General features: G+C 47.9%; 9 protein-coding genes and 3 long non-coding RNA genes across 28 annotated transcripts in view; 6 read left to right on the top strand and 6 right to left on the bottom strand.

Annotated features, from left to right (window-relative positions):
* The window catches only part of ENTPD4 (ectonucleoside triphosphate diphosphohydrolase 4), a 23,446-nt gene extending 20,158 nt beyond the window's left edge, over positions 1 to 3,288 (top strand). For all 10 annotated transcript variants that reach the window (XM_083880362.1, XM_083880364.1, XM_083880370.1 and 7 more), the window contains 2 exons: positions 1,033 to 1,194; positions 2,905 to 3,288. In XM_083880362.1, coding sequence (XP_083736488.1) covers positions 1,033 to 1,194; positions 2,905 to 3,160 — 418 coding nt within the window. In that variant the 3' untranslated portion in view covers positions 3,161 to 3,288. The remainder of the gene's footprint in view (positions 1 to 1,032; positions 1,195 to 2,904) is intronic.
* Positions 3,289 to 21,956: 18,668 nt separating this feature from the next.
* LOXL2 (lysyl oxidase like 2) lies at positions 21,957 to 76,644 on the top strand (the record flags this gene model as incomplete). Its single annotated transcript, XM_083880406.1, has 13 exons — positions 21,957 to 22,308; positions 28,105 to 28,280; positions 48,686 to 48,897; positions 57,498 to 57,717; positions 59,161 to 59,344; positions 65,194 to 65,345; positions 66,748 to 66,915; positions 69,169 to 69,334; positions 70,794 to 71,037; positions 71,801 to 71,916; positions 72,552 to 72,688; positions 74,449 to 74,560; positions 76,546 to 76,644. The coding sequence occupies 13 exons, from the start codon at positions 21,957 to 21,959 to the stop codon at positions 76,623 to 76,625; spliced, it is 2,319 nt and encodes a 772-aa protein (XP_083736532.1). The 3' UTR covers positions 76,626 to 76,644.
* A 3,071-nt stretch (positions 76,645 to 79,715) lies between these two features.
* On the bottom strand, positions 79,716 to 95,568 carry R3HCC1 (R3H domain and coiled-coil containing 1). Of its 2 annotated transcripts, XM_083880372.1 has the most exons (9): positions 95,433 to 95,501; positions 94,152 to 94,169; positions 93,982 to 94,111; positions 91,888 to 92,025; positions 90,103 to 91,153; positions 88,914 to 89,086; positions 86,931 to 87,001; positions 85,775 to 85,870; positions 79,716 to 80,500 (listed from the first exon to the last, which is right to left on the bottom strand). In XM_083880372.1, exons 3-9 carry the CDS (start codon positions 94,074 to 94,076, stop codon positions 80,343 to 80,345), a joined length of 1,782 nt encoding a protein of 593 aa, XP_083736498.1. In that variant the 5' UTR covers positions 94,077 to 94,111; positions 94,152 to 94,169; positions 95,433 to 95,501; the 3' UTR covers positions 79,716 to 80,342. The 2 variants fall into 2 exon arrangements, with proteins under 2 accessions (XP_083736498.1, XP_083736497.1); XM_083880371.1 differs by lacking the exons at positions 79,716 to 80,500; positions 94,152 to 94,169 and adding an exon at positions 94,173 to 94,190 and having other exon boundaries at positions 85,537 to 85,870; positions 95,499 to 95,568.
* A 2,068-nt stretch (positions 95,569 to 97,636) lies between these two features.
* Positions 97,637 to 98,887, bottom strand: LOC310920437 (D(1) dopamine receptor-like; the record flags this gene model as incomplete). Its single annotated transcript, XM_083880405.1, has 1 exon — positions 97,637 to 98,887. One exon carries the CDS (start codon positions 98,885 to 98,887, stop codon positions 97,637 to 97,639), a length of 1,251 nt encoding a protein of 416 aa, XP_083736531.1.
* Positions 98,888 to 107,653: 8,766 nt separating this feature from the next.
* CHMP7 (charged multivesicular body protein 7) lies at positions 107,654 to 120,423 on the bottom strand. Its single transcript, XM_083880378.1, has 10 exons — positions 120,051 to 120,423; positions 118,295 to 118,469; positions 117,008 to 117,193; positions 116,015 to 116,148; positions 115,624 to 115,672; positions 114,300 to 114,419; positions 113,136 to 113,234; positions 112,084 to 112,144; positions 110,526 to 110,690; positions 107,654 to 108,144 (listed from the first exon to the last, which is right to left on the bottom strand). Exons 1-10 carry the CDS (start codon positions 120,338 to 120,340, stop codon positions 108,080 to 108,082), a joined length of 1,344 nt encoding a protein of 447 aa, XP_083736504.1. The 5' UTR covers positions 120,341 to 120,423; the 3' UTR covers positions 107,654 to 108,079.
* Positions 120,424 to 130,476: 10,053 nt separating this feature from the next.
* On the top strand, positions 130,477 to 151,859 carry LOC310920412 (tumor necrosis factor receptor superfamily member 10B-like). 2 transcript variants are annotated; one of them, XM_083880381.1, is made up of 10 exons: positions 130,477 to 130,607; positions 145,562 to 145,691; positions 146,494 to 146,622; positions 146,960 to 147,074; positions 147,190 to 147,278; positions 147,371 to 147,463; positions 147,807 to 147,847; positions 148,662 to 148,772; positions 149,411 to 149,477; positions 149,559 to 151,859. In XM_083880381.1, exons 1-10 carry the CDS (start codon positions 130,560 to 130,562, stop codon positions 149,834 to 149,836), a joined length of 1,101 nt encoding a protein of 366 aa, XP_083736507.1. In that variant the 5' UTR covers positions 130,477 to 130,559; the 3' UTR covers positions 149,837 to 151,859. The 2 variants fall into 2 exon arrangements, with proteins under 2 accessions (XP_083736507.1, XP_083736508.1); XM_083880382.1 differs by having other exon boundaries at positions 130,502 to 130,607; positions 145,565 to 145,691.
* Positions 151,356 to 153,776, bottom strand: LOC310920436 (uncharacterized protein; the record flags this gene model as incomplete). The annotated part of the gene is made up of 3 exons (XM_083880404.1): positions 151,356 to 152,426; positions 152,878 to 153,726; positions 153,762 to 153,776. 3 exons carry the CDS (start codon positions 153,774 to 153,776, stop codon positions 152,283 to 152,285), a joined length of 1,008 nt encoding a protein of 335 aa, XP_083736530.1. The 3' UTR covers positions 151,356 to 152,282.
* Positions 153,777 to 153,850: 74 nt separating this feature from the next.
* Positions 153,851 to 177,604, bottom strand: RHOBTB2 (Rho related BTB domain containing 2). 5 transcript variants are annotated; one of them, XM_083880353.1, is made up of 12 exons: positions 173,885 to 173,994; positions 173,131 to 173,526; positions 172,755 to 172,832; positions 162,030 to 162,231; positions 161,229 to 161,332; positions 160,957 to 161,142; positions 159,858 to 160,873; positions 157,202 to 157,320; positions 156,293 to 156,443; positions 155,466 to 155,554; positions 154,227 to 154,332; positions 153,851 to 154,146 (listed from the first exon to the last, which is right to left on the bottom strand). In XM_083880353.1, the coding sequence occupies exons 2-12, from the start codon at positions 173,370 to 173,372 to the stop codon at positions 153,908 to 153,910; spliced, it is 2,532 nt and encodes an 843-aa protein (XP_083736479.1). In that variant the 5' UTR covers positions 173,373 to 173,526; positions 173,885 to 173,994; the 3' UTR covers positions 153,851 to 153,907. The 5 variants fall into 5 exon arrangements, with proteins under 5 accessions (XP_083736479.1, XP_083736482.1, XP_083736480.1 ...); XM_083880356.1 differs by lacking the exons at positions 173,131 to 173,526; positions 173,885 to 173,994 and adding an exon at positions 177,488 to 177,604; XM_083880354.1 differs by lacking the exon at positions 173,131 to 173,526 and having other exon boundaries at positions 173,798 to 174,011.
* LOC310920417 lies at positions 154,345 to 155,203 on the bottom strand. Its single transcript, XR_014591991.1, has 3 exons — positions 155,082 to 155,203; positions 154,803 to 154,925; positions 154,345 to 154,730 (listed from the first exon to the last, which is right to left on the bottom strand). It is a non-coding gene; the product is annotated as an uncharacterized lncRNA (long non-coding RNA).
* On the top strand, positions 170,870 to 172,741 carry LOC310920418. Its single transcript, XR_014591992.1, has 3 exons — positions 170,870 to 171,376; positions 171,672 to 171,811; positions 171,937 to 172,741. It is a non-coding gene; the product is annotated as an uncharacterized lncRNA (long non-coding RNA).
* A 6,729-nt stretch (positions 177,605 to 184,333) lies between the features above and the next one.
* On the top strand, positions 184,334 to 281,114 carry PEBP4 (phosphatidylethanolamine binding protein 4). 2 transcript variants are annotated; one of them, XM_083880386.1, is made up of 7 exons: positions 184,334 to 184,373; positions 192,808 to 192,941; positions 195,272 to 195,404; positions 235,302 to 235,400; positions 272,887 to 272,932; positions 274,481 to 274,597; positions 280,773 to 281,114. In XM_083880386.1, exons 2-7 carry the CDS (start codon positions 192,814 to 192,816, stop codon positions 280,862 to 280,864), a joined length of 615 nt encoding a protein of 204 aa, XP_083736512.1. In that variant the 5' UTR covers positions 184,334 to 184,373; positions 192,808 to 192,813; the 3' UTR covers positions 280,865 to 281,114. The 2 variants fall into 2 exon arrangements, with proteins under 2 accessions (XP_083736512.1, XP_083736513.1); XM_083880387.1 differs by having other exon boundaries at positions 184,356 to 184,395.
* On the top strand, positions 207,812 to 209,579 carry LOC310920420. The gene is made up of 3 exons (XR_014591994.1): positions 207,812 to 209,079; positions 209,223 to 209,243; positions 209,547 to 209,579. It is a non-coding gene; the product is annotated as an uncharacterized lncRNA (long non-coding RNA).
* Positions 281,115 to 282,359: the final 1,245 nt, after the last annotated feature.

The raw sequence follows: 282,359 nt of genomic DNA, 5'->3' as shown, positions 1-282,359 counted from the left end.
CCCACAGTTCCTGACCCCATTTCTCCAGCCTGACCCTGTTTCCCCATCCTCACCCCATTATCCTTGACCCCATTTCCCCAGGCTCACCCTGCAGTCCCTGATCCCACTTTCCCTGACCCTGCAGTCCTTCACCCCATTTCCCCAGGCTGACCCCACAATCCCTGACCCCATTTCTCCTGGCTGACCCCACAATCCCTGGCCCCATTATTCCCCAGTCTGACCCCATTATCCCCCGTTCTGACCCCACAATCCCTGGCCCCATTATTCCCCATTCTGACCCCATTATCCCCCCAGTCTGACCCCATTATCCCCCCAGTCTGACCCCATTATTCCCCAGTCTGATCCCATTATCCCCCGTTCTGACCCCACAATCCCTGGCCCCATTATCCCCCAGTCTGACCCCATTATTCCCCCAGTCTAACCCCATTATCCCCCCAGGCTCACCCCACTATCCCTGACCCTGTTTCTCCTATTTCCCCAGGCTCACCCCACAATCCCTGACCCCCCAATCCCTGACCCCATTATTCCCCGTTCTGACCCCACAATCCCTGACCCCATTATTCCCCCAGTCTGACCCCATTACTCCCCGGTCTGACCCCATTATCCCCCCAGGCTGACCCCATTATCCCCCATTCTGACCCCCCAATCCCTGACCCCATTATCCCCCATTCTGACCCCACAATCCCTGACCCCATTATCCCTCAGTCTGACCCCATTACTCCCCGTTCTGACCCCACAATCCCTGGCCCCATTATCCCTCAGTCTGACCCCATTATTCCCCGTTCTGACCCCACAATCCCTGACCCCATTTCTCCTGATTGACCCCACAATCCCTGGCCCCATTATTCCCCAGTCTGACCCCATTATCCCCCATTCTGACCCCATTACTCCCCGTTCTGACCCCACAATCCCTGGCCCCATTATCCCCCAGTCTGACCCCATTATTCCCTGTTCTGACCCCACAATCCCTGACCCCATTATTCCCCATTCTGACCCCATTACTCCCCGTTCTGACCCCGCTCCTCCCCGCAGGTTCCAGTGTTTTAAATCCGCCTGGATGTTCGAGGTTTTCCACCGGGGTTTTTCCTTCCCCGAGAGCTACGGGAGCCTGAAAACGGCCCTGCAGGTCTATGACAAGGAGGTGCAGTGGACCCTGGGGGCCATCCTGTACAGGACCCGCTTCCTGCCCCTCAGGTACCCCACAGCAGCCTCTGCGAGGGGGATTTGGGGTGGGAAGAGGTGCTGATCCCTCAAATTGTGGGGTTTTAGAGCCTGTTCCCCTAAATGGGCTCTGATTCCCACCCTGTCTGATTCCCACCAAGTTGGAAGTGGAATTTGGCCTCCAAAGTGTGGCTGTTGTTCCTGTGCTCCTTCCCAGGGCTCTCAGAAATCTGGGAAGGGGAATTTTGGGATGGGAAGAGGTGCTGATCCCTCAATTTGTGGGGTTTTAGATCCTGTTCCCCTAAATGGGTTTTGATTCCCACCCTGTCTGATTCCCATCAAGCTGGAAGCGGAATTTTCCCTCTGAACCATCCCCGTTGTCCCTCTGCTCTTTCCCAGGGCTCTCAGAAATCTGGAAAGGGCAATTTTGGGATGGGAAGAGGTGCTGATCCCTCAAATTGTGGGGTTTAGATCCTATTCCCCAAAATGGGATCTGATTCCAACACTGTCTGATTCCCACCAAGCTGGAAGTGGAATTTTCCCTCTGAGCCATCCCTGTTGTCCCTCTGCTCTTTCCCAGGGCTCTCAGAAATCTGGGAAGGGCAATTTTGGGATGGGAAGAGGTGCTGATCCCTCAATTTGTGGGTTTTTAGAGCCTGTTCCCCAAAATGGGCTTTGATTCCTGCCCTGAGCCAAGCTGGAAGTGGAAATTGGCCTCCAAACCATCTCTGCTCTTTTCCAGGGACATCCTCTAAAAAAATCTGGGAAAAGCCTTTGGGAAGGGAATTTTGGGATGGGAAAAGGTGCTGATCCCTGAAATTGTGGGTTTTTAGATCCTATTCCCCAAAATGGGCTTTGATTCCATCCCTGTCTGATTCCCACCAAGCTGGAAGTGGAATTTGGTCTCCAAAGCGTGGCTGTTGTCCCTCTGCTCTTTCCCAGGGTGCTCAAAAATCTGGGAAGAGCCTTTGGGAAGGGGAATTTTGGGATGGGAAGAGTGTGATGATCCCTCAAATTGTGGGGTTTTAGAGCCTGTTCCCCCAAATGGGATCTGATTCCCACCAAGTCAGGATCAGAATTTTCCCTCTGAGCTGTGCCCATTGTCCCTCTGCTCTTTTCCAGGGGAATTATTTCAAAAATCTGGGAAAAGCCTTTGGGAGAGGATTTTGGGGATGGGAACTTGTGGGTTTTAGATCCTATTCCCCAAAAGGGGCTCCTCAACTTGTGCCTTTTAGATCCCATTCCCTCCCTGTCTGATCCCCCCAGGTCAGGATGGGAATTCTCCCTCTGAACTGTCCCCATTGTGTCTCTGCTCTTCCCCAGGGACATCCTCTAGAAAAATCTGCGAAAAGCCTTTGGGAAGAGAATTTTGGGAATGGGAGGAGGTTTTTAGATCCTATTCCCCAAAAGGGGCTCCTCAATTTGTGCTTTTTAGATTCTATTCCCTAAAATTGGCTCTGATTCCCTCCCTGTCTGATTCCCCCCAGGCCAGGATGGGAATTCTCCCTCTGAGCCGTCCCCGTTGTCCCTCTGCTCTTCCCCAGGGACATCCTCTAAAAAATTTGGGAAAAGCTTTTGGGAGAGGATTTTGGGAATGGGAAGAGGTCCTGATCCCTCAAATTGTGGGTTTTTAGATCCTGTTCCCCTAAATGGGCTTTCATTCCCACCCTGTCTGATTCCCACTGAGTTGGAAGCAGAATTCTCCCTCTGAGCCACCCGTGTTGTCTCTCTGCTCTTCCCCAGGGACATCCAGCAGGAGAATTTCCGTGGGATTCACTCGCACTGGAGGAGCTTCTCCTTTGTGTACAACCACTACCTGTTCCTGGCCTGTTTCCTGGTGGTGCTGCTCTCCATCCTGCTCTACCTGCTCCGCCTGCGCCGCATCCACCGCCGCCTGCCCCACCCCTCATCCTCATCCTCCTCATCCTCATCATCCTCATCCTCCTCCCCGGCCCTCTGGATCCAGGACGGGCTGTCCCCGCAGAAAATCCCGGGATAAACCTGCCGGGATGGAGGGAGGGAGGGATGGAGGGATGGATGGATTTGTCCACGCGCTCACAAACACACACACAAAGGAAGAAAAGAGAAGAGAAGAAAGGAAAAGAAAGGAAAAGAAAATTTAAAAAAAAAAAGGAAAAGAAAATAAAGGAAAGGAAAAGAAAGGAAAAGAAAGGAAAAGAAAATTAAAAAAAGGAAAAGAAAATAAAGGAAAGGAAAAGGAAAGAAAAGAGAAGGAAAAAAAAGGAAAGAAAAAGGAAAGGAAAAGGAAAAAGAAAAGGAAAAGGAAAGAGAAAAGAAAAGAAAACAAAGAAAAGAAAAAGAAAAGAAAAGAAAAAAGAAAAGAAAAGAAAAGCGAAAAGAAAAGAAAAAAGAAAAGGAAAGAAAAACAAAAAGAAAAGAAAAGGGGAAAGAAAAGAGGAAAAGAAAAACGAAAAGGAAAGAAAAGAAAAAAGAAAAGAAAAAGGAAAAGAAAAAGGAAAAAGGAAAAGAAAAATGAAAAGAAAAAAAAAAGCCATTTTTGCCTCAGGGTTTTCCTCCTCTTTTTTTTTTTTTTTTTCCCCTCGGAGAAGCAGAGTTGGGAATTCCAGGCAGGCTTGGGAATTCCAGGGGGTGGGGAGGGAAAAAAATGCCAAAAAAACCCAAGACTTTGCTGGGAATGTCGCACTTGGGGCTGTGCAGGAGAGGAGGAGTTGAATTCCCACCTTTGGGAGAGGCTGAAATCCCGGGATGAGCTTGGATTTTCCTTCAGGACTCCAGCACTGCCATCCCTGCTCTGGGTTTGGAGCCTCAAAGAAAGAAAAAAACAAAAAAAAACTTTTAGGACACTTGATGTGATTTATTTTATTTTTTTTTTCCCTTTCTGGAATCACTCCTGGGATGGAGAAGGAAAAAAAAAATCCCTGGCACCATCCAGAGCTGTGCTTCCGTTTAAAGAAAAAACAAACTGCTTCCATCATTTCTGCTCCTTCCTTTTCCCTTGGAAGCTTCACCCTCCCAGTGGTCACTGCTTTCAATCCCTGATTTCTGTTCCATAATCACAGAGACCTCCCAGAACTCCAGGAATGTCAAGAGAACTGGAAAAAAACAAAAAACAGGAGAAGGTGCACAAGGGGAGGGGGGGGGGAGGGTCTCTCCGAGCCCTCTGGTAATTTATATTTTATTTAAATCCATTGATTTTACTTGAAAGTCGATTTGTCCGTGATTAAAAGTGGGATTTCTATGAAAATCTTTGGGGTGTGGGTGTTTGGTTTGATAATTCCTCAAAGCTCTGGGGAAGGGGACACAGAGTGGGGACAGCTCGTCCCTGCAGGGTCACTGTCCCCTCCTGGAGTCCCATTGTGCTTTCCAGAGTCCTGGGATTATTCCCTGAGTCCTATTGTTGTCCCCGAGGTCCCATTGTTGTCCCCAAGGTCCCATTGTTGTCCCCGAGGTCCCATTGTTGTCCCCAAGGTCCCATTGTTGTCCCCAAGGTCCCGTTGTTCGGGCCATTGTTGGGACCAAATAACGCGTGAAGCTCCTGGAATGAGCCTGGAGGACTCGCTGTGTCCTTGTGTCCCTGTCCCTTCCCTCTGTCCCTGTCCCATCCTCTTGTCCTTGTCCCTGTCCCTGTGTCCCTGTCCTCTGCCTGTCCCCTCCCTGTGTCCCTGTTTCTTCCCCATGTCCCTGTCCCTGTGTCCCTGTCCCATCCTTCTGTCCCCATGTCCCTGTCCCTTCCCTGTGTCCTTGTCCCCTCCCTGTCCACTCCCTGTGTCCCTCTGTCCCCTCTGTGTCTCATCCCTGTGTCCCTCTGTCCCCTCCCTGTGTCCCATCCCTGTCCCGTCCCTGTCCCTCTGTCCCTGTCCCTCTGTCCTTGTCCCCTCCCTGTGTCCCTGTCCCCTTCCTGTCCCTTCCCCATGTCCCTGTGTCCCCCTGTCCCTGTCCCCGTTCCCTGCCTGGCACAAGGACTCAGCACATCCCGGTTTTCCCTACAGTCTGAGGAGGGATTTGGGATTTCCTGGGATGTCCCTGAGCCCCGTCCCCCTTTCCCAGCCCCGTCCTGTTCAGGTCCTGCCTCTGCTCCCCTTTCCTGGGATCAGCCTGTCCCGGGTCCTGAGGGGGCTTCCCTGGATCCCATCCCTGATCCCATCCCTGATCCCATCTCCGATCCATCCCATTGGATCCCATCCCTGATCCCATTGGATCCCATCCCTGATCCCATTGGATCCCATCCCTGATCCCATTGGATCCCATCGGATCCCATCTTCGCATCCCATTGAATCACATCCCATTGAATCCCATCCCTGGATTCCAGCCTGGATCCCACTGAATCCCATCTCTGGATCCCACCCCTGGATCCCATCCTTGACCCCACTCCTGTATCCCATCCCTGATCCCACCCCTGGATCCTGTCCCTGATCCCATCCTTGATCCCCATCCCTGGATCCCATCAGATCCTATCCCTGATCGCATCCCTGATCCCATCTCTGGATCCTGTCCCAAGGATCCTATTTTTGGATCCCATCCCTGATCCTATCCCTGAATTTCATCCCTGATCCCATTGAATCCCATCCTGGATCCCATCCCTGATCCCACTGAATCCCATCCCTGATCCCATTCTGGATCCCATCCCTGATCCCATCCTTGGATCCCATCCACAATCTCATCCCTGGATCCCATCAGATCCTATCCCTGATCCCATCCCTGATCCCATTTGATCCCATCTCTGATCCCATTCCTGATCCCATCCCCAGATCCCCCCACAGCTCCAGGGATCAGGAAGGATTTAGGGCAGGATTTTTTCCCTCTGCTGGGAAAGACCAGGAATTCTCTGATCCCTCAGGACAAGGACACGTCCCTCCCTCATTCCCAGATTTTCCTTGGAATTCTCAGCGTTCCCTCAGTGCTGTCACTGCCCCAGGCTGGATTTCTCCTTTTCATTCCCAAAAATCCATCTCCTGGTGTTTTTTTTGGGAAAAAACCTTAATTTTCCCTGCTCCACCCTCACCTCCATCCACCAGGAATGTGGGAAGGGCTCCTTTGTGCCTCCGGGATTTATCAGGAGCTTCCAGGGGGGAATTCTCCTTCCAGCACCCGATTCCTTCACTCCCTGCTGATCCCTGAGAAATCCCAGACAGGGAATGACAAACCCTCATTCAGTTTCTGGGATTTTCCTTTTTCCAGGAAATCCAGGAGCTCCCAAATCCAGGAGCTCTTCCCCACCCTTTTCCTGCAAGGTTTAAAGAGGGAAATAAAGGAATTTTTTTTTTTTTTTCCTCTGGGAAATGTTCCTGCTGGGAGGATTTCTCTGGGATTGGGGTTTTTCCCACCTTGGCTTTGGAATTTTCCAGAAATTTGGTTAATGAGGAGCTGCCCCATCCTTGGGTGAGCCCCAGGCCGGGTTTGGGATATTCGGGATGATGGAAAATTCCCATGGCAGGGCTGGGATGAGATTATTTCATCCTTTAAACCATCCCACGATTCCAAACTGGAAAAATCCCCACAGGGAATTAATTAAACACCAAAACAGGATGGAAAACACCAATTTATTCCTCCAGAATTTTGGGATTTCTCACCCATCGGGATGTGCCTCTTCCCACTGGATCCTCAAGTGTGAAAACAACAAAAATTCCTGCAGATTTTTTGGGATCTCTGGGATCATCCCTGCAGGGAAAAGCTTTTTATTATTATTTTTTTTTTTTTTTAGGGTGCTGCTTTGGGGAATTGGGAGAGGTCGAGTCGCCCCACAGGGTGGGGAGACAATGAGCCTTTCCCAAAGAACTCCAAATTAAGGGAATTAGAGCAGCCAACGGGCCGTGCCCCATTTTTGGGAGCAGAGACCGTGACTGGGACAAACTCCTCGGTCAAACTCCTCAGGGCAGGGAAAAAATTATAATTAAAAAAAAAAAAAAAAATCCAGGAGGAAAAAGTGGGAACGGGAATGGGGGGCTGGGAGAGAGGCCAGGGATGGAATTGGGATTTTATTTTATTTTATTTATTTATTTTATTTTTAGGATTTTGGGGTGGAAAATCATCTGAGGTTGAAAATCAGAATTTCCACTCCCATGGAAGAGGCTCAGGGATGTGGAAGTGCCTTTCCCTGTTTTCCAGATCCACCTGGAGCAGCATTTTTTATTCCCTGTGTGATTCCAGACTGGTTTAAAACCCCTTTTTCCCCTGGAAAATCACAAATCCCCCCTGGGTTAAGGAGGTGTTGGAGGTTCAGGATGGTGGGGGATTGATCCAGCTCTGATTTTTGGGGAAAAAAAACCTCAAAAAACCTCTTTCCACCTGGGAATTCTCCAGTCTGGGATTTTGTTGGTTTTTTTCCATGTGGAATTGTGTTTTTAATCCTTGGGATTTCCAGGAGTTGGGAGTAACTGCAGGGCAAGCTGGGATAATAATAATAATAATAATAATAATAATAATAATAAAAATAAAATTTTTCCATGCTTAGCTTTGAGCTGCTGTAGGAGAGAGTTTAGGGAATATCCAGGAGCTGGAAAATTTGGATCCTGAAAGGTTAAAGGTGAGGGAATCCAGGGAGATTCCAGCACTGGGAATTCCAGGGAATATCCAGGAGCTGGAAAAGGGGGATCCTGAAAGGTTAAAGGTGAGGAAATCCAGGGAATGTGGAGCAACTGGAAAATCTGGATCCTGAAATGTTAAAAGTGAGAGAATCCCAGGAAATGCCAACCCTGGGAATTCCAGGGAATATCCAGGAACTGGAAAATCTGGATCCTGAAATGTTAAAGGTGAGGGAATCCAGGGAGATTCCAGCACTGGGAATTCCAGGGGATATCCAGCAACTGGAAAAGTGGGATCCTGAAAAATTAAAGGTGAAGGAATCCAGGGAATATCCAGGAGCTGGAAAAGGGGGATCCTGAAAAGTTAAAGGTCAGGGAATCCAGGGAAATGCCAACCCTGGGAATTCCAGGGAATATCCAGGAGCTGGAAAAGGGGGATCCTGAAAGGTTCAACACAGATGAATCCTGGGATATTCCAGCACTGGGAATTCCAGGGAATGAGGGAAAAGCTTTTCCCTCGTTCCTTCCCAGCCACGGGACAAAGGGGGGCAGCAAATCCCCTGTGAGGAGCCTCGGGAGCTTTGCAGGATTCCTCTGGATTCCTGCTGGATCCCTGCTGGATTCCTGATGGATTCCCTCTGGATTCCTGATGGATTCCCTCTGGATTCCCGCTGGATTCCTGATGGATTCCCTCTGGATTCCCTCTGGATTCCCTCTGGATTCCTGCTGGATTCCTGCTGAATTCCCGCTGGATTTGCTGGATTCCCTGTGGATTCCCTCTGGATTCCTGCTGAATTCCTGCTGGATTCCCTCTGAATTCCCGCTGGATTCCCTCTGGATTCCCTGTGGATTCCCTCTGGATTCCTGCTGAATTCCTGCTGGATTTGCTGGATTCCCTGTGGATTCCTACTGGATTCCTGCTGGATTCCTGCTGGATTCCCTCTGGATTCCTGCTGGATTCCCTCTGGATTCCCTCTGGATTCCCTCTGGATTCCTCTGGATTCCTGCTGGATTCCTGATGGATTCCTGCTGGATTCCCTCTGAATTCCTGCTGGATTCCCTCTGGATTCCTTCTGGATTCCTCTGAATTCTTGCTGGATTCCCTCTGGATTCCCTCTGGATTCCTTCTGGATTCCTCTGGATTCCTGCTGGATTCCCTCTGGATTCCTGATGGATTCCCTCTGGATTCCTGATGGATTCCCTCTGGATTCCCTCTGGATTCCTGATGGATTCCTGCTGGATTCCTGCTGAATTCCCGCTGGATTTGCTGGATTCCCTGTGGATTCCCTCTGGATTCCTGCTGGATTCCTGCTGGATTCCCTCTGAATTCCCGCTGGATTCCCTCTGGATTCCCTGTGGATTCCCTCTGGATTCCTGCTGAATTCCTGCTGGATTTGCTGGATTCCCTGTGGATTCCTACTGGATTCCTGCTGGATTCCTGCTGGATTCCCTCTGGATTCCTGCTGGATTCCCTCTGGATTCCCTCTGGATTCCCTCTGGATTCCTCTGGATTCCTGCTGGATTCCTGATGGATTCCTGCTGGATTCCCTCTGAATTCCTGCTGGATTCCCTCTGGATTCCTTCTGGATTCCTCTGGATTCCTGCTGGATTCCCTCTGGATTCCCTCTGGATTCCTCTGGATTCCTGCTGGATTCCTGCTGGATTTGCTGGATTCCCTGTGGATTCCTACTGGATTCCTGCTGGATTCCTGGTGGATTCCTGCCAAATTCCTGCTGAATTCCTTCTGGATTCCCTCTGGATTCCTGCCGGATTCCTGCTGGATTCCTGCTGGATTCCCTCTGGATTCTGGCCAGATTCCTGCTGGATTTGCTGAATTCCTGCCGGATTCCCTCTGGATTCCTGCTGGATTCCTCATCCCGATCTCTCTCTCCTCTCCACCCTCTGGAATTTTTCCTGGATGCTCCGCCGTGTCCTCGCCTGACCCGCTCTGTCTCTGGCTCTGGTCCCTCCTGACTCTCATTCCAGGCGGGAATTTTTCCCTGGAGCTTCTCCCGGGGCGTCTCTTCCCCGGCGATGGCCCCGAGCGGGGGGAGGTGACTCTGCTCAGGGTCGGGATCCCCTTCCCAGAGTTTGATCCGTTCCCTGGGAATTCCTGGGGCTGGGAAAGGGCCTGAGAGTGTCCCATCACAGCCCTGGCCCTGTCCCGGGCTGCTCATATCCTAAATCCCAGAGATCCCAGAACCCACAGATCCCAAATCCCAGAGATCCCAGAACCCACAGATCCTAAATCCCAGAGATCTCAAATCCCAGAGATCCCAGAACTCAGAGATCCTAAATCCCAGAGACCTCAGAAGTCAGAGATCCAAAACTCCAGAGATCCAAAATCACAGAGATCCCAAAATCCAGAGATCCCAGAACTCCCAGAACTCAAAGATCCCAGAACTCAGAGATCCTAAATCCCAAAGATCCCTTATCCCAGAGATCCCAGAACTCAGATATCCTAAATCCCAGCAATCCCTTATCCCAGTGATCCCAAATCCCAGAGATCCCACAGTCCATGGATCCCACATTCCAGAGACCCTAAATCCCAGAGATCCCAGAACCAAGAGATCTCAAATCTCACAGATCCCACATCCCAGAGATCCCAGAAATCCCAGAATCCAGAAATCCCACATCCCAAAGATCCCTTATCCCACGGGTCCCACATCCCAAAGATCCTAAATCCCAGAGATCCAAAATCCCAAAGATTCCTTATCCCACAGATCCCATATCCCAGAGATCCCACAATCCATGGATCCCAAATCCCAGAGACCCTAAATCCCAGAGATCCCACATCCCAGAGATCCCACAATCCATGGATCCCAAATCCCAGAGATCCCTTTTCTCTGGAAGTAACTTGGACATTCCAGGGATCCAGGGGCAGCCACAGCAAATCTGGGAATTCCAGCCCAGCCGGGAATTCCTTCCCAATTTTTCTTCCCCAAAAATCCCATTGATTTCCTTTAATGTCCTGCCCCAAATCCAGTGGAATTTCCCTTTCCCAAGAAAAGAACTTGGGAATTGCTCCCAGAGCAGCTGGAATTGGAGGAAACTCAGCTTTTTCCAGAGGTTGGGAAGGTGGAGTTGGGCCTTGAAAGAGGAATGGCCTGGAGGGGAAAAATCCTGTTTGGGAAGGGGATGGAAAAACTGGGAAAAGGGGAAAACTGGGAAAAGAGGGAGAGGAAAAACTGGGAAAAGGAGAGAGGAAAAACTGGGAAAAGGAGAAGGGAAAAGCTGGGAAAAGGGAGAGAGGAAAAACTGGGAAAAGGGAAAAGCTGGGGAAAAAAGGAGAGGGAAAAAACTGGGAAAGGGAGAAGGGAAAAACTGGGAAAAGGGAAAAACTGGGAAAAGAGGGAGAGGAAAAACTGGGAAAGGGAGAAGGGAAAAACTGGGAAAAGGGAAAAGTTGGGAAAAGGGAGAGAGGAAAAACTGGGGAAAGAGAGAAGGGAAAATTTGGATGCTGAAAAGTTAAAGGTGAGAGAATCCAGGGAAATGCCAGCACTGGGAATTCCAGGGAATATCCAGGAGCTGGAAAATCTGGATCCTGAAAGGTTAAAGGTAGATGAATCCAGGGAATATCCAGAAGCAGCAGGAAAATCAGGATTCTGCAGGATCAAGGGTGGGTGAACCCCTGGAAATTCCAACCCTGGGAATTCCAGGAGCTGGAAAAATGTGATCCTGAAAGGTTCAAGGTGAGGGAATCCAGGGAGAGTCCAGCCCTGGGAATTCCAGGGAATATCCAGGAGCTGGAAAAATGGGATCCTGAAAGGTTAAAGGTCAGGGAATCCTGGGAATATCGAGGAACTGGAAAAATGGGATCCTGAAAGGTTAAAGGTGAAGGAATTCCAAGGAATATCCAGGAACTGGAAAATCAGGATGCTGCAGGATTGAGGGTGGGTGAACCCCTGGAAATTCCAACCCTGGGAATTCCAGGAGCTGGAAAAATGTGATCCTGAAAGGTTCAAGGTGAGGGAATCCAGGGAGAGTCCAGCCCTGGGAATTCCAGGAGCTGGAAAATCTGGATGCTGAAAGGTTAAAGGTGAGAGAATCCAGGGAATATCCAGGAGCAGGAAAATCGGGATCCTGAAAGGTTAAAGGTGAGGGAATTCAGGGAAATGCCAGAGCTGGGAATTCCAGGGAATATCCAAGAGCTGGAAAATCGGGATCCTGAAAGGTTAAAGGTCAGGAAATCCAGGGAGATTCCAGCACTGGGAATTCCAGGAGCTGGAAAATCTGGATCCTGAAAAGTTAAAGGTGGAGGAATCCCGGGAATATCCAAGAGCAGGAAAATCGGGATCAAGGGTGGGTGAATTCCAGGGAATTCCAGCCCTGGGAATTCCGTTCCAGAACCCTCTGGAATCTCAGGGGTTGAATCACCCCGGAACCTTCAAATAATTAAAATTTCCCCCCCTGGGGCTGGGAAAACTCCCGGTGTTTGTTCTTTAGGAATATCCGGAATAAAAATCCACGATTCTCGTCCTTCTTTGTTTTGTTTTGGGGTTTTTTTAGGGTTTTGGGGTTTTTTTTAGGGGGGGGGGGAGATGGGAGTGTTGGGGTTTTTTTGGGGGCGTGAGGTTTTTTGGGGATTTTTTTGTTTGTTTGTGGGTTTTTTTTTTAATTTTGGGGTTTTGTTTGGTTGTTTTGGGGGTTTTTTAGGTTTTGAGGGGTTTGGGGAGATTTAGGGGGGTTTGGGTTTTTGTGGTTTTTTTTTTTTTTTGGGATTTTGTTTTGGGTTTTTTGGTTGTGTTTTTTGGGTTTGGTTTTTTGGATTTTTTTTTGGTTGGGTTTTTTGGGGTCTTTTGGGATTTTCTTGGGTTTGTTTCTTGGGTTTTTGTTGTTGTTTTCTGGGTCTTTTGGGGTTTTTTTTTTTAGTTGTTTTTTTTTGGGTTTTTGGGGGGTTTGTTTTTCTTTTTTGTTCTGTTGTTGTTTGGGGTTTTTTGTTGGGTTTTTTTTTTGTTTGTTTGTTTTTGTTGTTGTTTTTAAGGGGGGGTTTTGTTCGGTTTTTGGGGGGTTTTGTGGGTTTTTTCTGTTTTTTTAGGGTTTTGGGGGGGTTTTTTGGGTTGGATTTTTTGGGATCTTTTGGGGGGTTTTTTGAGGTTTGTTTGTTTGTTTTCTGGGTCTTTTGGGGTGTATTTTGGTTGGGTTTTTTTTTGGGGGGGGCGGGTTGTTTTTTCTTTTTTCTTTTTTTGTTTTTCTTCTTTTTTTTTTTTTTGTTTTTCTTTTTTTGTTTTTCTTCTTTTGTTGTTGTTTGGGGGTTTTATTTGTTTTTTATTGTTGTTTTTGTTGTTGTTTTTAGTTTTTTTTTTTTTTCTTGTCTTTTTTTTTTGGGGAGGGGGTTTTGTCGTTTTTAGGTGTTTTTTTTTTATTGTGTGATTTTTTTGTTTTGTTTTGTTTTGTTTTTTTTCTTGTTGTCGTTATTGTTTTTAGGGACTTTTTTTTGTCATCCTTGAATTTTTTTGGGGCTTTTTATTTTCTTTTTTTTTACAACTTTCTCTCCCCTTTCTGATCCCCGGGGGAGGAGCAGAGCTGTGATCTCACCGGGGGCCGGCCCGGGGAGGGGTTTGGTTTGCCCAGAAAATCCTCTGAAATTGGGCAGGAAGGAACAAGAACAGCAGCGGCGGCCGCAGGAATCCCATTTAGTTCCATTATTTTATTCCATTTCATTTCATTTTTCCCCAAGAAAAGAAGTTGAAGGGGCTGATTTTCCCCCCAGCGAAAATTAAGGTAAATTAATCCTTAATTTAAGTTAAATTTGGGGCTCTGAGCAGCTTTTGGGGTTTAATTGACATAAAAAACCCGAGTTTGGGTCGTTTATTTTCGATATTTTTGAGGTTTTGTTTCTTGGCGTTTTTCTTTCTTTCTTCGTTCAAAGTTTCGTTTTTCTTTTTTTCTTTCCTCAAAGTGTTTTTCTGGTGTTAAAAGGGAAAAAAAGCCCCAAAATTGATTTTTTTTCCTAATTCTTGTCCCCTCGAGCTGGATTTGGCTGGAGATTTTTTTATTTTTTTAATTTTTTTTCAGTGTCACTTTTTAAAGAAGTTTTGGGCGAGTTGGAGATTTTTATCCCTTTATTTTTATCCTTTTATTATTTTATTTTATCTTATTTTATTTATTTTATCTTATTTTACTTTTTCTTATGTTATTTTTTCTTATTTTATTTTTTCTTATTTTATTTTTTCTTATTTTATTTTATCTTATTTTATTTTATTTTATGTTATCTTATTTTATGTTATTTTATCTTATTTTATTTTATTTTTTTATTTTATGTTTTTTTATTTTATGTTTTTTTATTTATGTTTTCTTATCTTATTTTATTTTATCTTATTTTATTTTATCTTATTTTATTTTATTTTATTTTATTTTATCTTATTTTATCTTATTTTATTTTATCTTATTTTATTTTATGTTTTTTTAATTTTATGTTTTTTTATTTTATGGTATTTTTTATTTTATGTTTTTTTATTTTGTGTTATCTTATTTTATTTTATTTTATTTTATGTTTTTTATTTTATTTTATGGTTTTTTATTTTATGGTTTTTTATTTTATGTTTTTTATTTTATGTTATTTTATTTTTATTTTATGTTATTTTTATTTTATTTTATTTTATTTTATTTTATTTTATTTTATTCTCAACCACTCCTGGCTGGAATAAAAGAATTGAGAACTCCCTGCAATGTCTGAACTGAAATTTGGGGCAAAATATCCCAAATTTCGACCAAAAAACCCCAATTTGAGTTGAGAAAATCAAAGGAAAACACTCAGAATTCTCCTCTCTGGATAAATCTCTGTTTGTTTTATTTTTATTTTTATTTTTCTTCAGAGGGAAAACTCCAGGGCAGATGTTTGGCAAAAGGGACAAAAATCTGTCATTAATTAAAGAGATTTTGTGCCGTCACTGCTGGGGATTCTCGGGGCCTCCGGCAGCTCCTTAAAAACTGAATTATCCCGGGAATATTTGGGAATATTTGGGATAATTTGGGATTATTCACCTGGAAATCTGCCCCTGTTCAACCTGAGTTCAGAATTAATTGATCCTGATGAGTTTTTTCCTTCCTGATGGATTTTTTTTTCTTTCCTGAGGGGTTTTTGTGGCTGATTTAAGCAGGTTGTGATAAAAGGTTCAAGTGCAGATAATTGAGGATATTAAAGGGGAAGATCCAGGTTGGGATATCTGGGAAATAATTTATTATCTCTAAAATCAGCTCATAAAGGGGTTGGTGCAGGGATTCCAATTTTTCCTGGATAATCCTGGAATTATTTATTTTTATTTTATTTTTATTTTATTTTATTTTTATTTTATTTTATTTTAATTTTATTTTTTTTTATTTTCTTTTATTTTTCTTTTATTTTTCTTTTATTTTTTCTTTTATTTTTTCTTTTCTTTTATTTTATTTTTAGTTAAGAGTCCTCTTTCCCAGTTTTCCCTTTGCATTGAGTCACACACGGTGGTGGAATTTCCTCGGTTGGGGAGCAGATATAATATAATATAATATAATATAATATAACATAATATAATATAATATAATATATATATATATTATATATTATATATATTATATATATAATATATATTATATATATTATATTATAATATTATATATATAATATTATTATTATATTATATTATATTATATTATATTATATTATATTATATATATAACAAAATATAAAGTAAGATGGAATATATAATATATAAAATATATAATTATATATTATATATAGCATATATTATAAAATATAATGTAATATATAATATATCATGTAATATAATATATATTATATAATCAAATATAATATAGAATATATTATATGATTTATAATATATATAATATATATAATGTAATATATAACATATATTGTAATATATAATATATCATATCATATATCATGCAATATAATATATAATAAAATATAGAATATAATTTATAATATATAATATATGACATAATATATATAATGCAATATATAACATACAATGTAATATATAACATATAATGTAATGTATAATATAATATATAATGTAAAATAATATATATAATATAATATTTAATATAGAATATTATATATAATACAATATAGAATATATCATGTAATATAATCTATAATATATAATAAAATATAAAATAGAATATATTATGTGATATAAAATATATATAATGTAATATATAACATATAATGTAATGTAATATATAATATGATATATAATGCAATATAATATACATAATGCAATATATAACATACAATATAGTACATAACATATAATGTAATCTAATATATAATATATCATGTAATATAATATATAATATAATATATATAATTTATATATAATACTAAATTAAATAAAACTCTGAATTTCTGCACTATCTGAGTGCTCAGGGACAAACCAGTTCTGGGTTCTCCAGGAGGGAATTTCCACAATCCCAAGGGCAGGAGGATATTGGGAAACACCCCCCAAAAATACCTTTTTAAAGGAAATTTAATCCAACCTGAGCTCCAATTTTTGCCTCTGGGATCATCCCCAGGTGATTTTCAAATCCTTTTTTTTATATGTCACTTTCTGTCCCACTTTTCTCGTGCCCCAGGAGGAGGAAAAATTCCACTCCAAACCCATATTTTCCAAATCCAAAGTTTGTTATTCCAAGGAGGGATTTCCCAGGAATAACAAGAGGCAGTTCTGGAGCCCGACTGTCCCGCTGGGGGATTAAAGGAGCACTAATTAATTAAAACAGCATTAATTAATTAAACCAGCATTAATTAAAAGCCCAGAGGGTGAGGAATGGTCCTTCCATCCCTGGAGGATTCTGGATCCACACGGAAAAAATTCCCAAGGAAATTTGGGATGTCCAGGCCGAGCTCTGGATTCAGGTGGATTTTTGGGGGTGTTTAAGATGATTTAAATTAAAATGTTCATTTTTATTCATTTCATTTCAATCGAGATTCTTAAATTGGAGATGTTAAGGTGATTTTAAGGTGATTTTAGGAAGATTTAATGTGTTAAGGTGATTTAAAGATGATTTCAAGGTGATTTAAGATGTTAAGGTGATTTAAAGATGGGGTTTAAAATGGTTTTAAGGTGATTTAAAGATGGTTTTAAAATGATTTAAGATGTTAAGGTGATGTTAAGATGATTTAAGGTAATTCAAATATGGTTTTAAGGTGATTTAAGATGTTAAGGTGATTTAAAGATGGTTTTAAGATGTTTTTAAGGTGATTTAAAGATTATTTAAGGTGATTTAAAGATGGTTTAAAGGTGATTTAAGGCATTAAGGGGATTTAAAAATGGTTTTAAGATGGTTTTAAGGTGATTTTTAAATGTTAAGGTGATTTAAAGATGGGTTTTAAATGGTTTTAAGGTGATTTAAAGATGGTTTTAAAATGATTTAAGATGTTAAGGTGATGTTAAGATGATTTAAGGTAATTCAAATATGGTTTTAAGGTGATTTAAGATGTTAAGGTGATTTAAAGGTGGGTTTAAGATGGTTTTAAGGTGATTTTAAGAAGATCAAAGATGTTAAGGTGTTTTTAAGATTATTTAAGGTGATTTAAAGATGGTTTAAAGGTGATTTAAGGCATTAAGGGGATTTAAAGATGGTTTAAGATGGTTTTAAGGTGATTTAAAGATGGTTTTTAAATGATTTATGATGTTAAGGTGATTTTTAAGGTGATTTTAAGGTGTTAAGATGATGTTAAGGTGGATTTAAGGTGATTTAAGGCGATTTAAAGATGATTTAGGGTGATTTAAAGATGGTTAAAAGGTGTTTTAAGACATTGAGGTGATTTAAAGATGGTTTTAAGGTAATTTTAAGATGGTTTTAAGAAGATTTAAGATATTAAGGTGATTGTAAGATGGTTTAAAGAAGATTTAAGATGTTAAGGTGGTTTTAAGGTGGTTTTAACATGTTAAGGTGATTCAAATATGGTTTTAAGGTGATTTTAAGATGATGTTAAGATGAGTTTTAAAATGGGTTTTAAGATGTGTTTAACATGAGTTTAAGGTAATTTAAGACGTTTAAGATGTTGCTGCATGGAAATAAATAAAAATAAATCTCTAAACCGAGGATCTCAGCAGGAAATTGGGATTTTCTCCCTCTGATCCTCCCAGGGACCTTCATGGCTCAGATTTTTTGGGAGGAGAAGGGACTGAATTAACCCTTGGAACGCCCTTGCCTTGGACAGAGACTCTGGGAGAAGGAACCCCAAAACCTGGAGCTGCAGGATTTTATCCCCTTTAACAACCCTGGAGATGTTCCCAGTGGAAAAGAGGATGGAAAACTGTGGGAAATCCTGTTCCCAGCCTCGTGGGGAGTGTGGGAATTCCTGGAATTCTCAGGCCTGTGGGGACAATTGGGATTATTGTCCCCTGTCCCCGAGGGATGTGGATCCTCCTGGGGCATCCCAGACTTTCATTTTCTTGTCTGGATGGGGATTTGAGGAGGTTTGTTTGGGGTTTAAAAAGGGGAATTTTTATTTGGGATTTGGCTCAGGGGATGAGCAGGTTCTGTCACACCTGGAAAAGGGGAAATTGGGGATTTTGGAGCTTTGGGAGAGGGGTGAAAAGGAAGGAAAAGGAATTTAAATGGGTAGAGAGCGCCTGGGAAAGGGGCAGTAAACTGCCCCAGGACAGGGATGGATGGGATGTTGGGAAGGAATTCCTGGCTGGGCTGGAATTCCCAGATTTGCTGTGGCTGCCCCTGGATCCCTGGAAATGTCCCTGGATCACCCTGGGACAGTGGGAGGTGTCCCTGCCCATGGCAGGGGTGACACTGCGTGGGATTTAAATTCCCTCACAACCCAAACAATTCCAGGATTTTGTTTTCCCATCCCTCTGTGGGTGCTGCAGGAACAGCCCTGGACACTGGGAATGTGCTGGGCAGGAGGGACTGGAGGGACAGGACACAGGGAATGGATTCAGACTGAGAGAGGACAGGGCTGGATGGGATTTTGGGAAGGAATTCTTTCTTGAGAGGGTGGGAACAGGCTGGGCTGGAATTCCCAGATTTGCTGTGGCTGCCCCTGGATCCCTGGAAGTGCCCAAGGCCAGGTTGGATCCCCCTGGGACAGTGGGAGGTGTCCCTGCCCATGGCAGGGGTGACACTCGATGGGATTTAAATCCTTCCAACCCATCCCAGGATTCCAGAACAATTCCCAGTTTTTCCCTTGCCATCCATCCCGTGCCTCTGTTCCCTTCAAGACCCAGGACTGGAGCCCTGGAAAGGGCTGAGTCAGCAGAATCCTGCCCAAAATTCCACATTCCTGTGGGGATGGAGCTCAAATTCCAGCCTGGAACATGCACAGAGATCCTGGAGCAGCTCCTGCTTCTCCTCTGGCTCTGCTCCATGGGGTTTTAATGCTCTGCCTGGGAATCCTTTGAATGGAGAGACCAAAATATCAGATCCTGACGTCAGGAATCAGCCTGGAGGTCATTGGAGGTTGTGAGGGGAGGGATGAGCCTGAAAGGAAAGGGAAAACTCCAGCCCCAACCCAAACTCAACCCCAAACTCCAGCCCAAACCAAACTTCAGCCTGGATTTCTCCTGGGAGAGCTCGGCACGTGCAGCTCCCTCAGCCTGGAGGTTGTTGGAGGCCGTGAAGGGAGGGATGAGCCCGAAAGGAAAGGGAAAACTCCAGCCCAAACCCAAACTCCAGCCCAAACCCAATCTCCAGCCCAAACCAAGGTCCAGCCCAACCCAACCCCATCCTGGATTTCTCCTGGGGGAGCTCAGCACGTGCAGCTCCCTCAGCCTGGAGGTTGTTGGAGGCCGTGAAGGGAGGGATGAGCCCGAAAGGAAAGGGAAAACTCCAGCCCAAACCAAGGTCCAGCCCCAACCCAACTTCAACCCCAACCAAAACCAGACTCCAGCCCAACCCCAAACTCCAGCCCAAACCAAATTCCATCCTGGATTTCTCCTCAGAGAGCTCGGCTCAGCCTGGAGGTCGTTGGAGGCTGTGGAGGGGAGGGATGAGCCTGAAAGGAAAGGGAAAACTCCAGCCCAAACCCAACTCCATCCCAACCCAACCCCATCCTGGATTTCTCCTGGGCGAGCTCGGCACGTGCAGCTCCCTCATCCTGGAGGCACCAAACGTGTCCCGGTGTCCCTGCCAGAGGCACAGCCGTGGTTTTGCTGGAATATTTTCCGTGTTAAGTTGTGTTCCTGTGGTTTTTTGATGTCCCATTAACGTGTGGGTGCAGCTGGCTCTGCCTGGGCCGTTTAAATGTTGTTTTTTTTGAGGTTCAGGCTGTGGTTGAGCCATTCCTGCTGCAGATGAAGGGCAGGGAGAGTTTTCCTGGATGTCAGAGTCTAAAAATGTCTTTTGGTGAGGAGGGAGATGTCAGGGAAGGATAAATTCAGGATTTCTGTGGCTGTGAAGGAACTGCTGGGAAATTTTTTTCTGTTATCAATCCTCTATTCATTAAATAGCAAAGAAATTTCTTTATTTGAAATATTAAATATATTTATTGGCTTATATATCATTTTCTTCCATCAATTGATAGAATTCTATATGTATTAAATATTAAACAACACCCATCTATTTAAAATATTAAATGAATTTGTTAAATAATTTATATTATATTGAATTTTAAAATATATTTTTATTTATTATATATTTTATGATATATTATTTTATGTAAATTTTATTTTTATATTGTATTTATTATATATTTTTATATTTTATTTATTATATATTTTATAATAGATACTGTTTTATTTATTATGTATTTTATAATAGATAAATTTTATAATAGATACTATTTTATTTATTATATACTTTATAATAGATAAATTTTATAATAGATACTATTTTATTTATTATGTATTTTATAATAGATACTATTTTATAATAGATACTATTTTATTTATTCTATATTTTATAATAGATACTATTTTATAACAATTTTATTTTTGTATTTTATTTATAATTATATACATATATATATGTTTGATTTTATTTTTAATATATTTATAAATTTTTTATTTATATAAATTTGATTTTATTTTTAATATAAATTTTGGGCTCCAGGGGCAGCTCAGCTCAACAAAACTTTACCAAATAATTAAACTTCCCCCTCCTGGCTCTGCTCTAATCCCAATTAGCGTCTCCCAGGCTAATCTTGATCCCAATTAAATCAACCTGGAGCTTTGCCCTGCCCTTCCCTCCTTCCCCAGCTCGGGATTCCTGGAAAGGCTCCGACCTCTGGCAGCTCTGGGGTCATCAACACCATCCCCGGCCCTGCCCTGGGTGTTTTACCCAAAAATTGTTGTGACTTTTGGCTCCAGCCCTGGGGAAACAGCTGCAGGGGGTGGATTTGGGCAGGGAAAGGGCTGGGAATGGGAATTCACAGCTTGGAGCTGTTCCTGGATCAGCTTTGGGGACATCCCAAAGCTGGGCTGCCTTGGCCAAGGGTTTGTTGAGCCTTTTCTCCTCTCAAAAATCCAGGTTTAGTTGATGTTGAGTTTTCTGGAGGCTCAGAAATCAAACAAAACTGATCCAGAGGGGAATTTGTTCCTATTCTGGGAATTTGTTCCTCTTCTGGCAGGATTTGGATGGAGTTTTCCTGCTGGATTTGTGGAGAAACAGGAAAATCACTTCCTGCAACTCCCAAACTAGGGAATTTTACCTGGGGATCTCCTCCATGTGGTTTCCCCAAATCGTTGTGACTTTTGGCTCCAGCCCTGGGGAAACGGCTGCAGGGGGTGGATTTGGGCAGGGAAAGGGCTGGGAATGGGAATTCACAGCTTGGAGCTGTTCCTCCATCCCCAGGGATGCCCCAGTGCAGGGCTGACAAAAAAAAATCCAAGTTTAGTTGATGTTGAGTTTTCTGGAGGCTCAGAAATCAAACAAAACTGATTCAGAGGGGAATTCGTTCATACTCTGGGAATTTGTTTCTATTCTGAGAATTTGTTCCTCTTCTGGCAGGATTTGGATGGAGTTTTCCTGCTGGATTTGTGGAGAAACAGGAAAATCACTTCCTGCAACTCCCAACCTGGAGAATTTAACCTGGAAAAAGCTATTTTGGGGGTGAAATTACTTAGCAAATTGACCTAAACTTATAAAACGAGGGAAGTTTCACTTTTTTTGTCCACCCCATAAGAAAGAACTGCCTCGACTTTGTTTTTGACAGGCGACCTTGGAGATCAACCTCAATTTCCATTGGAGTTAAACGTCAATTTCCAAATTTTACGTGATCACAAACCCCAATTAGACACAAAATTTTTACAAACTAATTAAAAATCCCATTTTTCTCCCAGGACAGCCCTGCCTGGATTATTTTGCTGAGTTGAGGACTGACTGAAAATGGGAAACTCCCAAGTTTTCCCCTCCAAACCCTTCCTGCTGCTGCTGCTGCTGGTGGAGCTGAGCCGTGCCCAGTACGAGCCCTGGCCGTACCTGCCCGGATACCCCGAACCCGCCCCACAGGTGTTCCAGCCCCCCCAGAGAGCCCCAAACGTGCCCAAAATCCAGCTGAGGCTGGCGGGGCAGAAGAGGAAGCACAACGAGGGCAGGGTGGAGGTTTTCTACGGAGGAGAGTGGGGCACCGTCTGCGACGACGACTTCTCCATCCACGCCGCGCACGTGGTGTGCCGCGAGCTGGGCTACACCGAGGCCATGTCCTGGCTGCCCAGCTCCAAGTACGGCAAAGGAGAAGGTGAGGAGATCTGGGAACAGGAGAAGGGTCTTTCCAGATCCAAATAATCCTTGATTTTGGTTTAATTTATGAGTTTGGGGGGTTTCTCTGTCGTGTCGCGAGCTGGGCTACACCGAGGCCGTGTCCTGGCTGCCCAGCTCCAAGTACGGCAAAGGAGAAGGTGAGGGGGTTTGGGGCAATGGAGAGGGTTTTTCTAGATCCAAATAATCCCTAATTTTGGTTTAATTGATGAGTTTGGGGTGTTTCTGTGTGTCCTGGCTGCCCAGCTCCAAGTACAGCAAAGGAGAAGGTGAGAGGGGTTTCCAGATTCAAATAATCCTTAATTTTGGTTTAATTGATGAGTTTGAGAGGTTTCTCTGTTCCACTGGGAGCTGGGCTACACCGAGGCCGTGTCCTGGCTGCCCAGCTCCAAGTACGGCAAAGGAGAAGGTGAGAGGGTTTCTAGATCCAAATAATCCTTAATTATGGTTTAATTGATGAGTTTGGGGTGTTTCTCTGTCGTGTCGGGAGCTGGGCTACACCAAGGCCGTGTCCTGGCTGCCCAGCTCCAAGTACAGCAAAGGAGAAGGTGAGAGGGATTTCCAGATCCAAATAATCCTTAATTTCCGTTTAATTTATGAGTTTGGGGTGTTTGTCTCTTGTGCCACGAGCTGGGCTACACTGAGGCCGTGTCCTGGCTGCCCAGCTCCAAGTACGGCAAAGGAGAAGGTGAGGGGGTTTCCAGATCCAAATAATCCCTGATTTTGGTTTAATTTATGAGTTTGGGGTGTTTCTCTGTCGTGTCGCGAGCTGGGCTACACCGAGGCCGTGTCCTGGCTGCCCAGCTCCAAGTACGGGAAAGGAGAAGGTGAGGGGATCTTGGAGCTGTGTGGGGAATCTTTCCAAATCCAAATCATCCCTGATTTCTCTTTAATTTATGAGTTTGGGGTGTTTCGTGCTGTGGTGGGTGGGTTTGGGTTTCATGATGTAAAAGTGTTGGAAAGAATCTAAAGGACACGAGGATGGAAAAGGGTCTGGAGGATCTGAGAGCACTTGGATTGGGATCCCAGAGTGCTGAGGGGTCTCTCCAGTTCTCAGAAATCACTAATTTCAGTTTAATTTATGAGTTTGGGGTGTTTCTCTCGCATGGGATACACCGAGGCCGTGTCCTGGCTGCCCAGCTCCAAGTACGGGAAAGGAGAAGGTGAGGAGATCTGGGAACAGGGGAAGGGTCTTTCCAGATCCAAATAATCTATAGTTTCTGTTTAATTGATGAGTTTGGGGTGTTTCGTGCTGTGGTTTGGGTTCCATGAGGTGGAAGTGTTGGAAAACACCCAAAGGATGGACACAGGGATGGGGAAGGGTCTGGAGCAGCTGGGAGCACTTGGATTGAGATCCCAATTCCAGAGTGCTGAGGGGTCTCTCCAGGTTCCAGGAATCTCTAAACTCAGTTTAATTGATGAGTTTGGGGGGTTTCTGACTGTTGCTGGGAGCTGGGCTACACCGAGGCCGTGTCCTGGCTGCCCAGCTCCAAGTACGGGAAAGGAGAAGGTGAGGGGGATTTCCAGATCCAAATAATCCCTGATTTCTGTTTAATTGATGAGTTTGGGATGTTCCATGTGGGTGGATGGGTGGGTTTGGGTTCCGTGACTTAAAAGCGTTGGAAAGCATCCAAAGGACACGGGGATGGGGAAGGGTCTGGAGCAGCTGAGGGCACTTGGATTGGGATCCCAGAGTGCTGATGGATCTCTCCAGATCCAAATAATCCCTGATTTTGGTTTAATTGATGAGTTTGGGGTGTTTCTGTGTGTTGCCGGGAGCCGGGCTACACCGAGGCCGTGTCCTGGCTGCCCAGCTCCAAGTACGACAAAGGAGAAGGTGAGGGGCATTTCCAGCTCCCAATAATCCCTGATTTTGGTTTAATTGATGAATTTGGCGTGTTTTGTGCTCCATTGGGTGGGTTTAGGATCCACGAGGTAAAAGTGTTGGAGAGCATCCAAAGGACACGGGGATGGGAAGGAGTCTGGAACAGCTGAGGGCACTTGGGTTGGGATCCCACAGAACTGGGGAAGCCATTCCAGATCCCAATAATCCCCTAATTCCTTGGGAATTCCATCCCCACCCTCACAGGGAGGAATTTCTTCCCAAAATCCCATTTATTTCACCACAAAACCACTCCCCTTATCCTGGGAATATGTTTTTCCCTGTCCCTTCTCACCCTCTGAATGAACTTGGTGGAAACGTGGGAAGTCCCACCCAAATCCCAAGAATCTGCAGGACAAACCCTTTGAAAAGGAGAATATTTGTGTGTGACAGCTCAAAATTCCTGAAATCACCAAGTTCGAGAAGGAAAACTCCGAAATAATTCAGGAATAACAACAAATCTGTGTGACAGGGGACACCCCAGGGGATTTATTGGGATTTGGGGATGATTTTTTTTGTCCTACAGAGGATTTTTTTCCTGGTGGATCCCCCAGGGATAAAATTCCACTCTGGAGGGCTGAACCTGCTGGGTTTGGGTGGTTTTTTGGGGAATTTTGAGTGCTCACACCTATAAATGTCCCGTAAAAGAGCGAGTGGGGCCCGGGGGAAATTGAGAAGTTGGAATGGGCTCCCAAAGTTGTGGATTTTGGCTCCGGAGGCAGAGCAGGAGATTTCCAAATGTGACATCAGAAAACAAACCAGGCTGGGGTTTAATGGGAGGGAGAATTCCCTGGGAAATCCCAAATCCTGGGTCTGGGGGGTCTGACTTTTAATATATTAATTTATATATTCATCTTAATAATTATAGTAATTATGATTAATATATAAATTTAATATTATTTTAATTAATTAATTAATTAGTATGTTGATTTAATATATTTTAAATAAATAGATATTATTTATATTAGCTATAATAGGTATAATAAATATTATTATATATTATATAATTATATATATAATAGTATATATTATATATAATATACAATATATATTATATGATAGTATATATAATATATAATATATATAAGATATATATTGTAATATAAATCTATTTATTTAAATATATATTATATATAATGTATTTATTTAAATTCAATCAATAAAATAGAATATATAATTATATAGATCCTTGATATTGATAATAATAATAATATTCAATAAGTATTAATATAATATTGATTGAGTATATAATACATAATATAAAATTATGTATCATATATAATCCTATATATAATGCATAATTCAATCAATAAAATAGAATTCTATATAAGTGAATAAATCCATTTATTTAATATTTTAAATGCATAGATACTTTGGTATTTTAATATGTGATTCTATCAATCAAAAATATAATTATATATGAGTAAGAAAATCTATTTATTTAATATTTTAAATAACTAGATTTCTTTATATTTGATGCGTATATTATTCTATCAATCAAATCAAATAACATTATATATAAATGATTCAGGGAATCCAGCCCAGATTTTTCCTGTTGGGATCTCAGCCGTGTCTTTTCCCATTCCAGGGAAGATCTGGCTGGACAACGTGCACTGCTTGAGGTTCTTTATTCACCTTGATTTTTCACACCTTGATTTTCACACTGAGAGTTTTTATCCCTTATCCCTGCAGGATAAGGGACATGGTTTTTTATCCCTACAGCACAAGGAGGTGGATTTTTATTCCCAAATGGATCAAGGGTGGGAAAAGCCATTGAGCCAGAGCTTTTCCCAATCCATCAATCCTTGAGGTGCCGCTTTATTCACCTTGATTTTCACACTGAGAGCGAGACCCAGCACTTCCCTGGAATCCAGATTGAGGGAATCCAATCCAGATTCCTCCACTTGGAATCTCAGCCGTGTTTTTTCCCATTCTAGGGAAAATTCAGCTGGACAATGTGCACTGCTTGAGGTGCCTCTTTACTCACCTTGAGTTTTCACACCTTGATTTTCACACTGAGAATTTTCATCCCTTATCCCTGGAGCAGCGCAGGGAGGTGGATTTTTATTCCCGAATGGATCAAGGGCAGGAAAAGCCATTGAGCCAGAGCTTTTCCCAATCCATCAATCCTTGAGGTGCCGCTTTATTCACCTTGACTTTTACACCAAGAGTGAGACCCAGCACTTCCCTGGAATTGAGATTTAGGGGAAACCAGCCCAAATTCCTCCTCTTGGAATCTCAGCCATGTTTTCCTCCTTTTCCAGAGAAAATCTGGCTGGACAATGTGCACTGCACGAGGTTCTTTATTCACCTTGATTTTCACACCTTGATTTTCACATCAAGAGCAAGGCCCAGCATTTCCCTGTCTCCCAGGGAATCCCGATTCAGGGAATCCAACCCAAATTCCTCCTGTTGGGATCTCAGCCGTGTGTTTTCCTCCTTTTTCCAGGGAAGATTTGGCTGGACAATGTGCACTGCTTGAGGTGCTTCTTTACTCACCTTGATTTTCACACTGAGAATTTTCATCCCTTATCCCTGGAGCAGCGCAGGGAGGTGGATTTTTATTCCCAAATGGAAAAAGGATGGGGAAAGCCATGGGCCAGAGTTTTTCCCAATCCACTCACTGTGATTTTCACACCAAGAACGAGACCAAGGAGCTTCCCTGCCTTCCCTGGAATCCCGATTCAGGGAATGCAACCCAAATTCCTCTTTTTGGGATCTCAGCCGTGTCTTTTCCTCCTTTTCCAGGGAAGATTTGGCTGGACAACGTGCACTGCATGAGGTTCTTTATTCACCTTGATTTTCACACCTTAATTTTCACACCAAGAGCAACATCCAGCAGTTTCTCTGCCTTCCAGAGAATCCAGATTGAGGGAATCCAACCCAAATTCCTCTTTTTGGGATCTCAGCCGTGTTTTCCTCCTTTTCCAGGGAAGATTTGGCTGGACAACGTGCACTGCTTGAGGTTCTTTATTCACCTTGATTTTTCACACCTTGATTTTCACACCTTGATTTTCACACTGAGAATTTTCATCCCTTTTCCCTGGAGCAGCACAGGGAGGTGGATTTTTATTCCCAAATGGAAAAAGGATGGGAAAAGCCATTGGGCCAGAGTTTTTCCCAATCCACTCACTGTGATTTTCACACCAAGAACGAGACCAAGGAGCTTCCCTGCCTTCCCTGGAATCCCGATTCAGGGAATGCAACCCAAATTCCTCCTATTGGGATCTCAGCCGTGTTTTTTCCTCCTTTTCCAGGGAAAATCTGGCTGGACAACATGCACTGCATGAGGTTCTTTATTCACCTTGATTTTTCACATCAAGAGCAAGGCCCAGCATTTCCCTGCCTCCCAGGGAATCCCGATTCAGGGAATCCAACCCCAAATTCCTCCTGTTGGGATCTCAGCAGTGTGTTTTCCTCCTTTTTCCAGGGAAGATTTGGCTGGACAATGTGCACTGCTTGAGGTGCTTCTTTACTCACCTTGATTTTCACACTGAGAATTTTCATCCCTTATCCCTGGAGCAGCGCAGGGAGGTGGATTTTTATTCCCAAATGGAAAAAGGATGGGAAAAGCCATTGGACCAGAGTTTTTCCCAATCCACTCACTGTGATTTTCACACCAAGAACGAGACCAAGGAGCTTCCCTGCCTCTCAAGGAATCCCGATTCAGGGAATGCAACCCAAATTCCTCTTTTTGGGATCTCAGCCATGTCTTTTCCTCCTTTTCCAGGGAAGATTTGGCTGGACAACGTGCACTGCACTTTATTCACCTTGATTTTTCACATCAAGAGCAAGGCCCAGCATTTCCCTGCCTCTCAAGGAATCCAGATTGAGGGAATCCAACCCAAATTCCTCTTTTTTGGACTCTCAGCCATATTTTCCTCCTTTTTCCAGGTAAGATCTGGCTGGACAACGTGCACTGCACGGGCAAGGAGAGCAGCCTGGCCGCCTGTGGCTCCAATGGTTGGGGGGTCAGCGACTGCAAACACACCGAGGACGTGGGCGTGGTGTGCAGTGAGAAGAGGATCCCGGGCTTCAAGTTTGACAATTCTCTGATTAATCAGATCGAGGTAATTGGGGGGAAAAATGTGGTGAGCCTGAGAGTGGTGTGGGGAGGGGTGGCTGGGGGTGATGGGGGGTTTATTCCGTGTTTATCTGGAATATTTTTTTTGTGTTATTGGTTTATTCCGTATTATCCCAGGTATTTATTCGTATTATCCATTTATTCCATATTATCCCATGTGTTTATTCATATCAGCGGTTTATCCCATTTTATCCCATGTATTTATCCCATATTATCAGTTTACCTCATGGATTTATTCATATTATCAATTTATCTCATGGATTTATTCATATTATTAATTTATTCCATGTTATCCCGTATATTTATTCCTATTAGCAATTTATCTCATGGATTTATTCCTATTAGCAATTTATCCCATTTTATCCCATGTATTTACTCATATTATCAGTTTATTCCATGTTATCTCTTGTATTTATTCATATTATCAATTTATCCCATATTATGCCCTGTATTTATTCATATTATTGATTTATCCCATATTATCCCATGAATTTATTCATATTATCAATTCATTCCATGTATTTATTCATATTATCAGTTTATCCCATTTTATCCCGTCTATTTACTCATATTATCAATTTATCCCATTTTATCCCATGTATTTATTCATATTATCAGTTTATCCCCTGTTATCCCGTGTATTTATTCATATTAGCAATTCATCCCATGGATTTATTCATATTATTGATTTATCCCATATTATCCTGTGTATTTACTCATATTATCAGTTTATTCCATATTATCCCATGTATTTATTCACATTATCCATTTATCCCATATTATCCCATGGATTTATGCATATTATCAATTTATACCATGGATTTATCCATATTATCAATTTATCCCATATTGTCCCATGTATTTATTCATATTATCAGTTTATTCCATGTTATCTCATGTATTTATTCATATTATCAATTTATCCCATATTATGCCATGTATTTACTCATATTATCAATTTATTCCATGTATTTATTCATATTATCAATTTATCCAGGGAAAATCCTGAGCTGGAATGGGATGAGCAGACAGCACTCAGAATTCCAGGGAAAACTTGGGATGTGCTGCACATTCCAGGGATGAATCCCGAGCTGGGATGGGATGAACAGGCAGAGCTCAGAATTCCAGAGAATATCCAGGATGTGATGCACACCCCAGGAATTAATCCTGAGCTGGAACTCAGAATTCCAGGGAATATCTTGAGCTGGAATGGGATGAACATGCAGCACTCAGAATTCCAGGGAAAATCCAGGATGTGCTGCACATCCCGGGGATGAATCCTGAGTTGGAACGGGATAAGCAGGCAGAGCTCAGAATTCCAGGGAAAATCCTGAGCTGGAAGGAGATGAATAGGCAAAGCTCAGCATTCCAGGGAATATTCAGGATGTGCTGAACATCCCAGGGATGTATCCCGAGCTGGGATGGGATGAACAGGCAGAGCTCAGAATTCCAGGGAAAATCCAGGATGTGCTGCACATCCCAGGGATGAATCCTGAGCTGGAATTCAGCATTCCAGGGAAAATTTGGGGTGTGCTGCACATTTCAGGGATGAATCCTGAGCTGGGATGGGATGAACAGGCAAAGCTCAGCATTCCAGGGAATATTCAGGATGTGCTGCACATCCTGGGGATGAATCCTGAGCTGGAATGGGATGAGCAAGCAGAGCTCAGAATTCCAGAGAAAATTCAGGATGTGCTGCACATCCCAGGGGTGAATCCTGAGCTGGAATTCAGCATTCCAGGGAAAATCCTGAGCTGGGATGGGATGAACAGGCAGAGCTCAGAATTCCAGGGAAAATCCAGGATGTACTGCACATCCCAGGGGTGAATCCTGAGCTGGAACTCAGAATTCCAGGGAAAATCCTGAGCTGGAATATTTGGGATGAAGGTAGGAAATGAGGAGCTGGAATGTTTGGGATAGCAGAGCTCAGAATTCCAGGGAAAATTTGGGATGTGATGCACATCCCAGGGGTGAATCCTGAGCTGGAACTCAGAATTCCAGAGGATATCCAGGATGTGCTGCTCACCCTTGGGATGTATCCTGAGCTGGAATGGGATGAACAGGCAGCACTCAGAATTCCAGGGAAAATTCAGGATGTGCTGCACATTGAGCTGGAATAGGATGACCAGGCAGCACTCAGAATTCCAGGGAAAATTCAGGATGTGCTGCACACCCCAGGGATGAATCCTGAACAGGCAGCACTGAACATTCCAAGGAAAGGCTGCAGGAATTAAATTCCTTTCCCGGTTCCCCCATCCCTCCCCATCCCTCCATCAATGGCTCCGTTGTATCCCAGGGAAAAAACGAGGCAGGATCACCCGGGGTGGCTCCAGCTCCTCCCAAACCGCAGAGAGTCCTCAAAACACCTGGAAATACATTAAAAAAATAATAATAATAAAAAAATCTGGTTTAGTCTAGACAGAGGTCAGCTCACCCCGGGCTGCTGCAGGAATTAATCATGGGAAGACTCTGCTTTTCCATGAGCTCAGCACTGGGGAATTGGGAATGAGGGGGAGCTGAAAATTCAGATTAATCAGGAATTCCTGGAGCAGGAATCATCAGCAGGAGGAAGGGATGGGAAAGGGAGAAGGGGGGTTGATTTTTGAGGAATTGTGTTCAGTGGGGTTGGAGCGCTGCGTTTCCTGCTCAAAGTGACAGAGAGAGGAGGTTAAAATTAGAAATTAGGGAGGGAAAAACTTCCTTGTAAGGCTGGGGAAGGGCTGGGATGGAATTCCAGATTTGCTGTGGCTGCCCCTGGATCCCTGGAAGTGCCCAAGGCCAGGCTGGGATAACCTGGGAATTGTCCCTGCCCATGGCTGGGGTGACACTGGAGGGGTTTGAGCTCCTTTCCCACCCAAACCATCCTGGGATTCTGTTTCTCCCTAAATGATCTTAAGCCCCTTTCCCATCTAAATTATTCCAGGATTTTTTTTTATTTCCCTGAGTTTTTCAGCCCCTTTCCAACCCAAACCATTTTGGGATATTTTTATCCCCCAATTTAGGGGGATTTTGAGCTCCTTTCCCACCCAAACAATCCTGGGATTCTGTTTCTCCCTAAATGATGTTAAGCCTCTTTCTCACCCAAACCATTCCAGGATTTTTTTATCTCCCTAAATGATTTTGAGCTCTTTTCCAACCCAAACCATTCTGGGATTTTTTTTATCCCCCTAAATTATTTTGAGCTCCTTTCCCACCCAAACCATTCTGGGATTCTGTTTCTCCCTAAATGATTTTAAGCCCCTTTCCCATCCAAATAATTCCAGAATTTTTTTTATCTCCCTGAATTTCACGAACCTTCCCACCACACCTCTGCTTCCATTCTGCAAAACCCGGCTGCTTTTTTTTTCCTCTCTCCCTATAAAATTAAATAAAATAGAATAGAATGGAATAGGATAAAATAAAATCCCTGGAGTTGAGGGACTCCTTCCCTGCTGCTTTTCTTGCAGTGGGATAAAGGAAGGAGGTGAGGAGCTGGAATATTTGGGATGAAGGTGGGAAATGAGGAGCTGGAATTTTTGGGATGAAGGCTGAGGAGTTGGAATTTTGGGATGAAGGTGGGAAATGAGGAGCTGGAATTTTAGGATGAAGGCTGGAAATGAGAAGTTGGAATGTTTGGGATAGAGGCAGGAGGTGAGCAGTTGGAATATTTGGGATGCTCCTTGCACTCACAACTCCCTGTCCCATGTTCCCCCTCTGGGTTTTCTCTCTCTTATCTCATCTTTATCCCCTCAGCAGCCAGTGGGGCACAGCTGGAGCCAAAATCCAGGAGCAGAGTGACCTGGGGGTCTCCAACCTGCCCCAGGGGGGGCTCAAACCTGCCCCAGGGGGGCTCAAACCTGCCCCAGGGGGGTCTCAAACCTGCCCCAGGGGGGTCTCAAACCTGCCCCAGGGGGTCTCAAACCTGACCCAGGGGGGTCTCAAACCTGCCCCAGGGGGGTCTCAAACCTGACTGAGGGGGGTCTCAAACCTGACCCAGGGGGGTCACAAACCTGACCCAGGGGGGGTCTCAAACCTGACCCAGGGGGGGTCACAAACCTGACCCAGGGGGGGTCACAAACCTGCCCCAGGGGGTCTCAAACCTGACCCAGGGGGGTCTCCAACCTGCCCCAGGGGGTCTCAAACCTGCCCCAGGGGGTCTCCAACCTGACTCAGGGGGGCTCCAAAGCCTCCTATGAACCGAATTTAGAAGCTTTTTCCCCTTTCCTGGAAATCCTGCGGGTCATTCCTGACATTCACCAGTGAAAACATCCTCTGTGAGCTCCTGCAGCTCAGGGCTCATCCCAGTGATGTTTTCCCTTTGGAATGAGAGAAGTGAGGGGGTGGAATTTCCTCTGAGCTCTGCTGTGGTCAGGAGTGTCCATCAGCTCCTGCCCTGAGAGAGCAAACCCAGCTGGATCCCTCCAGGGGAAGGGATTGGGGAGATTGTCCTGCTCCAGCCAGGATTTATTAAACCTGTTTTAACCAGGCTTTACTAAAACAGGCTGGAGGTTTCTAAGCTGAGCTTTGGTGTTGGATTCTGGCTGAGATTCCCCAATGGACGTGACTGTGTGTGAACAATTAATGGGATTTTGGGGATCTAAAGGAAGGGCTGGGCCAGGGTGGGTTTTTTTGGATGTTGGGAAAAGTTTCTTCACTTTGAGGCGCTTCCAGGGGGATCCAGGAGCAGCAGATCTGGGAATTCTATCCCAGCCAGGAATTCCTTCCCAAAATCTCACCCCAATCTCTCCTTTTCCAATCTGAAGCCATTCCCTGTGTCCTTGTCCCAAATCCCGTGTCCCAAATCCCTCTCCATATTCCTGGATCTCCTGGGAGGTCACAACAAGGTCACCCCAAACCTTCTGCACAACCCCAAATCCCCTCATCCTTTCCTCACCATTTAAAAAATCCTAACCCCCCTTTGGTGCAGATTCCCTGGGGCTGAGAACTGCTGGGAACATGGAAAATCCAATTTTTTTTTTGCCCTAAATCTGACCTGGCTGAGCTCAGCTCTGCCCCCAACTCCTCCAGAAGCAACAGGATAACCCCAGAGCTGAGTTTATTTTCCTTGGACACGGGCACAGCTCCACTTCCCTGTGCCTGGAAAAGTTTAAAGTGGGAGGGAATAAGATGAAATTTTCCACGGCCATAAATCCCCTTTGGTCGTTCCATATGGATTTGCTCAGCCACTGCTCATGTTTGGAGGGTTGTGTCACCTCCTCTTCCCTTCCCTGAGCTTTTCCAGCCTTTTTTCCTGCTGGGAAAGGGGCAGGGTTTGACCTCTGGGTCAGGCACTGAAAGCTGGGAAAAAAAAAAATTATTGTCAGGAACAGAGAAAATCAGAAATTAATTTAATTAATTTAATTAAATCTATGCAAAAAAAAAAAAGACTTTCTAACCTCTGACTAATCAGCACCTCCTCAGCCAGAGATTCCCACTCTGTCCTTAGGAAAAGTTCAATATTTGAACAGAAAAAATGATCTTTAAAGGCCTCTTTAAACTCAAACCCTGAAGTGTTTCGGGGCGGGGTGATGAGGGGACAGGCAGGAAGGGGTTAATCCTGCTGGAAAAACCAGAATTCCATCCCTCCCTTGTTAAAATTCCCATTTTTTTCCCCGTTTTTTTGCTCCTGCTGTGGATTTGAGAGGATTTTTTCGAAGGTGATGGAGCTGCAAAGCCTTTTCTGGGGTAACAGCAGAATTCCATCCTTCCTTTGTTAAAATCCCATTTTTTTCCCTTATTTTCCTCTCCCTGCTGCAGAATTGAGAGGATTTATTGGAGGCTGATGGAGCTGCAGAGCCTTTTCTGGAGTCTCAAGAGAATTCCATCCCTCCCTTGTTAAAATCCCATTTTTTTTTTCCTGCTTTTTGCTCCTGCTGTGGATCTGAGAGGATTTTTTGGAGGCTGATGGAGCTGCAGAGCCTTTGCTGAGTGTCAGGAGAATTCCATCCCTCCCTTTGTTAAAATTCCAATTTTTTTCCCTGTTTTCCATTCCCTGCTGGAGATTTGAGAGAATTTCTTGGAAGGTGATGGATCTGCAGAGCCTTTTCTGGGTATCAGCAGAATTCCATCCCTCCCTTGTTAAAATTCCAATATTTTTCCCTTTTTTTTTGCTCTGCTGTGGATCTGAGAGGATTTATTGGAGGCTGATGGATCTGCAGAGCCTTTTCTGGAGTCTCAAGAGAATTCCATCCCTCCCTTGTTAAAATTCCAATATTTTTTCCCTATTTTCCCCTCCCTGCTGGAGATTTGAGAGGATTTTTTTTTTTGAGGTTTTTCCCCTCTTTTCCCCTCCCTCTGCAGATTTGAGAGGCTGATGGAGCTGCAGATCCTTTTTCTGGGTATCAGGACAATTCCATCCCTTCCCTTGTTAAAATTCCAATATTTTTTCCCTATTTTCCCCTCCTGCTGTGGATTTGAGAGGATTTCTTGGAAGGTGATGGATCTGCAGAGCCTTTTCTGGAGTCTCAGGAGAATTCCATCCCTTCCCTTGTTAAAATTCCAATTTTTTCCCTGTTTTTTTGCTCCTGCTGTGGATTTGAGAGGATTTTTTGGAGGCTGATGGATCTGCAGACCCTTTGCTGAGTATCAAGAGCTCCAAAATCCAAATTTAAATCCCCCCAAAATCTGGGAATGCCATCCCTGCCTTTCCAAAGCTCACCCCAGACCCACCTGCACCTCCTTTCCCAGATTTTTCCATCCATTCCAAGGCCACAGTCGCTGAATCCCTCCCTCAATAAATCCATTAAATCAGGGATTTTATTCAACACACTCCCCAAAACATCCCGAACAAAAAAAAATATTTACTGTCCACCTCCTTCCTCTGCTTTTAAATAATCCAGGCTGTAAATATATCGAATTTCTGCAGCTTTTAAAAGCTCCCAAATAACTCTGAGGTGCCTGAGGCCAAGGCCAGGGTTTGGCCAGACAGATCCAGACCTTGTTGCTATTTCTGGTTTTTATTTCTCTGCTGGGTTTTACTGGTGAGGCAGAGAAATAAAAAAATAAAATATAAATAAATAAATCTCATTTTTTAAAGGCTCAAAGGCTTCGGTTGTGGAGGGTTGAGCTGTACCTGGAAATGTCCAAGGGAGGGTTTGGAGCAGCCTGGAATGGTGGGAGGGTCACAAATAATTCCAGAATTTTGGTTCGTTCCAGGGTTTTGATGTTGGAATTTTAAATATTTTTAAAAATATTGGGGTTTTTCTGCTTTAAAAGGTGGTGGTTTGATAGGTGGAAATGGCTTCAAAAAGTAAATTGGAGGGTTGGGAGTGAGTGTGTGATGTCACAGAGTGAAATATTTTAAATTCAAAGTTTTGGGGTATAGAATAGTAATAAGAATAAAAATATATCGATTCTTATAATACATAATATTAAATTATATATAATACATTATCTATATTAATATATATATACATATTACTACATTATATTATGTATTATATATTATGTATTATATATTATATATTATATATTATATATAATCTATTATATATTATATAATAGGGTATATATATATACAATATATAATACATAATTCAATCAATTAAATAGAATTGATTCTTTTTTTTTTCTATATATAAGAATAGTAATATATAGTATATATAATAATATAATAGTATATATATAATAATAGGAATATATGTATTCTTATATATAATATATATAAAATATATAATATATATAAAATATATAATATATATAAAATATATAATATATAAAGGATAGTAATATATAGTATGTATATAAAAATATAATAGTAATATAATAGTATATATAATAGTAATATATAGTATATATATAATAATATAATAGTAATACAATAGTATATATAAAATAATAGTAATATATGTATTCTTATATATAATATATAAAGAATAGTAATATATAGTATATATATAAAAATATAATAGTAATATAATAGTAAATATAGTAATAATAAGATATGTATTATATATAATACATATTAAATATATAATATAAAAATATATATAATATATCGTTTTAGGATATAGATATTCTTTTATATACTTACATAAATATTATATATATTATATATTCTTTTATATATTATATATTCATATATATATTTATATATGTGTGTATATATATATATATAAATATATATAAATATATATAAAATAAACACCTCCACCCTCCCTCCTGTCCCCCAGCCCTGTCCCCACTTCTCCAGCCTGTCCCTGTCCCCAGGGCTGTCCCCAGCCTGTCCCCATGTCCCCAGCGCTGTCCCCATGTCCCCAGCCCTGTCCCCATGTCCCCAGCCTGTCCCTTGTCCCCAGCCCTGTCCCTGTCCCCAGCCCTGTCCCCATGTCCCCAGCCCTGTCCCCCTGTCCCCAGCCCTGTCCCTGTCCCCAGCCTGTCCCCAGCCCTGTCCCCATGTCCCCAGCCTGTCCCTGTCCCCAGCCCTGTCCCCAGCCCTGTCCCCATGTCCCCAGCCCTGTCCCTGTCCCCAGCCCTGTCCCCCACCCCTGTCCCCATGTCCCCAGCCCTGTCCCTGTCCCCAGCCCTGTCCCCATGTCCCCAGGACTGTCCCCTGGCTCTGTCCCCATGTCCCCACCCCTGTCCCCATGTCCCCACCCCTGTCCCCATGTCCCCAGTCCTGTCCCCAGCCTGTCCCCAGCCCTGTCCCCATCCTGTCCCTGTCCCATCCTCCCGTGTTTATTTACCCACCAGGATTTGGGGTGACTCAGCCTCAGCTCCAGATGTTTAAACCCAAACAGATTCCTCCCATTCCCGGGGATAAAGATTTGTTTTCCTCTGCTGGCTGAGGTTGGACTGGAAGTTTTTTATGATGGGCAAAACCCCTGCCCCCAGCCTGTCCCTGTCCCCAGGGCTGTCCCCAGCCTGTCCCCAGGGCTGTCCCCATGTCCCCAGCGCTGTCCCCAGCTCTGTCCCCAGTGTTGTGGGGAAAAAACACAAAGCCGGGCAGGATCGGTCAGACTCGGATCTGTGGGCTGGGTTTGGGCATGGAAAAAACCCAAAAAACCCTCCTGGGCATCCCAAATCCTGCAGTGAACGGGGCAGGGGAATATTCCCTGGATTGATTCCTGAGCATCCTCAGGGTGCTTCAAAAAGAAAGGGAACAGCTGGATTTGGGAATGGAAAAATCCCAAAAAATCCTCCTGGGCATCCCAAATCCTGCAGTGAACGGGGCAGGGGAATATTCCCTGGATTGATTCCTGAGCATCCTCAGGGTGCTTCAAAAAGAAAGGAAACAGCTGGATTTGGGAATGGAAAAATCCCAAAAAATCCTCCTGGGCATCCCAAATCCTGCAGTGAATGGGGCAGGGGAATATTCCCAAAGCCAGGCGGGATTTTACCATCAGACCCAGAGTTGTGGGCTGGGTTTGGGCATTAAAAAAAACCCCAAAAAATCCCATCCTGGGCATCCCAAATCCCTTGGTGAACATTCCCAAAGCCAGGTGGGATCCATCGGACTCCAATCCGTGGGCTGGGTTTGGGGATGGAAAAAACCCCAAAAAACTCCTCCTGGTTATTCCAAATCCCACAGTGAATGGGGCAGGGGAATATTCCCAAAGCCGGGCAGGATCCATTGGACCCAGAGTTATGGGCTGGGTTTGGGGATGGAAAAAACCTCAAAAAACCCCTCCTGGGTATCCCAAATCCCACAGTTAATGGGGCAGGGGAATATTCCCAAAGCCGGGCAGGATTTTCCCATCAGACCCGCAGCCCTGGGGACGCTCTTGGTTCAGAGGGTGGGAACAAAAGCTCTCGAGGCTGGATGTGAAAACTTTTCTGAGCCAGGAATCCTTTTGTGAGGGCTCAAAAACAAACCCTTTTCTGGTTTTGTAACGGGGCCTCTGGAGCCTCTGCCAGGACAGGAGCAGCCCCAGGGCCTTGGATGTGGCTCCTGGCGAGGACGGGGTTGGGACAGAGGGAAATCTGGGCCAGAGTGGAAGAGTTTAATATGATTTACACTTGGTTTTATTATTATTATTAATTTGTGTTGGAGGATGTTGGAAGGCCCAGCTGAGATTGTGGAATTCTGGTTTGGGTGGGGTGGGAATTTCAGTCCCATCCCCAGGGACTCCTCCCGTTATCCCAGGGAGGATAAATGGAGAGATCCCAAATCTCCATCACAGTTTTTGTCTCTCATGGTTTAACTGGGATTTCAATCCCATCTCCAGGGACACCTCCCACTGTCCCAGGGTGCTCCAGCCTGGCCTTGGGCACTTCCAGGGATCCAGGGGCAGCCACAGCAAATCTGGGAATTCCATCCCAATATCCCATCCATCCCTGCATTCTTTTATTTCAAACCATTTCCCCCCATCCTGTCCCTCCCTCCCTTATCCCAAATCTCCATCTTTGCCTCCCATGGTTTAACCTGGAATGGTTTGGGTGGGATGGGAATTTCAGTCCCATCCCCAGGGGCTCCTCCCGTTATCCCAGGGAGGAAAAATGGAGAGATCCCAAATCTCCATCACATCTTTGTCTCTCATGGTTTAACTGGGATTTCAATCTCATCCCCAGGGACACATCCCACTGTCCCAGGGTGCTCCAGCCTGGCCTTGGACATTCCAGGGATCCAGGGGCAGCCACAGCAAATCTGGGAATTCCATCCCAGCCCCTCTGCACCCTCCCAGGGAATGATTTCTTCCCAAAATCCCATTTAACTCTGCCCTCTTTTATTTCAAACCATTCCCTCATCCTGTCTCTCCCTCCCTTATCCCAAATCTCCATCCCAGCTTTGCCTCCCATGGTTTAACCTGGAATGGTTTGGGTGGGATGGGAATTTCAATCCCATTCCCAGGGACACCTCCCACTGTCCCAGGGTGTTCCAACCTGGCCTTGGACATTCCAGGGATCCAGGGGCAGCCACAGCAAATCTGGGAATTCCAGCCCAGCCCCTCTCCCAATATTTCTTCCCAAAATCCCATCTAAACCTGCACATGGAATCCTGGAATGGTTTGGGTTGGAGGGACCTCAAAGCCCCTCCAGTCCCACCGTGGGACTTTCCATGGATCAGGGGGATCCAGCCTGGCCTTGGGCATTCCAGGGATCCAGGGGCAGCCACAGCAAATCTGGGAATTCCATCCCAGCCAGGAATTCCTTCCCAATATCCCACCTAACTCTGCCCCCTTTTATTCCAGACCATTCCCCCCACCCTGTCCCTCTTTTATCCCAAATCTCCATCCCATCTTTTCCTCCGTAGAACAAACCCTGATTTAGGGTTCATTTTCTCTCCATCCCAGAGTTTTCCTTTGCTGTGAGATCACTCTCCACATGTCCCTGGAGAGGAGGATTTCAGGGAATTTTATCTGGGAGCAAAACCAATTCAAATCATGTCCCTTTTTCCCCTCCCAGAGCTGCTTTATCCATCAGTTCTTGTTTCCTCCTGATTTTTTTTTTTTTTTTTTTTTTTTCTCTCTGGGATCTGTTTTCACCATCAGCCCAAGTGCTGCTGCTGCTGCTGGAGGATTTTCTGCCTGGGTTTGCATTATTGTAACAAAACCTCTGCAGCCAAAGGAAAACTGCTCCAATCCCAAAGAATTATTGGGGAAAAAAATTTAAAAAATAATAAAAAAAAAAGGCTCCTGGCAGCTCTTTCTCCTGGAGAACCCTCAGAGTGCTGATCCTGAGCCTTTGTTCTTGAGTTTCCCAACACAAAGCCGAGCTCTGCAGTGGTTTGAATTCCTCTCTGAGGTTTTGCTCTTTGTTCAGAGAGGAACAAACCCTCGGGTTGCTCCATCACAAATTCCCTGCCCTGAACCAGCCCTGGGAGGGGAAAGGGGATGGGATTGGGGTTGGTTTTGCTCACAGATAAAATTCCAAAATTCCCTGTGCTAAACCAGCTCTGGGAGGGAAAAGGGGATGGAATTGAGGTTGGGTTTTTTATCCAGACAAAATTTCCTGCCCTAAACCAGCCCTGGGAGGGAAAAGGGGACAGGATTGGGGTTGGTTTTGGTCTCAGACAAAATTCCCTGAGCTCCAGAACTCTAAACCATCCCTAGGAGGGAAAAGAGGATGGAATTTGGGTTGATTTTGCTCCCAGATAAAATTCCCTGCCATGAACCAGCTCCGGGAGGGAAAAGGGGATGGAATTGGGGTTGGTTTTGCTCCCAGATAAAAATTCCCTGAACTCCAGAGCTCTAAACCATCCCTAGGAGGGAAAAGATGATGGAATTGGGGTTGGTTTTGCTCCCAGATAAAATTCCCTGCCATGAACCAGCTCCGGGAGGGAAAAGGGGATGGAATTGGGGTTGGTTTTGCTCACAAATAAAATTCCAAAATTCCCTGTTCTAAACCAGCTCTGGGAGGGAAAAGGGGATGGAATTGGGGTTGGTTTTGCTCCCAGATAAAATTCCCTGCCCTAAACCAGCTCTGGGAGAAAAAAAGGGGCATAATTTGAGTTGGTTTTGCTCTCAGATAAAATTCCAAAATTCCCTGTCCTAAACCAGCTCTGGGAGGGAAAAGGGGATGGAATTGGAGTTGGTTTTGCTCCCAGATAAAAATTCCCTGAACTCCAGAGCTCTAAACCAGCTGTGGGAAGAAAAAGGGGATGGAATTGGGGTTGGTTTTTTTCCCCAGACAAAATTCCCTGCCCTAAACCAGCCCTGGGAGGGAAAAGGGGACAGGATTGGGGTTGGTTTTGGTCTCAGACAAAATTCCCTGAGCTCCAGAACTCTAAACCATCCCTAGGAGGGAAAAGATGATGGAATTGGGGTTGATTTTGCTCCCAGATAAAATTCCCTGAACTCCAGAGCTCTAAACCATCCCTAGGAGGGAAAAGATGATGGAATTTGGGTTGGTTTTGCTCCCAGATAAAATTCCCTGTTCTAAACCAGCTCTGGGAGGGAAAAGGGGATGGAATTGGGGTTGGTTTTGCTCACAGATAAAATTCCAAAATTCCCTGTCCTAAACCAGCCCTGGGAGGGAAAAGGGGACAGGATTGGGATTGGTTTTGCTCCCAGATAGAATTCCCTGCTCTAAACCAGCTCTAGGAGGGGGAAAAGGGGATGGAATTGAGGTTGATTTTGGTCCCAGATAAAATTCCAAAATTCCCTGTGCTAAACCAGCTCTGGGAGGGAAAAGGGGATGGAATTGAGGTTGGGTTTTTTATCCAGATAAAATTCCCTGCCCTGAACCAGCCCTGGGAGGGAAAAGGGGACAGGATTGGGGTTGGTTTTGCTCCCAGATAAAATTCCCTGAACTCCAGCGCTCTAAATCAGCTCTGGGAAGGAAAAGGGAATAGAATTGGGATTGGTTTTGCTCCCAGATAAAAATTCCCTGAACTCCAGAGCTCTAAACCAGCTGTGGGAAGAAAAAGGGGGATGGAATTGGGGTTGGTTTTTTTCCCCAGACAAAATTCCCTGCCCCAAACCAGCTCTGGGGGGAAAAGGGGATGGAATTTGGGTTGGTTTTGCTCAGACAAAATTCTCTGAGTTCCAGAGCTCTGAACCAGCCCTGGGAAGAAAAAGGGGATGGAATTTGGGTTGGTTTTGCTCAGACAAAATTCTCTGAGTTCCAGAGCTCTGAACCAGCCCTGGGAAGAAAAAGGGGATGGAATTGGGGTTGGTTTTGCTCCCAGATAAAATTCCCTGAGGTCTAGAGCTCTAAACCAGCCCTGGGAGGGAAAAGGGGACAGGATTGGGATTGGTTTTGCTCCCAGATAGAATTCCCTGCTCTAAACCAGCTCTAGGAGGGGAAAAAGGAGATGGAATTGAGGTTGATTTTGGTCCCAGATAAAACTCCAAAATTCCCTGCCCTAAACCAGCTCTGGGAGGGAAAAGGGGATGGAATTGGGGTTGGTTTTGCTCCCAGATAAAATTCCCTGAACTCCAGAGCTCTAAATCAGCTCTGGGAAGGAAAAGGGAATAGAATTGGGATTGGTTTTGCTCTCAGATAGAATCCCCTGCTCTAAACCAGCTCTAGGAGGGGAAAAAGGGGATGGAATTGAGGTTGATTTTGGTCCCAGATAAAATTCCAAAATTCCCTGCCCTAACCCAGCCCTGGGAGGGAAAAGGGAACAGGATTTGTGTTTTTTTGCTCTCAGACAAATCCTGAAAAAGTCACTGTGCTCTGCTGGATCCATCAGGAAATTAATTCCCTCCAGGAACAAAATGTTGCCTCGTTTTCTTTTTTTTTGCTGCTTCGCTCATTTTTTTATTTTTTTTTTTCATCCTCCTTGGCAAACTGAGCCCAGAAAGAAAAAAAAAATGATGACAAAAGAGCTGGAAACACTAAACAGAAATCCAGGTTTTCATTTCATGTCTGAGTCAGCATCTCCAGGGGAAAGGAATGAAATGGGAGAGTTCTGTCCAGAGCCTGAGGTGGCACTTTGGCCCTGGGGATGTTTTCCCAAATCCAAGAACAAAAAATTCCTTTTGCACTTTATTTTTCATTGCTGTAAAAAAAAACCAAAAACCTGACAAGGAGCCAGCCCAGTCAGTCAGAGAGGGAAGAAATGTCCAAATGCCCAGAATGGGAGTGGGAAATAAAGGGAATTTTGAGTCTTGGAGTAGGGAATTCAGGAATTTTGTGTCCTGGAATGGGAAATATGAGGATCGTGAGTCTTGGAGGGGAAAATACAGGAATTTTAAGTCCTGGAGTGGAAAATACAGGAATTTTGAGTCCTGGAGTGGGAAATACAGGAAATTTCAAGTGCTGGACCTGGGAAATTCTGGGATCTCAGATTCTGGACTCAGAAATTTAGGGATTTTGAGTCCTGGAGGAGAAAATACAGGAATTTCGAATCCTGGACTGAGGAATTCAGGAATTTTGAGTGCTGGAATGGGAAATATGGGAATCTCAAGTCCTGGAGTGGGAAATATGAGGATTTTGAGTTCTGGACTGGGAAATGCAGAGATTTTGAGTCTTGGAGTGGGAAATGCAGGAATTTCAAGTGCTGGAATGGGAAAACTCAGGAATTTTGTGTCCTGGAATGGGAAATATGAGGATCGTGAGTCTTGGAGGGGAAAATACAGGAATTTTAAGTCCTGGAGTGGAAAATACAGGAATTTTGAGTCCTGGAGTGGGAAATACAGGAAATTTCAAGTGCTGGACCTGGGAAATTCAGATCTGGGATCTCAGATTCTGGACTCAGAAATCTAGGGATTTTGAGTCCTGGAGTAGGAAATAAAGGGATTTTGAGTTCTGGACTGGTAAATTCAGGAATTTCAAGTGCTGGAGTGGGAAATACAGGAATTTTAAGTCCTGGAGTGGAAAATACAAGAATTTCGAGTCCCGGAGCAGGAAATTCTGGGATTTTGAATCCTGGACTGGGAAATACAGGGATTTTGAGTCCTGGGGTGGGAAATAAAGGGATTTTGAGTTCTGGAGTGGGAAATGCTGGGATCTCAAGTTCTGGATTGGGAAATACAAGAATTTCAAGTGTTGGAGTGGGAAATATAGGAATTTTGAGTCCTGGAGGGGAAAATGCAGGAATTTTGTGTCCTGGAATGGGAAATAAAGGGATTTTGAGTTCTGGAGGGGAAAATACAGGAATTTCGAGTCTGGGAGGGGGAAATAAAGAGATTTTAAGTCCTGGCGTGAGAAATATGAGGATCTTGAGTCTTGGAGGGGAAAATACAGGAATTTTGAGTTCTGGACTGGGAAATTCTGAGATCTTGAGTGTTGGAGTGGAAAATAAAGGGATTTTGAGTGCTGGAGTGGAAAATATGAGGATCTTGAGTTCTGGAGTGGGAAATACAGGAATTTTAAGTCCTGCAGGGGAAAATACAAGAATTTCGAGTCCTGGAGCAGGAAATTCTGGGATTTTGAATCCTGGACTGGGAAATACAGGAATTTTGTGTCCTGGAGTGGGAAATAAAGGGATTTTGAGTCCTGGAGTGAGAAATATGAGGATCTCAAGTGCTGGAATGAGAAATTCAGGAATTTCAAGTGCTGGAATGGGAAATACAGGAATTTTAAGTCTTGGAATGGGAAATATGAGGATCTTGAGTTCTGGAGTGGGAAATTCTGAGATCTCAAGTGCTGGAGTGGAAAATAAAGGGATTTTGAGTTCTAGAGTGGGAAATTCAGGAATCTCGAGTTCTGGAATGGAAAATTCAGGAATTTCAAGTGTTGGAGTGGAAAATACAGGAATTTTGAGTCCTGGAGTAGAAAATACAGGAATTTTGTGTCCTGGAATGGGAAATAAAGGGATTTTGAGTCCTGGAGGGGAAAATGCAGGAATTTTGAGTTCTGGAATGGGAAATATGAGGATTTTGAGTTCTGGAATGGGAAATTCAGGGATTTTGCATATTGGAGTGGGAAATACAGGAATTTTGAGTCCTGGAGGGGAAAATGCAGGAATTTTGAGTTCTGGAGTGGGAAATAAAGGGATCTTGAGTTCTGGAGTGGGAAAATCAGTGATTTTGAATCCTGAAGTGGGAAATACAGGGATTTTGAGTCCTGGAATGGGAAATAAAGGGATTTTGAGTCCTGGAGTGGGAAATTCAGGAATCTCGAGTGTTGGGGTGGGAACCACAGAGGCTGCAGGGAAAAGGCAGAATTTCCTTCACTGAGACCAATAAAATCACAGAGGAAACGAATTTTCCCACAATTTAAACACAATTATGGGGAAAAAAATAAACTTTTCCCTCTCAATTTAAACCCCTTTTTTTCCCTAATAATCCCTCTCATTTCTGTGGGTGCTGTAAAAGGAAAAAAATCTCTTTTTTTTGCCTTTTTCTGGATTTTTTTTTTTGTTATATCAACACCAGGAAAAGCATCTGGGGAATGGCTGAGCCACAGAACTTGCAGAACTGCCCTGACCAAACTCCTCCAGGCAAATTTTATTTTTATTTTTTTTTTTTTCTTCCTTTTTCGAGTGGCTGAGTCTGAGGATTCCTCAGCTCTGATGTAACCCCGAGCAGCACCAAATAATTGACCAGAAAAGGGCTCCTGGAAGGGAATTTATCCAGGTTTTGGTACAGAATTGATGAGGAAAGGGCTCCTGGAAGGGAATTTATGCAGTTTTTGCACAGAATTGACCAGGAAAGGGCTTCTGGAAAGGAATTTATTCAGTTTTTGCACATATTTGATGAAGAAAGGGCTCCTGGAAGGGAATTTATGCAGGTTTTTGTATAGAAATGACAAGAAAAGGGCTCCTGGAAGGGAATTTATGCAGTTTTTGCACAGAATTGACCAGGAAAGGGCTCTTGGAAGGGAATTTATTCAGGTTTTTGCACATATTTGATGAAGAAGGGGCTCCTGGAAAGGAATTTATCCAGTTTTTGCACAGAATTGATGAGGAAAGGGCTCCTGGAAGGGAATTTATCCAGGTTTTGGTACAGAATTGATGAGGAAAGGGCTCCTGGAAGGGAATTTATGCAGTTTTTGCACATATTTGATGAAGAAAGGGCTCCTGGAACGGAATTTATCCAGGTTTTTGGGGTTTTTTAGAGGCTTTTTTGTAACCGTTCACCACAGATGATTTTTTTTTCCAGCCAGGATTTATCCCTGAGGTTCTGTAGGGTCAGTTTGTGTCCTCTGGGACCTTTTTCACACAAGATTTGTCCTCTCCAGGCAGCATTTGTGCCCTTCAGGAATATTTTCCAGCCAGGATTTCCCCCCTTTCCAGCCAATATTTATCCCTGGAGTCCTACAGGGTTAATTTTTGCCCCCAAATAACCTTTTCCATCCTGAATTTACCCCCAGAATCCTCCAGAGCTGCTCTGTGTCCTCACGTAGCAATCCCAGATGTGGAATCCATTCCTCTCCTGTGACTCACTCAGTTTTTTTGGGGTGAATTTGTGCAGGAGGAGTCAGAGGAAACGCTGCTGTCAGCACTGTCAGAATCCCAAATTCCAACATGAAATCACAGCTTTGGATTGAAATCCCAAAGTTCTGCTCCTGCCAGGGATCTCAGCTCAGCCATCCTGGGCTTTAGGGTTGGCTCTAAAACCTGAATTTTGTTTATTTCTAAAGGAACAGAGACAAAATTGAGGTGAAAATGGGGCTTGGGATTGAAATGATAAAGCAGATTTGTTATAAAATAAATTAGAGAATTTTTCAGGTTGTTTTTTTTTTTTAATGAAAAATTACCTCTTTTTTTTTTTTAATTTACCTCTTTTTAATGAGGAAAAGGATCCTCTCTTCCAGAGGATGGATCTGCGTAAGGTGGGAAGGTTTGTTTTATAAAATCCCAGAAAGGAGCTTAAAAATCATCTCATTCCATGGGCAGGGACAATTCCCACTGTCCCAGGTTATCCCAGCCTGGCCTTGGGCATTCCAGGGGTCCAGGGGCAGCCACAGCAAATCTGGGAATTGGGATTGAAATGATAAAGCAGATTTGTTATGAAATAAATTAGAGAATTTTTCTTTTTTTTTTTTTAATGAAAAATTACCTCTTTTTTTTTTTTTTTTTTTTAATTTACCTGTTTTTAATGAGGAAAAGGATCCTCTCTTCCAGAGGATGGAGCTGCGTAAGGTGGGAAGGTTTGTTTTATAAAATCCCAGAAAGGAGCTTTAAAATCATCTCATTTCATGGGCAGGGACAATTCCCACTGTCCCAGGTTATCCCAGCCTGGCCTTGGGCATTCCAGGGGTCCAGGGGCAGCCACAGCAAATCTGGGAATTCAGGGAAGAGTTTTCCCCAGTGTCCCACCCAATCCTCCCTCTGGGGGTCTGAATTCCTCCTGTCCTGTCCCTCCTCTGCCTCCCTGGCCTGTCCCTGCCTCAGCTCCTCGTCCTTTCTGCCCTGCCTGACCTGGGCTCTGATCCCACCTGGAATTTCCAAATCCTATTTCCCTACACTCCAGCATCATTCCTGATTATTTTCCTCTCACGAAACTTGACCACAATTGGGTATTAATCCCATCTGGAAGCTCAGACTCCATTTTCCTACAATCCAGCACCATTCCATTTATTCTCCTCCTGCAAAATTTGATCTCAATTTGGTTGTGATCCCACTTGGAATTTCCCAACCCCATTTCCCTATGATCCAGCATCATTCCAAGCTATTTTCCACCCACAGGACTTGACCACAATTGATCTATGATGTCACCTGGAATTTCCAAACCCCATTTCCCTCCACTCCAGCACCATTCCCAATTATTTTCTTCCCACAAAACTTGACAACAGTTGGGCTGTGATCCCACTTGGAATTTCCACACCCCATTTCCCTCCACTCCAGCATCATTCCCACTCATTTTTCACCCACAAAACTTGACCCCAATTAGGTTGTGATCCCACCTGGAATTTCCAAACCCGTTTCCCTCCACTCCAGCACCATTCCCAATTATTTTCTTCCCATCGAACTTGATCACAATTGAGTTGTAATCCCACCTGGAAGCTCACAGCCCATTTCCCTACATTCCAGCATCATAGCATCATTCCCAATTATTTTCCTCCCACGAAACTTGACCACAATTGGGTTGTGATCCCATCTGGAAGCTCAGACTCCATTTTCCTACACTCCAGCACCATTCCCATTTATTTTCTTTCCACAAAACTTGACAACAGTTGGGCTGTGATCCCACTTGGAATTTCCAAACCCGTTTTCCTACACTCCAGCACCATTCCAAGTTATTTTCCACTACAACATTTGACCACAATTGATCTGTGATGTCACCTGGAATTTCCAAACTCCATTTCTCTACACCATTCCCATTTATTTTCCACCCACAAAACTTGACCCCAGTTGGGTTGTGCTCCTACCTGGAATTTCCCTCCACTCCAGCACCATTCCCACTCATTTTCCTCCCACAAAACTTGATCCCAATTGGGTTGTGCTTCTACCTGGAATTTCCCAACCCCATTTCCCTCCACTCCAGCACCATTCCCACTCATTTTCCTCCCACAAAACTTGACCCCAATTAGGTTGTGATCCCACCTGGAAGCTCACAGCCCATTTCCCTACATTCCAGCATCATTCCCAATTATTTTCCTCCCATAGAACTTCATCACAATTGGGTTGCGATCCCACCTGGAATTTCCAAACTCCATTTCTCTACACCATTCCCAATTATTTTCCACCCACACAACTTGATCCCAGTTGGGTTGTGCTCCTACCTGGAATTTCCCTCCACTCCAGCACCATTCCCAATTATTTTCCACCCACAAAACTTGATCCCAATTGGGTTGTGCTCCCACCTGGAATCTCCCAACCTCATTTCCCTCCACTCCAGCACCATTCCCACTCATTTCCTACCCACAAAACTTGATCCCAACTGGGTTGTGCTCCCACCTGGAATTTCCAAACCCCATTTCCCTACACCATTCCCATTTATTTTCCTTCCACAGGACTTGACCACAACTAATCTGTGATCCCACCTGGAATTTCCAAACCCCGTTTCCCTCCACTCCAGCACCATTCCCAATCATTTTCTTCCCATCAAACTTGATCCCAGTTGGGTTGTGCTCCCAGCTGGAATCTCCCAACCCATTTTCCCTCCATCCAGCCCCCGTCCCGTGTCCTCTCCTCCGCAGAACATGCAGATCCAGGTGGAGGACATCCGCATCCGCGCCATCCTGGCCACCTACCGCAAGCGCGTGCCGGTCACCGAGGGCTACGTGGAGGTGAAGGACGAGGGCAGCTGGAAGCAGATCTGTGACAGGCACTGGACCATGAAGAACTCCCGCGTGGTCTGCGGCATGTTCGGCTTCCCCAGCGAGAGGAAATACAACACCAATGTCTACAAGTGAGGTTTGGGTTGTTGGAGAGGAGAAGATGGGGGGTTGGAAGGGTTTTTGGGAAGGTAAATGTTGGGGAGTTGTAGAAGTGAAGGTGTTTATTGTGTGGTTGGATCAGCCCCGTGAGGGTGGAGGTGGCGCTGTTGGTGACAGCAGAGTGACCGTGTCCTGAGGAGAGGTGGTGGCGTCTTAACAGCAGCAGTGACAGCACCTCCATTGCGTGTCCCTTACTCCATGTCCCTATTCCGTGTCCCCTATTCCATGTCCCCCATTCCATCTCTCTTATTCCCTGTCCCCCATTCCGTGTCCCCTATCCCATGTCCTCCATTCCATATCCCCCATTCTATATCTCCTATTCCATGTCCCCCATTCCTGTCCCCTATTCCATGTCCCTATTCTGTGTCCCCCATTCCTGTCTCCTATTCCATGTCCCCCATTCCTGTCCCCTATTCCATGTCCCTATTCTGTGTCCCCCATTCCTGTCTCCTATTCCTTGTCCCCCATTCCTTGTCTTCTATTCCGTGTCCCAAATTCCGTGTCCCACATTCTGTGTCCCTACTCCATGTCCCCCATTCCATGTCCATTATTCCATGTCTCTCATTCCATGTCCCTCATTCCATGTCTGTTATTCCATGTCCTCCATTCCATATCCCCCATTCTATATCTCCTATTCCATGTCCCCCATTCCTGTCCCCTATTCCATGTCCCTATTCTGTGTCCCCCATTTCTGTCTCCTATTCCATGTCCTCTGTTCCATATCCCCCATTCTGTGTCCCCCATTCCTGTCTCCTATTCCGTGTCCCCCATTCCTTGTCTTCTATTCCATGTCCCAAATTCTGTGTCCCTACTCCATGTCCCCTGTTCCATGTCCCCCATTCTTTGTCCCCCATTCCATGTCCCCCATCCCAAGTCTCCCATCCCACGTCCCCCATTCTGTGTCCCCAGTTCCATGTCCCTACTCCATGTCCCCCATTCCATGTCCATTATTCCATGTCTCTCATTCCATGTCTCCCATTCCTGTCTCCTGTTCCACATCCCCCATTCCGTGTCCCCCATTCCGTGTCCCCCATTCCGTGTCCCCCATTCCGTGTCCCCCACTCCATGTTTCCTATTCTGTGTCCCCCATTCTTGTCCCTCATTCCATGTCCCCCATTCATATCCCCCGTTCCATGTTCATTATTCCGTGTCCCCCATTCCGTGTCCCCCATTCCATCTCTCCCATTCCGTGTTCCCCATTCCGTGTCCCCCATTCCTGTCTCCTCTTCCATGTCCCCCATTCCGTGTCCCCAGTTCCATGTCCCCCATTCCTTGTCCCCCATTCCCTGTCCCCTATTTTGTGTCCCCCATTCCCTGTCCCCCATATCTGTCTCTCAGCACTCCCAGTACATTTTATTCCATTTTTAACCAATTTAGCCAATATTCTATAATTATTTTTTAGCCAATCTGGCTGAAACACAAACTCTCTACAAAAGTGCTGGACCCGTCCTAAACTAAGATTGCTGTGTGACAATTTTTGTAAATCTTACACAAATTCTCTGTGCTTTCAGTGCTGCTTTTCCTTCCCAGATTTGCAGATTCCTTTAAAACACAGGAAGGAACCAGTGATTTACAGGGAGAACATTGTGTTTTCCAGAATGAGAGAGGCTGCCTCTCTTCTTCCAGCAGCTCTGGACTTTTTTTTCTTGTCATTTCTTCTGTTTGCTTTTTGTCACCAACCCTCATCCCAGACTGGGCTCTTCCCACACTGTTCCCTAGGAAAAAAAACAACAAAACATCCTAAAGCAGATGTGAAAGAGTTTAAATGAGATTCTGTCTGGTTCTTTTGCTGCTCCCTGAGCTGAGGAGGGGGAAAAGCAGCTTCAGGGGAGGGAGCTGTGGTTTTCCTGGCCTGTGGAATTGCTATTCCTGAGCTTTCCCTCTGGATCAGCCTGGCCACGTTTCATTTCTTTAATTAACAAGATCCTGATCTGCTGGAACAGCCCAAAGCCACCCAGGGAAAATCAGGAATAAAGGGATTCTGTCTGCAGGATTCTTGTCCCACATGGATTGTCTTGGAGAGGGAAAAGCTCATCCTTTAAAATTCTATTTATCTGAAATTGCTGATTCTGAGATTCCCTCTGGACCAGCCTGGTTTTGTTTTTCCCATTAACAACATCCTGATCCCCTGGAGAGGTCCTTGGAATAGCCAGGGAGAAAATTAGGAATAAAGAACCCACTGGGATTCTCTGCAGGATTCCCAGGATTCTTGTCCCACATGGATTATTTTGGAGAGGGAAAACCTCATCCTTTGAAATTCTATTTCTTTGAAATTGCTGATTCTGAGCAATTTTAAATGCTGTTTCTGATTCCTTCTGGACCAGCCTGGTTTTGTTTCTCTCGTTAACAAGATCCTGATCCTTGGAACAGCCCAAAACCACACAGGGAAAATCAGGACTAAAGAACCCACTGGGATTCTCCCTGCAGGATTTCCCAGGATTCTCGTCCCACACGGATTATTTTGGAGAGGGAAAAGCTCATCCTTTAAAATTCTATTTATCTGAAATTGCTGTTTCTGAGATTCCCTCTGGATCAGCCTGGTTTTGTTTCTCTCATTAACAACATCCTGATCCTTGGAACAGCCCAAAAACCACCCAGGGAAAATCAGGAATAAAGAACCCCCTGGGATTCTGCCTGCAGAGGGAATTCATTGCCCTGGACACCAGTTTAAAGGAGGATTTGCTTCCTCCAGTGCAGCAAATTCCCCTCAAATCCATCCCTGAGATTCCCACCCCGCTGCAGGAGCAGGGAAATAAATCACCCCCAGACAGACAAAGTAGATTTTTCCTGCTTCCACTTGTGGCCTTTCCAAGAAAAGCATTAACTGGAGCATCTGGAACCATCTGCCTCCAATAAATAAAAAAAGGTGCTCAGCAGTTTGTCCTGCCCCTTGGACTCGTGGAAATGGAAAAACTGACGAGGGGAGGTTGTTCAGCACTGCTGAAAATCCCATTGAATGGAGCTGGAATTAGGAATATGAAAAATCTCCCAAATCCCAGCCCAGGAGATTTCTGCTGGTACCCCAAGACCTCCCTCCTTTTCCTTGTTTTTGGCCTTTCTGGGCTCCAGCACCCACAAATATTCCGGAATAAAACACTCCAAACCTTATCCCAGGTCAGGGGAATAAAATTGGATATATAAATATTGGATGGGAGAGGCTCGTAAAGCTCTGGCAGCTGCAGAGTTTTGTTTGTCAGCAGAGTTTTAAAAGCTGAATTTCTCTCTGGATCAGCCTGGTTTTGTTTCTCTCATTAACAAGATCCTGATCCTTGGAACAGCCCAAAGCCACACAGGGAAAATCAGGGATAAAGAACCCACTGGGATTCTGCCTGCAGAATTCCCAGGATTCTTGTCCCTCATGGATTGTCCTGGAGAGGGAAAAGCTCATCCTTTAAAATTCTATTTCTTTGAAATTGCTGTTTCTGAGATTCCCTCTGGACCAGCCTGGTTTTGTTTTTCCCATTAACAACATCCTGATCCCCTGGAGAGGTCCTTGGAATAGCCAGGGAGAAAATTAGGAATAAAGAACCCACTGGGATTCTCTGCAGGATTCCCAGGATTCTTGTCCCACATGGATTGTCCTGGAGGGGGGAAAAGCTCATCCCTTTAAATTCTATTTCTTTGAAATTGCTGTTTCTGAGCAATTTCAAATGCTGTTTCTGATTCCTCCTGGACCAGCCTGGTTTTCTCTCATTAACAACATCCTGATCCTTGGAACAGCCCAAAGCCACACAGGGAAAATCAGGAATAAAGGGATTCTCTGCAGGATTCCCTGGATTCTTGTCCCACATGGATTATTCTGGAGAGGGAAAAGCTCATCCCTTTAAATTTTATTTCTTTGAAATTGCTGTTTCTGAGCAATTTCAAATGCTGTTTCTGATTCTGGATCAGCCTGGTTTTGTTTCTCTCATTAACAACATCCTGATCCTTGGAAGAGCCCAAATCCACAGAGGGAAAATCAGGAATAAAGGGATTCTGCCTGCAGGATTTCCCTGGATTCTTGTCCCACACGGATTATTTTGGAGAGAGAAAACCTCATCCCAAACCCCCTCTCCCTGCAAACATGAAACCACAGCAAAATCTCCTCATTCCTCCTTTTAATTCAAGAATTCCTTTTTCCCTGGAGCAGATCCTTCCTCTTTCCTCCTCCCCCAAAAAAATCTGGGATCAAATTCCTGTTGTCCAAAGGCTCAGATTTTCCCCCCTTTTTCCCCAAAATCCCCCCAATCCCTCTCCAGCACAACTCTGGGAGCTGAAACCATTTACAGATGGATTTTTGCACAAGAAAAAACAACTGAGCTCATCCTTGTCCCTGTGCCAGGGGTTTATTCCCTCCTGGAGCCGCCAACACCAAATTTATGTTGGGAAATGGAAAAATTGTAAAGCTCAGTCCCCCCACGGTGGGTTTGACACAGGAACTGCTGCTCCTCCAGCTCCTGCTCTGGCTGGAAAAGCAGAATTTAATGGGGTTTGTTGGAGGAGAAATTTGGGAAAAGCAGAATTTAATGGGTTTTGCTGGTGGATAAAGAAAAAATTTGGGAAAAGCAGAATTTAATGGGTTTTGCTGGAGGAGAAATTTGGGAAAAGCAGAATTTAATGGGTTTTGCTGGTGGAGAAATTTGGGAAAAGCAGAATTTAATGGGTTTTGCTGGATAAAGAGAAATTTGGGAAAAGCAGAATTTAATGGGTTTTGTTGGAGGAGAAATTTGGGAAAAGCAGAATTTAATGGGTTTTGTTGGAGGAGAAATTTGGGAAAAGCAGAATTTAATGGGTTTTGCTGGATAAAGAGAAATTTGGGAAAAGCAGAATTTAATGGGTTTTGCTGGAGGAGGAATTTGGGAAAAGCAGAATTTAATGGGTTTTGCTGGAGGAGAAATGTGGGAAAAGCAGAATTTAATGGGTTTTGCTGGAGGAGAAAGGAGAAATTTGGGAAAAGCAGAATTTAATGGGTTTTGCTGGTGGATAAAGGAGAAATTTGGAAAAGCAGAATTTAATGGGTTTTGATGATGGAGAAATTTGGGAAATTTTCACCCTTTTCTCAGTGGGATTTGGGTGAATTTTTCAACATTTTCTCAGTGGGATTTGAGTGAATTTTTCAGCCTTTGTTCAATGGGATTTGGGTGAATTTTTCAGCCTTTTCTCAGTGGGATTTGGGTGAATTTTTCAACCTTGGGTGAATTTTTCACCCTTTGCTCAGTGAGATTTGAGTGAATTTTTCACCCTTTGCTCAGTGAGATTTGAGTGAATTTTTCAACCTTTGCTCAGTGAGATTTGAGTGAATTTTTCAACTTCTGCTCAGTGGGATTTGGGTGAATTTTTCACCCTTTACTCAGAGGGATTTGGGTGAATTTTTCACCCTTTACTCAGAGGGATTTGAGTGAATTTTTCACCCTTTTCTCAGTGAGATTTGAGTCAATTTTTTCAAATCTTTCCCAGGATGAAACCCCCTCTCTCCTCCCCATCAGAAAAGGTTTGAATTCCAGCCTGACCCGGAACTGGCTGAGCTCTCCCAGCAGGAATTGGAATTGGAATTGGAATTGGAATTGGAATTGGAATTGAATTTTTCATCCCCCACCTCTGCCCTCAGCAGGGTCACCCTGAGCTCCCCCTGCTCCCAGCTGGAATCTTTTCTATCAAAAATTAAACCATCAGCAAAGCCCCCCCTTGAATTTCTGGCCGTAAAAATCAGCTGAAATCTGATTTTTTTTATTTTTTTTATTATTTTTTTTTTAACCCAGATTCAGTCTAGGGACACGAGGTGGGGTTTTATTTCTTCCCCCAGGGCTGTTAATTCCATCCAGATGTTGCTGCCTCATGAAATTTCCAGGGTGAGGTCATTGTTTGCTATTCTGAGGCATCCCCAGCTCTGCTTTCCTGAGCCAGGGCTGGTTCTTGTCTGCTCTGGGGCTTTTGGCCTTGTCTGGGAGTCAAAATTCTGCTTCAGGTTTTGTCCTGAGCACAAAATTCTCTTCCAGGTTTTGTTCTGAGCTCAAAATCCACCTTCAGGTTTTGTCCTGAGCTCAAAATTCTCACTCAGGTTTTGTCCTGAGCACAAAATTCTCACTCAGGTTTTGTTCTGAGCACAAAATTCTCACTCAGGTTTTGTCCTGAGCACAGCTGGGAAGTGGCAGCTTTGGATTTTGTCCTCCCTGGGTTTATTTTTTATGATTTTAACCCTATATTGTCTCTTATGGAGCTCATGGAGCTCCCTGGGCTTGTCTGTGAATAAAAATTCTCCTTCAGGTTTTGTCCTGAGCTCAAAATTCTCACTCAGGTTTTGTTCTGAGCACAAAATTCTCCTTCAGGTTTTGTCCTCAGCACAGCTGGGAAGTGGCAGCTTTGGATTTTGTCCTCCCTGAGTTAATTTTTTAATTTTAACTCTATCTTGTCTGTTCTGGAGCTCTCTGGGCTTGTCTGTGAATCAAAATTCTCCTTCAGGTTCTATCCTGAGCACAGCTGGGAAGTGGCAGCTTTAGATTTTGTCCTTCCTGGGTTTATTTTTTAAAATTTTAACCCCATGTTGTCTGTTCTGGATCTTCTCTTTCCCTTTCCCTTTCCCTTTCCCTTCCCTTCCCTTCCCTTCCCTATTAGGGTGGAGCTCAATTCCTTCCCTTTCCCAGTTAGGATGGAGCTGGATTAGGTTTCCTTTCTTTCCCAGTTAGGATGGAACTGAATTCCTTCTCTTCCCAGTCAGGATTCCTTCCTTTCCCAATTAGGATGGAACTGGATTAGGAATTTTTCCCTTCCCAGTTGGGATGGAGCTGAATTCCTTCTCTTCCCAGTTCCTCACACTCTGTGCCCTGTTCCTCCTGACAAGTGCCTGGAGCAGCTCCAGGGATTTTTGGGAGCAGGGCAGGAGCTGCTTCCCAGTTAGGATTCCTTCCCTTCCCAGTTAGGATTCCTTCCCTTCCCAGTTAGGATTTTTTCCCTTCCCAGTTAGGATGGAACTGGATTAGGATTTTTTCCCTTCCCAGTTAGGATGGAGCTGGATTAGGATTCCTGCCCACTCCAGTTGGGATGGAACTAAATTCCTTCCCATCGGAGTTAGGATGGAGCTGAATTTCTTCCCATCCCAGACAGGATTGATCTGGATTCCTTCCATTCCCAGTTAGGATGGAGGTAAATTCCTTCCCTTCCCAGTTAGGCTGGATCTGGATTAGGATTTTTTTTCCCTTCCCTTTTAGGATGGATCTGGATTAGGATTTCCTTCCCATCCCAGTTCCTCACACGTGCCGGTTCCCCCTGAGGAGCTCCTGGAGCAGCTCCAGGGGTATTTTTGGGATCAGGAATTTTTCCAGCTGCTCTGCCGTGAACAAACCGGCAGCGGGAGCCGCTCGTGCTCTCGGAAATCACTCCCAGGTTGTCAACACAACCCCGGAGAGGATTTGGATTGTTCCCAATCCCAGCTGGCAGCAAAAGGAAAAGGGTTTTTTTGGGAATTCTCCAACCTGGTTTTCCATTTGGAATTTGTCGATTCCTGTTCTTGACTGGGGTGGGATTTGCACTCCTGGGATTGTGTCGTTTGCTGGAGCTGCAGCTTTGATTCCTGCTTGGAATTTTTTTGTTGTCTCAGGGGTTTATTTCCTTTGGAGGGGTTGGATGGATGATCTCGGAGGTCTTTTCCCACTGGAATAATTCCATGGTTTTATGTGACGCTTCCACAGAGTCACGGTGTGGATGAACAGATCAGCTCCCAAATAATCCCGTTCAATCCTCACTTCGTCCCAGGGTGTTTTTCCTCCCCAAAATTTTCCTCCCCAAAGTATTCCCTCCCCAAAAATTTTCCTCCTCAAATTTTCCTTCATCCTAAAATTTCCCTCCCCAGAATTTCCCTCCCCAAAACTTTTCCTTCTCCCCAAAAATTTTCCTTCTCCCCAAAATTTTCCCTCCACAAAATTTCCCTCCCAAAGTTTTTCTCTCAAAATTTTCCACAATGGTTTGTGGGTTTTGTTTTGTTTTGTTTTGTTTTACTGATCCCCCAACTCTTCCCCAAAATAATTTCTTTCCTCCCAAAATTTTCCACAATGGTTTTATGGTTTGGGGAGGTTTGTGGGGGGGTTTGGGTGTTTTTTTGGGATTTTTTTGGTTGGTTGGTTGGTTGGTTGGTTGGGGTTTTTTTTAACTGATCCCCAACTTTTCCACCAAAAATTTTCTTTCCTCCCAAAATTCCAAAATTTTCCACAATGTTTTTTTGGTTTTTATTTTTGTTTGTTTGTTGTTTGGTTTGGTATGGTTTGGATTGGTTTAGTTTGGTTTGGAGTTTTTTTGTGGTATTTTGGTTGTTTTGTTGTTGTTTTTTTTTTAACTGATCCCCAACTTTTCCCCAAAAAAATTTTATTTCCTCCCAAAATTTTCTGCAGTGGGTTTTTTGGGGGGGTTGTTTGTTTGTTTGGGGTGGGTTTTTTTTTGGTTGCTCCATTTTCTTTTGTTTTTTTGGTTTTTTTGTGTTTTTTTTTTACTGATCCCCAACTTCCCCAAAAAAAATTTTTCCTCCATCCATTTTTTTTTTTTTTTGACCCAAACTTTTTTTAACTAATCCCCAAACCTTTCCCCCCTCTCCCTCCCCTGCCAGGATGTTCGCCAGCCGCAGGAAGCAGCACTACTGGCCGTACTCCATGGAGTGCAGCGGGAACGAGGCCCACATTTCCAGCTGCAAACTGGGCGCTCACCTGGCCGGGCCGGGCAGGAACGGCACCTGCCGGGACGGGATGCCCGCCGTGGTCAGCTGCATCCCCGGCCGCGCCTTCGCCCCCAGCGCCCACAGCGGCTTCCGAAAGGCCTTCAGGCAGGAGGTGAAAGAGGGTTCATTGTCTTGGTTTGGTGGTGTTGGGTGTTGTGGTTTGGAAGAAAAAACAGTGAGAGGCTCCGAGTCAGAAATACGATTTATTAGGAATAAATAATAATAAGAGGTCGGAGGGGTTTGGGGTCTTTATTTGGTGGTGTTGGGTGTTGTGGTTTCAAAGCAAAACAAGTGAGAAGCTCCAAGTCAGAAATACGATTTAATAAGAAGAAAGGTAATAACAAGAGGAGAGAGAGGGTTTATTGTCTTTATCTGGTGGTATTGGGTGTTGTGGTTTGAAAGAAAAACAAGTAAGAGGCTCCAAGTCAGAGATACGATTTAATAGGAAGGAAGGCAATAACAAGAGGTCAGAGGGGTTTGGGGTCTTGGTTTGGTGGTGTTGGGTGTTGTGGTTTGGTAGAAAAAACAGTGAGAGGCTCCGAGTCAGAAATACGACTTAATAAGAAGAGGTCAGAGGGGTTTGGGGCCTTTATTTGGTGGTGTTGGGTGTTGTGGTTTGATAGAAAAATGAGCGAGAGACTCCAAGTCAGAGATACGATTTATTAGGAATAAATAATAACAAGAGGTCGGAGGGGTTTGGGGTCTTTATTTGGTGGTATTAGGTGTTGTGGTTTCAAAGCAAAACAAGCAAGAGGCTCCAAGTCAGAGATACGATTTAATAGGAAGGAAGGCAATAACAAGAGGTCAGAGGGGTTTGGGGTCTTTGTTTGGTGCTGTTGGGTGTCGTGGTTTGATAGAAAAATGAGCGAGAGGCTCCGAGTCAGAAATACGATTTAATAAGAAGAGGTTCAGAGAGGTTTGGGGTCTTTATTTGGTGTTGTTGGGTGTTATGGTTTGAAAGAAAAATGAGTGAGAGGCTCCAAGTCAGAAATACGATTTAATAGGAAAAAAGGTAATAGCAAGAGGTCGGAGGGGTTTGGGGTCTCTATCTGGTGGTGTTGGGTGTTGTGGTTTGATAGAAAAATGAGCAAGAGGCTCTGAGTCAGAGATACGATTTAATAGGAAGAAAGGTAATAACAAGAGGGATTTGGGGTCTTTGTTTGGTGGTGTTGGGTGTTGTGGTTTGAAAGCAAAACGAGAGAGAGGCTCCAAGTCAGAAATACAATTTAATAGGAAGAAAGGTGATAACAAGAGGTCAGAGGGGTTTGGGGTCTTTATCTGGTGGTGTTTGGTGTCGTGGTTTGAAAGAAAAACCAGTGAGAGGCTCCAAGTCAGAAATACAATTTATTAGGAATAAATAATAACAAGAGGTCAGAGGGGTTTGGGGTCAGAGAGGAAAGGAAAGGAAAGGAGAGGAAAATGGGAAGGAAAATGGAAAAGAAATGGAGAGGAAAATGGAAAATAAATGGAAAATAAACGGAAAGGAGAGGAAAATGGCAAGGAAAAGGAAAGGAATAACCCACGAGGAATGACCACTCCCGTGTCTCCCCTGCAGCAGCCCCTGGTGAGGCTGAAGGGAGGAGCCAACACCGGGGAAGGCCGTGTGGAGGTGCTCAAGAACGGCGAGTGGGGCACCGTGTGCGACGACAACTGGAACCTGGTGTCGGCCAGCGTGGTGTGCCGCGAGCTGGGCTTCGGCAGCGCCAGGGAGGCCATCACCGGGGCCAGGCTGGGACAAGGTCAGCTCTGGAGGGTCCTGGGGGCACCAAAATCCATCCACAGGCACCAGGGGGTTGTGTCCAAAGAGGAGATGGAGGAGATGTGCGGGTTTGTTTGAGTGAAGGGAGATGGAATGGGGTGTTTCCCATGAGGACTCTCCAATTTTTGGAGGATCCAATTTCCTTTTTATCCTGATTTTCTTCTTTCTTTCCCCATTGACTGAGGTGCTGGAGAGGTCCAGACTTCCCAAATCACCCAATGCAGATCCTACACCTGATCCCAAATCACCTAATCCAGACCCCTTCTGATGTATCCCACAGTTTTCCTTTTCCTATGGAATTTGTGGTTTCTCCCATTGTTTCTCTCATCTCTCAGTATCCAGTTTTATTCATCAGCAGCCCCACAGTTTATTTGTAAAGACAAAATCTCCCTCATTTCCTTTCACTGGTGCCCTGAATTCAGGAATATTCCACCCCCAGGATCATCCCATAATTCGGGGACGTCCCATAATTCCATGTGGGAATATGGAATATTTATGGAATTAGAGAATATTTATTAATAATTCCATAATTCATGACAGATTTTTGTTGGGATGTTCAATTTGAGGACCAGCAATTTCTTCCTTAACCTCAATAACTCAGCCTTGAGGCCAGACTGGAATTCTGTGACTTAAAAATAAAAATAAAAAAATAAAAATAATAAAAAAGTCAGGGGGATGATGAGTTTGACCTCTTGCTCAGGCAGATGTTCCAGTAATTAATTCCTAATTTTCTCATCTGTTGCTCTGACCTTCCCTTTGAGTTCCCCAGAATTCAAATTTGGGGACGTCCCATAATTCCATATGGGAATATGGAATATTTATGGAATAATAAATATTATGGAATATGAGAATATTTATAAATAATTCCATAATTCATGACAGATTTTTGTTGGGATGTTCAATTTGAGGACCAGGAATTTCTTCTCTCACCTCAATAACTCAGCCTTGAGGTCAGACTGGAATTCTGTGACTTAAAAATAGAAATTTAAAAAAATATATTAAAAAAATTAAAAAATAATAAAAAAGTCTGGGGATGATGAGTTTGACCTCTTGCTCAGGCAGATGTTCCAGTAATTAATTCCTAATTTTCTCATCTGCTGCTCTGAACTTCCCTTGGAGTTCCCCAGAATTCAAATTTGGGGACGTCCCACAATTCCATATGGGAATATGGAATAATAAATATTGTGGAATATGAAAATATTTATAAATAATTCCATAACTCATGGTAGATTTTTTTGTTGGGATGTTCAATTTGAGGACCAGGAATTTATTCTTTAACCTCAATAACTCAGCCTTGAGGTCAGACTGGAATTCTGTGACTTAAAAATAAAAAAAAATTTAAAAAATAAAATAAATTTAAAAATATTTTTAAAAGTCTGGGGATGATGAGTTTGACCTTTCGCTCAGACAGATGTTCCAGTAATTAATTCCTAATTATCTCATCTGCTGCTCTAAACTTCCCTTTGAGTTCCCCAGAACTCAAATTCGGGGACGTCCCATAATTCCATATGGGAATATGGAATATTTATGGAATAATAAATAATAGGGAATATTTATTAATAATTCCATAATTATTTTTGTTGGGATGTTCAATTTGAGGACCAGGAATTTCTTCTCTCACCTCAATAACTCAGCCTTGAGGCCAGACTGGAATTCTGTGACTTAAAAAAAAAAAAATTTAAAAAATATTAAAAATAATAAAAAAGTCAGGGGGATGATGAGTCTGACCTTTTGCTCAGACAGATGTTCCAGTAATTAATTCCTAATTATCTCATCTGCTGCTCTGACCTTCCCTTTGAGCTCCCCACCACCACACCATGGTGTGAGGCATTACTAGAAGGTTCCTGGCAAAAAATTAAATCCTAAAATCAGACTTCAAACGCTCCAATTCAAGGGCAGGACGCTCATTTAGCTCGTTATAAATAGACGGGCGTTTGGACAGCCCAGAGCCAGGTCTGGGTTTGGATTTCCTGTCCTTGGGAGTTGGTTGAAATCCCAAATTGTGGTCAAAAGGCTGGATTGGAACCACCTGGGGATTCCCACACCTTGTTCTTGGGGTGGAAATATAAAAATAGAAAAAAAAAAAAAATAAAGAAAAGAAAAGAGAGGAAACCCTTGTTGTGAGAATAAAATAAAAAAAAAAAAAAAAAAAAAAAAATTAAACCAAACCCTTGTTGCGAGAATAACAGAAAAAAAAAATATTAAAAATATTAAACCAAACTCTTGTTCTGAGAATAACCAAAAAAAAAGACACCAAACTAAACCATTGTGGGAATAAGAAAAATATAAAAAGGCAACAAGTCCTTGTTGTGAGAATAATAATAATTTAAAAAAAAAAAAAAAAAAAAACCAAGAATAATTAAACCAAACCTTTGTTCTGAAATTAACAAATAACAACAACAAAAACAAGAATTAAACTAAACCCTTGTTATGAGAATACCAGGGAAAAAAAATTAAACCAAACCTTTGTTCTGAAATTAACAAACAGAAAGAAAAAGAAATTAAACCAAACTCTTGTTGTGAGAATAACAAAAAAAAAAAAGAGACACCAAACCCTTGGGAGAAGAACCAAAAAAAGACCAAAAAAAAAAAAAAAAAATCACCAAGATTTTGTTGTCAGAATAAAAGAATGGGAGAAATTTTGAGAATAAAAGAATGGGAGAAATTTTGAGAATAAAAGAATGGGAGAAATTTTGAGAATTAAGGAATGGGGGAAAATTTGAGAATAAAGAAATGGGAGAAATTTTGAGAATCAAGGAATGAGGGAAAAATTGAGAATAAAGGAACGAGGTAAACCCCTTCAGCCTGGAGAAGGGGAGAGAAGGAAACCTCACGTGGGTGTCCAGACTCTGGGCAGATTTAAACGTGACCAAAGCCCTGGATTTGCCAGAAATCTCTTTGTGGTCAGCCGGAATGTGCTGATGAGTTTGGTGAGATGTAGGAAAGGATTTCATCACCCCGGGGCCGCCACGTGCGGGAGGAGAACGTGGAACTCGCTGTTCCAGCCTGGAATCTCCCTCTGGGTTCCCACACTTTTCCCTTTTCTATTTTTATTTATTTTCTCCCCTTTTTTTCCCTTCTGCTCATCCTTGGGATGGGTGATGTCACTGCAGCAGCCACAGAATCGGGTTTTGGTTGGAAAAGGAGATTTATTTTTGGCTCTGGATGCAGAGAGAGGTCTCCAAGCTCCTCAAGGTCGTGTCCCTGATCACGTTTCATCCCATTCCAGCTCCATCTCCAAAGAATTTGGGTTTTCCCAGGGGGTTTGGAAGGACCAGCCTCACCGTGAGTGTGGGAGGCTGAAATCAGTTCCCAGTGGCCGAACTGGGAGTCCCAGTTAACTCAAACTGGGAGAGCAGAGCCTTGCACAGAGCTCAGGGAATGGCAGGAGGATTTGGAATAGACACAGTTAAACAATTCACCTTTATTTCCACAAGAGGAGGAGCTCCAAACCCAGAGCTCGTGGCTGTGTTGATACCCTGAGAGGGATGAGGTGGAATTAAACCCTGAGTGTGGGTGGCTGAAATCAGCTCCCAGTGGCTGAACTGGGAGTCCCAGTTAAATCAAACTGGGAGAGCAGAGCCTTGCACAGGGCTCAGGGAATGGCAGGAGGGTTTGGAATAGACACAGAATAAACAATTCACCTTTATTTCCACAAGGGGATGAGTTCTGAGCCCAGAGCTCGCGGACGTGTTGATACCCTGAGAGGGATGAGGTGGAATTAAACCCTGAGTGTGGGAGGCTGAAATCAGCTCCCAGTGGCCAAACTGGGAGTCCCAGTTAAATCAAACTGGGAGAGCAGAGCCTTGCACAGGGCTCAGGGAATGGCAGGAGGGTTTGGAATAGACCCAGAATAAACAATTCACCTTTATTTCCACGAGAGGAGGAGCTCTGAGCCCAGAGTGTTGAGACCCTGAGAGGGAGAAGGTGGAATTGAACTCCAAAGAGAAGAGGAATGCAATTGTTGGCTGGACAGGGCTAATCCTGGGGGGAGGAAATACAGTTTTCCTCACATTTCATCACTTTTTGTCATCCTTTGTCATAATTTCCCCAAGGAGGGCAGCCCTGATGGGGTTCTGTGGCTCAGGGAGGTCCTGCCCTTGTCATCCTTTGTCATTCATTGTCATCTTTTGTCGTTGTCATCATTGTCACCTTTGTCATCCTTGTCATCGTTGTCATCGTCATCTTGGTCATCCTTTGTCGTCTTTTGTCATCGTTGTCATCGTTGTCATCCTTGTCATCGTTGTCATCGTCATCTTGGTCATCCTTTGTCATCCTTGTCATCATTGTCATCCTTGTCATCTTTTTGTCATCCTTTTGTTGTCCTTTTGTCATCTTTTTGTCATTCTTTGTCATCTTTCGTCATTGTTGTCATCACTGTCACCTTTGTCACCTTTGTCATCGTTGTCATCATTGTCATCGTCATCTTGGTCATCCTTTGTCATTGTAATTTTTTGTCATCTTTTTGTCATCTGTTGTCATCTGTTGTCATCGTTGTCATCGTCATCTTGGTCGTCCTTTATCATCTTTTCTCATCCTTTGTCATCTTTTGTCATTTTTTTGTCATATTTTGTCATTTTTTTGTCATATTTTGTCATATTTTTGTCATTGTTGTCATCGTTGTCATCGCTCTGGAATGGCTTTTCCAGGCTGGGAATGTTGGCCTGGCTCCCTCCTGCATTCCTGGAGTTTCCCCCTCAACTTCTGGCCAAGTTTTGGTTTTTTCCCTTATTGTTGTCATCTTTTGTCATCTTTCGTCATTGTTGTCATCACTGTCACCTCTGTCATTGTTGTCATCGTCGTCCTTTGTCGTCCTTTGTTGTCCTTTGTCATCCTTTGTCATATTTTTGTCATATTTTATCATCGTTGTCACCTTTTTGTCATCGTTGTCATCCCTCCGGAATGCCTTTTCCAGGCTGGGAATGTCGGCCTGGCTCCCCCCTGCATTCCCGGAATTTGGTTCTGGCCACGTTTTGGGTTTTTTTCCTCCCCCTCAGCCCTTTGGTGGCTGCAGAACGACCAGGAAGTGCTGCCAGCTCCAGATGGGGAACCACAAACACGATTTTGTGGCCCAAAAACCCAAGATGAGATTCCCATTTCTGGGAACGTCCTCCCACCCCGTCCAGCTGTGGTGTGTGAGGGGTGGACACCCCCACCCCACTCATTAATTGTGGGTGAAATTAAACCCAACAAATTCACATTCTCATCTTTTTTTAGAAGCAGGAGCTGAGTTTTGCAGGAAGATCATCCCCCTCCACATTTTTCTGACAGAAATTCTGATTTTCTGCCATTGTTTATCCCAAAAATTATCCCATTTTTTTCTCCCAGCTCCTCAAACCCATTTTCTGCTGTTTCCCTCAGTGCTGGAATCCCTCGAGCTGCCCCAGATTTTTTTTCCTGAACTCCTGATCCTGTGGGTTGTTTTATTTCACAGCCCAACGTGTCAATGCCCCAGTTCAATGTCAGCAGTGCCAGGCCTTGACTGGGAGCAGATTCCAGCACCGAGGCCCAGCCAAAAGGTCACAAAATTCACATTTTGTGAATCCCAAACAGCTGAAGTTTGTTGAGTTATGAAACAGTGGAAACTTGGCTTTTCCCGGGAATTTTTTCCGCGCTTGAGTCGCAGAAAACACTGGAAAAAAATATAACAGTGAAATTAACAATAATTTCACAGGTTTTTGTTTTAATTCTTACAAAAAATCAGAATTTTTTCACCAAGTTTTTGAATGGTGTTACATTGACAAACTGCTGGGGGTAAGGAACTTTTTCCCCCTTATTTTTTCCACATTTTTCTATGTTTTAAATATATTTTTTTCCCCAAAAAAAAAGGAATGGGTCCCATCCACCTGAACGAGATCGACTGCACGGGCTTCGAGAAGTCGGTCACGGACTGCAAGTTCAACACCGAGTCCCAGGGCTGCAACCACGAGGAGGACGCTGCCGTGAGGTGCAACGTGCCAGCCATGGGCTTCCAGAACCAGGTGGGAGGGAATTTTGGGCAGGAATTTCGGGCAGGAATTGGGCAGGAATCATTTCAGCCCAGCTATGAGTATTTAATTCAGGTTTTGCCTAAAAAAAAGGAGGGAAAATGTGTCGTTACAGGACACGAGAATGACACTCACAGTCAGGTCATCGGGGCAAAAAGAGAGAGATTTTTTTTTTTTTTTTTTACTTGGGTTTATATAAATTTCGGGCAATGGCCAAGGGTTGGAGGATGAAGGTTGCCACCTCTCCAACCCCACTAAAAGTCCATCAGTTGTCCCTCCTCTTGTACATGGGTTGGGTCACTTCCAGCTGGGGATATCCAATCATTCCAGAATTTTGGGGGAACAAAACTTTCTTCCTTGGAATTTTTCCATGGATTTACATGTCCTGTTGTCCTGCAGCTTTGCCTGAGCAAAGACCCCAACCCCAACAAGTGTTGGGTCACTTCCAACTGGGGACATCCAATGATTCCAGAATTTTCGGGGAACAAAACTTTCTTCCTTGGAATTTTTCCATGGATTTACATGTCCTGTTGTCCTGCAGCTTTGCCTGAGCAAAGACCCCAACCCCAACAAGTGTTGGGTCACTTCCAGCTGGGGACATCCAATGATTTTAGAATTGTTGGGGAACAAAACCCTCTTCCCCACCTGTTTCCCTTTCCCTTGGAATTTTTCCATGGATTTACATGTCCTGTGTCCTTCAGCTTCGCTTGAGTGGGGCCACAACCACTACAATGGGTTCCGGCTGGGGATATCCATAATTCCAGAACTTTTGGGAAACAAAACCTTCTCCTTTGGAAGTTTTCCATGGATTTACGTGTCCTGTGTCCTGCAGCTTTGCCTAAGTGGGAGCTACAAGCCCTACAATGGGTTCCAGCTGGGGATATTCAATGATTCCAGAATTTTTAGGGAACCAAACCCTCTTCCCCACCTATTTCCCTTCCCATTGGAAGTTTTTCATGGATTTACGTGTCCCATTGTCCCGCAGCTGTGTCTGAGCAGGGGCTGGAACCCCTACGAAGGTTGGTTCACTTCTAGCTGGGGATATCCAATGATTTTAGAATTTTTGAGGAACAAAACCTTCTCCCATGGAATTTTTCCACGTATTTACGTGTCCCGTTCTCCCACAGCTGCACCTGAGCGGGGGCCATAACCCGTACGAGGGTTGGGTCACTTCCAGCTGAAGATATCCAGTCATTCCCGAACTTTTGGGGAACAAAACCTTCTCCCTTGGAATTTTTCCATGGATTTATGTGTCCTGTGTCCTGCAACTTCGGCTGAGCAGGGGCTAGAACAATGGGTTCTAGCTGGGAATATCCAATGATTTTAGAACTTTTGGGGAACAAAACCTTCTCCCATGGAATTTTTCCACGTATTTACGTGTCCCGTTGTCCCACAGCTGCGGCTGAGCGGGGGCCGTAACCCGTACGAGGGCCGCGTGGAGGTGCTGGCCGAGCGGAACGGGACCCTGCGCTGGGGCACCGTCTGCAGCCACAACTGGGGCACCGTGGAGGCCATGGTGGTGTGCCGGCAGCTGGGGCTGGGATTCGCCAGCCACGCCTTCCAGGTGAGAACAGGGAGGAGGAGGAGGAGGAAGGAGAAGAGGAAGGAGGAGGACGAGGAGAAAAGGAGAAGGAGGAGAAAAGGAGAAGGAGGAGGAAGGAGGAAGAGGAGGAAGGAGAAGAGGAAGGTGGAGGAGAAGGAGGAGAAAAGGAGAAGGAGGAAGAGGAAGGAGGAGAACGAGGAGAAAGGAGGAGGAGAAGGAGGAGAAGGAGGAGAAGGAGGAAGAAAGAAGGAAGGAGGAGAAGGAGATGGAGGAGGAGGAGGAAGAGGAGGAGGAAGGAGAAGAGGAAGGCGGAGGAGAAGGAGGAGGAAGAGGAGGAGGAGGAAGAAGGAAGGAGAAAGGAGGAGGAGGAGAAAAAAAGGAGGAGAAGGAGGAGGAGAAGGAGAAGAGGAAGGAGGAAGAGGGAGGAAGGAGGAGGATGAGGAGGAGGAGGACAAGAAAGAGGAGGAGGAGGAAGGAGAAGGAGAAGGAGGAAGAGGAGGAGGAGAAAGAGAAGGAGAAGGGGCTGGGTCCAGCTCCATGAATTGTTGGTTTTCCCTGCTCCTCTCCTGCCCCAAACCCTCAGGAATGTCCAGGAATGACACCTCAGTCCTGCCCCACCCCTGGCAGTGTCCAAGGCCGGGCTGGACGGGGCTTGGAGCCACCTGGGGCGGTGGGAGGTGTCCCTGCCCATGGGATGACCTTCAATGTCCTTTCCAGCCCAAACCATTCCGTGACCTTTGCCACCCTGGGCTCGTGGGCAGATCCCAAACATTCCCCAGGGCCAGGGGGGACCTGCAGGTCCTCAGGGGACACTCCAACTGCTTCCTCCAGCTGATTTCCCCTCAAATCCCGGGATCTGAGGATCTCCACACCCCTTATCCATGGCCTTTCCCACTCTGTTGACACAGCCCTGAGAATCCAGCAAGGAAAATTAATTTTTAATTTTTTTTTCCCCTGAGCTGATGCTGCAGGAATTTGGAAGAGAAAAGGCCCTTATGCTGCCCCAGCTCCGGGAACATAAAGCCCCAGTGTGCAGAACAGGGCAGCCCTGTGTGCTCTCCCAGCCTTCCCAAAAAAACATCCAGGGCCAGCAGGAGCCGTGGGAGACCAGGGGTTTCTTTTCCTGGAATTTTCTCCCAGCTCCGACACGGATAAGTCTCATCAGGGTTGTTTTTTTTTTAGGTTTTTTCTCCCCTCCTTTTCTCCCAGGTTTTGGGGTTTGATGAGGTTGAGTTTGGGTTGTGTCGTTCCCAGGAGGTTTGTAAAGCTCTGGGGGTGATGAGAGGAGAGGGGATTTCATCAGGAATGGGAATGATGAAAGAGGGAATGACTTCCTACTGCCAGAGTTATATGGAAAACTGGGAATAAACTCTTCCCTGGGAGGGTGAGGAGGGGCTGGGATGGAATTCCCAGATTTGCTGTGGCTGCCCCTGGATCCCTGGGAGTGCCCAAGGCCAGGCTGGGATAACCTGGGACAGCAGGACTGTCCCTGCCCATGGCAGGGGGTGACACTGGATGGGATTTAAGGTCGCTTTCAATCCCAAACCATTGTGGGATTCTGGGATTCTCCAATCTCCCAGCAGGAGCAGGACACAACCCAAGCCCTGGGACACCTCAGGATGTGGCAGGGACATTGATTTTTGTGTGAGGGTGGGCAGGGGCTGGGCTGGAATTCCCAGATTTGCTGTGGCTGCCCCTGGATCCCTGGCAGTGCCCAAGGCCAGGTTGGGATAACCTGGGACAGTGGGAGGTGTCCCTGCCCATGGCAGGGGTGACACTGATGGGATTTAAATCCCTCCCAATCCAAACCATTCCAGGATTCCCTGGAGAGGGACTGGGGACGAGGGACAAGGGGAGAGGGACAGGACACTGGGAATGGATTCAGACTGACCCAGGGCAGGGATGGATGGGATATTGGGAAGAAATTCCTCCCTGCGAAGTTGGAGAGAGGCTGGGATGGAATTCCCAGATTTGCTGTGGCTTCCCCTGGATCCCTGGAAGTGCCCAAGGCCAGGCTGGGATAACCTGGGACAGTGGGAGGTGTCCCTGCCCATGGCACAGGGTGGGACTAGATGAGCTTTAAGGTTTTTAAGGCTTTAGTGACAAAACTTTTGCTCCCCCAAGCTCCCTTTAGCAACATCCTCCTGGATAACATGTGAGATCTTGCCCTGCTCTTCCCTGGAGGGAGAATCCACATTTTAGGCAGGAAAACATTCCCAAAGGAACCTGTAAAACGCCTTTTCCTTTTTTTTTTGTTATTTTTTTGTCCCCCAGGAAACGTGGTACTGGCACGGGGACGTGAGCGCCGACGACGTGGTGATGAGCGGGGTGAAGTGCTCGGGGACAGAGATGTCCCTGTCCCACTGCCGCCACGACGGGCCCCACGTCTCCTGCCCCCGGGGAGGGGGGCGCTTCGGGGCCGGCGTGTCCTGCTCCGAGAGTGAGTCACCGGGGATTGTCCCGCGTGGGGAATGGGGTCACCTGCATCTGTCGAAAGAGCGGGAGGTTCTTCCTTCCTGGAGAGGTTTTGGAGGTGTCCAAGGCCAGCTTGGAGACAGTTGGGATTGTGGAAGGCGTCACTGCCCATGGTGGGGTGGGATGGGATTCATGGGATGGGATTCATGGGATCCATGGGATTCATGGGATGGGATGGGATTCGTTGGATCCATGGGATAGAATCCATTGGATCCATGGGATTCATGGAGTCCATGGGATAGGATGAGATGGGATGAGATCCATGGGATGGGATCCATGGGATGGAGTTTAAAGTCAACTATTCCCATATGGTTTTTCCAGGCTTTTCCCACTCAAACTCAGAGTGGGATGGGATTCATGGGATCCATGGGATGAGATCCATGGGATGGGATTTAAGGTCCATTTAAGGTCCATATTCCCATATGGTGAATGGTTCTCTCCCAGGCTTTTCCCACTCAAACTCAGAGTGGGATGGGATCCATGGGATAGGATCCATGGAATGGGATGGTATCCATGGAATGAGATGGAATCCATGGGATGGGATGGAATTCATGGGATACATGGGATGGGATCCATGGGACGGAATTCAAAGTCAACTATTCCCATAAGGTGAATGGTTCCCTCCCAGGCTTTTCCTACTCAGAGTGGGATGGGATCCATGGGATGGGATCCATGGGATCCATGGGATGGGATTTCAGGTCCATTTAAGGTCCATATTCCCCTATGGTGAATGGTTCCCTCCCAGGCTTTTCCCACTCAAACTCAGAGTAGGATTAATTCAGATATTCAGGAGAAATTGTTCTTTTTGAGAGTGAGGAGGGGCTGGGATGGAATTCCCAGAGGAGCTGTGGCTGCCCCATCCCTGGAAATATCCAAGGCCAGGCTGGACAGGGCTTGGAGCAACCTGGGACAGTGGGAGATGATGGGGATGGAAGTGGCTGATCCTAAAAACCCCTTTCCCACCCAAACCATTCCACGACTCTTTTTTTTATTTGTTTAATTGCAGTATCTGTGTTACAGTTATGGAAAACTTGAGAAATACTGTTTATGGTTAGAATTACTTTTTAGTTTTGTGTTTACCTATAGGTGGCATTTTTTTGCTCTGATGACTTGAGACATCACAAGCCTATTGAGTTAGGAACAACTTTTTTTTTTTGCATTGCTAATTTGAATTTATCTTTGACACTTTTATCTTTGCAGCTTGATTTACTTATTTGTTGTTTTGGTGGTTTTTTATTGGCTTTATTTTTGGGGACACTGGTATTTATATGGTGGACTTTTATAGGTAGTTTCTTTACTTTGGTAGTGCTATTTTTTTTACTTTTACTTTGGTAGTGATTTTTTTTTTTTTACTTTTTTATGGGGTGTTTTTACTTTTTTGGGGTGTTTTTATCTCACCAAACCCACCCATTCCCCCCTTCCAGCCGCCCCTGACCTGGTTCTGAACGCGGAGCTGGTGGAGCAGACGTCCTACCTGGAGGACAGGCCCATGTTCCTGCTGCAGTGTGCCCTGGAGGAGAACTGCCTGGCCAGCTCGGCCCACAACACCTCGCTGACCTCGGGCTACCGGCGCCTGCTGCGCTTCTCCTCCCAGATCCACAACAACGGCCAGTCCGACTTCCGGCCCAAGAACGGCCGCCACGCCTGGGTGTGGCATGACTGTCACCGGTGGGTGGCACACAGTGGGGGTTCGGTGTCACCCTCGGCTTGGTGTCACCCTCGGCTTGGTGTCACCCTCCAGCCCATCCTGTCACCGTGGGGAGGTGACAAATGGGTTTTGTCCCATACTGTGGTTTGATGGTTTTGAGCCACGTTCCATGAGTTTTGGGAATTGTTTCTTGGTTTGGTTCTTGAGCAGCCAGTTCTGAGTTAGGAGTTGTCTGAGCCTCGCTCTGAGCTGAGGTTTGCAAGGTCTCAGTGCAGGGTTCCGGCCCAAGAATGGCCACCACGCCTGGGTGTGGCACGACTGTCACCGGTGGGTGGCACACATGGTGCTTGGTGTCACCTCCCAGCCCATCCTGTCACCGTGGGGAGGTGACAAATGGGTTTTGTCCCGGTTCATGCTGTGGTTTGGTGGTTTTGAGCAGCATTCTGTGAGGTTTGGGGATTTTGAGTGAAGTTCTCTGGGTTTTGGGAGTTGTTTCTTCGCTCGGTTCTTGAGCAGCCAGTTCTGAGTTAGGCACTGTCTGAGCCTTGCTCTGAGCTGAGCTTTGCAGGTGGGCCCTGCCATGGACAGGGATGGAACAAAACGATCCTTAAATCCCTCCCCACCCAAACCAGGCTGGGATTCCATGTAAATAAATTCCAGGAGGCAGCAGGGTGGGTGATGGAGTCTCACAGCATCACCCCCAGGGAATATTTCCTGTCCCACTCCTGCAGCTCCACTTCAGCTGGTAATTAAATTAATTCTAGGCATTAATTGTCCCCACAGGCACTACCACAGCATGGAGGTGTTCACCCACTACGACCTGCTGAACCTCAACGGCACCAAGGTGGCCGAGGGACACAAGGCCAGCTTCTGCCTGGAGGACACGGAGTGCGAGGCAGGTCTGTGCCAGAGCCAGGAATTCCCTGTCCCGGGAATTTCATCCTCTTCCCAAGAGATGGAGGGATGGATGGATGGAGGGATGGATGGATGGATGGATGAAGGGATAGAGGGATGGATGGAGGGATGGATGGAAGGAGGGATGGAGGGATGGACAAAGGATGGATGATGGATGGAGGGATGGATGGAGGGATGGAGGGATAAAGGACAGAGGGATGATGGATGAATAAGAGATGGATGGATGAAGGATGGATGATGGAATGGATCAATGAGATGAATGGAGGGATGGATGGACAAACGATAGATGATGGATGGATGGATGGATGGATAAAGGACAGAGGGATGATGGATGGATGGGAACCCCTCAGGTCCCCCATTCTCTTCTCCACCCTCATCTCCCTCCATCCCCACCCTGAGCTGCCCCAAACCCCCAAACTGTTCATTTTCTTCTCCCTCCCAAGTGAAGAATCCCAAAAGAACCCTCCAAAACACTTCTGGTGTTGGGAGGCAGCACCTCCTTAACCCTCACCCAAAACACCACACCCGGAGTCCACCACTCCAGGGGGAACAACCCGGAATTCTCCAGGAATTCTCCTGCAGATTTTACACTTTTTAAACCTCGATTCTCCTCCTGTAGACGTGCAGAAACAATACGAGTGTGCCAACTTTGGGGAGCAGGGCATCACCGTGGGCTGCTGGGACGTTTATCGACACGACATCGACTGCCAGTGGATCGACATCACCGACGTCCCTCCCGGGGATTATCTCTTCCAGGTGGGACAAACAGCCTTTGGCACACTCCTGCTGTCTTTATCTTTTATTATTTTATTTTATTTTATTTTGGTTTATTATTTTATTTTATTTTATTTTATTTATATTATTTTATTTTATTTTATTTTGGTCTATTCTATTCTATTCTATTCTATTTTATTTTATTTTGGTTTATTTTATTTTATTTTGGTTTATTTTATTTTATTTTATTCTATTCTATTCTATTTTATTTTGGTTTATTTTATTTTATTTTATTTTATATTTTATTTTACTTTATTTTATTCTATTCTATTCTATTTTACTCTATTCTATTTTATTTTATATTATTCTATTCTATTCTATTCTATTCTATTCTATTCTATTCTATTCTATTTTATTCTATTTTATTTTATTTTATTTTATTCTGGTTTATTTTATTTTATTTCATTTCATTTCATTTTATTCTATTTTATTTCATTTTCATTTATTTTATTTTATTCTATTTTATTTCATTTAATTTTTTCCTTTTTTTTTTTATTTTACTACTTTTATCTCTCCAATCCTACCCAGAATTTACCAAATCTGTCCATTCGACACCTCCACCTTCTGTTTATAAAGGAATTATATCCCCAGATGCCTCCAAGATATAAAGAATTATCCACCAGGATAATTTTTCCGAGGGAAAAATCATCACCCATGACCAAAGTTTGGAGATTAAATACTTTTAAAAAATTCCATGTCCAGCTAATCCTGGATAGGCCCAGCCCAGCTGATGTTGTTGACAGTTTTGTCACATTCCCAAAGCTCAGAGTCCCTTTTTGGAGCTGGTTGTAAACAACATTCCCTGGATTTGGGGATTAAACGGTGCCATTTGTGGGGGTTTTGTGGGAATTAAGGCCAGCCCTCCAGGGGGGGAATTCTCTGGGTCTATAAACAGCCACTGGAATTGGAGAGGAGGGAAAGGAGAGGGATTGTTTGTGTCTGAGGTGTGGGAAATGGAAAATGGGGGTTTGGGGGAGATTTTGGGGCAGGGGGGAAGGTTTGGTTGTGGTGAGTTAGAGATGGAGCAGCTCTGCTGGAGGAAAAGCTGAGAGAGCTGGGAATGTTCACCTGGAGCAGGGAAAGGATCCAGGGAGAGCTCAGAGCCCCTGGAGAGGGGCTGGGGACAAGGATGGAGGGACAGGACACAGGGAGTGGATCCCACTGGGAAAGGGGAGATTGGGGTGGGATATTGGGAAGGAATTCCTAACTGGGATGGAATTCCCAGATTTGCTGTGGCTGCCCCTGGACCCCTGGCAGTGCCCAAGGCCAGGCTGGGATAACCTGGGACACTGGGAGGTGTCCCTGGATGACTTTTAATGTTCCTTCCAACACAAACCATTCCAGGATTCCCTGGAGAGGGACTGGGGACAAGGGATGGAGGGACAGGACACAGGGAATGGATCCCACTGGGAAAGGGGAGATTTAAATGGGATTTTGGGAAGAAATTCCTGCCTGGGCTGGAATTCCCAGATTTGCTGTGGCTGCCCCTGGCAGTGCCCAAAGCCAGGTTGGGATAACCCGGGACAGTGGGAGGTGTCCCTGCCCAGGGCAGGGGTGACACTGATGGGATTTAAATCCCTCCCCACCCAAACCATTCCAGGATTCCCTTGACCTGGAATTTAATTATTCACCTCATTCCTCTCATTTTACAAAACAAATTTGTATTTTCACCTCCTCCTACAATAAAAAAGCTGCAAAAAAAACCCGAATTTAATTCTCCATCCTGCCCAACTCCCTCCCAGGTGGTGATCAACCCCAATTACGAGGTGGCGGAGTCGGATTATTCCAACAACGTGATGAAATGCCGGAGCCGCTACGACGGGCAGAGGATCTGGATGTACAACTGTCACATCGGTGAGGGCACCAAATCCAAATTTCCAAATCCAAATCCACCAAATTTCATAGTTAATATTTAATATTAATAGAATTATATAGCTTTTCCCTGCTCTCCCATTGTTCCCGAGTGATTTTCCTGTGCTCTCCCAGCGTTCCTAAGCACTTTTCCTTGCTCTCTCAATATTCCCAAGAGCTTTTCCCTGCTCTCCTGCTGTTCCCAAGAGCTTTTCCCTGCTCTCCCAGTATTCCCAAGCGCTTTTCCTGTGCTCTCCTGGTACTTCCAAGTGTTTTTCCCTCCTCCTGTGCCCTCCCAATATTCCCAAATGTTTTTCCCTGCTCTCTTGGTGTTCCCAAGTATTTTTCCTATGCTCTCCCAATGTTCCCGAGTGCTTTTCCCTGTTTTCCCAAGTGTTTTTCCCAGCTCTCTTGGTGTTCCCACTTTTCCCTGCTTTCCCAATATTCCCAAATGTTTTTCCTGTGCCCTCCCAACACCCCAATCCTTTCCCCTTCCTTGCTGACCCCGTTCTCTCCCCTGTCCCCTCCAGGCGGTTCCTTCAGCGAGGAGACGGAGCAGAGGTTCCACCACTTCAGGGGACTCACAAATAACTTTTTTTTCTGCATTCCCAATATTCCCAAGCACTTTTCCCTGTTCTCCCAGTGTTCCTGAGTGTTTTTCCCTGTTCTCCCAGTGTTCCCAAGTGCTTTTCCTGTGCTCTCCTGGTACTTCCAAGTGTTTTTCCCTCCTCCTGTGCCCTCCCAATATTCCCAGGTGCTTTTCCCTGCTCTCCCAATGTTCCCAAATGTTTCCTGTGCTCTCCCAGTGTTTCTGAGCACTTTTCCCTGCTCTCTTGGTGTTCCATAGTGTTTTTCTCTGCTCTCCCAATGTCCCCAAATGCTTTTTTCTGCATTCCCAATATTTCCAAGTACTTTTCCCTCCTTTCCCAATGTGCCCAAGTGCTTTTCCCTGCTTTCCTGATGTTCTCAAGAGCTTTTCCCTGCTCTCCCAATGTTCCCAAATGTTTTTCCTCGCTCTCTCAATATTCTCAAGTGTTTTTCCCTGCTCTCCTGATGTTCCAAATTGTTTTTCCCTGTTCTCCCAATGTTCCCAAGTGACTTTCCTTGCTTTCCCAATGTTCCTAAGTGCTCTCCTGGTGTTCCCAAGAGCTTTTCCCTGCTCTCCAAATGTTCCCAAATACTTTTTTTCTGCATTCCCAATATTCCCAAGTACTTTTCCCTGTTCTCCCAGCGTTCCCAAGTGTTTTTCCCTGCTTTCCTGATTTTCCCATGCACTTTTCCCTGCTCTCCCAATGTTCCCAAATGTTTTCCCTGTGCTCTCCCAGAGTTCCTGAGTGTTTTCCCCTACTCTTCCAGTATTCCCAAGAGCTTTTCCCTACTCTTCCAGTATTCCCAAGCGTTTTTCCCTGCTCTCTTGGAGTTCCCAATCCTTTTCCCTCCCCTGCTGACCCCGTTCTCTCTCCCCTGTCCCCTCCAGGCGGTTCCTTCAGCGAGGAGACGGAGCAGAGGTTCCACCACTTCAGGGGACTCACAAATAACTTTTTTTTCTGCATTCCCAATATTCCCAAGCACTTTTCCCTGCTCTCCCAATGTACCCAAATGTTTAAATGTTTTTCCCTCTTCTCCCAATATTCCCAAGAGCTTTTCCCTGTTCTCCCAATATTCCCAAGTGCTTTTTTCTGCATTCCCAATATTCCCAAATTGCCTTTCCCTGCTCTCCCAATATTCCAAGCACTTTTCCCTGCTCTCCCCATGTTCCCAAGTGTTTTTCCCTGTTCTCTCAATGTTCCCAAATGTTTTTCCCAACTCTTCCAGTGTTCCCAAGCACTTTTCTCCGCTCTCTTGGAGCTCCCAAGTTTTTTTCTCTGCTCTCCCAATATTCCCAAGTGATTTCCCCTGTTCTCTCAATAATCCCAAATGTTTTTCCCAACACCCCAATCCTTTTCCCTCCCCTGCTGACCCCGTTCTCTCTCCCCTGTCTCCTCCAGGCGGTTCCTTCAGCGAGGAGACGGAGCAGAGGTTCGACCACTTCAGGGGACTCACAAATAACGTCGTCTCCACCTGGTAGAAAATTCCCACTAATTTAAAGGGATCCTCTGGACTCCTGCATTCCCAATATTCCGAATATTCCAATATTCGGCCCTTCCCGAAGCACTGCACCCCCGGGAGCCCTCGAGAGCCACGTCGGGATCAACCTCAGCTGGATCATTCCCTGAAAGAAGATTTTCTTCTCCTCTTCCTCCTTTTCCCCCCAGTTTTAGGTGCTCAAGGCCACCTCCGGCAATTCCTCAGCTCCAACTCTTCGTCGTTCCAAGGGATTTTCTCCTGCAATTCCAATTTTTCGTCATTCCAAGGGATTTTCTCAATTCCGGTTCTCCTGCAATTCCTCAGCTCCAACTCTTCGTCATTCCGAGAGATTTTCTCCTGCAATTCCAATTTTTCGTCATTCCAAGGGATTTTCTCAATTCCAGTCCTGCAATTCCTCAGCTCCAACTCTTCATCGTTCCAAGGGATTTTCTCAATTCCATTCTGCAATTCCAATCCAAGAGATTTTCTCCTGCAATTCCAACTTTTCACCATTCCAAGCGGTTTTCTCGATTCCGGTTCTGCAATTCCAATTTTTCGTCATTCCAAGAGATTTTCTCAATTCCATTCTGCAATTCCAATCCAAGAGATTTTCTCCTGCAATTCCAACTTTTCACCATTCCAAGAGATTTTCTCCATTCCGGTTCTGCAATTCCAATTTTTCGTCATTCCAAGAGATTTTCTCCTGCAATTCCAACTTTGCACCATTCCAAGAGATTTTCTCCTGCCTTTTTTGCCTCGGGTTGGGAGCCAACCACCCAACAAGTGCCTTTTTTTGTTTGTTTTCCTTAATTTCCAAGGCATTTTTTGGGAATTTTCATCACTCCTCGCCTTGGGTTGGGAACCAATCACCCAAAAAGTGCCTTTATTCTTAATTTCCAAGATATTATTTGGGAATTTTCAGCACTCCTGACCTCAACTTGGGAGCCAATCACCCAAAAAGTGCCTTTATTCTTAATTTCCAAGGTATTTTTTGGGAATTTTTAGCATTCCTGGCCTCGGGTTGGGAACCAACCACCCAAAAAGTGCCTTTATTCCTAATTAATTAATTTCCAAAATATTATTTGGGAATTTTCATCACTCCTCACCTTGGGTTGGGAACCAACCACTCAAAAAGTGCCTTTATTCTTAATTAATTAATTTCCAAGATATTATTTGGGAATTTTCATCACTCCTCGCCTCGGGTTGGGAACCAATCACCCAAAAAGTACCTTTATTCTTAATTTCTGAGGCATTTTTTGGGAATTTTTAGCATTCCTGGCCTTGGGTTAGGAGCCAACCACCCAAAAAGTGCCTTTATTCCTAATTAATTAATTTCCGAGGCATTTTTTGGGAATTTTCATCACTCCTCACCTTGGGCTGGGTGTCAACCACCCAAAAAGTGCCTTTATTCTTAATTAATTAATTTCCAAGATATTATTTGGGAATTTTCAGCATTCCTTGCCTCAGATTGGGAACCAATCACCCAAAAAGTGCCTTTATTCTTAATTTCCAAGGTATTTTTTGGGAATTTCCATCACTCGTGGCCTCAACTTGGGAGCCAACCACCCAAAAAGTGCCTTTATTCTTAATTAATTAATTTCCAAGGCATTTTTTGGGAATTTTCATCACTCCTCACCTTGGGCTGGGTGTCAACCACCCAAAAAGTGCCTTTTATTCTTAATTTCCAAGGTATTTTTTGGGAATTTTTAGCATTCCTCACCTTGGGCTGGGTGTCAACCACCCAAAAAATGCCTTTTTTTATTTTTCCCTTCATTTCCAAGGCATTTTTAGGGAATTTTCATCATTCCTCACCTTGGGTTGGGAACCAACCACCCAAAAAATGCCTTTTTTAATTTTTTTCCCTAATTTCCAAGGCATTTTTTGGGAATTTCCAGCTCTTTCCCACTCTCTCTGTGCTGCTGCTGCTTCCCACATTCCTCAGCACATCCAGCAAGGAAATCCAAGGAAAAAAGGGGGAAAAAAAAGGAAAATAAATTAAAAAAACCCAAAAAAATATAAAAGGAGCAGTTTTTTTGTGAGCAGAACAGTGTAAAAGCTGAATTTTAATTTTAATTTTAATTTTAATTTTAATACTGCAGTGAAAACCTCGGGGATCCAACAGAGGGGAGAGAACAGAACACGGAATTTTCCACGCGGGAATTTCATTCGTTTTTTCACATGGAATTATTAAATTTTCACACGGAATTATTTAAATTTCACACGGAATTATTTAAATTTCACATGGAATTATTAAATTTTCACATGGAAATAAATTTTCACACGGAATTATTCAATTTTCACACGGAATTTGAATTAAATTTCACATGGAATTATTTAAATTTCCACATGGAATTAAATTTTCACTTGGAATTATTAAATTTTCACACGGAATTATTTAAATTTTCACATGAAATTATTAAAATCTCACATGGAATTAAATTACCCACATTGAATTATTTAAATTTCACATAGAATTATTTAAATTTTCACATGGAATTAAATTTTCACATGGAATTATTTAAATTTCACATGGAATTAAATTTTCACACGGAATTACTAAATTTTCACACGGAATTATTTAAATTTTTCCTTGGAATTAAATTTTCCCATGGAATTATTTAAATTTTCCCATGAAATTATTAATTTTTCTCATGGAATTATTAAATTTTCACACGGAATTAAATTTTCACACGGAATTAAATTTCCACATGGAATTATTTAAATATCACGCGGAATTATTTAAATTTCACATGGAATCATTAAATTTTCACACGGAATTTGAATTAAATTTCACATGGAATTATTTAAATTTCAAATGGAATTATTTAAATTTTCCCTTGGAATTAAATTTTCACATGGAATTAAATTTCACACGGAATTGGAATTAAATTTTCACATGGAATTATTAAATCTCACATGGAATTAAATTTTGATATGGAATTTGAATTAAATTTCACATGGAATTATTAAATTTTCACACGGAATTATTTAAATCTCACATGGAATTATTTAAATTTCCACATGAAATTAAATTTCACACAGAATTTGAATTAAATTACACATGGAATTATTAAATTTTCTCATGGAATTATTAAATTTTCACATGGAATTTTTAAATTTTTACACAGAATTATTAAATTTTGACACGGAATTAAATTTTCATTTTTAAACCCAGCTCTGGAAAATCCTGGAAGTTTTTTTTTATTTTTCTCACCCAACAGGGGGGAAAAAATTGAGCCTCTTAAAACTCTCTAAATAAGGAACCAAAAATAATTCCTTAAAAACCTGAATTCACTCCCAGTTTTCCTGAACAGCAACAATTACAACAAACTTTTGAATTTTTCAAACTCTTGCCCCCAAATTTGCAGAATTTGCTCAATCCTGACCCCAATAAAAAAAATCCAATTTTTTTACTTTTAACCCCTATTTTTTTTTTTTTTTTAACAAAAAACAGGAATAAAGAACAAATAAACCACCTTATTCCTGAATATTTTTTTTTAACACACCCAACCAAAAATTCCAGTATTTCCCATAGGGGGAAATTAAAAAAAAAAAAAAAATAATAATAATAAAAACCTGAATTTTTCCAACAAACTTTTCTAACTTTTTTTTTTTTTTCCCAAAACTCATCAACAAAACCCCTTTTTTTTTTTTTTTTAATGCTCTGCATGCATTTAATAGCACAGCCATGCTGATATTTTGATTTTTTTTTTGGGGATTATTCCTGTTGATCCAAAGGTTCTGGTTGGGAATTTTCAGTCCCTGGTGCCTCTTCCTGTTGCTGCTGCCGGTTCCTCCAGCCCAGGGCGTGGGACACGAGTCTCCTGGCCACGGCTGTGTCTGTCTGGGGCCTCTCTTTGCCCACATGGAGCAGCTCTGGGAGGGAAAAAATTAAAAAAAATGAGAGAAATCGAAAATTTTAGTCGTCTGGGAGAAATTCGTGGTTAAATCGCAAAAATCGGATTTTTTTTCGCGCTGTTTCGTTGGTTCGTCGATGAAAAATTTGTGGTTAAATCCCAAAAATCAGGTTTCTTTCCCCACTGTTATCCACTTGGGAGAAATTCATGGTTAAATCCCAAAAATCAGGTTTTTTACTCATTGTTTAATTGGTTTATCAATGTCAAATCCATTTGTCTCTGTGAAGGAGAAATTTGTGGTTAAGTCCCAAAAATCAGGTTTTTTACTCATTGATTAATTGGTTTATCAATGTCAAATCCATTTGTCTCTGTGAAGGAGAAATTCGCGGTTAAATCGCAAAAATCGTCAAATCTTTCTGTCTGTGTAAAGGAGAAAATTGTGGTTAAATCCCCAAAAATCAGGTTTTTTACTCATTGTTTAATTGGTTTATCAACATCAAATCCATTTGTCTCTGTGAAGGAGAAATTCACAGTTAAATCCCAAATATCCAAAGGTTTTGGGTGGAAATTTCCAGTCCCTGCTGCCGGTTCCTCCAGCCCAGGGCGTGGGACACGAGTCTTCTGGCCACGGCTGTGTCTGTCTGGGGCCTCTCTTTGCCCACATGGAGCAGCTCTGGGAGGGAAAAAATTAAAAAAAAATGAGAGAAATCGAAAATTTTAGTCGTCTGGGAGAAATTCGCGGTTAAATCGCAAAAATCGGATTTTTTTTCGCGCTGTTTCGTTGGTTCGTCGATGAAAAATTTGTGGTTAAATCCCAAAAATCAGGTTTCTTTCTCCATTGTTATCCACCTGGGAGAAATTCATGGTTAAATCCCAAAAATTGGGTTTTTTACTCATTGATTAATTGGTTTATCAATGTCAAATCCATTTGTCTCTGTGAAGGAGAAATTCGTGGTTAAATCGCAAAAATCGGATTTTTTTTCACGTTGCTTTGTTGGTTCGTCGATGGAAAATTTGTGGTTAAATCACAAAAAAAAATCAGGTTTTTTACTCATTGATTAATTGGTTTATCAATATCAAATCCTTCTGTCTCTGTGAAGGAGAAATTTGAGGTTAAGTCACAAAAATTGGGGTTTTTTACTCATTGTTTAATTGGTTTATCAACATCAAATCCATTTGTCTCTGTGAAGGAGAAATTTGAGGTTAAATCCCAAAAATCAGGTTTTTTACTCATTGATTAATTGGTTTATCAACGTCAAATCTATTTGTCTCTGTGAAGGAGAAATTCGCGGTTAAATCGCAAAAATCGTCAAATCTTTCTGTCTGTGTAAAGGAGAAAATTGTGGTTAAATCCCCAAAAATTGGGTTTTTTACTCATTGTTTATTGGTTTATCAACATCAAATCCATTTGTCTCTGTGAAGGAGAAATTTGTGATTAAATCCCAAAAATCCAAATGTTCTGGTTGGAAATTTTCCATCCCTGCTGCCGGTTCCTCCAGCCCAGGGCGTGGGACACGAGTCTCCTGGCCACGGCTGTGTCTGTCTGGGGCCTCTCTTTGCCCACATGGAGCAGCTCTAGGAGGGAAAAAATTAAAAAAAATGAGAGAAATCGAAAATTTTAGTCGTCTGGGAGAAATTCGCGGTTAAATCGCAAAAATCGGATTTTTTTTCGCGTCGTTTTGTTGGTTCGTTGATGAAAAATTTGTGGTTAAATCCCAAAAATCAGGTTTTTTACTCATTGTTTAATTGGTTTATCATCATCAAATCCATTTGTCTCTGAGAAGGAGAAATTTGTGGTTAAATCGCAAAAATCAGATTTTTTACTCGTTTAATTGGTTTATCAATGTCAAATCTATTTGTCTCTGTGAAGGAGAAATTCGCGGTTAAATCCCAAAAATCGTCAAATCTTTCTGTCTGTGTAAAGGAGAAATTTGTGGTTAAATCATAAAAATCAGGTTTCTTTCCCCATTGTTATCCACCTGGGAGAAATTTATGGTTAAATCCCAAAAATCAGGTTTTTTACTCATTGTTTAATTGGTTTATCATCATCAAATCCATTTGTCTCTGTGAAGGAGAAATTTGAGGTTAAGTCACAAAAATCGGAATTTTTTTCGCGCTGTTTTGTTGGTTCGTTGATGAAAAATTGTGGTTAAATCACAAAAAAAAATCAGGTTTTTTACTCATTGATTAATTGGTTTATCAATATCAAATCCTTTTGTCTCCATGAAAGGGAAATTTGAGGTTAAGTCACAAAAATTGGGGTTTTTACTCATTGTTTAATTGGTTTATCAACATCAAATCCATTTGTCTCTGTGAAGGAGAAATTTGTGGTTAAATCGCAAAAATCGGATTTTTTTTCGCGCTGTTTTGTTGGTTCGTCGATGGAAAATTTGTGGTTAAATCCCCAAAAATCAGGTTTTTTACTCATTGTTTAATTGGTTTATCAACATCAAATCCATTTGTCTCTGTGAAGGAGAAATTTGAGGTTAAGTCACAAAAATTGGGGTTTTTACTCATTGTTTAATTGGTTTATCAACATCAAATCCATTTGTCTCTGTGAAGGAGAAATTTGAGGTTAAGTCACAAAATTTGGGTTTGTTCATGTTGTTTTATGGGTTTGTCGATGAAAAAATTGTGGTTAAATCCCAAAAAAATCAGTTTTTTTACTCATTGTTTAACTGGTTTATCAATGTCAAATCTATTTGTCTCTGTGAAGGAGAAATTCGCGGTTAAATCCCAAAAATCAGGTTTTTTACTCATTGTTTAATTGGTTTATCAATGTCAAATCCATTTGTCTCTGTGAAGGAGAAATTTGAGGTTAAGTCCCAAAAATCAGGTTTTTTTCGTGTTGTTTTATGGGTTTATTGATGAAAAAATTGTGGTTAAATCACCAAAATCAGATTTTTTACTCATTGTTTAATTGGTTTATCAATGTCAAATCCATTTGTCTCTGTGAAGGAGAAATTTGTGGTTAAATGCCAAAAATCAGGTTTTTTACTCATTGATTAATTGGTTTATCAACATCAAATCCATTTGTCTCTGTGAAGGAGAAATTTGAGGTAAAGTCCCAAAAATCAGGTTTTTTTCGTGTTGTTTTATGGGTTTATTGATGAAAAAATTGTGGTTAAATCCCCAAAATCAGGTTTTTTACTCATTGTTTAATTGGTTTATCAAAGTCAAATCCATTTGTCTCTGTGAAAGGGAAATTTGTGGTTAAATCCCAAAAATCCAAAGGTTCTGGTTGGAAATTTCCAGTCCCTGCTGCCGGTTTTAACCGGATTTCTGTTTAATTATTATATTTAATGATTACTTTTAATTTAGAAGAGTAAATTTTAATTTTTAATTTTAATTTTAATTTTAATTCAGAGGAGTGAATAAATGGAAAAAAAAATGAAGGGGAGGTGCAAATAAATCAAATTTTTTTGGATTTTTCTTTGCTGAAAACCTCAGGGATTTGTCAGGGTGTGACAATTGTCCCTTTAAAGCATCAAAAAATTGGAATTTTATTGTGATTTATTGCAGAAATCCCAGGAATTGTTGGTTCAGAGGGTTTTGTGGCTTTGCTTTTCCTGGAGCTGATCAAGGAAATTCAATCAATCAATCAATAATCGATCAATAATCAATAATTAATCAATCAATGGTCACGGCTCAGCTTCACTGTTTCTCCTTCTTGAATAAAATGATATAAATATAAAATAAAATTAAATAAAATTAAATCCAACCACCAGATTTGGGTTTTGTCTCCTTTGGGTTGTGCAGAGGGGGGAGAGAGAAAATAATTCCTGGTTAAAAAAAAAATAAATCCCAATTTCAGCACAGCCCCTTTTTCCTTTTCTAATTCCACCAAAAGAGCAGCAAATTAAATAAATAAAGAATAAAAAATAAATTAGAAATTAAATCTGAATTTTCATGCTCCACATCACAGCTCAATGCTAATAAATCCATTTAAAAATAAAATAAAATAAAATAAAATAAAATAAAATAAAATAAAATCTGAATTTTCATGCTCCACATCTCAGCTCAGTGCTAATAAATCCATTTAAAAATACAATACAATACAATACAAAAATAAAATAAAATAAAATAAAATCTGAATTTTCAGGCTCCACACCACAGCTCAATGCTAATAAATCCATTAAAAAATAAAATACAAAAAAATACAGTAAAATACAATAAAATACAATAATTAAATCTGAATTTTCAGGCTCCACAGCTCAGTGCTAATAAATTCGTTAAAAATAGAATAGAACGGAATAGAATGAAATGGAATAAAATAAAAATAAAATTTAAAAAAAATTAAAAATCAGAATAGAATAGAATAGAATAGAATAGAATAGAATAGAATAGAATAGAATAGAATGAAACAGAGTGAAATGAAATGGAATGGAACGAAATGGAACAAAATAAAAATAAAATTTAAAAATTAGAATAGAATAGAATAGAATAGAACGAAATAGAATGAAATAGAATGAAATTAAAATAGAATAGAATAGAATAAAATAAAATTAGAATAGAATAGAATAAAATTTAAAAAAAATTTAAAAATCAGAATAGAATAGAATTAAAATTTTAAAAATATTTAAAAATCAGAACAGAATAGAATAGAGTAGAATGAAATGAGATGAAAATAAAATAGAATAGAATAAAATAAAATTAAATTAGAATAGAATAGAATAGAATGAAATTAGATGAAAAAATAGAATAGAATAAAATAGAATAAAATAGAATAAAATAAAATAAAATTAGAATAGAATAGAATGAAATTAGATGAAAAAATAGAATAGAATAAAATAGAATAAAATAAAATAGAATAAAATAAAAGTAGAATAGAATAGAATGAAATTAGATGAAAAAATAAAATAGAATAGAATAAAATAAAATAGAATAAAATAAAATTAGAATAGAATGAAATTAGATGAAAAAATAGAATAGAATAAAATAGAATAAAATAAAATAAAATAAAATTAGAATAGAATAGAATGAAATTAGATGAAAAAATAAAATAGAATAGAATAAAATAGAATAAAAAAAAAAGGAAAATAAAAATAAATAAAGTTAAATTAAAATAGAATAGAATAAGATAAAAATAAAAATAAAAATAAAAATAAAAATAAAATAAAATAAAATAAAATAAAATAAAATAAAAATAGACTAGACTAGACTAGAATAAAACTGGATGATTCCCTCACTGGGCGTGTGCAGGGCGCGGCTCTAGAATAGAATAGAATAGAATAGAATAGAATAGAATAGAATAGAATAGAATAGAATAGAACAGAAATAATGTTTTCCTCACTGGGCGTGTGCAGGGCGCGGCTCTTGGCCTGTTTGCTGCCGTGGATCAGCGGGCGCAGCTTCAGGCCGGGGAAGCGCCGGCCCAGCGCCTGCGAGGCTGGAACAGACACAAATCGATGGAATTAACCCCAAAATTATTTAAATTACAATGAAAAAGAAATTTAAAATTCAAAAGTTCAAGGGAATGCAAAAGTTTAAGGAGTTTGGTCAAGGTTTGGGGTAAAAAGGTGGAGTTGGCTCAGGAAAAATAAAAAAAAAATAATGGAAAATAGGGAAAAATAGAATAGAAAAAAATAGAAAATAAAATAAAATGGTAAAAATAAAAATAATAAATAAATATAAGTAAGTAAAAATAGAAAATAAAAAATAGGAAAATAAAAGTAATAAATAAGGATAATAAATGAATATAAATGAATATAAATGAATATAAATAAATATAAATGAATATAAATGAATATAAATGAATATAAATAAATATAAATGAATATAAATAAATATAAATGAATATAAATAAATATAATATAAATGAATATAATATAAATAAAAATAGAAAAAATAAAAATAATAAATAACTATAAGTAAAAATAGAAAATAAAAAATAGAAAAATATAAATAATAAATAAAGGTAATAAATGAATAGAAATTAATAGAAATAAATAAAAATAAATAAAAATAAAATTTAAAAATAAATTAAAATAGAAAATAGAAAAATAAAAATAATAAAGATAATAAATGAATAGAAATAAATAAAAATAAATAGAAATAAATATGAATAAATAAAAATAAATAAAAATAGAAAAATAAAAATAAGAAATAAATAAAAAATAAGACATAAATAAAAATAAACAAAAAATAAATAAAAATAAATATGAATAAATAAAAATAAATATGATATATATAAATAAATAAAAATAGAAAAATAAAAATAAGAAATAAATAAAAATAAGAAATAAATAAAAATAAAAAATATAAAATAACTGTAAATAAATAACTATAAATTTAAAAAAAAAAAGGGATGAGCCAAAAAAAAATCCCAATTCAGGGCTCTGAGATGCCTCAAATCCCACCCCAATTTTCTCAAATCCCACCCCAAATATTCCCAAATATTCCCAAATATCCCCAAATATCCCCAAATATTCCCAAATATCCCCAAGTACCTGTGGAGGGGCTGGAGAAGATTCCCAGGGCGTGAGTGTCGTCCACCCACTGGATTTTGAAGCCACTTTCGCTGCAAAAAAAAGAGAAAAAAAATTGAATTAATAAAGAAAATAAAACCCCAGGAGGGGTTTGAGGTGTTTTATGGGAACAGCTGCTGCTTTTTCCTGTTTTAAATGGGAAAAAAGCAGGAAAAAAAGGGAAAAAGGAGATTAAATGTGTCTTTTTTGAGGTGACACAATGTGGAATTGCCCCAAAATTCTCATTTTCCTCTCAAACCCAACCTCGGTTTGCAGGAGCCAAAAATATTGGCATTTTTGGAGGTTTAAAGTGCAGGAAGAGCCCCCTGGAGGAAAAGAGGGGAAGATGAAATTAAAATTCAGAATTTGGGTGCTGGAGTAAAGCTGGGCTTTAAACCAGGCTTAAACTGCAGAAAAAAACTTATTTAAGGCAGAGAAAGAGAGGAAAGATGAAATTAAAATTCAGAATTTGGGTGGCAGAGCCCTGGGCTTTAAACCAGGCTTAAACTGCAGAAAAAAACTTATTTAAGGCAGAGAAAGAGAGGAAAGATGAAATTAAAATTCAGAATTTGGGTGGCAGAGCCCTGGGCTTTAAACCAGGCTTAAACTGCAGAAAAAAAATTCTTTAAGGCAGACAAAGAGGGAAAGATGAAATTAAAATTCAGAATTTGAGTGCCAGAGCCCTGGGCTTTAAACCAGGCTTAAATTACAGGAAAATCTTCTTTGAGGCAGACAGAGAGGGAAAGATGAAATTAAAATTCAGAATTTGGGTGTTGGAGTAAACCTGGGCTTTAAACCAGACCTAAAAATCTTCTTTAAGGCAGACAAAGAGAGGAAAGATGAAATTAAAATTCAGAATTTGAGTGGCAGAGCCCTGGGCTTTAAACCAGACCTGAACTGCAGGAAAATCTTCTTTAAGGCAGACAAAGGAGGAAAAACAAAACTAAAATTCAGGATTTGGATGCCAGAGTAAAGCTGGACTTTAAAAACTGCAGGAAAAGCCCATTTGAGGCACCCAAAGAGAGGAAAACAGAACTAAAATTCAAAATCTGGGTGCCAGAGCCCTGGGCTTCAAACCAGACCTAAAAATCTTCTTTAAGGCAGACAAAGAGAGAAAGATGAAATTAAAATTCAGAATTTGGGCGCTGGAATAAAGCTAGGCCTTAAACCAGGCTTAAATTGCAGGAAAATCTTTTTTTGGGGCACACAAAGAGGAGAAAGGGAAAACTAAACTTCAGGATTTGGGTGCCAGAGCCCTGGGCTTCAAACCAGGATTAAACTGCAGGAAAATCCCCTTTGAGCCAGACAAAGAAGGGAAGATGAAACTAAAAGTGAGGATTTCATTGCCAGTCTCAGGCTGATGGTGCCCCTTCCTTTCCCTTTCCCTTTCCTTTCCTTTCCCTTCCCTTCCCTTTCCCTTCCTTCCCTTCCCTTCCCTTCTCTCCCTTCCCTTCCCTTCCCTTCCCTTCTCTCCCTTCCCTTCCCTTCCCTTCTCTCCCTTCCCTTCCCTTCTCTCCCTTCCCTTCCCTTCTCTCCCTTCCCTTCCCTTCCCTTCCCTTCCCTTCTCTCCCTTCCCTTCCCTTCCCTTCCCTTCTCTCCCTTCCCTTCCCTTCCCTTCCCTTCCCTTCCCTTCCCTTCCCTTCCCTTCCCTTCCCTTCCCTTCCCTTCCCTTCCCTTCCCTTCTCTCCCTTCCCTTCCCTTCCCTTCTCTCCCTTCCCTTCCCTTCCCTTCCCTTCCCTTCCCTTCCCTTCTCTCCCTTCCCTTCCCTTCCCTTCCCTTCTCTCCCTTCCCTTCCCTTCCCTTCCCTTCCCTTCCCTTCCCTTCTCTCCCTTCCCTTCCCTTCCCTTCCCTTCTCTCCCTTCCCTTCCCTTCCCTTCCCTTCCCTTCCTTTCCCTTCCCTTCCTTCCCTTCCCTTCCCTCCCTTCCCCTTCCCTTCCCTTCTCTCCCTTCCCTCCCCTCTCTCACTGGAATTCCGAGAACATTCCCATCAGGTCCTCGGTTCTCAGGCTCGGGGGGAAGTCGTAGATCTCGGTGACGTGTCCCAGGTCCCCCTCGGTCACCGGGGCCTCTCCGTAGCTGGAATAATCCACACTGATCCTCTCGATGCTGATCTCCTTCACCGTCAAATTCCCGACGATCTGGGGGAAATACAAACCAAAAATTAAGGAAAAAAATCACAAAAATAAGATCCAAGTTTTGGGTTTTGCCCCCTCAAATTGAGCCAAATCAAATCCCGTCTGCACCAACAAGGAGGTGGAATTTCTTCCTCTCAGGGAGGGATTTTTTCCCCCAAATTTGGGAATGGGATGGCACCAAAACTCTGGACAAACTCATTTTTTTGGGTCCCAAAATTAGGTCACTCTTAGAAATTAATAATAATAATAATAATAATAATAATAGTGATGATGATGATGATGATAATAAGGTGGGTTTTCATTTTTTGTGGGGGACAAACATCCCAAATTCAGGTCACTCTGAGAAATTACAAATAATAATAATGATAATTATAATAAGGTGTTTTTTTCATTTTTTTCCCCCAATTTTTGGGTTTTATAAGTGGAAAAAAATTCCTACAAAGGTCCAATCACCTCCCAGGGAAACTGGGAATTTTTAGCAAAACTCTGAACAAACTCATTTTTTTTTTTTTGTGGGGGACAAACATCCCAAATTCGGGTCACTCTTAGAAATTACAAATAATAATATTAATGATAATAATAATAATAATGATGATAATAAGGTGGCTTTTCATTTTTTCCCCCAATTTTTGGGTTTTATAACTGGAAGAAAAAAATTCCTACAAAGGTCCCATAATCACCTCACCATTGGCACTAAAACTCTGAACAAACTCATTTTTTTGTGGGGGACAAACATCCCAAATTCAGGTCACACTGAGAAATTACAAATAATAATAACAATAATGATAATAATAATAGTAATAATGATAATGATAATAATAATAATAATAATAATAATAATAACAATAATAATGATAATAATGTGGTTTTTCTTCCTCCCCCCCTCCAATTTTTGGGTTTTACAACTGGAAAAACTCCTACAAAAGTCTCCAATCACCTCCTAGGGTAAACTGAATTTTTTTAGTCCCAAAATTTGGTTTTTTTGGTCCCAAATTTGATTTTTTGGGTCCCCAAATCACCTCAGCCATCAGCTCAGCCGTGCAGTCGTCCTCGAGGCCGCCGTGCCTCGTCCCCTCTGTGTCCCCTGCGGCCAAATCCAACCCCCTGCTCAGAGCCTCGGCCACATCTGGGGGTTCCTTCTCCTCCTCCTCTTCCTCTTTGGGTATTTTCCCACCTTGGATTTGCTCTGGAGCATCGGGATCATCACCAGGAGCAGCCACAGCCTCACCTGAGCTTTCCAGAACCTTCTGGAGAGGTTTTTGTTCCACCTGGTTTTCCTGATCTTGGTTTTCCAGCGTGGAAAAATCCTCTTGGGGATTCTGCTCTGCGGGTGGGGATTTGTTCCTGCAGCTCTCCAGGGTTTGGGGTTCCAGCTGGTTTGTTCCTGTTGCTCTCCAGGTTTTGGGGTTTGGGGTTTTTGGGGTTTCTGTCACAGCAGGGTCTGTCCAGCTGTTGTTGTCCAAAGGGAAGGAGTTGGAATCGCAGCTGGGTTGGTTTTCCTCTCTCAGCTGGGCCTGGAATTCTGTGTTCTCTGGGATGATGGTGGTGCCATCGTGGCTTGGATCCTTCTCCTGTGCCTGGGGAGGGTTTTTGTCCTGCCCAGGGCACGAGGGATGGGAACAGTCCTTATCCTGCTCACAGGAATCCTGGATATTCCCTAAGGATGGCACCTTCTCCTCACACCCCTCAGCGCTGCCTTTTTCCACAACATTCTCCTCTTCAGCCTCCTGCAGCTTCCCAGGGTTGTTTCCACACTTTTCCACCTCCTCCTGCTGGAAATTTTTTGGGAAATTTTCCCCTCCTGGAGCCACGTCCCCGTCGCTCTCCCTCTCCCTCCAGTTGGATTTTTTCCTGCTCCCTTTTGGCACGTAAAGAGCTTTTTCCGGCTTCTTCCTGGGCGGCCTGGAGATCCTCCCTGAGCCCACGGAGGGGCGGGGATTGTCCCCGTGGGTGTCCCCGGGGTGTCCCCGCCGAGCCCCCCGAGCCCCCCGGCCCCAGGGCTGGGCCGGCCGCGGGCACCGCGCCGGGTTCTGCCCCCCCTTGGGGTCACTGCTGGGGGCACTGGGAAGCCTGGGGGGGGAAAAGAGGGGGAAAGGTGAGCAAAGGGAACTTCCTCCCACCCAGGGATACCCCCCAAGGGATGTGAAAAGGAGCAGAGAATTCCCAAAGGGAAAAATCCCTTTGTTCCCATTGTAGGGTCTGGGAGGTGCTGTTGGTAATGGAGGCTTTAAATGGGACACGGTGACTTTGGGTTGATCCAAGGGCTGGAGCAGCTCTGGAGGGAGAGCTGGGAATGCTCCAGGGACACCCCAGAGCCTAAAGGGGCTCCAGGAGAGCTGGGGAGGGACTGGGGACAAGGCAGGGAAGGACAGGACACAGGGAGTGTGTCACAGGGCAGGGCTGGATGGGATATTGGGAAGGAACTCCTGGCTGGGCTGGAATTCCCAGATTTGCTGTGGCTGCCCCTGGATCCCTGGCAGTGCCCAAGGCCAGGCTGGGATAACCTGATCCATGGAAAGTCCCATGGTGGGACTGGAGGGGCTTTGAGGTCCCTCCAACCCAAACCATTCCAGGATTCCATGTGCAGGTTTAGATGGGATTTTGGGAAGAAATATTGGGAGAGGGGCTGGGCTGGAATTCCCAGATTTGCTGTGGCTGCCCCTGGATCCCTGGAATGTCCCTGGATCACCTGGGACAGTGGGAATGTCCCCAGAAAGTGACAATGATGAGTTTTGGGTCCCTCCCAAACCATCCCAGGATCCCACCACCATTCCCAGCCCCAGGATGATTTATTTCCAGCTCACCTGACGGCAGAGTGACAAATGACCGTCCTCCTCCTCCAGCCCTCTCCCACTGAGAAGCTGCTCAGCAATTCCATGTTTTCCACAGTCCTGTGGATCAGGTACCTGAGGCGGCTGGACAGGGGGGGGAACAGGAGCACCCTGAAAGGACAGAGGGCTCAGGAGAGTCAGAAAGTGCAGGGAGGGATGGAAATATTGGAAAAAAATTAACAATTCTGTCCCCCAAGTCATTCCCAGAGTGAGGATTTAAATCAAGGAAAAAAAAAAAAAAAAAAAAAAAAAAAAAAAAAAAAAAAAAAAAGAAAAGCCAAGCAGGACTTGGTGTTATTAAAGATCACAAATCCCTTCTCAGGTTTGCAGCCACATTTTACACAGAAAATGGGAATGTGGGGAGTGTCTGGACTCTCATTCCTGCTGTTTCCATATGGGAAAAGCTGGGAAGGACCAGCAGAAAGCTGCTCCTGATCCCCCTTCCTGCAAAAATCTGAGTTTTCCACCCTCCAAAAGCCAAGAATAAACCAAATAAACTCCACGTTCACCAGGAATAAACCAAGAATTAATAAATAAATTCCATTTTCAATGTCACTGCTGCCACACACAGTTTGTCCCTCTGTGACAACCTCACGGCGGAATTTCTCTGCCAAATATTTTATTAAAAAAAAAAAAGGCACAGAAACAAATATTTAATGGTGTGATAAGCTGAGGGAGCTGAGCTCAGCGTGGTCACCCCTCTGTGTCCAGCCCTGGCCACCTCAAGGGCTGCAGAGGTCACTGGGCTGGGAACAGATCCAGGTGACCCAGTGCTCACTCCTGGTTCTTTTTCCCCTCTTGATCCCAGTTTTTTCCTCTCTGATCCTGGTTCTTTATCCTTCTCACTCCCAATTCTTCCCTCCCTGATCCTGGTTCTTTTTCCCCTGATTCCCATTTTTCCCCCCCTGATCCTGGTTCTTTTTCCCTCTCATTCCCAGTTTTTTTTTCCCTCCTGATCCTGGTTCATTTTACTCCTCATTCCCAGTTTTTTCCCCCCCTGATCCAGGTTCTTTTTCCCTCTCACTCCCAGTTCTTTTCCTCCCTCATTCCCAGTTTTTTCCCTCCTGATCCTGGTTCATTTTACTCCTCATTCCCAGTTTTTTCCCCCCCCTGATCCTGGATCTTTTTCCCCCCTCAATCCCAGTTCTTCCCCCCTTAATCCTGGTTCTTTTTCCCTCTCACTCCCAGTTTTTTTCCCCCCTGATCCAGGTTCTTTTTCCCCCTCAATCCAAATTCTTCCCTCCCCAGTCCTGGTTCTTTTTCCCCCTCATTCCCAGTATGTTTCCCCCCTTAATCCTGGTTCTTTTTCCCCCATCATTCCCAATTCTTCCCCTCTTAATCCTGGTTCTTTTTCCCCCCTCAATCCCAGTTCTTCCCCCCTTAATCCTGGTTCTTTTTCCCCCCTCAATCCCAGTTCTTCCCCCCTTAATCCTGGTTCTTTTTCCCCCCTCAATCCCAGTTCTTCCCCCCTTAATCCTGGTTCTTTTTCCCTCTCACTCCCAGTTTTCCCCCCTGATCCAGGTTCTTTCCCCCCTGATCCTGGCTCTTTTTCCTCCTCATTCCCAGTTCTTCTCTCCCAGATTCCAGTTATTTTTCCCCCTCAATCCCACCCAACACCCTGACTCATTAATATCAATTATAAACATCCCAGCAGCTTCACAGTTCAGATCAAATCAGACCCTTGAGGGGCTCCAGCTGCTCATCCCCATCTCAGCCCAACAAACCCTCCTCTAAATCAGGCTAAAAAACCCCCAGGATTGTTTTGAATTGACCCCAAAAACCCTCCTGGTCTGTCCTATGGGGAGATGTCGTGGCTGCTGTTGAATCCTGCCAGGGCTTCCCTAAAAAAAAAAAAAACAAATCCCAGAGTTTGGGACACAAAACTCCACTTTTGTGTTGGGACAAACACAAAACTCCGCTTTGACAGAAAATCCCACGCCAACCCCAAATGCTGCTGTTTTCACCCCATAAAAATGATACAAAACCATGAGAAAAAAAATCCCTGGTGTGTTTCTGGTGCTGCCAAGGCCCAGATCAGCCCCAAAGACCCCCGGGCTGGGCACCCACCGCTGGTGCTGCCCCTGCAGCAGGAACTGCTCCAGCTCCTCCGCGATCCTGCCCACGAACTCATCCTCGGTGGGCGACAGGAAAACGCCGTCCATGGAGCGCAGAGCCAGCGTGACGGCCAGGGGACAGCCTGGGGGGATATGGGGACGTGTGGGGGGACAGGGGACAGCCTGACGGGGACAGGGGACAGCCTGACGGGGACAGGGGACGTGTGGGGGGACATGGGGACATGTGGGGGGACAGGGGACATGTGGGGGGACAGGGGGACACATGGAGGGACATTGGGACACATGGAGGGACAGGGGGATACGTGGGGGGGACAGAGGGACACAGGGAGGGACATATGGAGGGACACATGGAGGGACAGGGGACACATGGAGGGACATTGGGACACATGGAGGGACATTGGGACACATGGAGGGACATTGGGACGTGTGGGAGGACAGGGGGACACATGGAGGTACAGGGGACACATGGGGGGACATTGGGACACATGGGGGGACAGGGGACGTGTGGAGGGACAGAGGGATAAGTGGAGGGACATTGGGACACATGGAGGGACAGGGGGACATGTGGAGGGACATTAGGATACATGGAGGGACAGAGGGATATGTGGAGGGACACATGGAGGGACAAGGGGACACAGGGAGGGACAGAAAGATAAGTAGAGGGACATTGGGACACAGGGAGGGACAGGGGGATGGATATGTGGGGGGACAGAGGGACATGAAGAGGGACAGAGGGACATGTGGGGGGACAGGGGGACACGGGGAGGGACAGGGGGATTCATGGAAGTACAGAGGGACACATGGAGGGACATGGGGACACATGGAGGGACAGCCCCAAACCCCCACCCATGGGTGCCCAGCCCCCCCTATAGATCTCACCCGTCCCCTTGTGCTGGTCTGTGCCCCGTTATCCCCATCCCTGGGCACCCCAAAATCCCCATCCCTGGGAACCCCAAAATTCCCTGCCCTGGGCATCCCAAAATTCCCTGCCCTGGGAATCCCAAAATCCCTCTGCCCTGGGAATCCCAAAATCCCCCACCCTGGAAATCCCCAAATCCCCCATCCCTAGGGATCCCAAAATTCCCTGTCTTGGTCATCCCAAAATCCCCCTGCCCAAGGAATCCCCAAATCCCCCTTCCCTGGGCACCCCCAGCATTTCTACACCCCATTATCCTCCATCCCTGTGAATCCCGAAATTCCCTGTCCTGGGAGCCCCAAAATCCCCCTGCCCTGTGCCCCCCCCATCACCTCTGCCCCCCATTCTCCCCTCCCCAGGACCCCCCAGTCTCCATCCCGCTGTGCCCCCCCCCCTTCCCTCAGGGCAGCCCCATTGCCACGTGCTGATCCCAACACCCTCATCCTCCTCATCCCCATCATCCCCATCATCACCCTCACGGCTCCCATGGCCCCATCCCCGCAGCCCCTGCTCCCCCCATCCCTCACCCCGGTGTGTCTGTGTCCCCTCAGGGCTCCCCCTGTCCCGTCCGGGTCCCCCCAGTCCTCACTCACCGCCAGGCCCGGCCCGGCAGCGGATCCCGGAGCGGCGCCTGCGCCGGGCCCGGCCCCTCCTGCCGGTTCTGGCTCCTCCTGCTCTGTCCCGGCTCCTCCCGCCCGGTTCTGGTCCCTCCTGCCCGGCTTTGGCCCCTCCTGCTCTGTCCCGGCTCCTCCCGCCCGGCTTTGGCCCCTCCTGTTCGGTTCTGGCCCCTCCTGCCCGGCTTTGGCCCCTCCTGCCCGGCTTTGGCTCCTCCTGCTCTGTCCCGGCCCCTCCTGCCCGGTTCTGGCCCCTCCTGCCAGGCCCCGGCCCCTCCTGCTCTGTCCCGGCCCCTCCTGCTCTATCCCGGCCCCTCCTGCTCTGTCCCGGCTCCTCCCGCCCGGCTTTGGCCCCTCCTGCCAGGCCCTGGCCCCTCCTCGTTGTTCTTCCCCCCCGATCCCGGTTCTTCTTCCCTGAGTGCAGGGACAGCCAGCAGCCCTGGGCCAGTGACCAGCTGGGTTTGGCCAGTGCCTTGGGCCAGTGACCAGCTGGGTTTGGCCAGTGCCTTGGGCCAGTGACCAGCTGGGTTTGGCCAGTGCCCTGGGCCAGTGACCAGCTGGGTTTGGCCAGTGCCCTGGGCCAGTGACCAGCTGGGTTTGGCCAGTGCCTCGGGCCAGTGACCAGCTGGGTTTGGCCAGTGCCTTGGGCCAGTGACCAGCTGGGTTTGGCCAGTGACCAGCTGGGTTTGGCCAGTGCCCGTCCAGCAGCCTCGGGCTGGTGGCCACAGGACAGGGGCAGTGGCCACAGCTGCCTCTCCCCGCTGTCCCAGCTGTGTTTTCACCCCTGACCACAGAGAGGCTCAGGACACTGAACCATCTCTGCTGTCCCAGCTGAAGTCAGGGGGAAGGTGAAATTCCAGCCCTTCCATTTCCATCCTTTGCAGAAAGTGAGATTTTTCTTTTTTCCCCCATGGGTGAACTGGAGAAAGCAGCACCACAAATCCCTGGGACCAAAACTCAGTGACAAAAACACGTCTGGGGATATTGCAACAATTCAGGACAGCTCATGTAACCACACGTAGAACTCTGATTTCTTCAGAGGGTTCACAGCAAAGTTTATTGACAGGCAGATTCTTTTATCCAGTGTTTGGGTACAAGGAATAGGGTAAACATCCTTTTTGTAAACATCTCTACCAGTGAACAAGCTGGAGAAACACCAGGTGTAGGAGAAGGAAATCTACAGGGATTGTTTTGGGGTTCCTCTTTATGATTTCCCAGGCCAGACTGAGAGAGTTTGTCCTGGGCTTTCCCACAGGCCTCAAGGCACTGCCTGGAGCCTAAAAATCCATATTTCTGACCACTGGCAGTTCCCTCAGGGGGACAATTGGGAAACCACTCTGGGTTATTCTACATTCAGTGATGCAGAGTGAAACACCCTCATCATCTCAGCTCCTCAGGGAATGGTCAGTGCAGGGATGTCCCAGGGAATGGTCAGTGGTGGGGATGTCCCAGGGAATGGTCAGTGGTGGGGGATGTCCCAGGGAATGGTCAGTGGTGGGGATGTCCCAGGGAATGGTCAGTGGTGGGGGATGTCCCAGCTCCCCAGGGAATGGTCAGTGCAGGGATGTCCCAGGGAATGGTCAGTGCAGGGATGTCCCAGAGAATGGTCAGTGGTGGGGATGTCCCAGCTCCCCAGGGAATGGTCAGTGCAGGATGTCCCAGGGAATGGTCAGTGCAGGGATGTCCCGGGGAATGGTCAGTGGTGGGGATGTCCCAGGGAATGGTCAGTGCAGGGATGTCCCAGTTCCCCAGGGAATGGTCAGTGGTGGGGATGTCCCAGACAATGGTCAGTGACAGGGATGTCCCAGGGAATGGTCAGTGCAGGGATGTCCCAGCCCCTCAGACAATGGTCAGTGGTGGGGATGTCCCAGCTCCCCAGGGAATGGTCAGTGTCCAGGGACATCCCAGACAATGGTCAGTGCAGGGATGTCCCAGCCCCTCAGGGAATGGTCAGTGGTGGGGATGTCCCAGCCCCTCAGACAATGGTCAGTGGTGGGGATGTCCCAGCTCCCCAGGGAATGGTCAGTGTCCAGGGACATCCCAGACAATGGTCAGTGCAGGGACATCCCATCTCCCCTCACCCTGGACACCTCCCACCCCTCTTTCCCCCTCCGGCCTCACTGGAAGGCGCCGCTGCCCATCGGCACAACCCTCCCCACCCGGGCCGGGCTTCCACACTCAGGAAAAGCCTTCAGAGGAGGAGAAGAGCCTGGAAAAACCCTCTCCGGGTCCACCTCACCCTTCTCCACCTGCACCACAGCGTGGGGCAGCACCTGGGGCTGGCTGGGGCCCTCCCCATCCCCGAGTTCAGCCGTGTCGGGGTGGAACGACACCAACTCATTGCTGAAGGTCACAACCTCCACGGCAGAGGAGCAGAGGCCACCACAGCCCAGCAGGGAGGAGAAAGCCCTTCGGAACTCGGCGTTGAAGGCGTAGATGACGGGATTGAGGGCAGAGTTGGCCCAGCCCAGCCAGGTGAAGGCTCCCAGCACAGCCCCACTGACACACGGCTCGGGCTCGCAGAAAGGCACCAGGCAGTTGAGCACGAAAAAAGGCAGCCAGCAGCACACGAAGACTCCCACGATGACGGACAGAGTCTGGAGCACTTTGGTCTCTTTCTTGAGGTTGATTTTGGGGGAGTTTTCCTGCTGGAAGGCACGTCCAGGCCTCTCCAGGGAGGAGACTCTGCGGAGCTGCCGCCGCGCCGCGAGGAACAGGCGCCCGTAGGTGCCCAGGGTGACAATGACAGGGATGTAGAAGCTGATGAGGGATGAGGACACAGCATAGCTCCTGCTGAGGCTGAAATCACAGCTCTCCACCTCCACAGAGCCATTAAACCCCATCTGCTCCCCATCCCTGTGCCACCGCAGCTGCACGGGGACAAAGGAGATGAGGAGGGACAACAGCCAGGCCACGGCGATGGTGACAAAAGCCACCCGCTGTGTCACCCTCCTCTGGGGGCTGGCCATGGCCTGGTACCTCTCCAGGCTGATGAGGCACAGGTGGAGGATGGAGGCCGTGCAGCAGGTGATGTCAAAAGCCACCCAGAGGTCACAGAAAGCTCCAAAAGGCCAAAAACCCAACACGTCGCTGGCGGCTCTCCAGGGCATCACCAGCACGGCCACCAGCAGGTCCGACATGGCCAGGGACACCACGAACAGGTTGGTGACCTTGGAGCGCAGGTGTGGGGAGCTGAGCACGGCCAGGAACACCAGGCTGTTCCCCAGGAGGGTGCACAGGGTGAGGAGGGACAGGCAGGTGGCTGTCACCACCTTCAGGGACACTGAGGAGTGGTTTTGTTCTGTCCCGTTGGTGGCGTTGAGCTGGTTCTGCCCGGTTCTTCCTGCCCAGGGGTGAAACTCATCCATTTTTCCCTGTTCTGCTGAGTTTTTTCAGCTGTTCAAGTCTCTGTCAGCATCCAGAGCTCATTTTGCCTTTTTTGCTGCTCCCAACAGAACGTCTGAAGCTTCAGCTGCAATCCAGTCCCACCTGCAGGGCAGGAGAAGTGATGGAAGCTCAGAGTCCTTTACAGTCCTTTTCTCAGCCCTTTTCTTAGTCCTTTTCTCAGTCCTTTCCAGCCTTTTTGTCAATCCTGTCCAGCCCTTTTCTCAGCCCTTTTCTCAGTCTTTTCCATCCCTTTTCTCAGCCCTTTCCAGTCCTTTTCTCAGCCCTTTTCTCAGCCCTTTCCAGCCCCTTTTCTCAATCTTTTCCAGCCCTTTTTTCAGTCCTTTTCTCAGCCCTTTTTCAGCCCTTTTCTCAGTCCTTTCCAGTCCTTTCCTCAATCCTTTCCAGTCCTTTTCTCACTCCTTTCCAGTCCTTTCCAGCCCTTTTCTCAATCTTTTCCAGCCCTTTTTTCAGTCCTTTTCTCAGCCCTTTTTCAGCCCTTTTCTCAGCCCTTTTCTCAATCCTTTCCAGCCCTTTCCAGCCCCTTTTCTCAGCCCTTTCCAGTCCTTTTCTCAATCCTTATCTCAGCCCTTTTCTCAATCTTTTCTAGCCCTTTTCTCAATCCTTTTCTCAGCCCTTTTCTCAGCCCTTTCCAGCCCCTTTCCATCCCTTTTCTCAATCTTTTCCAGCCCTTTTCTCAATCCTTTTCTCAGCCCTTTTCTCAATCCTTTCCAGCCCTTTTCTCAGCCCTTTTCTCAATCCTTTCCAGCCCCTTTTCTCAGCCCTTTCCAGCTCTTTTCTCAGTCCTTTTCTCAATCCCTTTCCATCCCTTTCCATCTCTGTGCCGCTGGTTTGTATTTTCCCTCCTGCACTCAGGACCCCTCACTCACCTCCAGGGACTGGGGGATGTTTTGCTGCAAATCTTCCTCCTCTCTCCTCTCTCCTCTTCACCTGCTGGGGATCCTGTTCCTGCTGCAGAATTCCCAGATCCCTCCCAAACCCAGGCTGGGATTCTGAGCTCCCTCTGCTCCTGCTCTTCCCTCTGGAGCCAAAAATCCCCCTGGATTTCTCCAGGGTGGGATCTGGCTCTGCCCCTCGGAGCTGGGAGAATTTGTCAATGCACAGGGTGACTCACTGACAGGGTTGAAGGGGGGAAAATAATCATCCCAGGCAAGATTTGAGGGTCCTCAATGCAAATGAGCGCAGAAATTGATTGTGATTTTTGCATAAAATCAGGTCTGGTTTCCCTGGCCAGGAGCTGAGTCACAGCTCAGAGCTGACCCCAAATCAGTCGCTCCTTCCTGCCCTGAGATGGTGCAAAAGTGGCTTTTATTGCCCACTGCAAAATTCCTTCTCCAGGGAAAAAAAAGGGAGGGAAAAAAAAGAAAAAATAAGAAAAAGGGGTAAAAAAAAAAATCTAAAATTTCTGTACAAACCTGGAAGGTTTTTTTCTCTCTAAAAGTCTCACACAAAGTGGTCTCAGATCTTTTTTTTTTTTTTTTCAGCCCAGGTTACCTGCAGAACCAAGTGAGGATGGTGCTGAACATCCCCATGGCTCTGCTGAGACTGCGTTCATCATCCTGGGATTGCTGAGCCCAGATCCATCACCCTGAGCCAGCTCTACTGATCCTGGATCCATCACCCTGAGCCAGCCTTGCTGAGCCCAGATCTATCACTCTGTAATTCCTGAGCCTGGATCCATCACCCTGGGATTGCTGAGCTCAGATCCATCACCCTGGAATTGCTGAGCCCAGATCTATCACTCTGTAATTCCTGAGCCTGGATCCATCACCCTGGGATTGCTGAGCTCAGATCCATCACCCTGGAATTGCTGAGCCCAGATCTATCACTCTGTAATTCCTGAGCCTGGATCCATCACCCTGGGATTGCTGAGCTCAGATCCATCACCCTGGAATTGCTGAGCCCAGATCTATCACTCTGTAATTCCTGAGCCTGGATCCATCACCCTGGAATTGCTGAGCCCAGATCTATCACTCTGGAATTCCTGAGCCTGGATCCATCACCCTGGGATTGCTGAGCCCAGATCCATCACCCTGGAATTGCTGAGCCCAGATCTATCACTCTGGAATTCCTGAGCCTGGATCCATCACCCTGGGATTGCTGAGCCCAGATCCATTACCCTGAGCCAGCCTTGCTGAGCCCAGATCAATCACTCTGGAATTCCTGAGCCTGGATCCATCGCCCTGGGGTTGCTGAGCTCAGATCCATCACTCTGGAGTTGCTGAGCCTGGATCCATCACCCTGAGCCTGGATCCATCTCCCTGAGATTCCTGAGCCCAGATCCATCACCCTGGAATTGCTGAGCTCAGATCCATCACCCTGGAATTCCTGAGCCTGGATCCATCACTCGGGGGTTGCTGAGCCCAGACCCATCACCCTGAGCCAGCCCTGCTTACTCTGGATCCATCACCCTGGGATTGGGAGGAAAAAATTGCTGAGCTCGGATCCATCACCCTGAGCCAGCCCTGCTGAGCCTGGGTTCATCATCCTGGGATTATCACCCTGGAATTTCTGAGCCCGGATCCATCACCCTGGAATTCCTGAGCTTGGATCCATCACCCTGAGCCAGCCCTGCTTAGTCTGGATCCATCACCCTGGGACTGGGAGGAAAAAATTGCTGATCCCAGACCAATCACCCTGGAATTTCTGAGCCCTGATCCATCACTCTGGAATTTCTGAGCCCGGATCCATCACCCTGGAATTTCTGAGCCCGGATCCATCACTCTGGAATTGCTGATCCCAGACCCATCACCCCGACCCGGCTGTGCCGGACCCCCCCCAAGGAGCCACCAAGGATCCGACATTCCCTGGAAGGCCCAGCCTGGACGTTCCCTGGGGAGGAGCTGGGTTTAATTAATCCTCGTTAACGCCTCCTCCTGCAGCTCCGGGGCTGTTCCGGGGACCGAGGGCAGGTGGCACCAGCGGCCGGCGCAGGGAGCGGCTCCTGCCCCCGGGAATTCGGGATTCCGGCAGGGGAAAAGCGCTGGGACAGAGAGAGAAGGGAAAGGTTCTTCCCCAGGGGGGAATAAACACCGGGAGAGATCCCGGGGTGGGGATTTGGGATGTCCAGATCCTTCCCCACTCAGAGTATTCCAAGGCCTCACCCCCAGGGATGCTCTGCCCTCTGTGCCCAATTTTCACCCCAGTCCTGCTCCGGGCAGGAAGATTTTCAGGATTTCAGGTGGCAGAAACAAAACACGGGGATGTTGTGACTGGTGTCACTGATCTGTCACACAGCAATGATGGCACTGATCTGTCACACTCAGCAGTGGTGGCACTGATCTGTCACACACCAATGGTGGCACTGATCTGTCACACCAATGGTGGCACTGATCTGTCACACACACCAATGGTGACACTGATCTGTCACACTCAGCAGTGGTGGCACTGATCTGTCACACACACCAATGGTGGCACTGATCTGTCACACACCAATGATGGCACTGATCTGTCACACTCAGCAGGGTGGCACTGATCTGTCACACACACCAATGGTGGCACTGATCTGTCACACACACCAATGGTGGCACTGATCTGTCACACTCAGCAGGGTGGCACTGACCTGTCACACCAATGGTGGCACTGATCTGTCACACTCAGCAGTGGTGGCACTGATCTGTCACACACAGCAGGGTGACACTGATCTGTCACACACACCAATGGTGGCACTGATCTGTCACACACAGGGAAGGGTGTCACTGACCTGTCACACCAATGGTGGCACTGATCTGTCACACTCAGCAGGGTGGCACTGATCTGTCACACACACCAATGGTGGCACTGATCTGTCACACAGCAATGATGGCACTGATCGGTCACACTCAGCAGGGTGACACTGATCTGTCACACACACCAATGGTGGCACTGATCTGTCACACTCAGCAGGGTGGCACTGATCTGTCACACACACCAATGGTGGCACTGATCTGTCACACTCAGCAGGGTGTCACTGATCTGTCACACACACCAATGGTGGCACTGATCTGTCACACTCAGCAGGGTGGCACTGATCTGTCACACTCAGCAGTGGTGGCACTGATCTGTCACACTCAGCAGGGTGGCACTGATCTGTCACACTCAGCAGTGGTGGCACTGATCTGTCACACTCAGCAGGGTGACACTGATCTGTCACACACACCAATGGTGGCACTGATCTGTCACACAGCAATGGTGGCACTGATCTGTCACACACACCAATGGTGGCACTGATCTGTCACACTCAGCAGGGCAATGGTGGCACTGATCTGTCACACTCAGCAGTGGTGTCACTGATCTGTCACACACACCAATGGTGGCACTGATCTGTCACACAGCAATGATGGCACTGATCTGTCACACTCAGCAGTGGTGTCACTGATCTGTCACACACCAATGGTGGCACTGATCTGTCACACACACCAATGGTGGCACTGATCTGTCACATACACCAATGGTGGCACTGATCTGTCACACTCAGCAGTGGTGGCACTGATCTGTCACACACACCAATGGTGGCACTGGTCTGTCACACCAGTGGTGGCACTGATCTGTCACACTCAGCAGTGGTGGCACTGATCTGTCACACACACCAATGGTGGCACTGGTCTGTCACACCAGTGGTGGCACTGATCTGCCACACAGGACAGGGTGACACTGATCTGTCACCTCAGTAAGTCACACAGGGTGGCAGTGGCAGCTCCTGGTGGCCCATCCCAGGCCAGGAAATCCTCCCTCAGGACACCCGGCAGCTCCTCCTCCAAAATATCCAATTTCAGGCTTGTCCAGGTTGGCAAAGACCTTCAGGACCATCCAGTCCAAGTGTGGCCTCAGCCCTGGCCAGGCCACCCCCAAACTGTGTCCCCAAGTGCCACATCCACACATCTGCATCCCCCACCTGGCATTTCCCATGAAGGGTTTTGTCCCAATTTCCAACCTGAACCTCCCCTGGCACAACCTGAGGCTGTAGGAAAAGATCTCCCCTGGCTCTGCCTCCACCTGGAGCTGGGGTGGGATTGGGATTGAGATGGGATTGGGATGAGATGGGATTGGGATGGGATTGGGTTTGGGATGGGATTGGATGGATTGGGATGGAATTGGGATAGGATTAGAATGGGATGGGATTGAGATGGGATTGGATGGGATTGGGATGGGATTGGAGAGGATTGGGATTGATTGGGATGGGATTGGGATGGGATTGGGATTGGGTTTGGGATGGGGTTGGATGGGATTGGGATGGATTGGGATGGAATTGGGGTGGGATTGGGATGGAATTGGATGGGATTGAGATGGGACTGGGATTGTGATGGGATTAGGATGGGAGTGGGAATGGGATGGGATTGGGATTTGGACGGGATTGGATGTGATTGGCTGGGATTGGATGGGATTGGAATGGATAGGATGAGATGGGATTGGGATGGGATTGGGATGGGATTGGGCTGAGATTGGATGGGATTGGGATGAGAATGGGACTGGATCCAACTTATCCAATTTCTGCCCATTCTGGACCCCACCTGTTGCAGAACCCCCTGCAGGCTCTGCTGCCCCAGACAAACCAAACCCAGCAGCTCCTCCTGAGACACCCAATCTCCCCCTCTGAAGAAACTGCATTATTTTATCATCAATTCAGCAGCTATTTATTTTCCTCCAGCCTCAAGTTAAGCACTATTTTAAACACCTCTCCAGCATTAAAAGATTCCAGTTCGGTGGCAATCGAGCTCAAAGTTTTTTATATTTAATTTCCTCACCCAGCAAGAGGCTGCCCTTGATTTCCCCTCCCTGCTGTCTCACCAAAATATCCTGAAAATTCTCCATTCAGGCACCCTGATTACATCCCCCACTCTGCATCAAAGGCACAAAATTACCAGCCACTCCAAATAAAGCAGCAGCTGCTGGGGTTTAACTCCTAAATGTCACTTCCAGCAGGGCTGGTGCATCCCAGGATTGCAGGGGAGAGTTTATTCCTGCAGGAATCTCTCCAGATTTCCAGGGAAGGGGCAAATATTGAGATCAGGGGAGAAAGGAGGAGGAGTGAGACTCTCAAAATAAAAATCCAGGTTGTAGGTGAGCCCTGTAAAAAAATCCATGGGAGGTTTCCAGGGATGAACTCAAACCTCAGCACCGACAGCCTGGGAATTCCAGGTTTAGGTATGGTGGTTTTACAGGGAAATTTGGTTTTTTATACACCAAACCACTCAATTTACATTAATTTTCTTCAGGCAGAGGGAAAACCAGCACCAGGCTCCCAGTCTGGGCTGATTTAATTAAAATCAGAACAAAAAGCTGGGTGGAAAACTGTCCCAAAAATCAGCTTGGTACAAAACCAAGGGGTTCATTAGAATTTATTTCCTTTTCTCCACGGGCAAAGTGGTTTAGGCAAAGGGCTGTGACTGTGAGACTTGAGAGTGAAGAGTGGAAATCCAGAGTGATAAAAAAGAAGGGGAAAGATATGAAAAAGTGGGAATTGTGTCCAAAAAATGACACCAGGAATGAAGGTGGTGCCACCCAAAAAAACCAGACAAATGATTAAATGTGGTAATATTTAATAATGGGCTTTTTACACCCAGGTTAAAGCCTGGTGGGTGCAGCAGTTGCTCAGTTTGGGTTGGGATAAAGCAGCCCAGGAGTGTCCCTGGATTCCAGCACAGCTGGAACAGCAGCTGGAACAGGGAAAAGCCCCCGGGGTCCCTCCCCTCCCCTCCTGTCACACACAGGCAGGAACACACCGAGGTCTTTCTCCCGTTTACTTCCAGAGGAAAGGACACAGAGCTTCGAATTTTACATCATTCCATGGGGGGACCGTGAGCTGCAGCCTCCCCCTGCCCCCGGAGGGGCCTGCACTGGGGAGGGGGGACAGAGGGGACACAGCCCTGGGGACACCCCATTGACACCCTGGGGACATCCCCACTGACACCCTGGCCTTGGGGACACCCCCACTGCCACCCTGGGGACACCCCCATTGACACCCTGGGGACACCCCCATTGACACCCTGGGGACACCCCAGTGCCACCCTGGGGACACCCCCACTGCCACCCTGGGGACATCCCCACTGCCACCCTGGGGACACCCCCATTGACACCCTGGGGACATCCCACTGCCACCCTGGGGACACCCCCATTGACACCCTGGGGACACCCCAGTGCCACCCTGGGGACACCCCCACTTCCACCCTGACCCTGGGGACATCCCACTGCCACTCCTGGCCTTGGGGACACCCCCATTGCCACCCTGGGGACATCCCTATTGACACCATGGAGACACCCCAGTGCCACCCTGGGGACACTCCCACTGCCACCCTGACCTTGGGGACACCCCCACTGCCACCCTGGGGACACCCCTAGCCCTGGGGCAAGAAATGATCAGCAGGAAGGGAAACTCCAGCCCTTCATTCCATTATCCCAAAATGCCACTGAGCAGTGGAGCTGGGAGAGGCAGCGTGGAAGGGCTGGAAAACATTCCCAGAGGGGCTGGAAAACATTCCCAATGGGGCTGGAAAACATTCCCAGAGGGGCTGGAACACATTCCCAATGGGGCTGGAACACATTCCCAATGGGGCTGGAACACATTCCCAATACTGGTGGAGCACATTCCTAGTGGGGCTGGGAAAACATTCCCAATGGGGCTGGAACACATTCCCAATGGAGCTGGAAAACATTCCCAATGGGGCTGTGGGATACATTCCCAGTGGGGCTGGAAAACATTCCCAATGGAGCTGGAAAACATTCCCAATGGAGCTGTGGGAACATATTCCCAGTGGGGCTGGGAATACTGGGAATACATTCCCAGTGGTGTGGGAAAACATTCCAAATGGTGCCGGAAAACATTCCAAAATAGTGCTGGAACACATTCCCAGAGGGGCTGGAAAACATTCCCAGTGGGGCTGGAAATAACATTCCCAATGGTGTGGGAATGCATTCCAAGTGGTGGTGGAAAACATTCCCAAATAGTGCTGGAGCACATTCCCAATGGTGTGGGATACATTTCCCAGGGCTGGGGACCCCTCCCCTCCACAGGCAGCCAGGCACTGCCCTGCCACGCTCAGGGATCCCAGGGAAGGGCACATCCCCCTCCTGGCAGCTCCGTTTTTTGGGGATTTGGGGTAAAAAGTGACCTGCAAAAGAGGAAGGTTTGGCTTGGTGAGGGGAGAGGCAGCCCTGGAGCAGCTGCAGGTGAGGTGCTCAGGGTTTTGTGCATTAAAACATCCACAGGGGATGGGTTTGGGGTTTTTTGGGAGCACACAGTCCCGTGGGATGGCAGTGGCAGGGCTGAAGGCAAAGCCCAGGGCTGTGCTCTCCCAAGGGATCCCTTCTCTCCCCACTCCAAACCCCCCTGTGGCAGCTCAGAGCCATCACCCCGCAGCTCCAGGGAAGATTTGCTTACAGGGAGGATACAAAAATAACCAGCAGCTCCAATTTCGACAGGAAATCCAGCAGGGAAGAAGAGGCTGGATGGCAGCAGGGCCAACTCCCCAAGGGGGGAAATCTTTTGCAGGTCTCCCTTTTAAGGCCTTCAATGTCATCACAGAGAGATGGGGATTCTTTTTGTCTTTTTGCCATCGCTGGGCTCTCTGAGCAGCACCAAAATCTCCCAAAACTGAGCAGTCTCAGTGCCTGGCTGTGAGTGCAGGATCCAGAGGGAGGGACACAAACAAGCACCAGGTGTTTGAGGCTAGCTGCAGGTACAGGACGGGCAGAAAAGTGAGGTGCCAAGTGTTCTAAACAACCACACAAAAAAAAAAAAAAAAAGAGCCAAGTGCTGAGCCACTGCAACGCTGCTGCTACTCAGATTCTCAACATCAGCCACAGCAAAGAGAAAAGAAACCAAAAAAAAAAAAAAAATTAAAAATAATAATTAAAAAAAAAAATCAAACCCAAAAAACCAGAGCACTGTTATGGACACAGAAGAGTTTTGTCTTGGCTGGAGTTGTCGTTCCCAAGGAGGGAAGGTGGGATGTGACAGTGACTCGGGGTCACCAGGTTGGCACAGAGATGACAAACAACCAGCTGGGGCCAGGTCCAGAGTGGATTGTCATGGCAGGAGCTCCTGCTGCTGAGCAAAGACTGATCCAGAAGGACAGGGGAGGGTGTTCCCCCCACTCTCTCCTTGGAAGTTCTGGAAATAAGTTACGGAACATTGAGAGGATTTCCCGAACCGCAGCAACAGGATTGTGTTTGGCTCCTCAGAGATTCAGTCCCAGAGCTGTTTTGGGTTCAGAAGAGGCTGAGGGAGTCTTTTGTGCCACATCTGTGAAGGGAATTACAACAGAGGAGAGATCAGAGCTCATCAAACACAGCCACAACCACCCAATAAAATTCCAGAGAGTCTTGGTGCTTCCCTGCTCAGCTCCATCTCCTTGGAATCACTTGTTCCATCCCCTGGAATCCCATGTTCCATCCTCCTGGAATCAAACATTCCATCTCTCTGGAATTATCTGTTCCATCCCTCAGGAATTACCTGTTCCATCCCCCTGGAATCACCTGTTCCATCCCCCTGGAATCCCCTGTTCCATCCCCCTGGAATCCCCTGTTCCATCCCTCTGGAATCCCCTGTTCCATCCCCCTGGAATCCCCTGTTCCATCCCCCTGGAATCCCCTGTTCCATCCCTCTGGAATCCCCTGTTCCATCCCTCTGGAATCAAATATTCCACCCCCTACAATCCCTTGTTCCATCCCCCTGGAATTCCATCTTCCATCCCCCTGGAATCACCTGTTTGATAGGTTTGACAGCCTCTGGAAATTGAGGTTATAACCAGCCCAAACATAAAGAAAACTACCCAGCCAATCCTGTGGGATTGTCCATAAACAGATTCCCAAAAGGAAAACTGAAAGTGTCCCGAGACAGGTGTAGGGGAAGCTCAGTTCAAGCCCATTAAACTCTGGTCATTCGCTGTTATTAAATCATAGGATATCCTGAGTTGGAAGGGACTCAAAGAGATCACTAATAAATCATAAAATAGGATTTATTTATCATTCTTATTATTTATTTCCTCATCAGTTAATAAAGCCCAGATAAAGAGCATTCCAGGGAAGATGCTGAATGCTGGAAAAATCCTGTCAGTTTTATCCCTTCCAACACTGCCTGGCTTTGTACAGCTTTGTTAAATTTAAAAAGGCAATTAATCTGAGCAGAGCTCCCTCACAGAGCCTTCAGCTCTCCCTCCACCCCTGGCAAAGGATCCAGGCAGAATTCCCAGCTGTGCCAGGACTGGGGTTGAATTCTGCTGATCCAGGATAATTCCCAGCTCTCCCAGGACTGGGTGAGGCTCTGCTGAACCAGGATCCAGGCACAATTCCCAGAACAGGATTTAGCTCTGCTGATCCAGGATCCAGAATAATTCCCAGCTCTCCCAGGACTGGGTGAGGCTCTGCTGAACCAGGATCCAGGCACAATTCCCAGAACAGGATTTAGCTCTGCTGAACCAGGATCCAGAATAATTCCCAGCTCTCTCAGGACTGGGTTTAGCTCTGCTGAACCAGGATCCAGGCACAATTCCCAGGACTGGTTTTAGTTCTGCTGACCCAGGCAGAATTCCCAGAACTGGATTTAGCTCTGCTGAACCAGGATCCAGAATAATTCTCAGTTCTCCCAGAACTAGATTTAGCTCTGCTGAAGCAGGATCCAGGATAATTCCCAGGATTGGTTTTAGTTCTGCTGATCCAGGCAGAATTCCCAGCTCTCCCAGGACTAAGTGAGGCTCTGCTGAACCAGGATCCAGGTAGAATTCCCAAGATCCAGGCAGAATTCCTGGAATTCGGTTAAGCTCTGCTGAACCAGGATCCAGAATAATTCCCAGCTCTCTCGGGACTGAGGTTAAGTTCTGCTGATCCAGGATAATTCCCAGCTCTCCCAGAGGTGGGTTCAGCTCCACTGAACCAGGATCCAGGCAGAATTCCCAGAACTAGATTTAGCTCTGCTGAACCAGGATCCAGAATAATTCTCAGCTCTCCCAGAACTGGGTTTATCCCTGCTGAACCAGGATCTAGGCAGAATTCCCAGGTTCCAGGCAAAATTCCCAGGACTGGGTTAAGCTCTGCTGAACCAGGATCCAGAATAATTCCCAGCCCTCCCAGGACTGGATTTAGCTGTGCTGAACCAGGATAATTCCCAGCCCTCCCAGGACTGGATTTAGCTGTGCTGAACCAGGATAATTCCCAGCTCTCCCAGGACTGGATTTAGCTGTGCTGAACCAGGATAATTCCCAGCTCTCCCAGGACTGGATTTAGCTGTGCTGAACCAGGATAATTCCCAGCTCTCCCAGGACTGGATTTAGCTGTGCTGAACCAGGATAATTCCCAGCCCTCCCAGGACTGGATTTAGCTGTGCTGAACCAGGATAATTCCCAGCCCTCCCAGGACTGGATTTAGCTGTGCTGAACCAGGATAATTCCCAGCCCTCCCAGGACTAAGTCAGGCTCTGCTGAAGCAGGACCCAGGATAATTTCCAGCTCTCCTAGGACTGGGTTCAGCTCTGCTGAACCAGGATCCAGGATAATTCCCAACCCTCCCAGGACTGGGTTAAGCTCTGCTGATCCAGGACAATTCCCATCCCTCCCAGGACTGTACCCAGCCCTGCAGACCCCCAGGGCTGTCCCAGCTCCCTCCCAGGGCCCCTGGAGCCTTTCCCACCTCCAGCAGACACGGAGAGCTGCTCCAGCTCAGCTTCCAGCTCGGCATCAGAGATGGGGGCAGTGCTGGGCACCCCCTGGGGCACGGGAGGCAGATCCAGGGAATCCTTACTGGAGTCCTGCAGGAGACTGTCCAGCTCCTTCTCCAGCTCCTCTGAGTCCATCTCTGCTGGTTAAAGGAAACATTTCAGCTCCAAGGAGAGCTCAGCCCTCACAGCCACAGATCCAAACCAGAGCTGTTATTCCTCCCATCCATTGTTACTCACAAGGAATTTCCTGTATTTCTTTTAAAGGATTGAAAATTCTGTCCTCGTGTAAGGAAGAATTTGGGGTTGTTTTTTTTTCTTGGCACTGAAGCCAAGAGGCTCTGGCACCTCTCAGCAGAGGCAAAAGAGCTGCAGCAACAGCCAGGCCAGAGGAAAAAGCTCATCACTTCCAAAAAAAACAAAGCAGCAGCCACACTAAAAATAGATTTCAATCGACATTACACAGATCTGAACTGAAATCCAGTCCCAAACGGGGACCACGAGGGTTTGGAGATGAATAAACTGTCAGCAATGAACTTCCCTGCTCCCCCTTCCCTTCAAGGCACCAACTTTGGTGTTTTGGGAAGAGTTTATTCCCACAGGAAGGGGCTGGGGGTGGAGAAGGGAAGGGATGGAGCAGGGAAAGGAGGGAGGGAGCAGGGAAAGGGATGGAGCAGGGAAAGGGATGGAGCAGGGAAAGGGATGGAGCAGGGAAAAGAGGGAACAGGGAAAAGAGGGAACAGGGAAAGGGAGGGAGCAGGGAAAAGAGGGAGGGAGCAGGGAAAGGGATGAGCAGGGAAAACAGGGAGCAGGAAAAGGAGAGAGAGAGCCAGGAAAGGGAGGGAGCAGGGAAAAGAGGGATGGAGGAGGGAGGGAGGGAACAGGGAAAAGAGGGAGCAGGGAAAAGAGGGAGCAGGGAAAAGAGGGAAGGAAGAAGGAAAAGAGGGAGCAGGGAAAGGAGGAACAGGGAAAAGAGGGAGGGAGCAGGGAAAGGGGTGAGCAGGGAAAGGAGGGAGGGAGCAGGGAAAACAAAGAACAGGGAAAGGGACGAGCAGGGAAAACAGGGAAAGGGATGGAGCAGGGAAAACAGGGAGCAGGGAAAGGGATGAGCAAGGAAAGGAGGGTGGAGGGAAAGGAGGGAGCAGGGAAAGGGTGGGAGGAGGAAAAAGAGGGAGGAAGCAGGGAAAGGGATGGAGCAGGGAAAGGAGAGAGGGAGCAGGGAAAGGGATGAGCAAGGAAAGAAGGGATGGAGCAGGGAAAGGGATGGAGCAGGGAAAGGGATGGAGCAGGGAAAGGGATGGAGCAGGGAAAGGGATGGAGCAGGGAAAGGGATGGAGCAGGGAAAGGAGGCAGCAGGGAAAGGAGGCAGCAGGGAAAGGGATGGAGGAAAACAAGCAGGGAAAACAAGGAACAGGGAAAAGAGGGAGCAGGGAAAGGGTGGGAGCAGGAGAAAGAGGGAGCAGGGAAAACAGGGAACAGGGAAAGGAGGGAACAGGGAAAACAGGGAGCAAAGGATAAAAAGCCAGGACGTACCCAGGCCGTTGATCCCCACTCCAGCCAGAGTCTGGGCCACTTCATCTTGAGTGTCACAGAGCTGAGGTAAAACAAACACCGTCAGATCAAGAGCAGAAATTCACTTTGTGCCCTTCTGTAGCTGCTTTAGCAAATAACAGAAATAATCCAAATTGATCTAAAGGCAGCAGGAATTAACTCCTTTCCCTGCCTGAAATGCAGGAGATCACAGAATTACAGAATTACAGAATTAACTGGGTTGGAAAAGATCTTTGAGATCATCAAGTCCAACCTATGAAAAAAAAATTAACAATTAAAAAAAAACGAAAAAAAAAATAAAATAGAATAAAAAATTTTAAAAAAGAATAAAATAGAATAAAAAAATAAAATACAATAAAATAAACAATAAAAAATAAAATAGAATAAAATGAAGAAAAAAAAGAATAAAATAGAATAAAAAAGAATAAAATAGAATAAAATTACATTTTAAAAATAGAATAAAAATGAAAAATAGAATATAATAGAATAAAATTAATTTTTAAAAGATAGAATATAAATGAAATAAAATAAAAATAAAAAAAATAAAATGAAATAAAAATAAAATAAATAGAACCAAAATAAAATAAAATAAAAATAAAATAAAATAAAAATAAAATAATAAAAAAATAAAAATAAAATAAAAATAAAAATAAAATAAAAATAAAATAAAATAAAATAAAATAAAATAAAATAAAATGTCAAGCTGTTTCATGCACAAAAAGCTTCCAAAGTTTTGATTTGTATTTTAAATAAAGACTAAAGACAATATTTTTAATAAAGACTTTCTAGGAAAGGTGAGTGCTCCCCCAATATTACTGATCATAAAACCCCACAAAATACACAAATTTAAATTAAATTAAAATACATAACAGCAAAAACCAGAAATCTTCTTTTTGCTGATCTTTCAGCTCAAAACCAAGTCAGTTTGCTTTAGTGCCATGAAGGAAAAAACTTAAATAATTAAAAGCAACCAAGGAATTAATAATTAATGAATGTCTGGGGAATTTCCACAACTCCCCTGGTTCTCCCAGTACCTCTTGGATCTGATCCACCAGGTTCTCTGCCCTCTCCACAGTCACATCCTTCATGGAAAGCTTCAGGGCTCCCACTCCAGCCTGGTAGGCATTGAACACCTGGAAAATAAAAAATAAAATAGAGAAAAGATGTTTAATGAGCATCAAGTCCAGGTTGGTGGGCATTAAACACCTGGAAATTAAAAATAAAATACAGAAAAGATGTTTAATGATCATCAAGTCCGGGTTGGTGGGCATTGAACAATTGGAAATTAAAAATAAAATATAGAAAAGATGTTTAATGAGCATCAAGTCCAGCCTGGTAGGCATTGAACACCTGGAAAATAAAAATAAAATATAGAAAAGATGTTTAATGAGCATCAAGTCCGGGGTGGTAGGCACTAAACACTTGGAAATTAAAAATAAAAGACAAAAATATGTTTAATGCTCATGAACTCCAGCCTGGTTGGCATTAAACAATTGGAAATTAAAAATAAAAGAGAAGAAAATGTTTAATGCTCATGAACTCCAGCCTGGTTGGCATTAAATACCTGGAAATTAAAAATAAAAGACAGAAAGATGCAGAATGCTGAGGAACTCCAGGATGGAAGGTTATAAACCCCTAGAAATTAAAAACAAAAAGACAAAAATATGCACAAATCTGATTAAAACAGCGAGAACTCCTCTCCAGAGCTGCTTCCCAAGCCAGAACCTCAGAGAGCCAACAAAAAACTGAGGCAGCTTTACCCAGAGGGACAATCCCAGGAAAAACCCCACCCCTGAAGGGAAGGAAAGAGGGGCAGGGAGGGTCTGGAGGAGCCCAGGGGAGAAATTAAAAATAAAAGACAAAAATATGCACAATGTTGATGAACTCCAGGCTGGCAGGTCTTAAACACTTTGTAATCAAAAATAAAAGACAGAAAGATGCAGAATGCTGAGGAACTCCAGGATGGAAGGTTATAAACCCCTAGAAATTAAAAATAAAAGACAAAAATATGCACAAATCTGATTAAAACAGCGAGAACTCCTCTCCAGAGCTGCTTCCCAAGCCAGAACCTCAGAGAGCCAACAAAAAACTGAGGCAGCTTTACCCAGAGGGACAATCCCAGGAAAAACCCCACCCCTGAAGGGAAGGAAAGAGGGGCTGGAGGAGCAGGAGGAGCCCAGGGGAGGAGCCCACGGTACCATCTGGTCGGTTTGGGAGGCGTAGATCCGATCCAGGATCCCCTGCACCGCGTCCAGCTTGGAGTGCAGCTCCTCGATGCGCCGCTCCGTCCTCCGCTTCGACTTGAGGCACCTCAGGGCCTGCCAGGGCACAGAAACACCACACAGAGAGCTCAGATCGGCTTTACACACAGTTCTGAGAGGTTTTCTCTACCCCTGGGTTTATTCCCACTTTGGTGAGTGCAGGAATTCTTGGGAAAATTGGGATGAAAGGGTAAAAAACAGGGAATGGACGCTGCGCTGAGGGTTCATCCAGGTATTCAAAAATCCTTGGTTCCTGCTTTAAAAAGCTGGTCAGGCCATCTGGAATATTCCAGCTCAGCTCTAAACATAATCCTGAGAGGTTTTCCCCTCCCCTGGGTTTATTCCCACTTTGGTGAGTGCAGGAATTCCTGGGAAAATTGGGATGAAGGAGTAAAAAATGGGGAACGGTCGCTGCGCTGCACCTGTGGGTTCATCCAGGTATTTCTGGGTCACATCCAGCAGAAAAATCCTTTAAAAAGCTGGTCAGGCCATCTGGAATATTCCAGCTCAGCTCTAAACACAATTCTGGGAGGTTTTCCCTCCCCCTGGGTTTATTCCCACTTTGGTGAGTGCAGGAATTCTTGGGAAAATTGAGGTGAAGGGGGGAAAAAACGGGGAACGGACACTGCGCTGCACCTGTGGGTTCATCCAGGTATTCCTGGGTCACATCCAGCAGAAAAATCCTGGATTTCTACTTTAAAAAGCTGGTCAGAGCATGTGAAATATTCCAGCTGGCATCTGCAGCTATTCACATCCCTGGGTGTTGAAGTTTCTTTCAAAAAAATCCATCTTTGGGGAATTTCATGAGGATTAAAGGCAGGGGTTTGTTGCCTGCTGCATCATACAGGAAAAGCAGAGAAAGGTTGTCAAATGTGTGTTTGTGCAAAAGTTGGTCAGAAATGACCATCTCAAGTAAAAAAATTAAGTGACAAATTAAAAAAAATCATTTAAAAAGAGCCAGGAGTTGGATTTTGATGATTCTGAGTGGGTCCCTTAAAACTCGGGATATTCTGGGATTGGAAGTGCCATAAAAAAAATCCTTAAATCAACCAGGAATCCCTGAGGCACACAGAAAACAGGTGGGTTTGAGAGTTTATTTCCTTTTCCCTTCATCGCCTCACTAAGGAAAAATAAATCCTTCACCTTAAGAAGAGTTTTGGCTTCAGAATCACCACTTGGAATGAACCCCCCAGGTTTAACCCTGGGTATGACCTGCACCCCTGGAGCAGCTCCAGGACATTTCCCTGGGAGTTCCACTCACCAGCTGCTTCTTCCCAGCTCTGCAAGCACTCCTGGCATCCTCTTTACACCTGGAAGATAAAGGAAAAAGGAAAAAAAATTAAAATTTCTTCCTTGTTTTACAAGCCACAACCACCCTCTCCCTTTCTCTGAGGAGACCACGATGGTGAATTTTGGATACAATCACCCTCAAAGCCCTGGTGATTCTTGAATTAATTCCAAATCCTTGCAAACATTCCTCACATCCATGTTTTCACAGGGAACAGGGAACAAAAGCTGGGAAAGCTGCCCCACCACACAACCAAGGACTGTTTTATTTACAAATAAAAAAAGAACAACAAGAGAAATGAGCTTTTAATCGTATCCCAAACATCCCACAGGTGTTTTTCCCACCTCCCTTCCCCCCAAATTACTTCTCTGCTTCCTGGGAAAGGGACTCCACCTTCTGTGACAGCAGCTGCTCACTCTGCATGAGCTGATAGACCCCGATGTCCACGTCGTTCATGGGGGACACTTTGGCGTGGAGACCCCGGGCAAACTTCACAATCTGAAATCACAGCACCACAGCCTGGAGTCACTTCCCAAAATCCTGAATTAGGAAGGGTTTCACTTGAGAAGGAAGGAAAAGAAGGTTTTTTGCAAGGCCTTGGAGTCGTAAGGATGTGCCAGATACCAAAGGGTTTAATATTAAATTGGGCAGAGTGGAAACAAAAAGCCTGAGTGGGACACATGGAAGATTTAAAGCTGTTCCCAGATTTTGGAAGTGGATGGGAATGTCAGACTCCCAGGGATTTCAGAACTACAGGGCAAGTGGAACCTCCCCTGAATTGGGAAGGGTTTTGCTTGGAAAGGAAGGAAAAGAAGGTTTTTTTGCAAGCCCAATTTGAGCTTTGGAGTGCTAAGGGTGTGCCAGGCACCAAAGGGTTTGATATTAAATTGGGCAGGGTGGAAATAAAAAGCCTGAGTGAAACATCTGGAAGATTTAAAGCTGTTCCCAGATTTTGGAAGTGGATGGGAATGTCAGACTCACAGGGTTTCAGAACACTACAGGGCAAGTGGAATCTCAGAGCTGAGAACCTGCACCTCTGTGGGAAGTGACAAACAGAAAAAGCTTTAAAAAAAAAAACAAACGTGGAATTCCACGCCAATTCCAGAGGTGTGGAGTTTGTGTATCTGGGAATAGTCAACCTGCAGGGTCTGCCACATTTTCAGCTCTTAAATTAAATCAGAATTATTATCAATGCTTAAAGAACCTGCCATGCCAGAATGAGGATTCCTTGTCATTGGTAACAACGTTAGAATTTACCTTTCCAGGCAGACAACACCCATTTTACCCACCAAAATCCATTTCTCTCCAAGCAAGACGAGGATGATACCACCCAAAAGCAGTCACCTGGACCCTGTACCTTCTCTCCATTCTGTTCCAGGATGGTGACCCTCTTCTCCTTCTGCAGCTGCAGCAGCAACAGGTAGAAGGTCCTTTCGTCGGGGCAGAGGCCGGCGCAGAGCGAGCGCAGCTCGGACAGGGCCACCACGGGGTGGGAGGACAGGGCAGAGTTCTGGTAGAAACGATAAACCTCCTCTGCTTTCTCCTGAAAAGGATACAGGGAGTGCCTTTAGGATTTTTAGCTTTTGGGTTTTTCAAATCCTGTAGGGCTTTAGTGGATAAACTCTGTATCAAGTGTTATCTTTGTGTTTTGGGCAGGCAAAATAATTCCTCTCTGGGCCTGAAGCTCAAGGGCACTCTAAAGCCTCACCCCCAAAAAGAATAAACAGAAATTTATTATGGGGAGAGCAAACTGGAGGGGAAAATTACTTCATTACCTGAAGTTGTAACTGAAATATCAACCCCTGATATGTAAATGGATCACATTTATAATTCAATACAATTGTCTGAATTGTGTTGTCTGAAAAACTTGTGCTCATTGTCCACCTTGGGTGTCCCCTCTGACTGCCCAAGGTGTGTCTACTGAAGGCCTTTAATAAATATTGAATGAATATTGAAGGCCTTTAATAAATCCCCACTTTAATAAATCCTCACTTTAATAAACCCCCACTTCCCTGTGTCCTGTCCCTCCAGTTCTCCTGCCCAGCACATTCCCAGTGTCCAGGGCTGTTCCTGCAGCCCCCACAGAGGGATGGGAAAACAAAATCCTGGAATGGTTTGGGTGGGAAGGGACCTTAAATCCCACCCAGTGTCACCCCTGCCATGGACAGGGACACCTCCCACTGTCCCAGGTTATCCCAATCTGGCCTTGGGCATTCCAGGGATCCAGGGGCAGCCACAACAAATCTGGGAATTCCAGCCCAGCCAGGAATTCCCTCCCAAATCTCCCCTTTCCCAGTGGGAAGCCATTCCCTGTGTCCTGTCCCTCCATCCGTTATCCAAATCCCTCTCCAGCTCTCCTGGAGCCCCTTTAGGCTCTGGAAGGGGCTCTGAGCTTTCCCTGGAGCTTTCCCTTCTCCAGGTGAACATTCCCAGCTCTCCCAGCCTGGCTCCAGCCCTTGGGGCAGCTCCATTATCTCCCAGGAACACCAGCAGATCTAAATCCCTTCCCATCCCACTCAATTAATCTCTCTCCAGGCTTTTGAACACCTCAGAAACACCAAAAAGGATCAGCTCAGCCCTGAAAAATAACTCCTGGTTTTCCTGGAGATGCACAAACCCCAGGAAACATCTCAACACCACTCACCTGGAGCAGCTCCACATAAATCAGGACCTCCTCCTCCTCAGGGATTTTGCTGTCCCCCAACACACTGGAAAGGGTCCATTTGAGGGGTTTCAGGATGAAAACTCCCACACCCCAGGAGATCCAGCTGCTGTCCACACTGGCCATGAAGTCTGACTCCCTCTGCAGCTTCCCACGCCTGGGGAGGAGATAAATCCAGGTGGAAGTGAACTCAGGCAGCCTAAAACTTGGACATCCACTCCAAAAAGTGGTGTTTTTTTATCACCAAACCCAGCTCGAGGTTGAGATTTGTGGTTTGTGTTCCCCTCCTCTGCTTCCTCTGGATCCCAAGTACCTTTTGTTTAACTCTTTTTTTTTTCCCCCCGTTTTGTAAGTTTCTCCTGGTTTTCCAAACAAAGAAATGAACGTGGAGGGTCAATTTTAGGGGTAATAATTTCGAGATAGTTCTGGTTTTGTATTAAATTGCAACAACAGGTTCTCAGTTTTAATGGTTTAATTTTTGAGATCACCAACAGAGCTCTTGCTGTTGTCAAGGTCTCAATCCTGGGTTCAAATTTCACAGCACAAAAAAGCTCTGCTTGGAAACAGCAGCTCAAAACATCCCCTGGTGCCCTCGGCAAAACCACAACATTCCAGGGACTGTCCCTCCATTTAACCCAAATATTCCTGTGGGATCCCCAATAATCCTGTGGAAATACAAATATTCCTGTGGGGACCCAAATATTCCTATGGAAATACAAATATCCCTGTGGGATTCCAAATATTCCTGTGGGATTCCAAATATTCCTGTGGGAATCCAAATATTCCTGTAGGAACCTCAATATTCCTGTGGAAACTCAAATATTCCTGTGGAAACCCAAATATTCCTGTGGGAACCCTGATATTTCTGTGGGAACTCCTCAATATTCCTGTGGAATCCCCAATATTACTGTGGAATCCCCAATATTCCTGTGGGATTCTCCCCAATATTCCTGTGGGAACCCAAATATTCCAGTGGAATCCTCGATATTCCTGTGGAAACCCAAATATTCCTGTGGGATCCCCAAATATTCCTGTGGGAACTCCTCAATATTCCTATAGAAATCCAAATATTCCTGTGGGAACCCCAATATTCCTGTGAGAACCCAAATATTTCTGTAGGATCCCCAATATTCCTGTGGGATTCCCCCCAATATTCCTGTGGGAACCCCAAGTATTCCTGTGGGAACCCTGATATTTCTGTGGGAACTCCTCAATATTCCTGTGGAATCCTCAATATTCCTGTGGGATCCCAAATATTCCTATAGAAACCCAAATATTCCTGTGGGATGCCCAATATTCCTGTGGGATCCTCGATATTCCTGTGGCATCCCTGATATTCCTGTAGAAACCCCATTATTCTTGTGGGAACCCAAATAATCCTGTGGGAACCCCGATATTCCTGTGGGAACTCACAAAATCCCAGCCTGGTTTGGGTTGGAAGGACTTTAAATCCCAGCCCAGTGTCACCCCTGCCATGCCCAAGGATACCTTCCACTATCCCAGATCGCTCCAAACCCCATCCAGCCTGGCCTTGGACACTTCTAGAGACATCCAGGGGCAGCCACAGCCTCTCCAGGCATTTCCAGAGTGCAGGATTCTCCCTCCAGGCTGGCCCAGCCCGGATCCATCACAGAGTGTGAAATTCACCCTCCAGGCTGGCCCAGCCCGGATCCATCACACCAACCTCATCCCCAGACAAACCCTCCCTCCCCAAGGCCCTTCCCCGAGGCTCCTTTACCTGAGCAGCTCCCTGAGGACGGTGCCCAGCCCCAAGGGGACGCTGCCCCGCCGCTCGAAGCCGTTCTGGAGCTCCCTGAGGCAGGTCCTCACGGCGCCCCTCTGCCGGCCGCGGGCCAGCACCAGCCCGACCCAAAAGGCCATCTTGCTGTCCCACTCGGTGCTGTTCACCTCGCGGCTCTGCTTGAAGGCCGAGAAGAGGAAAGCCATGCGCTCGTCATCCGTCTCCCACTCCGGGGGCAGGTCCCCGGGCGGGGCCGGCCCAGGGGGGGCCTCCCCCGGGCTGCACATCTACGCGAGCCCCCGGCTCCGGCCGCGGCCTCCGCCCGGCCCGGCCGCCCGCCCGCCCTCAGGGGAGACGCGCAGGGCGCATGCGCGGGGCCGCCCCCGCGGCTCCTTCTCGCCCCCCGCGCGTCACTCGGGGTGGGACGGGCCGTGTCCCCCCCCCCAGGAGAACCCGCGGTGGTACCGCCCGAAGGGGCGTGGCCGCCCCGCCCACAAGAGACAGGCGGGATCCTGAGGAGGTGACGTCATTGGGTGGGTTGGGTGATGTCATCGGTGATGTCATGGGTGATGTCAGGGAGGGTGGGGAGAGGGAGGGGTTTGGGGCTCTATATAATAATTATATATCATATATATGTATGTATATATATGTATATAATATATATTAATATATATTATTTATTATTATTATATATGTGTATAATATATATTTTATATATTTTATATGTATATTGTACACACATATATGTATGTATAATATAATATAATATAATATAATATAATATAATTAATATAGTATAGTATAATATAATATAATACAATGCAACATAATATAATATAATATAATGTAATATAATATAATGTAATATAATATAATATAATGTAATATAATATAATATAATACAATATAATATAATATAATATAATATAATATAATATAATATAATATATAATTAATATTATATTTTATATACTATATTATACTATAATAGTATAGCATAATATATATAAAATATATATTATAGATATATGATAAAATTATATCATTATATCACAATATATTGGAAATCAAGGAAAAGGCTCTGGAAATCAAGGGAGAACCTCTGGAAATCAAAGAAAACCCTCTGGAGAACAAGGAGAGCCCATCCTGCCCCGAGATGGAAAAGGGATTTAAAATTGGGAATGGGCTGAAATGGGTCAGAATTCCCTGGAATTGGAGAGGGCAGGGACAGGCAGCAGCTCCTGGAGCTGCCTCCAAACCCATCCCTGAAAATCCAGGGAATGACTCAGCACAAGGTTTTATTTTTAGCTCCTTCCAAGCTGAAATTTCTTCATTCATTCCCTCTGCTTCTCCAGTTCTAGCCTCAAAATGACATATTATATTTTTTAATTATATTTATTATTTATTTATATTTATTAGTTTTTTATTATATTTTATTTTTTTTATTTTTATTTCATTTTTATTATTTTATTATTTTATTTATATTTTTATTATTATTTTATTATTTATTATTTTTATTATTATTATTATTATTTTGGTTGGTTGGTTTGGTTTGGTTTGGTTTGGGTTTTTTGGGGGGTTTTTTTGTCCCTGAAAAACCTGGCACAAAAATCCCACCTGGAGGAGATGGGGGATCTCTCCCGCCAAAAATAAAAATCCCAGCCTGAGTTTTAAAGAGAGACACAAGAACATCAAGGTTTTGATGTTATCAAGATTAGAAAATCCAGGAAGGAAAGGGCAGAGAGGGATCAGGAGGGTTTTGTTGTGTTTAGTGGATCTGAAAGGGGTGATGTGATCCTGGGTGATGAATTCCCTGGAGAAGGTGAATCCCAGGTGGAAATGAAGGTGGATCCCAGTTGGAAATTCAGCTCCCCCAGGGTGGGATGGGGAGGGATTGGGGAGTCAGAGTGGGGACAATGGGGAGGCTGAGATGGGGGAGGAATGTAAAACGAGGAATTCCTGCCCTGCTCTGCGTCCTTCCCACGCTTGTTTTGGGAGATAAATCCCGTCATTCCAAATATTCTTGTTCCCCTCTGCCCTTCCCAGGGAATCAGGGACCCATCACACATATTTAGAAAGATAAATCCCATTACTCCAAATAAATCCCTCTGCCCTTCCCAAGGAGTCAGGGATCCACCACACTTATTTAGAAAGATAAATCCCATTATTCCAAACGTTCTTCTTCCCTTCTGCCTTTCTCAAGGAATCAGGGATCCATCACACATATTTGGGAAGATAAATCCCATCATTCCAAATGTTCTTCTTCCCCTCTTCCCTTCCCAGGGAATCAAGGATCCATCACATTTTTTTGGAAGATAAATCTCATAATTCCAAATGTTCTTCCTCCCCTCTGCCCTTCCCAGGGAATCAGGGATCCATCACACGTATTTAGGGAAGATAAATCCCATTATTCCATATAAATCCCTCTGCCCCTCCCAAGGAATCAGGGATCCCAAACACTTATTTAGAAAGATAAATCCCATCATTCCAAATGTTTCTGTTTGCTTTCTGCCCTTCCCAGGGAATCAGGGATCCAGCAGACATTTTTTTGGGAGGTAAATCCCATCGTTCCATATAAATCCCTCTGCCTTTCCCAGGGAATCAGGGATCCATCACACTTATTCTGGAAGATAAATCCCATTATTCCAAATGTTCTTCTTCCCTTCTGCCCCTCACAGGGAATCAGGGATCCATCACACTTATTGTGGAAGATAAATCCCATTATTCCAAAAGTTCTACTTCCCCTCTGCCCCTCCCAGGGAAGCAGCAGGGATCCAGCAGACATTTTTTTAGGAGGTAAATCCCATCATTCCAAACGTTCTTCTTCCCTTCTGCCCCTCACAGTAAATCAGGAATCCAGCAGATATTTTTGGGAAAATAAATCCCATCCTTCTATATAAATCCATCTGCCCTTTCCAAGGAATCAGGGATCCATCACACTTATTTAGGAAGATAAATCCCATTATTCCAAATGTTCTTCTTTCCTTCTGCCCTTCCCAGGGAATCAGGGACCCATCACACATACTTGGGAAGATAAATCCCACTATTCCAAATAAATCCATCTGCCCTTCCCAAGGAATCAGGGATCCCAAACACTTATTTAGAAAAATAAATCCCATTATTCCAAATGTTCTTCTTTCCTTCTGCCCCTCCCAGGGAATCAAGGATCCATCACATTTTTTTGGAAGATAAATCTCATAATTCCAAATGTTCTTCTTCCCCTCTGCCCTTCCCAGGGAATCAGGGATCCATCACACGTATTTAGGGAAGATAAATCCCATTATTCCATATAAATCCCTCTGCCCCTCCCAAGGAATCAGGGATCCACCACACTTATTTAGAAAGATAAATCCCATCATTCCAAATGTTTCTGTTTGCTTTCTGCCCTTCCCAGGGAATCAGGGATCCAGCAGACATTTTTTTGGGAGGTAAATCCCATTGTTCCATATAAATCCCTCTGCCTTTCCCAGGGAATCAGGGATCCATCACACTTATTCTGGAAGATAAATCCCATTATTCCAAATGTTCTTCTTCCCCTCTGCCCCTCCCAGGGAAGCAGCAGGGATCCAGCAGACATTTTTTTAGGAGGTAAATCCCATCATTCCAAACGTTCTTCTTCCCTTCTGTCCCTCCCAGGGAATCAGGGATCCATCACACTTATTTAGGAAGATAAATCCCATTATTCCAAATGTTTCTGCTTCCCCCCTGCCCTTCCCACCCAAACCATTCCGATATTCCACGATCCCCCCCAGGTTTAGACCTCTGGACATTCCCATGGTCAGGAACATCCCTGGGCTCAGCCGTGTCCCCTCCCAGAGTCTTGTTTCCTGTTCCACTCAAACAGGAAAACGCTGGAAGTTTCTTAACTCAGGAACACCAAAAACATCTCGCTGTAAACAAGCCCAGATCAGGCAGAAACCCACAACAGCAAAATTAAATCAATCCAGGCTCCAGCCCAGCCCAAACCACCACAAACCCTCCTGGAAATTCAACTGTCCAAGGGGAAAAAATAAATAAAAACAAAACAAACCACAAGATTCAACTTACAAGGTATTATTTATTTATAAAACATGATATAACTTACAAGATATTATTTATAAGACATGATATAACTTACAAGATATTACTTATAAGACATGATATAACTTACAGGATATTATTTAGAAGATATGATATAACTGAAAATATATAAATTAAAATATAAATTAGCTGGAGAATGCCAATCCACTGAGAAATTTGGGATAAAAAATTCAGGGGCATCCTCAGTTTTTAACCCCCAAAATTAATTTTAATTTTGAGGGGAGGGAAAGGAGGAGGGCAGAGAAAGATCTGAGTTCAGACTCTGTTAATTTTCTGTTTTTACTGTTATTCTCTGTATTTACTGTTAATTTTCCCTTTGTTTTTAGGGCTCTGTGCTGGCAGGGAAAGGAGAAAAAAATTATTGAACCTTTGCCTTGTGAAGGGTGTGAAGCTGCCTGAGGAAAAGCAAAAGGGAGAAAGGATGAAAAATCCACCTGCTCGCCCTGAACACCCCAAAAACCCCAAAAAATGAAGCAGGCAAAGGGTTTGAGGACAGGAACACAAACACCTCTGACCTCAGAGGGGAAACTGAGGCACAAAAGGTCAGGGTGGTTTGCCCAGACTTGCCCCAGGAAGGTTCAGTGGGGAATTGAGCTCAGTTCTCATGAAGTTCATTCAGCTTGCCAGAACTTTTTTTTTTTAAAAAAAAAAAAATTTTTTTTTTTTTACTTCTTTTTTTGGTGTTTTAAAGAGGAACTTGGAATTTATGAGACAAATAATTCTTTTGTCAGGAGGAAAGGAGTGGGGGAGGTGGAGGGAAGAAGGTCAGAATTATCATTTAGCCTCAGAAAAACTGTCCCAGACACCCCAAAAAAAAAAACCAGTTGGGGAGGCAACACAAAACTGGGAGGTAACAACTGGATGGGGAACGTTCAAAAATAAAACAGGAACAGTCACGTAAGTCCTGCACCTCCCTGGAGGGTGCTGAGGATCCCAGCCCTGAACAAAACACCCTGGGAGAGGAGATTAGAGCCTCCCACAGCCCCAAATCTCCAGCAGAACAAACAGCAGCTGAGTCAGGCAGGACAGGAACGGTTTGGAGGGTCTGAAGGGACAGAGGAGGAGCCCAGGGTGAGGTTATCCATTAACTGAGCCTGATAAGGTTCAATTTTCCTGTCACACGGTTAATGTTCCTTTCCCCGTGGGAATTTTCAGGCTCCAGACTTTATTTTCTCCAAGGCCAACAGAGCAGGAGTTGGGCCAAGCTCCTCACTCTGATTTTATTCTCCACTTGCAAGGCAAAAGAGGATTTAAGACCCCAAAACAAGAGGGTCCCCTTTTTTTTTTTCACCTTCAGCCTTTGGGTTTTAAGGGATTCCTGGCGGGATCAACAGTCTGAGGGTGATAAAGGGCTGCAAGTCTGGCCTTGGCAGATAAACAAACCCCTTTTCACTCCAAAAATCCACCTCAAGTGGAAACCGCAGAGTTTTTTTCCAGGGATGGAAATTCTTGCTGGGAGAGGGAATGATGTGTCTGTGCAGGATCCAATTCCTGGTTGGGATGGGGGAGAGGGGGATGAGCACTCTGACCTCTCCCCACAGGTCAAATCCCCCCGGGGCAGGACACTGAGCTCAGTTGTGCAAACATTTCTCCCCTGTGGTTTGGCAGTGTAAATAACTCGGGGCGGTTTTGGAAAAGGGGAGGGCGAGATGAAAGAGAAAAAGCTGCAAGAAAGGGAAAAAACTGCTGGAAAGGGAAAAAACCTGCAGGAAAGAAAACCTGCAAGAAAGGGAAAACTCTGCAAGAAAGAGAAAAACCTGCAGGAAAGAAAACCTGCAAGAAAGAGAAAAACCCTGCAGGAAAGAGAAAAATGTGCAAGAAAGAGAAAACTCTGAAAGAAAGGGAAAAACCTGCAAGAAAGAGAAAACCTGCAGGAAAGAGAAAAATGTGCAAGAAAGAGAAGACTCTGAAAGAAAGAGAAAACCTGCAAGAAAGAGAAAACCCTGCAAGAAAGAGAAAAATGTGCAGGAAAAAGAAAAACGTGCAGGAAAGAGAAAAATCTGCAAGAAGGAGAAAAACCTGGAGGAAAGAGAAAAATCTGCAGGAAAGAGAAAAACCTGCAGCTCCCAAGGATTTGGTGGGAGGAGATCCTGGATCTGGATGTGGCCTCCCACCTGTGGAACCAGGATAAATTGTAGGGAAAACTGGGATGTTCTGCTTCTCTTCCCACACATTTCTGATTTTTCCTGGCCGAATTCAAACACAGAATTTAGTTACCTAAAGAGCATCAGGTTGATTTTTCAGAGAGGATGAATCCTCCTCCATCCCACTTCCTCATGGATTAGCATTTAACCACAATCCTAAACCTAAACCTCCTTCTAGTTCTGCTCTAACTGAAAAAAATGAATCATTCCCTGAGGACTCCAATGACTTCAGCTGCAGTTGGTGGTGTCCAGAGCACACCACACATGGTTCTGGTTAAACAAAAGGCCCCACATTCTTCTTAGGGCTTGTAATAGAAGCCCCCACCCAGGAAACAGGAGCAGGAATTTCTTCTTCTTCTTCTCCTTGAAATCACATTTCAGCTTCATTAATTCGGCCAGGGTGAATAATTAATTCCCTGTGAGAGGAGACAACCTGGTGGCCTGGCTTGGCAGACACCAAAAGTGAAGGTGTTCCCAAATATTCACATCCAGAGTGGATTTACTGGGATCAAACTCTTCCAGTTGGATCCAAGGAGTTTCCTGTCCTTCTCCCCGCTCAGCAGCCCTTGGAATTTTCCATGCCCTGAGCCACACTGTGACAAGCAGCAATTTTTTTGCTGTTTGTGCAGCCACCAAAGAGAAGGTGTTTCCCAAATATTCACATCCAGAGTGGATTAGCTGGGATCAAACCCATCCAATAGTTAAAATAGGATCCAAGGAGTGTTCCTACCCCTCTCCCATCCCCCTGGCCCTGTCCATCCCTGAGCTCAACCCAGGCAATGAAAAATATTCTCCTGCTTGTCCTGACATGAGTGCAGCCACCAAAGTGAAGGTACTTCCCAATATTCACATCCAGAGTGGATTAACTGGGATCAAACTCTTCCAGTTGGATCCAAGGAACTTTCCTGCCCTTCTTCCTGCTCAGCCGCCCTTGGCATTGTCCAAGCTCTGAGCCCCACCCTGGCAATGAAAATTTTTTGCTGTTTGTGCAGCCACCAAAGTGAAGGTGCTTCCCAAATATCCACATCCAGAGTGGATTAACTGGGATCAAAATCTTCCAGTTGGATCAAAGGAGCTTTCCTACTCTCCTGCCAGATCCTTGGAATTGTCCATGCCCTGAACCCCACCTTGGTAATGAAAAATATTTTCCTGCTTTTGCTGCCATGAGAACACCCACCAAAGTGAAGGTGCTTCCCAAATATCCACATCCAGAGTGGATTAACTGGGATCAAACCCATCCAATAGTTAAAATAGGATCCAAGGAGTGTTCCTACCCTCCTCCCAGCCCCTGGCATTGTCCGTACCCTGAACCCCACTGTAACAAGCAGCAATTTTTTACTGTTTGTGCAGCCACCAAAGTGAAGGTACTTCCCAAATATCCACATCCAGAGTGGATTAACTGGGATCAAACCCATCCAATAGTTAAAATAGGATCCAAGGAGTGTTCCTACTCTCCTCCCAGCCCCCTGGCATTGTCCATGCCCTGAGCCCCACTGTGACAATGAAATTTTTTTGCTGTTTGTGCTGACATGAGTGCAGCCACCAGAGAGAAGGTGCTCCCAAAATATTCACATCCAGAATGGATTAACTGGGATCAAACTCTTCCAGTTGGATCCAAGGAGCTTTCCTGCCCTTCTCCCTCCTCCCAGCCCCTTGGCATTGCCCATGCTCTGAGCAGCAATTTTTTGCTGTTTGTGCAGCCACCAAAGAGAAGGTTCTTCCCAAATATCCACATCCAGAGTGGATTGACTGGGATCAAACCCATCCAATAGTTAAAATAGGATCCAAGGAGTGTTCCTACTCTCCTCCCAACCCCTTGGTGTTTGTGCATGCCCTGAGCTCTACCCAGGCAATGAAATTTTTTTTGCTGCTTGTGCTGACATGAGAGCAGCCACAAAAGTGAAGGTGCTTCCCAAATATCCATATCCAGAGTGGATTAACTGGGACCAGATTCATCCAGTTGGATCCAATGATCTATCCTGCCCTTCTCCCTCCTCCCAGCGCCCTGGCATTGTCCATGCTCTGAGCCCCAACCCTGGGCTCAATGAAAAATATTTTCCTGCTTTTGCTGCCATGAGAGCAGCCACCAAAGAGAAGGTTCTTCCCAAATATCCACATCCAGAGTGGATTGACTGGGATCAAACCCATCCAATAGTTAAAATAGGATCCAAGGATTGTTCCTACCCCTCTCCCATCCCCCTGGCCCTGTCCATCCCTGAGCTCAACCCAGGCAATGAAAAATATTCTCCTGCTTGTCCTGACATGAGTGCAGCCACCAAAGTGAAGGTACTTCCCCAATATCCACATCCGGAGTGGATTAGCTGGGATCAAACTCTTCCAGTTGGATCCAAGGAACTTTCCTGCCCTTCTCCCTGCTCAGCAGCCTTTGGAATTGTCCACACTCTGAGCCCCACCCTGGCAATGAAAATTTTTTGTTGTTTGTGCAGCCACCAAAAGAGAAGGTGTTTCCCAAATATTCACATCCAGAGTGGATTAGCTGGGATCAAACCCATCCAATAGTTAAAATAGGATCCAAGGAGTGTTCCTACTCTCCTCCCAACCCCTTGGCATTGCCCATGCTCTGAGCAGCAATTTTTTGCTGTTTGTGCAGCCACAAAAGAGAAAGTTCTTCCCAAATATCCACATCCAGAGTGGATGAACTGGGATCAAACCCATCCAACAGTTAAAATAGGATCCAAGGATGTTCCTACCCTCTCCCATCCCCCTGGCCCTGTCCATCCCTGACCCCACCCTGGCAAACACCAATCCCCCGGTTTGCTGCATTTTCTCGCCCATTTCCAGCCCTCCCCTGCATTTCTGTGCCCGGGCTGTGCTCAACCCGCCCCGGGCCCTGCGGTGACTCACAGGGAGGTGCCAGGAACGGAACTCACGGGATTAATTCTGAGTTCAGGCCTTGGAAAACATTAACGAGACTTTTCTGCCTCGGCTTGTTCTTAAAAATCCAGATTTGGGTTGGAAAAAAACTGGAAAAAGCCTTTTTTTAGGTGGTGGAAAGGGGTCTGAAGTCTCTGGTTTTGTCCTTCCTAAATCAGACTTTTCCTGGAATTAATTAATTTTATTTTTTATTTATTTATTTAATTAATTTTTTTTTTTTTTTTTTTTGGTGACATGATGACCTGATAAACTTGCGGCGGCAAAGCCGTTTGCGCAACAGCAGAAAGTTCAAAGGTTTAATTTATTTTATAGGGTTTTTTTTTTCCCTTTTTGGCTGGAGGTCCAGCCCGCGAAAAAAAGGAAAAAAAAAAAAAAAAAGAAAGAAAAAAAAATTAAAAAAAAAAAAAGAAAATAAAAAAAAAAAGGAAAAAAAAAAAAGATAAGTAAAAAAAAAAAAGAAAATAAAAAGAAAAGTAAAAAAAAAAAAGAAGAAAAAAGAAAAATAATAATAATAATAATAATAATTAAAAAAAAACAAAAAAAAAACAAAAAAAAAAACAAAAAAAAACCAACAACTTTGCTGGCTCCAGTGCGATGAGTGATGAGAAAAAAATGCGAGCTGGAGAAAAGAACACCCTGAATAAAACAATTCCCGCCTGTGACTCCCGTCTGTCCAAACTCATTTGGAAATGAGGGAAAAATAAGGAGAAAAAAGAGAAAAATAAGGAGAAAAGGGGGAAAAATAAGGAGGAAAAGTGAGAAAAATGAGGAAAGAAAAAAATAACGAGAAAAGAGCGAAAAATAAGGAGAAAAGAGGGAAAAAAGGAAAAAAAGAGCAAAAAATAAGGAGAAAAGAGGAAAAAAATAAGGAGAAAAGAGGAAAAAAATAAGGAAAAAATAAAAATAAGGAGAAAAGTGAGAAAAACAAGAAGAGAAAAATAAGGAGAAAAGAGAAAAATAAGGAGAAAAAAGAGAAAAATAACGAGAAAAAAAGGGGAAAATAACGAGAAAAAAATGGAAAAAACAGGAAAAAAATAATAAAAAACCATAAACAAAGTGAAAAATGAACCCCAAATCTCTTTTATGGGAAGATCCAACAAAACCTGTAGAACTTTGAGTCCTGAAAAAAAACAAAACCAGGAGGAATTTATCCCTTTTTTGGGTCCAACCCCCTTTTTTTTTCTCTCCTTTTCCTTCCTCGTCCCGCCTCCCTCTGCAAAAAAACCCCACCCGCCTCTCATTGAATTCATTTTCCTCCAGCCCGGGGGACGAGGGACACCCAAACCTGGACCTGGCCCGTGTTTTCTCGTGTTTTTCCCGTGTTTTCACGTGTTTTTTCCGTGTTTTCCTGTGTTTTTCTCGTGTTTTTCCCGTGTTTTTTCCCACCATGCGCCCGCCCCGACGGCGTTTTTTGGCTCCGGTGTTGCTGCTCATGGTCAGTGGGGATTTTTTTTTGGGGTTTTTTTTAGGGAGGGGGGGATATCCTGGGGACCCTCCTGGAGTTGGGACAGGGGGGTGTCCTGCTCTGTCGGGACAGCGCGGGGCTGTCGCGACATGCCCGGGCTTGTCGCGCCTGGCGGGGAGATGGGATGGGGGTTGGATAGGGGGGAAAAATGGTGGGGAGGGGGTTTGGGTGGGTTTTGGGGTGTCCTGGAATGGGGAGAGCCCCTGGATGGGGGTGGGGGAGTTACCTGGGGGAGGGGAAAGGCTCCTGTGAGTCCAGGGAGGGAAACTGAGGCACGGAGGGGACAGTGCGGGGGGGCTGGAGCGGCGTGGTGGGATGGGGGCTGGATAGAGGGGGGAAAAAAGGTGGGGAGGGGGGATTGGGGTGGTTTTTGGGGTGTCCTGGAATGGGGGGAGCCCCTGGATGGGGTTACCTGGGGGGAGCTTTGACAAGCCCATTGTAGGGGGGGAAGGGCTTGTGTGAGTCCAGGGAGGGAAACTGAGGCACGGAGGGGTCACCGTGGGAAGGGCTGGAGCGGCGTGGTGGGACAGGGTCCGGATAGAGGTTGTTGGGGAGGGGGGAAAAAACAGGTGGGGAGGGGGGTTTGGGGTGTCCTGGAATGGGGGGAGCCTCTGGATGGAGGTGGGGGAGTTACCTGGGGGGGAGTTTGATCAGCCCATTGTAGGGGGGGAAAGGCTCGTGTGAGTCCGGGGAGGGGGAAACTGAGGCACGGAGGGGGTCACCTACTCCAGGGGCCTTGGGGGGAACTGGGGCTCTTACCTGATCTGGAGGGCGAGGGGGAAAACAGAGGGGAGGGGGTGAGGCTCACCTGGCCCGGGGGATGGGGAGGGGGGATTGAGGCGATGGGATTAGGGGGTTCGGATGGGCAGGTGAGGATTGGGGGGGTTCGGATGGGCAGGTGAGGATTGGGGGGGTTCACCTGGGCAGGTGAGGATGGGGGGTTCAGATGGGCAGGTGAGGATGGGCAGGTGAGGATGGGGGGGTTCGGATGGGCAGGTGAGGATGGGGGGGTTTGGATGGGCAGGTGAGGATGGGGGGGTTCGGATGGGCAGGTGAGGATGGGGGGATGAGGATGGGCAGGTGAGGATTGGGGGGTTTGGATGGGCAGGTGAGAATTGGGGGGTTTGGATGGGCAGGTGAGAATTGGGGGGTTCAGATGGGCAGGTGAGAATTGGGGGGTTTGGATGGGCAGGTGAGGATGGGGGGATGAGGATGGGCAGGTGAGAATTGGGGGGGTTCAGATGGGCAGGTGAGGATGGGGGGATGAGGATGGGCAGGTGAGAATTGGGGGGGTTCAGATGGGCAGGTGAGGATGGGGGGATGAGGATGGGCAGGTGAGGATTGGGGGGGTTCGGATGGACAGGTGAGGATGGGGGGGTTCACCTGGGCAGGTGAAAATCGAGGGGTTCACCTGAGCACAAATTTGGGGTACCAAGAGAAACAAGGCTGGGGGTACCGAGAAAACATGAGACAAGAGACAGGGGATGCGGAGAATCCACACCCTGGAGGGAAAATGTAAAAAACGATGAGAAAAACTATAAAAAAAGCGATAAGAAAATGCGTCGATAAGAAAAATAATCTCAATTTCGCGGGTCCAAGCACATGGCCGGGGGGAGGGACAATAATTCTGCACTCCAGGCTGGACCTGGAGCTCCTTTGCCAGGGCCAGGGAAGGGGATTTCCACTCCTTTCCCTCCCATTCCGTTTTTGTCATTCCGTAGCGCCGACACACCTTGGGGGGATGTTTTAACACAGGAATGAGACTCGTACAAATATAATGGCCAAAGGCCCAGCGCAGGGATTTTAGGATAGAAAATTCCAGCCAGGCAATATCATATTTCCCCGTGGATTGGATGGTGTAGAATTGAGAAATAAATACCTGAGTTTTATCCCAGAGATCCTGCCCTGGGTTTTATCCCAGAGATCCTGCCCTGGGTGAGTTTTATCCCAGAGATCCCACCCTGAGTTTTATCCCAGAGATCCCACCCTGGGTGAGTTTTATCCCAGAGATCCCACCCTGGGTGAGTTTTATCCCAGAGATCCCACCCTGGGTGAGTTTTATCCCAGAGATCCTGCCCTGGGTTTTATCCCAGAGATCCTTCCCTGGGTTTTATCCCAGAGATCCCACCCTGAGTTTTATCCCAGAGATCCCACCCTGGGTTTTATCCCAGAGATCCCACCCTGGGTTTTATCCCAGAGATCCCACCCTGGGTTTTATCCCAGAGATCCTGCCCTGGATTTTATCCCAGAGATCCTGCCTTGAGTTTTATCCCAGAGATCCTGCCCTGGGTTTTATCCCAGAGATCCCGCCCTGAGTTTTATCCCAGAGATCCTACCCTGGGTGAGTTTTATCCCAGAGATCCTGCCCTGGGTGAGTTTTATCCCAGAGATCCCACCCTGGGTGAGTTTTATCCCAGAGATCCTGCCCTGGGTGAGTTTTATCCCAGGGCTGGCCTGTAACCCCATTGCTTTGAAGGAATCCAGAGGTGCTGCTCTCTGGAATTATTGCATCAGAACAGTTTTTTACCTTTTTTTAAAAAAAGTTTTAGCACTTTTTAAAAAAGTTTTTAAACTTTCCACCCAATTCATTCCCCCATCGCTCAACAGAGTTTATTTAGACCGGCTTAAGACAATCAAACTTTACTAAACTCATCACCTACAGGCCCTGCTGGTGACAACCTCAGGTTTATTTACTTTATTAGCCCTGTTTTTATGGAAGGAGCCAGGGATGATTCACCCGTTCACGGGATGGTCGTTCGATACTGCGTCGCCCCGTCCTCTCTTGCGTCATGGCCTGGACACAGGCCACGGCTTTGGAGGATTGCTCTGGTTTTCTTGATTTACTGGAATTCCATGTTCGGGAATTCCAGAGGAAAACCCCTGCCTGCTTCAGCTCCCTGTCCTTGGAACAAATGACATCAGGTGTCAGCTCAGCAGCGCTTTTATCGCGATTATCGCGATTCTCTTGATTCTCTCAATTCTCTTGTTGCTGTTTGGGGGCTGTGGGATGTGTTTGATCCTTTTTCACATCAGGAATTCAGCAAGGAGGTCTCTGCAGGGTCCAGCTCCTTTTGGGATCAACCTCAGGAGCAAAACAAGCTGGAGGATGGAAACGGGGAAAGTTCAGGGCTCAGCGCTTTCTGGAGGTTTTTTCTTCAGATCCCACAGGAGGGAAAAAAGAGTTTTTTAGCTGATGTGGGGTTGCTGTGCCTGTCCTGGTTTAAGGAAAATTTGGGAGAAAACCTCTGAATGGGGTTCCTCAGGAGGCTTCAGGGCCCAGCTCCTTTCGGGATCAACCTCAAGAGAAAAACAAACTGGAGGATGGAAACAGGGAAAGTTCAGGGCTCGGCGCTTTCTGCAGGTTTTTTTTATTCTTCTTCAGACATGATCCTGAAGGAGGAAAAAAAGGTTTTTTTAGCTGATGTGGGATTGCTGTGCCTGTCCTGGTTTAGGACAAATTTGGGACGAAACCTCTGAATGGGGCAAATCCTTGGATGCAGGATCCAACTCCTTTTGGGATCAACCTCAGGAGCAAAACAAACTGCAGGATGGAAACGGGGAAAGTTCAGGGCTTGGCACTTTCTGCAGGTTTCCTGTGATCCTGGAGGAGGAAAAAGGTTTTTTAGTTGATATGGGGTTGTTGTGCCTGTCCTGGTTTAGGGCAAATTTGGGAGAAAACCTCTGAATGGGATTCCTCAGGAGGCTTCAGGGTCCAGCTCCTTTTGGGATCAACCTCAAGAGAAAAACAAACTATAGGATGGAAATGGGGAAAGTTCAGGGCTCGGCGCTTTCCGCAGGTTTCCTGTGATCCCACAGGAGGAAAAAGGGTTTTTAGCTGATGTGCGATTGCTGTGCCTGTCCTGGTTTAGGGCAAATTTGGGAGGAAACCTCTGAATAAGGCAAATCCTTGGATGCAGGATCCAGCTTTTTTAGGATCAACCTCAAGAGAAAAACAAACTGGAGGATGGAAGTGGGGAAAGTTCAGGGCTCGGCGCTTTCCGCAAGTTTCCTGTGATCCCGCAGGAAGGAAAAAGGGTTTTTTAGTTGATGTGGGATTGCTGTGCCTGTCCTGGTTTAGGACAAATTTGGGAGAAAACCTCCAAATGGGGCAAATCCTTGGCTTCAGGGCCCAGCTTTTTTAGGATCAACCTCAAGAGAAAAACAAACCAGAGGATGGAAACGGGGAAAGTTCAGGGCTTGGCACTTTCTGCAGGTTTCCTGTGATCCTGGAGGAGGAAAAAGGTTTTTTAGTTGATATGGGGTTGTTGTGCCTGTCCTGGTTTAGGGCAAATTTGGGAGAAAACCTCTGAATGGGGTTCCTCAGGAGGCTTCAGGGTCCAGCTCCTTTTGGGATCAACCTCAAGAGAAAAACAAACTGGAGGATGGAAACAGGGAAAGTTCAGGGCTCGGCGCTTTCTGCAGATTTTTTTATTCTTCTTCAGACATGATCCTGCAGGAGGAAAAAGGTTTTTTTAGCTGATGTGGGGTTGCTGTGCCTGTCCTGGTTTAGGACAAATTTGGGACGAAACCTCTGAATGGGGCAAATCCTTGGCTTCAGGATCCAACTACTTTTAGTATCAACCTCAGGAGCAAAACAAACTGCAGGATGGAAACGGGGAAAGTTCAGGGCTCGGCGCTTTCTGGAGTTTTTCCTCTCTTCAAACACAATCCTGCAGGAAGGAAAAAGGTTTTTTTAGCTGCTGAGGGGTTGCTGTGCCTCACAGTTCCTCTGCCTCCTCCAGGCCTCCTCCAGGGGTTGTTTGCTGCTGAAAATCCGCCGTGCCGGGCTCTCCCAAGCGATAGTTTGGTCAGGGGTGGTGTGGGCTGATAACAACGTTATCATCAACTTGTCGCTGCTCCCTGCAGAGACCTGAAGGGCTGAGGGGCCTTCCCAAACTGAAGAAAACCTTCACATTGTGTTTTGGAGTTCATTTGGGGAAAAAACATGGATTTCTTCTTCGCCATGGAAGTAGGAAAAATTGTCCATTCGCTCCATGTGAGGCATAGATTTAGAAGAATTAAAGACTGTAGTCAAAATAGATAGTGCTGAGATAATGTAGCTAGGACTTCCCTTTTGCTAACAGAAGCCAGACTAAAAGAACTGATAATCCTTGGAAGGAACCGATCAATCAGAGGAGCTGTCAAACTAGGGCTTCTGCATCCTGAATAATCAATAGACCCCATGAATACAATACAATCATAAATCAAACAGTCCTGGGAAAAACAGGATTTAGCTGTCACAAACACTAAAGGTTAAAAAGTCAGAGCTGAGGAAGACAATCTTACTTCATCATTTTGGGACCCCACCCCATTAAAAAGACCACCGACCCATTTCAAAGAACAAACTACGCATGCTTGGTGGCTTTTTGGGCTAATTACCATACGAAGCGGGGAATGGGAGGTATCAGAGCTATGAATATGCATTTGTAGTTTGTGTATTCAATACTTCTGTAGATAAAAGGCCCTGTGATGATCTGTAAATTGCGCGTGTGTTTCTGGGAGCTATCCCGCACGCTGCCCGGCGTCGTAATAAACATACACTTTCTAACTTTAAACTGTTAGAGAGTCTTTGTCCGTCATAGTTGGATATTGGTATTAGATCAATGTCCATAGTTTTTTAATAAATCATTTTGGCGAGCCAGGCAGGAGAACTGCTCTTTCTGGCCGTGGGGCCGGTGGGGTCTAGGACCCCTCAGGGCGCCCACCCGGAAGTTTTCGGGGTGAGGGCTCCTCAGACCTTACCGTCCACCCGGGGAAAGACCGGAACCTCCTGGAACTACGGACAAAAGGTATGTTTAAAAAATGTATTGAATGAAGGTACCTTTGAATAGAGGCGGCTTATAAGTCATAAGAGACGTCTTATGCAAAGCAGAGGCCTGGGTTTTGGAATCTCCGAGGAGTATTGTTGTTGTGTTGTTGTGTTCCAGGTAGAGCTGGTCACTTGTTGGCTGCATTCCAGGAGGGGAAAGCAGCAGCAGCATAGAGATGCTGTATTGGGGGCGTAGTGGCTCCATGTTTGGTTTGTCCAGGTAAAGCTGGTCACTTGTTGGCTGCATTCCAGGGAGGGAAAGCAGCAGCAGCATAGAGATGCTGTATTGGGGGCGTAGTGGCCCCATCTTTGGTTTGTCCAGGTAAAGCTGGTCACTTGTTGGCTGCATTCCAGGGAGGGAAAGCAGCAGCAGCATAGAGATGCTGGTATTGGGGCGTAGTGGCTCCATGTTTGGTTTGTCCAGGTAAAGCTGGTCACTGTGGGCTGCATTCAAGGAGGAAAGCAGCGGCAGCACAGAGCTATTGATATCGGGAGCGTAGTGGCTCCATCCATGGTTTTAAGGTGCACTTTGGTAATTCATAATCTGAGAGGCTAGCCTGAATTTTTGAGGTGAACAGGGTCCCGTTTTGAGTTGCGGTCGCGAACGCTGGATGTGTGTGTATTCGTGTCTGTTTGGGTTTTCTTTAGTGCTTAATTTGTGTACCGTATGTGTATGAATTGTGAAAGTTTGTGTTGTGTTTTTGTTTTTAAGAGATTTTAAAACCCCCGCCGATCTGCAGAAGGATATCTCTGCTGAAAAGCAGAGGAATTCGGGGGGGATGTGCTTGGGCCGTGACTGGAGGGTGTCACGGAGAGCGCTGTAATTTCTGACCGCATAACTGATTCTGTGATTTTAATCAGTGTGCTGTTCAATAGAAAAACATCTGTGGGTGGATAAACTGTTTATTGTTTATTAAGAAAAAAAAAAAAAAAAAAGTTTTAGGTGGTTTTTTTTTGTGTGCTCTTTGCAAGCATTCTCCTGAGATATCACAGTGATCAGGCAGGCATCTGGGTTGTCCCGGTAACCAGCAGGGAGCCAGGATTTGTCGCCTCCGGCTGTATCTTTGAAATTCTGAAAAAGCCTGATGTGTTTGTTTTAACTATTGTTTGTTTGTGGAATACAGTTTTAATTGTAAAAAGAGCCAAAACTGCCTGACCGAGAAACCCCCCCGCTTTTTCCTCAGTGCAAAAATTTGTGGAGTGTTTTTGAACCCATTGTTTTGTGAGCCTAAAAAAATTGCTATCCCATAAACAGGTTTTGGTGAAGGGGGACAGTGTATAAGAAGTTGATTGCAAATTTTCTTCAATTGTTAACTTTTTGTTTTAAGCACAAGAATTGGAAAGCTGGTTCAAAGAGTTCCCCTGCCCAGAGATGGAGTTTCAGAAACCCTAAAAATTAATAACCAGTAATTTGAATTATGTGTCTGGGTAATCGCGTGGGTTTTTCTTTTAAATAAAAAAAAAAAAAATTTCCTTTTTTATGTAAACACAAATTCTTTCTTCAACAGCTGGTGCTTCGAGCCTTGTTTTAAAGAATACATATTGCTAACTTTTTGTTTTAAGAATAGAAGGAACAAGAATTGAAAAGCTGGTTCAAAAAGTTCCCCTGCCCAGAAACGGAATTTCAGAAACCCTAAAAATTAATAACCAGTAATTTGGATTAAGTGTCTAGGCAATTGTATGGGGTTTTTCTTTTAAGTACCTCTGATGGAGAGTGATTTAGAGATTTGGGAAAAGGGTTGCTAAGAAAATGAAGTTTGTAATCAAGCAGCATTTACCAGATCCCAATTGTTGCTTGATGCCATAACAGAAAAAAAAAAAAAAAAAAGAAATAAAATTCTTGATAAGACACCGGGGCAATAAAACCCTAACACCTGTAACCAGTAACTATGTAATAATAAAAGAAGCGGCTGGCCAACCTAAAAAAGGCTTACATTTACAAACCATTGAAGTTTAAATTGAGGAAACAATAGAGAATCCATCGATTTTTATATGCCTAATGCTCCATCTGCACTTTTGGGCAGAAATCTGCTAAAGCAGCTGGAGGCAAAAGTAATATTTAAAAATAGAAAAATTATTTTGGAGGTAAAGAATGTAAAACTGTTAAGTTTAATGAAAAAAAAAAAAAAGAAAAAAAAAAAGAAAAAAAATAATAATAATAAAAAAAGAAAATAGATTAGGTGTTTCCTGGAGTGTAGGCTCCTGACATGCTGGCAGGGCAAAGAAAACTTTTTAAAGATACTGAAGGAGTGTCAGTTTAATTTCAACACTCCTATCGTGCCAGTAAAAAAGCCTGACAAGTCATAACTTAGCTGTTGACAAGATAACTGAAGGCTTGTATTCAGTAGTTGCTAACCCTTACATCTTAACTCATTTACTGTTTTAGATGTGCAGATGCTTTCTTTTGCCTCCCTCTCCATAAAGCCAGCCAGAAAATCTTTTCATTTGAGTCCTTTGAAGTGGTCCTTGCACAGGAAAACCTCAAAGTGGAAGATATTTGGGGAGCAGCTTGCAAACAATTGCTCCAGTATGCAGAAGACCTCCTAATAGCTACCCAGGTCCAGAGAACATGAGTGGACCGGACGGTAAGCCTCCTAAACTTTTTAGGCTTGCAGATCCCAGAAGAAAGCCCAGCTGATGAGGCAAACAGTCATTTACCTGCGTTGAGAAAGCTATTCAAGCCTTTGACCAGCTAAAGAAGGCCGTCATGTCAGCTCCAGCCCTGGGACTTCCAGACGTGAGTACACGGCTCCTAAAGGATGGCCAGAGTGCCTCAGAATTCACTCTAGGCCAGAAGATGCCTGTGCTAGTGTCCCATACAATGTCTGCAGTCCTTGAAGAAAAGGAGGACATTAAATCTCCCCACAGAGATTCCTAATGTACCAAGCTGTACTGGTAGAACAAGACGATGTTAAGATTGTGGTAACTAACATTGTGAACCCAGCTTCCTTCCTCAGCGAGAGTGTAGGAGAACCAGTGATCCACGACCACCTGGAGACCATCGAAACCACCTACTCCAGTCACCTGGATCTGAAGAACACTCCGGTTGAGAATGCTGAAACCTAGTTTACTGACAGAAGCAGCTACGTTGTCAGTGGAAAGAGGCATGCTGAGTATGCAGTTACCATCAGCAGAGAGGTAATAGAGTCTGGACCGTTGCCCACCAACACCTCTGCACAGAAAGCTGGACATTTACTCAAGGTATGCCTTTGAGGTAGTCCTTGCACACGGAGCCATTTGGAAAAAAATCCTAAAGCTGCTAGATGCTGTGCAGCTACTTGAGAGGATGGCACAGATCGCATCAAAAAGTGAGCTCTAATTAGAAGAATATGCTGGCAGACAGAGAGGCAAAAGACGCAGCTAAAGGTGAGGTACCCGATGAGACAATTGAGGTAGCACTTATCCCAGATGGAAAAAATTTTCAATTAAAGGTAAGCCAGTATATAATATAAAGGGTAAGAAACTTATTAAAGCAGAAAAAGCAAATTATAATCAGGAAGGGTGGGCCATGACAGAGAAAGAGAAGCTTGTAGTACCATCCTATTTGTTGTAGCCATTAGTGCAAAGAGAACATGAGAAAACACACTGGGGAATAGACATCTTGTATAGTTATTTGAAAGAAAGAATTGTGGCCAGAAAGTTACAAGGTACAGTGATACAGGTAACCCGTTAGTGTAGTCTTTGCCTCCAAATTAATTCCAAAAATACACCAAAGCCTAAAATGAGACAAATTGAGAAAGGCTGTGGACCTGGGCAACAATAACAAATTGATTTTACAGAGCTGCCCGGAAAGGGAGGATACCGTTACCTATTGGTGTTAACTGATACCTTTTCAGGATGGCCAGAAGCCTTGCCTACTAGAATGGCTAAAGCCTGAGAAGTAACCAAAGCACAGTTGCAAAAGTACTGGGGGTAGAGTTCCAGCCACCATATCCCCAGATAAAGGACCACAAGTATATGGTGGCCCTAAATAGACAATTTAAGAAATATGTCGCTGGAGCTCAAAACAAAAAATTAGACAACCTAGAAATTAAGTCTTTTGCAGAAAAGTTCTTGGAACCACAGTGAGAAAGAGCATTCCAGATGCTTCTTACTACTTTCACTACAATCAAGATCAAAGAACAGAAGGCCTGGATCCATCACTCCCGAGTGAAGAAAGCTCCAAAAAGAATTTCACCTATAATCCTGTGACTAGTACAGTGACAGCCTTTGTTTTAACTATACATAATCATGAGGAAACTGTATTGTACCCTTCTGAACACCGAATGTGAGCACAAGAAATTGAAAGAAAATAGCAAACTGTTAATCTAGAGCCCTGTACTGCAAGAAGAAACTTCACTGGTGTATACAGGGCAAGGTTGTGTCTGTCCAAAGACAGCATGCTGCATTACCCAATTCAATTTGTGTGTTTGCAATTTTGTTAGAATTAAGGAATGTGATTTTTACTATCGGGCACCTGTAAGATAACCCATAGGAACATCCCAGATTGAAAGAAATCTTAAAGGAAATTAAAGAAGAGGGAAGAAGGACATTAATTACAATTCACTATGACACAGAAACCATCAAAGGAGTATTTAAGAGGCTTGAAGAACATTTATCCCATCATTGGTGGGATGTGCTTTTTGAGTGGTCTCCAACAGCAACTGGTATACTAAATGCCTTACTCCACCCTATAGCTGTGTTGCTTATTCTAGTTAGTATAAGTCTAGTTTTATCTGTTGCGATGCTTGTTTGGAATTGAAAGATGCTACAACGAATAGCAGCCTTAACCTCATTATCAAAAGCGTATGGCTTGATCTTAAGAGACACTAGCTGTACAGATTGGATTGATGAAGAAGACACTTTCGAGTAAAAGAATTTACTCACTTTAAAAGGAGAAGTGGGGAAAATGAGGCATAGATTTAGAAGAATTAAAGACTGTAGTCAAAATAGATAGTGCTGAGATAATGTAGCTAGGACTTCCCTTTTGCTAACAGAAGCCAGACTAAAAGAACTGATAATCCTTGGAAGGAACCGATCAATCAGAGGAGCTGTCAAACTAGGGCTTCTGCATCCTGAATAATCAATAGACCCCATGAATACAATACAATCATAAATCAAACAGTCCTGGGAAAAACAGGATTTAGCTGTCACAAACACTAAAGGTTAAAAAGTCAGAGCTGAGGAAGACAATCTTACTTCATCATTTTGGGACCCCACCCCATTAAAAAGACCACCGACCCATTTCAAAGAACAAACTACGCATGCTTGGTGGCTTTTTGGGCTAATTACCATACGAAGCGGGGAATGGGAGGTATCAGAGCTATGAATATGCATTTGTAGTTTGTGTATTCAATACTTCTGTAGATAAAAGGCCCTGTGATGATCTGTAAATTGCGCGTGTGTTTCTGGGAGCTATCCCGCACGCTGCCCGGCGTCGTAATAAACATACACTTTCTAACTTTAAACTGTTAGAGAGTCTTTGTCCGTCATAGTTGGATATTGGTATTAGATCAATGTCCATAGTTTTTTAATAAATCACATGGACTTGCAGGGCCGGAATGGGTGAAGCTGTTGATAAAAAAAATCAGTTTATAATGAAATCCTGTGGCTGAGGGTCCTTCCCAAACTGCAGAAAACGTTGTGATCGCCCTCACATTGTGTTTTGGAGTTCATTGGGGAAAAAAACATGGATTTCTTCTTCATCATGGAAGTAGGAAAAATTGTCCCTTCACTGCGTGGACTTGCAGGACCAGAATGGGTGAAGCCGTTGTGGCTGGAGCTCCTCAAGTGGGTTAAAAAAAGCAATTTATAATGAAACCCCATAGTTGAGGGGCCTTGGTTGTTGCTGTGATCATCCTCACATTGTGTTTTGGAGTTCATTTGGGGAAAAAAATGTAGATTTTTTCTCCCCCATGGAAGTGGGAAAAATTGTCCCTTTGCCCCCTGGACTTCCAGGATCTATTTATTAAAATTTAATTTATTAAAATTTAATTAAAAGCCTTCACAGGATACATCCAGAGCCAGGCCATGAATCTGCTCAAGATGGATAAATAACGGGTCATGAATTTTCACACTTTTATAAGTTTTGATCCATTTATATATTTGGGATTAATTATCCATTTACAGGTTGTGAATTCCCATCCTCCCCAGTTTGCTCTCCTCAATTTTTTTGCTTTTTGTTTATACTTTTTTTGGGCTGCAACAATGTCCTTGGGGCTGGAAAAAAGGATTATTTTGTCTGACTAAACCTTGAGGAGAACTTGATAACGCTTCACATGAAATTCAGAGTTACACAGAATCTGAAAAATATGAAAGTTAAAACTCAAGGTGTTTTTTTATCAGTGACTTTATGGGTCTGTTTTGTCCTCAGCAGTGACTTTCTCACTGTTTTGTGTTGTTTTTGTGCCTTTTCTGGTGCCGGGAAGTCTCCAGAACAGGGGACTGTGTGGAGTCTCTATTGTTTCAGCCATTCCAGGCAGCTTCTGACTCACCGCAGAAATATTTGCTTTAAGGGGCAGATTTTAACCCCGGGGAGGGGAGGGGAGAAGTGTCTGGTGCAGCCTTTGATTGATGTGATTTGTCACTCCCTGACACCTCAGTGGGGCAGCTTTACATCCAGGGATATGCAGCTTTAAATCTGTGGATATCCAGCTTTAGATCCATAAATATCCATCTTTACATCCATGGACATCCAGCTTAAAATCTATGGATATCCAGCTTTATATCCATAGGATATCAAGCTTTATATCCATAAATATCCAACTTTACATCCATGGATGTCCAGCTCCACATCATCTGTGGATATCTAGTTTTATGGCTGTGGATATCAGCTTTACATCCATGGACATCCAGCTTTACATCCATTTATATCCATGGATATCCAGCTTTATATCCATTTATATCCATGGATATCCTGCTTTATATCCATAAATATTCAGCTTTATATCCATGGATGTCCAGCTTTATATCCATGGGTGTCCAGCTTTATATCCATGGATGTCCAGCTTTATATCCATGGGTTATCCAGCTTTATATCCATGAATATCAAGCTCTATATCCATAAATATCCATCTTTACATCCATGGATATCCAGGTTTACATCCATGGATATCCAACTTTATATCCATGAACATCCAGCTTCATTTCCATGGACATCCAGCTTTACATCCATGCATATCCAGCTTTATATCCATGGGATATTCAGCTTTACATCCATGGATATGCAGCTTTACATCCATGGACATCCAGCTTTATATCTATGAATATCCAGCTTAAAATCTGTGGATATCTAGTTTTATGTCCATGGATATCCAGCTTTATCCATCTTTACATCCATGGATGTCCAGCTTTAAATCCATAAATATCCAGCTTTAAATCTATGGATATCCAGCTTGATATCCATTGGTATCCTGCTTTATATCCATGGATATCCAGCTTTACATCCATAGATGTATGGATATTCAGCTTTACATCCATGAACATCCAATTTTACATCCATGGACATCCAGCTTTATATCCCTGGGTATCCAGCTTTACATCCATAAATATCCATCTTTACATCCATGGATGTCCAGCTTAAAGTCTGTGGATATCCAGCTTTATGGCTGTGGATATCAGCTTTACATCTATGGATATCTATCTTTACATCCATAAATATCCATCTTTATATCCATGGATATGCAGCTTAAAATCTTTGGATATCCAGCTTTACATCCATGGACTTCCAGCTTTATATCCATTGGTGTTCAGCTTTAAATCTATGGATATTCAGCTTTATATCCATGGACATCCAGATCTACATCCATGAACATCCAGCTTAAAATCTATGGACATCCAGCTCTATATCCTTGGACATCCAGCTTTAAATCTATGGATATCCAGTTTTATATCCATGGGCACCCAGCTCTATATCCATTGATATCCAGTTTACATCCATGGATATCCAGTGTTATACGCATGGAGATCCAGCTTAAAAAATCTGTGGACATGCAGCTTTATATCCATGGATGTCCACCTTTAAATCCATTGGTATCCAGCTCCACATCCATGGAGATCCAGCTTTAAATCTATGGATATCCAGTTTTATATCTGTGGATATCCAGCTTTACATCCATGGACATCCAGCTTTATATCCATTGATATCCAGCTTTATATCCATGGATATCTATCTTTACATCCATAAATATCCATCTTTATATCCATGGATATGCAGCTTTACATCCATGGACATCCAGCTTTAAATCTATGGATATCCAGCTTTATATCCGTTAATATCCAGCTTTATATCCATGGATATCCAGCTTTACATCCATGGGGATAGCCACCTTTACATCCATGGATTTCCAGCTTTAAATCTGTGGGCATCCAGCTTTACATCCATGAACATCCAGCTTTATATCAATGGACATCTTGCTTTATACTCATGGATATCCAGCTTTATATCCATAAATATCCAGCTTTATATCCATAAATATCCAGCTTTATATCTATGGATATCCGTCTTTATACCTATGGATACCCAGCTCTATATCCACAGAGCACCTCCGTGCTGGCTCAGAGCCCAGTGCCGTTATCCCACTGGACACACCGAGGTGCCCAAACCCCCCAAAACCCAGGGGACAAATGACAAATGTCCCTTCCTGCTGTGCCCCTCCTGGGCTGGCCGGGCCGGGGCGGAAGGAGCTGAGGCAGCACAGGGTGTGCAGAGCTGGAGGAAACGTGGCTGTTTGCACAGGAAGGGACAACTGACAATTTACTGAGCACTGAATCCCACAGTGACACCCCAGAGAGGTTTCTGGGGGACAGCAGTGTCACTTTTTCCGGCTTTTGGGGCTGAGTTCCTCCCCCACAAACCCAACTGTTCCCTTCCATTGGTAGAAACTGGGGAAGGAAAAGGCTCGTTAGTGACTCTTTGCCCTGCTGATAACCCAGAACCCAGCAGGCAACCCCAGAATTGTCCTGCAAACCTCCAGATCTCCTCTGGGGGAGGCTTTGCTGAGCAAAACCCGCCCTGGTTTGTGGGGAGTGCAGCTCTGAGCCATCCCAAAGCTCCTTTCCTGCTTTGCTGGGCACAGCAGCTCTCACCTTTCCCTTGCCCCGTGGTTTTTAACCTGAGTTTTTCTGTATTTTTTAGCAGGCAGCCGCTTTAGGAACCCATGCTGTCAGCCTGAGGGAGAGGGACAGTTTGGATGGAGGCTGGGATGGGGAGGTTGGTTACTACAAGACAAGTGACGGTCGCTACTATTGCCAGAAGTGCCCTCCAGGTGAGATGGTCTGAGCACTGACCCCACTGATCCACCCCTGCAGCCTCCTGGTCCTTGTCCTTGCTTATCCTGAGGGGCAGCACAGCTCCAGCTGTTCCACCCTCATGGCTCTGAGCACTCATTATGGGAGTATTTTCTTTCTGTTGGTTCTTCATTTGTCTCTGAGCTCTGCTGCTGGTGGTGGAATCACAGAATCCTTCAGGTTGGGAAAGCTCTCCAAGGCCACCCCGCCTTGTCACTGAGTGTCACATCCAGGAGTTCCTTGGAGACCTCCAGGGATGGGGATCCAAACCTCCCTGGGCAGCTCATTCCAAGGCCTGAGCACCTTTTCCATGAGGAAATTCCTGCTGATTCCCACCCTGAGCCTCCCTTGGGTAGTTCCAAGGCCTGAGCTCCCTTTCCATGGAGAAATTCCTGCTGATTCCCACCCTGAGCTTCCCCTGGGTAGTTCCAAGGACTGAAAACCATTTCCATGGGGAAATTCCTGCTGCTGTCCCCCCTGAGCCTCCCCTGGGCAGTTCCAAGGACTGAAAACCATTTCCATGGGGAAATTCCTGCTGGTGTCCACCCTGAGCCTCCCCTGGCCCAGCCTGAGGCCGTTCCCTCTCCTCCTGTCCCTGTTCCCTGGGATAAGATCCCAAATCCCCCCCCGGCTGTCCCCTCCTGTCAGGGATTGTGCAGAGCCACAAGGTCCCCCCTGAGCGTCCTTTTCTCCAGGCTGAGCCCCTTTCCCAGCTCCCCCAGCCCCTCCTGGACCTCTCAGCCTCTCCCCTGTGTGTTCAGAGTTTCCCTTTCTCTCCAGGCACGTACCTTGCAGGGGAGTGTAAGGAGCAGAACGGCTCCAGCAGGTGTGAGCGCTGTGGATACGGGGAATACATGGAATATCCAAACACTTTTCCCTCATGCCAGGACTGCTCCAAGTGCAGGGAAGGTACGAGTTTAGGGGGCTTGAGGGGAGCAGGGCTGGACTCTCTCAGGGCACAGTGTCCTCAGAGAGTGGCTGGGGCTGGAATTAGTGCAGCAGCACCTGTTAAAAGCCACCTCATTTTGGGCAAAGCTCAGACACGAGAGCTCCACACAGAGCAGGAGGATGAGGCTCCCATCAAACTGGAGTTTGATTCAGGCACAGCTTTTCCCTTGGTATGAGCAGGAAAAGCTGAGACTGCACAGCAGGGGAAGGGTTTGGTCCTGCCCAGACCTGTGGCTTGGCTGGGACAGGCGCCACGATGGAGCCGTGTCCCCTCTTTGTCCCCTTGTTGTCCCCACAGATCAGGTGCAGCAGAGCCCCTGCCAGCCCGACAGGAACACGGTGTGTGTCTGCAGGAACGGCACCTTCTGCCCCCCGGAGCACCCCTGTGAGATGTGCCAGAAGTGCCGGCCCAGGTGGGTCCTGTGGGATCCTGTGGGATCCTATGGAATCCTGTGGGATCCTATGGAATCCTGTGGGATCCCCACTGGTCCAGCTGCTGAGCCCACCCCGTCTCCCCTTTTTATCCAGGTGTCCCGAGGGTCAAACGGTGCAGACCCCCTGCAGACCTGACAGTGACCTGCAGTGTGGCCCTGCCACGGACACCACGATGCCCCAGGGTGAGTGAGGGTGCTCTGCTGGGGCAGAGCAGGAGCTGCTGCTGGGGCAGAGCAGGAGCTGCTGCTCACACCCCTCTTTGTGTCTGATTTAGGCATCAATGTCATCATCGGGTTGGTGGTGGCTGCGTTTGTGCTCATGGCTGGGATTGTGTTCTGCGTCTGGAAAGGCAGCTGCAGCTCCCCAGGTGGGTGTAGGGGACCCCCCAGAGTGCCCAGCTTGGCCAGGGGCTCTGCACTGGTGTGGGCTGGGTGGGGAGAGAAGCCTCAGGAGCACCCACCTGCCCCAGGAGCACCCACCTGGTGTGGGCTGGGTGGGGAAAGGGACCCCAGAGTACCCACCTGGTGTGGCTGGGTGGGACCCCAGGAGTACCCACCTGGTGTGGGCTGGGTGGGAAGAGGGACCCCAGAGCACCCACCTGGTGTGAGCTGGGTGGGAAAAGGGACCCCAGAGCACCCACTTGCTGTGGGCTGGGTGGGAGGAGGGTCCTGCTTTGATGAAGAGGGATCACAACACTTTCCATCTTGCAGGGGATGGGAGACCCTCGAGCAGGAGGCTCTGCAAAATGGTGGTGAGTTCAGCAGGGGGGGGGATGGCTGTGTTTGGGGGCTGGGCTGAGCTCCCCCGTTCCCTCTGCTGCTCCACACTTGGCCAGCAGCTCCTGGGAAGGCTGGAGAAGCAGGGAGATGAGGCTCATCCAGCTGGGAAGGCTGGAGGAGCAGGGGGATGAGGTTCATTCATTTGGGAAGGCTGGAGGAGCAGGGGGATGTGTCTCACCCAGCTGGAAAGGCTGGAGGAGCAGGGGAATTAGGTTCATTCAGCTGGGAAGGCTGGAGGAGCAGGGGGATGAGGTTCATTCAGTTGGCAGGGCTGGGGGAGCAGGGGGATGTCTCATCCAGCTGGGAAGGCTGGAGAAGCAGGGAGATGAGGTTAATCCATCTGGGAAGGCTGGAGGAGCAGGGGGATGAGGTTCATCCATCTGGGAAGGCTGGAGAAGCAGGGGGATGAGGTTCATCCATCTGGGAAGGCTGGAGGAGCAGAGGGATGTGTCTCACCCATCTGGGAAGGCTGGAGGAGCAGGGGGATGAGTCTCACCCAGCAGCTCCTGGGAAGGCTGGAGAAGCAGGGGGATGAGTCTCACCCTGCAGGGCTGTGGTAGAGCTGGGCCAGGCTCTCTGGCAGTGCCCTGGGTGCTTTCCCAGTGCCATTAACACTTTCCTGGTGGCAGAATCCAGAACACCAGGCACACCCGCAGGTCCACAGTGGACACCCCGGGGTAGAGGGGCGGGCTGTGCTCACCCAGAGCTCCTCCAAGCTCAGGATCCATGGCAGGGTCCTGCCTCCCCAAAAACCACCCCGGGTTTGTGTTTCTCCCTTCCCCACAGACCTCCATGTTCCGAATTCTGCCGTGGAACAGCAGTGTGAGCACGGTGGCCGAGGACAGTGCCACCAACAACAACCTGCAGAACCACCAGCGTGACATAGAGACACCACTGGTGGGTCAATGGCACCATCCTGGGGCTCAGCCAGGGCTGGGACACTCAGGGGAGGTGGGGAAGGGTCACTTTGGGTGGGATCAGGATGGTAAAATGTGCTCATTGCAATCAAGAGAGTGTTTGGGGGATTTGATGCTGATGCTGAGCAAACACAGCTCTTGTCTCCCCCATCTTGGACCCTGCTGCCATCCCAGAGCCAGGAATATCCCAGGGGTGGGTGGTGATTTCCTGCCCCAACAGCCCTGGGAGTGATGGAGGGGGTCTGCAGCCCCCAGAAATGACACAGGGGTGTTTGGGATCAGTGGGGGCTGTAGGACACTGTCAATCCAGAGGTGACATTGTCAGTTCAGGAGCGGTATTGTCATTTCAGGAGTGACACTGTCATTTATTCCAGGGGTGACATTGTCAATGCAGGGGTGACAGTGTCATTCCAGGGGTGACATTGTCATTCTAGGGGTGACATTGTCATTCCAGAACTGACACTGTCATTCATTCCAGGGGTGACAGTGTCATTCCAGGGGTGACACTGTCATTCCAGAGGTGACACTGTCAATCCAGGAGTGACACTGTAAATCCAGGGGTGACACTGTCATTCCAGAGGTGACACTGTCATTCCAGAGGTGACATTGTCATTCCAGGTGACACCACCGAGTGAAAGCTGTAGAAGGAAACTGGTTCCAGCACCAGGGAAGGACCCCACTCAAGGTAAGTCCTGGTGCCCAGGGGCCATGCTGGGGACTCAGACTCCTGTCCCAGTGCCCTGAGCTCTCCCCTTTCCCCCCACAGCACTACGGGACACGTTTTACCCCTTGGCTGAGAAGATCCCCATGAACGACTGGAAGAGGTTTGGGCGCAGGCTGTGCCTGGAGGAGAACGACATCGTCATGGTCATGTCCAACGACGCCTTCTACGACATGCTCTACAAATGGCACAGCAGGGAGGGCTCCAAGGCCTCCCTGAACACTCTGCTGGACACCCTGGACCAGCTGCACCTCGGAGGGGTGGCCGAGAAAATCATCTCCATGGTGCTCCAGAACGGAACTTACCAGTACGAGACCAGCTGAAAATGGGAGCTGCACGTCCTTTGAGCTTACAGCTGTTAAATACCTCCGAGAACACTTGAATTTTTATGTCTCCTGTAGCTCCTCTCCTTCTTGAAGCCTTCACAAGAGTTCAGCTGAGCCAGGAGGAGGAGCTGATCCTTCAGTGAAGGACAAGCCTCAGGGTCCTCTCTCTGCTGGAATTTTACAGGTTCGACGTTGGTGCTTCCTCGTGGAATCCAAGCTGGTTCCTTGATTCCCACAAGCTCAATGTGAACAGTTATAAATAATCTCTTACTGAGAAGCACTGGTACTACCCTGGAGACCTCCAGGATCAGGGCAGAGAAGGGCTTTTTGAAGGGATTTTTTTTTTGGCATCCCTTGTGCTTTTTATTTTCGACTGGATCATCCTCGTTCCTCGAAGGATTCCTGGCCTTGTGACGTGGCTTCTGCTTCTAGAACAAATCTAAGTGAGCTTCATCCTGCATGCTTGGTGGCTCTGCAAGCTCAGCTGGGGCCCTCGGGTTACTTTCTGGGGGCGACTGGATGTTTACTAAGTGTTTTTTTACATAGTTCTGCTTGTTCTTAGAAACCAGTTTGAAACTGGACTCAGGAGGGAAAGTGGGGGGACAATTGAATTGCACTGTGATCACTGGGGTCAGCCTGGGGAAAAGGGACAGCACAGGCAGGGCTCACCTGTCCCCTGCCAGGAGCAGGGACATCTTCTCCACTCCACCAGCTTGCTCCAAGCTCCCCCTCCCTGACCTTGAATATTTGCCAGGATGGGGCTGCTTGTCTGGGCAGCCCTTTTGTGTCAGTGTTTACCCATCCTCGTTGTGAAATTGTCCTTCCTGTAACAGCTGATCCAATGTGACCCTGATTTGGGATTGAACCCATCCCCGTGTCCTGGCACTCCAAACTCTTATCCCCAGTCCTTTTCCAGCTCTCCTGGAAGCCTCTTCAGGCCTTGGAAAGGGTTTGAAATGTCCCAGAGGTTTCTCCTCCTCTCCCAACCCTGGATTTGCTCCAACACCTCCACACCTTTGTGATGTTGGAGATCCCAGAGGTGAAGAGAAGGGGAAATAAATCCCCTGGGTGTCCCTGCAGGTGCCAGGTCACTCCTGTCCCCGTGGGGTGGCCGTGCTGTCCCCGTGTCCCCAGGCAGGGTGGATGCACTGAGGTGACTCTGGGGTGCTCACTGCCCATCCCAGCTCCTCAAACAACTCACAAAGAGCTCAGGGACAACCCAGAGCTGGGAAAAAAAAACCCAAACAAAAAAAAACCAGCTGGGGAAAAAAATAAAACTTCCTGCATTACTTGAGCTGCCACCCCAGTCCACCAGGACCTTCCCCAGTGTGTTGGGAGGGTGCTCAGCACCCTTCTTGCTGCTCCTTTTTATCTCCCCCCACCCTCCAAACACTTCATTATTTCAACAAGCAGGATTTTTTTTTTTTGTACTTATTTATTTACCAATTGTAAACATTACATATATTTTTAACTTAAAAGCTATATAAAAATATTGGATTTTTATATGCATGGTCGTGTGTGTGTTTTTTGTTGTTGTTTTTTTTTTTTTTTTTTTTTAACAGAGCTCTGGCCCAGCCAGTTTGAAATTTTCCAGTTTTTTTTACATTTCTCTGTTTATGAAGGAAGAGTTAACTTTTAAAAAAAAATCCTCCTGATTTTTTCGTCTGGTTTGATTTTTTTTTTTTTTTTCTTTTTTACCCCCCCTTCAAGAACTCCAAAAATCCAGGGTGTCAAGTGATGCTGAAGACTCAGCCCATGGAATTAATTCTCAGTAAAGTCCTTTCTGCCAAGGAAAACCCTCAGCTTTTATTCACCCTACACCAGAGTCCAGTGCTTTGTCCCCTGTCAGAGCAGGGGAGGGGGTGACACTTGTCCCTCTGTCTGTCCCTCGTGCTGGGGGTGGCACCAGGACAGGCTCAGGCTCCACCCAGCCAGGGCTCTGTGTGTTGCAGTAGCTGAGTTGCAAATCCATGCAGTGCTTAGTGAGAAAATAGCTCTGCTCAAACCCCCCCTTCCCCCCCCCCCCCCCAAAAAAAAAAAACTTCCCCCTGTGGAGCTGCTCTCCAGCCCAAAAAAGGGGATTTTTTAATTTTTATTTTAAGTGTCGGGGCTGGGGTGAAAAGCCAGGAGGTTGTCACTGATCTGCCCAAAGGTTTGGTGCCCAGGAAAGTCTCCTGAATGTTTTTCTGTGCCCCCTGAACATGCAAACCCTGGAGCTCCTGCAGAGCCAGGCACAGGCAGGGGCAGTGCCAGGGCTCGGGGGGAAAGGCCAGCAGGACTCTGAAGCAGCAGGGAGAGCCTGGATTGTCGTGTGGAAAAGAGAGAGAAAAATCATGGTCCTGCCTGCTCCCTGTGGGCTGAGAACACTGAAAACACCAAAAACACCAAAAACACCCCTCCCAGCTCAATCCTGCACCCAAGGCAGGGTGAGAGGCTCCAAAGGTCAGCTGGGAGGAGGATTTGGGAGGAAACACCACCAGGAGCATCCCCAGGGGCTCCTCTGTGCAGGGATGGGCTCTCCAAGGAGCTTTTTCCCCCATCCCAGCTGGGGAGGAGGGTTTGGGGTGCCCAAGCCCTGCCCCAAACCCTGCAGGGGTGTGCAGAGTCAGTCCAGTGGGGGAAAAAAAAAAGCCACCTCATATTTGGGTCCTGCAAGGTGTGACTGTCCCTGCCCGTCCCAGGAGAGCTGGGAGGGGGTGGTGGCATCACCCCAGCCTGGCACAGGGATGTGCCTGTCCAGCAGCTCCTCCCACACAGCACAGGGACCAACCAGGCTTTTAAAATGCCATTTATTACAGTGGAGCCCTCCAGGCTCAAATCCCAAGCCCAGGGGGCTCAGGGTTGGTTTCTGCTGTTGGCAGGTTCAGGGTTTGGGATTGGGTTGTTTTTTTTTTTGCTTTAAGTTTCTGTCTAAACAAAAGTGATGAGTTAAGAACAGGGAGGAGAGGACTGGAGTCCCCTCTGGGCTCTCCAAGGAGCTTTTCCCCCCATCCCAGCTGGGGAGGAGGGTTTGGGGTGCCCAAGCCCTGCAGGGACACCACAGGTGGGATTTGCAGAGTCAGTCCAGTGGGGAAAAAAAAAAAAGTCACCTCATATTTGGGTCCTGCAAGGTGTGACTGTCCCTGCCCGTCCCAGGAGAGCTGGGAGGGGGTGGTGGCATCACCCCAGCCTGGCACAGGGATGTGCCTGTCCAGCAGCTCCTCCAACACAGCACAGGGACCAACCGGGCTTTTAAAATGCCATTTATTACAGTGGAGCCTTCCAGGCTCAAATCCCAAGCCCAGGGGGCGCTCAGGGTTGGTTTCTGGTTGAGGGAGTGAGTTTGGGATTGGGATTGGGTTTTTTTTTTTTTGCTTTAAGTTTCTGTCTAAACAAAAGTGATGAGTTAAGAACAGGGAGGAGAGGACTCGTGTCCCCTCTGTGCCCTGATTTAGGACAGACCCCACTCGTAGGGGAATTCTGCAGTGCCTGGAGGCGTTTGGGGACAAGCAGGGTCCCCTGCCCTGTGCCTGACCCTGCTGTGAGTCAAAGGGGGTGGCAGGACCCCCATGGTGGCTCCGAGTGCTTGAGATGCCATCAGACACCCAAACCACGTCCCAGAGCTTCTGTTTCCAAATCAAAGTGGAAGCAGGATGTGTTTCTCCTTCTCCTTCATCATCATTTTCTTCCTCCTCATGCTGCTGATGATCCAAAAAAAAACCAAACCAAAACCGATTTCCACCAAAAAACAAAACTCCCCAAACAAAACCACAACACAGCTCCTGGAATTGTGTGAGTCTCTCCTGGTTTGAGTTTCTCCTGCTGCTGCTGGGGCTGTGCCAGTCCTGCCCCTCTGGGGGCTGGCCCTGAGCCCCTCCCCAGGGGTGACCACTGCTCCCTGTCACCTCCTGTCACCTCTTGTGCCTCTCTCTCCACGCCTGGCGCTGGGGCAGGCCATCCCACCCTTTCTCCTCCTCCTGCTGGGGCAGGACCTTCTTCTTCCCTCCTTCTTCTTCCCACCCTTCTTCTTCTTCCTCCTCCTCCTCCTCATCCTCCCCGTCTCCTCCCAGGACAAGGACACGGGCGCTCTCAAACCACAGCCGAGGAGGAGGAGGAGGATGATGAAGAGGAGGCTGTGGCTGCCGAGGACGAAGGAGAGGAAGAAGGCGAGGAGGAGGCGTTCCAGAAAAGCCACCTCCTCTTGGGCTGCCGTTTGAGGTGGAGGTAGTCTTCCTTCTCCCTCTCCTTCTTGGCCCGCTGGTAGTGATCCTCCTCCTTCAGGTACCACACCGGCGGCCAGCGGTGCTTCTCAAAGTACTCCTGGTTCTCTGCGGGGACATTGGGTGGGGTGAGGGCATTGCCAGGACCCTGTTGTCACCGCTGTCACCTCCCCCCGGGTGTCACTCACCTCCCGACATGGCCTTCATGTCGCGGGGGAACTTGCGGCAGACGTTGTTGTAGTTGGTGCAGATGTGGTGCAGGCACCAGTCGGCCAGCTGGTAGGCGCAGTGGAACTGGGGAAGGACGGGACACACCAGCTCAGGGACAGCCAGGAAAGGGCCAGAGCCGGGGATTCAGCTCATTTCTCCATGGACAGCCAAGGACAGGAGTGGTTGTCCAGCTCCCGGAGGTGCCAGACCCCTCTGGGTGTCACCACCCAGAACCTTGAGCATCTCTAGTCCTGCCAGACCCCTCTGTGTGTGTCACCTCCTGCCCTGCCAGACCCCTCTGGGTGTCACCACCCAAAACCTCAAACATCTCTAGTCCTGCCAAACTCCTGGGTGTCACCTCCTGCCCTGCCAGACCCCCCTGGGTGTCACCATCCAGAACCTGGAGCACCTCCTGCCCTTTCAGACCCCTCTGTGTGCCACCTGGAGCACCCCCAGCCCTGCCAGACCCCTCTGGGTGTCACCTTCTGTCCTACCAGACCCCTCTTGTGTCATCTGGAGCATCCCCAGCCCTGCCAGACCCTTCTGTGTGTCACCTCTTGTCCTGCCAGACCCCTCTGGGTGTCACCACCCAGAACCCTGAGCACCTCTTGCTCTGCCAGACACTTCTTGTGTCACCTGGAGTGCCCCCAGCACTGCCAGACCCCTCTGGGTGTCACCTCCTGCCCTTTCAGACCCCTCTGTGTGTCACCTGGAGCACCCCCAGCCCTGCCAGACTCTTGTGTGTGTCACCACCCAAAACCCTGAGCATCTCTAGTCCTGCCAGACCCCTCTGGGTGTCACCTCCAGTCCTGCCAGACCCCTCTGGGTGTCACCACCCAGAACCTTGAGCATCTCTAGTCCTGCCAGACTCCTCTGTGTGTGTCACCTCCTGCCCTGCCAGACCCCTCTGGCTGCCACCACCCAGAACCCTGAGCATCTCCTGTCCTTTCAGACCCCTCTGGCTGCCACCACCCAAAACCTCAAACATCTCTAGTCCTGCCAAACTCCTGGGTGTCACCTCCTGCCCTGCCAGACCCCTCTGGGTGTCACCCCCAGCCCTGCCAGACCCCTCTGTGTGTCACCATCCAGAACCCTGAGCACCTCCTGCCCTTTCAGACCCCTCTGGCTGCCACCACCCAGAACTTTGAGCACCTCTAGTCCTGCCAGCCCTCTCTGGGTGTCACCCCCAGCCCAGCCAGCACAGGCCCCTGCCCTACCTGGGCCAGCTCCAGGAACACCAGCACGTCCCCATCGATGTCAACCATCATCTGTGCCGCCTCCATCAGGCCGGTGACCGTGTACTGCTCTGCACAGGGGACACGGGGGTCAGGGGGTGACAGGGGGACACTGGGGGTCAGGGGGTGGTGGCTGGGATGGGGTGACAGCCCCTCAGGGAGGTGTCTGGGACAGGGTGACAGCCATCCAAGGGGACACTGGGGGTGGCAGGGTTGGGGTGACAGCCACCCAAGAGTACACTGGGGGTCAGGGGGTGGCTGGGACAGAGTGACTAGGGGACACTGGGGGTCAGGGGGTGAATGGGATGGGGTGACAGCCCTCCAGGGGGACACTGAAGGTCGGGGGGGTGTCAGGGATGAGTGACAGGGGGACACTGGGAGTCAAGGGGGTGTCAGGGACAGGGTGACAACCCCCCAGGGGGACACTGAGGGTGGCAGGGATGGGGTGACATCCCCCCAGGGGGACACTGGGGGACAGAGGAGTGGCTGGGACAGGGTAACAGATCCCCAGGGGGACACTGGGGGTGGCTGGGATGGAGTGACAAGGGGACATTCAGGGTGAGGTGTGTGGCTGGGATGGGGTGACAGCCACCCAAGGGGACACTCAGGGTCAGGGAGGTGTCTGGGATGGGGTGACAGGGGGACACTGAGGGTCAGCGGGGTGGATGGGACAGGGTGACAGCCCCCTAGGGGGGACACTGAGGGTGGTTGTGATGGAGTGACAGCTCCCCAGGGGGACACTGGGGGTGGCTGAGATGGGGTGACAGGGGGACACTGAGGGTCAGGATGCCACACCCACCCGGGCTCACCTGTGAGAGCCACCAGGTGCGGCAGGCAGAGGCGGTTGGCGAGGATGATGAGCTTCATGTCGTCCAGGTCGGGGCTGGAGCTGAACTGGCCCGTGTACAGGTACTCCAGCACCGCCCGCATGCAGCTCTTGCTGGTGTGAGGAAGTGCCACCTGCCAGGGACACAAACACACACATTGTCACCTCCTGGGCGTGTCCCCAGCCTGTCCCACCCCCACCAGGTGTGTCCCCAGCCTGTCCCACCCCACCAGGTGTAGTGGCGTGGGTTTGGTTTTATCAGTTTTATGTATGTGTTTGTTACTTGTATAAAGTTCATTTTTATAAATTATAATTGTTTGCCCCATGCCTCATCCATGTTCCACTCTCATTGGTTTCATCCCAATCCCAGTTATGTGTCAATCATAAGTTTTCCAGCCACTGGGCCTTCTCTGTCACTTTGGGGTCTCTCCCAAAAGTCTGGAAATTCCAGTGAGGACCCCAAGTGATCTGACAAGACTTCAGCTGTCTCTCCACCCGAGTTATTAATTTGTCACAATGTGTGTCATTTATTTGGAGAGCCAGACCCCTTTGGCCCCTGATTTATCCCCAGTTAAACCCATCCCTGAGTTCCTCCCTCAATAAAAGGTGTTGCATTCAGGAGTTTTTTTCCCCTCACTTTTTCCCCCCACTGCTTCAGCTGAGGGGTGTCTGCTGGGGCAGATAAATAAATAAATGATGAATAAACCCAGCAATTAACCCAAAATAACCTCCCTCTTTTTTCCTGCTGTCGTCATTTCACTCCTTCAAGCAAGACAAGAGCTCAGAGGGATGGGTGAGGTTCATCCTGGTACCAAACCCTTCACTGTGGAGGTGTCAGGGCTGGCCCAGGCAGAGACAAGACACCTCCACACCCAGAGGAGTTTTTACTCACCTCGTTGGTGGAGCTCTCCACGAAGGGGCCCCCGAACATCGCGGCCATCCAGTCACAGCTGGAGATGAGCAGGGGCTTGTGGGCACTGATAGCACCGTCATCCAGCACGAAGGTGACATCTGGGGACAGAGCAGGGGGTGGCTGCTGTCACCTCAGAGCTGGGGAGGTGGCCAGAGCCTGGCATGTCCTGCCTTTTTAAATAAAATGTCTCATTTTTTATCCATTTTTATCTGTGCTCTCAGAGGAGCCTCAACCCTATTCCAAGGGGTTTTTCCCCAGAGCCTCAACCCTATTCCAAAGGGCTTTTCCCCTTAGCCTCAACCCTATTCCACAAGGGGTTTTTCCCCAGATCACATTTGCCAGCAAATGGGGAATGTTTTTAACAAATAATAAAAATTTTTGGGTTTTTTTTTTTTTAGCAAATAATAATAATAATAATAACAAAAAATAGCAAACAATAATGAATTTAACAAATAATAAAAATGTCACACCCATTGTGATGTCACACCCACTGTGTGTGACAAGGGGCTTTTCCCCAGATCACATTTGCCAGCAAAGGGGGAACGTTTTTAACAACTAATAAAACTTCTCAGTTGTGTTTTTAACAGATAATAAAAATCTCAAAAAATAGCAAACAACAAATAATAAAAATGTCACACCCACTGTGTGTGACAAGGGGTTTTTTACCCAGATCACATTTGCCAGCAAAGGGGGAACATTTTTAACAATTAATAAAACTTTTCAGGTTTTTTTTAGCAAATAATAAAAAATAACAAAAACAATAACGAATTTAACAAATAATAAAAATGTCACACCCATTGTGATGTCACACCCACTGTGTGTGACAAGGGGTTTTTTACCCAGATCACATTTGCCAGCAAATGGGGAAATGTTTTTAACAAATAATAAAAATTTTGGGTTTTTTTTTAAACAAATAATAATAATAACAAAAAATAACAAATAATAATGAATTTAACAAATAATAAAAATGTCACACCCACTGTGTGTGACAAGGGTTTTTTTACCCAGATCACATTTGCCAGCAAAGGGGGAACATTTTTAACAATTAATAAAACTTTTTGGGGTTTTTTTAGCAAATAATAATAATAACAAAAAAAACCCCCAAATTTAATAAATAATAAAAATGTTACGCCCAAACTCCAGTCCTTGGAGAGCTGGGGAATCTCCAAAAAAAAAAAAAAAAGTTTAAAATATAAAAAGTTTTTTTTTATAAATCCAATCACACCCAAACTCGAGTCCTTGGAGAGCTGGAGAATCTCAAAAAAAAAAGTTTAAAAAATAAAAAAAAAAAGTGTTTTTTTTGGTTTTTTTTCAGGACAGCCTGACCATATTAGGACCAATCTCCATGAAAAAAAATCCAGCCAGAGGAGGCTGGAGATTTTCACATCTCCCTTGGGATGTCACCTCGTGCTGGTGGCTCGTGCTGCTCACTGGAAAAACTGAGGAAATTTCTACTAAGGGCACTTGCTCCTCATAAATCAGGATGACCCTGTGAAAAATCCGGGCTGGGAGAGGAGGAAGTCGCCTTTGCAGCTTTTCTGTAAATAAACAGAGCTGCTGGAGCAGCTGAGGGGGAGGAAATGCTGGGGAAGGGCTTCACATTCATTTTCTTGGGGGGAAAAAAAGGAAAAAAAAAACAATAAAAAAGGCAATAAAAATCCCTAAAGTGATAAAAATAAGGTGATATAAAGGTGATGAAAATCTCTTATGAGCCCCCAAAAAAGGACCAGGTTGATGCTCCTGGAGCCCCTAAAAAAGGACAGAACTGCTGAACCTGGAGCTCCCAAGAAGGACCAAACTGCTCCTCCTGGAGCCCCCCAAAAATGACCAAACTGCTGCTCCTGAAAGCCCCAAAAAAGGACCAGAATCCTGCTCCTGGGACCCCCCAAAAAAGGACCAGGCTGCTGCTCTTAGAGCCCCTAAAAAAGGACCAAACTACAACTCTCAGAGCCCCCCCAAAAAGCACCAGAATCCTGCTTCTGAGGCCCCCAAAAACTGACCAAACTGCTGCTCCTGGGCACCCCAAAAAATGACCAAACTGCAGCTCCTGGAGCCCCCCAAAAAATGACCAAACTGCAGCTCCCAGAGCTCCCAAAAAATGACCAGAATCCTGCTCATGGGCACCCCAAAAAATGGCCAAACTGCTGCTCCTGGAGCTCCCCAAAAATGACCAAACTCCTGCTCCTGAAGGCCCCAAAAAAGGACCAGGCTGCTGCTCCTGGAACCCCCCAAAAATGACCAAACTGCTGTTCCTGGAGCCCCCAAAAAATGACCAAACTGCTGTTCCTGGAGCCCCCCAAAAATGACCAGACTGGTGCTCCTGGAGCTCCCAAAAAAGGACCAGAATCCTGTTCCTGGAGCCCCCAAAAATGACCAAACTGCTGTTCCTGGAGCCCCCCAAAAAATGACCAAACTGCTGTTCCTGGAGCCCCCAAAAAATGACCAAACTGCAGCTCCCAGAGCTCCCAAAAATGACCAAACTGCAGCTCCCAGAGCTCCCGAAAAATGACCAGAATCCTGCTCCTGGAGCTCCCAAAAATGACCAGAATCCTGCTCCTGGAGCTCCCAAAAATGACCAGAATCCTGCTCCTGGACCTCCCAAAAAATGACCAAACTGCTGCTCCTGGATCCGTACCCGAGAAAGTCCCCTTGGCCAGGCATTCCTTCACGCGGTTGGTCCTCCGCACGTGGAAGGCTTTGGTGATCTCCTGGTTCATGAACGCCTCGTTGTTGAGGATGTTGGCCACCATCATGCGCAGGTCGAACACCTCCAGCAGCTCGGCGATGTGGGCGATGTGCATCAGGTCCCGCTCGTTCTCATCCAACTCCCCCGTGTACAGGTATTTCAGCACAGCCCTGAAAGGTCCAGGCTGGATGGACGAGTCCATCTTCACCACCACCATCAGTTTGGATTTGTAGGTGAGAGGATCTTCGGCCATCTCCTCCTGGATGCTGGCGAAGGCGCGGCTCCACGAGGAGAGGTTGCGGCCGCGGCGCAGCCCGCCGTTCTCGTAGCGGTCTCCGCGCAGGATCCCGTCACTGGTGGAGGCTCTAAGGCACGGTTTGCGCTGGCCGGGTCCGGCCTCCTCGGCGCTCTCGCAGATGTCAAAGCTGGCGGCCCTGAGGAGGAAATCCCGCCCGTGGTGCCTCTCCTCCTGGTGCAGTGCCCGCTCCGCCGCCGCAGCCGTCACCCCAAAGCCGTGCCCCGCCGTGCTCTGCTGGTCCTCCTCGCTCAGATCCATGAGGAACAGGTCGTAGAACTTGGAGGAGGAGGTGGAGAGGTAGATCTTGTGTGCGTAGATTTTGATCTTCTCTTGCAGCACCAGGATGACGTCCGCGCACAGGGGGTCCTCCAGGAGGTGGGCAGGACGCTCCTCGTTGTTGGAAGGGGGGTCGGGGACGATGATGATGGGAGGAGGGGGTTTGGGGGGCAGGAAGGGGGCTTGGAGCAGCGGCCTCTGCACGTTGCGCAGGTGGGACTTCCAGAACTGCAGGTGGCGGCGGGAGATGAGGGCGGCGCGGATGGCGTTGTCGAAGACGTCCTTGACCCCAAACTGGGCCACCACGCTGGTCTCGTAATAAGGGATCCCCAACTCCTTGGCCACCTCCCTGCCCTTCTCCGGGGGGAGAATCTCGTTAGGTTTAATCGGCCTGGAAGAGACGGGGGGAGATAATTAACGGAGAGAGATAAAGGAGGGCGGGCAGTGACATCTCTGAGGGTACCAAGGTCTCACCTGGCCAGGGGTCGCCGTGCCCGGTTGACGGCCTCCAGGTCGGCGTAGCGCAGGTCGAGCTGGCAGCCCACCAGGATGACGGGGGCGCGGGGACAGAAGTGTTTGATCTCCGGGTACCACATGGTCTTCACATGGTGCAGGGAGTTGGGGTTGGCGATGGAGAAGCACAAAACCACCACGTCGGACCTGTGAAGGGGACAAAGAGGGGTCAGGGTTGGGTTTGGGGATTCTGTTCCTTGCTTGGGGTAGCGCCAGGTTCTGTCTGTCCCCACCTGCCGTAGGCAAAGCGCCTGTCCTTGTGGTGGTCACCAAAGGTGTCCCAGAGGCGCAAGGACACGCTGACATCGTCTACCACATCCCGGGAGCGCTCCAGCACCTGCGGGAACAGAAAGGGATCCAGCGCCTCAGTGCCTCAGCCTCACCACCACCACCACAACAAAAAAACCACACACATGCCAATTTCTCTGAAATTCCCAAGGCCAGGATCTCTTCCCATTTAGGACAGCAAGAAGGACAAAAAAAATCCAACATCCAAATTTCTCTGAACTTCCCAAGGCCACACATCTCTTCCACCTTGGGACAGCAAGAAGGACCAAAAACCCAACACATCCCAATTTCTCTGAAATTCCCAAGGTCACCCATCTCTTCCACCTTGAGATGGCAAGAAGGACAAAAAAACCCCCAACATCCCAATTTCTCTGAACTTCCCAAGGCCACACATCTCTTCCCACTTGGGATAACAAGAAGGATTAAAAAAAAAACCCACATCCAAATTTCTCTGAACTTCCCAAGGCCACACATCTCTTCCTCATTGGGATAACAAGAAGGATTAAAAAAAAAAACCACATCCAATTCCTCTGAACTTCCCAAGGCCATTGATCTCCTCCACCTTGGGATAGCACAAAAAACCCCCAACATCTCAATTTCTCTCAACTCCCCAAGTCCACCCATCTCTTCCCCTTACGACAACACCACCACCAGGGCTGTCCCCACCCTTGGGACCACCCAACCCACCCTCCACCTCCTCAGGACTCTCACAGGGGGTGTCCACAAGCCCCCCCAGCAGCCCTCACCTCCTGGCAGACGCGGTACTGGTCGATGGCCCACACCGTGGGCACGTGTGTGGCCAGGAGCTGGTACTGGGTCAGGGTGGCGTTGCAGGCGCGGGCACAGATGAGCCGGGTCTTGCCCACCGCGTTGTCCCCGACCACGACGCACTTGATGGTTTCTACGTTTGGCCTCTCATAATCCATGTCAGAATCCATTAATTGGGACCTGCATGGGGAGAGGGAATTAATGAGGGCTCAGCAAACACAGCCAGGATGAGGTGAGGAGGAGCCTCCAGAGCAGGAAGATGCTGACACTCCCTGGCAGCCTCAGGGAAGGCTCTGCAGCAGCTGCCCAGCCCTTCCCATCTCGCCGTGCCCGCCAGTCCCCTTTAAAATTTTATGTTCTGGTGGCAGTGTGGCTGCTGTGCCACGTCAGACACATGGCCTGCCTGCGTTGGATTGCGCCCTCCTCCCTCTCCCAGCTCATGCTTGTTCATGTGAGATCGAGCTTTTTATTTATTTTTTTTTTTTTCCTCCTCTCTCTCTCCCTTCCTCCTCTTCTTTTTCTCCTTCTCCTTCTCCAGCGTTTGCAAGAGAAACTTCCAGAGCTGCACACTCAGCTCTGCTGCCTGGCAGGGGATGCTGACCTGTCCCCATTTTTTTCCCACCCCATTCCCAGGGGATATTTGCTCCCAGCCGAGAGCAAAGAGGAGAAATTCCTCAGGTTTCCCTGAGGCTCAGCAGCCACAGGGATTGGGGAGAGCTCCCAGGGGCAGAGAGAGATGAGAGTGTTGAGAAGCTGATGAGCAGAGCCCAGGTGTGCCCAGGTGTGCCCAGGTGTGTCATCCACTCCCTGTTCACAGCCAGAGCATAAATCAAACAGAATTCACTCATCACAGCCTGAACATGAGGGTTTATGTGGTTTGCCAGGAGGAAAAGCACTGAGGGGATTGAGGGATTAAAAATGGACAAAAAAACCAACACGTCCCAATTTCTCTGAACTCCCCAAGGCTACGGATCTCATACCTTGGGATAACAAGGACAAAGAAACCCAACACATTCCAATTTCTCTGAACTCCCCAAGGCCACAGCTCTATTCCCTCTTGGGATAGCACAAAAAAGAAACCCCACATCCAAATTTCTCTGAAATTCCCAAGGCCACAGATCTCTTCCCTCTTGGGATAACAAGAAGGATTAAAAAAAACCAACACATCCCAATTCCTCTGAACTCCCCAAGGCCACAGATCGATTCCCTCTTGGGATAGCACAAAAAAACCCCAAACAAACCACATCCCAATTTCTCTGAACTCCCCAAGGCCACGGATCTCTTCCCCCTTGGAATAACAAGAAAGACAAAAAAACCCCCACATCCAAATTTCTCTGAACTCTCCAAGGCCACGGATCTCTTCCCTCTTGGGACAGCAAAATGGACAAAAAACGCCCATATCCCAATTTCTCTGAACTCCCCAAGGCCACAGATCTCTTCTCTCTTGGGATAGCACAAAAAAGAAATCCCACATCCAAATTTTTCTGAACTTCCCAATGCCATGGATCTGTTCCCTCTTGGGACAGCAAAATGGACAAAAAACACCCACATCCCAATTTTTCTGAACTCCCCAAGGCCACAGATCTCTTCCCCCTTGGGATAACAAGAAGAACAAAAAAAACCCCAACACATCCCAATTTCTCTGAACTCCCCAAGGCCACGGATCTCTTCCCCCTCGTTGCTCCCTCCCCGGAGCTGCTATAATAAAACCACCAGCGCAGCGAGCGATAAAAAAAAACCACCCGGTAACGATGGCAACGGAGCCCTGCACGTGGGACCAGAGCTCCCCAAGCCGCCAGCCTGGCAAGGACTTCCCAATGTTATCACCTCCCTCCATCCTCAGCCCTCCCCGGGGCACACCTGGAGCCCCGTGGGCAGGTGGAGGTAAAGGCAAGTGGCAAAAATCCAGGTCATTTTGGGTCTTCTCCCACACCTCAGGTTGGTCCCCAGGGCAGAAAAAGTTCCCCTTCATCCTTTGGGATGCAGGGAATTAATCCCTTTAAGAGAAAACCAGGAGCAGCAGCAGGGGAGGTGGGCTCCTTTCTCAATTACCTCCTCAAAATTAATTTCCATCCCTCTTCTCCTCCCAGGGATCAGCTCAGCTCTGTAGGATCTCGGATGGGGGAGCTTTGCTGTGGTTTATTTTTAGGCCCAGCCAAGAGCTCATTGGGATGGAAGGGGAAGGCATCCTTTGGGATGCAGGGAGTTCATCCCTTTACGGGAAAACCAGGAACAGCACTAGGGGAGGTGGGTTCCTTCCCCCAATTAGCTCCTCAAAATTAATTTCCATCCCTTTCTGCTGCCATCCTCTGCTCCTCCCAAGGATCAGCTGGGCTCTGTAGGACCAGGAGATCCAGGAGATCTCCAGGATGGGGGAGCTTTGCTGTGGGTTATTTTTAGGCCCAGCCAAGAGCTCATTGGGATGGAGGGGGAAGGCATCCTTTGGGATGCAGGGAATTCATCCCTTTAAGGGAAAACCGGGAGCAGCACTAGGGGAGGTGGGTTCCTTCCCCCAATTAACCGCTCAAAATTAATTTCCATCCCTTTCTGCTGCCAGGATCTCCCTAAGGATCAGCTGGGCTCTGTAGGACCAGGAGATCCAGGAGATGTCCAGGATGGGGGAGCTTTGCTGTGGTTTATTTTTAGGCCCAGCCAAGAGCTCATTGGGATGGAAGGGGAAGGCATCCTTTGGGATGCAGAGAGTTCATCCCTTTACAGAAAACCAGGAGCAGCACTAGGGGAGGTGGGCTCCTTCCCCCAGTTAGCTCCTCAAAATTAATTTCCATCCCTTTCTGCTGCCATCCTCTGCTCCTCCCAGGGATCAGCTGGGCTCTGTAGGACCAGGAGATGCAGGAGATCTCCAGGATGGGGGAAGTTTTGCTGTGGGTTATTTTTAGGCCCAGCTCATTGGGATGGAAGGGGAAGGCATCCTTTGGGATGCAGGGAATTCATCCCTTATGGGAAAACCAGGAGCAGCAGCAGGGGAGGTGGGATCCTTCCCCAATTAACCACTCAAAATTAATTTCCATCCCTTTCTGCTGCCATCCTCAGCCCTGTGCTCCTCGCTTGGCTCTGTAGGACCAGGAGATCCAGGAGATCTCCGGGATGGGGGAGCTTTGCTGTGGGTTATTTTTAGGCCCAGCCCGTTGGGATGGAGGGGGAAGGCATCCTTTGGGATGCAGGGAAGTCATCCCTTTAAGGGAAAACCAGGAGCAGCAGCAGGGGAGGTGGGCTCCTTTCTCAATTACCTCCTCAAAATTAATTTCCATCCCTCTCGTCCTCCCAGGGATCAGCTCAGCTCTGTAGGACCAGGAGATCCAGGAGATGTCCAGGATGGGGGAGCTTTGCTGTGGGTTATTTTTAGGCCCAGCTCATTGGGATGGAGGGGGAAGGCATCCTTTGGGATGCAGGGAAGTCATCCCTTTAAGGGAAAACCGGGAGCACCACTAGGAGAGGTGGGCTCCTTCCCCAGTTAGCCCCTCAAAATTAATTTCCATCCCTTTCTGCTGCCATCCTCTGCTCCTCTCAAGGATCAGCTCAGCTCTGTAGGACCAGGAGATCTCTGGGATGGGGGAGCTTTGCTGTGGGTTGGTTATTTTTAGGCCCAGCCCGTTGGGATGGAGGGGGAAGGCACAGCAATGACAACTGCAGTTGGCACTTAGGGGATGTTTGTCCCTCCTGGGGAGGAGGCTCAGCCCACCCCCAGCTCGGGAAGTCGGGGCCTGATGGGAATTAAGGGCTCAATCCCTTTTTTGGGGGTTCTCCATTAAACAGAACCTCATTGGGGAGCTCTGTTGACCCCATAGAGATTTGGGGAGGGGGGGTCACAGCCCCTCACCCACACCACCACCCCAGGACGGGCTGAACCTTTTCCAATCCCCCTCCCCACCTTCCCCAGCATCACTTCCCTCCCGGGAACAGCTCCAAAAACCCACTGGAGAGTAAAAATAACCCGAGATACTGAAAAATTGGAGCTTCCCCAAAAGGAAAAGCTGTGCCTGGAGGAGCAGGGCAGCCCCCCACCCAATTCCACATCCCCCACACACCAAGGAGAACCCCAAAATTTCTCCTCCCAGCCTCCCAACCCGCCGTTGCCACGGCAACTGCAGCATCACCCCGGGAGCCGTCGCTTAGCAACTCCCAGGCTCCAAACCCTCCATCCCGAACCCCCCAAAAAAACGGGGTGAAACCGCCCCAAAAATAAAAGTGGAGGGGGCTCTGGGGGCAGCGGGAGGAAGAGGCCGGGGCTGTGTGGAGGCCGCGGAGGGAGGCGGTGCGGGAGAAACCGGGCCCCGAGAACGGCCGGGAACGGGGGTGCGGCGGGTGGGGGGACCGGGATGGGGGTGCAGGGACCACCGGGACCGGGGGGCACCGGGAGGGGGTGCAGGGACCACCGGGACCGGGGAATGCGGCGGGTGGGGGGACCGGGATGGGGAGAACCGGGAGAGGGATTTTGGGGAGGCAGCGGGGAGCAGGAGGATTAGGGATGCGGTGAATTTTAAAAGGGTCTCAGGGGTGCGGGAGCACTGGGAGAGGGTGCGGGGACCACCGGGATGGGGGAGCACCAGGAGAGGGTGCGGGAGTTTGGGGAGGCAGAGGGGAGCAGGAGAATTGGGGGTGCAGGGAATTGTAAAAGGGTCTCAGGGGTCCAGGAGCACCGGGAGGCACCGGGAGGGGGTGCGGGCATGGGAAAGGGGTCTGGGAATATGGGGAGGGGGTGCAGGAATGGCAAAGGGGTCTGGGAGCACAGGGAGAGGGTGCGGGAGTTTGGGGAGGCAGCGGGGAGCAGGAGGATTGGGGGTGCGGGGAATTGTAAAAGGGTCTCAGGGGTCTGGGAGAACTGGGAGGGGATGCAGGAATGGCAAAGGGGTCCAGGAGCACCGGGAGGGGATTCGGGAATGGGAAAGGGGTCCAGGAGCACCGGGAGGGGATTCGGGAATGGGAAAGGGGTCCAGGAGCACCGGGAGGGGGTGCGGGACTTTGGGGAGGCAGCGGGGAGAAGGAGGATTAGGGATGCGGGGAATTGTAAAAGGGTCTTGGGGGTCCTCTGAGCACGCGGATCAAGGATGCGGGGGGATGGCAAAGGGGTCTGGGAACACCGGGAGGGGGTTCAGACATGGAAAAGGGGTCGGGGACCAAACACCGGGATTAGGGGTGCAGGACAGGGGTAAAGGGACTGGAGAGCACCAAAGGGGCTCGGAGGAGTCTCCAGCCCTCGGGAGGGGATGCAGGACACGGATAAAGGCTCTGGAAAGCACCGAGGGGGCTCGGGGGGAGTCCAACCATCAGGATCGGGGGTGCAGGACACGGATAAGGGGACTGGAGAGCACCAAAGGGGCTCGGGAAGGCTCCAGCCCCCGGGAGGGGATGCAGGACACGGATAAAGGCTCTGGGGAGCACCGAGGGGGCTCGGGGGAGGCTCCAGCCCCCGGGAGGGGATGCAGGACACGGATAAAGGCTCTGGAAAGCACCGAGGGGTCTCGGGGGAGGCTCCAGCCCCGGGCTCGGGGCACAGCGGGGGCACCGGGCCCTGCCCACCCCTGTCCGGCGGCCGGGCCGCGCGGGATGCGCGGAGGCGGAGCGGAAGCTCAGGACGGAGAAGGCGAACCCGGGGAGGGAAGGAGGGAAGGAAAGAGAAGGGAATGAGTTACTTACACCAACACAGACGAAGCGGCGGCTCCCAGGGGCCGGGGCCGGGCTCGCCCCTCCGGACATGGCCACGGCGCACTTTGCGCGGCTGCGCTGGGCAGGGCCGGGCTGGGCACGGCCGGGCGGCTCAAAGCCGGGCCCAAAGGGGCCCATGGCGGTACCGGGGCCGCCCCGAGCTCCGCATCCGCCGCCCGCCGAGCTCAGCCCTGCGCGGACCCTGCGCGGATCCTACGCGGATCCTACGCGGATGGAGGAGCCCTGCGCGGATGGAGCCCTGCGCGGATCCTGCGCGGATGGCGGATCCTACGCGGATCCTGCGCGGATGGGGGATCCTGCGCGGATGGAGCCCTGCGCGGATGGAGCCCTGCGCGGCTGGCGGATCCTGCGCGGATGGAGCCCTGCGCGGACCCTGTGCGGCTGGCGGATCCTGCGCGGATGGAGCCCTGCGCGGCTGGCGGATCCTGCGCGGATGGCCGCTGCCCCTGCGCGCTGCAGTCGCGCCCGCCCCGCCTTTCATTCACAAAAAATAAGCGGCTCCGGCCCCAGCGCCGCCCCCGAGCCCCCCCCGGCAGCCCCCGGAGGGCGGGTATTGGCTGATACAGGAACGGGGGGGGGTCCTGGGGGGGTCCTGAGTCCTGCTGGGGATGGGCACAGTCAGTGGGGATGGGGGGGTCTGTTGGGGGTCCTAGTCCTGCTGTGGGATCCCTGATCCTGCCCCTAAAGCTCCCTGGTAGGGGGATTTGCCATGTCCCCCTAAATCCCCCACAATGTCCTCTATCCCTGCCCTGCAGAGGGGTCTGTGATGCCCCTGCAATTCTGCCGTGATGCCCCCACAGTTCTGCCCCTGGACCCCCATGGGGTCCCTAATTTGCTCTTATAAGGGGAGGACTCTGCTGTGCCCCACCAAATCTTGTCTTATATGCAACCCCATCCTGCCCCTAAATCTCCCTGGTAGGGGGATTTGCCATGTCCCCCTAAACTCCCTTTGAGACCCCAGAATGTCCTCTATCCCTGCGCTGCAGAGGGGTCTGTGATGCCCCCACAATTCTGCCCCTGGACCCCCATCGTGTCCCTAATTCTCCCTTGGAGGGGACTCTGCTGTGCCCCCCCCAAATCTTGTCTTCTATGCAACCCCATCCTGGCCCTAAAGCTCCCTCTCAGGGGGCTCATCGTGCCCCCAGTTCTGCCTTGGGACCCCCATCCTGGCCTTAAACCTCCCTGGTAGGGGGATTTGCCGTGTCCCCCTAAATCCCCCATAATGTTCCCTAACCCCACCCTGCAGAGGGTTCTGTGATGCCCCCACAGTTCTGCCCCTGGACCACCATGTCCCTAATTTTCTCTTGTAGGGGAGACTCTGCTGTGTCCCCCCACCAAATCTTGCCATCTATGCGACCCCTTCCTGCCCCTAAATCTCCCTGGTAGGGGGATTTGGTGTGTCCCCCTAAACCCCCCATAATGTTCTCTATCCCCGCCCTAGAGAGGGGTCTGTGATGCCCCCACAGTTCTGCCCCTGGACCCCCATTCTGTCCCTAATTTTCTTTTGTAAGGGGGGGACTCTGCTGTGCCCCCCTAAATCCTGCCTTCTATGCAACCCCATCCCGCCCCTAAATCTCCCTGGTAGGGGGATTTACCATGTCCCCCTAAACCCCCTTTGAGATCCCAGAATGTCCTCTATCACCGCCTTGCAGAGGGTTCTGTGATGTCCCCACAGTTCTGCCCCTGGACCCCCATTCTGTCCCTAATTTTCCCTTGCATAGAAGACAAATCTTGTCTTCTATGCAACCCCATCCTGGCCCTAAATCTCCCTCTCAGGGGGCTCATTGTGCCCCCAGTTCTGCCTTGGGACCCCCCAATCCTGGCCCTAAAACCCTCCCACCTTAGAGGGAGCTCCATCCTGGCCCCAAATCCCCAATCCATGGATCCCTATCCCCCCTCTGCATGAGCCCCCCACCCTGTCCCTGCCCCTCCATCCTCGGTGACATCCCTGGGGGTGGGTGACACAACCCTAAACCTCACCTCCATCCTTCCTGTCCCCCCAATCCTGATTTGGGGAAGGGGCTGCACCCCTCTGAGCATCTCCCTGTCGCCTCAAATTTCAGGGAGCTGCCATCTCTGAGCTGGGCCGTGTGTGGAGCTCCATCCTGACCCCAAATCCCCAATCCATGGATCCCATTCCCCCCTCTGCATGAGCCCCCCACCCTGCCCCTGCCCCTCCATCCTCGGTGACATCCCTGGGGGTGGGTGACACAACCCTAAACCTCACCTCCATCCTTCCTGTCCCCCTCAATCCTGATTTGGGGAAGGGGCTGCACCCCTCTGAGCATCTCTCTGTTGCCCCAAATTTCAGGGAGCTGCCAGCTCTGAGCTGGGCCGTGTGTGGAGCTGCTGCTGCTGGAAGAGACCCCTCACAACCCCCGCAAAACCCCTCTTGGGGCAGGAAAAGCCAAATCTTCTCCATCCCTCATTCCCTCCAAGCACAGGCCACACTCTGCTGTGCTGCCTTTCCATGGCCTTATTCCTCACCTCCTGCAGGGGCATCTCCCCAAAATCTGAACCCTCAAATGGCATTAAAAAAAAAAAAAAAAAAAAAAAAAAAAAAAAAAAAAGACCAAAAAAAACCCCCTCCGAGTCTGTTGTAATTCTCTATGGAAAAGGTTTCTCCCTCCTGACCCCCCCCCCGGACTCCCTGAGCACTCAGAGTGACCCTTATTTCCTTCTCTGACCCCCCTGGCTGTGGTCCAGCTGTCTCTCCTCTGAGCTGGGAGGATATAAATTTATAAATTGTCTCCCCTTCCTTTGTACTACCTGGAAATTTGAAGAATAAACGCCTGGGACAAAAGTCCTTTTCTGAGATATCTCACCTCATCCTTGATATAATTCTCTCCAAACCCTCCCAATAACTGAGCTAATTAAAAACCCCTTTTTTAGGGGGAGGAGGGCAGGGGCGGGAATCTATCCCGAGCCATGTTTGCTGCAGGGAAAGGCCCCGGAGCAGCCGCTGCCCGGCCCCGCTGCGTGACCCGCACATCCGCATCATGTGATGGGGATGATGCTGCTGCTTCTCCTCCATCCCTTCCCGACCTTCCCCCGCCGCCTCCTCCTTCCCCTCCCGCTCAGCTCAGCCTCCCCTGAATGTCCTGGATCCTTTTTTTCCCCCTGCTCGGATGAGACAACACAGATAAAACCCCCCTCCCCAAAATAAAAACCCCCTTCCTTCCTCACCGAACACGCAGCACTGGGATCTGTCTCTCCATAGCAGAAAGAGATGGTGCCGTTAATTTAGGGAGGGGAAAAAGCTCTTTTTTTTGGCTTTTGAAGCAGCTCCCAGGAGCTGTTAATTCCCCCGGCCGGGAGCTGCGAGCAGCCCGAGCTGCAGAGCCTGGAGGATTTTTTTTTTTTTTTTCTGTTTCTTGGAGTGGGTCACGGGGAAGGAACACGTAAAGCTTGTTTTTCAGCCGCATGATTTGGCTTATTTGCTCTTTTCTAGCAGGTGCTTAATTGTGGCGAGAAAAGAAGGTTCCCTGGCAGCTTTTATTTTTTCCGGGGAAGGCCAAATTCCCCCGGCTGCCCTTCTGGCGTGAGCCAGGCAAAACAAAAGCACGATTGTCACTGGAGAGGAGAAAAGGAAGGCTGAGGCTGCGGGAGCTCCAACGGGCCTCTTTTCCAAGAGGAAAAGGTTTCCTGGGAAGGGCAGAGAGCAGGGGGATGGAGGCACCGGGGTGGGAAAGGGGAAAGGGAAAAGGGGAATGGGGAAAGGGGAAAGGGGAAAGGGGAAAGGGAAATGGGAAAGGGGAAAAGGGGAAAGGGGAAAGGGAAAAGGGAAAGGGGAAAGGGAAAAGGGAAAAGGGGAAATGGGGAAGGGGAAATGGGAAAGGGGAAAGGGGAAAGGGATCAGCTGTGGGTGCTGCTCGCAGCCCCCTCTCCTCCTCCGGGGGAGGAGGAACACAAAGTCTCAGCTGGCTGTTCCCCAGAGAGCCCACGCTGGGGCACGGCTTGGAATGGCATGGAATGGCACAAATGGGATGGCACAGAATGGGATGGCACAGCTGCCCACGGCACAGAATGACACAAAATGGGATGGCACAGAATGGCACAGCATGGGATGGCACAGGTGCCCATGGCATGGAATGGGATGGCACAGCAGCCCATGGCACAGAATGGCACAGAATGGCACAGCATGGGATGGAACAGCTGGCCATGGCACAGAATGGGATGGCACAGAATGGGATGGCACAGAATGGGATGGCACAGCTGCCCACGGCACGGCACAACCACCCAGTGACATCCCTCTCCCTCAGCACCACCACCATCACGGCTGTAATTAAAAGGGTTTTTGCTCCCATCTCTCCAGTTTCAGCCTCTTGAGCCTGTCCCCAAGGAATTCCATCTGTCCAGCTCACCCTGAACTCCACGCCCAGGGCTGAGCTCTGGGGGTCACACCAAACCCCCCTTTTCACCCCCACAGCATCCTCCTCCTCCTCCTCCTCCTCCTCCTCCATCTCCCACTCCCCAGGCAGGAATGAAGGATCCCTGGGGATATCAGAGATATGAGCGGACATTGCTCCAGCCCCAGTAAAGTTTATGACTCTCCAGTTTAAAGCCAGGGGCGTTTCCACCCCTCCCTGGTGCTGTCAGGACCCTGCCCCGCCTGGCTGGGGACAGGACACAGTGATCCAAACCCAAACTCATTTTCCTTATGCTCTTTGTTCTGTGACCTCTGCAGCTTTCCTGGCTCTGCCCCCCCAAATCCAGCATCATCCACCTTGCCAAGGGGCTGAAAGGCTGGCACAAACCAAAGCAACTCATCCCTCACTGGAAAAAGCAGATTTGGGATGGGGAAACACCCCAAAAACCCCTAGACAACCCCAGACCACACATTCCCAAATCCCCCAGAGCCAGGCCATGCCTTTGCCTTGCTCTGCTGGGAGTTTTCCACCCCATCCCTGGGGAAGGAGGTGTTGTTGTGGTGTGGGACGGGACGGGGACAAAGAGCAAAGTCCCTGGAGAAAGTGGCCTGGGGAGAAGTGCCAGGAGCAGGGGCAGGAGGTACTCACAGGCTGCGAGCCATGGCTGTCATCTTCCCAGCAGGGCCGCCCTTCCCCGGGCTTTCCATCGCTTTCTCTTGGCAGGGTCTGCAGGGAGAGGGCACAGGGTGAGATATTTTGGGGTGAGATCACCCCTGAAATCACAGACTCACATCCCAAACCACTCTGTCCCCGCTCAGTGTCACCTCCCAATGTGGGGACAGAAAAGTTTTGGGAAGGCGAGTCCTGAGTTGTGTCCTGGTGTGGGGACAGAGCTGTCACTTGTCCCCACATCTCGCTGCCACCTCTGCCCTCCCAACAAATCAGCCAAAATAACCCACACAGAGCTGTCCCCTTTCACAGTGACAACCTTCCCCAGCCCCAATAAACCTCCCCAAGCTCCCACCTCTTCTCCAAGCTCCTCACCCTGGGGCTAAGAGCCTTCCCTGTGTGTCTGAGCCCCCAGGACAGTGCCTGGCTCCTGGGGTGACCAGCAGGCCACCGTGTCCCCTGCTCAGTGTCACCTCCCCACCTGGAGATGGAAAAGTTTTGGGAAGGCGAGTCCTGAGCTGTTCCTGATGTGGGCACAGAGCTGTCCCTTGTCTCCCTGTTGTCCCCACGTTTTGCTGCCAGCTCTGCCCTCCTCATGCCACCCAAAAAATCAGCCAAAATAATCCACACAGAGCTGTCCCCTTCCCAGTGACAAGCCCCAGTAAACCTCCCCAAGCTCCCACCTCTTCTCCAAGCTCCTCACCCTGGGGCTAAGAGCCTTCCCTGTGTGTCTGAGCCCCCAGGACAGTGCCTGGCTCCCGGGGTGACCAGCAGGCCACCGTGTCCCCTGCTCAGTGTCACCTCCCCACCTGGAGATGGAAAAGTTTTGGGAAGGCGAGTCCTGAGCTGAGTCCTGGTGTGAGGACAGAGCTGTCCCTTGTCCCCCTGTTGTCCCTACATCTCACTGCCAGCTCTGCCCTCCTCATGCCACCCAAAAAATCAGCCAAAATAATCCACACAGAGCTGTCCCCTTCCCAGTGACAACATCCCCTCAACCCCAATGAGCCTCCCCCAGCTCCCACCTCCTCTCCAATCTCCCACCCCCTCTCCAAGCTCCTCACCCTTGGACTAAGAGCCTTCCCTGTGGATCTGAGCCCCCAGGGCAGTGCCTGGCTCCTGGGGTGACCAGCAGGCCCCCGTGTCCCCTGCCATGGTGGCTTTGGCCAAAGCTCTGGAGCGAGGCAGGGCACAAGGGGCTGCCCCTCCTTCCCCGTCACTGCGTCCTGCACACGTCAGGGGCAGAGTCCAGCCAAGGATTTGCTCCTGGCAGAGGCAGCAGAGTCCTGGATCGTGGCAGGGAGAGGGTTCCAGGCACCCACCGTGGGGCTGGAACCTTCCATGGGTTCACCAAGGTCATCCCTCCCTTCTGTTTCTCTAAAAATCCCCAAATTCTGCAGTTTTGATTCCTGGGTGAGGCTATAAGGGGACTCTCCTTGCCCCATAGGCCTCCCCAGCCCCTTCAGCAACCAGGTGGCAGCTCCAAAAAAAAAAAAAAATTAAATAAATAAAATTGCATTTACAGGCTTAATATCCAACTGGAGAAATCTTCAAGCACAACTTCGCAAAAAATGGCAAAACCCAACCTTGATGGGGGCAAAAGGATATATTGGGATGTGCCACCACATATGGTGGGGAGCAGAGCCCAGGAAAGGCCTAAAACAAGCCAAAAAAACCCCAAAAAAAGCACATTTTTGCACCTTCCAACCTCTACCCTGCCAAAACAGGAATTTGGGGGGCTCTGGAAATTCCCTGGAATGCAGGAATCCTCTGCCCCAGCTGGATCCCATCTCTCCCAGGCTCTGGAATCAGCCAGCTGACAACTCACCCTGCACAACTCCAAGGATTCATCGCTCATCTCATAAATATTTAAACCCAGAAGGAGCCTGGGTTTGAGTGCAAAACTCAAAACTCCTCACACAAGCCCAGCATCCCTCAGCCCCAGCCCTGAGCTAATGAACATTTGGGCCTCTCCAGACGGATCTTTCCCATCTAAAAACCAGGTCAGGGGCGAAATTCAAGGTCTCCATCCATCCCTTTGCAGGATTTCTGCACCTTCCAGCTGGAATATATTGAATTTATCACCCCTGAGGGTGATATATTGAATTTATCACCCCCAAAAGAGCTGCTGGGGTGGAATCAGAGCTTCCAGATGTTCATTCCTGATACTCCAGGCAGATTTTGGGGGGTAAAATCGGTTCCACACCCCCAGGAGAAGCTGCAGCTGCAGCCTGGAGCAGTGACAGGCTCCCAGGCAGAATTCACAGTTTCCTACAGCATTAAAGAGATGCTGACGCCTCGTGAAAAAACTGTGAAAAGCTTCTATTTTTGGGGAAAAGTTCCTCTCCTAACGGCGCATCCTGTGGCTTCTCTGTTTCCCCTTTTTTTATTTTTATTTTTTTTTCCTCTCCTGGTTTCTCTTGCGAAGGGGAGAGAGGCAGAAAATAGGAGGGGAATGTTGTCAATCAGTCGGGAAAGGGAAAAATAACCCTCCAAGGGATTCATCCTTGGGTGGGGCCTGGAGAGAAATTTGGACCCTCCTGGGATTTATTTCTGAACATGGAGATTTGGGGGGGTTGGATATTTCCTAATGAGGGGGGAAAAAAAATGCTGGTTTTGCTGTGTTTAAGAGCTTTCCCTCTGGTGTCCAGATCTTTCTTGGACTCTGCTCTTAATTATGGGTGTGGTGGCACCTATGGTGTCATCTTTGCCCTCACTGTTCTCACGTTAAAAAAAAACAAAAAAACCCAAAAAAGCCCAAAAATCCCACCCCAAAAACAAAAAACAAAAAACAAACAAACAAAAAAACCAAAAACAAAAACAAAAAAACCCCCAACCAAACAAACAAAAAAACCCCACAAAAACAAAACCCAAAAAGCCCCAAAAAACCCACAAAAAAAAAAAAAAAAAAAAAGAAAAAAAAGAAAAAAAAGAGATTAAAACATCAAAGAAGCAAGAGTTCTGTCTCCAAGCAACTGTCTCCAAGTAGAGAAGGAGAAGCAGCAGCGTTGAGTGGGGAGAAAACTTCTGGAGATCCCAGAGCTGGGAGAGGGAGGGAGGGAAGAGCAGGACCGGAGGGTTGGGAGGTTGGGAGGGTTGGGAGGGTTGGGCTCCACGGGCAGGAGCCTCGGGGCAGGAGAATCTCCCTCTTGCCTCATCCCCGAGCGGCCTCGCCTCTGCCCTGGATTGTGGTGAGACAAATCCCGGGGCCTGGAGCGATTTTCTACCCCAAGGGCCAAGGAAGAGGGAGGTGACACCGGCCAGGGATGGGCCAGGGAGGTGACACTGGCCAGGGATGGGGCAGGAGGTGACACCGGCCAGGGATGGGCCAGGGAGGTGACACCGGCCAGGGATGGGCCAGGGAGGTGACACTGGCCAGGGAGGTGACACTGGCCAGGGATGGGGCAGGGAGGTGACACTGGCCAAGGAGGTGACACTGGCCAGGGAGGTGACACTGGCCAGGGATGGGGCAGGGAGGTGACACTGGCCAGGGAGGTGACACTGGCCAGGGAGGTGACACCGGCCAGGGATGGGGCAGGGAGGTGACACCGGCCAGGGAGGTGACACTGGCCAGGGCTGGTCCAGGGAGGTGACACCGGCCAGGGATGGGACAGGGAGGTGACACTGGCCAGGGAGGTGACACCGGCCAGGGATGGGGCAGGGAGGTGACACTGGCCAGGGAGGTGACACTGGCCAGGGAGGTGACACTGGCCAGGGATGGGGCAGGGAGGTGACACTGGCCAAGGAGGTGACACTGGCCAGGGCTGGTCCAGGGAGGTGACACCGGCCAGGGATGGGACAGGGAGGTGACACCAGCCAGAGCTTGGTGGCTGCACCACCGTGCCAGGAGCCACCCGATGACCCGCCGGGAGTCACCAACAGCCCCGGCTGAAACAGGAGCAGCTGCCAGGGAGAGCCGCAGGTTTTATCTTTATCTCCCATGGGAGAACAGGGTGAAATTCCACACTGGAAAAGTCACTGCCTGCACCTCTCGGGGTCTGATCACACCAGGCTCTGCCTGAGCAGGTTCTTCTCTGCCCTGAGGGTCACCAAGGCACCCCAGAGGTCCCCACACCCCAATTCTCGACAGCTCCAAGGGGTGGTGAAGAGAACCAGGAGCTGCGAATGCATTGTCCTTGAGCAAGCAGGGTGAAATTTCCATGCTGGAAAGCTCTTCACCTGCACATTTTGGGGTCTGATCACAGGTGGTTCTACCTGAGCAGGCTCCTCTCTGCCCTGAGGGTCACCAAGGCACCCCAGAGTTCCCCACACCCCAATTCTCGACAGTTCCAAGGGGTGGTGAAGAGAACCAGGAGCTGCAAATGCATTGCCCTTGGGAAAGTGGGGTGAAAATCCACGCTGGAAAACTCATTGTCCTCATATCTCGAGCTCTGCTCACGTGTGGCAGCCTCTTCTCTGCCCTGAGGGTCACCAAGGCACCCCACAAGTCCCCCCACACCCCAATTCTCAACAGCTCCAAGGGGTGGTTTTCTCCCTCTTCTCCAGAGGGAACCCCTGGGCGCTGGGAAAAACCTTGGGGGGCTCTTGGAACAACATCCAACCCTTCTCCAGCACAATCCCCACCTTTCCCAACCCTCAGAGCACAAACCCCCGGCAGACAAACCCTCATCCTGTCCATACCCATTCCAATTCTCTGGAGGAAAAAAAGGGGAATTATTTTTTTGGGGGTAATGATATTTTCAGGGTGTTGTTACCTGAGCTCAGCGGCCCCGCGGCTCTTCTTCCCTCCTGTCCTGCAGTTCTTTGGTTCTTTTTCCCTCCTTCTCCTCCTCTTTGTCCTTCCCTTTTCCAGGTACAAACTGGTCTGGACAGGCAGGGACCCATTTTTATACCCTGGCCCATGTGATGCAAACAAATGCCCCAGGGATGAGTTTTTTGCACTGACACAACTCAAGGGGTTGGGACTAAAAAACCTGTTGGACAACAATCCCCGGCCTCAACGGACAGGAATTTTCCACTCGGGGCTGTTCAGGCCGGCTCTGGGTGCGCCAGGCTCGAGTCTCTCTGCTCACCTTAACCTCTGAAAAAAAAATATAAATCGCATTTTTCTGCATTTCATAATTTTTTTTCTAAGTGTTTTCTCTGTTGGAGGTGGAGAAAATGAGCGAGGGGTTGGTTCTACAATGGAGGGAGGGATGGATATGTTTGAGGCAGTGATTGCATCTAAATTCTGCAAGGATTTTATTTTATTTTTCCATGATTTGTGAGGAAAAATACCCAAAACGAAAAAACAAAGGAAACAAAAAAATCCCCAAAACAAAACAAAAATATATTTAAAAACGCCAAAAGAAACCACCAAGAAAAGAAAAAAAAAAAAAACCACAAAAACCACAAAACACAAAACAAAAAAAAACCCAAACCCAACCCAACCAACTAACAACAACAACAAAAAAAATCCCAAAAAAAGAAAAATAAACAACCAAAACAAAACAAAACAAAAGCCCACCAAAAAACCCCCACAAAAAAAAACAACAAAAAACAAACCCCCCCCCCCAAAAAAAAAACAAACCCCAAAAACCCAAAATACCCCAAAACCCCCAAAACCAAACAACCAAAACACAGCAGAAGATGCTGACCAGGGTGAGAAATGGGAAGAATATTTTTTCTCCTGGAAAATGAAACTCCCCTGCAGCCTCGAGGCCTGGAAATAACATTTCTGCACAAGTTGGAAGGTGATTTTAGGTGATTTTAGGAACTGCCCACCCTGAGGGTCCTTCATGGGAAGGTCCCAGATGAGGATCCTGCTCAGGGATGGAAAGGAGGTCCCAGGTGAGTCTGACTGACCAAAAACACCCCAGGATGGGAATTAAAAAATAAAGAGAGGCTGGTGAACTCTGGATCCGGGTGAGTCAATGGGAACCAGGGAAACCTCCCCAGGCCACGGAAAGGATCCACCAGCCTGAGTCAGCGGTGACTCCGTGGGAAAGGAGGGAAGGGATGGGATCATGGGGCAGGAGGAGCCCCTGGGGCTGCTCTGGGGCTGTTCCCCTTTGGCCCCTGGAGCTGCTCTGGAGCTGCTCTGGGGCTGTTCCCTTTGGCTGCAGGAGCTGCTCTGGGGCTGCTCTGGGGCTGCTCCCCTTTGGCCCCTGGAGCTGCTCTGGGGCTGTTCCCCTTTGGCCCCTGGAGCTGCTGGAGCTGCTCTGGGGCTGTTCCCTTTGGCTGCAGGAGGAGCCCCTGGAGCTGCTCTGGGGCTGTTCCCTTTGGCTGCAGGAGCCCCTGGAGCTGCTCTGGGGCTGTTCCCTTTGGCCCCTGGGGCTGCTCTGGGGCTGTTCCCCTTTGGCCCCTGGAGCTGCTCTGGGGCTGTTCCCTTTGGCCCCTGGAGCTGCTCTGGGGCTGTTCCCTTTGGCCCCTGGGGCTGCTCTGGGGCTGTTCCCTTTGGCCCCTGGGGCTGCTCTGGGGCTGTTCCCTTTGGCTGCAGGAGCCCCTGGAGCTGCTCTGGGGCTGTTCCCCTTTGGCCCCTGGAGCTGCTGGAGCTGCTCTGGGGCTGTTCCCTTTGGCCCCTGGAGCTGCTCTGGGGCTGTTCCCTTTGGCCCCTGGAGCTGCTCTGGGGCTGTTCCCTTTGGCCCCTGGAGCTGCTCTGGGGCTGTTCCCTTTGGCCCCTGGGGCTGCTCTGGGGCTGTTCCCTTTGGCCCCTGGAGCTGCTCTGGGGCTGTTCCCTTTGGCTGCAGGTGCTGCTGGAGCTGCTCTGGGGCTGTTCCCTTTGGCTGCAGGTGCTGCTGGAGCTGGTCCCGATGGGCACGATAAGGGCAGGAACGTGCGGCTCAGCACACACAGAGCTCTTGGCTTCTCTCTCCTCCACCCCGAGTGATGCCAGAGGGGCTCTCCTGAACCTCTGGGATGTTCTGTCCTTCCTCTGCTCCCACCTGACTCAGGGAGATTTAATTTGGGGGCAGACATGGAGCTCCTGCCTCTCTGTTCCCCACCCCGAGTGATGCCAGAGGGGCTCCCCAGCACCTTTGGAATGTTCTGTCCTCCTTTTGCTCCCACCTGGCTCAGGGGGATTTTTTTCCCCACTTAATTTGGGGTACACACGGGGCCAGCCCAGCTCTTGGCCTCCCTCTCCTCCACCCTGAGTGATGCCAGAGGGGTTCTCCAGCACCTCTGAGATGTTTTGTCCTCCCTTTGCTCCTGCCTGGCTCAGGGGAGATTTTGGGGTCCCCTTCAGAGCCAGGGCACCAAAGGGCTGTGAAAAAACACCTGGGCAGGAAAAGGGGGGCCTGGCTGGTTGTTTTGGGGTCCCCAGGCTGATTTCTGTCACTTTTTTTTTCTGTCTCTGTGGCCCTGCTGGTGTGAGGAACTGAAAAAAGGGGAGATTTTGGGGTCCCCTTCAGAGCCAGGGCACCAAAGGGGCTGTGAAATACCCCAGCCAGGAAAAGGGGGACCTGGGTGGTTGTTTTGGGGTCCCCAGGCTGATTTCTCACTTTTTTCTGTCTCTGTGGCCCTGCTGGTGTGAGAAACTGTAAAAAGGAGAGATTTTGGGGTCCACTTCAGAACCAGGGCACCAAAGGATTGCAAAAACCCATCTGAGCAGGAGAGAAACTGGGAAATATTTGGAAAAAATGTTCAAACTAAAGGGTTTCCCCTAAATATGAGAAATTCCCTCACCTTTTTCCAGCCCCCAAAGTGTTTTTTTGGGGATTTTGAGGGGGTTCCCAGGAAAGCAGCACCACCAGGACTGAGCTGTGAGCTCGTTAAAGCTCCACCTGCCCCTGCTGCAAACCAATAAAAGCCATTTAGGGAAGGGTTAAGCCAGTTCAGGGTGATTTGGGAGCCTGTTGATGCAAAGGTTAATCTGGTATCAAGTGCGGGATTTGAACCAATTTAACTCTTCCAGCTCCAGGTTTTTCCCTGGAGGATTTTAGGAAATGTTCTTTTATCCCAGGCTTGGGAAAGAGGGAGAAAACAAACCTGGGGCTGAATTTGAAACGCTGCTATTTATAATTTATAATTTATAATTTATAATTTATAATTTATAATTTATAATTTATAATTTATAATTTATAATTTATAATTATTTACAGCCTGTCCCTGCCAGGCTGGGATTCCACACAGTGCCCAGCTGGAAACAGGGGTGGGCATTTTAATTATTATTAATTAATTATTATTATTAAAATTATTAAAATTTTCTAATTATTAAATTATAAAATCTAAATTATTAAAAAATTAATTATTAAAATTATTTATTAATTCTAAATTATTAAAAAAATCTGGATATTGATCTAATACCAATATCCAGCTCTGACAGACAAAGACTCTCTATAACAGTTTAAAGTTAGAAAGTGAATGTTTATTACACACCACAATTTACAGATGGTCACAGGGAGGTTTTTATGTACAGGAATATTGAATACCCAAAACACAAATGTATATTCATAACTCTGGTACATCTTATTCTTCGTTTTGTATGGTAATTAGCCCAAAAAAGTCATTAAGAATGAGTAGTTTGTTCTTTGAAATGGGTTGATGGTCTTTTTTATGGGGTGGGGTCCCAAAATGATGAAGAAAGGTGGGTTTTCCTCTCTTTGACTTTTTAACTTTTAGTGTTATGTGACAACTCAATCCTGTTTTTTCAGGACTGTTTGATTTATGATTGTATTGTATTCATGGAGTCTATTGATCCAGGACTCTTTGATTTATGATTGTGTTGTATTCATGGGGTCTATTGATTATTCAGGATGCAAAAGCCTCGTTTGACGGGTTCCATGATTTATCAGTTCCTTCAATGATTTATCAGTTCCTTCCATGATTTATCAGTTCCTTCCATGATTTATCAGTTCCTTCAGTGATTTATCAGTTCCTTCTATGATTTATCAGTTCCTTCAATGATTTATCAGTTCCTTCCATGATTTATCAGTTCCTTCTGTGATTTATCAGTTCCTTCTATGATTTATCAGTTCCATCCATGATTTATCAGTTCCTTCAGTGATTTATCAGTTCCTTCAATGATTTATCAGTTCCTTCCATGATTTATCAGTTCCTTCTATGATTTATCAGTTCCATCCATGATTTATCAGTTCCATCCATGATTTATCAGTTCCTTCCGTGATTTATCAGTTCCTTCTATGATTTATCAGTTCCTTCCCTGATTTATCAGTTCCTTCCATGATTTATCAGTTCCTTCAGTGATTTATCAGTTCCTTCAATGATTTATCAGTTCCTTCAGTGATTTATCAGTTCCTTCTGTGATTTATCAGTTCCTTCAATGATTTATCAGTTCCTTCAGTGATTTATCAGTTCCTTCCATGATTTATCAGTTCCTTCCATGATTTATCAGTTCCTTCTGTGATTTATCAGTTCCTTCTATGATTTATCAGTTCCTTTCATGATTTATCAGTTCCTTCCATGATTTATCAGTTCCTTCTATGATTTTTTTTCAGTTCCTTCAATCTGGCTTCTATTAACAAAAGGGAAATTTAGCTACTTTACCTCAGCAATATTTATTTTAACAATAAATAAATAAATAAATAAATAAATAAATTCTTTTAACTCAGTGTTTCACCAGTCCATCCCAGCTCAGCCTCAAATAAATAAATAAAAATAAATAAATAAATAAAAATAATTAAATAAATTCTTCTAACTCAGTGCTTCACCAGTCCATCCCAGCTCAGCCTCAAATACATAAATAAATTTTAAAAAATTAAAAAATAATAAATAAATAAATAAATAAATTCTTTTAACTCAGTGCTTCATCAGTCCATCTCAGCTCAGCCTCAAATAAATAAATAAATAAATAAATAAATAAATAAATAAATAAATTCTTCTAAGTCAGTGCTTCACCAGCCCATCCCAGCTCAGCCTCAAATAAATAAAAAATGAATTAAAAAAAAAGAATTAATTCCTCTAACTCAGTGCTTCACTACTCCATCCCAGCTCAGCCTCAAATAAATAAAATAAAAATAAATAAAATTAATAAATAAATAAATTAATAAATTCTTCTAAGTCAGTGCTTCACCAGTCCATCCCAGCTCAGCCTCAAATAAATAAAAAAATAAATTTAAAATAATAAATAAATAAATAAATAAATAAATAAATTCTTCTAACTCAATGCTTCACCAGCTGAGCCTCGTGGGACCAGAGCTGAGCCTGAGCTGAGTCAGAGCAGAGGATGCTCCTTCCTCTCATCCCAACTCCTCATTATCCCTCTGCCCCAGGGCTTTCCCACGAGTCTCATCCCGCCTGGGCCGTGGGACCTGCCGGAGGTGTTTGTTTGTATTTCTCTGTCACCTCTGCAGGGCTGCAATCACAATTAAAGCCTCCACCAGGCACGGGGCAGAGATTTAGCTCCTTTTTTTTTTTGTGCCCTGGGAGGAGTGAGAGGGAAATAAAGAAGTGGAAACGCTTCCAGTGCTCAGTTCCCTGAGGTTGGCAGAGGTCACAGCTCAGGGTTTCTCAATGTTTTCCCCTCTCCAGGCGGCTGCTGGCGCGTGTCGGTGTTGCAGCAATTCCCGGTGCCTTTTTTCCCTCCTCGTCTGCAGGAACCGAGAGTGTTTTAATGCAGGAATTCAAAGGAATTCCAGCCAGGAATTTCCAGAGGGTGAAATTCAGCCCTCGGTGGGGATGGAGGGGTGGGAAGGGGGTTAGATGGGGCAGCAGCAATTCCTGGTGCCTTTTTTCCCTGCTCCAGGAGGCAGGAGTGTTTTAATGCAGGAATTCAAAGGAATTCCAGCCAGGAATTTCCAGAGGGTGAAATTCAACCCTCGATGGGGCTCAGAGGGGATGAAGGGATGGGAATGGGGTTAGATGGGGCAGCAGCAATTCTTGGTGCCTTTTTTCCCTTCAGTCTCCAGGAGGCAGGAGTGTTTTAATGCAGGAATTCCAGCCAGGAATTTCCAGAGGGTGAAATTCAGCCCTCGGTGGGGCTCAGAGGGGATGGAGGGGTGGAAATGGGGATTGGATGGGGCAGCAGCAATTCCTGTTCCCTTTTCCCCAATCTCCAGGAACCGGGAGTGTTTTAATGCAGAAATTCCAGCCAGGAATTTCCAGAGCAGCTCCTCAATGGGGCTCAGAGGAGATGAAGGGATGGGAATGGGATTGGACGGAGACAGCAGCAATTCCTGTTCCCTTTTTCCCCATCTCCAGGAGCCAGGAGTGTTTTAATGCAGGAATTCCAGCCAGGAATTTCCAGAGGGTGAAATTCAGCCCTCGATGGGGATGGGAATGGGATTGGATGGGGCAGCAGCAATTCCTGTTCCCTTTTCCCCCATCTCCAGGAACCGGGAGTGTTTTAAAGCAGAAATTCCAGCCAGGAATTTCCAGAGCAGCTCCTCAATGGGGCTCAGCGGGTCTGGAGCGATGGGAAGGGGACTGGATGGGGCAGCAGCTGGAGAGGAGCGGCCCGGGCCGGGCCGGGCCGGGTTTGATGCTGCCAAAGCTGCGGAGCCGCTGCCGGAGGAGGAGAAGGAGGAGAAGGAGGAGAAGGAGAAGGAGGAGGAGGAGGAGAAGCGGCTCCCGCGCCGCTCTGCGCTGCCTTGTGACTGCGAAATGAATGTGCTTAATATAGAGCGGGTGAAAACATTGGGCCCGAAATAGAAACCCTTCCCCAGAAAGCGCCGCAGCCCCGGCGGGAGGAGCGGTCACAAGGTACCTGCCCAGGCCCCGCCAGGTGCGCTCAAACCCCGCCCCGGCCCCAAGGTCACCCCGGCCCCTCCCCGGGGCTGCGGATTCTCCCCAAAACACAATGTGCCAGAGGGGTTCAGGGATTGGGGTTTGGGGTGGGGTAAAGGGGTCCCCAAATCCTGTGATCCCATGGATACTGCAGGGAAATGGGATTGGATAAAATGGGGTTGGGGTGGGGTAAAGGGGTCCCCAAGTTCTGTGATCCCACGGGTGCTGCAGGGGAATGGGATTGGATAAAATGGGGTTGGGGTGGGGTAAAGGGGTCCCCAAGTTCTGTGATCCCATGGATACTGCAGGGAAATGGGATTGGATAAAATGGGGTTGGGGTGGGGTAAAGGGGTCCCCAAATCCTGTGATCCCATGGATACTGCAGGGAAATGGGATTGGATAAAATGGGGTTGGGGTGGGGTAAAGGGGTCCCCAAGTTCTGTGATCCCACGGGGGCTGCAGGGGATGGGATTGGATAAAATGGGCTTGGGATAATTCCTGCTCGTGCTGCTGCTGGGGGTGAGCTTTGGGGTGGGAAGGGAGGGAATAGGGCGGCTCTGCTCTTTTCCCTGGAAAATCTTGGATATTCCTCTTCTCCTGATTGCTGCTGGAACAGCCAGAGGGGCTGGGGGTGACTCCAGGGAAGGACAACGTGCCTGAGGAGTTCAGGGATTGGGATTGGGATTGGGTAAAGTGGGATTTGGTGGCTGTTTCCCAAATTATGTGATCCCCACGGGTGCTGCAGGGGGTGGGATTGGATAAAATGGGGTTGGGATAATTCCTGCTTGTGTTGCTGCTGGGGATGAGCTTTGGGGTGGGAAGGGAGGGAATAGGGTGGCTCTGCTCTTTTCCCTGGAAAATCTTGGATATTCCCCTTCTCCTGATTGCTGCTGGAATCCCCAGAGGGGCTGGGGGTGACTCCAGGGAAGGTTTTAGGGGTCTCAGGGAAGGTTTTGGATTCCTCCTGTCAGGAATCTCTGCAGGAATTGAGGCACTGCCAACCCCAAAGGCAAAATCCATCGTGGATCCTTTCCCTGGTCCCACAGAAATCCCTGCTCAGAGGCTCAGGTGGGTCCAAACCCCCTTTTTTGGGGGGGCTCTGACCATCCCCTGTGGTCACTCCTGACCTTCCCAGCTCTGCTGGTGACGGGATTTAATCCAGGCCAGGAAAATGGGCCAGGAGGGGGTGAGAGAGTTCAGGGCTGGAGCTTTGGCAGGTATAAAGGGAAAAGGCAGAAATCCTTCCCCTGGTAATCTCAGGCTGCCCCAGGGATCTGCACTGGCCTTTAAAGCTCTGCTGTTCCAGCCTGGGGCTCACAGGGGAGATAAATTCAACCCCCTCACTCCAAATTTTGCTCCAGCATCTCATTCATTCTGGAAAAAAACTAAAAAAAAAAATCCAGGCTCAGCCCTTGAACTCCTGCCCTCCCTCACTCCAAATTTTGCTCCAGTATCTTATTCATGCTGAAAAAAAAAAAAAAAAAAAAAAAAAAAAAAAAAAAAAAAACCAACCAAAAAAAATCCAAGTTAAGTTCACCCATTAAATTCCATATTGGGGTTTTTAACCTGTGACCCCAACTCAGCTCTAGACAGACCCAGAGCGACTCCCGAGCCCCATAAATCTGTCACATCCCTAAAAATCCACTTGAAAATTCCCCAAGGAGCAGAAGAAAAGGCAGAAATCCTTCCCCTGGTAATCTCAGGCTGCCCCAGGGATCTGCACTGGTCGTTTAAAGCTCTGCTGTTCCAGCCTGGGGCTCACAGGGGAGATTTGGGGAGATAAATTCAACCCCTTCACTCCAAATTTTGCTCCAGTATCTTATTAATGCTGGGAAAAAAAACCCAAAAAATTCAGGCTCAGCCCTGGAACTCCTGCCTTCTCTCACTCCAAATTTTGCTCCAGCATCTTATTAATGTTGGAGAAAAAAACCCAAATAAATCCAGGCTCAGCCCTTGAATTCCTGCCCTCCCTCATTCCAAATTTTGCTCCAGCATCTTATTCATGCTGGAAAAAAACTCAAAAAAATTCCAGGCTCATCTCTTGAATTCCTGCCCTCCCTCATTCCAAATTTTGCTCCAGCATCTTATTCATGCTGGAAAAAAACTCAAAAAAATTCCAGGCTCATCTCTTGAATTCCTGCCCTCCCTCATTCCAAATTTTGCTCCAGCATCTTATTAAGGCTGGGAAAAAAAACCCCAAATAAACCCAGGCTCACCCCTTGAGTTTCTGCCCTCCCTCACTCCAAATTTTGCTCCAGCATTTTATTATTGCTGGGAAAAAAAAAACCCAAATAAATCCAGGCTCAGCCCTTGAACTCCTGCCCTTCCTCACTCCAAATTTTGCTCCAGCATCTCATTAATGCTGGAAAAAAAAACCAAAAAAAAACAAAACAAAAAAAAATCCAGGCTCAGCCCTTGAACTCCTGCCCTCCCTCACTCCAAATTTTGCTTCAGTATCTTATTAATACTGGAAACCAAAAAAAACCACCAAAAAACCCAAAAAACCAAAAAAAACCCCCAAAAAACTCAAAAAGACAAAAAAAAAAAAAAAAAAAAACAAAAAAAACAAAACAAAACAAAACAAAACCACCAAAAAAGAAAAAGAAAAAAAGAAAAAAAAAGAAAAAAAATAAAAACAAAAAAACCCAAAAAACCAACAAACACCAACCAAAAACCAAACCAACAAACCAACAAACAAACAAACAAAAAAAAAAAAGAAAGAAAGAAAGAAAAAAAATCCCACAAAAATCCAAGTTCATCCCTTGAACTCCATATGGGATTTTTAACCCCTGACCCCAACTCAGCTCTAGACAAACCCAGAGCGATTCCCAAGCCCCATAAATCTGTCACATCCCTAAAAATCCCCTTTAAAATTCCTCAAGGAGCAGAACCAGCCCCAGAAATGCAAATTTATTTCCATGTGAGGTTTTTAATTCACAAAATTCTCGCCCAGGGGCTCAACCAGGACAAGGTGAAGGCGACCTTGGCTTGGAATTCTTGGCCTGGAAAAGGAGGAAAAAATTGAGAATAAACCATAAAAAAAAGAGATAAGAACACAGGGAGAACAGAGAAAAAAAATGTGGGTTTTATTTCCTTTTTTTTGATTCCTGGGCTGCAAAAAATTTTATTTTTATTTTTTTTTTTCCTGCAAGGTTAAAATTGAGGGAATTCCCCCATCCACAGAGACTCTGCCAAATTCTGGCTTTTGTGTTTGATATCAACAGTGTAAATATATTTTTAAAGTGATTTTTCAGCCCTGTAGGTGTTGGGGCTTTTTTTTTGGACTCTGAGGGAAACTGAGGCACAAGGGAAATATTTGGATTTTTTTCCCAAATCAGAGGAAAATCCTGGATTATTGAAGGAAGGGCTGGGATGATGCTCGTGGGGGTCTTGGTAGTGCAAAAAGTATTTTTATTGCTCAGAAATACTTTTTTAACTCTTGAAAAGGTGCATTTTTATTGCTCAGAAATACCTTTATTTAACTCATGAAAAGGAGCATTTTTATTGTTCAGAAATACTTTTTTTTACTTGCAAAAAGGAGCATTTTTATTACTCAGAAATACTTTTTTTTACTCGTGAAAAGGAGCATTTTATTGCTCAGAAATACTTTTTTTTAACTCATGAAAATGAATATTTTTATTGCTCAGAAATACTTTTTTTAACTCTTGAAAAGGAGCATTTTTATTGCTCAGAAATACTTTTTTTACTCACAAAAAGCAGATTTTTTTATTGCTCAGAAATACTTTTTTTACTCACAAAAAGCAGAATAATAAATCCTCGTTTTCCCGAGTTTGCTGAGGAAAGGTTTGAGCTTTTAACGGCTTTAATGGTGACTTAAAAATTTTAAAATTGGGAGAAAAAAAAAATAAAAATAAAAATAAATAAATAAATAAATAAATAAATAAAGAAAAATTAAATAAAAATAAATAAAACCCATAAATTCCTGGGGGATTGAGGACAACAATTATTATTATTATTATTATTATTATTATTAAGAGCTTTTTAATCTCTGATATGAACAGGAAAATCATTTTCCTCACCTTCCTCTTGATTTTCCCAGCTCTGAGAAGGTTTTTAGCACCTTTTGGAGTTGTTTCCTGGGGGAGCCAAATGCAAAAATATATTTATTTTTGTGTCTCTATTTAAATAATCTGCCCCCTAATGAATTGATGGTGGGATTGCAATAATTTTATTCCATCCATTGCCTCGTTTGGTTAATTAAATTAATTTAGTGCTGGCTACTTTAACAGATTTATTTTATTCCCAGAATATTGGGAAATATCCCTTGTGGAAACTGGGAGAGCTGAGAAAAAAAATGTTTTTACTACCAAAAAAAAAAAAAAGAAAATTAAAATCTCTTTGTTCCTCATCTCACTCTGGATTTTGTGGGAGGGAAATTCCTGGATTTCCCTGGGGTTGAACCTCAAACCCAACAGGTTCCAGAGGTTTCCTGGCAGGAAAAACGAGATTCCTGCAGCTCTGCAGGGCTGAGTCAGGACAGGGAACACCCTGGGACACCAAGAGATGCTTTTCCCCACTGCAGGATCCTGTTCCAGGGGGGAAAATGTTTATTTTCTGCTTCTCCCCAGCCAGGAGAGCTCCAGGAGAGCTCCAGGAGGATGTGGGTGGAATTCATCCATCCCTGGGGGGGTTTTCCAGGGATGTGAAGGGACAGCGAAGCTCTGGGGTCACCCTGGGCAGGGTTTGGAAGGGTTTAAACCTGGTCTGGGTTTAAAAATCTGGCCTGGATTTAGAACCTGGCCTGGATTTGGAAGCTCAGCCTGGGTTTAAAAACCTGCCCTGAGTTTAAAACCCTGGTCTGGGTTTAAAAAAACTGATTTGGGTTTAAAAACCTGTCCTGGGTTTGGAAGTCTGCCTTGGTTTGGAAGCTCAGCCTGGGTTTAAAAACCTGGTCTGGGTGTAGAAACCTGATCTGGGTTTAAAAACTTGGCCTGGGTTTAGAAATCTGCCCTGGGTTTAAAAGCCTGGGCAGGGTTTATAAGTTGGCCTCAGTTTGGAAGCCCAGCCTGGGTTTAAAAACCTGATCTGGGTTTGGAAACTTGGCCTAAGTTTAAAACCCTGTCCTGGTTTTGGAAGCCTGATTTGGGTTTAGAAACTTGGTCTGGGTTTAAAAACCTGTCCTAGGTTTGGAAGCCTGGTCTGGGTTTAAAAAAACTGATTTGGATTTAAAAACCTGTCCTGGGTTTAAAAACCTGTCCTAGGTTTGGAAGCCTGCCTTGGTGAGCATCCCTGGGAGATCCCCCTGCACTTTTCCCATTGACAAACCCTTTTTTGGGATGATTTGTGAGAGGTCTCCAGGTCTCACTGATTTGGGCTCTTCAAAGGGGGTTTGAAAAAACCCAAATCCCTGTTCTTAGTTCATCCCATTTGGGGAACCTCTGCAAAGGGGTCACCCCAAAAATAAAACCACTTTAAAGGGTCTGGAAAAGATCCTGAGCCACACCTGGGGACCACAGAGCTGCTGGAGCCCCTCTGGGAGAGCTGGGAATGTTCACCTGGAGCAGGGAAAGGATCCAGGGAGAGCCCAGAGCCCCTGGAGAGGGGCTGGGGACAAGGGATGGAGGGACAGGACACAGGGAGTGGATCCCACTGGGAAAGGGGAGATTTTATGGGATATTGGGAAGGAATTCCTGGCTGGGATGGAATTCCCAGATTTGCTGTGGCTGCCCCTGGATCCCTGGAATGCCCAAGGCCAGGTTGGATCACCCTGATCCATGGAAAGCCCCACGGTGGGACTGGATGGGCTTTGAGGTCCCTCCAACCCAAACCATTCCAGGATTCCATGTGCAGGTTTAGATGGGATTTTGGGAAGAAATATTGGGAGAGGGGCTGGGCTGGAATTCCCAGATTTGCTGTGGCTGCCCCTGGATCCCTGGAATGTCCAAGGCCAGGCTGGGATAACCTGGGACAGTGGGATTGTCCCTGCCCATGGCAGGGGTGACACTCGATGGGATTTCACATTTTTCCATCCCAAACCATTCCAAGTTTAACCAGGAGCTCCTCACCCACCTCTCCTTTTCTCCTTTAACCCCTTTTATTAAACTCCCATCCACATCCCATTTCTCCAAAGAAATTCCTGCCTTTCCCACCATCCCCTGACCAAATTTCTGGGCATTTTCTGCTCACCAACAACTTCACCCTGTACTGGGAGACCCCAAATTTCCAATTCCAATCCCAAATGACCCCGGGAAGGTGCAAACCCCACTCTGGCCTGACTCAGGCGTTCCTGGGGAAATCCTGACTCACCTAAACCCCATTTAATTTTAATTACGGGCTGTGCCATTTGGGCAGCGTGGGAACCGGAGCCATTAAAGCCCCTAAAAACTCCCCATCATTCCCAATCTATTAATGTTTGTAGTTAGTTAAACCCGGCGCCTCTTTTTCTCTCTGCTCGTGTTCTCCGAGCGTGCAGCTACAGATTCCAATTATATAATGATCCCTCTCGTGTGCTGGTGTAATCTCTGTTCCCATCTCACACTGGGCTTTTTTTTAAAAAATTAAATTTTTATTTTATTTTATTCTATTTTATTATTATTTTATTGTATATTTTATTTTTATTTTATATTTTTTTATATTTTTTTATTTTATTTTTTATTTTATTTATTTTTATTTTATTTTATATTATATTTTATATTTTATATTTTATATTTTATATTTTATATTTTATATTTTATATTTTATATTTTATATTTATTTTCTATTTTAATTTTTTATTTTATTTTTTATTTTTGTATTTTATTTTATTTTATTTACTTTGTTTTTTATTTTATTCCGCGTGTGCATCTCTCTCTCTTCTTGGAGCCGATTTTACCCCGAGCTCCTCATCCCCCCACCCCGAAAAATGACGGGGGAATTAAAGTTGTGCTCTCATCATTTTTAATTAACCCCATCAGAGCTGCAGGCGCGGCCGGGCGGGGGTTGGGCAGGACCCGGGGACCGTTTTTTTGGGTCGGTTAAAGGGAGGCAGTTTTTTTTTTAAGGGGAGTTGGTTAAAAAAAAAAATCCGTTAGCAGATTTCACCCTTTAAAGGAGGGGTTTGCTCCAACTACTTTTCCCTGGAGGGGTTTGACTTTGGTTCCCAGTTCTTGTGTCCCTTTTCCTGCCAAGGGAAAACCATCTCCAGGGCAACCCCAACCCTCCAGCCTCTGCCTCGGAGCTGCTCCACCGGCCCCGGGACATCGGTAAGTGGCCCTTGGTGGCCCTTGGTGGCCCCTGATAAATGGCTGGTGGCCCTTGGTGGCCCTCAGTAAGTGGCTGGTGGCCTTTGGTGGCCTTTGGTGGCCCCCGGTCAATGGCTGGTGGCCCTTGGTGGCCCTTGGTGGCCCTCAGTAAGTGGCTGGTGGCCCTTGGTGGCCCTTGGTAGCCCCCAGTAAGTGGCTGGTGGCCCTTGGTGGCCCCCAGTAAGTGGCTGGTGGCCCTTGGTGGCCCTTGGTGGCCCCCAGTAAGTGGCTGGTGGCCCTTGGTGGCCCTTGGTGGTCCCCAGTAAGTGGCTGGTGGCCCTTGGTGGCCCCTGGTAAATGGCTGGTGGCCCTTGGTGGCCCCAGTAAATGGCTGGTGGCCCCTGGTGGCCCCTGGGACCACCTGGAGGTGAGGACAAGGGAGGGTGAGGGACCCAACCCCACCGTGTCCCCTTGTCCCCTCTCCTCCAGGCTTTGTGTCCCCATCAAGGGGTAGTTCAGGTCATCAAAGGTGCTGCTCCTCTTTGTCGTGGGTTGGGGACGTGTCCTGGTGTCCTGGCAGGGTCGTGTGTCCTTGGGGATGGATCACAACTGATCCTGGTCCTGATTTTTTGTCGTATTTGGGAGAGCAGCACGTGGGGATGGGGATTGTCCTGATCCTGATTTTCCATCGTGTTCCAGCATGTGGAGATGGGGATTGTCCTGATCCCGATTTTCCATCGTGTTCCAGCACGTGGAGATGGGGATTGTCCTGATCCCGATTTTCCGTCGTGTTCCAGCAAGTGGAGATGGGGATTGTCCTGATCCCGATTTTCCGTCGTGTTCCAGCACGTGGGGATGGGGATTGTCCTGATCCCGATTTTCTGTCGTATTCCAGCAAGTGGAGATGGGGATTGTGTCCCCTCTCAGAGCTGGATTTGGAGCCTGGTGTCCCCAGAATTGCCGTGGTGTCACCACTTGGGGACAATTTCTGGTGCCACATGGAGGGAGGATGAAGCATCAGGGTCCTCTGAGCTGTGGGGTCAATTTGGGGTTTTCCTGGCAAAGGGGAGAAGAGCAGCAGGAGGTGACTCAGTTCTGGAATAAACGGGATTAAAGTTGTGGAGCTGGAGGGGGAAATGATGGGCAGTGATGGGGATGCTCTGCCTGGAGCTGAGCTGTGGGTGATGGGTGTCCCATATGGCTGACCCTGGCTGTCCCCGTGTCCCCAGGGCAGGATGAAGGTTCTGGGGACTCTGCTGGTGGCCGTGGCGCTGCTCCTGCTCCTGCCCAGCGCCTGGGGCAGCGAGGCCTCCCACACCTGCGTCTTCCAGACCCTCAGCGAGCCCGACCACAAATTCTGCAGGTCAGTGACACTCCCTGTCCCCTGGCCAGGGTGGCCTCTGTCCCCTGTCCAGCATGTCCCCTGCCCAGCCTGGACATTCCCTTTGTGTCCCCTGTCTAAGCTGGCCTCTTGTCCCCTGCCCAGTCTGTCCTCTCTCCCCTGCCTGGCCTGGCCTGTGTCCCCTGCCTGGCCTGTCCCCTGTCCGGCCTGTCCCCTGGCCAGTGTGGCCTCTGTCCCCCTGCCCAGCATGTCCCCTGCCTGGCCTAGCTTGTGTCCTCTGCCCGGCTTGTCCCATGTCCCCTGCCCAGCCTGGCCTCTTGTCCCCTGCATGGTCTGGCCAGCCTGTCACTATCCCGGCCTGTCCCCCTGTCCCCTGCCCATCCTGTCCCCTGCCCATCCTGTCCCCTGCCCAGACTGGCCTGTCCCCTGTCCCCTGCCAAGCCTGGCCATTTCCTTTTTGTCCCCTGCCCAGCCTGTCCCCTGTCCCCTGCCAGCCTGGACATTCCGTTTGTGTCCCCTTGCCTGGCCTGGCCTCTGCCCCCTGGCCAGCCTGGCCATTCACTTTGTGTCCCATGTCCCCTGCCCAGCCTGTCCCCTGCCCAGCCTGTCCTCTGTCCCCTGTCCCCTGCCCATCCTGTCCCCTGCCCGGACTGGCCTGTGTCCCTTGTCCCCTGCCCAGCCTGGCCATTCCCTTTGTGTCCCCTGCCCATCCAGGCCGGTTCCCCTGCCCAGCCTGTGTCCCCGTGTCCCCTGCCCAGCCTGTGTCCCCGTGTCCCCTGCCCAGCCTGTGTCCCTTGTCCCCTGCCCAGCCTGGCCATTCCCTTTGTGTCACCTCCTGGCCCAGCTCATTCCAGTGTCCCCTCAGCCAGGGCTGTAAATATTGACTGTTTTCCTCCTTTTTTCCCCACCTTTTCCCGGGAATCTGGGATGTCTCTGGGCACCTGGAGTTACTCCCTGTCCTGCTGTGCAGAGGTTTGGGAAGTGACTTTTGTAGGATCAGAGATGACGGAAGTTTTCCATGGAAAACTTCAGAGGAATGAGGCTGTTTTTCCATGGAATCCTGGAATGGTTTGGGTGGGAAGGGGCCCTAAAACCCAACAACTCCAACCCCAACACCTCCCACCATCCCAGGGTGATCCAGCCTGGCCTTGGGCTCTTCCAGGAATCCAGGGGCAGCCACAGCAAATCTGGGAATTCCAGCCCAGCCCCTCCCCACCATCCCAGGCAGGAATTCCTCCCCAAAATCCTCTGAAGAACATTCAAATTCCCATTTCTCTTGTGACAGCAAGCTGACCCTGAACTTCCCTCATCCCCATCATTCCCAACCTCATTTTTCTCCTTTTCCCCTTTTTCCAGAGGGGAACTGGAAGTCATTTCCATCCTCCCAGGCAGGAACTCCTTCCCAAAATCCACTAAAGAACATTTAAATTCCCATTTCTCCTTATGACAAGCTTCCCTCATCCCCCAACATCCCCAACCTCACCTGGCACCAATTCCCAAATTTCTCTCATTTTTCCCTTTTTCTGTAGGGAAATTGGAAGTCAATTCCACCCTCAAATCAGGAATTCCTTCCCAAAATCCTCCAAAAACCATTGAAATTCCCGTTTCTCCTTTTGACACTGATCACATCCCAACCTTCCCTCATCCCCCAACATTCCCACCTCATTTCTCTCCTTTTCCCCATTTTCCAGAGGAGAATTTGAAGTAATTTCCACACTTGAAGCAGGAATTCTTCCCCAAAATCCATTGAAGACCATTTAAATTCCTTTTTCTCCTTGTGACAGCGATCACACCCCAACCTTCCCTCATCCTCCAACATCCCCAACCCCATTTCTCTCCTTTTCCTCTTTTCCCAGAGGGGAATTGAAACTCATTTCCACCATCCCAGGCAGGAATTCCTTCCCAAAATCCTCCAAAAAACATTCAAATTCCCATTTCTCCTTGTGACACCAATCACACCCCAACCTTCCCTCATCCCCATCATCTCCAACCTCATTTTTCTCTTTTTCCCCTTTTCCCAGAGGAGAACTAGAAGTCATTTCCACCCTCAAATCAGGAATCCTTTCCCAAAATCCGCTGAAGAACATTCAAATTCCCATTTCTCCTTGTGACAACGAGCTTCCCTCATCCACCAACATCCCCAACCTCATTTTTCTCCCTGTTCCCTTTTTCCAGAGCAAAATTGGAAGTCAATTCCACCATCCCAGGCAGAAATCCCTTCCCAAAATCCACTAAAGAACACTGAAATTCCCATTTCTCCTTGTGACAACGAGCTTCCCTCGTTCCCCAACATCCCCAACCTCACCTGGCACCGATTCTCATCTCATTTTTCTCCTTTTCCCCTTTCCCAGAGGAGAACTGGAGGTGATTTACCCCGAGGTGGGCGACGTGAGCTGCTCCTACATCCCCAAGTGCCAGGGCTACCGCCAGAAGCTGAGCCAGGAGTGGGGCAAACCCCGCGTGCGCTTCCCCTGGGCCAAAAAGGTGAGAATTCTCATTTTTCCTGCGTCACGATGGGTTTGGAAAGTATTTTTTCCTATTTTTTTTTATGTTGGTTTGAAGGTTTGGTTCGGAGGTTGAGGTGTGGAGAAATGGAGTTGAGGTTTTTGGTGGATTTTGGGGTTTATTTTTATTTTTTTTCTGTATGTTGTGGTTGTTAAATCGTCTTTTTTTCATATTCAGGATTTTTTTTTACTACATTGAAATTGCTTTTGTATTTTTGTATTTTCTGTATTTTTGTGTTTTCTGTATTTTTGTGTTTTCTGTATTTTTTTGTGTGTTTCTGGGTTGTTTTTTTTTTTGTGTGTGTGTGTGTTTCTGTATTTTTTGTATTTTCTGGGGGGTTTTCTGTGTTTCTGTATTTTTTGTATTTCTGTATTTTTTTAGCATTTCTGTATTTTTTGTATTTTCTGTATTTTTGTATTTTCTGTATTTTTTGTATTTCTGTATTTTTGTATTTTCTGTATTTTTTGTGTTTTCTGTATTTTTTTATTTTCTGTTTTTTTTTAAAATCAAGTTTTCAAATCCATCTTGGCCTCTGGTCGGGCTCTGGGAATCTCTTGTTGGATTCCCAATGGAATTTTGGGAATTCCTGATGGAATTTGGGATCTGGGGGGGCGCTGCAGTTCCCTCCAGTCACCACCAGGTGGCAGCATTGAACCGCCCGAGCTCCAGCACCGCCGGGACTGGGAGAAACTGGGAAAAACTGGGAAAAACTGGGAAAAACTGGGAAAAACTGGGAAAAACTGGGAGAATTGGGAGCTCCAGGCACTGCTGGAGGTGCCTCGGGCACAGGGAGGGGACAATAAATGCGATATTTCAGTGGAAACCCCGCGCTGTTCTCCCAAAACCATCCCAAGCTGCAGCATCATCTCTCAACCTTCCCCAAAATCCCAATAAAATCCCAATAAAATCCCAATAAAATCCTCTCTGACACCCCCAAAACGACCCTATGCCGGTAATTTCTATAATTCCCGTGCCCAGCTCCAGCTCTGGGAGGTGATAAGGGAAGTCTCTTCCCCCTGCGGATCACATGGGTGGAAGGAGAACTTTCCCTCCAAAAAAATTATAAAAAAATAAATAAAAATCCTCCTTCCTGGCAGAAACTGCTGCGCACAGACCCATCCCTGGATTTCCAGGAGTTTGAAGTTTTCCTAGAGATGTGGGCAGTTGGTTTTTTTTAGTTTTTTGGAGTTTTTTTCCCTTTTAATTTTAATCCTGGAAAGCAGAGAAGGGAAAAAAGCACAGACACATCTCTGGCTTTCCAGGAGTTTGAAGTTTTCCCAGGGATGTGGGCAGTTGGTTATTTTCTTTTTCTTTTTCCTTTTTTTTTTTTTTGTTTGTTTGTTTGTGGGTTTTTGTTTGTTTGTTTGTTTTGTTTTTGTTTTTTGGGGGTTTTTTTTGTGGTTTTTTTTTTTTTGGGGGGGGGGGGTTGTTGTTTTTTTTTTTTTTTTTCCCATTTTAATTTTAATCCTGGAAAGCAGAGAAGGGAAAAAAGGGGGGGGACGACTCAGTGCAGGGATGGATTTTGGGGATAAGAGCCAGACCCTTCCAAAAAATCCACAAAAAAAAAAAAAAAAAAGCAGGGGAAGGGAATTGGCTGAGCTGGACTGGATGGGGATTTTCCCTTTTAATTTTAATCCTGGAAATCAGAGAAGGGAAAAAGGGGGGGACTTTGTGCGGGGATGGAGCCGCTGCCGTGGGAAGGATTTTTGGGGATAAGAGCCAGACCCTTCCAAAATCCAAAAAAAAAAACCAAAAAAAACCCCAAAAACCCCCCAAAAAAACCAAAACCAAAAACAAAAAAAACCCACCAAAAAACAAAAAACAAAAAACAAAAAAAAAAAAAAAACCAACCAAAAAAAACCCCAAAAAGACAAAACAAAACAAAACAAAACAAAACAAAACCAAAAACAAAAACAAAACCAAAAAAACATAAAAACCAGGGAAAAGGAATTGGCTGAGCTGGATTTTTCCCTTCCCGAGGCGCCGTTTTTCCCTCCTTGAGGCTCAGGCGGTATTTGAGGACACGGAGCCCTCGCTGCTGCCGGGGATTGGGGTGGGTTTGATTTCTGGGTTTACCCCAAAAATGCTGTGCACAGCTGGGAATGGTCCAGCTGCGGGTAAAAACCGGGGTTGGTTTTGGGAAGGGCCTGGGTGGACTTAAAGCCCTTAGAGAGAAATTCTGAGTTTCATCAGGTTTGGGGTTTGGGGTTATTTTTGGGGGGTTTTTGTTTGTTTGTGGGGTTTTTTGTTGGTTGGTTGGGGATTTTTAAAAACTATATATGGGAATATATATATTATATATGTATATAAATTATATATATATAATATAAAAAATACGATATATAATAATTATATATTTTATATAATAGATAATATCCGTATTAATTATATATATTTAAATATATATTTAATATAATATATAAAATATATATTCCCATATATTAAAACATATATACTGTATATATATAAAATATATTATATATTATACTTTATATACATTATATAATATATATAATAATTATATATTATATATTATATATATTTTATATATATTCCCATATATTTAAAAAATATATACTGTGTATATATATATAAAAATATATATTATATATTATACATTATATACATTATATAATATGTATTATATATAATAATTATATATTATATATAATATATATTAATTATATTAAATATATTTATTATAATGTATAATATATATATATTCCCATATATTTAAAAAAATGTATACTGTATATATATTATATATAGAAAATATATTATATATTATACATAATATAATATATATTATATATAATATAAAATATAATATATAATATATAATATATAATATATAATATAGCATATAATATAATATATTAATTATATATTTAAAAATATATTTAATATGATATATATTATATATATTCCCATATATTTTAAAAAATGTATACTGTATATATATAATATATATATATAATATTATATATTATACATTATATACATTATATTATATATAAATACAATATTTAATATTTTATATATGAGAACAATTTTCTTACTCCTGAACCTCTAAGGCTGCTCTGGCATAATAATATTTTTTCCCTCACCCTAAACTGAGTGGGAACAAGAGCTGAAGCACAAGACTTGTTTTTATGCTTTATTAGTTGTATTTCTACACCAAACAAACTCGATTATTCCTAATTTATTCCCAAAAAATTGGCAAAAATCTCCCCAATGGGATTCTCCAGCTCAGTGATCCTGCCTGGGGTGGCTGAAGGGGCTGGAGACGCTTTTTCCCATCCAAATCTCAGAAAAAAAAAAAAAAAATCTCGGGGTTTGAGGATGCAAAACTTGTGTAGGAAGTGTCGGCTCTCTGTGGAACACTTTGTCTCTTCAAGAAAAACAAGCACCGAAAAAGCCAAATGCGGAGTGTTTGTTTTTCTCTCTAGAAATATTTATCACTTTCCTGAAGGGTTGGGGGGGAATGGGAGGATTCCCGTCCTCGTCCCAGATATTTGGGATGGGTTTGGGGTCACTTTTCCCTCCCTGCAGCTCCTCAGGGAAGGGAGAGTCGATAATTTGGGGTGAAGGGGCTGAAATTTGGGTGGCATCTTGCAAATCTGAGCTCTGCTGGCAGCAAAGCCTGGCCTGGGGGATTTCAACGCATCATTTTAGGGTGGATTTGAATATTTTGTGATGTTTAAACACTGAGCTTTGTCAAGCATCATTTTACTGCCCAAAAAAACCCCCATTTTGGGGCAGTTTTTAGTGCACCTGTTGTGTGTGGAGGGGCATCTCTGTGAGCAACAGGCTCAGGGGAAGGAGCCAGGGATGCTCTGCCAGGGGCAGGAGAGGGGCCATGGATGGATTGGATTCCCTGGAAAACCTTTAAATGCTCTGTCCTGATGGGCAGAGAGCTGGGAATAGCTGGAGAGCAACCCTGGGGTGTTCAGGGTGTTTGATCCATGGGAAACACAGCCCTGGGATGTTCAGGATGCTGAATCCATGGGAGATGTGATCCTGGGATGTTCAGGGGGTTTGATCCATGGGACATCAGCCCTTGAATATTCAGGGTGTTCAATCCATGGGAGATCAGCCCTCGGATGCTCAGGATGCTGAATCCACAGGAGTTACAGCCCTGGGATGTTCAGGGGGTTTGATCCATGGGAAATGCAGCCCTGGGATGTTCAGGATGCTGAATCCATGGGAGATGTTGGTCCTGGGATGTTCAGACCACAGGAGATCAAGCCCTGGGATGTTCAGGGTGTTTGATCCATGGGAGGTTAGTGCTGGGATGTTCAGGATGTTCAGTCCATGGGAGATCAGCCCTGGGATGTCCAGGGTGTTTGATCCATGGGAAATGCAGCCCTGGGATTTTTAGGATGTTCAGTCCATGGGAGATGCAGCCCTGGGATGTTCGGGATGCTGAATCCATGGGAGATGTGATTCTGGGATGTTCAGGGTGTTTGATCCATGGGAGATCAGCCCTGGGATGTTCTCAGGGTGTTCAGTCCCTGGGAGATCAGCCCTGGGATGTTTGAGATGTTCAATCCATGGGAAACACTGCCCTGGGATATTCAGGATGCTGAATCCATGGGAGATGTGATTCTGGGGTGTTCAGGGGGTTTGATCCATGGGAGATCAGCCCTGGGATGTTCAGGATGCTGAATCCATGGGAGATGTTGGTCCTGGGATGTTCAGACCACAGGAGATCAGCCCTGGGATGTTCTCAGGGTGTTCAGTCCATGGAAGATCAACCCTGGGATGTTCAGGGTGTCTGATCCATGAGAAATGCAGCCCTGGCATGCTTGGGATGTTCAATCCATGGGAGATGTGATCCTAGGATGTTCAGACCACAGGAGATAAAGCTCTGGGATGTTTGATCCATGGGAGATCAGCCCTGGGATGTTCAGGATGCTGAATCCATGGGAGATGTGATTCTGGGATATTCAGACCACAGGAGATGAAGCTCTGGGATGTTCAGTCCATAGGAGATCATCCCTGGCAAGTGCAGGGTGTTCAGTCCATGGGAAATGCAGCCCTGACATGTTTGGGATGCTCCATCCATGGGAGATCATCCCTGGGATGTGCAGGGTGTTCAATCCATGGGAAATGCGGCCTTGGCATGTTTAGGATGCTCCATCCATGGGAGATCAACCCTGGGATATTCAGGATGCTGAATCCATGGGAGATCATCCCTGGAATGTTCAATCCTCACTGGAAAACTCCCCTGAGCACATCCCAACCCCTCTTTGGGTCCCACTGCAAAGACCCGACCTCAAAACCCCAAACAGCCACAAAACCCCTTCCCCAAACCCCCAAACAAGGAGCTGCTGAGGGCCCTTTCCCCTCCCAGTCCAGGAGAAAACATCTGCAACGACGGGAATCGCATCCTCCCCTCGTCCTGCCTCGATATTGCTTCGCTCAGGCAAAAAAATAAATTGGAAAAGAAAATTGGCCCGTGGCACCAATTTTGGGGCGGTTTGCGGATTGTGCAGCGAAGCAAAGCCCCCGACGGTGATGGATCGCTGCATTAACCCAAACCCTCGTGCCCTGATTCCCTTTTATTACCACTCGTGGCGGGCGGACAGAAAAACAGATTAGGCCGGGGATCAAATCGATGGGAACTTTATTTACTGGCCTTTGAAAAACATATTTCTGGGGTTTATAAAAACATACGGCAGATGCCAGGGATGGGCCTTGTCTGCTTGTTAAAAAGTAATTTACCTGCGCTGGAGCCGCCACATTTTACCTGCTCCCCTCCAGATTTGTTTTCATCCCAAAGGTTTGATGACTTCCTTAGAGGCTTCTTTGGGCCGTGCTGACATTTTTTTTAGGATAGGGGAAGGAATTGGGGGTTTTTTCCCCCAAAAAAATGTAGAAATAAAATGGTTTTTCTCAGGGTTTCTACGCCAAACTCAACTTTTTAAAAGTTGTTTTTGCGAGCGGCCGATTTGCCCATTCCTGAGGTCAAATCCTTCCTGCCGCCCCACAGTTCTGTGGGATAAATGGATTTATAAAGGGAAATGGGGATGGGGAGGGAGCTGGAAAAGCTCCCCGAGCTGTGTGAGCCATGGGGTGAGACCCTCAGGGGTGGCTTTGAGCTTCACTCAGAAGCTTTTTGTGCCCAAAGCTGTGAGCAGCTACCAGGGGTGCTGCTGGAGAGGTCCTGGGAATCAGAGCTCAGGGAGGGAAGAGCAGGAGAAGGAGCTTCTCCCAAAAATCCGAAGAAAGTCCACTCTGGTTCTTTTCCCTGATTCTCCCCCTTTTGTGAAGAGCTTGGTGGCCTGGCTGGGGACAGGGGTGATTGAGGACAGGGCTGGCTGGGGACAGGGCTGAAGAGGACAGGGCTGGGGACAAGCCTGGCTGGGGACAGGGGTGGTTGGGGACAGGGGTGGATGGGGACACTGTTTGGGGACAGGGGTGGCTGGGGACAGGGCAGGTTAGGGACAGTGATTGGGGACAGGGCTGGTTGGGGACAAGCCTGGTTGGGGACAGGACAGGGCTGGCTGGGGACAGGGACTGGCTGAGGACAGGGCTGGTTGGGGACAGAGCAGGTTGGGGACAGGGCTGGATGAGGACAGGGCTGGCTGGGGACAAGCTTGGCTGGGGACAGGACTGGTTGGGGACAAGCCTGGCTGGGGACAGGGGTGGCTGGGGACAGGTCTGGGGACAGGACAGTCCTGTCTGGGAACAGGGGCTGGTTTGGGGACACTGATTGGTGACAGGGCTGGGGACAGGACAGGACTGGCTGGGGACACTGTTTGGGGACAGTCCTGGCTGGGGACAAACCTGGCTGGGGACAGGGCTAGTTAGGGACAAGCCTGGCCGGGGACAGCCCTGATTTATAAATTTATTTTTTTGTGTTCTGTGGGCTGATCTCCCATTATTTGGACCATCATTTTTGTGAGGAAACCCATCAATTTTACCAAAGGCAGGGGCAGCTCTGTCCCATCTCCTCCCAGGATGTGCTGCAGGGGTGGCAGGAGGGGACAGGGGACCTTTTGGTGGCACTCAGGTCCCATCCAAGCCTCGCTGGAGAAGAGGGCTGGAAGCAGCAGATTCCTGACAGTCTGTGTATCCCTGCTGGCTCGTGGAGCCGTCTGGAGCTGAGGAGCCACCAGCGTGGTTTTCTCCCTCTCTCTCAGTCCTGTCTGGGCTCCTCAGGAACAATGGCCCAACATTCCTTCCCTCTGTGAGATCCCCGGGATGAGCCCAAGCCCCCGGTGATGATGAACTCCTCCCTCTCTCTCTCTCTCTCTGGGTTGTGTTCCCATGGCCTGGGATCACTCCTGTGGAATTCCAGCATCCCAAATTTCAGAGGGAGAAATGGTGTGAGGGGATCTGAGCTTCCAGAGGGCTGGAAACCAAAATAAATGTGTGTGGCTGAGGGTTGTGTCCTCTGCTGACCCATGGGGGGGGATTTAATGGGATGTGACCCCTCTGAGATGGAATTCCCATAATTTTGGAAGGTTTTTCCTTTAGATGGGGATGTCTGGAGAGGTTTAACCCCATCACAGGGGGGTTTTTTTCCCCTGTCCCAGCCTAGGGGAGCAGCTGGTGCCAGGCTCCAGGAGAGCCTCATTCCATCAGCAATTCCTGGCAGGAATGTCACTTCCCATCCATCTCCTGACCTCCCCATTCCTTGGACATTCCCCCAAAGGCAGGAGGTCGGGAAGCACCTCCAGGTCATCCTGGCATCATCTCCCCTCTCATTCCTCATTTTTCCTCAGCCAAAAAAAAAAAAAAAAAGAAAAAAAAAAGAAAAAAAAAATGTTTGAAGCCGCCGCTGATTTTTTTTTCTTTTTTTTTTCTTTTTTTTTTTTTTTTTTTCCTCTCCCTTTGATCCCTGTAAACACTATACAGTAATCAAAGTTTTAAGCTGCTTTGGGTGAAATAATTGCTTAACAATCATATAAGACAAAGTGATTCAACAAATGACAATTAGGACTCGCGATCTACAGAACAGATGCATTCAGTGTAGCATATTATAATGTGCTAATAGGAGATTGACAGCACAATAATAGGAGAGAACAGCCACTCAGCCTATAATTCCCAACCAAATGTGAGGCTGTCCACAGAGCTCAAATCCGAACAGGCTGTAAAAAAATTAGAGGTAAGAAGGCACAAGTTTCACAAAGACTCATTAGCAGGTTGGCTGTGAATTTCCAAGGAAAAAAAGGAGGGGAAGAAAAAAAAAAAAAAATTAAAAAAAAAAAATAAATTCCTGCTGGAGGATTTACTCATGAAAAAGAAGGAGAGAGAGAGAGGGAGGGAAAACCTCAACCTCCACACGTCTTTTACATTGGGAAAATAAAATAAAATAACCTCGATCACACCGAGGCTCCAACAGGCTGCTGGAACCGCCGCGGTGCCTGGACGCCAACCAGGATTTTTTAATTTAATTTTATTTTATTTTGGAGCAGAGAGGAGTGGCTCCAATTCCCAGATCCCTCTGCCAGGGGATGGGGGAAAAAGCATCGCTTTGGTGTCACCTCATTTTTTTTTTCATTGAGCAGACACAAAAAACGGTGTGAAGGACCCAAGTGAAATTAAGGCTGATCTGAACACGGAGCTCCAGCGGGGGCATTCCCGACGGGAATTGGGCTCTTGCCAAGCCTTAAATGATCCTGATGGGTGACAGGGCCACCCTTTAGCCCTGTCCATGGGAATTAAGGCTTGTGCTGGCTCTTCTCTTTGGGGACATGGAGGGACGGGGGGACGTGCGCGGGAGCGGAGCTGTCAGTCTCCTCATCCCTGGCACGTGCAGAGGCAGGAGCTGGGAATCCATCCCTGAACCTCATCCACAGCCTGGGATAAGGTTCCCTCTCTCCTCTCTCCTTCCCCAGCAGCTTTGGAGGCAGAGGGTTAAAGGAACTTAAAATTTTCCTGGTGATAAAACAGATTTCGGCTCGTTTCTCGTCCCTTTCCCATGTTCCACCAATGTAGAGTTTGGCCACATTTTATTATTAAATAGACATGAACCTCTCCATGGCCTGGGATAACGTTCCCTCTCTCTTTTCTCCTTCCTCAGCAGCTTTGGAGGCAGAGGGATGAAAGGAACTTAAAATTTCCTGGTGATAAAACAGATTTCGGCTCGTTTCTCGTCCCTTTCCCGTGTTCCACACCAATCTAGAGTTTGACCGTGTTTTATTATTAAATAAATTTCCCAGAAAATGTACCTCATCCACAGCCTGGGATAACATTCCCTCTCTCCTCTCTCATTCCTCCAGCAGCTTTGGAGGCAAAGGGATGAAAGGAACTTAAAATTTCGGCAGATTTCGGCTCGTTTCTTGTCCTTTTCTGTGGTCATAGCGTGGAGTTTGGCCATGTTTTATTATTAAATAAATTTCCCAGAACATGCGTTTCTCCATGGCCTGGGATAACGTTCCTTCTCTCCTCTCTCCTTCCCCAGCAGCTTTGGAGGCAGAGGGATGAAAGGAACTTAAAATTTCCTGGTGATAAAACAGATTTTCGCTCATCTCTCATCTTTTCCCGTGTTCCACCAACGTGGAGTTTGGCCATGTTTTATTATTAAATAAACTTCCCAGAACATGCACTTCTCCATGGCCTGGGATAACATTCCCTCTGTCCTCTCTCTTTCCTCCAGCAGCTTTGGAGGCAGAGGGATGAAAGGAACTTAAAATTTCGGCAGATTTCGGCTCATCTCTCGTTCTTTTCTGTGGTCATAGTGGAGAGTTTGGCCACATTTTATCATTAAATAAACGTGTTCCTTTCCACGGCCTGGGGTAACGTTCCCTCTCTCCTCTCTCCTTCAAAATCAGCTTTGGAGGTAGAAGGATGAAAGGAACTTAAAATTTCCTGGTGACAAAACAGATTTCGGCTCGTATTTCACGACACAGAAATTCAGAATTTCATATTTTCGGCTCCTTTCCTGTGGCCCCACCAACGTGGAGTTCGGCCACGTTTTATTATTAAATAAACACACCAAAAAATGCACTTTTTTTTTTTTTTTTTTTTTTTTTTTTTTTTTTTTTTTTTTGGTGCACGGGGGAGGATGAGAAGGTTTGGTAATTAAAACTTCCATCCATCAACGTTTCTCTCCCAGAGATAATTGCGTGGCTCCTGTAGATTTATATTGGGGTTTTTGTGTGGAATTAACCAATATATTGAGGTTTTTGTGTGTGGAATTAACCAGTGGGAATTAGTTCTGGTGTGTCTGAGGGGATTGGGATGTGCCCAGGATTCCACTGGAATATCCCGGAGAAAGGTCTAATCCTGCTCTGGTTGGGAATTTTGCTTTTTTTGGCTGGGTTTATTGCACAGCCAAGTGTTTTCCATCCACCTCCTTTCCACCTGCCAATCCCAAAGCTGCAGGGATGCACCCGCCAGGTGCGCGTGGAATTAAAAAAAACACCCAGAATTTACACTAATTTCATTAATTACAGAGCCAAGATGAGTTGTAAAAACAGATGAATACGTTGAAAACAACCTGATTTTTATTTTTTTTTTTTCCCCATCTTTGGGATTTTCCTGTCATGCCACAGACCCGTGTGGGCGTCGGACACTCAGAATTTCTTTTAACCGAGGTGACACTGGAGAGAAAAAAAAAATAAAAAATCTGCAAAGATCCCTCCCCTCATCCCCAAACCCCACGATTTATTTTTGAGGACACCTTTGGGAAGCTCTGCCCCCACAGAGCCCAGAGCCAGTCTGGGTTTCAGAGCTTGGATGGGGTTTGATCCATTGGCAGATCGATGAGCCCTGAGGGGGACCTGTCACCCTGGTGGTGTCTCCTGACATCCCCCGGACCCGCCTGGGCTTTTTCAAAAGGAATTAATGGTGTTTGAGAAGGTTTATAGCAGCAGGCAGGTTCCTCACGATGCTCCCGGCACTTGAAAATTCAATTTATGGGGTTTGGAATCAGGTTTGATTATGAAGGAGTTGGGCATGGCTCCCCTTCATCTTCCTGGTTCCTTCCTCCACATCAGTGCCTCCTGATTCCATGGAGCTTCCCCTGCTCCACAGCTCTGGCCCTGGAATTTTTTGGGGAGCTGGGAAAGGCTCCAGGAGCTCTGGAATACCGGGCTGGGTGTGTTGGGAGGGTCTCTGCTCCATCACTTGCAGCAGGCAGGTTCCTCCTGATGCTCCCGGCACTTGAAAATCCAATTTGTGGGGTTTGGAATCGTATTTGAGTATGAGGGAGCTGAGCATGGCTCCCCTTCATCTTCCTGGCACCTTCCTCATCTCTTCATCTCCTCCTGATTTTCTGGAGCTTCCCCTGCTCCACAGCTCTGGCCTTGGAATCTTTTAGGGGGCTGGGAAAGGCCCCAGGAGCTCTGGAATACTGGGCTGGGTGTGTTGGGAGGGTCTCTGCTCCATCACTCCCCTCTTCATGCAGGTTTTCCTCTCCCTGATATTTCAGGGGGCTCTGGGAGCCACCAGGCTCTCCCGGATTTCTTCATGATGTGACAAAGTCGCTGAATAGATGGATGAAAAATCTGGGAATTGGGTTGGGAAAGGCTCCAGGAGTTCTGGAATACCAGGCTGGGTGTACTGGTACCAGACTGGAAGAGTCCCTGCTCCATCACTCTCCCCTTTCCATGCAGATTTTCCTCTCCCTGATGTTTCAGAGGGCTCTGGGGGCAGCCAGGCTCTCCTGGGTTTCTCCATGATGTGACAAAGTCACTGAATACATGGATGAAAAATCCTGGAACTGGGAATTGCTGGTCCTGGCTGGAGGACAGTGAGGTTTAGGAGAGCCAAACACACCCTGACCCCTCTGCCACCCTCCCCTGGGATCATCCCAGCACCTCCCAGCCAGGCTGTGGCAGCTGGGATTCCTCCAGCCTGAATTTTGGCAGCCCTGGCCCTTGAGCAGCCGTTGGCAGGTCCCGAATTTCTCCATGATGTGACAAAGTTGGTGAATACATGGATGAAAAAATCCTGGAATTGGGAATTGCTGGTGCTGGGCAGAGGGCAGAAGGTGTGGGAGAGCCAAACACACCCTGACCCCTCTGCCACCCTCCCCTGGGATCATCCCAGCACCTCCCACCCCAGCTCTGGCATCTGGGATCCCTCCAGCCCGAATTTTGGCAGCCCCGGCCCTTGAGCAGCCTTTGGCAGGTCCCGAATTTCTCCATGATGTGACAAAGTCGCTGAATACATGGATGAAAAATCCTGGAATTGGGAATTGCTGGTCCTGGCTGGAGGACAGTGAGGTTTGGGAGAGCCAAACACACCCTGACCCCTCTGCCACCCTCCCCTGGGATCATCCCAGCATCTCCCAGCCGGGCCTTGGGATTCCTCCAGCCCGGATTTTGGCAGCCCCGGCCTTTGAGCAGCCCTTGGCAGGTCCCTTTTCCCTGGCAGGGAATCCTGCCCCGTCCTGCTCTGCCGCTCCAGCTGCACTTCCCAAACATCACCTCCCACTCCCTGGAGCATCCCGGGGAGCTCAGCCTCACCCCTGGGCTCGGAGCATCATTCCCGGGAGCTTTTCCCTCCTCCTCCTCCTCCCCTGCAGCATCTTCCCCGGTGCCTCCCCGCCAGCACAGGAGCCTTTTTTAATTTATTTTAATTTTTTTTTCCAATGGATGAGTAATTCTTCCCAATTTGGAGGCTCCTTCCTGCGCTGTAACAACCCCTGAGCTCTCGCCTGCCTTTTTTTTTTATTTTTAATTTTTTTTTCCCAGCTGCCAATCTCCAGCAGAAATTCAGAATTTCCCCATTTTTTTTTTTTTTATTTTTTTTTTCTCTGTTCTATTTTATTTTTTTCTTTCCCTCTCGGCGGGAGGGGAGGGGATCTCTGTTATACAATCCAAGAGGTTGGGGCGACTATTTTGGATCCCTCCTTCCTGCCTCCAAATTGCAGCTCCGAATGTGACAAGTTACAAAACACTTGAGTCATTTCTCTCTCTCTCTTTTCTCTCTCGCGTTGCCTTTTTTCCCCCACAAGGATTTGATTTAAAGGGAAAAAAAAAAATTTAAAAAAATAAAATTAAAAAGCAAGATGGGGATGAGGATGAGGATGAAGAAGGAGGGGAAAAGGAAGGTGGCAGAGACCCTAAAAAAGGGGGAACTCGAGGTTTTTTTATGTAAGATGCTCTTGCTCTGCTGCTGAGTTTCTGCTGCTGTCGATTCCCAGGAAAAACCCACGGCTGCCCACGTAGGATCTCCCGAGCAGAGTTGTGTAACAGGGAGCCCCAGCTTGGGGTGGGGAGAGTCCTGAAATCCTGCCCAGGAAAAGGGGGAAAAAAAAGGAGATGGATGGATTTAAAATGAGAAAATTCCTTGGGGAAAAATCTTCAGTGGATGGGGATGCTCTGAGAGCACCACACTGGGGAGTTTTGGGGTGTTCTGGGCTGCTCTCACCTCTCAGCACAGATTTGGAGTTAATTGAGTCACTGGGTGACTTCCCAGCATCCCTGTTTGTTTGGGAGGAAAGGGAATTTTTTTTTTTTTTTTTTTTTTTTTTTTTGGGTGATGAGATGCAGCGTTGGAGTCGAGGGAAGCGTCAAGTGATGAGTTTTGGGGGTTTTTTTTGTTTTTTTTTTTTGCTGGAGGAGGTGGCCCCATCCTGAGAGATCCTGGAGCTCCTGGGATCCTCCCAAGGGGAGGTTCAGGTTGGAATTTCCTGATGGAAAGGGAAGGTTTGGAATCCCCATCCCTGGAGGTGTCCAGGGAACATCTGGAGGTGTCCAGGGAACATCTGGAGTGTCCAGGGAACACCTGGAGGTCTCCAGGGAACACCTGGAGGTGTCCAGGGAACATCTGGAGTGTTCAGGGAATGTCTGGAGTGTCCAGGGAACATCTGGAGTGTCCAGGGAACACCTGGAGTGTCCAGGGAACATCTGGAGTGTCCAGGGAACACCTGGAGGTGTCCAGGGAACATCTGGAGTGTCCAGAGAACACCTGGAGGTGTCCAGGGAACATCTGGAGGTGTCCAGGGAACATCTGGAGTGTCCAGGGAACACCTGGAGTGTCCAGGGAACATCTGGAGTGTCCAGGGAACGTCTGGAGTGTCCAGGGAACACCTGGAGGTGTCCAGGGAACACCTGGAGTGTCCAGGGAACGTCTGGAGTGTCCAGGGAATGTCTGGGGTGTCCAGGGAACACCTGGAGTGTCCAGGGAACGTCTGGAGTGTCCAGGGAATGTCTGGAGTGTCCAGGGAACACCTGGAGTGTCCAGGGAACACCTGGAGTGTCCAGGGAACACCTGGAGTGTCCAGGGAACACCTGGAGTGACCAGGGAACATCTGGAGGGGTCCAGGGAACACCTGGAGTGTCCAGGGAACACCTGGAGGTGTCCAGGGAACACCTGGAGTGTCCAGGGAACGTCTGGGGTGTCCAGGGAACATCTGGATGTGACCCTCAGCGCTCTGGGTTGGTGACAAAGTGGGGATGGAGCAAAGTTCCACATCCTGCATCATTCCAACCCGAATTATCCCAGAATTTTGGTGAAAAATCCCTCATTTCCCACTTTCCCCAATGGATCCACCTCAATATCTGAATGAGGGGCCAAATCAGCTCTTCAACTCCCCAAAAATCACCATTTCAACGCTTTTTTTCCCCAAAAAAATCACCATTTCAACATTTTTTTTTCCCCAAAAAAATCCAGGAACTCTGGTGGTTTGTGCTGGGTGAGGAGCCCTCTCGGGGTGCCGGGGTTGTGTGTTCAATGTTACATTTTTATCTCTATTTATTCATGCAGAACCTCGGGAGTGCTGCTCTCCATCAGAATGTTCCTTCATTTACATCCTCCCTCCTTCCCCACAACTCAACTTATCCGGGTTATTTTTATTCCTCCTTATTTTAAATTTTATTTTATAATTTTTTTTTCCTAAAGGTTGAAGGAAAGGGAGAAAAAAAAAAAATAAATCAAAAACTCAACAGTCACTACCCCAAATCTAAAATTCACCTTATTTTTTTACTTCTATTAAAATTTCCCCTCCAGAATTTTGATAAGTTTGGGAGAAAAAAAATGAGTTTCACCCGAGGGGAAGAGCCGAGGCCCGGGGATGAGGGGGAGGAATGTGTTTTGGGGCAAAGAGTAAGTTTAGAATTATTTTTCTCTTAACTGGAGCATTTTAGCTGCACTGCAAACCATTCATCTTGTGCTTTAATAATTCCTTCTCCCTGCCAGGTGGGATATCACAGCCCTGGGTATTGCTTTTCTTGGGGATCAAAGATGAATCTGCTTCCTCTAATAATTGGGGTTGAAATAATTTGATTTTCACTTTTTTTTTTTTTTTTTTATTTTTTTTTTTTTTTTTTTTGTGTGGGTTTTGAGCTCTTTTTTTTTTTTGCCCCAAATTCCCCTTTTCTGGCCTGGTGTTTATTTATTTGTTTATTTTTAATGCTCTCATTTTCCCCCCAGCTCCAAGTGCTGCCCTTTGCCTCTAATCAATTGATAAATCAGATATTTATGATTTTATTGATGATATTTTACATCCTGGGGATTTTTTACATCCTGATTCATTTTTGGGCTTTTGTGACCATTTTATCCTTTTCCTCCCACTTTTATTTTAATTTTAATTTTATTTTTATTTTTATTTTATTTTAATTTTTATTTTTTTATTTTATTTTATTTTTTTTTATTTTTATTTTTATATTTTATTTTTATTTTTGTTTTTATTTTTATTTTTATCCCATTTTATCCTTTTCCTCCCACTTTTATTTTATTTTTATTTTTATTTTTATTTTTATTTTTATCTTGATTTTTATTTTTATTTTATTTTTATTTTATTTTTATTTTTTATTTTTTTTATTTATTATTTTTTATTTATTATTATTTTTATTATTATCTTTATTTTTATTTTTATCTTTATTTTTATTTTTAATTTTTATTTTATTTTTATTTTTATTTTTATTTTATTTTTTATTTATTTTTTATTTATTATTATTATTATTATTATTATTATTGTTTTTAAATTATTTTTATTTTTATTTATTTTTATTTTTATTTATTTTTATTTTTAATCACCAATCCATCCCCTGGTGCAAAACCTTTCCTTGTGCAGCATCTTCTGCTCATCCCCTGGGACTGTGATGAGTTTAGCAGGACTCAATTCCTGGACAGGAAAATGAGTTTTTTTGGGAATCCTGGTTTTTTCCAGGAGCAGAGGGAGCTCTCGGCTCGCGGCTCCGCCGTTTTCCCAGCGCCGCCTCGCCGGGTTTAAAAAAAAAAATAATTAAAAAAACCCAAAAAAATTCCAAAACTTGGTCCCTTTCATGTTCCCCCCATCGTCTCTTAACTACGCATTTGATCTCGGTATTTCCGCGAGAAGGTTTTTTTTTTTTTCACAGCCTGAAATTTAACGGGAATTTAATGGGAAGGAGGAATTAAAGCAGCGGATCAAAGCGGTGGATTTATTTATTTTTATTTTTTTTTTTTGGGATGTGGGAAAACGAGAGAGTTTGGTGGCACCAAGGGGACACAGGGGACACCCTGAGGTGGCTCTTGGTGCTCTTCACCACCCCTGGGTGGGGTTGGCACCTCCAGGTTTGGGGTTTTTTCCTGAGTTTGGGGATGCTGGAGGCAGAGCCGGAGCCCAGGGGAGTGCGCCGGGAATTCCCTCCTTGAAACAAATATTTGGTGAGTGGGAAGAGGAGGGGAGGAAGCAGAGCCGGTGAGAGGCCGGATTGCTGGGACACAACAAAAGGCTGAGTCCTGCAAAATGCTGTATTGTCCCTAAAATGATGAGACCCCCAAAATGCTGAGACCCCAAAATGCTGGGCCCCAAAAAATGCTCCAGATCCCCAAAATGCTGAGCCCCCCAAAATGCTGAGCCCTCCAAAATGCTGAGCCCTCAAATGCTGCAGACCCTCAAAATACTGAGTCCCCCCAAAATTCTGAGCCCTCCAAAAATACTGAGTCCCCAAAATGTTGAGCCCCCCAAAATGCTGTATTCCCCCTAAAATGATGAGCCCCCCCAAAAGTCAAGTCCCCTGTGATGCTGAGACCCCCAAAGTGCTGCACTCCCTCCAAAATTCTGAGCCCCCAAATGATGCACTTCCCCAAAATGCTGAGTCCCCAAAATGCTGCAGCCTCCCATAATGCTGAGCCCTAAAAAATGCCGCAGACCCCCAAAATGCCGAGCCCCACAAATGCTGAGCCCCCAAATGATGCACTCCCCCAAAATTCTGAGCTCCAAAATGCTGAATCCCTCAAAATTCTGCACTTCCCTCAAAGTCCTGCAGACCCCCAAAATGCTGCAGACCTCCAAAATACTGAGCCCCCCAAAATGCTGAGTCCCCAAAATGCTGTAGCCCCCCAAAATGCTTCAGCTCCCCCAAAATATTGAGTCCTCCAAAATACTCCGCTCCCCCAAAGTCCTGCAGATCCTCCAAAATGCTGAGTCTCAAAAAATGCTGCACTTCCCTCAAATGCTGCAGCTCCCCTAAATGCTGAGTCCCCAAAATGCTGCAGACCCTCAAAATACTGAGTCCCCCCAAAATTCTGAGCCCTCCAAAAATGCTGAGTCCCCAAAATGTTGAGCCCCCCAAAATGCTGTATTGTCCCTAAAATGATGAGGCCTCCAAAAGTCAAGTCCCCTGTGATGCTGAGACCCCCAAAGTGCTGCACTCCCCCCCAAAATTCTGAGCCCCTAAATGATGCACTTCCCCAAAATGCTGAGTTCCCAAAATGCTGCAGCCTCCCATAATGCTGAGCCCTAAAAAATGCTGCAGACCCTCAAAAAATGCTGCACTTCCCCCAAATGCTGAGCCCCCCAAATTGCTTCAAGCCCTCCAAAATGCTGAGCCCCCAAATGATGCACTCCCCCAAAATATTGAGTCCTCCAAAATACTCCACTCCCCCAAAGTCCTGCAGATCCCCCAAAATGCTGAGTCTCAAAAAATGCTGCACTCCCCCCAAAATGCTGCACTCCCCCCAAAATGCTGCACTTCCCCCAAATACTGAGCCTCCCAAAATGCTGCAGCCCCCCAAAATACTGAGCCCCTCAAATGCTGAACTTCCCCAAAATCCTGCAGCTCCCCCAAAATGCTGGGCCCCCAAATGCTGCACTCCCCCCAAAATGCTGAGCCCAAAAAAATGCTGAGCCCCCCAAATGATGCACTCCTCCAAAATGCTAAACCCTTCAAAATGCTGAGCTCCTAAAAATGCTGAGCCCCTCTAAATTCTGACCCGTCCAAAGTGCTGCAGGCCCCCCAAATGCTGAGTCCCCAAAATGCTGAGCCCCAAAAAATGCTGAACCCTCCAGAATGCTGCACTCCCCCCAAAATGCTGAATCCCCTAAAATGCTGCACTCCCCCAAAATGCTGTAGCTCCTCCAAAATGCTGAGTCCCCAAAATGCTGCACTTCCCCCAAATACTGAGCCCCCTAAAATGCTGGGCCCCAAAAAATGCTGCACTCACCCCAAAATGCTGCACTTCCCCCAAATGCTGAGTCCCCCCAAGTGCTTCACTCCCTCAAAATTCTTCAGTCCCCTAAATGCTGCTGCCCCCCAAAATGCTGCGTCCCCCCAAAAAATGCTGCAGACAGACCCAAATGATCCTGCAGCCCCCCAAGATGCTGAGCCCCCCCATCCTCCTGAGCCCCCCCCAAAATTCTGCAGACCCCAAAATGCTGCTGTAGCTCCTTGAAATGCCTCAGCCCCCCCAAAACGCTGCAGCCCCCCAAGATACCACAGGCACCCCAAAAAATTCTGCACCCCCCAAAATTCTGCATCCCCCAAAATTCTGCATCCTCCAAAATTCTGCACCTCCAAAAAAATTCTGCACCCCCCAAAATTCTGCATCCCCCAAAATTCTGCACCCCCCAAAATTCTGCACCCCCCAAAAAAATCTGCACCCCCCCAAAAAAATTCTGCACCCCCCAAAGCCCCTTCCCCAGCCCAGAGGGAGGACAATAAACAGGACCAGGATTACCCTGGGGTGGGAGCAGCATCTTGAACTCACCAGATTTGCAAAATCCGAGGTTTTTTTCTCCACTAAAAGTGTTAAATTCCTGCCTGGACCCGGCTGTTTGGGGGGATAATCCTGGATAGGAGTTGGGGGGCACATATTGGGGGTCAGGGTTGAGCTGCTGCTGGAGATTTTGCTCTGGTTTTGGTCTGGAAGCTGCTGGACCTCGTCCTGTCCTGGCTGCTCCTGGGATTTCTCCTTCCTCAGGGAGGGGTTTAGGTCAGATTTGCCAGATTTCTTCCAGCTGGAGTGAAAAGCCTGGGAATTTGGGTGGAGAGCTGGCTGTGAGGGGGGAGGTCAGGGCTGCTGGTGGTTGGGGACAGTTTGGGTCTTGGTCAGAGTTTTGGCCTTTCCTGGGATATCCATGGGATGAGCTGCTCCAGGAGAGGGAGAGGCCTGGGAGCTGCAGTCTGGCACTTTTTCTATTAGAAAGTGAAGGAATGTTTGGAAAATGCAACTTTTGTTGTATTTTTTTCTCTTGTTGGAATGTCACTGTGGGGGGCAGAGAGATGTGCAAAGCCACTCTGGGCCCTGCAGTGGCCTCAGCCTTCACAGACGTGGTTTTCCCAGTAAAATCCAGTGTTTGGGATAGGGATACCTGTGGATGGATGGGGGGAATTCCAGCAAAATCCAGTATTTGGGATAGGGATACCTGGAGATGGATGGGGAGAATCTCAGTAAAATCCAATATTTGGGATAGGGATACCTGCAAGTGGATGGGGGGGATCTCAGTAAAATCCAGTATTTGGGATAGGGATACCTGCAGATGCATGGGGGGAATCCCAGTAAAATCCAGTATTAAACCATTTTAAATGGTTTAATGGCTATAAATCATTTAAAATCCTTTATAAACCATTTAACCACCTGTATCTAGGGAAGGAATTGCACTCCACGGGCTCTTTTTTCCCTTGAGGCCACAAGGCCAAGGAAATTCTCTACACACACTCAACACACACACAAAAAAACCCCAAAAAACCTCCTCCACGAATGTGCAATTAAAACCCCACTGCACTCACACACACCAAACCCCTGGCTGCCTCCAGAGGAGTGAATTAAACGAGGATAAAAGGCTGTGGCAAAACCTCAGGACAAGGAGCCACCAGCTCTCGGCAGCATCCCGGGATTTTTCAAACCACGCCGATGGAATTTGGCCGCTCCATTTCATCCTCTGTCAATCAGCGTCGCCGCTACTTGATGCTTCCTCCCTTCTTTTTTTTTTGATATTTCCCCTCGTTTTCCTTTTTGGCCGTGCCCAGAGCAGAGTTGTCTCCCAGCCAGGCAGCCCTCATCGCTGAGAGATTAAATCAGCGGGAAAAAAACCAGGAGAGATGTGTCTCTTCTCAGACATAATAGTGGAAAAGGGGGTGGTGGGGATGAAGATGGGGATGGGGAGGGGGGAAATGGCTCTGGGTTTATTTTGTGCTCTGTCAGAGCCTTTCCCCGGGTGCAGAGAGAGATGTGTGGGGTCATCACCGCCTGCAGGTGGCAAAGGAGGATGTGTAGGGAAGGTTCCTGCACCCAGATGGGTTTTTTGGTGTCCCAAAGTGCCCGGTTTCAGGGATTGGGGCTGTTTTGGGGTCGGGTGCTGCTGTAGCTGTGTCGGGTTTCTGTGGGTGGTGTTGGTGTGTGGAGGGGTTGGGGGATGTGGGTGTCACAGCAGGGCCACCCATGGGTGCTGATCCCTGAACACCTTGATCCTAGAGCATCTTGATCTTTGAGCATCCTGATCCTTGGGCATCCTGATCCCTGAGCACCTTGATCCTTGAGCATTCTGGTCCCTGAGCATCCTGATCCCTGAACATCCTGATCCTTGAGCATCATGATCCTTGGGCATCCTGATCCTTGAACATCCTGATCCCTGAACATCTTGATCCTTGGGCATCCTGATCCTTGAACATCCTGATCCCTGAACATCTTGATCCTTGGGCATCCTGATCCTTGAACATCCTGATCCCTGAACATCCTGATCCTTGAGCACCTTGATCCTTGAGCACTTAGATCCCTGAGCATCCTGATCTCTGAACATCCTGATCCCTGAGCATCCTGATCCCTGAACATCTTGATCCTTGGGCATCCTGATCCTTGAACATCCTGATCCCTGAACATCCTGATCCCTGAGCATCCTGATCCCTGAGCACCTTGATCCTTGAGCACTTAGATCCCTGAGCATCCTGATCTCTGAACATCCTGATCCCTGAGCATCCTGATCCCTGAACATCTTGATCCTTGAGCATCCTGATCCTCGGGCATCCTGATCTCTGAGCATCCTGATCCCTGAACGTCGTGATTCCTGAACATCCCAACCCCCTGAGCATTCCAACACCCAAGGGTCCTGATCATCCCATCCTTTGGGAATCCTGGTCCCTGAGCATTCCGACCCTTGAGCATTCCGATCCCTGAGCATCCTGGCCTCCAAGAATCCAATCCTTTCAGAATCCTGACCCCTGAGCACCCCTGCCTCTGAGCATCCTCCTCTCCAAGAATCCTGACCCCTGATCATCCTCACCCCAAATCATCCCAGCCTCTGAGCATCCCAACCTCTGAATATCCCAACCTCCAACCATTCCAGCTGATCTCCCAGCCCCTGAATATCCCAACCCCTGAACATCCCAACCTCTGAGCATCCTGACCCCTGAACATCCCAACCCCTGAACATCCCGACCCCTGAACATCCCGACCCCTGAACATCCCGACCCCTGAACATCCTGACCCCTGAACATCCCAACCCCTGAACATCCCGACCCCTGAGCATCCCGACCCCTGAGCATCCTGACTCCCAAGCATTCCATCCTCCAGCTGTTGGACATCCTGCCCCTCCAGCATCCCTCCCTGTCTCCCACGCCTCCCCCAGGGGCAGCTCCCTCCCAGCCTCTAAAATCGAGTGCTTTAATAACGGGCTGTGAAAGGACCGTGGGGAGAGGGGGGAAATAATTGTGTGATCTGAGGGTTATCGGTTCACCGAGTGTTTCCTGCCCTGGATTGGGCCATTCCCAGGATAAAACTGAGTGATGAGGGCTGACTTAATGAAAATTCCTGTCCCTAGGAAACACCAGTGTGACCATTCCAACCCTTTTGTGTCCCAGTGTTCCTGAATCCCTTTTTCCTGTGGAGATTTGCGTGACCCTGGCTTTGTGTGTGTCAGTCCTGGGCTGTTGGGACTCGCTTTTATTTATTTTAGGGGTTTTTTGGGGTTTTTTTTAAAGGATTTTTATGTTTAAATGTAAAGATTTAGGAAATCCTAACCTGGTTATCACTGAGACTCCATCCCTGGGGTGACTCCAGCTGCTGCCACCACACCTGGCTCTGCCCCCAGTGGCAAAGTTGGGCTCAGATCTTGGATTTTCCCCCACAAAACAGAACGTCTCGGGGTGGGAATCCAAAATTTGCCATCCACGAGTGGCTGCACATCCAGGCTGGGGAGTGGCGGCTCTGGGGGGGTTGTTTGTTTGGGAAACAGGATCAGAAATAAGCCATGGGGGTTGTGGTGTGGCCGCACAGGGCCGGGCCAGCCGCCGCTTTTCCATCCCAGAAATGTCACTGAGTCACAGATGACTCAGAATTATAATGGGACACATTTCCAGCCCTGTTGGCAGAAGACTCGGAGACGTCTTCCAGGGATATTTGTACAGTCCAGGCCTTGCCCTGGCGCTGTCCCTCCCTCCCTGGCTGCTCCATGTCCCCGCCTTGGCCAAGGTGACAATCCCAGCGCGTGGTGGCAGCCGGGATGTGGCCGAGGCTGCTCCTCCGTGTCCTGCAGGATCGAGGGGACATTCCAGGGGATGCATTAAAGCTCCCCATCAGGTGACAGGTGTCTATTAAAGTGACTCCCATCACCGCTGCCCCCGGCCTGCCCTTGACCCGGGGCTGGCCCAGCAGACAGCTCCGTGTCACTGGCGACCTCCATGAGTGACCTCAGCACCGAGGTGGGAAATCTGTGTCTGAGCATCATCTGGGGTCACTCTGCCTGCCTTCCCTCCTCTTCCTGCACAGGGAAATTTCCTTCCTTCCTATCCCTGGGTGACAGGAAAGGGACAGGTCTATGAAGTCTCACGGATGCGGCAGCAGCGCTCCCTTCAGAGATCCCTCAGCTCTTCCCACAGCTCCAGAGCCTCCAGAGCCAATTAATTAAAGCAGGATTTGTAGGAATTAAATGAGGGAGGGGTTTGATCCAGTCAGACCAGTTCAGGGCTCTGGGGTGGCCACTGTGGGTCAGCATTATCAGCTCCATTACCACGAGCCGGGGCTCAGGGAGCCACGCTCTCCCCTCCCTCACTGGAAATACTTTCTCACCAAATAGCATTAAATATTCCTGAGCTGTGAACATCTTGGACTGATTTTATTTTCCATAAATAAACTTGTTGGGAGATATTTGGAGATGGGCCTAAGCTGCAGAGCTTGGACCGGCTCCCAAATCTCGCTGCTGTTTGGGCTCGAGGGGTTGGTTCAGGATCGTTTCGAGATTTATTTCGGTTTCATAAAGGGGTTGGGATTAAAGAGGTGCCCTCAAACAGGACCCTCTCAGTGCTTTTCCTAAAATCCTTGATCTTTTTAAATGCTGTTAATGACAGGAGAGGGGATCACAGGTGTCCCCTCACCTCCAGACGTGGCTATAGGGTCATATTTATAGGGGCTGGACATTTTGGAAGTGACATTTCCACTGGGATCAGCTGGATTCTTCCAGAGGTGCCAAATCCCAGGTTTTTTTGGACTGGGACTGTGGATTTTCCATGTTTTTTTGGGCACTGTGGGGGTTTTGGGGGACACAAATCTTTTTTCATCCTGCAGACAAGGTACCCCTTGCCCCCATCCCATCCCATCCCATCCCATCCCACTCCATCCCACCCCATCCCATCCCATCCCACCCCATCCCATCCCATCCCATCCCATCCCATCCCATCCCACCCCTTCCCATCCCATCCCATCCCATCCCACCCCATCCCATCCCATCCCATCCCACCCCATCCCATCCCATCCCATCCCACCCCATCCCATCCCATCCCATCCCACCCCATCCCATCCCATCCCATCCCACCCCATCCCATCCCATCCCATCCCACTCCATCCCATCCCATCCCATCCCATCCCATCCCATCCCATCCCAGCTTCTTGCTGGAAATTTATTGCTTTCCAGATGGGAATAAAAAAAGCAGAAAAAGAGAGATTATTAAAAAAAAAATTTTTTTTTAAAAAAAAGGAACAAACAATGATGTTTATTTATTTTCCAATGGGGAAAATGAAGTGGGAGAGCTGCAAGGGCGTGTTTGCAAACACAGCCAGAGGAGGCTGGATCCGGATCCGTGGGGCAGGGAGGGTTTTAATTCCCATCTTTTCCCAGCAGGGCTGAGCATTTTCCCTGCGCCTGATGAGCAGTGACAAGGACAGGATTGCTCTTTTGGTGAACACACACACTCCCCAAACCTCCTCAGCCTCTCCCTCAATCCCCAGGTTTATTCCAGGGGGGGAAGAGGAGTCTAATCCAGAGCTGTAAACTCTGTCACATCCTCATTAATTTGGGCCATGTCTCTCCCCTCGGTCGCCTTAGGGAAACGTCACATTTTTAACGAGGCTTCGGGGGGAGGAAAGGGCTGGGGTTTGACAGCTGAAGGTGGGAAAAGGTGCAGAGTCAGGGTTTGGCTCCACACCGGGAATTTCAGCCGGGATGAGGCCGCTGATCCCACATTTCCTGGGGGTTTAAGGAGAACCAAGGGGGGCTGCTGGGTGTCCAAAATTTTACGAGGTTGTCACTGTTGTCCCAGTGTGAGGCACTTCCAAACCTTTAGGACAACTCCAGGATTTGGTACCGTGGCTCAGGACCAGCTGCCCTGGATAATTCTGGTTAATTCTGCTTTTTTTTCCTCCCAGTTATTACTAAATTTGAATATTTTGTAGTGAGATCTCATGGCATGGTCTTAGTTCTGAAGAATATTGTGAATATATTCCAAATAATCTTATATAAATATATATTTTTTTATGTAATCGTATATAAATATATATAAATATATTCCCAATTATTTTTAAGATATTATGTATATATATATAATTATATATATATAAAAATTATATATAATGTATTTTCCCAGTGTATTATATGTAATATCTATATTCCCAATATATTATATATAATATATATAAAATACATATATAATATAATATAATATAATATAATATAATATAGATATACTAATTATATATTACATTATATTATATTATATTATATTATATTATATTATATTATATTAATTATATTATTTATATTATATTATTTATATTATATTGTGTTGAATTGTATTGTATTGTATATAACACAGCTTTCCTATACAAGTATTTTATACTCCACACATTTAATTCCATAAATCCCATTTATTTAATTCAATATATTTATATTTTATTTAATTTATTATATTTATTTACTATCTGGCACTGCATCCCTGAGCGTTTTTGTGCTCAGGGCAAGGATTCCTGACTTTCCTGTGTAAGGCCAGAGGCTGATCCGTGGGGATCTTGCTCCATCCTGGGAGCTCTTCTAACCCATTCTAATGCAAATGTGCATTAGCTGATAATCAGAATGTCGAGTGGATTATTTCACCCCCAGACAGAGCTGCTGCAAGGCACATTTCTATTTTTTTTTTTTTTTCCTTTTTAATATATTAAACCAAAAGGAAAAAAAAAAATTAAAAATCCAAACCAATCCGCCCTGCCACAAAGAAACCAACCTTTGGGATTAGGATTGATCCCCAGGGATCTGGGCAAGAAGGAGGATTTCTTTTTTTCCCTCTCGAGGCCATAAATAAATGAAGACCCACGACCTGGTGACACCCTCTGGCAGCTTTATGGCCTGTGCACCGTAATTGCATCGGCAAACATTTGTGTTGTAATTAAAGCCAGGAGCCACCAAACCATGAGAAATCAATTAAAAAAAAGGAATCCTGGCTGTGGGAGCAGCATCTCATCCCTCCTCCCTGTCCTGCTAAAATGCTGCTTCATCCTTTCTCTCTCCTACCCCAAAAGGGGTTGATGTCCCTAAATTTTTATTTTCTTTTTCTCACAATCTCCTGGATGCTGGAACATCCCTGTGGTGTTTCAGCCTCGCTGCTGGTGCTGATTTTGGTGGATTTTGGGAGTGGAGGGGTTGCCCTGGGTGAATCCTAAATGTCCAGATGGGATGTGGGGTTATTTAGGTGCATCCCAATATCCACATGGGATGTGGGGTGTTATTTTTGGGAGCAGCCACAGGTTGAGGAAGTTGGTTAAAGGCATTGGGAATCAGCTCATGTCAGGAGCAAATGGAAATGTGGCAGGAAAGGGGAGTTTTATCCAGCAGGGTTTGAATTTTGGGGTGTAAACAGGGAAGGGAGATCAGCCCTTAGGAAGAGAACCCTGTTGTGAGATCTTATTTAAAAAGAATTTATGGATAATGGGAGAAATCTACACCCATTTACCCCCAGAAAGGGCTTTGATGTTTTCTGGGGTTTGGGTATAGACAGAGGAGGGAAATCAGCCTTTAGGAACAGGAGCCTGATGTGAGATCTTATTAAAAAAATGTTTAGGGATAATGGGAGAAATCTACACCTGTCTGGCCCCAGAAAGGGCTTTGGGGTTTTTTTGGGTTTGGGTATAAACAGGGAAGGGAGATCAGCCTTTAGGAAGAGAACCCTGCCATGAGATCTTATTTTTTAAAAAATTATGGATAATGGGAGAAATCTACACCTGTCTGGCCCCAGGAAGGGCTTTGGGGTTTGGGTATAAACAGGGAAGGGTCATCCCATTGTAGGAACCATGGAAATGCTGCTGCTGCCTCTGCTCCAACCCCTCAGCAGCATCTTCCCCAAACCCCCTCTCAGACCAGGAGCACCTTTTCCCTCAACCCATCACCCCAAATAACAGGATTTGAATCTTCCATCCCCTGCTCCAACCACAGGAACTCTTCACCCACAGAGATTCAATTCTTCCCCATGCTCCGTGAGCTTGGAAAAAAATAATAAAAAAAAGGATCTGAATCCACCAAAACAAACCCTTTCCCTGCACGTGCGGCTGCTTCCCCCGGGAGAGGCTGAAAGAGAGACTGAAGCGCCTGTGACAGATGTTAATCGCATCATTTAATGCACTCCTGGAAGGCACTTGGATAACGGGGATGGGGAGGAAGAGGAAGAATGGGCCATTGTCTCCCGTTTCCGGCAGCGTCCCCAGGGAATGGAGCACCAGAGGGAAAGTTGGGAATGGCAGAGAGGGAATTGGGGAGTTTTGTGGCGCATCCGCGGTTTGGATATAAAGGGGCGGTAAAAAGAGGTGTAAAAATGGGGTTTGTTTTGTTCCCAAAGGGATGTTTTGGGGGGGAAAGGGGAGAGGGTGAAATTGGGGTGGTGGGATGGTGTGTGATCCACAGCCTGGACTGAACACGGATATAGGAGAGGGGAAAATAGGGATGGAGGGATCATACAGGGCCCACAGCTGAGCATCCCTGGAGGAAACAGGGATACAGGAGAGGGGAAATAGGGATGGGGGGATCACATCTGATCCTACACCTGAACGTCCCTGGAGCAAGGAGGGAATACAGAAGGGAAATAGGGATGGAGGGATCACATCTGATCCACACCTGAGCATCCCTGGAGAAAACATGGATATAGGAGAAGGAATATAGGGGTGGAGGGATCACATCTGATCCACACCTGAACATCCCTGGAGCAAACAGGGAATACAGAAGAGAGGGATCACATCTGATCCACATCTGAGAACCCCTGGAGCAAACAGGGAATACAGGAGCGGGGAAATAGGGATGGAGGGATCATTTCTGATCCACACCCCGGACCAAACATGGATAGAGGAGATGGAAAAATAATGATGGAAGGATCTCAGTTGACCCACACCTGAACATCCCTGGAGTAAACAGGGGATACAGGAGAAGGGAAAACAAGGATCACATCTGATCCACACCTGAACATCCCTGGAGCAAAAAAATTATACAGGAGAGAAGGAAAGAGGGATGGTGGGATCATGTCTGATCCATGAATCTCTGGAGCAAACAGGGAATACAGAAGGGAAATAGGGAAGGAGGGATCAGATCTGATCCACACCTGAACATCCCTGGAGCAAACATGGACACAGGAGAAAGGAAAGAGGGATGCAAGGATAAGATCTGAACATCCCTGTGCAGAATGAGGGACACAAGAGGGAAAATTGTCACGGAAGGATCATTCCTGATCCACACCTGGAGCAAACACCTCCCGCTTGGCCTGTGGAACGGTGAAACCCCATCCAATATCCACCGTGGGTGGGTCAGAGAGGGGATATTTGCCAGCAGCAGGGGAATTGCATTTCCAAGGCAGGAGCAGCATCCCATGGGCCGCTTCCCTGATTGAATTCCCCCCTTGGTGACCCGGGAAGGTAATTGAGGCTCAGGGGGAGCCGGGGCAGATCTCACCCCCTGGAAATTGCCCCCCTTGAGCCGGGCAGCAATTGAGACGAGCTGACTTGGAGGTGCCTAAAAGTAACCAACTTATTGCCTAATAGATTTCTCAGTCATGAATTCCCCGTGCTCCGTGTGCCCCCCAATCAGAGCAATTATGGATTTAAATGGAGCTGGAATCCGTGGTGCAGAAAATGCCCGTTTTTTTAGTGGGAGATTGGCCAGAGGTGAGGGACCTGTAACACCCCTGGTAATGAAAGCTCTTCACAGCTTGCCGTGTTCCACCCGGGAATAATTGCTGCAGCCTGTGATACGGATCCGGCTGCGTTAATGATGCCCTGTTCCTTTTCACAGGACTCATTTCAGATTTTATTTATTTTTTTTTTTTCCCCTTCTTCTTCCCTTTTTTTTTTTTTAATTTTTTTTATTTTTTTATTTTTTAAATTTTTTTTTCCGGGGATTTTCAAAGCTCTGAGGCATGGTGGGAATTAACGCATTAACGCGGCTGTCGCGGTGTGCTCGGAGGGGATTTTCCAAATGTTATCCCCGGGATCGATTAACAAAGTGGCGGGGACCGGGAGCCTCGGGGGGACTGGAGTGTGACACGGGTGTCATCCCTCTGTCCGTCCCTTTTGGGGTTTATTCGCCCTGACAGGGCGGATTTATCAGGACAAAAAACACGCGTCGGGAATTTAATAGCAACAACACCACACACACACACACACACAAAAAATAAAATTAAAAAAGATATTTTGGATTGGAAATAAAACTCCCATTAACTTCCGAATGAAAACCACATCCAAGGGAGACAGTTGGCTTCTCCTCTGAGTTTATTATTAAATATTTTACCAGGGAGGGAAGTTCTGAGCTGAGCATCTTTTCCCTCCTGTTTCCTGGCAAGAGCAGTTTGTGTGGAGGGAGGGTGAGCTCTTGGTTGTTTTCCCGAAGCTCTTTCTGGGGGTAGATGGGTGTAGATTTCTCCCATTATTCCTATTTTAAAGCCGCTTTTTTAATGAGATCCCAAGGCAGGGCCCTATTCCTGAGGAATATTGGGAATGTATCTGTACTTCCAATGTATCTCTATCTATCTGGAATATAGTCTGTGTTTCCATATAGGGCAGATATAGAATATGTAAAGAATTATATAGATAATATAGAGAGAATATATAGGTAATATATAGAGAATACATAGAGAATATATAAAGAATTATATAGATAACATATACAGAATATATAGGTAATTTATATAGAATATATATAGAATATACAAAAAATTATGTAGATAATATAGAGAGAATATATAGGTACTATATGGAGAATATATATAGAATATATACAGAATTATATAGAGAATATATAGGTACTATATATAGAATATATAGAGAATATGTAGAGAATATATACAGAATATATAGAGAATATATAGGTACTAAATATAGAATATATATAGAATATATTTAGAATATATAGGTACTATATGGAGAATATATATAGAATATATAAAGAATTATATAGAGAATATATATAGAGTATAGCTCATATTTCCATATAGTGCAGATACAGAATATGTAGAATTATATAGAGAATATATAGGTAGTACATAGAAAATATATAGAGAATACATGGGTAATATATAGAGAATATATAGAGAATATGTAAAGAATATATAGAGAACATATAGGTAATACATAGGTAATATATAGAGAATACATGGAGAATATATGGAGAATATAGTCCGTATTTCCATGTAGAATATATAAAAATAAATCTAGAACTACACCTTAAAATACACAAATACATCTATTCGAGATGGAAATATAGAATACATATATATTTATTCTCAATATACGATATATAATATATTATACTATACATATATAATATGATAATATTATATATATTTTATAAGTTATTATATTTGGCACATAGGGGTAGGAGAAAGGCCCCGTCTGCTCTTTTGAATCCTCAAAACTCGGCAGCAGCAGCAAATTCCGAGCGCTGGGAGGGGGTTCAGCAGGTAAATGATGCCGTGGGTGGGTCGGCGCTGCATCCCCAGGGACAGAACCGCTCCCGCCGCTCCTGAAATGCTTTAATTTCCCCCCAGATTGAACCGAGATGGTTTTTTTGCCTCCGGCAGAGGGTCCCGAGGGGCTCCGGGATTAATTTCCTGGGGTGACCCGGGGAGCCGCAGCCGCCTGACCCCGGAGCCGGAGGGGCCGTGGGGTCGCTGATAAGGAACTCGGGGCTCTTCTCAATTTTGGACATCATGGAAATGGCATTTCCAGTTAACTCAATCCCCCGGCGAGTGGCAGAGCTGAGATTCAATTACCGGTGTCGTCCTTGGGGACAGGAGTGTCACCATCACCCCTCAGCAGCGCTGTCACCTCCCCGGGAACCTTTGGTGGCCTCGGGGGTGGTTGAGGGTCCCCATTGAAGGGTTGGGCTCACCGAGGGGTCGGGAATGGCCAATGAGCAGGGGGAGTAGGAGTTGTAGGAATGGGAACTCATCCTGATCTTCTCTCCATGAGGAATCAGGCCGTGGGTTTGCTCTTGGAGCAGAGCTGGGATTTGGTGGCTGTAGGGGATTGTGAGGATTGTCCCCTGTCCCCCTCTCCACACAGGGCAGAGCTGCAGAGCTCCGCAGGGCCCTGTCCAGGATGGTTTTAGGGCTGGTCCCAGTGGAGGAGGAGATGGGGAGGCTCCTCTGAGCCCCCTGTGCTGCTGTGAGACCCCTCACAAAGACCACGAGACATCTGCTGGGACAGAGGCCACATCCCTGATGTGGGACAGGCTCAGGTCACCTGGATCTCCCACAGCCAGGGTCTGTCCTTGTCCCCAAATCCTCCTCCCTCAGAATCACAGGATAATTTAATCACAGGATAATTAATTGGAAAAGAGCTCCAAGGCCATTGAGTCCAACCTGTGCCTGGCGTTCACCTTGTCACAACTGCCACATTCAGGTTCTCCTGGGACACCTCCAGGGATGGGGATCCAAACCTCCCTGGGCAGCCCCAAAGCCTGAGCTCCCTTTCCATGGAGAAATTCCTGCCGATTCCCACCCTGAGCCTCCCCTGGCCCAGCCTGAGGCCGTTCCCTCTCCTCCTGTCCCTGTTCCCTGGGATAAGATCCCAAATCCCCCCCGGCTGTCCCCTCCTGTCAGGGATTGTGCAGAGCCACAAGGTCCCCCCTGAGCCCCCTTTTCTCCAGGCTGAGCCCCTTTCCAGCTCCCTCAGCCCCTCCTGGGGCTTTCCCACCTCCCTCAGCCCCTCCTGGGGCTTTCCCAGCTCCCTCAGCCCCTCCTGGGGCTTTCCCACCTCCCTCAGCCCCTCCTGGGGCTTTCCCAGCTCCCTCAGCCCCTCCTGGGGCTTTCCCACCTCCCTCAGCCCCTCCTGGGACTCCAGACCCTTCCCCAGCTCCGTTTCTCCATGGCCAGTGGGACTCGTGTTCCTGGTGTTTGGCACCATCCACAGCCCCGATCCCAGGATTGTGACAATGGGATAATTCCAGTTGTACCAGAGCCTGTGAAAATGCTCTTTGTTTTCACAGAGCAGAGTCTAATCCAGAAGAGAAGAAAACACTCATTATTTCATTTTCCCCAGTATTTTTGTGCGCTCATGGGATTTTAATGGTATTAATTATTATTTAATTTGGGCTTTTGGCAATTTGTTTGTGCTGAGCTATTCTGGTGTTGGCGAGCCAGAAATGCTCAATCCCTTTTGCATCTCCATCCATGTGCTGCCACCCTCCAGCCCTTCTTCCCTGCATCCTCCATCCCATCCACCTTTCTTCCAGGTGCTCATCCTGTCTCACCCAAAGAATCTCCTCATTGTCCAGCTCCTCCTTTATTTGATTTTCTTTGTAATCTCTGGCTGCCAGCTGGGAAAATCCAAGCAAGGATCATCAGCCTGGAGTCACAACCTGGAGGAGCTGGTGCCTCCTGGGTGTTCCTGGTTCTGGGGCATCCCTGTGCCCCATCCCCGGGGCCGGCATCCCTCTGTCTCCATGGAAACATCCCTGTATCCCCTCTTAGGCATCCCTAAATCCCCATCCCTTCATCTCCATGTGAGGATTCCTCCATTCCTATCCCTCCATGTCCACAGGAGAATTCCTCCATCTGCACATGAGCATCCATTTATCCAAATATACATCCCCATCTCTCCATTCCATCCCATTCCATCCCCTCTCCATCCTCATCCTCACATTTCCAAGCCAGCCTTCCTCCATCCCAAGCGAGCCTCTCTCCATCCCCCTCCATTCCCATCCCTCCAGCTCCACATGAGCATCTCTCCATGTCCACAGGATCATCCCTTCATGTCCATGTGAGGATTCCTCCATTCGCATCCCTCCATCTCCATTGAGCATCTTTCCATTCCCATCCCTCCATTTCCATCCCTCCATCCTCAATCCCCCTATTTCTGTGTGAGCATCCTTTGATCCCGTGCAAAATCCTCTCCATCCTCATTCCTCCATCCCATTCCAGCCTCCCTCATCCCATTCCAGCCTCTCCCATCCCATTCCAGCCTCTCTCCATCCCATTCCAGCCTTTCCCATCCCATTCCAACCTCTTTCCATCCCACTCCAGCCCCTCTCCATCCCATTCCAGCCTTTCCCATCCCATTCCATCCCCTCTCCATCCCATTCCAGCCTCCCCCATCCCGTTCCATCCCCTCTCCATCCCACTCCAGCTCCTCTCCACTCAATTCCAGCCTCTCTCCATCCCATCCCAGCCCCTCTCCATCCCATCCCATCCCCATCCTCACATTTCCAAGCCTTCCTCCCTCCATCCCCCTTCCATCCCCGCCACTTCCCCAAGATAATGAGAGCGAGTTTAAAAAACTTAAAGCCTCTTCGTGCCCGCGGTGAGTGACACAAATGGAGTTCATATTTAATCATCTGTTAACTCGTTGTCTATTATAGCTCTTTAATAGCACCAGAGATATTCTTAATGAAGCATGATTTAAGGTATTTACAGCTCTAGGACCGACAGACATCACTCACAGTGTGCAGGTAATGAGGCGTAAAACAGCTCTGGAAACCGTAAAAATGGGAGAGAGAGAGAGAGAGAGAGAGAGAGCGAGGAGGGAGAGAAAGCAGGCGAGGAGTTCGGAGCTGAATTGTTCCAGGGTTTGTTTTAAAATGTTTAGGCATTTAAAGTCATTTCAGCTTCGCCGAGGTGTCTGGTAGCACCGAGTTCAGCAATTCCCAGCGCTGAGAGCCCCTCGCTTTGCCAGGAGGGGTCTTGGCCCTGCGATGCTCCTGAGCTGAGACATCTCAGGAATCACTGGAGGGAGCAGGGAAAAAGGTTTTGGGGGTCCCCAAGAGCTTTGTGGGTGCTTGAGAGCATTTCTGGGTGCATTTTCCCCTTTTTTTCCTCACCTTTGCTCACAGAAGGGACACCATGACTCTTCTCTTCGCTGGCCTGCAAATGCCACCCCCTGTACAACTCTTATTTCTTTTCTTATTTTTTTCCCCCTCAGAAAAAAAATAAATAAATTAAAAATTAAAAAAAAACCCACCAGAACCTAAGCCAAGTTTTGGAAAATAATTTGTGACGGAGGTGCCATCCTGCATCAAAATATTGTGTAGAAAATGTCAAATGTCACCAATCCATGTGTCCCCCCGCGTGATAATAATTGGACAGGACGGCTGCGCTCTGCCACCGCGGCCGCCTCCTCCTCCTCCTTCCTCCTCCTCACAACTCGGCTCGGGAAAATGTGTCGCTTTGCCGAGTCCATCCCGGCCGCCTCGGCCACGGAGCGGGGCCGGCCGCGGTGTCCCCAGCCTGGGGACGCGGTGATGCTGCTCATTAGGGCTCGAGAGATGATAAACAGCTCCCGGGGAAAAGGGGGGCTCGGCAGCTGGAACGGGCAGTTCTCCAGCCTCGATTCCCCTCCTGGATTTGGGACACTCGTCCCTCATTCCTCCAGTGTTTCCTCCTTGAGGTTTCAGGTGGAGTGACCTTGATTTGAGGAACCCAAAGGAGAAGCGCGATGGGGTTTTCTTGGATTGAGGGGTCACAGCCTGTTGCTCCTCAAAGTCACCATCACCTGCATTTCCAGCACTGTGGAGCCTTTGGAATATTGATCCCACTTTGTGCCTGGTTGTGTTGGGTGTGTAAAACACCCTCATGGCTGTTTTATTCCTGCTGGAATTCTCTATGACGGAAAATGAGCTGTTCTTGCAGAGCAAACAACCCGTTCCTTAGAGCATCCCAAGCTCTTAATCTGAGAACAAACCTTTCACACACACACACACTCCTCAAACCCTCCTGGATGAATCAATCCTCATTAGGACATTGGGCTGCATAAATATTTGTTTCCTCCTTGAGGGTTTAGGTGGAGCGGCCTCGATTTGGGGAACCCAAAGGAGAAGCGCGATGGGGTTTTCTTGGATTGAGGGGTCACAGCCTGTTGCTCCTCAAAGTCACCATCACCTGCATTTCCAGCCCCGTGGAGCCTTTGGAATATTGATCCCACTTTGTGCCTGGTTGTTTTGTGCCCTCATGGCTGTTTTATTCCTGCTGGAATTCTCTATGACGGAAAATGAGCCGTTCTTCCAGAGCAAACAACCTGTTCCTTAAAGCATCCCAAGCCCTTAATCTGGGAACAGACCTTTCACACACACACTCCTCAAACCCTCCTGGATGAATCAATCCTCATTAGGACATTGGGCTGCATAAATATTTGGCCGGTGAGGGGAGCCCCGAGGGAGAGAGCAGAGGGAAAGGGGAAGATTTGCAGTTGGAAATTCAATGAATTTCCCTTCAGCAGCTGGAGCCAGGCCTGGGAGAGTCGGGTCAAGCCTTCAGCCAGTGCCACTTGTCCCCTTGGGCAAGTCCTGCGGAGCAGGGTTAATTTTTGCTGAGCTATTTTATTTTATTTTTTCTTATTATTTTACCCGTGGAAGTGGCGAGGAGCAGGCGGAAAGGGAGGGAGGTGAAAATCCTTCCCCGAGCCACAACACAAAACTCGGTGGCAAACAATTTCTTTGCCGCCGAGGAAGGAGCTGGAATTTCTCCTCTCCCTGGCGAGGCAGCAGCAGCAGCAGAATTGCAAAGCCGGTGCCTGTTATAGAAACTTTTTAGTACTGGGGACAAGCCAAGAAAAAAGCCCAGATTGATCTCAAATCTCAGCTGGTGCTGGCGGCGCTTCCACCTCCGACTCCTCGCGCTGGTGGGACGTGAGCTGGACCCTCCGAGCGTCCCTGGGATGATGTTTCCCAGCGTTGTGGGGACTCTTCCCAGCTCCCTGCCCAGCCAGGAGCTCCTGCCCCGCTCTGGAAGGTGGTTTGGGGCTAGATTGAGGTTTTTCTAGTTTGTAATTGAACCAACCCAGCTTTTCCCTGGCTGCATCCCCTGTCTCCACCCCAGTGGGACCAGCCCAAATCGTGTCATGCCATGAAAATCTTTCCGAGGAGGATAATCCAGGCTGTGGCAATGCCAGGCTGCAGCTCCCGGGGAGGTGAAAGGTTTTTTGGCTCAGATATCATCACAACCTGTCCGTGCCATGATTTCCTTTGGCACTCGGGGAAATTCCTTAGGAGCTGTCAGGGACGTGGGCGGCAATGGGGCAACTGGAAATTTCACCTCGTGCCTTGAGCGGCGAGGGGCTGGTGGAACACCCCGTGCTGCAGGTGGGAATGGATAAGGAACAGCTCTGAGTGATGGGTGAGCTGGGAGGATCCAGATTGGATCCATCCAAACCTGAGCATTCAGGTTGGGAAGCAGGAACTGGGCTGGGCCTGGCTGTGGCTTGGCCCATCATCATCCCTCACTTTTGGGACGGAATTCCTACAGCAAAGTCACGCACCATCCATCCATCCATCCATCCATCCATCCATCCATCCATCCATCCATCCCCCATCCCTTCACAGAATAAACCACATTTTAATCCTTTTTTCCCCTCCACGCCTTGGATAAACCCACTCCAACGGGATGGACACGCCAACACGGGACACCCCTGAGCTTTTTGCCCATCCCAAACCGGGCACCCCCGGCAGGGGCAGAGCTCCGGAACCACCGGAGCTCCCCATGTGTGCCGCTCCCATGTGCGCCGGTTTCCAAGGAAACCGCTCGCTCTTACATGTGTGTCGCTTTAACACCCTGTTTTGCTTTCATTTGGATAAAGTCTTTTTAATTCCTGCGCGAGCCCCGGCTCGGCAGGATCTGTCGAGCTCTCCATGTGTGTGGTGTGTGTGTGTGTGTTGTGTATCCTCAGCGCACAAAAATCCCTCTCCTCCTCCTCCTCCTCCTCCTCCTCCTGCCTCTCGGAAAAAAAGTCTTCCCGCCTGGCTCGGAGCGAGTTTGCTCCTAAACCTGTGCCTAATTGGGGCAGCTAATGCTTTTCTGCAGGAATAAGTGGATATTTTGCTTGCTGCTGATTCCCCCTCTAGAAACAATTAGCAGGGAAAACACGGAATGCAGGGCTCTCGTCACCTGCCACCGGCTCTGCTGCTCCAGGTGGAGGAGCAGGGAAAGGACGGCGGTTCCCAGGGATGTGGGGGGCAAAGCTGGGAGGTGCAGGTGGGGATTTGAGTCTTTGGGAAGGCATCAGCTCCTGTCAGTGGTTAAATGTTGGTTTTAAAGCGTCCCGAGGTGAGGAAGAACAGAAGGGTGACCCAGTTGGTGTCACCACACATGAGCCTGGAGAAGGGAAGGTACCAAGGACAGCTCAGAGCATCTTCCAGGGCCTAAAGGGGCTCCAGGAGAGCTGGAGAGGGACTGGGGATGGAGGGACAGGACACAGAGAATGGATCAAACTGCCAGAGGGCAGGGATGGATGGGAGATTGGGAAGGAATTCCTGGCTGGGATGGAATTCCCAGAGGGCCCGTGGCTGCCCCCGGATCTCTGGAAGTGTCCAAGGCCAGGTTGGGATTACCTGGGACAGTGGGAGGTGTCCCTGCCCAGGGGATGGAACTGGGTGGGATTTGAGGTCTCTTCCCACCCAAACCATTCCATGACACCGACAGGACACACTGGGTCCTGCGCTCCAGCAGCTCCTCCATGGCCTGGGCTGAGCAGAAATGAGCGACAAAAGCTTTGGGAGTGTTTTTCCCCCTCCTAAATTTTCATCCTCAGCGACCCAAAGCAGCTTTTCCTTCCCTCTCCCCCCTTTCCTCCCTTCCCTTCGCCGCCTGTTCTCGTGCACTGGAGGAATTTTCTGATCCAAAGCCACTTTCCTCCTCTCCCCAAAAATCCCTGGGGCTGGTTCACGCTTGTAAAGCTGAGCATCTCCCGTGTCACTCGGGGCTGGCTCCCGTCTGCAGCCCTGACAGCAGCTAATGCTGTTAGCCTGTGTCGAGGAGGGATTTTGAGCATTAAAAACCCCTCAAATCACCACACTCAGGCCTCTCTGCTGCTCACAAGCAGTTCAAAAACATCTCTCCCATCGTTTGGGGTGCCTGGAACAGCTCAAGGATATCACAGAGGATTTTTTTGGGGTGGTTTTGGGGGGCTGTTGCAGCTTCAGGAGCAGTGCAGGATGAGCAGCCGGGATTAACTCTGCTCCAGGGAGGGCTTTGCTATCTTTAGGTGGAAGGTGAGGGATTGTGGCTCTTAGGGGTGGCCAGCAGGTGAGGAGAGAGAAAAATCCCCCAGGGCTGAGAGGGCGCTGACCCCACTCCTGTCCTGTCCCCAGCAGGGTCTGCCCTCACCGGCCCCCGGCCGCGTTGGCACCGTCACCTTTCTAGGCCACAATCTGTCCCCAATTCCAAGCCTGCTGTTAGCTTCACTTGCACTCTATTCTCGTGTTTGCTGTTATTTTTTAACACTTTTTTTTTTTTTCCCTTTCTCATTTTATTTTTTTATTTTTTATAATTTTTTTATTTATTTTTTTTTTGTGCATAAAAGCACTATCCCTCTCCCCAGAGCCTGCCTGGAGCGAAGGCATGGTCTGTACAACTGCAATTATTTCGAAGAACAGATGGAGTGAGGAGCAGAAAGTCTGTTAATAGTAATAGAAATGCTACATGTTAACCTGGACAGCACACGATGACAGTCCCATGACTACACGTTCTGTTCCCACCAGCTGGGCTCCGAGCGGAGCCGAGAGATTCAGCAACGCCGAGCTCGGCTCCGCACCCTCCCCAAAGTTAGAGCTCAAATTCCTTCACACTTCCAGCGTAGGGTTTTTTGGGTTGTCTTGGGCTTCTTCTCCCCCTCCTCCTCCTCCTCCTCCTCCTTATTAAACACTGATTTTGGCGCTGTTAAGGAATTTTTTGCTGTTTCTTCTTCTTCCCCTCTTTTTTTTTTTTAATTTTTTTTTATTTTTTTTTCAGCCCAGCTGCAGTTGGGGAGGAGGGTGGTGGCGGCTCAGCCTCGAGGTCCTGACCTTCAGCTCACATCTGCAGAGCTTGATTTAATTTGATGTAATTCCCCCCACCCCTGGATGATGCCAGGCCGGGATTTAGGGAACGGGGACAGCGGTTTGGGATTTTCTCCTCAACTGTTGCAAGCTTAAATGGGTTGAAATCCGAATTTTCTGGTGAAAAATGGTGCTCCCTGTAGAGGTGGAGCCTTCAAGAGGTTTATGAGATGCATGGGATGCCAAGGGAAGGGGACACACAAAAATCCAGGAGGATTTTTTGCCTCTTTGCCCCAACCAGAGGTTGGGAAAGGGAGCAAAATTATTGAGTCAGCCCCAAGAAGATTTTGCACCTCACTGTTCAAATCCCTGCCCCGTTTCACAAGCGGCCACAGAGCTCCAGCTCATTCCAGATGGGAATTGCAAGGCTTAATTCCAGTTGGGAATTGCAGGGCTAAATCCCAGGGCTGTTTGTGACAGCCCAGCCCCTGGGGCAGCTGGAGAGGAGTGTGGCACCCCTGGCTGGCGCCCTGACAGATGCACCTGGAGGTTTTATTCAGATATAGATCCCTTAATCCGGGTGCTTGGAGGATAATCTGGTGCCTGAGGTGCTGCCAAATCCCTGGAGATCAGCAAGTTTTCCCTCCCCAGCCTCCTCCAGAGGTCACTCCTGACCCAGCTCCATCCTCAGAGGACCAAAATATCCGCCTGGGCTCCGTGCTGGTGGCACCTTTGGGTGCTGGGCGCCCTCAGTGGGGACCTGGGGTGGGTTGTGAGGGTTTCCTGGCATTAAATAAATGTCATCCATAAATCCCAACCTCTCTTTGCCCAATTCCATCACCCAGGAGTGATACCTGACCACCAAGGTGCTGCTTGTTGCAGCATCCCCGGAGCGTCTTTTGGTTATTTTGGGATGTTTTGGGGCAGAGTTTGGCTCCTCACAGCCACCCCCTGGAGGATGGGGTCCCCAGGGTCCCAAAAATACCAGAGTGGCTGCAATCCTGCACCTCTGTGGGATGTGGTGAGATGATGGCTGGAAGCAGAGGGAATTCTCTCTCTGTGGTGTCTTTTCTTTGGAGGAGGCAGAACCTACATTTTCTCCTCTGGAAAAGTTTGGGATTAAACCATCCCCAGAGGGTTTGTGGCCTGTCCTGGTGCCTGTTCCTCACTCACTTCTCTGGGGTGATACCACCAGAGTCCACCTGCTGGGAAAGAGTGGGAAAAACACGGATTTGGGGGTTCCTGCCATCACCCCAAACCCACAATTCTCTCCTCTCTCTTTGCAGAACAAGAAATACATCCTGGTGATGGTGGACCCCGACTCTCCCAACAGAGCCAACCCCAAGCACCGTTTCTGGAGGCACTGGCTGGTCTCTGACATCCTGGTGAGTCCATGAGGGTCATTCCCAAGCCTTGGAGGAGGACTGGAATCCCATGGGATTCAAATTCCTCCCCTGGCGAAATCCCGGGAGCGTTTGCCAGAGAAATGTAAATGGTGCCGGGGCGTGTAGGTAGGGAAGTGCTTCCTCAGGCTATAAAGAGCCAGGCTGGTCCAAAAATATTGCTGCTTGGGTTTTTTGGGTGTTGTTTTTTTATATTTTTTTTATTCCTCTCCTTCTCCTAAGGAAAGAAATGCTGTGGAAAAAAAAAAACCCACCCAAAAAACACTTTGCCAACTCGCCACCGCCGGTTTTCTCTGCGGAGAGACGACGCGTCCTTCCAAAACAGCTCCTGCTGCCTGTTGGGTTTTGTGGTTTAAAAAAAAAAAAAAAAGTGGGTTTGGTGGAAATCTCAATCCCTTCTGTAGTTTTTAGGGTTGGGGTTTTTTTTGAGGATTAAAAATGGTTTGAATTCAGTGAGAAAAACAAGGGGGAAAATGAGTTTGGGATGAATTTTGTGGTGTCCATGGGATGAGTCTTCCCCCCTTGTCCCGGTGTGTCGTGGTTTTGCTCCTAGAAATATTTTGGAAAAGCAGTTTGTTCCCCTCCTTCTTGTTTTTATGTCTTAAAAAAAAAAAACCACGAGATGTTGCAGCCCTAAATCAATCTCAACTGATAATCTGGGTACTAAAGCCTAATTAAGATATCAATTAATTTGTAGCGTGCATTTAACAAGAAATATCGCGTCATTTCTCCTCTATTATTCCCTGAAATTACTGCTGAGGGCTCTTTGTACAGCTACCTTAATTAGACTTTTTATTGTTAATGGGCATATTAAGCAAATTAAAACGGGATATTAATACTTACCATGAATTCCATAATTGGCTGAAAAATAGGAAGCGTCGGGAATAATTGCGGGAATTTGTGTACAGGACTTGGGGGTTGGTATTTTATTTTTTTTTTTCCGTGTTGTTTTGTGTTTTTATCCTTCACAGAAACCCTTCTGCATTTCTAACAACAGGGTCCTGGAAGTCTCTCATTAATTTTAATATTTACCAAACGCAAAGGAGCCCAAGCTCCTGTGTTTCCTTCTGTACACAGATCCTTCGGAGCCGTTCCCTCTTGCTAATTATTGTGGTGGTTTCCCCTTTTTTTTTAATTTATTTTTTTTTTGGGAGTATAAAATCCTTGGAGCAAAGAAGGGAAATGTGGGATTCAAATCTCCAGCATGAATGGAAGGGGGGATTTATTTTATTTTATTTTTTTTTTCCCCCTGGAGTTTGGGTGATGCTGTTTGTGATCTCTCTGAGGTCAAAAGTTGTGTGTCAGGCCATGGGAGAGGGCGAAGAAAAAAAGGAGATTTTTGGGAAGGAAGGGAAAGGATTTTCCCTATCTGCCAAGGATGGGGCTGATCCCAGCCCCAACCATTCCTTAAGCTTTCTTATCACGAGATAAATACATTTATAAATATAAACACACATCTCCGAGCGGGGATTTGGCCTCGATGCTCCTGATGGTCCCTTCCAACGTGAGACACTCACTGATTCCATGCAATATTCTATATAAAACCTATATATTGATATGATCCCTATAATGATGGGATAAATATATCCCCTCCATCTCCCGTGGGTGTGTGTGTATGTGCATCTCTCCTCTACACACACAGGAACGTGTATAAATCCCCCAAATCTCAACAATAAAACACCAAAAAAATCATCCCCATCCTGTGAGGACACGAGGGGGACAAAACCACCTCAGCTCCATCCCCATGTCTGGGGGTGCAGTGGGGGAGTCTCAGAACATCCTGGCGGGGCTGCAGGTGGAGTTTTCTCAATCCCCCAGCCCCAAATCTGGGTGTGGATCTGGCGGGCTCAGCCACATGGTGTCTCGTTGAGATGCAGATCCTTTGAGGGGGGACAAACCCACCTCAGCTCCATCCCCTATGGCTGGGGGTGCAGTGGGGGAGTCTCAGAACATCCTGGTGGGGCTGTAGCTGGAGTTTTCCCAATTCCCCAGCGCCAAACCCATGTGCAGACCTGGCAGGCTCAGCCACACGGTGTCTCATTGGGATGCAGATCTTTTTGGGGGATAAACCCACCTCAGCTCCATCCCCCAAGGCTGGGGGTGCAGTGGGGGGGTCCTGGTGTGTCCTGGCAGGAACTGCAAGTGGAGTTTTCTCAATCCCCCAGCCCCAAACCCATGTGGAGACCTGGCGGGCTCAGCCACATGGTGTCTCGTTGAGATGCAGATCTTTTTTTGGGGACAAACCCACCTCAGCTCCATCCCCCAAGGCTGGGGGTGCAGTAAGGGGTCCTGGTGTGTCCTGGTGGGAACTGCAGGTGGAGTTTTCCCAATCCCCCAGCCCCAAATCTGAGTGTGGAGTCTGCAGGCTCAGCCACATGGTGTCTCGTTGAGATGCAGATCCTTTTGGGGGGGATATGGAAGTCTTGGCTCCGAGGAGCTTCAGCTGACAGCCTTATTTGCACACTGGCTCTAAAATAACCGTGTAGGCTTTACATGACACCTTCTGTTGCTTTGGTGCAGAGAGGGGCTTGCAAGTGCCTTTCTCCGGGAGGGACGGGGTGGCCGGTGCCGTGCCGGGGGGCTGCCGGAGCCCTCGTGCCTGCCAGTGCCCTGGTGTCACCCCAGTGTCACCCAGTGTCATCTCAATATCGCCCAGTGTCACCCAGTGTCACCCTAGTGTCGTCCAGTGTCACCCCAGTGTCGCCCAAGTATTGCCCAGTGTCACCCCAGTGTCACCCCAGTATTGCCCAGTGTCACCCCAGTGTCACTCCAGTATCGCTCAGTGTCACACCCGTGTCACTCAGTGTCACTCCAGTGTCACCCAGTGTCACCCCAGTATCACTCATCATCACACGGGTGTCACTCTGGCATCTCCCCAGCACACTTTAGGTATTGCCATGGCACCCCTCCAGCATCCCCCTAATATCCCTTGGGTACCACCCCAGCATCCCTGGGTACCACCCTGACATCTCTGGGGTACCACCCTGGAACGTCCTGGGTACCACCTCATCATTCCTTGGGGTATCACCCCAGCATCCTTTGGGTATCACTGCAGCATCCCTGGGGTATCATCCCGACATCTCTGGTGCATTACCCTGACATCCCCTGGGTACCACCCCGACACCTGCTGGGTACCACCCCAGCATCCTTTGGGTACCACCACAGCATCCCTGGGTATCACCCCAACATCCTTTGGGGTATCACCCTGACAGCCCCTGGGTATCATCCCAGCATCCTTTGGGTACCACCCAAACATCCCCTGGGGTGTCACCCCAGCATCCCTTGGGTACCCACCCTGACATCCCTGGGGTAGCACCCCAGCATCCCCTGGGTATCACCCTGACATCTCTGGAGTATCACCCCAGCATCCTTAAGGCATCACCCCAGCATCCTTTGGGTATCACCCTGACATCCCTGGGTATCACCCAGGCATCCTTGGGGTACCACCCTGACACCCCCTGGGTTATCACCCTGGCATCCTTTGGGTACCACCCCGACATCCCCTGGGGTGTCACCCCAGCATCCCTTGGCTACCCACCCTGACATCCCTGGGGTATCACCCTGGACCCCCTGGGTACCACCCCAGCCTCCCCTCGGCATCACTTGCGCGTCGCCCCGGCCTCCCTCCGGCATTACCCAGGCTTTTGCCATCCCCCAGTTTGGAGGCAAGCAGGCTCCAGCAGCACGAAATGCCACTCCTGGGTGCTGCAGTACTTTGGCACGCCACCAGCTCTAGGGTTTGGCTGGGGATTTGCTCTCCCAGGTGGGTTTTTGGGGATGGAACATCCCATCCCCTGGGCGCCGCTCGCCGTTCCTTATCAGCCGCTGCTCCGTCGCCGCTCCGATTGTCAAACACCAGAGATGCTTTCACTCCTATTCAAAATAATTTAAATAAAAATGTTGCTACAAAGTGGAATAATATCTTTTGATGAATGTTTTTAAAGCCCTTTAGGTTTTCATGGTAATTTGCAGTGTAAAATTATTTAGAGATAAGAGCCAAATTAGCTCTTATAGGCGGAGGTCGATATGTCCCGTTATCCATGGAAGCAGTGTTTAAATATAATCAGCCTTTACTCTAATGCAGCATAATTGTTCATTTGAAATAGCTTTTTTTTTTTTCCTCTCCCTCTTTTTTTTTTTTTTTTTTTTTTTTTTTACTCCATTCAATGAGTCATTAAAATATTCAAAGGATAATGCAGTGAATTGGAAATGAATTTATCACATTATCCTGTACATACTGTAGAGCATCAGGTAACCAGGCAGAGTCGGAACCGGTTTACAGCGAATCCCCCCCCCGGTAAACAAGGTTTTTCCATTTTGTATTCAGTGGGGGAAAGAAAAAGAAGGGAGAAAATACTGCCCTTCAAATGGAAAGCTTTCCTTCTTTATTCCCCCTCCTCGGGGAGGAGGAAAGGGGGAGGGCGAGAGCAGCGAATTTGTACTCCACCAAAGCCTCGCCGCTTTAACTTTATTTTTATCAAAATATGTTTGTAACAGAAAAGTCGTTATGGAAACGGGTTTCTGCCAGCCGGGGAGAAAATCCTGCGCCAGGCTGGAACCGAGCGGGACCCGCTGCTGGCACCGCTTGGATCAGCCACCAACCCCTTCCAGGGTGGGGAAACTGAGGCACGGAGCTGCCACAACCAACACTGGGGTCAGATTTGGGAATTGCATCCAATGTTTTTTGGAGCAAAGCCATCCTCACCCATCACCCAGCTTGGCTTTCCCCGCACTGAGGGTGCAGCTCCAACTCCTCTCATGGCTCTGTAGGGTGAAGTGGGGATCCCATAGGTGGGGCATCGGCGCCTTTGGGTGCCGAGGGACGGTGGCACCGCTGTCCCCAGAGGTGGTGGCAGCACCGCCGGCCTTTCCCCGCGGCGACTCGGGGCCGCGTTTGTCACCGCGCGCGGCGTCGCCGTTGATAAACAGGCTCCGGGTTGCAAGTGTCACCATAGAAACAGGTGCTGTGTCTTAAGCAAACAAGGGCTTTATTAACCTTAAAATAAAATTATGGGGTTTTTTGCGCCATGGGAAAGGATGGAGATGGAGCTGGAGGGCACGGCCTGCTCACCTGTGGCCCTGTCACCTGTCCCCGTCCCAAAGGGACGTGTGTGCTCTGCAGGAAACTTTTTCCTCTGTAGCACATGGAACGTGGCTCCTGCTGATCCAGAACATTTGGATTTATCCAAAATTCAGAGAGATCAACTGTTAATTGCTGGGTGAAGAGTTGTAGGGACACCTTGGGGACGCTTTTGTCAAGGATTCGTGATCCAGGTGCATTCGCCATCCCAGCAGGAGAAAAAAAAGTCAGGGCAAGGAATGATTTTTAATTATTAATTGACGTTAGGGTGGTTAAAAATCAGCTTTTGGGTACTCTGAAGACGGGGGTTCCACATTTTGGGAGCTGCTGGAGGTGCTGGGGCAGCTTTCCTTGCCTGTGCCATGCAGAATCCACAATTCCAATGGATTCTGGAATTGTGGAATCGCTGATCTTCACCTCTCCAGGGGGGAGAAGGGGCAGATGTAGGAGTTGGTGCCCTGCTATTGTTCCTCCTGGCTGGAGCCCTCTCGACTCGGCTTTTTGGTGATGAAACCGAGGGGTTTGAAAGGGAAAGAACAGAGGGAAATGTTGGTTTAATTGATGACTTGGCTCCTCGGAATACTCAGTTCCCTGGTGTGAGTTTCTGTCGCTGCTCGTTAATGAAGCCTTTATTAATAAAAGAAATTATTTAAAAAAAAAAAAAAAAAGGAAAAAAAAAACCTAAAATAAGTAAAGAGGCTGCAGCTCAGGGGGAAGTTTTCTTTGCACTCCGAGCTCCTGTGGAAGGAATTATTCCCTGTGAGGGTGATGAGGGCCTGGGATGGATTTCCCAGAGAAGCTGTGGCTGCCCCTGGATCCCTGGAAGTGCCCAAGGCCAGGTTGGACAGAGTTTGGAGCAACCTGTGAGAGTGAAAGATGTCCCTGAGTGGAACTGGATGAGATTTCAGGCCCCTTCCCACCCAAACCACTCTTGATTCCACGAATTTCTCATCCTGACAAAGGTCTGGAATGAGATTCTGTGCCTGGAATGAGGTTGTGGACTGGCGAGGATCAGTTTTCTCCTCCCAGGTATCAAATTACAGGACAAAAGTTGCGCCAGGAAAGGTTTAGTTGGATATTGGGAAGATTTTTTTTTCCCTGTAAAGGTTGTTCCAGCCCAGGGCAGTGCTGGGATCACTGTTCCAGCAGGGATTTCAAAGCCTCATGGACGTGGCACTTGGGGACACGGTTTGGTGGCACTGCTGGTTGGACTCGATGACCTCAGAGGGCTTTTCCAACCCAAACAATTCCACAATTCCACGATTCCATCAATCCTGGGGTGCCCTGTCCAGAAAGAAGTTGTGTCCTGGGATGGTGAGGGCTGATCCCACTGCAGCATCTCCACAAATCCCGGCATTCCCACTGGAATTCCGCTGCTGGAGCACTCCCTGCTCAGCCCTGCGCTCACCTGGAGTGTAATTAATGCTCCCAGGTAATTGCACTCCCAAAGCCTCTGGAGAGAGCTGTCACTGTTCAATTCCTGCTGGGATTCAGGAGCTGGGAGCACCCAAAGCTGGAAACACGAGACCAGCCATGGCTCTGCTGAATTTTGGGAATTGCCATCCCACAGCCGGGAATGCAGCAGGGACAGGGAGGATGGAGAGTGTTGTTTGCACCTTTTGGGGAGCAGGAAAAAAGGGAGAAAACATCCCAAAATCTCCTTTTATCCTGGTAGGAAGGGCAGGGCTGGCCTGGGACACAGCACAGCTCATCCCTTGGGAATGCTGCTCCCTCCACCCGGGAGCTGCGGGATGCCAGGCTCGGCTCAGAGGTGCATTATAGGATTATTATCAGGGATCTGTGATGAGCACAGTGGTTATGACAGCCCTGAGGAGCTCCTGGGGCTGCTCAGATTTATCCACACCTTGTCCCATGGCTGATCCTGGCCCTGCCATTCCCTAGGGATGAATTTGGGGTGAAACATTCAGCACCCAGAAACCCACCAGCTTTTGGGATTATTTGAGATTTTTTTTCCCCAGGAGTTTTTCCCTCTGCTCTGTGTCCGCAACAAGGATCATTATCCAGATTATGACAGCCCTGAGGAGCTCCTGGAGCTGCTCAGGTTTATCCACACCTTGTCCCATGGCTGATCCTGGCCCTGCCATTCCCTAGGGATGAGTTCAGGGCAAAACATTCAGCACCCACCAGCTTTTGGGGATATTTATCCAGATTATGAGAGCTCTGAGGAGCTCCTGGGGCTGCTCAGATTTATCCACACCCCAGCCTTGTTCTATGGCTGATCCTGGCCCTGCCATTCCCTAGGGATGAATTTGGGGTGAAACATTCAGCACCCAGAAACCCACCAGGTTTTGGAATTATTTGGGATTTTTTTTCCCAGGAGTTTTTCCCTCTGCTCTGTGTCCACAGCAAGGATCATTATCCAGATTATGAGAGCTCTGAGGAGCTCCTGGAGCTGCTCAGGTTTATCCACACCTTGTCCCGTGGCTGATCCTGGCCCTGCCATTCCCTAGGGATGAGTTCAGGGGTGAAACATTCAGCACCCACCAGATCTTGGGATTATTTGGGATTTTTTTTTCCCCAGGAGTTTTTCCCTCTTCTCTGTGTCCACAGCAAGGATCCTTATCTAGATGGGAATTCAGGGTTTGTTGGGTTTTTTTTTCTTCCCCCTCGATGCATCTGTTTCATTTACCATGCAGAGGCTACTAATTTGTCACAATTCAATAAAGCTGAGGTTACAAACACCCTGGCTGCTGTTTATTTAAACGATGCTTTGTTAATTAGCTCCTCTTAACGAGGAGAGAATAAATCAGATAAAACCTACCCCCAAAAATAATAATAATAAAAAAAAAGGGCAGGGAGACATTTTCCAGATTGATTTTGTTTTCCAGCTGAGGCAGCCAAGCCCCCAATTCCATCCCAAGGTGTTTCCCTGGGGGGCTTCAGGTGTGTGAGGAGCATCGTGGCTTTGGGATGATGCTCGGCCTTGTGGCATTTCACTCACCAGGGCTCCAAAAACAACTTTTCCAGCTCTTTTCTGCCTCTTTTCTGCCTCTTTTATGGCTCTTTTATGGCTCTTATATGGTTCTTTTCTGGCTCTTCTCTAGCTCTTTTCTGGCTCTTCTCTGCCTCTTTTATGGCTCTTTTTTTGGCTCTTTTCTGATTATTTTTTCTGCTATTGAGCTCTGTCCCTCCACACCACGGTGGGGTGTGACCCTCTGGCTTTTCACTTTTCCCTCTGCGTAACCTGAGGAAATTTGGGATGGAAACAAGAGATCAGACTCCAAATAAAAAGTTGTGCCGATGCAATGGGGAGCTCAGGGAAGGTTTATCCATCACCATCAACCAGCACTGAGCTCCCATCCCATCCCATCCATCCTACACCATCCCATCCCATCCCATCCATCCCATCCCTTCCCATCCCATCATATCCCATCCCATCCATCCCATCCCATCCCATCCCATCCCATCCCATCCCATCCATCCCATCCCATCCATCCCATCCCATCCATCCCATCCCATCCCACCCCATCCCATCCCATCCCATCCCATCCCATCCATCCCATCCCATCCCATCCCATCCCATCCCATCCCATCCATCCCATCCCACCCCATCCCATCCCATCCCATCCCATCCCATCCATCCCATCCCTTCCCACCCCATCCCATCCCACCCCATCCCATCCCATCCCATCCCATCCCATCCCCATCCCCATCCCACCCCATCCCATCCCCGGCCCCATGGGGAGCCCTCAGCTCCTGTCACCAACCCACCACCACAGGAATATTTCATTTACAACCCATAAAACCCACCGGCGGATGGGATTTTATACAAACTCTTGCCTGTGTCCCCTCTTTGGGGTCACTGATGGGCGCTCAGGTGATATATTCCCTCTCCTGTTCTCCTCCTGGGGGCTTTTATTAGGAGGATTTGGAGAGAATTATATCAAGGATGAGGTGAGATATCTCAGAAAAGGCCCTTTCCCCAGGACATTTGTCCCAGGCGTTTATTCTTCGAGTTTCCAGGGGGGAAAGAGAGCGAGCAAAAGAAGGGGAGACAATTTATAAATTTATATCCTCCCAGCTCAGAGGAGAGACAGCTGGACCACAGCCAGGGGGGTCAGAGAAGGAAATAAGGGTCACTCTGAGGGGTCAGGGAGTCCACTGGGGGGGTCAGGAGGGAGAAACCATTTCCCTGGAGAATTCCAACACTCAGGGACCTCAGGAACATCCCGGTGGCTGGAGGAGAACCAGGAGAACCTTGTGGAAGAAGCCACCGATCAATGATTAATCGGGCATGTGTGGCTGTGTGGGAGCGATTTGTGTTGGAGGAGGGAAACTCCTACAGCACCCCGGTCATGAATCATTTGAAGAGCAAAAAATTTGTGCAGTTACCAAGGGAACGGGAAGAAAGGAAAGGGACTTCCCTTTGCCGAAATGACTCGCGGCTCTGATGCGGCTGAGAAAATCAGCTCCAAAAAAAAAAAAAATTAAAAAAAAAAAAATTTAAAAAAAAAAAAAAAGGAGTCGAAGCTGTGACTAAGCAGCAGAAGTTATGTAAAGTGCTCGCTGGGAAGTGCAGGGGAGGGACAGCACATCCTGCTGCTGCCCACGGCGGTGGCGGGGGGCGGCTGCGGGGCCCCTTCTCGCCTCCCTTGGGGAGTGGGGGCGAAACCACAGGCCTGGCCTGGTCCAAGCCCTCTCCTGCCTCTTGTCCCAGCTCAGGAAGCTGCTTATAACGGTTTAGGAACAGCTTTGGGTGTCCCCGTGGAGTGGGGCAGTGTCTCACCCCATGGAGGTGTCCTGGCTCCTGGCAAAGGGGTGGGGAGAGAAGTTTTGGGGGTGTTTTTGGGGGTCTTTCATCCAGCTGGGGTTTTCCACAGGGAGCGGGAGGATGTGGGAAGTGATGTTTGCGTGGGGATCGCGGTGATGAACTCTGGTTTGTCACGTCTCTGTCAGGATTGGGGTCGTGGCCGAGGGTGGGATGTTCTGCTCTGCTCTCTGGGTAAGGGTCAGATCCTCATTTTGGGGCTCAGCATCCAAATTTAACGGTGCTCGCCTAAATTTGGGGATGCTCATCCAAAGGGCACCGAAAGCCCCTCCAGGGCAGGGAACTTTCAAACGCCAGGAATTTGGGGTTCCCTGGGTAAAAAACAAAAAACTTCCCCTAGGGCTGTGCAAGGCAGAGTCCTCCAGGGCAGGGGATGTGCGGGGCACCTTTAAACCCCAGAAATTTGGGTTTACCTCGGCAATAACCAAAAAATTCCCCTGGGGCTGTGCAAGACAAAGGCAAAGCCCCTCCAGGGCAGGGCACCTTCAAACCCCAGGAATTTGGGTTTTCCTCGGCAAAAAAACAAGAAAAGTTCCCCTGGGGCTGTGCAAGACAAAGGCAAAGTCCCTTCAGGGCAGGGGATGGGCGGGGCACCTTTAAACCCCAGAAATTTGGGGTTCCCTTGGCCAAAAAACCCAAAACAAAAAACCCAAAAAAAGTTCCCCTGGGGCTGTGCAAGGCAGAGTCCCTCCAGGGCAGGGGATGCGCGGGGGCACCTTTAACCCCAGAAATTTGTGTTTACCTTGGCAAAAAAAAAAACCCAAACCAAACCAAACCAAACCAAAAAGTACCCAAAAAACCCTTCCCCTGGGGCTGTGCAAGGCAGAGTCCCTCCAGGGCAGGGGATAAGCGGAGCACCTTCAAACCCCAGAAATTTGGGGTTACCTCGGCCAAAAAAACCCAAAAAACAAAAAAACCCCAAAAAAAGTTCCCCTGGGGCTGTGCAAGGCAAAGCTCCTTCAGGGCAGGGGATGCGCGGGGCACCTTCAAACCCCAGAAATTTGGGTTTACCTCGGAAAAAAAAAAAAAAAAAAAAAAAAAAAAAAAATTCCCCCTGGGGCTGTACAAGGCAGAGCAGCAAAGGCTGCGGCAGCAGCAGCGAAGATTCAGATTCCGCAGCGGCGGCGGCGGCGGCGGCGGCACCGGCGGAAAGATGGAAAGATGCTTTGGGATGTTTCCAACTTCCGCCCGGGAGCCCCCGAGCCCGGCAGGGGAGCCGCAAATCTCTCCCGAAAAGGGAATGCAGAGGCAGCCGCTGCTGCACGGTGAAAGGAAAACCCTGTGCCTGCCCTCCCCTCGGTGCCACAGACACCGATTAGTCACCGCCGAGGCTTCCCTCCTCCACAGCAGAGCCTGTCCCCCCACACAGGGAGCCAGCGGAATGTTTAATTGGAGTTCCTCACACCTACCCGGGGGTAGCCTGAAAAACGAAGTGACAGCGTTGAGAGAGAGGGAAAAAAAAAAAGAGCTGGAGTCAGACCCCGGGAGCTGCGGGTTGCTATGGAGTTTTCCCTTCCCCGGGATTTTAGGAGGAGAGGGAAGGGGAAGGAGGTGTGTGTGGATGGGTACAGGTGGTGGGAGAGGTGCCCAGGGTGAGCCCCAGTGGGGTAGGGTCAGTACCTGAGGGGTTTCTGCTCCTCGGTGGGATGCTGGGCTCCTAAAAGGTGTTTTGTGCTCCATAAAAGTGTCGGGGTTTGGGATTGATGAGAAACTCCGTAAGGATTCTGGATCCTGGGGATGGCAGGGGTAGGGAAGCTCATCCCTGAATTCTGGGTAGGGAAGGGGTAAGGAAATTCATCCCTGAATCCTCTGTAGGGCAGGGAAACCCATCTCTGAATCCTGTGTAGGGCAGGGGTAGGGAAATTAATCCCTGAATCCTGGGAATGGCAGGGAAGTTCATCCCTGAATTCTGTGTAGGGCAGGGAAACTCATCCCTGAATTCTGGGAATGGCAGGGAAACTCATCCCTGAATCCTGGGTATGGCAGGGAAACTCATCCCTGAATTCTGGGCATGCCAGGGGCAGGGAAATTCATCCCTAAATCCTGTGTAGGGCAGGGAAACTAATCTCTGAATTCTGGATATGGCAGGGTAGGGAAATTCATCCCTGAATCCTCTGTAGGGCAGGGGGCATGGAAGTTCATCCCTGAATCCTGGGTATGGCAGGGAAGCTCATCCTTGAATTCTCTATAGGGTAGGGAAGCTCATCCCTGAGTTCTGTGTAGGACAGGGAAGCTCATCCCTGAATCCTCTGTAGGGCAGGGAAATTCATCCCTGAATTCTGGGTATGCCAAAGGTAGGGAAGCTCATCCCTAATCCCATATGTAGAAAAGGGTAAGAAAACTCCTTCCTTCACTCTGCAGTCTGGGAATGGGTATGGGAACCTCATCCCTGAATCCTGTGGATGGGAAGGGGTAGGAAAACTCCTTCCCTCACTCTGCAGCCTGGGAAGGGGGCAGGGATCCCTGCATCCTGTGCAGGGGAGGAGGTTGGGAAGCTCAGCAAGGCTGGGAGCATCCCACGGGATTCCAGGCAAGGCTTTTCCCTTCCTGGTCAATTTTGGAACTCTCAGATGCAGCAGGAAAATCTCCAATGACCGTGTCCCAGGGGTGGGAAGTCTCTCCAAGGGTGGGAAATCTGTTCCAAGAATGGGAAGTCTGTCCCAGAGGTGGGATGTTTGTCCCAGGGGTGGGAAGTCTGTCCCAGGATGGGAAATCTGTCCCAGGAATGGGAAGTCTGTCCCATGAGTGAGAAGTCTGTCCCAGGGATGGGAAGTCTTTCCAAGAGTGGGATGTCTGTCCCGGGAGTGGGATATCTGTCCCAGGGGTGGGAAGTCTGTCCCAGGGGTGGGAAGTCACTCCAAGGGTGGGATGCCTGTCCCAGGGGTGTCAGGACAGTCCCCACAGTCTGGGTCCAGAGGGAGCAAGGCTGGGGTTGGACCAAAGGATTCATTTTCCTGCCTGAAATTCCCAGAGAGGATTTTAAACCTTTTAAAACCAGCTCCTCCTCCCAGTGGGGCCGAGAACCATGACCTGGTTTGATCAGCCAAAATATCCCATATTCCCTTTCCCACAACAGCCCATCACCTTCATCCTCCTCCAAAGTATGTTTGGTTTCAACTTCCAGGTGTTTTTTTAATTTAAAATGTGGAGAGTGGGGTCTCAGGACCTGAGTCTCCCACCAGTGCCCCTCACCTGGGGGAGCCTGGACCTTTGCCTTCCCTCAGGAGAAGGAAATTATGGCTCCATTCCCGTCAGGAACAACTTCTTTTCCCCAAAACAGAGCAGGAAAACAGGATATCGTTTGTGGTTTCATGAAAAAGTCATCATCATCTTCTTCTTTTTTTTTTATATTCTCGTCACTTTAGGTTCTATTTAAAATTTGGGTATTCTGAGATGGAAAGTTATTTCAAAAGGGCAAAAACACGTCAAGCTCCAGAAAATGGTGAAATCAGCTCCATGGTGGCTTTTTTTTAAAAAAAATAATTTTCTTTTTTTTTTTTTTGGCAGCACAGTTCTCCCCCAAACTCCCCCAGTGCAGGATGCAGTAGGATCCTGTCCCGGTGCTGCTCAAGGAGCATCCCTGGTACAAAAATGCCATTTTTCACCCCAATCTCTCCCCCAGCTGATGGTCTGGGTTTATTCCCCAGGGATTTTCCACCCTCTGGAGCATCTCACTGAACTCCTCCAGTGCAGGATGCAGTAGGATCCTGTCCCGGTGCTGCTCAAGGAGCATCCCTGGTACTAAAAATGCCATTTTTCTCCCCCGGCTGATGGTCTGGGTGCATTCCCCAGGGATTTTCCACCCTCTGGAGCATCTCAGTCACCTCAAACCCGACCCCAAACCCGCGGGGGAGGCGAGGGATGATCGTTTTGCAGCCCCATCGATCCCATCGATCCTTCTCTAAAGGGCCCCTCATCGATCAGCCATCGACTCTTACGGGGGCATCCCCCAGCTTAAAAAAAAAATCATCTGTAAGCGAGAGCTTTTGGCTTCTGCGGTGATTAATTAGTGTCTTTTAAACCACTGGGAAAGGAGGCAAATGCGGGAGCGATTAAATCCTGGCCTGACACATCGATCTCTCCCTCGGCGGCCTCTGGGGTGGGTTGAGTGGGGATTTTATCCCCTCCAAAGCATCGAGAGGGGGAAAAAATGACTTTTTTTGGGTTGGGAAGTGCTGGTGGCTCTCAGTGCAGGAGCAGGAGATCCCCTGGGCTCTGAACGAGAGAGGGATGGAAACAAGGTAGGAGAAAAAGCGATGGGGAAAACCCTCCGCTGGCTTTCCCTTGATGAACTGAGCTAATTTCTTCTCTTAATGGTTAGCTCCGGAGCTGAATGTGAGGCTTTCCTCCTGCACAGCAAAAAAACCCTCTCCCACACACAGACAAATAGGCTGAATATTTAATTGGAATTCCTCACACCTACAGGGTAAAGCCTTGTCAGTAGAAATAGAGCCCATCGCCAGCTGGCATTCCCCGCACGCCACCCACCTTCGCTCGGAAAAAAAAAAAGAAATCCCTCCCTGTCCTTCCCCCTCCCTTTCTCCACACACCCACGGGCCCCCCTTCCCTTTTCCCCATCCCTGGGATGTGCCCCCCATTCCGGGGATGGGGATGGATGTGGGAGGGTGCCCAGGGCAGCTCCAGGCCCAACAGGTTCTGCCAGGAGGAGATTTCTAGAGTTTTATCCTCTGTCCCTGGTCCATAGGAGTGTCCCCTCCGTGGGAAAGTGGGGACCCCAGGGTGGTGGCAGGGGACAGGGAGCAGCAGAGGGCACTGCCGGGCTGTCCGTCCCTGCCATCCCTGCCACCCCCAGGGCGCTGGGGGAAGGGTGTCCCAACCCTCTGGAGCGTGGCTGGGATGGCAGAGGAATGTGGAGTGGCCCTGGTGGCAAAACCACAGATTTCACTGCCCAAAATTACTTTCCCACTGTCCCTGTAGTGGCACTGTCCCCATGGTGGCACTGTCCCCATGATGGCACTGTCCCCATGGTGGCACTGTCCCTATGGTGGCACTGTCCCCATAGTGGCACTGTCCCTATAGTGGCACTATCCCCATGGTGGCACTGTCCCCTGTGGTGGCACTGTCCCCATGGTGGCACTGTCCCCATGGTGGCACTATCCGTGTGGTGGCACTGTCCCCATGGTGGCACTGTCCCTGTGGTGGCACTGTCCCCGTGGTGGCACTGTCCCCATGGTGGCACTGTCTCAATGGCAGCACTGTCCCCATGGCGGCACTGTCCTCATGGTGGCACTGTCCCCGTGGTGGCATTATCCCAGTGGTGGCACTGTCCCCATGGTGGCACTGTGCCCATAGTGGCACTGTTCCTATAGTGGCATGGATACTATGGTGGCACTACCTCTATGGTGGCACTGTCCATGTGGTGGCACTGTCCCCATGGTGGCACTGTCCCTATGGTTCACACCATCCCCGTAGTGGCAATGTCCCTACAGTGGCACTGTCCCCATGGTGGCACTATCCCCATGGTGGCACTGTCCCCGTGGTGGCACTATCCCCATGGTGGCACTGTCCCCATGGTGGCACTGTCACTGTGGTGGCACAGATACTATGGTGGCACTATCCCAGTGGTGGCACTGTCCCCATAGTGGCACTGTCCCCCTGGTGGCACTGTTCCCATGGTGGCACTGTCCCCGTGGTGGCACTATACCTATGGTGGCACTGTCCCTGTGGTGGCACTGTCCCTGTGGTGGCACTGTCCCCTTAGTGGCACTATCCCTATGGTGGCACTATCCCTGTGGTGGCACTGTCCCCTGTGGTGGCACTGTCCCCTTAGTGGCACTATCCCTATGGTGGCACTATCCCTATGGTGGCACTATCCCTGTGGTGGCACTGTCCTCTGTGGTGGCACTATACCTATGGTGGCACTGTCCCCGTGGTGGCACTGTCCCCATGGTGGCACTATCCCTATGGTGCCACTGTCCCCATGGTGGCACTATCCCTGTGGTGGCACTGTCCCCATAGTGGCACTATACCTATGGTGGCACTGTCCCCGTGGTGGCACAGCTCACCTGGACCCTCCCTTATCTCTGGGCAGGTCAGGGATGGGGCTGTGTGTCCCCGGCTGGATGCACAGCCCAGGTCTGCAGGATTTGGGCTGGGATGGATTTGGACAGTCAAGGGAAAGTTGTGGAGCTGCTGGGACAGGGATGTTCCATCCTGACCCTTGGGGTCACCAGGATGGAGGAGCTCCTGGGACAGGGATGTTCCATCCTAATTATTCCTGATCCTTGGTATCACCAGGATGGAAAAGCTTCTGGGGACAGGGATATTCCATCCCCATCCTTCCTGATCCTTGGGATCACTGGGATGGAGGAGGAAATGGGGACAGGGATGTTCCCTCCTGATCCTTCCTGACCCTTGGGATCACTGGGATGGAGGAGCTGCTGGGGACAAGGATGTTCCATCCTAATTATTCCTGACCCTTGGGATCACTGGAATGGAGGAGGAAATGGGGACAGGGATGTTCCATCCTGATCCTTTGGGATCACTGGGATGGAGGAGGAAATGGGGACAGGGATGTTCCATCCTGATCCTTGGGATCACCAGGATGGAAGAGCTGCTGGAATGGTCCTCCCTGTCCTTCCTGTCCCTTCCCAACCCCATCCCGTGGGGCAGTTTTGGCTCCAGACCATCCCTGGCAGGGTTTGCTCCTCTCCTGAGGGATGTGGAACTCCTGGAGGAGGAGGAAGAGGAGGAAGGTGTTGGGTCGTGACCCCTGGGACACTCCAGCATCACATTCTGGCTTTTATTCTCTGGACTCTGCCTGGGAGAGCAATGTTTGCATCCCACTCATCCCCCCAAAATTTCCTTTGCATTCCCAAAGAACTGCTCTTTTCTCATCCCCCTCTTTTCCTTCTCTGCTCTTCTTCCCTCTCTCCTTGTCGTACCTCTCTCATCCCAGGTTTCAAAGACCCCCTCCCATCCATCCCCTGCAGGGACCTGCCACCATCTGTGGGTATTTTTTTTTTTTTCTTGTCTCTCATTTTTTTCTTCCCCTCTTTTCAAAGTTTCCCATGTCTTTGTCTTAACGAGCCAGGTTAAATATTCTGTAATCAGTGTAATAATACACCTGGACTCGCTCGCGAGATATCTGCCTTTTGTACTGCGACAGGACATTAATAGTAATTATTCTGCTTTGTAATTGGAGCTTTAAATACTAATTCAAACAGCCAGAGGAAAACCAATTAGTGCTAATTTATCTCTATGTGTTTTGGAGAGCCTGTGTCTGTCATACTGTGAAGAAATAGGTTGGTAATTAGTACAGTTGGGTGGTAGATAGAAGTAATTATCAGATTCTTTCATGTTCTTTAAAGGAAAGAGGGAAAAAAAAAATAAAAAAATAAAGCTCTAAAGGCTGTATGACTCTTCCTTTCCGAGGAAGTTTGCACCTCGAAGGAAGGGCCCAGACAGCTCCGTGAGACATTCCTGATGTTCCTGCCCGGATCCGTGGGCTCCTGGGATGGGATGGGATTGATCCCGGGAATGGCAGAACATCCATGTGGTGGTTTGGCTGGGGCAGGGCAGGGGGGTGGCCTTGGGGTGACACAGGAGTGACAAAGGAGGAGCTGAACCTTTGGGGTGGTCAGAGGGACAAGTCCTGGGGCTGGTGTGTCCCATTTTGAGGGACTGGAGGGAATGCAGGGAAAGGGATGGAGCTCCAGGAGAGGCTGAGGGAGCTGGGAAAGCCCCAGGAGAGGCTGAGGGAGCTGGAAAGGGGCTCAGCCTGGAGAAAAGGAGGCTCAGGGAGGACCTTGTGGCTCTGCACAACTCCCTGACAGGAGGGGACAGCCGGGGGGGGATTTGGGATCTTATCCCAGGGAACAGGGACAGGAGGAGAGGGAACGGCCTCAGGCTGGGCCAGGGGAGGCTCAGGGTGGACACCAGCAGGAATTTCCTCATGGAAAAAGGTGCTCAGGCCTTGGAACTGCCCAGGGTGGTTTGGATCCCCATCCCTGGAGGTGACCAAGGAATTCCTGGATGTGGCAGGGTGGGAATGTGGCACAGCTCGGACTTGATGACCTCGGAGGGTTTTTTCCAAGCTGAACAATTCCACAATTCTGTGATTTTTTAACCTCTGCTTTTGAGCTGTGACCTCTGCCTGTGAATCCAGCTCGATTTATTTCAGCCATAACTCCTGTTGGTGAATCCCATACCCTGTGCTGTTGGGCCAGGCCCCACATTTTTAGGACCAATACCGTTGGAATCCTTCAATCCCAGAATGGTTTGGGTTGGAAAGGACCTTAAATCCCATCACATCCCACACCTGCCATGGGCAGGGACACCTCCCACTGTCCCAGGGTGCTCCAACCTGGCCTTGGGCACTTCCAGGGATCCAGAGACAGCAAATCTGGGAATTCCATCCCCACCCTTCCATATATGAGCTAAATTTCCCTTCTTTCAGTTCCAACCCACTATCCCTTGTCCTGGCACTAAAATTCCTGATGAAAAGTCCCTCTCTCTCTTCCTTGGAGCCCCTTCAGACCCTCTGGAACGTGCTGGGAGGCAGGAAATTTGCTATTTGAGGCAGATCCTCTGTGTTTGGTCCATCCCTCACAAATTTCAGCCACACCTTGTGCTTTTTAGCCACAGCTTGAGCATTTTGGGGGATATTTATGGCCAGACATCCCTCTGTCCCCATCACCTCTTCCCAGCTTTCCCTTTGCTTCCCAGGAGGTTCCTCGAGGACACCCAGGGCCTGTCACAAGCTGCTCTTTTATTTTTCCACTCCTTGGATGAGGAAAATCGCGAGGCTTTTAGTGTTTTGGGAGGATTTATTTGTGGTTACTTCGATCTCTTCCCCCCCCCCCATCTCCCACTCCGCCCAAGTTGTTGCTATTAAAAAGAATAAATAATTCATGGAGTAGTTGTTTCCCCCCCCGCCCTTTCAGGAATTCTGGCCCAGCCAGACCAGGAGTGCAGCAGGATCTGCAGGAATTCATTAATGGCCCATTCTTGTGTTTCCTTTCCCCTTTAAAAACCCCAGTGGAGTTACCTTGGTAATAACAAAGTGCACGATTCCAGGAGGGAGGGAACAGGTTCTTATTTGGATTAAACGGATTTCTCCTCCTCCCCTTCTTTTTTTTTTACCCCTTTTTTATTCCTGCCAATTTAAAAAAAAAAAAAAAAAAATTGTTTAGGGGGGGAAGAAAAAAAAATTTATAAGCAAATGTTAATGCTGGAAAAAAGAAAAAAGAAAAAAAAAAAAAAAGCACATTTTTTTCCAGGGAGGGGAAAAAATGCCTTTGGAAGTGTTCTATGCAAAGAGATGCCGGGGGGCACGATATATCAAAGAAAATATAATACACCCAGGTTAAAACTAATGATTGCCATATAATTAGATGTGAAGCATTGTGCTATAAATGTGTATTCTTCAGCGTGCTGTGATTTTTACTGTAAGAGAGAGAGAGAGAGAGAGAGAGAAAGAAAGACAGAAAAACACAGAACCCAGCAACATACTATAAAAAGCACTCTGTTGACTTTTCGGCTGTTTAGTATTCCTTGCCCGTACTCCCCCGGGAGTATGTAATTAGTGCTTTATGAAGAGTGCATTTAAAGCAGTTTAATATTCACCTCATTCAGTCTGAAACAATGTGATCACTGCTTAGACAAATCACTGCTCCTCACTGACATCCTCTGTCAGAACATTACCTCTGAAAAGACCTTTCAAGAGGCTCCCATGTTAATTAGTTGTCTGTCATGGATAAACAGAGCAGTGAGCAGAAGGGCTGCGCCAGGCCACAGACACACAGGGAAATACTGGGAATGCTCTGGGATTTTTTTTTTTCTTCTTCTTTTTTCATGCTCTCGCTCTCTCTCTCTCTTCCTTTTTGTGAAAATTCCTGGCTTTTTCCCCGCTGGTTTCGTGGAGTTTGGCGTGGCCTGGAGTGGAGCCTGGGTTTTCCTGGGGTTGGGTGAAGTCTTTGGGATGCTGAGCCAGGCTGGGATTGACAGGGAGGTGCTGGCAGATCCCAAACGGAGCCAGGAGCGTCCTCTGCTCTGGTTGGGCACCTGCTGAGCTGCCCTGCTGTGCCACAAAGTGGGAACGTCCCAGGCAACATTCCAGTGCCACATTCCACTGCCACATTCCAGTGTCCTATCCCAGTGCCACGTCCCAGTGCCACATTCCAGTGTCCTATCCCAATGCCATATCCCAGTGTTCTATTGCAGTGTCACATCCCAGTGCCAAATTTCAGTGTCACATCCCAGGCAAAATTCCAGTGCCACATCCCAGTGCCACATCCCAGTGCCACATTCCAGTGTCACATTCCAGTGCCACATTCCAGTGCCACATCCCAGTGCCATATCCCAGCGCCATATCCCAGTCCTCATCCCAGTGTCACATTCCAGTGCCACATCTCAGTGCCACATCCCAATTCCACATCCCAGTGCCATATCCCAGTGCCACGTCCCAGTACTACATCCCAGTGCCTCATCCCAATGCCACATCTCAGTGCCACATCCCAGTGCCACATCCCAGTGCTGCATCCCAGTGCCACATTCCAGTGACACATCCCATTTCCACATCCCAGTGCCACATCCCAGTGCCACGTCCCAGTGCCATATCCCAGTGTCACATCTCAGTGTCCTATCACAGTGCCACATTCCAGTGCCACATCCCAGTGCCAAATTTCAATGCCACATTCCAGTGCCACATCTCAGTGTCCTATCGCAGTGCCACATTCCAGTGTCCTGTCCCAGTGTCCTGTCCCAGTGTCCTATCCCAGTGCTATATCCCAGTGCCACATCCCAGTGCCATATCCCAGCCCTCTGTCCCAGTACAACGTCCCAGCCCTACATCCCAATCCTGAATCCCAGCCCTGTGTCCTGCCCCTTCATTCCAGTGTTAAATCCTGGCCCTGCATCCCATTTTGCATCTCAACCCTGCACCCCAAACCTGCATCCTAATATTGCACCTCAAACCTGCACCCCAAACCTGCATTGCAGTATCGCATCCCAACCTTGCATCCCAATATTGCACCCCAGCCCTGCATCCCAATGCTACGTCCCAGTCCCAAATGTGGATTCCAGCCCTGCATCCCCTTTGTGCAGCCCAAAGTGGCTCTTTAGCCATTCCAAGAGATTCTTCCCACTTTCCATCATGTGTAAAAAGTTGGATAAGTGTGGTCACCTCATCCCACCCGCTCCTGGTTTTAATGTCTCAGGAATGACAGGAAGGTGTGAAACCTGGGGTGGGTTTGGGTGGGAGCCCCCCACACCCCATGAGGGGCTCCAGGGGTGCACATCCCATCCCACAGCGGGAACACACGGAGCATCCCCACGGGACACCCTCCAAGCACCCTCCAGCTCAGGGTTTTTCCTGAGCTCCTTTTCTCCCCCTTTTTCCAGCAGTTTGTTTCCCTGGCTCTTCTTAGTCACGAAGGTGAGGCCCTGACAGAGACACAGACATCAAAAACAAGAGGTGATGAAACGCAGGGAATAATTAAGTTGCACTAAATCACCGGCCCCGGCTGCCAGGGGAGCTCGGGAAAACTGGAGCACCACAGAGCCCGAGTTATTATTATTAACAATCACCCTCGTGAACAACAACTTATTTGGCACCAATTTTTTTTTGGAGAATGGGTTGGAATGGTGGGAGAAGAACTTGGGGGAAGGCAGGAGGGCGAGGTTTGCTTTGCTCCTCTGCTGGACACGCCGGGATATTCCAACCCGGATCATCCATCCCGGCACAGTCCAGGCTGAGCTTTCAGAGCAAGTCTGCTCCCGCCACGGATCCTCCACGCAACCCCAGGCCTTACGTAAGGACAGCTTTATCCTCCTTCCATCGGGGCCCGGCCTGCAGCTCCCGTTCCCAAGTGTGTGGGTGAGCCTCTCGCCCCGGGCTGGGAATTGCACAGCTCCTGCACCTCTGCCTTGCTCCACGCAACGCAATTCCCGATGGGCAGGAGATAGCGAGGGGCCAGGCTGTGGTTTGTAGGGGTTTTTTTTAGGGTGTTTGGGATGTGTTTTTCTTCGCATCTCGTCGGGATTTATCTTTGGGAAGGAGTTGTGGAGGATTTGCTGCCTCCGCTGGGGCTCACCTTGGGTTGTGTGATTTTTTAAGGTCCAGCCATTGGTGCTGGTGGAAGGGGTGCTCCAACTCTCAAAAATCTGGAATATCACTGAGGGTTTTTTGAGGAGAGAAATGAGATTTTAATGCAAAGATTCCTCTTCCAATGAACGCTGAGGCGACGGCTTCACCTCATGCAGCTTTAGGGTTTGATCCCACTTGGCTCCACCTCTACAAAACCCCAAACAGGTTCAGGGTTTTGGGCAGATTTCAGGTGCCACGTGGCCGTGGGTTTAACCTGAGCCCCAATTCCCACCAGGTTTCATCAGGAAAACCATCCAGACCTGGTCAAAATCCTCCCCAGCGGGGTAAACCCGAGGGTGTCGAAATTGGGGAGAGCCGTAAATCTCTCGTGCGTTTGTAAAATCTTTAAGCCTCCCGTCTGCAAGGCGCAGGTAAAACCTTTAATTCCCTGACAATGCCGAGCAAACTCCCAGTTAAATCCTTAATTCCCATGCGCCGTAACCCCGTGGATTCGCCCGTCTGTGCAGCCCAGGGCTCGTCTGCAGCATCCGTGTTTTTTGAGCGTGGAAAAATCACCACAAAAAATTGTTGTGCCTAAAATTCTGGTGCTGGAAAAATCCAAGAAAATAATTGTGACCAAGGTTCTGGTGCTACAAAAATCCCCGAAGATTATTGTACCCCAAGATTCTGGTGCTGGAACAAAACCCCAAAAATTTCTGTGCCCAAAGTTCTGGTAATGGAAAAATCCCACAAAATTGTTTTACCCCATGTGCTGGTGCTGGAAAAATCCCCAAAAATTTCTGTGCCCAAAGTTCTGGTGCCAGAAAATTCTCCCCAAAATTTCTGTGCCCAAGGTTTGGTAATGGAAAAATCCCCCCAAATTGTTTTACTCCATGTTCTGATGCTGGAAAAATCCCCAAAAATTGTTGTGCCCAAGGTTGTAGTGCTGGAAAATTCCCCAAAAATATCTGTGACCAAAGTTCTGGTGCTGGAAAAATTGCCCAAAAATAGCTGTGACCAAGGTTTTGGTGCTGGAAAAATCCTCTAAATTTTTGTGCCTAAAGTTCTGGTTCTGGAAAATTTCACCCCAAAATAGCTGTGCCTAAAGTTCTGGTGCTGGAAAAATCCTCCCAAAATTGTTGTGCCCAAGGTTCTGGTGCTGAAAAATTCCCCCAAAATAATTATGCCCAAAGTTCTAGGGTTTTTCCTTCATTGATCAAAACCTCTGAAATTCTTTTGCAACCCCTACAATTACAAATAACAACAGATCCTGCATCCCTGCAGTGACCAACACCTGCCCTGAGACCACAAGGCACAGGAGGATGGGGAAAAAACCCAAATTTGGGGATCCCAACCCTTCCAAAAGCCACTGGACATGACACATGGGAACGATCCCATTGCTGCTCCAGCTGCTGCCGGACTTTTCCCCCCTGATCCAACCGGATCTGATCCTGGGGTGACAAGGGACAGGAGGACGGGAAAAACCCCAAATTTGGGATCCCAACCCTTCTGAAAATCACTGAATGTGACACATGGGAATGATCCCATTGCTGCTCCAGCTGCTGACAGACTTTTCCCCCTGATCCAACTGGATCTGATCCCGAGGCCACAAGGGACAGGAGGATGGGGAAAACCCCAAATTTGGGATCCCAACCCTTCCAAAAGCCACTGGACGTGACACATGGGAACGATCCCATTGCTGCTCCAGCTGCTGCCAGACTTTTTCCCCCCTGATCCAACCGGATCCGATCCTGGGGTGACAAGGGACAGGAGGACGGGGAAAACCCACAAATTTGGGATCCCAACCCTTCTGAAAGCCACTGGACGTGACACACGGGAACGATCCCATTGCTGCTCCAGCTGCTGACAGACTTTTCCCCCCTGATCCAACTGGATCCAATCCCAGGGCCACAAGGGACAGGAGGATGGGAAAAATACCCAAATTAGGGATCCCAACCCTTCCAAAAGTCACTGGATGCAACACATGGGAATGATCCCATTGCTGCTCCACCTGCTGCCAGACTTTTCCCCTCTGATCCAACCGGATCCGATCTTGGGGCCACAAGGGACAGGAGGATGGGGAAAATCCCCAAATTAAGGATCCCAAGCCTTCCAAAAATCACTGGACATGACACACGGGAACGATCCCATTGCTGCTGCAGCTGCTGACAGACTTTTCCCCCCCTGATCCAACCGGATCCGATCCTGGGGCCACAAGGGACAGGAAGACAGGGAAAACTCCAAATTTGGGATCCCAACCCTTCTGAAAATCACTGGACGTGACACATGGGAATGATCCCATTGCTGCTCCAGCTGCTGACAGACTTTTCCCCCTGATCCAACTGGATCCGATCCCGGGGCCACAAGGGACAGGAGGACGGGAAAAACCCACCAATTTGGGATCCCAACCCTTCTGAAAATCACTGGATGCGACACATGGGAACGATCCCATTGCTGCTCCAGCTGCTGACAGACTTTTTCCCCCCTGATCCAACTGGATCCAATCCCAGGGCCACAAGGGACAGGAGGATGGGAAAAAAACCCAAATTAGGGATCCCAACCCTTCCAAAAGTCACTGGATGCAACACATGGGAATGATCCCATTGCTGCTCCACCTGCTGCCAGACTTTTTCCCCTGTGATCCAACCGGATCCGATCTCGAGACCACAAGGGACAGGAGGACAGGGAAAAATCCCCAAATTGGGGATCCCAACCCTTCTGAAAGTCAATGGAAGTGACACACGGGAACGATCCCATTGCTGCTCCAGCTGCTGACAGACTTTTTCCCCCCGATCCAACCGGATCCGATCCTGGGGTGACAAAGGATAAGGGCGCAGCTCTGGGGCCCTGTGCAGGTGGAGGGGACGCCGAGGAGCCCGACGGGTTTGGGAGCTCCTCAGTGGTGTGATGACAGCCAGGCTGGGATTGGGATTGCTCCTGCTGCTGGCAGGGACATTTCCCAATCCAGAGGAACCTGTACAGACGACCACCTTTTCTTGGGCAATGTTCCTGACTCAAGATCCCATCCCAAATCAGCGGGGAGAAGGATCTCTGCTGCCTCTTGCGACACGGCTCCATCCGAACTGGTTTTCCCATCAATCCTCCTTCCAGTGATTTAATTTTTTTTTTTCCTTTTTTTTTTTTTCCACCATGGGTGCTGTTGGTTCTTCGGGAGGGTTTTTTAGGTGCTGGTTTTTCCTCGGATGAGCCAAAAATTGTGTCTTTTATGATGCAATTCCTGAGGCAGGAGGGAAGGGGATGATTCCTGTTGGAATTGGGCAGGGACACACAGGGAGAGACTGTCCAGCAGCTTTTTTTTTTAATATTAATGGCCCAAATATCAACTTGGAGCAAACCAGGAGGATGACACCGTGTCCATCCCCTTGGATTTACAGCTGATTTCTAAAGGTCAAATATTTTTACAGAGGAGTGAAAAGTTGCTGATTTATTTCAATACCCATCAAACCATAAAACTGTGGAACATCCTGAGCTGGAATAGACCCCACAAGGATCAAAACCATCCCAGTGGGGCTAAAACCTCTTGATTACATATCCCAAACATACATAGAATCATCTATTGTGATCTCCACCTCATCCAACCCACTTAAAAAATTAATTTCGGGTGGTCTTGGTCACCACTCACCACCACCTCACCCATGTCCTGCCAGGTCCTGGCGCCAGGTCCCGGCAGCTGAAGGGTTACTCAGCCCCATCTGCTCAGCTCCCCATTTCACAAGGGCGGGTTTGGAGTTTTACTACAAGTTTCAGACAATGAAGGTGTGTCTGCGCTCCGAGCCTCGTTTGCCCGTTGTGTAGGCGTCGGGTTCAGCGCCGTCTTGTCAACACTTGAATATGTTGAGCATCACTCACGGGGCATTCTGTAAGAAACCTATTAAGTTAATTACCGAGGCTGTGTGTGTGTGTGTGTGTGAGAGAGAGAGAGAGAGAGAGAGAGGGAGAGAGAGCGTGTGTGCTGCTCCTGTAAAAAAATTTGGCTTTCTTTTCGTTGCAAGACACTTGTGATGCAAGCCCAGGGCTCTCGGTGTGATGACATCTCGTCTGCTGCTGTAACTGAGCCGGGGCTGGGGCGAGCTGCCTGCCAGGGATGGGGTGGTGGGGGGTCAAGGGAGGACCCCCCCAACTCGTCCTGCCTTGGGGACACCAGTCCCCAACACAGGGAGCTGCTGGAGCATCTCCGGGTACAGCCAGAATTGGGGTGTAAATCCTAAACCCGTGGGGTTTGAGCTCAGAGCAGCGTGGGGGGAGTTGGAGCATCGCCGTGGGGAAGAGAAGCTCATGCTCACTCTTTTTTTGTGTGTTTCTGCTCTGTCCAAATTCCTGGAAAAACGCAGGATTGGGTTGGGAGGGACTTTAAAACTTGTCTCGTTCCATTCCACCTGAGCAAAGCCCAACCTGGCCTTGGACACCTCCAAGGATGGGGCAGCCACAGCTCCTCTGGGGACACCCCTTGGTTTGGGAAAAGGGATGGGAAAAGACCTTTTGGGTTGATATTTGCATCACCACCCTCAAAGTGACCTGAAAATAATCAGGGCTGGGGTTGGGAACTATTTTGGGGCTCTGGGCCCTCTCGTTCCATTCCATCAGAGCAAAGCCCAGCCTGGCCTTGGACACCTCCAAGGATGGGGCAGCCAGAGCTCCTCTGGGGAGACCCCTTGGTTTGGTTTGAGGGCTGGGAAAAGACCTTTTGGTGTTTATATTTGCACCACCACCCTCAAAGTGACCCCAAAACAATCAGGGCTGGAGTTGGGAGCTATTTTGGGGTGCTGGACCCTCTTGTTACATTCCACCAGAGCAGGGTGTTCCAAAGCCCAGCCTGGCCTTGGACACTTCCAGGGATGGGGCAGCCACAGCTCCTCTTGGGGACTCCTTGCTTTGAGAAGAAGGCTGGGAAAACATCTTTAAGTCTTTATATTTGCACTCGAAGTGACCCAAAAATAATCAGGGCTGGGGTTGGGAGCTCTTTTGGGGCTCTGGACCCTCTTGTTCCATCCCACCAGAGCAAAGCCCAACCTGGCCTTGGACACCTCCAAGGATGGGGCAGCCACAGCTCCTCTGGGGAGACCCCTTGGTTTGGTTTGAGGGCTGGGAAATGACCTTTTGGTCTTTGTATTTGCACTCGAAGTGACCCCAAAATAATCAGGGCTGGGATTGGGAGCTCTTTTGGGGCTCTGGGGCCCCTCGTTCCATTCCAGAGCAAGGTGTTCCAAAGCCCAGCCTGGCCTTGGACATTTCCAAGGATGGGGCAGCCACAGCTCCTCTTGGAGACCCCTTGGTTTGGGAAAAGGGATGGGAAAAGACTTTTTGGTGTTTATATTTGCATCACCACCCTCAAAGTGACCCCAAAACAATCGAGGATGGGGTTGGGAGCTATTCTGGGGCTCTGGGAGGTCCAAGCGTGGTTTGGGAAGGGGCTGGAGCAGAAAGAGGCTCCACGGTGGGGACACTTGTTGTGTTTCTCCTCTCCCTGCTCTCCCACCACCCCCTGGGGAAGGGAATTCCGTGTCTCCTGGAGGGCTCGGGGCTGCTGGAGCGATGCTGGAGCTCCGTGAGGAGCAGCACGCTCTGCCCCGGCCCTGGGGCCATCCCTTCCCAGATTTTTCCCCCCACATCCCGGGGCCATCCCTTCCCAGATTTTTCCCCCCACATCCCTTTTTTCGATGCTTCACCGCCTCCAAAATCTGTTTAAAATAAACTAAGTTTTTTCCCCTTCTCCTGGAGCCCGAGCCAGGGCAGGGAGCGGGGCGAGCGCTCCCGAGGTGGGTTTTATTTTTTGGTTTTGGGGTTTTTTTGGGAGGCATTGCAGAAACAGCGCCCCAGGTAGGGCGGCTCAGCCCCTCCTTCCAGCATCCCACGGGAACCCGGATCCGGTGGACTTTTATGGAAGAAAGGGAAGTCCGTGGCACCTCCGGAGCGGCTTTTTGGCAGGCGAGGAGCAGCAGCAGCGCTGCCGTTTAACCCCTCGTCCTCCTTCTGCTCCTGCGGTTTTATTTTATTTTATTTTATTTTATTTTATTTTATTTTATTTTATTTTATATTTTTATTTTATTTTTTTTTATTTTTTATTTTTATTTTATATTTTATTTTCTATTTTATTTTTATTTTTATTTTTATTTTATTTTATTTTTTATTTTTATTTTATTATATTTTATTTTACTTTATTTTATTTCATTATTTATTTTATTCTATTTTATTATTTTATTATTTATTTATTTTATTTTTTATTATTATTTTTATTATTTTATTTTATTTCATTATTTTATTTTACTTTATTTTATTTCATTTCATTATTTATTTTATTTTTTTTATTTTATTTTATTTTATTTTTATTTTATTTTATTTTATTTTATTTTATTTTATTTTATTTTTTTGGAGGATAGTCAGCGACTCTTCTACGGTTCCACCAAGAAGCTGCGGGCCATGGGATGCTCAGCAGCCAAAAAAAAATCAATTTTTTTTTTTTTTAAGTGCATTTAGCTCCTCATCATCATCCAAATGGATACAGAGCGTTCTTGAGCATCCCATCCTTCAACCCCCCCCATCCCCCTTGAGCAAAACTCTCAAGGCAGGAGGGAAAAAAACCAAAAACTTTTTGCTGCTGCAGAGAGTTTCCGGTTGGAGTTTTCTCCCGTCCCAAAGGGAGCTCTGGACTCTCCCTGCGAGCGTGGCCAATTCCAGCCCGGCAGGAGCGGCCTGGGAGGGGCGGGGGGATTTGGGGGGGAGTGGAGAGGAGAGGAGAGGCCCCCGGATGGGCTTTGGATGGCGGGGCTGGGACAGAGCGGTCCCCTCCTCCCGGCCGGGGGTGTTGTCATCATCGGGGGGGGAAAGGGAGAAATTTTGGGCGGCGGAAGGAAGGGAAAAAAAAAAACACAAAACCAAAAACAAACAACAACCCAAAAAACCCCCCCAAAAAACAAAAAAACCCACCCAAATCCCCCCCAAAAAAAACCCACAAAAAAAATCAAACCAAAACAAAAAAAAAAACCCACCCAAAAAAATACCCCCACCAAAAAAAAAAAAGATACCAACCAAAAAAAAAGAAAAAAGAAAAAACAAAAAACAAATAAAACTCCCAAAAAAACAAACAAACAAAAAAAAAAACCCCACCCAAACCCCCACAAAAAAAAGAAAAAAAAAACCACCCAAAACCACAAAAAAACCCCCACCCAAACCCCCCCAAAAAACCAAAAAACCCAAAAAAAACACCCAAAAACCACTCCACCAAAAAAAAAAAAAACATAAAAAACCCAAACAAAAAAATAAAAACCCAAAATACTAAAAAAAACCCACCCAAAAAAAACTCCCCCCAAAAAACAAAACAAAACAAAACAAAAACAAACAAAAAAAAAGAAAAAAAAAATAGAAAATAAAAAATACAAACCCAGAGGAATAAAGGAGCCCCCCAAGGCCCAAGTCCCGCTCCCATCAGATTAAGCGAAGCCGAAATAGCCCAATTGGCGCAGAGCGGGCGCGGGACTGGCACGCGCGGCCTTTGATCCACCCCCGCGCCCGGGAAGTGCCCGGGACAGGGATCAGACACCCCAAGGGAGGAGGAATTTGGGAATTTTGCAGGGGAGGATTTTTTTGCGGTCTGTGTGAGCAACCCTCAGACCCCCCCAGGCCGCCTGTGGGGTGGGTTTGGTGTCTGGGTGGGATCTGGGGGAGAGGGATGGGCTCAGTGTTCCCACCCCAAATCCCACCAGGGTCTGTTGGTGGTCCTGGTTGGGTGTGACCCCCAAAATCTCCCCAGCAAGGCCAGGACGTGCAGGGAGGGGATTCCTCCCTCTCTGGGGACACCCCACCTGCAGCTCGGGGTCCCCAACACCACAAGGACATGGAGAACAGAGGAGAACACGGAGCTGCTCTGGATTCTGGGAGAGCTGGGAATGTTCACCTGGAGAAGGGAAAAGCTCCAGGGAGAGCTCAGAGCCCCTGGAAGGGCCTAAAGGGGCTCCAGGAGAGCTGGAGAGGGATTTAGACAAGGGATGGAGGGATAGGACGCAAGGAATGCCTTCCCACTGGGAAAGGGGAGATTTAGATGGGATTTTGGAAAGAAATTCCTGGCTGTGAGGATGTTGAGGGGCTGGGATGGAATTCCCAGATTTGCTGTGGCTGCCCCTGGATCCCTGGAAGTGCCCAAGGCCGGGCTGGAGCACCTGGGACAGTAGAAAATGTCCCTGCTCATGGCAGGGGTAACACTTGGATGGGATTTAAATCCCTTCCCACCCAAAGCATTCCATGATTCCAGCCTGGCTGAGCCTCACAGAGGGATGGATGGATGGATGGATGGATGGACGGAGGGATGGTTCAGGTGTGAGGACTCGAGCCCCTCACGAGCCCCACGGCCACAGTTATTGCTGGTGACCCCAGCCTGGATGGTGGCACCACTGGGAATGTCCCAACCACCAAAGGGAATTGTCCCAGTCCCCAAAGGGAACTGTCCCAGTCCCCAAAGGGAATTGTCCCAGTCCCCAAAGGGAATTGTCCCAGTCCCCAAAGGTGACACAGCAGTGAATTCTCCCCAGGGGACGCATCCCAAGGGAAGGTTCCAGTGCAGGCTCCTCTCTCATCCACACAGAATTCAGGCTACGGGCCTTTAAATGACTGAATTAGGCAAAATTTGGTGTTTCTCCAAGAATTCTCCGGAAACCTGCTGCTGGAAAAAGCAAACTCATCTTAAAGCCACACGCACACGCAGGGCGAGAGACTTTTCCACTCTCAAGGATTGGGGATGGAAAAGACTTTCCCAGTCCTTCCCAGCCCTTTTTTTCAAGCTCGTTTCTCCTGCTGGGATCTCGGGGACTTTGTGGGAACCTCTTGCAATTCTTGTGGAATTTTGTGGAATTTTGGGGATGTCCCTTCAGAGCTGGGGGAGCCCAGATCCATGGGGGGGATGAAAGGAGCTCCTGGGAAGGTCTGGGCTGGTGACAAAGCCCAGGGCACCAAACCCAGGCGTGGTCTGGGAAAAAAACGAATGAGTGTCACAAGTGTCATTTGAGCCTCACAACGAGGGGCACAAAACGCCTTTCTCCTCATTCCTGAGCCATCCTCATCCTCATCCAGCCCAGCAGAGCAGCATCTCCCACCGAGGAGGCTGAGGATGCTCCAGAAGGGTCCTGAGCCGGATAAATCCCAGCCCAGCCCAGCCCAGCCCTGCCCTGGCCGGGCCAGCCCCCGGGGCCAGTGGGTCAGGGTGATTCATCCAGCCCGGAATTGCGACACCGTGGGGCTGTTAAAGGCAGCCAGAGCCGGGCCCGGCATCCAGGCAGCTTCCTAACACACCCCTGGGGTTGCTATCAACATCCCTGTTGTTCTTAGCGATCGCATCCATCATTTATCAGGCTGGCTTTGCAGCAGAGGCCCAGGGGCCAGGAGGGACAGGGGTGTGACAGAGCAGGACGGGATTGTGACACTCCCCAAAAGGGGTTTTGGGGTGAAGCCACCCCCCAAATTCCCCAGGGCCCAGAGCATGGCGGGCAGGGAGTGCACAGCCCTCTCCACAACCAGCGTTTTATCAAACTTTCATTTTATTCCACCATCGTTTGCTCTACCTTCGTTTTATCCAACTTTCATTTTATTCCACCATTGTTTGTTCAACCATCACTTTATCCAAGTTTCATTTTATTCCACCATCGTTTGTTCAACCATCACTTTATCCAGCTTTAATTTTATTCCACCACTGTTTCATTCAGCCGTCGTTTGTTCCACCTTCATTTTATTCAACTTGCATTTTATTCCAACCATCGTTTGTTCAACCTTCATTTTTTTTGCTCAACTTGCATTTTGTTCCAACCATGGTTTTAGTCAATCTTCACTTTATTCCGCCATCGTTTTGTTCAGTTGTTGTTTGTTCAACCTTCATTTTTTACTCGACTTTGATTTTATTCAACCTCCACTTTTACTCAATTTTCTCACCTCAACCAACCCCTGGTGCTTCCCCGTGGAAGGAAGGGAAGGAGGGAAGAGGAAAAGGGGCAGCAGGGAAATTCCTCCACGGAGTTCCTTTGGCAAAACCACCGGCCTCGACTCCCAAATCCAGCCAGGAGTGTCCTGGCAAAGCCACATCTCCACTTTTTTTGGGAAGGCAGCCCAGCATCCTGCATCCCATTCCTCTCCCTCCTTCCTGCAGCTCCCTCCACAATCCTGCAGGAGTTTTATTTAAAAAAAAAAAAAAAAAAAAAAAAATCAACAAAATCCTTCTCCTTTTTCAACACAATTTTTTTTTTTTTTTTTTTTTTTTTTTTTTTTTTTTTTTTTGTCTGAGGGTTTCAAAACCTTCCCAAAAAGTGTCATCACAGCCTCCACCCCGCTGGCTCGGACCCCTCACCTACATCCTGCAGGAAAGGTGCAGATGGGCACAGCAGCAACGCCTAAGCCGGGCTGGGATCTGCCTCTCACTAAAAATCCACCCAGCAGAACCTCCCTCTTTGCAAAATCTCCCTTTTTTTTTTTTTTTTTTTTTTTTTTTTTGGGAATGCCGTCCTCAAGTTGCCCAGGAGCAGGTTGAGGTTATGGAGTGCAGGGTTTTATTTCTAGATTTAAAAAAATAATAATAATAACAAAAAAAAAAAACCTTGCAAAGAGTCAGGCACGGAGGTGATTTATGTTTATTTTGCTCAGTTAATAACCCGTGGCACGTCCTCCCCTGCGGCGTTAGGGTGGATCAGACAAAGCTGCATTTAAATTACGACCGTGCCCGATATTTATTTTTTAATATATTTTTATAGTCGCCTTTCCCCATTTAACACGAGCTAGAAAAATGTCCCGGTTGTGCCAAGAGCTGCCTGAGGATCCTAAAGGGCTGTGGGGGTAAATCCTTGGAGTTCAGACCCTGGAAAAATGGGAGAGGCTCTTCAAATCTGTCTTGGAGAGGTGAAATCCCTGGATCTGCTCCAGCTCCTGCTCCTGGGGGACCTTCAACAATATTTCACAAAAGTTCTGATGAGCCTCAGAGAATTTTTTGGGATGAGTCGCTCAGTGTTGGTCATGGGGTGACCTGGCATGATTTTTGGGGTTAAAATCATCCAGTTTTGGTGTTTATGGCTGTGTCAGTCCCCAGGGAGACAAATCCATAAACTGTGTGATCCCAACCCACCCAGGTTCAGCTTTCCTGAGGTTCTGGATCTGCCCTGGAGTTCCCTGTAAAAGAGAAAATACCTTTTTTACTCTTTTTCTGCCTGGATGTTGCTCAGATCGTGGTGGTTTTCATCAATTTTTCAGGTGCAGACTGGCAGGGGACAAGCCAAACATCACTTGGAATGGTGAAATTCCATTACTAAATAAAAAATTTAAATTAAAATAATGAGTTCTGGGTGAGGGGATCAGCAGCTGGAGATTCCATAGATCTCACCCTCCTCAGGGACCACAGGGCTGGACATTCCTGGAGCTTTTAAGAGGAGCAGGAAGCTCTGGAGAGAGGATTAACTCCTGATTTTTACACGCATGGGAAGCAAAATTGAGGATCCCGAGTGGGAAACTTGGGGCAGGGAAATTCTGAGAATCGTCCCTGCCCCGGCCACGTCTCCAGCCCCGAGCACAGAGCGAGGGCCCTGAGTCATGCCAGGATCCAGGAACTGGGGCTGAGGGGAAACACCAGAGCAGGAGGCTGAGGAGAAAGATCTGGGCTTGGGAAAGCTGGGCTGGCTCCAGCAGGAAGAGGAGGATTCTCTGGATTTGGGGTGTGATGGGATCCAACCTCTGCGGGGTCTCGTCCCTGTGTTAAGTCATTCCCAGCCCTGGGAATGCTGTCAGAACACTCTGGAGGAATAAAACAGGCAGGAGAGGCCGTTCCCAAGGAAACTTTTCCCATCCTGGCTGGGGTGACTTTTCCACAGAAACTATTTCTGTGTTTCTTCTTTTTTTTTTTTTCCTTTTTTTCTCCCAATCTCTTCCTCCGATGGAGAGCCCACGACAACCCAGCGGCTCTGCAGGGCTGGGATAATGGGATGTGACATTTCTCATCACCAAAGGACTGACAGGATCCTTGGGGCACCAAACCCTGCCTTGACGGTGACAGGAGAAACAAGGGTGGGCTGGAGCAGCACCAGCAGCGAGAGGGTCGGGGTGGCGTGGGCGAGCTGGAGCCTTTTGGAAACATCCCATGCCCCAAATCCCAGCTCCTGGATCCCTCTGGGAAGGAGCTGCTGTGCAAACTGGAGGCTGAGCAGGGAAATGCCAGAGTTTGGGAGGGCTGGGGGCCCGCCAGGCCCTGCCCTGCTCGGGGATCATTGGAGGGAGAGTTTCTCTTTGCTCACATGGGGTTATTTTTTTATTTGTTGGAAAGCAGGAAGAGCCCGAATGGTTTTGGGAGCTGGGGGAGGCTGCTGGCTTTGGTGGGGAGAGGAGGAAACCCCAAAAAAACCTTCACCTTCCTCTGCAAGGACGCGGTGGAACAGCTCCAGATCCACCTGCAATTTGCATTTCATCCTTTTCCTCCCCTTTCCAGCCTGGCAGGGGGAAGCTGGGTTGCCACTCCAGCAGCTCTGCCCTTCCCAGGGATGCTCCCCTGTGCTTCCTGAGCCAATTCCTCCATCCTGACCTCATTCCAAGGATCACAGGGATTGAGGAGAACAAAAATGTGGCTTTGAAGCCGCTCGGGCCCGTTAAATTCCTGCTGGTGGAGGAGCAGCGCAGGAACAGCCCAGACTTTTTGGGATCAGCTTTATCCCCTCAGATAATCATTGTTTGACTGTTTCCCATGGGATGTAGCCCCCAAATCAGGGCTGAGCCCCCTCCTATCGTTGTCCAGGGTCTCCAGGGCCAGGCTGGGGCTCAGTCCCAGGGAGGCAGGAGCAGCCCAGCCCTGCCCGGCTGCACTTCCCCGGGTCCCATCCGTCATCTGTTTGTCCTGGTGCGGTGCCAGCGATTGTGCCGATTTCCCACACCCACTTTCCATAAACCCTCGGTCCTCGCCACCCATCCCTGTCCTCCCCTCCTCTCCCGATGGGATCAGACACGTTCCGGAGAGAGGGGAGGGAAGGGGGTGAAAAGAAAACAAAAACAAAACAAAGCAAAAAAAAGATCAAGAGGAAAACACAAAGTGACTCACTGCCTTTAATTTATTTGTGTTTGTTTATTTGTTTCCCCCCCCTCTCTCCCACCCTCGGCTGAGACGTGCAGGGAGAGAGAGAGAGAGATTCCAAAGTGTCCAAGATAAAAATCCCCCTCCACTCCTTTGGCCGAGGAAAAGGCACTCAAAATATGCGGCACAGATTTAATTTAATTTTATTTTTTCAGGCTGCACGAGCATCCCTTGCCCGGGCAGCAGAGCGGAGGGTGGGAATATCTAATTCCACCTCCCACACCGCGTGTCCTCGGCGGGGGGAAAGAGAGAAAGGAGATAAAAGGCTGGGGAAAGCTCAAATGGTGTCATTAGGAACTATTAATGCTCTGATGAAAGGGCATTAATAAACGCGGCGGCTCATCAGTGTCCATTAGCTCGGGATCTTTGCGGTGTGATGCTCCCCTCGCCCTCCCCGCCGTGTCAGCAAAGGGGAAAAGAGTTTTTCCTCCTACAAACCGCGGCTTGAGAGGAAAAAAAATATATATATATATAAAACACAAGGAGAAAATGTCACAGGGCGTCACAGGCCAGCTCTCCAATCCCTCCCGCAGCCCGGCAGCCGTGCCCAGAGCTCGCTCCTTGCTCCCAGCATCGCTGTTCACTATTAAAGAAGAAAAAAAAAAAAAAATTAAAAAAAAAAAAGAACTAGGCAGGGTTTGGAGCGCTCATCCCGACTTTCTCCCTCCCTCCCGCCCTCTTCCTGTTCTCGCCTCTTAAAAAGGAGTTTTATCCTTTGACTCTCCCCTGCCCGGGGCTAACGAGGAACCCGCAGCATCTCGGGCCGAGCGAGGCAGCCACATCCCACATCCCACATCCCACATCCCACATCCACATCCCACAGCGGCGGGCAGGGAGGAGGCCCGGCCCCGGCCCCATCAGCCCCTGGCAAAGCCAGGAATAGCAGCGCGGTCCCCGCACGGGAGGGAGCGCAGAGAAACCCGCAGTCCCGGCCTTTGAACAGGAGCCGGGGCTGGCAGCGGGCCCGGCCCGGGATGGGCTCGGGAGAAACTCGGGATGGGCTTGGGATGGGTTCAGGATGGGCTCAGGGTGAGCTCAGGATGTGCCAGCAGTTTCTCCCACCTTCCCCACTTCGCTGGGGCAGCAGCACATCTGGGGGAGCAGGGCACAGCTGGAGGGCAGCGTGTGCACATCTGCAGGAGCCAGCCCGGTGTGGGTGGGCTGGCAGTGCACATCTGGATGGCTTGGCTGAGCACATCTGGATGGGCGCTGGCGAGTGGCTGTGCACATCTGGATGGGCTCTGGCTGTGCACATCTGGATGGCACAAGCGTGCACATCTGGGCAGGGCCACAGCAGCCCCCAGTGCTCCCAGGCGCTTCTCCCCTCACATCCTGCTCTGCTCCTTCTCCATCCCAGGCACCCAAACCTGCCCAAATCCTCACTCGTCGCCTCCCCATCACCGGGATATCGGCGGCTCCGGCTGCCAGGGTGATATCCCAGGATCTGAGCCGGCTCTTGGCTCCCTGGTGACCTTTGGGGTGCCAGGGGCAGCTGGCAGGAGGCTGTCACAGGCCGTGACTCAGTTTCCCTGGGCGGGAAAGGGAAGCTTTGATCGCAGGGGAGTCAAGGCACCGAGCCCCGTTCCCCACGTGCGCTTTTTGCTGGGAGTTATCCGAGGCATCTTTTATTTTTTTTTAGAGGGATAATAACTCCCAGGGCAGGTTAGGACGGAGGGAGGCCTGGCAGCAGAGCGTGTGTGGGCAGGACTGGAATAACGGGTGCCGTAGGAAAGGATTTACGAGCGCCGGGAGGTTGGGAATGGCCGGGAATAGCACAGCAGGTCAGGGGTGAGGTGGGATGTGGGTGCTGGCTCCTGTTGTTGGCCCTTTGTCATTCACACAGTCCCCACAGGATGTTCAGTGTCCCAGGAAAGGTTCCTTACCCTCGGGGAGAATCCCAGGATGGGGATGGGGAGCCAAGCAGGACTCGGAGTTTCTGTTGAGAGACAAAAAAACACCAAAATCGCCACAATTCCAGCTGGAATGGGCCAGATCTCCCAAATCCCAGTGTGCTGAGCAGAGCTGAGGCTTTTAATGAAATTATTGTGTGGAGTTTTAATGGAATTATTGTGTGGAGTTTTAATGGAATTATTGTGTGGAATTTTAATGGAATTGTGGCTTTCCTGGATCTCTGGCCTGGATCTCCAGACCATTCACAGTCTCCATGTGCAGGTGATATCAGTGTCACCTGTGTGCCAGAGAGTGGTGGATCCCTAAATCCCAAATAGACAAAATCCCAAAGAAAAATCCCATCACGCTCCTTCCCACCCACCCTGGAGAAAATTATCCTTACAGGGAAATGATGAGAGAATGATCTTTACAAGGAAAACACACAAAATGTTGGAAATGGGGAAAAGTGGGCACAGCTGGAGGGGCAGGAAGGGTCTACCCCCAAAATGTTCCTCCTGAGGATCCCAGTTTCATCAACCCTCCCTTTTTTTGTCCTTCCAGGGTTCGGATCTGAGGGTTGGGAAGATCAAAGGGAAGGTCCTGACAGGTGAGTGCAGGCCCTGAGTGAGGGGATGGGGGTCTCAGCCAGGTGGGACGAGGGGTGGGCACACCAGGACACCAGGGAGGGACACAAGGAGGGGACACAAGGAGTTCCCCAGGGCACAGCTGGGCGCTGTCTGAAACAGGAGCCACTTTTTCTCTTATTTTTTTCTGGAGGCAAAAGTGGTTTAAAAACTCCCTGGTGCTTGGAAAGGCTCCAAAAAAAAAAAAAGAGGGGGGATGGATAAAACCCAAAAGGAAAACACAAGATAAAAGCGGGTGAATCCCAACGACTCCTGTGATGTTGGAGGAACAAAGACTTTGAGTTCAGAACGGGCCGAGATGGGGCTCGGGGAGGTGACAGCTCAGGGGAGAGGGGCTGGGGGCTCACCTGGCTGCAGGTGAGTCCTGGAGGAGCTTCAGCCTCTTGTCCCTTGCTGTCACATCCTCCTGTGACAGGGGGTGGCTTTGCTGTGCCTCCCATGGGTGTCCCTGTCCCTCTGTGTCCTCAGCAGCTGGACATGCCCTGAGCCAGCTGCAGGCCCCACATCTGGGCAGATGTGCACTGCTGCCTCCCAGCCTGGAGCACAGTGGGGACCCCAAAACCCCCCTGGGAGGGCCCAAGGGGTGTTTTCCATGCCCTGGTGGGGGGCTGGGGGGTCTCAGGGGTACATCTCCTGCCCAAGGAAGGCTGCACCCAGCAGGGATGGGGCAGACATGGGGAGGGGGATGGAGGAGAGTCCAGGGTGTTGTGAACCCATCAGGGATGGGGCAGATGTGAGAAAGGGGATGGAGAAGAGGTCAGGGTGTTCCAGGATATGGTGCACCCATCAGGGAGGGTGCAGGGATGAGGATGAGGATGGAGGAGAGACCAGGGCACTCCAGAGTGTGGTGCACCCACCAGGAAAGGTGCAGACACGAGAAGGGAGATGGAGGAGAGGTCAGGGTGCTCCAGGGTGTTGTGAACCCATCAGGGAAGGTTCAGACAAGGGGAGAGAGATGGAGGAGAGTCCAGGATGTTGTGAACCCATCAGGGATGGGGCAGATGTGAGAAAGGGGATGGAGAAGAGGTCAGGATGCTCCAGGATGTTGTGAACCCATCAGGGATGTTGCAGACATGGGGAGGAGGATGGAGAAGAGGTCAGAGTGGTCCAGGATGTTGTGCACACATTAGGGATGGGGCAGATGTGAGAAAGGGGATGGAGAAGAGGTCAGGATGCTCCAGGATGTTGTGCACCCATCAGGGATATTGCAGACAAGGGGAGAGGGATGGAGGAGAGGTCAGGGGGCTCCAGGGTGTTGTGCACCCATCAAGGATGTTGCAGACATGAGAAAGGGGATGGAGGAGAGGCCAGGATGCTCCAGGGTGTGTTGAGGGGCTGTTTTGGTGGCCTCTCTCCCCATGGAACACCCGAGCTGACGAGTGCTGAGGGATCACACTGCAGGGAGCTGGCTGGGAGAGCTGATCCCGGCCTGGAGGAGGGTGATGGGTGACTGATTCTGGTGGGAATTTCGGCTCAGGGGGGACACTCAACTCTTCTCTTCTGCACCCCAGATTACAGCCCGCCCAAACCCCCGCGCTACAGCGGCTACCACCGCTACCAGTTCCGCCTGTACCGGCAGCCAGCCCAGAAAACCATCGCCCTGAGCCCCGAGGACAAGGAATCTCTGGGTAAGGACCCTCCATCCCGGCCCCGAGGGGCTTTCCCAGGGCCACGGATAACGCCTCATCCTCCAGCAGGCTGGGGACGCTCCCTGGGTGCAAAAGGGATCCTTACAGGGGACGTGGGTGAGGTGTTAAATCCTTTGCCAGGCAGCCAGAAAACCCTTGGGAAAAGTCTGGTAAGGGCCTGGCTAGCGGGATCGGAAGCAGGGAGAGAGATGTGGGCTGTGAAACGCAGCCCTTTGCTGGCACATCCCCTCCTCCCTCCCTCCAGCCCCGAGCCTGGGGAGTTGTTGCATCAGCGGCACCTCCTCGGATAAGCGGGCGGATAAGGATCGGGGAAGGTTTGAGCAAGGGATGGATTGCTCAAACCGGGCTGACACAACAACGCCCCGCCAACTCCCAGCTCCACAACTCCTCCCAAAAAATCTTTCAGGGAAGGGATGGAGCAGCCAAGACCCCCTAAAAAATGCCCAGGGGATTGTTCCTGCTGCTCCATCCTGCAGGACCTTGGGATGGGCAGGGATTCCATCCTGCTGGTGCCAAACGTGGGCTCCTCCCCGCCCTGCCCTGCTCTGCCTGGAACTCGGGGCTCTGTGCCTCATGTGGCCTCCACAAGGGAAATTTCAAAACTTTCCCAGCTGGGACCACATGAGCAGGGCTCGCCGGGCAGGTCAGGTCGGTGTGTCTGGGCTGACTCATCCTGCTCCTTGTAACCCACAGAGCACAGGCAGGAGTGAGGGGCTGGCTCTGGGACAGCCCCTGAACCCCCCCCCGGGCATCGAGCCTGGTGCTCAGCCCATGGCCAGAGCGGGATGAGTCCCCCTGCAGGTTTTCCTTGCCCTTGGCTTTGTTTTCTGGCTCATTAACTCCGTTTCTTAATGACACCACTGATGTCACCCCCCCCCTCTCCAGCAGAGCCGGCTCCTCTTTCCTGCTCCGTGTTGTCCCCACATTCCCATTTCAGCATCCCAGAGCTGGGAAAGGGCTCAGAGACACCCAGCAAGGAGCTTTTTCCGGATAAATCCTCTTTATTAGCAGAATATGAGTTGTAATTCTCTATGGAAAAGGTTTCTCCCTCTGACCCCGCCCCGGACTCCCTGACCCCTCAGAGTGACCCTTATTTCCTTCTCTGACCCCCCTGGCTGTGGTCCAGCTCTCTCTCCTCTGAGCTGGGAGGATATAAATTTATAAATTGTCTCCCCTTCCTTTGCTCGCTCTCTTTCCCCCCTGGAAATTCGAAAAATAAACGCCTGGGACAAATGTCCTGGGGAAAGGGCCTTTTCTGAGATATCTCACCTCATCCTTGGTATAATTCTCTCCAAATCCTCCTAAATCTCCCCGGGAGGAGAGCAGGAGAGGGAATATATCAGATATGAGGCTCCAGCCCCCCAGATTTGTCCCCAAGGCGTGGGGTGGCCGGGCATTCCCCAGCTGGGCCATCCCCTGTTTCCCAGCCCTTCCTGGGAAAGACCCAGCGGATATTTTGGATATTTTTTTTTCCCGCAACATCCGATTCCTGAGCATCATTTGTCAGGCAGCTGCCGGGCTGGTGTTTAAGGAGTTGGTGGAAGGTTATTTTTAACCATTTCATTGCTGTATCAACATCCTCAGCCTGTCCAGGGGATGCTGCTGGATTGAGACCCCAACAGCCCAGCATCTTTATTCCCAGGGAACGAGCCCAAAAAAAGCAGCCAAAGGATGAGATTTTGGTGTCTCAAGGTTTTAAATAAATCCATCCCCAAGGCAGTGAGCGGATTGAAGGCTGATGGATCCGCTGGTGCATCCAGCAAAGGCAGCACAGGGGGAGAGGGGCAGACACCTCTGGCAGAAGGTGGGAACAAGGAGGGGGTGACCCCAATCCTAAAGGATCAGGATGAGAGTCCACCCCAGGCTCTGCCTTGCAGAGAGGATGAGAACCCAGCCTTGCTCCTCTCCTGCAGCAGAATCGATGCAGGTTCTCCCGGCAATGCCAGAGGCGCAGTTCACATCCTTGCTGGGAATTTCCCGTCCTGGAATGAACCCCTTCTCTCTGTTTTCACTCTGTCCTACATCTGGTGGCAGCGACATCTCTGTCTCACCAACAATTGGGGGGACACTCATCATCACCAACCCCGCAGAGGGACGTGTCCTGGCCGGGCACAGGGAGTGGTCCAGGCCCATCCCAGCCTCGGGATGTGTCCAGCCTCCATCCCTGTGCCGGCCATTCCTCCCCCTGCCAGCTCATCCTTTGGCAGAACTGAGTTTTTCTGCTCAGCTCTCAAAAAAATCCCCCCCCCCCGGCCCAGGCTGTGTTTTGGAGGCCAGGCCGGTGACAGGGAGGTGACAGTGACCGGTGACAAGGAGGTGACAGTGACAATGCCAGGCGGGATGGCAGGAGCTCGGCCGGAGCCTCCAGAAGAGGGCACTAAACCAGGCCCTGCCTTGTCCCTGCTCTGCTGGAAAACATCCCTGGGAATATCAAAAATGCGAGGGGCAACGGCGAGCGTGGAGAAAAGATATTTATTTTTTTTTCTCCCTCCTGGCCTGGATGTGCAATTCCAGCAGCTCAGAGGGGAGAGGGGACATTTCCAGGGTGGCCCCAGTGCCCACCCTGCCCTGGGGACATCCCCATTGGGATGGCACTGCCTGGCCCAGGACATGGACACGTCCCCCTGTCACTTGTATCAATGTGGAAATCAGTTGTTTGTGGCCGAGGTGTTTCTCCAGAGCGGCTTTTGAGCAAAAATTTTATTTCATCAGGAGAAAAAAAAAAAAAAAAAAATCACCCTGATCTTTCCCTGTGAGCGTTTCTGATCAATCCTGGCAGTGCCAGCTCTGTGTGACCTCAGGCAAACAACTCAAAGCCTCAATTTCTCTGATTCACTTCAGTTTTTGGCTGTGCCACTTAAATTGTCACCGAGCACCGGCTCTGTCCCCACTCAGGACCGAAGGTGGGGACATTTGGGGTGTCCCCAAAGCTCTTCCTGCCCCTGGCCCCACTTCCCTCGCAGCGTTAGAAGCCGTGTCTGTGTGTTTGGGGAGATGCCAGATAAGGATTTGTGGTCTGTGAAATGTCACAGCCGCCCGTGGCAGGCTCTGCATCCACGGGAAATCCCTGAGCTGGGGGGGAATTCAGGCACCCACCAGGCTTAAATCAGAATTAAAGTTCCTCCCCCCGCCTCAGAGCTTTAATCGAGGGGGGTCTTTAATCAACAAGAAAATATTGAGGTTTAATCACACCTGAGTTATCATTTTGCTTCTCCAGCTTTGGGTGTTCCCAAAGTCCTTCCTGCCTTCCTGCCCTGGGAAGGTGATTTACAAACCGGGAATGGATTTTTTTTTTTGTTTTGTTTGGTTGTTTTTTGTTTGGTTGGTTTGTTGTTGTTGTTGTTGTTGTTGTTGTTGTTGTTTTCTATTTTTGGTGGGTGATTTTTGTTTTTTATTTTTTTGGGGTTTTTTGTTTGGTTTTTTTTGGTGGGTTTTTTTCTTTTTGTGGTTTTTTTTTTGGGGGGGGGCTTTTTTTTGGGGGGTGCGCTTTTTTTTGTGTATGTGTGGGGGGGGTTTTTTGATGTTTTGGGGGGTTTTTTTCCTCCCAGAAATTTTTACCTCCGGGAATCAACAAATCCTTTTGGGCAGCAGGGACAGGGAATGAGCTGATTTTGGGCAGCAGGGACAGGGAATGAGCTCCTTTTGGGCAGCAGGGACAGGAATGAGCTCCATCCCTCTCCACCTCAGCACCGAGGTTTTGACTCATGAGCCGACCTTGTGAGATCCACCCAGCTGGAAAATCGGGTTGGACTGGGCCCCGGCAGGGAGGGAAAGGCTGTGGCTTGGGACAGGAGGCGGCCGAGGAGAGAAAACACAATTTTACCAGCCCAAGTTCCCCGGGTGTCACTTCATGGTGACCAAAGCAGCTCCGGCCTCCCGCCCACCTCCGCTGGGACATCATTAATCTTGGCACAGAAAACATCAGGAGAAACGTTCTCGCTGATGAGGCTGATAAATTACAGCCGGGGGGGGGGGGGGGGGTGGAGGAAGGAGCTGTGGGGTTTTTTTGGGTTTTTTTTGGGGGGTGGGATGGGAGGGATGCCCAACCCGTGCCTCAGTTTCCCCACGAGGCGCTGGGGGTCTCAGCGGGCTCTCCTCTTCCTCCCCACCGATAAAAACCGAGCGGGATGATTTTAATCCTTTAGGAAATGAGCTTGAAAACGGAGCAAGGCACGGATAAAACGCCGTGTTGTTCTGGCAAAAGGGAGAGGGGACAGTGGTGGGTCCTTGGCTGGTCCTTTGCTCCTTTCCCTGATCCTTTCCCTGCTACCAGTGACTCACAGGAGGGAGATGGGATGGTTTGTATTGTTGTGGCAAAAGGGAGAGGGGACATTGGTGGTGCCCTGGCTGGTCCTCTGCTCCTTTCCCTGATCCCAGTGACTCACAGGAGGCAGCTGGGATGATTTGGGATGGTTTAGGACAGGGATATCACTGGGAATTGATCACATCAGGATGGGGGATCAACTTTGGGGTCGGATTTGGTGTCGGGGGACCCAAATCTGACCCTCCCCAGGTGAATCCCCCCCTCCCCACCTTTGCCACACCCGGGGCTTTCCCTACCCCGGGCACAAGGAAAGTAGGTCAGGAAAAACCCCGGCCCCACAGTCCGGCCCGGCTCCTGCAGCCCCGCAGAGGCTCCTTTGTGCCTCCCCCGGCTCCTTTTCATCCACTCCTCTCTCGGGGGGCTCCGGGAACATCAGTGACAGCTCTGCCCCCCCTGGGGATGGGGGGAGCCTCGTCTCGCTCTCACCCTGGTCCCCAATGGCCCCTGCTGCTCTCCCCAGGGCTTTTCCCAGCGCTTTGAAACTCTCCGGATGAAAGGCACCCGGAGAGAGCTGCAGGACCCCCCTCGAGGCTCCTTCCCTCAGTGGGACCCCCAGAGATTGAGGGGGCTGGGATGAGACCCCTCACTGCTGAGCTGAGGTGGAATTTGGGGATGGAGAGAGGCGCTGGTGGCTTTGTGTCCTTCCTGGAGGTGACTCCAGGCTGTCCTCGCTCTCAGCTCGGTTTGGATCCTCAGAGGGTGAGCAGGGGACACCTGGGACCCTCCAGCAGCGGCCTGGAGCATCCCAGCATCTCCTCCCAGCCGGAATGAGGGATGAAAAGTCCTTCCTGAGCATCCTCTGAGCTCCTTTCCTGAGCTGGGAGGTCACAGAGTGGAGGTGCCATCACCAGGAGACTCTCCAGAGCATCTCATCCCAGCTGGAGTTAGGGATGAAAAGTCCTTCCTGAGCATCCTCTGAGCTCCTTTCCTGAGCTGGGAGGTCACAGAGTGGAAGTGCCATCACCACGAGAATCTCCAGAGCTTTTTTTCGGATCTCAGAGCCCGAGGTGTGGGGAGAGCCAGGTGGGAGCTGCAGCAGCTCCCCGAGCCATCATCACCCCACGCAGGTGATGCAGCTTTTGCTCAGCACTTTTGGTTTGTTTGTTTTTTTTTGCAAGAGCAAAAGGGGACGCTGCTCTCAGGTCGGGGCTGAGATGTGACAGCAGATAAAGGCTGCCGGGCTGCCGTGTGACATTAAAGAGCAGCCAGGAAGAGGAGAGGACAGGTTTCAGATAAACAGCGGGCCTCTTTTCCCCGCTGTGAGCTGTTTGGGCTCCAGGGAAAGCCCCTCTGCTCCAGCCACCAGCCAGACCCGGGCTCGGTGCCCGACCCTGGTGGGGCACAGGCGGATTTCTGCCCCCACAAGGGCCTGATAAGAAGGAATCCCTCCTGCCTTTCACTTTGGAGAGTTTCCCTGCTGTCTGCGTGGGGAAAACCACAGCTGGATCCAGCACAAGCTGCCCCCAGACCTGTGGGGTCCTGGGGTCAGGGCAGAGAGCAGGAGAGGAGGGTCAGGGATGAGGAACCCCATCAGCTCCATCAGCAGCTCAGTGAATGCCAATGAAATCTCCTGTGACACCCCCAGGGGGATTTCCAGCCCGGGGTGGGCTCACAGGAAGGTTTGCTCTAAAGGTCAGGGACAGGAGAGGAGCCAACCCCTCGTACCCCCGGGACACTCAGAGTTGGGGTCCTTGTGACTCCCCGCTGTCCCCGGGGCCTCCTGGGCTCTGCAGGATGTGGTTTGGGGCAGAGCAGCAGCTGCACAGGGCTGCTCCCCTCTCTCCAGCCCTCCTGCAGCCTTGCTCACCTCCTTTTTTCCTCTCTCCCCAGGTGCCTGGGACTTGAAGGACTTCGTGGAGGATTTTGGTCTGGGCCATCCCGTGGCCTCAACCCAGTTCCTCACCAAAAACCACATGGATTAATTAACTCCGGCCATCCCTTCCTCGCCCTGCCCATCCCCAACACCACAGAATCGCCTCTGCCCGGAGCAGAGGGGACCCCAGGACCCCCCGAGGATGATCCCACCCTTCTCCCAACCCCAGACAACCCCAATCCCTCCCCTCCCTAAGCCAAGTTTTCTTTCCCTCTGGTAGAACGTGCCAAGGGCTGTCCCAGCTCACCTGGGCACCCCAGGAATTCTGTCATCGCCCCTTCTCCTCCCTCCACCCCATTTCTGACTCGACCCCCTGCATGTCCCCCTGGCACTTTGGGGACTTTGCAGCTTCACAAATAAAATTTGGAAGGAGCAACCCAGAGTTCTGTGGTGGCAGGAAGTGCAAAACAGTGGATTTCCAGGTGAATCCGGGATTTTGGGATCTGCAGACCCCTGTGGGTGATGGGGGTGGCCAGCCAGACCCTCATTTAGGTGACCCCAGGGTCACCCAGGAGGTGACAGGGACAGTGATGCCTGTCCAGGAGTCCCTTGGTGGCACCACACGGGAACTGGGCCCTGCCCTGCCTTTGCCCTCAGCCCGTTCCTCTTGGAAAGCAAAACCAAAATTAAAGGCATAAATCAGCAGAGCTCTGCCTACTGGCCACTTAGCCAGACCTCCCCTTTAATTAGCTCCTTAATTAGGCTTTCATCTAAGGCTCAGTTTTCTCCGAGGCTCAGATTCACTCGCCTCAGGCCCTCCCTGAAGCACATCCCGGTGTCTGAACTGTGACAAAGCCTCCTCTGTCCTGCCCATGGCCAGGAATATTATTCCCCTTAAACCACCAGGAGCAGGAGCCCAGGACATTTTGCAGGCAGGGGAAACTGAGGCAGGAGGGAATGACTCGCTCAGGGCTGTGCAGGGAGGCCTGGGATCCTTCAGAGGGGTGAGGATGCTCTGGGTGGTTGCTGCATCTCTCAGCTCTGCATCATCAGTGCCTGGGGTTGGAACAGAGCAACCTGATCCCGAAAAAACATCTCTGGGCCATCCTGGTGGTCACCTCACCTGGGTCCCTGGTGGTGAGAGCAGATTTCAGTCCTGCATTGGGGTGTTAAATGTGGATTTCTGTCCTGCATTGGGGTGCTACATGTGGATTTGTGTCCTGCACTGGGGGGTTAAACGTGAATTTCTGTCCTGCACTGGGGGGTTAAATGTGGTTTTCAAATCTAGGGGGGTTGAACATGGATTTTAGTCGTGGGGGAGTTAAATGTGGGTTTCAGTCCTGCACTGGGGAGTTAAATGTGGATTTCTGTCCTGCATTGGTGGGTTACATGTAGATTTTAGTCCTGCATTGGGGTGTTAAACGGATTTTAGTCCTGCACTGGAGGTTAAATGTGGATTTCAGTTCCTGGGCGTTTAAATGTGGGTTTCAGTCCTGCACTGGGGGGTTAAATGTAGATTTCAGTCCTGCATTGGGGTGTTACATGTGGATTTCTGTCCTGCACTGGGGTGTTAAATGTAGATTTTAGTCCTGCACTGGGGGGTT

Source organism: Zosterops lateralis (genome assembly GCF_965231275.1).
Source record: "Zosterops lateralis genome assembly, chromosome: 30".
NCBI lineage: Eukaryota > Metazoa > Chordata > Aves > Passeriformes > Zosteropidae > Zosterops > Zosterops lateralis.
This window is presented reverse-complemented; position numbering and strand designations above follow the sequence as displayed.

Bases quoted from the DNA above. Each gene is read 5' to 3' on its own strand.
- R3HCC1 (XM_083880372.1), bottom strand. From the start codon at position 94,076: ATGGACGGCGTTTTCCTGTCGCCCACCGAGGATGAGTTCGTGGGCAGG. The intron at 91,154-91,887 runs GTGAGCTGGAAA...TTCCCCCCCCAG, and splicing joins ATTTGTCACTCTGCCGTCAG to GCTTCCCAGTGCCCCCAGCA. The intron at 80,501-85,774 runs GTGAGGAAAACA...TTTCCCTCCCAG, and splicing joins CCGCGCCCTGCACACGCCCA to AGCTGCTCCATGTGGGCAAA.
- CHMP7 (XM_083880378.1), bottom strand. From the start codon at position 120,340: ATGTGCAGCCCGGGGGAGGCCCCCCCTGGGCCGGCCCCGCCCGGGGAC. The intron at 118,470-120,050 runs GTAAAGGAGCCT...TCTCCTCCCCAG, and splicing joins GTCCTCAGGGAGCTGCTCAG to GCGTGGGAAGCTGCAGAGGG. The intron at 110,691-112,083 runs GTACGTCCTGGC...TTTAACCAGCAG, and splicing joins AGTGGGGATCAACGGCCTGG to AGATGGACTCAGAGGAGCTG.
- LOC310920412 (XM_083880381.1), top strand. From the start codon at position 130,560: ATGCGCCCGCCCCGACGGCGTTTTTTGGCTCCGGTGTTGCTGCTCATG. The intron at 145,692-146,493 runs GTGAGATGGTCT...CTTTCTCTCCAG, and splicing joins TTGCCAGAAGTGCCCTCCAG to GCACGTACCTTGCAGGGGAG. The intron at 148,773-149,410 runs GTGGGTCAATGG...TTGTCATTCCAG, and splicing joins GTGACATAGAGACACCACTG to GTGACACCACCGAGTGAAAG.
- RHOBTB2 (XM_083880353.1), bottom strand. From the start codon at position 173,372: ATGAGGAGGGCAGAGCTGGCAGCAAAACGTGGGGACAACAGGGAGACA. The intron at 172,833-173,130 runs GTGGGAGCTTGG...CTCTCCCTGCAG, and splicing joins GTGAGGAGCTTGGAGAAGAG to ACCCTGCCAAGAGAAAGCGA. The intron at 154,333-155,465 runs GTAGGGCAGGGG...GTCCTTCCCCAG, and splicing joins TGTTCCTGGAGCTGGCCCAG to TTCCACTGCGCCTACCAGCT.
- PEBP4 (XM_083880386.1), top strand. From the start codon at position 192,814: ATGAAGGTTCTGGGGACTCTGCTGGTGGCCGTGGCGCTGCTCCTGCTC. The intron at 235,401-272,886 runs GTGAGTCCATGA...TTGTCCTTCCAG, and splicing joins GGCTGGTCTCTGACATCCTG to GGTTCGGATCTGAGGGTTGG. The intron at 272,933-274,480 runs GTGAGTGCAGGC...TCTGCACCCCAG, and splicing joins CAAAGGGAAGGTCCTGACAG to ATTACAGCCCGCCCAAACCC.